This window comes from Ostrinia nubilalis, chromosome 10, assembly GCF_963855985.1.
Source record: "Ostrinia nubilalis chromosome 10, ilOstNubi1.1, whole genome shotgun sequence".
NCBI classification, from domain to species: domain Eukaryota; kingdom Metazoa; phylum Arthropoda; class Insecta; order Lepidoptera; family Crambidae; genus Ostrinia; species Ostrinia nubilalis.
In genome coordinates, this window is record NC_087097.1 from 15,735,722 (window position 1) to 15,979,514 (window position 243,793).

The 243,793-nt window shown below is 37.4% G+C and overlaps 4 protein-coding genes, 1 long non-coding RNA gene and 1 other non-coding gene across 13 annotated transcripts; 2 read left to right on the top strand and 4 right to left on the bottom strand.

Annotated features, from left to right (window-relative positions):
• The first annotated feature begins 98,153 nt into the window (after window positions 1-98,153).
• On the top strand, window positions 98,154-150,346 carry LOC135075351 (broad-complex core protein isoforms 1/2/3/4/5). 8 transcript variants are annotated; one of them, XM_063969783.1, is made up of 9 exons: window positions 98,154-98,327; window positions 113,271-113,315; window positions 127,797-128,034; window positions 131,133-131,315; window positions 132,061-132,303; window positions 132,948-133,169; window positions 136,739-136,889; window positions 137,171-137,218; window positions 144,014-150,346. In XM_063969783.1, the coding sequence occupies exons 3-9, from the start codon at window positions 127,849-127,851 to the stop codon at window positions 144,352-144,354; spliced, it is 1,374 nt and encodes a 457-aa protein (XP_063825853.1). In that variant the 5' UTR covers window positions 98,154-98,327; window positions 113,271-113,315; window positions 127,797-127,848; the 3' UTR covers window positions 144,355-150,346. The 8 variants fall into 8 exon arrangements, with proteins under 8 accessions (XP_063825853.1, XP_063825855.1, XP_063825859.1 ...); XM_063969785.1 differs by having other exon boundaries at window positions 131,133-131,312; XM_063969789.1 differs by lacking the exon at window positions 144,014-150,346 and adding an exon at window positions 143,313-143,615.
• Window positions 128,353-128,436, bottom strand: Trnal-uaa (transfer RNA leucine (anticodon UAA)). Its single transcript has one exon. It is a non-coding gene; the product is annotated as a tRNA-Leu (tRNA).
• Window positions 150,347-156,362: 6,016 nt separating the features above from the next.
• LOC135075625 (DEAD box protein 52 homolog) lies at window positions 156,363-166,206 on the top strand. The gene is made up of 12 exons (XM_063970036.1): window positions 156,363-156,534; window positions 156,714-156,971; window positions 158,325-158,510; window positions 158,894-159,146; window positions 159,752-159,824; window positions 160,047-160,259; window positions 161,313-161,425; window positions 161,654-161,754; window positions 162,414-162,559; window positions 163,902-163,982; window positions 164,226-164,369; window positions 165,911-166,206. The coding sequence occupies exons 1-12, from the start codon at window positions 156,457-156,459 to the stop codon at window positions 166,179-166,181; spliced, it is 1,917 nt and encodes a 638-aa protein (XP_063826106.1). The 5' UTR covers window positions 156,363-156,456; the 3' UTR covers window positions 166,182-166,206.
• Window positions 166,207-168,457: 2,251 nt separating this feature from the next.
• LOC135075473 (protein halfway) lies at window positions 168,458-200,975 on the bottom strand. Its single transcript, XM_063969912.1, has 13 exons — window positions 200,597-200,975; window positions 181,421-181,513; window positions 180,714-180,900; window positions 176,932-177,057; window positions 176,102-176,430; window positions 175,453-175,665; window positions 174,746-174,938; window positions 173,524-173,693; window positions 172,415-172,600; window positions 171,652-171,819; window positions 170,984-171,142; window positions 169,948-170,052; window positions 168,458-169,488 (listed from the first exon to the last, which is right to left on the bottom strand). The coding sequence occupies exons 1-13, from the start codon at window positions 200,624-200,626 to the stop codon at window positions 169,210-169,212; spliced, it is 2,238 nt and encodes a 745-aa protein (XP_063825982.1). The 5' UTR covers window positions 200,627-200,975; the 3' UTR covers window positions 168,458-169,209.
• Window positions 200,976-216,599: 15,624 nt separating this feature from the next.
• LOC135075368 (uncharacterized) lies at window positions 216,600-222,893 on the bottom strand. Its single transcript, XR_010258020.1, has 3 exons — window positions 222,741-222,893; window positions 222,168-222,292; window positions 216,600-219,803 (listed from the first exon to the last, which is right to left on the bottom strand). It is a non-coding gene; the product is annotated as an uncharacterized LOC135075368 (long non-coding RNA).
• A 1,338-nt stretch (window positions 222,894-224,231) lies between these two features.
• On the bottom strand, window positions 224,232-243,465 carry LOC135075474 (protein real-time). The gene is made up of 16 exons (XM_063969913.1): window positions 243,426-243,465; window positions 236,968-237,083; window positions 236,244-236,433; window positions 230,681-230,769; window positions 230,187-230,445; window positions 230,082-230,140; window positions 229,854-229,985; window positions 229,623-229,757; window positions 229,409-229,535; window positions 229,181-229,309; window positions 228,618-228,676; window positions 228,335-228,521; window positions 227,712-227,830; window positions 226,105-226,230; window positions 225,374-225,506; window positions 224,232-224,314 (listed from the first exon to the last, which is right to left on the bottom strand). Exons 1-16 carry the CDS (start codon window positions 243,463-243,465, stop codon window positions 224,232-224,234), a joined length of 1,983 nt encoding a protein of 660 aa, XP_063825983.1.
• Window positions 243,466-243,793: the final 328 nt, after the last annotated feature.

The following is a 243,793-nucleotide window of genomic DNA, read 5'->3' on the forward strand; positions in this document are numbered from 1 at the left end:
CTATTCGACAAGGCCTCAAATACGAGCGAACATTGACTCACGCACGCGTATTCTTGTGTATAATGGAAGAAAATAAAGAAAATGGTGTACTAAATACTGTGCAGTATTTAACTGCCTAAATAATAACAAAAACACAGAATGTACTTTTTTAAGTTGCCTCAAGACACTGAGAGGTAAATAAGTAGTTAATATTCTTCATGATAATTCATGCTAAATCATGTATTTCCTCCGCCATTTTCCGCAGTTTGGCACCTCACGTCACATCATTTTACCGAAGTCAGCCCTATAGCTTCGGCGCAGTGCCGATCACTGACGTTTGTCAACAAAATGGTGCTTGACTCTTGAGACAGGCTAAATTACACCATATTGTTAATGACATTGAGCATACATTGTTTTAAATACCTTCGCGAAGTAAAACTTCTGTACGTAGTACTTATTATTATTCTGTGGTATAACGTGATTTTTCACGTTATTCTGAAATTATTAGAAGCGGCACTCAACTCTCTTAAAAAATATTATTAGTATCATTTTATAGTTTATTGTCAAGTAATCATACATTTTGTATCAAAACTGCACAATTAATGTAAAGAAAATTCAACACGCAATAGATACCAATGTCACGTTTTAATGAAATATACAAAATAGCTAACCACGTAGTGTGACGTCACGCTGACGTCATCCGAAGGCTAGAATTTAAGAGACGACATTGGTCTAGGTCAGGCACTAGCTGAATTAGCATCTGTTTTTAGACTTGTTTTGAAAACAATTTTATGGCAATTTACAGAGACATTACTTCTTTGTACTATGGTGGTTTGTCATCGCAGCCTCATAAATAAAATAAAGTTTTATTGGGATAAGTTTAACAATTTCATTTATGTATAGTAGAGACAATGCTTAACGCTAGTAAATAAATTACAATTACCTACATACGTGTGTAAGAGCAATAAGCTTAAATCCCTTGCAACATTATAAAAAAGTGTAGGTTAATACATGGTAAAAATCAAAACCTTAGAAGAAAAGAAAACCTAAAAAGAGTTTTAAGGTAGTACACGTACTTTTAAAGTAACCCATACGCCCAAAAATATCGACGGGAAAAGTCTTGCTCTATATTTTACCTGATGGACCATGATGAGGATGAAGATGGAAAGGAGATTTCCATCTGGTTTTCAAAAAGAGTATTAATGTTTTCCGTCATTGTTTTTAAGAAGTTAATTTACGTACGCGCTTCAACAACAGAATACATAATATTTCAACGAAGACTACGTTACGACGAACATCGAATCGAGGTCAAGTCGTCTAGATCTTAACTGTTTGCCTAGGTCAGGTTCTATCCTATTTTATATAAAAACAGCCACAATATACTCGTTCAGAAATAGACATTTTGATTACGAAAAATATTGTTACAGGATCCGTTATTGGAGACCTGTTCAGTGGTCTGGAAAAGGAACAACACTGTCATATTATTTTAATAATGGCTCTTAAACGGCTCTTTTTTTTAGGTTCTACTTAAGGCCCGGTTTCCACCAAAGCCGAGCGGAGCAGAGAAATGTCGGTCAAATTTTTTATACAGGGTGTCCCGTAAAGTAGTGTCAAGCCGAAGCCCAGAGGTAGAGCATCACTAGGGCTATCCGAATCACCCCCATGTATGTTCCGCGATTTTTGATAGTTTTCGAGTTATGATTGTTTTAAATTTCTGTGTTTAGGCACTTTTTTGGTTACTGTGGCGCGAATAGATAAGGTACATGCCTGATTTTTTTATTATTATTAGATGAATACTAGGCCTATCTGATTCAGAAGTATTTACATCCATAACATGAATGTAAATCAAAAAAGTTAAAAATCCTATATGTTGTAAAAAAACATCATAACTCGAAAACTATCAAAAGTGGCGGTGATTCCGGTAGCCCTAGGGATGCTTTACCTCTGGGCTTCAGCTTGACACTACTTTTGACACCCTGTAGAATTTGACAGCGGCGGCGGCGTGGCGCGTAGCGGAGACGAGAAGTGGAAATAACGAAATCTGATTGGTTATTCAACAAACTTCTCTGCTCTGCTCCGCTCCGCTTTGGTGGAAACCGGGTCTTATAAGTGTCTTGTTTGACATCTCCCTTTGTCCTTTACTGACGTCAATGAAGTAGGCAATAGTTTAGTAACAATAGGACAAAACCTAATGCGTAAGTACTCGTAGTAAAAACAACATGTACCTAATTCATTTATTTTCAAACGTTGGGTTTTAAAAAGCTTTGCAATTTTTTATCGCTAACTCTACCTCCTCTTTCCTCTAATATCAAGTACATACAATGAGAGTATAGGGGTGGTTTTTTTTAATATCGTGGGGATTTCATTACCGATTGTGAGATTGCCCCGCATGCGTGACACCCGCAAGTTTGTCTGTTTTCAAGGCGAGAGTCAATAAAATAAACACTTCAGATAGCTATGTACCATCCTGGAGAGCTCTCGCATATCATCAGGTGCGACTGCGGTCAAATACTTGCCTTGCTCTGCATAAAAAAGTCTACTTTTCATACAAGTGTTTTACTGTAATGCCTGGAATACGCATACGGCAATCCCGCGTCCGTGATGAAATCCACACTATGTATATCAAAAACACCCTTAGTGCATCCAAATAAAATTGCCAATTAATCGTTTTTGAATTGGTCCCTATTTTCAGTCAAACCAGATAGATTTCATCTATTTTTTATTCCAATTCGTTTTCCTTTTGAAAAAGACTTTATTAGGATCAAAACCAGTTTATTTTCGTCCTTTTAATTACACATTTTCCTTCTCTTTGTTGTCGCGTCATCAATCAGTTTATTCTAGCCAAAACTCAAGATTTAACCGTCCATCAATTGAGCAGTCAGGCAACGCGCGGGTCGACGCACTCTTCAAGGCTAAGGCTAGCAAATTAGATTTTTGACCCAGGTCGGGAAATAGGCACTTTGGAATTAGGCAGCCATCTTGTTTCAGCGAGAAATTGTTTGCTTTAGGATTTCTCGGAATTTTCGATACTGGAAAGAAATTCAGGCAAGTTTTATTACGACTTCGCCCGGAATTTTCGTTTGATAAGGCTTCTTACATTATCTTGCCTTTGAATAATTTATGGTTGGAGTATTTTTTTGAATTAGGATAGGTATCTAGACTTGTACCGAAAATACGGTGTGCTAGATTTTTGGCAACCTAAATAAATATTTTGTGTTCAGTATGGGTATGGACGGTGTCACCTTCTTCATCTGCCACGTGGATTATAAATGTGGTACAGTATAGTGTCACTATGAGAACGTCTGAGGTGGCGTACTGATTTAACGTGCCCGCTAATTTAGAAAAAATCATTTACAGATTTTATAGGATACAATTTTTTTTTTCCGAATATTATCATATAAGCCTGTATTTTTAGCCAAAACTTACACGTTGTATGTTTACTCTACCTAGTACCTACAAAATATGATTATTACTCTAATACCGTTATTAGGAAATGACACTCAAAACAGGATGGACTCGATAACTGAAGCGTATATCGTCGCTTGCCTCTCTAACTGATGTATCTGACATTTTTTTCGAAACTGAGTTATCTACACTATCTTAATCAATTTTGCAAGACGAATCGATCTGTCTAATCCCCTGAAAATTTTGCTAAATGTCAGTTACGTCAATTAGAGAGGCAAGCGACGATATTCTGCGATGTGATTGATTGGTGTATTCTAAAATATTGAATTTAAATTCAATCAAAGACCCCAAATGTATGCTTATCTTTTTTCTATATTATTTACTATGGGAGCGTAATATTCTCAAGCTGGACCAATAATATCAGTTACTATTCAAGCCCAAATCTTCTACAATTCAAATCGTTTGTGACGTCGTTTTCACAGTTATATACAATAAAATAAATATTTATTTATAAGGATTAGTGCTGTATTTTTTTGAATATTTTTTAAATAAATTCACGTCTAAGGCAACGTTTTCGACAGTTTGCTTGTAGATATAAATAAAACTATTTTAGCAATGAGTTCCTCGACCGCCGGCGATTTAGGTGTGATTGAACTTTATCCATGTGTTGTGTACACACACAAACACAGTGTTTCACTGTTGAGTTATGTACACGTTTGGTTGTGGTAACTGGCCAAAATGACTAGATGGTTTTTTGTTTTTGTAACGTCGTGTGGCGGTGGCGGCTCTATACCTACTGGGTCTTTGTATTTGTCGTGCAATTTAAGAATATTAATGGGTTTTTAGGTGAGTTAGGATACATTGATGATTTACTAGGCAAGCCTCCTCTATCACAAGATTAGGAACTCTACATAGAGTATAGGAGAACATAAATAACATTAGTGTTAACGTACCTCAAGGTTTATGGTACTAATAATAAACACTGCCTAATTAATTCCGTATAATATACTAGGTAGGTACTTCTCGCGCAAAAAAGTTGAAATTAATTATCACCTTTTTATGTGACTTTTTAGAAACATTTGAGGAAATATTCATTGTTATTGAAATGTCACGGCGATGTTTTTAACAAATAAAATTCTTTATGTAAATTATGACATGCTTGAGAAATAAATTTACTATGCCTAATTTGAAAGGACATTGTCAGAAACGGCCTCAGATTCCTGGGCACAGCAGTAAAGTATCAAAATTGATCTCTTACTTTTTGAATACATAAATATTAATTAGATTGTAATGGACACTTGAGGATTAGAAAATGAAATAATAAAAGTCTTTTATATGTATTCCATAATACTATGACGACATCCGGACATTTTAGGGCGTGGCCTGCTCCATATCCTATGAAGTTCCATAATTTGTGTCGATAAAATCTATGTAAAATCGGCACAAGGCAATGCCGTACTTCATTGTTAGGAATCCACGTAATAGTGATGTTGATTGCGGTCATCATAGACAATAAGATACCGATCTTGTAAATAAAATAAATCGTCCAAATTGCTACAGTATGACTAGATTTTAATTAAAAGTTAAAAATATATTGCACGATACTACAAGAAGCTATCTAATGTGTCCAACTGGTCTAAAAGGTCATGAATAAAATAAAAAGAATTGTGATCATAATACTGATATTGACAATGACATAAATATGGGATCATCTTTAATATATCTGTAACAGTTTCAAAATCCGATGAAAAATCCAATGCCGCTTAAAGTGAGAGAAATGTCTAAAGTTCTAATAGAATTGAAAGTTTTATTCACTCAAAATGCTTATAACAATAATTGGTAATACATTTCAAATATTAAGTACCTACCTTTATAATGTATCGATAGAACCAAAATGATGTCCTCTCAGTTTGGAAAGGGAAAACCCAGGATTGGGGGAGCGCTCCAGGCAATTTTCAGAACATTTCATAGGTGGTAGTAAATAATATTTATTTTATTATTAAAATTGAATATTTTGATATTGATAAAATTGAATATACCTTTCGATTCAAATACCGAATATTTTTCAATCGATAAAAATTATCGAGAATTGTTAATAATATTCAATTAAAAGTTGTTCAATCCCTAGTCATGCATAGACTAAGACGGTAACCATGGAGATAGTTAGTTTGGTAAGTCACGTGTTAAATGTCAAGAGTGGAAAGTAAACATAGGATTCATGTTATTTATTTACGTGCAAAATGTAAGTAAGTAAATGATAAAAGTGGAACGCCGAGCTATTTCCAAAACCCGTCCAATATTATAATACAATTTGGCTGCGACAACTACAATACAGAACATCTCCCAAATCGATGTGCATACAATATTATAATACAATACTAGTAAGTAAGAGGTTATGATAACAATATTGCTATCAATAAGTTTATAGAATTGGTCCGCCAGGAATAATTGTTCTTACATAAAGATTTGTGTCATTTAGAACCTAGAAAGTATTTTTTCGGCACTGTTGATCTAACGGCGAACAATGTATGGAGAACGAACATTGTCCTTTCAACAATTGCCGCATAGCCTTGAAGAATAATACGCATCAAAAAATAACTTTTACATTTATTAGCATGAATAATATAATGTGCAAATAGACAAGACATACACCATGACGTCATTCCATACATTGCATGTTTCTCTGTAATAATAATAAATAAATATCTTTGGACATGTTACACTGCGCGTCTAGTCCCAAACTAAGCAAAACTTATACTATGGGTACTAGTTAACGGATAAAAACATACCTAAACAGTTTTTTTAAAACATACATTATTATAGAAAGACAATCTAAGTACTACTCAAAGAAGAAGAGGTTTTACTTAATCATCAAACTAAATTCCAAAGCAGAAGCGTCTTTAAAATCTAACGTATTAAAATTCCGACCTATGAACGGGCAGACGAGCGGAGCATAAAACCTATCTAAGTCAAAACAAAGGCCTGCGACGCGTCTGTGTGCGCGGGCGCACATCCAAAGATTAAAAGTACAGAAAGGCCAAGATTTTTTACGTTCGTTATTATGACAGGCGAAGGCCACACGATGACAGCTCCTATTTATTTTTTTTTGTTAATGGCCAGGCTTGAGGTAACGGTACACAGAGTAACCTTCTCACTGAATTCAGCCAAGGTCAAGTTTTGAGTAGGTTTTTTTACAACTGAAGTTAGGACTTCGTTGTCAAGCTTTATCAGCTGCTTTAGGTCTAACGCCCACCGCTAAAGGCCTTGCAAAGTTCAAACCATGAAATCTTATTACTTTTTTACGAGTAAGTAATTTATTTGTACAGCTCTGTAGTGTCTCTTAGCCAAAATTATCTTTTTCCTCGGCCCCTCACTGATAACCAAAATTATACGCCATAAATATATCAAAATGTTTTAATGATGCAGGTTTTCGTCTAACAATAGTCTAATAACATAGAATACGAGTAATAGTCGCCGGTTGTTTACAAAACAGCGCGACTGTCATCCCTGACCTAGACAGCGCTGCACGCACACTGTCTAACAAGGTCGCCGGGTCATTAATCGCACTACCGCGCTAATATTAGTTGTGCGCTGGTTTTTGGCGAGTATAACTCGGTTATGATTCATTAAATTGTTTGCAGTATTTGTAATTGTAGTATATTAACTTAATAATTTTAATGTCTATAGTCTATAGCGGTGGATCTATACCTACGTATGTACTTATATCTACGTATGCGCAGGCGACGCGCCGCCCGATCGCGGCACGACCGCAGTTGTCAATATACTGTTTAACGCTAAACCCGTGTTTCCTTGATACACCTCTGTAAATATACCACCTACATAAAAATAAAAGCTCTACAATAATGTGCCGATTTTTTATGGAGTTTCCAATAGTAGAGAAGGAAAAATCTTTGGACTGATAATAAAAATACTTTAGTACTTCCCTCAGTAATAAAAAATCCCAAAATATATCCCAAAAAACTAACAAGATTGAGGAGCAGCAACATAAATTCATCATCATCATTAGATCATTTTGGTCTTTACAGCAGGAGCAAGTCTTTCTCTAATTTACCAGAAGCGATTTGAGGAGCGCTGGACGCAGGCCGCTACCAATCGATCAAAATGGAAATCATTGGGGGAGGCCTATGTTCAGCAGTGGACGTCCTATGGCTGAAATGATGATGATGATGAAATTGGGGATTTAGGTTACGACGGGTGAGGTCTCATGCTCACTTCTTTATTCCCTGGTCGCGTCTTACGACTTCCAGGGTAAGATTAGAAGTAGTCAAGATCTGTTTTGCCGAACCACACGGTGGAAAAATTATTAATTAGTAAAATAATAATACTGATGACTGCCACTGACTCGCAACTGGAATTGATTAGTCTAAATATTGTCTAGTAAGGTCACGCGGTCATCAACCGTTAGTGCACTAATTAATTATTATGTACATTTCCTATTTATTGTATTAAATTGTAGGCAAATATAATTAATATTTTTGACATGCTTTATTATTCGCCTCATTTAATTTGTATTAGGATTTGGTCTGAGAGGCCTGTTTATGAGTAATTCGGAGAACACATGGTGAGTGATGAATTCAAGATGCTATTTTTTATCATGGTGATTTTCTAGCAAAAAAAAGTAAACCGTTTTTAATGTGCACTTCGTAAAAATTGTGTAAGAAAAAGATTAAGTAGTTAATAATATAATTAGTGCTTGCTATATTGGTACTAATAGAGACGATAAAGAAAAGAATAAAGAAAGAAAAAAAAAATTTATGGATTTATCTAAGATTGTCTAATAAGGTCACGCAGTCATTAACCTACGCTATACAAATACAGTCTCTTTCTAAGGTGGATACTTTAATAATCAAAATATTTTTTTTAAAGAAATCCTTATAATTATTTCCCATCATCATAAGACGTTCGATCGTTCGGAGCTGAAACAGCTAAAGGATTTATACGTAAGTCTCAATGCCAGTTACTGACACTGACAGCGGCAGTCGGCATCAATTAGCCAAGCATTGTCTAACAAGGCCACGCGGTCAGCAACCCGCACTATCAATATTTAACAGCAAATGTGCTATGTTATAGTCGGTTTGTAATTTATTTTCGAAGGCCTTATAAATGATGACCTATCTTTTATTTTCATCTCTTTTTTTGTATTAATTTTTCTTTTTTTTTTTATAGAACACGTTAATTTTTTTAGGAAAGTGAATTAAAATTCACAATGATTATTTTCATATTTATTAATTTTTTTAAGCCCTAATTTGCGCTACATAATTTTAACGCCAAAACCATTCTGTCACCACTGTCTGTCCTGTCTGTTAGCTGTTAACACACATACTTAAAATTTATAAAGAAACGTGTAAAAACATCTAAAATTAGTAGCATGTATTAACTTAAAAAAAACTTGAGTGCTTACAAATGTCGATAGGAAGCAGTAGGTATGACGTTTACTACAAACTATCAGTACTGACCTGCGCAAGCGCAACTGGCGTGTCTAACGAGGTCGCGCGGTCATCAACTCGCACTATTCTCGCGCTGTTTACTTTTTTTATCCACAACGAGGAAGCTCTTGGATTGTATCTCACCTGATGGTAAGTGATGATCACGCCGAAGGTGGAAGCGAGCTTCACCCAGAATCCTCAACCACGGAGGAACTGGCTATCTTACCTCTAACTGCCGGAACACAACAATGCTGTTAAGATTATTGTTTTGGCGACAGACTTAGGTAAGATGGTGGTAGCTAGCCAGGTGGACTTAGAACAAGAAAGCTTGAAGAGAAACTTACTACGGACTAGTATTATGTTATTTGACTAAGCTAGTATTATTAGTTTTAGGTGCTACAGAAAAAAAAACTGAAAATTTGAAAGGTTTTAGGGGCTTCAGAACGAAAAAGTAACGAAGAGATACAGAAAAAAAATAGAGTCAAATAGCAGCTATAAAAACGAAAGCGATAGAATCCGATGCATGTCGTCTAAAAAAGTAAAAAATCTAAACAAAAAAGTACCTGTTAGGGTCCTAACGAATATTAGTAATAAATAAATGAAATACCGGACTGTATAAAAATAGGTGCTGTAATTCTCGCCAGCCTAATTACAAGAGATTATTATAAGAGTACGCGGTGTTCGTGCGTCGACTGTGGTGTCCCAAGGCGAGTGTGCGAGCCGAGCGCTGCCGATGATTACACTGTCGGCCCGAGGTGACGTTAGTCATCGTACGCCGCCCGCACGTCTCCTCTAGTACCAATAGTGTTAAAAAAGTCGCCTAGTTGTACTACTATCAGCACTGACCTGCGCAAGCGCAACTGACGTGTTTATCGAGGTCGCGCGGTCATCAACTCGCACTATTCTCACACTATGTTTACTACGGATAGTATTACAGCACGCACTAAGCGTTTCAATGACTCTTTTATAATGCGAACAGCTATGGACTGGAATTCGTTGACTGCTGCTGTCTTTCCCGAAGACTATAATCCGGGCCTTTTCAAGGCGAGAGTGAATAGGCACTTACAGGGCAGATATGTACCATCCTAGACTGCATCCCACATAACATCAGGTGCGATTGTGGTCAAATACCTGCCTTGTTATGCAAAAAAAAGTTATTTGACTGAGCTAATAGTATGTGTATTCGTTTTAGGGGCTACAGAACGAAACTGAAAAAACTGATTAAAAAAATAGAGTCAATAAGCAGCTGTGAAAACGAAAGCAATAGCATCTGTTGCATGTCATGTAAAATAGTAAAAAAATCTAAGCAAAAAAAGTACCAATGGTGTTAAAAATAACCTACTAGTTGTACTACTATCAGTACTGACCTGCGCAAGCGCAACTGGCGTGTCTATCGAGGTCGCGCGGTCATCAAGTCGCACTATTCTCGCGCCATGTTTACTACGGAACTAGTAGTAACAGGTTTTGGGCGCTAACGAAACTGAAAACTTGATTCAGTTTAGAGCATAGATTGAGGGTTTGGATCAGTTAAAAGTATTTTAATAATCTTTATTTGGAGATATGTGTGCCTATCACAGGACAAAAATGAATTTCTACTGAACATTTTTGGAAATATATAACTTTTTTGAGGGTTTTAATTTTGAGAAAATTATCAAAAATGTTTTGTTAGCAATAAGTCGATTTTTTTTAGTACTCATAGTATTTTTTAGATTTTTATAACAGCTGACTAAATGATAGTTTTTAAAAGTTCTTATAAATACGATAAATAATTCCTTACTAATTCGCAGTGAAGGCCAAAGCCCAACACTGGAGAGTGTGTCCAACAGTGGACACTAAAATGACCTACTGATGACAATGATGATGATGATATTAATTATGTTTTAAGTTTTTCGATAACCTAATTAATGTTACCAAAATTGTTTTATTAACGACTTTAGGCAGTAAGTGCAGCGAATGCACCCAAGGCCGTGCCGTCTGCGCACGCATTGCTCTCGCATCCTTAGTCTAAAAATTGGGCCCTAAATTTTTTTTTTTTTTTTTAGAAAACTGACAGCATAAATGTCATATATGAGAGGAATTTGTGGGAAACTATTTTCACTCTAAAAGAAGCGCGAGCATAGCTAGTATGTGGACAAAATTTAATGTGTCCCATATGCGTGAAAGGGTTACAAAATTTTCAGCGAAAATCAGTTTTTTATACATTTTTTGAACCAGTGACAGTTAGGCAGTAAGTGAGTACAGCGAATGCACCCAAGGCCGTGCCGTCTGCGCCGTTGCTCTCGCGTCCTTAGCCTAACAAGGTCGTGCGGCCGACAACCTGACCATCTAACATATTGTATGTGTAGAAGATTATAGGTTAGTATCACATGTGTGGGTGTCATATGGCGGGTGAGCTTAGATTGACTGTTTAATAGATAAAAAAATAGTCTGTTTCAGAGATAGAAAGTCTATAAACTACAATTTTTGATATTTCATAGAGATATGGCTGATAAAGAGAACGTAACTAGCAGACAACTATCTGAATTTTTATCAGAAACTGGATTTTGGTTTCGTCATGGATGATTAAAAAAAAGCTTTTTGGTAACTTACACTAAGGCTGGGTTGCACGGGTTGCACCATCTAACTTTAACTTTGACAAAAGTCTAAAATCTGACAAAATCCATACAAAAAGCACCGGTTATCGTTATATTTACGGTCAAAGTTAGGTGATGCAACTCAGCCATTAAATAAAGTGATAAAACCAATCATCAAGAAAATAATATTATTAGAACATTATAAGTAGGTAGGTAATTAATGTTATTCAAAAATTAAATACCCCGAATATCAAAATCATTTCACGTAACCAATTGAAAGCAAATGAAATAAATTAAACGATCTGGCTTCTGGATTACAGTACAGGTGGAATAGGCTTAATTTTTTTTAAAAGATGTGCCGCCTACTACGTATACCTACCTACGCAGATTTTTTTCATTAATTTAACATTCATAATAAGTGAGTCCCATGATTGAATTGGGAGATTTATTTCAGTAATTGGTAGAAAGCTACTTTCACGAGCTTTGATGGAAACCCACAAACTTTCGCTTTTTACTTAGAATTAAGTTAGGGTCTAATGATTATATTACTGGGAAAACCTGATCCTCTTTTCTCCCATTTGGGGCAACTAGCACTAGCGGGTTATCCGTGGATGCCAATTTGTTTGAAGGTTTCGTCCTAATTAATACTTAGAAATATAGGGGAAAATTTCACGAATTGTTATGTTTGGGATTTGATTTCCATTCGGTAAATGTTTTGATTTCATTTCAACTGGGTACAGTCAGCTAGTAAGACTACAGATTTTTGTTAAAAATAGCATCTATTACAACTAGAATAAGATGTCACAGTGTTTAGTTTGATGTCGTCAGTACATCAGGCTTCGGTAAGTACAAAATCCATCACTTTGACAAAGGTAAAATAGCGGTGTGTATGGTAGAGTAAATATTATGAGAGTGGTTAACCCTACCATGATCTGTCATAATGACTCTCCCATAGATTTTGTATGGCAAAGAAAAGCTTTGACTCTATAGTCCAGTCATTATAGTAAGTTCACCTCGGAATTCGAGATACCCAGCTGTAAGTCTGTAAATACGTGTATATTGACACCCTAAAAGTTGTCTCAAAACCTACATGTGGTAGGGTGTAAGCAACTATTAAATTTGAAGGTCAACGGTCACAAAAATCGGTTTTTTGCGCTTTTTTTAGAAATATCTCATTTCCTGTGGGTTTTTTGCTATTTGTATTTATTATCAATATTGTAGAATACTAAATTCTCTACAAATTTTGTTTAAAAACTTTTTTTATACGGTGAACCGTTTTCGAGATAGAGGGCGGAGAGCGCGCGGTCACTGCATCACTTCAGGTCTACTTAAGCGGTTTAGATTTTTCATACAAAAGGATTTTCCCGCTAATTCCTGTGGGAATTTCGGGAATTCCTTGTTGTAACTAAGCTTTGAGTTTACTAAGGTACCTACATGCCAAATTTCAAGCGTCTAACTTCCGTTAAGCGTTTAGATTTTTCATACAAAAGGATTTTCCCGCTAATTCCTGTTCCCGTGGGAATTCCTAAGTATACTATAACCTGCCCAGGTGTATGAAGAATAATTGTACCAAGTTTCGTTAAAATCCGTCGAGTAGTTTTTGTTTCTATAAGGAACATACAGACGGACAGAATTCTATACATGAAATATATTTTCAAAATAACTATCAGGGGGTGATTAGTGATCGATACTGATGCCAAAAATGCAATCAGTAAAATTTTTGTCTGTCTGTCTGTCCGTCTGTATGTTCCTTATAGAAACAAAAACTACTCGACGGATTTTAACGAAACTTGGTACAATTATTCTTCATACACCTGGGCAGGTTATAGTTTACTTAGGAATTCCCACGGGAACAGGAATTAGCGGGAAAATCCTTTTGTATGAAAAATCTAAACGCTTAACGGAAGTTAGACGCTTGAAATTTGGCATGTAGGTACCTTAGTAAACTTAAAGCTTATTTACAACAAGTAATTACCGAAATTCCCACGGGAATTAGCGGGAAAATCCTTTTGTATGAAAAACCTAAACCGCTTAAGTTGACCTGAAGTGATGCAGTGACCGCGCGCTCTCCGCCCTCTATCTCGAAAACGGTTCACCGTATAAAAAAATTTTTTAAACAAAATTTGTAGAGAATTTAGTATTCTACAATATTGATAATAAATACAAATAGCAAAAAACCCATAGGAAATGAGATATTTCCAAAAAAAGCGCAAAAAACCGATTTTTGTGACCTTTGACCTTAAAATTTAATAGTTGCTTACACCCTACCATATGTAGGTTTTGAGACAACTTTTAGGGTGTCAATATACAAGTATTTACAGACTTACAGCTGGGTATCTCTAATTCCGAGATTCTTACCTAATTTAAGCTTAAATGACTGGACTACTAGGTACTTTTTCGTCAACTACTTTTTGGTGTCAAAACTACTAAAAATCCAAATACGTAATAACATACACACATATTTGAAAATTAAATTTTAAGATTAGACTATATTATGAGTTGTTCTATAGAAGTTGTATCCTAGAAATAATTATTTATGTTGTTAACTGGCCAATTATCTATTTGGTAGACGTCACTCTTAAAGTTTGACACCAGAGTTGTGACATCAGTTGTATCTTTTTTTCCCTTAAATGTTGTGTGATTATCACTTTGATATAGCATTACAATAAACTGCAAATAGCAATGTCCCCCAACTGGAGGAAGCTGTCGGCTAGTGGCGGCCTCTGGTGGTGCTAATCAGGGATGTTATGGATATCCGTAACCGAAACTTTCAGAAATCCGAAATAAAAAAATATCTGTAACCGTAACCGATTCAATAGTTTCGGATATAGGTAGTTTAAATTGTTTTTTGAATAACATTATTGTAAAGGCATAACATCCTGATTTACCTTTATAATGCCACTTAGTATCAATTTTTATTTTTTTATTACTTTCTATTCGATATAGTGTGCGGCCATGAATGAACCGTGTTGGACCACTATTGCAAATTGCATTCTATAGCACAGATATCCGTAACCGTAACCGAAACTTTGGGATATCCGAAATAAAAAAATATCCGTAACCGTAACCTAAACCGGTATATTATTAATCGAAACTACATATCCATAACATCCCTAGTGCTAGTCACCAATCAACGTGACAACGTATGCGCTGACCAGTTTTATCGGTGTGGAATAGAGGAATAATACTGAGGCAGTTACTTAAAAGACAATATAATTTGCCGTGTCTCCGCTTGCGTAGACTTCAATCTGTAACGTAAGTGTACTGTGATCCAGGGATGTTATGGATATCCGTAACCGTAACCGAAACTTTCGGATATCCGAAATAAAAAAATAGCCGTAACCGTAATATTTTATTCCTATATCCGTAATCGTATCCATAACCGAAACTACATAATCCATAACGTGATCAAAAACTTACAGCTGTATTCACAAAGCTTGCTTAAGTGAAGCAGCAAATCGAACGCACAGCGTTGAATAGAGCTCTGTGATGGGTCGTGTTTCACCCTGTGCGTCCACGCACACTGTGAGACCTCATAGTAATGTTTGTGAATACGGGAGTAAAACATTTCGTCCCTCCAGAATAGCTAATTATGGATTTTCACATCCCCAAATTGACAAAGGGCTTAGTGGTTATCGCTCCATATCCTACAATGGCATTAGCAGCTAGTTCTACTCCCGCTGGGGCCATAATATGAGTATACGAGTACAGGGACATACATATGAGTACATATATATATTATACGAGTCGTCTAAAAATAATTTTAGTTTTGAATCCATCATCTTCCACTTAATATTTCTTTGTTTACATTTAGTGATTGGTATTTGCAATTAAGTATGAGTGTACAGTTTTAATAAACTAGTACATGAGAGAAGTTAATTTCGACTCTAAATTTTAAGAATAGCAAGCATACTCTCTAAAATATTTTAGCCATTCCCTCCGAAACTTGGTTCCAAAATTCGCCTCTAAAAATCAGGTTAGTTAAAAATAGACAAGACCCATCTATTCCACTATGCAGACCTCAAAGGGCACTATTGGGCACCTGCCGCGACCTTTCAAACCCTTTTTGCACTACACTTTACTTTTATTTGGGACGAATTTCTGTCTGGGCCACTGAATAGCTAGTCTAGGAGGGTTTGGAGCGACCCGATGGTTGATTGCAAAAATGCAGCTGATAGTTGATTTAAAATAGTATCAAGTGATCTATTATACACTTAAAATAAAGCTACCTAAAGCCCGTATTCACAAACGATGCTTGCTTAAATGAAGCAGAAAATCGAACGCACAGCGTTGAATAGAGCTCTGTGATTGGTTCGTGTGTCACCCTGTGCGTTTACGCGCACTTTGAGACCTCATAGTAATGTTTGTGAATACGGGCGTAAGTCTAGGGAGCATTTGTCTAAAAGACCCGATGGTTGATTGCAAAAATGCAGCTGATAGTTGATTTAAAATAGTATCAAGATTATTTATACCTACACTTAAAGCGTTTTTAACGTCTGAAATATGGACTCTACCACATCAACGTGGTAAAGTTGTAATGTAATGTAAAACTCTTTAATTACGGTGCACAGTGCACTGATTTCTCACCATGTTTTTTGTATAGAAGAAAACGAACTAGTGGTAGTGGCCTATGTTTCGCTAATTATTTGAATTGTAGTCAATTTTATTGACGTCAAGCCATCGGCTATAAATTATAATCGTATTATTATGTCACAAGGACACAAAGTGCATCCATTATAAGTTAATATGCATTTGATTTGCGTTCTTTGTTCGTCTTTATTATACATTAATAAAATATTAATCTGAACCACATCGTCCCACGAGTCAGGCATAGATTAAAACAAAACGCGATCGTCATCGAGCGCCATTACTAAATGCAGTCCATCAGCCGAGTTTATTTCCAACGGTCTACGCCTAGGACGGCCCAAGGACACGCGGCGACCGACAACAACGTAGCTGAATCACATCCACACGAAAATGAATCGAAGAGGTCATCGCATCTTAAAAATTACAAATACATATAAAACTTGCGCCCGCGCCGACACAAACTTCGGAAACGGCTTCTGTTCCGAACACGTCAAAACGTATCCTTTTAGCGAAATTAGTCAGTTCCCGAAAAACGCGGTCAACGACCCTCCCAAAACCTAAGTATTTTTGGGAAAAAAAAACACATGTTTACATAACACCGTGGATTTTTTAAATAAACTTTGCTCCGAAGGGCCTGCGCGCACACCGACGAAAATTTCGTGAGTCGCGTCTGTGTGCGTGATGCACACACGCAGAGGACATAAAAATGCCCAATCGGTACATGTCGCACCACTACAATGAAGGGACGACGTAAGTCGCATACAAGTGCATAATTCGGCCGAGATGCAAAAAAAAATATTTGGCAATGCGGCCCCTACGCGCCCGCCAGTCGCCCGCCCGCCAGGGTTAGGTTAGGTTAGATTTTTTGGCTCAAACCGCTCGTTGGAGATTTTTTGAAAATATTCAACGTCTACTATCAAATAGGAAAAGACGTGCTTCCTGCACATTATTAGCACAGTGCGCCGCGATTTTTTGAATAAAGAACTCCCAAGTCTCTCGCCAATTGGAATCTAGTTCGCATTCAAATCGGTTTTCGAAAATTTTAACGCGTATTTCTAATGAGCGATTTGGACCAAAGTCCGCCGCGGGGGGCAGTTGTTTATTTTGCCATTATATTTTTTCAGAAGACACCGTCCGATGATGGCATAGTTATTGTTAAAAATTAAATTATTTATTGAGCAAAAGACTGTAGTGCTTTGTGTCGTGTTGTGTTATTCATTTACAATTTTTATTTTTTTAATTCATTGGACTTTCCTGTGTTTAGTTCCGTTGATTTATTTGGTGAGTATTTTTTGAATTTATTTTATTTTATGTTAATTTAAAAATATTTTATATTAAATCCCAGTGCCTAGTACTGAGTTTAAGCTGATAAATAGTGCGCAATTGAACTACTATAGCAAGCGAAACAAAAATAGCTAGAATAAATCTAAATAAAATTGTAAATCAACTTACTCAACAAAGAAAACGGTCGTGGGTCGTGTCCACTGTCCGCGTTGCATAATGGCACAATTTTATTCAGACTTCTTTTATTTTATCTAAATGTCTGGATAAAAGCTAGACAAGCCGACAAGGACACGTCGTCCAGTGACGTCAGCGGCGCTAGGCACTGGCGAAAGTCGCCATCTTGCGCGTGTGTTCTTTTTTTGAAGCCTACGAAGTGCGCGCGCGCCGACCCGCCATATTGTTTCTCAATTGAATTTTGAACAAAACAGGAAAATGTAAAAAGCCTGAAAAAGTACATCGCTCGAAAATTTAGGACATTTTTAGTCCAATTGGAAATTTTGAGTAATTTTAGAAATAAGCATATTTTACTCGGTATTAAAAGCTTGATATTAAATTTTTCATATGACTTGCATGAAACTTTAGCTAAGTGTACTAAAGAATATTATTTCTTATTTTTATATTTAAGTAACGTGCAACGAAATGAAATTCAAAGATAAAAATTAAATAAAAGGTTTTGAAAATAAAATAGAAAGTCTGCAGGGAAGAAGAAATATCTTCTTTTTTAGATTAGTACCTAATACTGAATTCTCAGTAAGTTCCTTCCTTTGTATATTGTTTTATCACATCTTAAATAATTTAAGCGGAAAGAATCCATTTCTTCTAGAACAATTCCTGCTTTCTAGAACTTTCCCAGTTTTATTTGCGACTAAATAAGTTTTCAGTGCGTTATATCATGTACTATGTACCTACATAATATTAGTTCTCAACCATAAAACGATATAGGTACCAAATAAGTTTGTAGGCTTGGCAGGAATTTGTGAGTTTTCGCGGCATATCAAGTGTGTAATTAAAACAAAAACAAATTAACAAAACATTTCCCAAGTTCAAGGGTGTAACCTAAGAACTGTTAGCTTCAATGTTTCGTTGAATTCTTGTTTGGAAAACTAATTGTTTTAAAAATACCGGCAATATTTTACGTACCTACTCAAAATTGAAGATTATTTTTCAGTTAGGTACCTACTCATTTTTTATATTCTGTAACGTTCCATCGTTCTTTAAAGTAAACTATTCATTTGTACAGAAGGTAGCACACCAAACAAAACATTGTGACATCTAAAGTAGTTGTAATAGGCGCCATTTTAAAAAGAAAAATAGTGTGGTGTGTTGGCGACTGTACTTTTATAGCGAGGTTTTGTTTTTCCTATCTAGTAGCATAGCGCCCTCTGTGTTCAAATGGCGACATCTACAATCTACATAGAGCTTTGCTTTATAAAGCTAATGTATGACTATTTATTTATTTGTAATAGGTATACAAACAGTTTACAGTTTTACTTAATTTTTATTTTAACATCTAAATTCTAAAGACATAATAGGTGTTTAACTCAGTTTTTAGTTTTAAGATTTTCTTACAGGTTGTGGAAACAACGGGACAATAAGCCAAATATTATGATCCTTTATTATTGTAATAAATGTTTAACCGACTATAATAGACAGCTTGATGTGCTGATCATTGTAACCTATAATATCATCGATTATAATATTTGATACCATAATAAGTTTCAATACAAAATTTGCTATAACGAAATCATTAATTTAGTGTGTTTCTAAACCGATATTATCGCTATATCGGTTTAGAGCGTTAGTAACTATTCATCATCATCATCATCATCATTTCAATCCACTGCTGAACATAGGCCTCGGGACCAATGACTTCCACATCGCACGGTTGGTAGCGGCATGCATCCAGCGCCTTCCTGCTACCTTTATCAGGTCGTCGGTCCACCTTGTGGGTGGACGTCCCACTAACTATTAGGAATATGAAATTATAAACCCATTATTATCATCATTTCAGTCAATGGATGTCCAATGATGAACTAACTATTACATTTCTATAGCATTTATCAAATACAGTCAGAATAAAATTAGCCTTCATTAAGGAACTAGCTATTTCTTAACCAGAAATGGTTATACTCAAATTCTCTACCAAATGAATCAAACTATACCCTGATAGTCCCATCTCACCAATGCGAAGTCATTTGGCCGCACAAATGATCTACTGTCCTTATCGCACGCGCGGGCGCCGACCAATCACAACACAGAATCTCTGTGTCAAATATCTCTTATGATTTTCGCTCAATGTGTCCCACATTCAGCTAGTTGGAAAACCAACTTTAAAAATGGAATAGTCTGCACTGACCAGTTTAACTTGCACGTGGGTTGAGCTCTAAAATTATAGAGTTAAAGTTGAGAATTGGATAGAGCAAGGGTCTCGTTAAAGTGGTAAAGATGTTTTTTTTCGTCAATCGCTTATGGCCAGTGCTTTGTTTCCTACATGGCTTGTTGGTCCTTTTGCCGCTCTTTTAGTTGCAATGACTCGAGTTAAAGTGAAGGTTTAGTTACGACTTATATTTAGCACTAAACGGAATTGTTTTGAGCCGGTTGTGAGGAAAAAGTAAGCTTTCTTACTACAATGAACTTGAAGGAGAGAAATCGAGACTCTACTAAGGCTGAGTTGCACCACCTAACTTTAACCGTAACTGTAATGATAACCGGTGTTTTTGTATGGACTGGTGATTTTGACGTATGTTTTAGTTAAAGTAAGGTAGTGTAATCCAGCCTAAGTCTAAACTCATCATAACTATACTGATGTATGCACCTTTATTTGATGCGTGGAAAAAAACACTTGTTTTGAAGTAAAAATATCATTTTAAGTACCTAATCAGCAAATATAAGAAGTATAAACTATTACGGACTTTATTGACGTTTGGATTGAGTATAAAATATTAAATCGGACATTCTATTTAAAGAAGCGTCGTAGTAAATGGCAAAACAAACCTTCAAAGTTTGTTGCTCCGTGCAGACTATCTGATCGGCACCTATGAACCACATTGTGATATTCCACTTGGAGTAGGTATCAGATGGAATCAATCTTTGTCTCCGGCGTATGTTAACGGGCAAAGCGTAGATACTCTCTACCTACGACTTCGTTCGTTCGTTTCAGCTAAATGACGTCCACTGCTGGACAAAGGCCTCCCCCAAGGATTTCCATAGCGACCGGTCTTGCGCTGACCACATGTACTAAGACTTGAAGAAAGATAAATGAGATTTAAACCAGGTTTTTTGGTCCCAAACTCTGGTTTGATGTACGAAAGCAATGTAATGGAACGCGAGTTCGAATCCCGCCGTTTGACTTGTGGTAAGCCCACTCGTAGCACAAGCTTAACTAGCTTACTACGGGGGGGCTAACGATACTTTTTTTACAATACAAATTACTAGTATTTAAAAAAAAATAAGTAATGCGCTGTCGTCGTCGGTCTGACTGAGCCACATACACCCGTATTCACAAACATTACTATGAGGTCTCACAGTGAGCGTCGAAGCACAGGATCACAAAAACCTATTCATAGACAATACTTATGTGGCGGAGTGACACACATGAACCAATAATAGAGCTCCATTCAACGCTGTGCGTTCGTTCATATCGTTGCTGCTTCACTTAAGCAAGCATTGTTTCTGAATACGGGTGATAGATACCAAGATTGTAATTAGGTACAATCAAAATTACAATCTCACTCAAAACGTGTACCTACCTAAATTCTGGAACAGAGAAAGTTTGCCCTGAAAGATCCAATATTCATTCAGAACTTATGAATTCAGGAATTGAAATGCAGAAAAGGTTGCTTTTTTCTTTGCACTAAAGATTTTCTGGTGTAGAGCTACAATTTTGTTTTTCCTTCTGTTTTTACATTTTTTACATATTATTTTATTCTTCTACACTTTTACCGTTCACTTTACACAATAGTCACAACATTACACTTTATAATGAGCATAGAAATAATTTATTAATCGGCATAATGAAATGTACGACCTTTCCAATGCTACAGGAATAATTGCCGTATCCTTTAATTGTAATTAGTGTTCATAAATAAGTCGTATTCATTTACGAATGTATACCTTGGATGTGTTTAATGTTATAGAGTTAAAATATATGGGTTCTTTTGAACAGACGACGGTATCAAGGTAAACACTGTAGCATCTGATGCAGCTGCAATATAAGTGATAGCTGTGCCCGCGACTTCGTGCGCGTGAAAATGGTTTCAAATCAAATCAAAATCCATGTATTTGCTTGATGAGTAATAGAGTAGAGGTAGCCACTTCCTCCGTGGTTGAGGATTCCGGGTGAAGCTCGCTTCCACCTTCGGCCTGATCATCACTAACCATCAGGTGGGATACAGGCCAAGAGCTTCCTCGTTGTGGATAAAAGAAAAAAAATACCTACGGAAAATATTTGAATAATATTTTCAGTTTTAGCAACATTTTCTTTACTGCTCTGCCTCTATTGACTGTAGAGTGATGTTATATAGCCTAAAGCCTTGCAGCCTATTGCTAGACGTAAAGCCTTCCCCTAGGAAAACAAGGAGCTCCCGCTTTTTCAATCTAGCAATTACACTAATGCTAACTTCTTGAGGTCGTCGGTCCATCGAGCAAAGGTAATATTTTATCTACATAGTAGGATACCTACAGCATAATCATGTGCATCCATTTAACTACACTAACATTGTACATGGATATAGACAGGTAGACAATACAATATTCATATCAATGCTCGCATATTTGCCCCAAGCGGGGTTTGAACGCAGCTTTCGTATGTCGGCACATAAACCACTACGCCAGACGTCCTTTCTCATTGTTATTAATTGATAATTAAAATATTCCTTTATTATTTTCATCAGATCAGTTTTGACAGGGCAAGTCAGATTTATCCGTCAGCGAGTTAAACAATAATTATTATGTATGAGAAGTGTAATTGCTTATTAATAGCTCGATCACATCAAGGATTTTAATCTGCACGCAACGTGTTGAGTGTAAGGGAGGCGGTACACTGGGTTGATCGCAGCGAATTCTACAGGGAAACCGAATTACTTTAAAAAATCGTAAGGTTTATTACTTTCCCGTTGCACAGGTCTCTCTTTTGAAACCTGTTTCAGGCACCAGTCCCTCACACTTTAGTTTTGAAAGCCTTTAAGTACCTGAATTGTGAAGGGTAATAAATATTTTTTTATTTAATTTTATTGACTTTTACGACATACCAAAGCTCATTAATTAAAAAGGATTGATTCGCTTTCTATACAATAAGAAGTAGTACTACCAGTAGATACAATAACTATAAGGCCTTCAATGGTAGCGCTTTCACATCTTTCTTGGTGATATAAATGCAATATGCGGACTCTACATTTGAGTATTTTAAAAAATTCTGAATTTTCATGAACCATTACAGAAAAAATAAATTACACCTATTACAAAAGCACACCCTTGCCTTGTAAAGATAACCTCTACACCTAGCTGCAATATTGCACACTGCCTGTTGAGTGTCCACTCCCCCTAACGTCAGGCGGCCGGCGCACATTTTTACAACTTTATCGTTAAATGGCGTCGACTCAAACACTTCCTTTAGCTTTCGAGTAACTTCTTTCTACCTTTTAGACTTGTTTTTGGTTTAATACTTGAAGTTTGGTGTTTAGCTCTTTTTATTTTAGACTAGCACTTTGACAAGACAATGTTCACACGTGTTTTTATTTTGACAAGTAATAACCTATGAGTGAAGGAGTCTTACTTAAGTATTTAAGTCCTGCTCTTCTGGCAGGGACAGTCCCTACAGCAGAAATGCTCTTACAGCTGTAGGGAATTTATAGAAATGATAAAGAAAAAATACACAGACTAATAATGTTTTAAATCGCAAAACTAATTAGGAACAACATTCGAATAATAAAGCACAATAATTATTCTCAATGAATTAGAGTTAACCAGTTAACAATTAATTTTTAAATAGAGACTTAAACTTACGTTAAAATAAGCTCTAAAGCAGTACGAGCTTTCACAATACATTCAAAGACAGAACGTATCACTATCAACTTAACGGCGTCAGTACGAACAAACGTTCTGCCTTAACGCATTCCCTTTACATCAAGTGCAGTATTCGCCGAAGGCCGGCTGCCTTGTCTAAGGGCCCTTCCGTAGTCAAACGTGGTCGAGGCCAACCGGTGGATGCGACTAGTCGGCCGAGGCGCATAGCAAACGCGTTGCGAGCGAGAGTTTGGAATAGCACGAACGTTATTTAAGAATTACTTGAGTTAGTTATTAATTTTCTTAGAGTAAATAAATTTCTCATAGGCTTGTTTCTGAAAAAAAAAAAACTTTTAGTCCGTCAATGACACTATCAAAAAATATTGGACATATTTTTGATACATTATTTGTCAATCAAACAAGTAATTACGAAGTTATGATGCGTTGAACTTCCACGTAACGTCACAAAGTGCTACACTTTTAAGCACGCATTGACGTCACGGACCTCTTCATTTGAACTTGGGCGCGCTTTATTCTTTCAATTTTCATTAGTTTGAAAAAGTGAAAAATACCTATGTATCGAGTATTTTTTGATAAGTTAACCAACGGAGACGGACTATTTCAAACTCTTGCTTTTTTACACAAGAAACCTAAAAAATAGAAATAAACTTTACTAGACAGGGCGGAATGTAGGTCATAAGTAGTAAATCTTCAAACAAATCAAATCCTTCTTAGTATTAATTAGTAATATTCTCAGTTCATCAGGGCTACCTTTTTATTATCTTTGACGTTCATAAGTGCCAAAACACCGGTAAAAATTGAATACAATATTTTCGATTTTGATTAAATTAAAATGCTAATAACTACAAGTGAATTCGCATAGCAAGTCGGTAGTGCGGTGCGATAGAAGTGATAGAACCGAGGGGCTGCACCGGGCGACCTCGTGTGCGCGGAAGCTGCGCCCGCGCCGCTTCTTAGAATGACGTCGCTAGCGCTAGTGATGGGGCGACGTATCGATATGTTTCATTTCTACAGTCGCCAGCAAAGTAAGTTTATTTCTCACCAACATAACATATATAAAAATCAGGAAAAACAGAAAGTAAGAATGTTGGTGGGTTGATACCTGAACTAGGAAGTGTCTCAGGTTATAAATAAATAGCACATCAGACTATTTGTTGCAAAATCGCAGCTATTTTTTTTTACTATTACATACTACCATAAGAGACCACCGTGTATTAGGTATACCTCGACGTGCTATCGTCTGTACCTACATCGCGAAAGCACGATACGATATGGGTATATCACAGAACATTTTTCTGTTTTCTGTGTAGGTTTTTTCTGTGTAGGTACAGTGCAGATGTCACAGTTCGTGTGTAGTCATCTCTACTAAGGCTACACTCTAACGACAAACATACTATGCTCATCAAACTATTGGTTACAATCATTAGAATTCAAACTAGTGCAGCGGATTATGTTCATCATATATTTTTGTTTTGGAAGAAACTATTGATTAATTGACAGTTGAATTTCCGACATCACTATGCATGCATTTTATTAAGAATCGGTGAATAATTTTGAAAAGTAAATGCGTCTTTGTTAGTTCATTAATGTTGTTGACAGGTGATTCTACGCCATTATTTTTTACTCAAATGTACATAATAATATAAGTAACTAAATTTTAAAAGAACACGAATGAGTTTGAAATGTAATAATATTTTATTTGAGAACTTTTTAGATTATTCTTTTCAAGACTCAAGCACTACAAGAGAGGTGTTATTGTTTCAGCTTTGGGGGTTAAAAATAGAGCAGGCATAGCGAAGCCATCAAAAAAGAAAAATAAACGTTCAGTCTTTTGTTTTAATATTCCAGCGAATTTCAAATTTGTGTTCGAATTTAACGTTCGATATTCAAACTCCCGCGATAGTCTGACAAAGCATCGTTGAGTGCGCATAGGCCGTAAAGCAGGCTCAAGGCTGTCTGCGCACTTTTCCTTATAGCTCGCCTGACGTTTATGGCTCTATGCGTTTGTGTCTTGTGACGGTGCGCTTGCGGCACTCGGGCCATGTCAGGCCATGTCAACATAATATAAAGTAGGTATACTTAGAATCATTGGCAAATTATACAATAAATAAATAAAATAATAGTTCCCAAAATGCATTTCAATTCATTAAAAAAAAATTGTTAATACTTGTATTAACAAAGAAATGATGAAGGACTATTGAAAAATAAAATGTCGAAATGTGTTCGCCTATTCGAAGTACCAGTAACTTACACTGTGGTCTATTGTAAAAGACAAATAAAAAAGTAAAATAAAAGTAAGTACCTACTTACATAAAAATAAATATTTTAACTTTCTTGTTTTACAAACTCAGCTATTATATCAACCACGATAAAATATTATAAATCTTTTTTCTTTTTAGCGTAAAGTACTCCTTTACGCAATTTCGTTTACATTGCTTCGGAGTGTTTACTCACTCGTAAATGTGTTTTTCAGGCCTGAAATAACTTTTAGATATATTCTAACTTTTCTCGCGTGAATATTGATTCGTCACAGTGTATATTGTTTACTCTCTCGTGCTAAAGAACATGTAGGATTTGTTTTGTCTATGAAATTATGTTGAAAAGAAGACGAATCTTTATTTTTGCTTGAGATATTATACTTATGGCCTATGTTCAGCAGTGGACGTCCTATGGCTGAAATGAGGATGATGATGATGATTATACTTATTATTTTCTGTAAGAATCTAGTCTCATCATCATCATCATTTCAGCCATAGGACGTCCACTGCTGAACATAGGCCTCCCCCAATGCTTTCCATGTTGATCGATTGGTAGCGGCCTGCGTCCAGCGCTTCCCTGCTACCTTTACGATGTCGTCGGTCCACCTTGTAGGTGGACGTCCCACGCTGCGTTTTCCGGTACGCGGCCTCCATTCCAGAACCTTTCTGCCCCATCGGCCGTCAGTTCTGCGTACTATGTGCCCTGCCCATTGCCACTTCAGTTTGCTAATCCGTCGGGCTATGTCAGCGACTTTGGTTCGTTTACGGATCTCCTCATTTCTGATTCGATCTCGCAAAGAAACACCAAGCATAGCCCTCTCCATAGCACGCTGTGCAACTTTGAGCTTCTGTATAAGGCCTATAGTGAGAGGCCACGTTTCCGAGCCATAAGTTATCACTGGTAACACACATTGGTTATACACTCTAGTCTTCAGGCATTGAGGTAATTTGGACGAAAAGATGTTGCGTAGTTTCCCGAACGCTGCCCAGCCGAGTTGGATTCGACGATTGACCTCCTTCTCGAAATTGGACCTACCTAGCTGGATCGTTTGTCCGAGGTAGACATACTTGTCGACAATCTCGAGAATTGAGCTCCCAACTGAAACTGGGTAGGGCGTAACATGGACATTCGACATAAGCTTCGTTTTGTCCATGTTCATCCTCAGGCCTACCTGTTGGGAAACTCGATTAAGGTCTTCGAGCATTGTGCCAAGATCTTCCAACGATTCTGCCATGACCACAATATCGTCGGCAAACCGAAGGTGAGTGATGTACTCGCCATTAATGTTTATGCCGAATCCTTTCCATTCCAGGAGTTTGAAAGCGTCTTCCAATGCAGCGGTGAACAGTTTCGGAGATATAACATCTCCCTGCCTAACGCCTCGCTGCAGTGGAATCGCCCTCGTGCTCTGCTCCTGTACTCGGACCGACATGGTGGCGTTTTTGTACAAGCACTTCAGCACCTCGATATACCGATAGTCAATACGGCACCGCTGGAGAGATTGTAACACTGCCCAAGTCTCAATCGAATCGAAGGCCTTCTCATAGTCCACGAACGCCAAGTATAGTGGCAAGTTATACTCCTCAGTCTTCTGTATAACCTGCCGCAGCGTATGGATGTGGTCTATGGTACTATAGCCTTTTCGGAATCCGGTTTGTTCGGGAGGCTGGAAGTCATCGAACCTACGCGCGAGACGGTTCGTGATGACTCTCGAAAACAGTTTGTAGACATGACTCAGAAGCGAGATGGGTCTGTAATTCTTCAGCAAGGTCTTATCACCTTTCTTGAAGAAGAGCACCACCACGCTTCTGTTCCATGCCTCTGGCGTAGTTCCCTGGAGTAGGACGGAGTTAAAGAGTCTCTGAAGGACTTTCAGTATCGGTGTTCCACCCGCATTCAGAAGCTCCGATGTTATTCCGTCATCACCCGGTGCCTTGTTGTTCTTTAGCTGTTTGAGAGCCATCCTAATCTCGTATAGGCTGATGTCCGGGATATCTTCGGTATAGTGTCGAGTTAGCTTAGCTCTTGGATCTGAAGTTGAGCTATCAACGGGTTTGGTGACCGAGGTATATAGCTGTCCATAAAACCTCTCGATCTCACCCAGAACCTCGGCTTTTGTTGACGTTACACTACCGTCCGCCGTCGTTAGCTTCGTCAGCTGGCTTTGCCCAATAGAGTTGTCTCTTGCGAACACTTTGGAGCCTTGGTTCCGCTCTATCGCCTCTTTAATACTGTTAGTATTAAAGTTGCGAATATCATGTCGCAAGGACTTCCTTATCTGTCTATTGAGCTGCCTATATGCCGTAGCGTCAACGGAGGACTGCAGCGTCATCTAGTCTAGGAGCTAATAAATACGAAAGATTACATCTAACTCACACTACATTCAAATTTTTGATCAGTTTCTATAGTCGAACCTTCACTTCGAACTCCTCCTATGTTCTTCTGACTAGGTTCGTTGCGGGTCTAAAGACAGTTTAACTTTCCACCAGGACAAACTTAACTTTCACTGGTTGGGTTTTTACTGGCGGTCAAGCTGTAAATCCTGGCTACACAGGAGTTGCAGCGGTGGGAACAACAGGTCGAATAAAAGCTACAAAAAGAGCTTTTTTAAGCTCTTCAAAGTATACCATCTAAATAAATATAACTCAAAGGTGACTGACTGACATAGTGATCTATCAACGCACAGCCCAAACACTGGACGGATCGGGCTGAAATTTGGCATGCAGGTAGATGTCATGACGTAGGCATTCGCTAAGAAAGGATTTTTCAAAACTCCACCCCTAAAGGGGTAAAACGGGATCCACGCGTACGAAGTCGCGGGCGGCCGCTAGTTCTTAATAAAACGAGTTACATTAGTACTACACACATTAGTAGGTACTAGTACAGCTTGTCACAGCTTTACCTATTTTTTGTAATTGTAACACCATTCTTCTCAATTAAACCTGGGGAATCGAACCCGGAACCAATAGCAACAATGAAGCAGCGTGTGCCACGTTATGCAATACAGCAGCTTTTGTTTTTCTGCATCCTCGCGTTTCTCCACAAACTTGTTACTATTATATGCGCAGGCGATGATAAATCGGCTATAATAAGAACCCGTTCAATTCCACATAGTTCTTAACCGGTAATGCTTGAATACTTATCTTTGAACGCACTAAGATAATAAACTAAGGTAGTATATTTTCCTGAAAGGTGTAAAACGCGTATTTTTTATGGCTGTAAACGTGAAAATTTAGATGATATAGTGGGTAATAATTAGGAGTTTGTTGTTCAAATTCTATTACGGAAATGTGTGGTTTTCTTCCAATAAAAGTTGTAATACAGTAAAAAGTATCCCTAATAATATAAAATACGTGTGTGAAATGACGCATCGCACAACAAAACCTGCAACTTTGCCTATTTTTTAAGTTTTTCATTTATTTTTCAATAACAAGTTTTAAATATAAAACATACCCATCAAACTACTGATTTGTTTTCGCTATCATATTCTTTGCCGAGAACACAGTGACACACTATCCTAGGCCTGCCGTGGCCACACACATACATCATTCAAGGATGCGCCATAACACAGACAATTGCAGTAGAATCTGTATTGAATGAAGAATTTAATTTTGAATTTAGTAAAGCATTTATTTCTTTCTTTCACAATCTAATAATACAGTGAAACACAAATTGCTATGTACTAATTGAACAGGGTAAGATTGTGAGAGAACTGGAGTCTGAACTAGGCGAGAAGCCTGTACTACAGAGCGCCAGTACTCTCCTCTCTCGATAATGGCCGGAGCACATAGAATTTATTAAAGTTATTTTAAAACTAGACAAAAAACTAGACGAGTATTGAAAGAGAGTGTGTATAAGGTGAAGTGTAAGTGATGTGAGAGTGAGTGAAATGAGAGTGTGAGTGTATGTGAGTGTAGGTGTATGTAAGTGTGAGTGTATGTGAGTGTGAGTGTAGGTGTATGTGAGTGAGTGTGCATGTGTGTTAGTAATGAACCATCTGCCCATATTACAGTTACCTAATTGGTTGAAGCAGGTTTTCCGTTTCAGCATACGTCAAGGATTGCAAGTAATTTGAGACCTTGTACTTACAATAAAATTTTGGCAAGGAGTGGAGATCTAAATTATGGTGAAGAGCATTATACAAAGAAGGACCCAAGAAACAGTAGAAGCGATGAGAGAAGTAAGTTTTAAAAGAAGAAGAGGGAACTAACAGGTGATTACGTCGGACAACAGAGGGATCGGAATTTGCTAGATGGTGTTGTTTTAAACCCAATGTGAAACCCAATGAATGTTCGCTTATAAAATATTATAATCCTAAATTTTAAATAAATAAATACAAACTATTACAATCCTTACTCATACAATGGATTGATCTCACTAAGCAACGACCACAGTGGGAAACAGAGTTACCTACAGAGCTTAGTATAATCTCACGTGAAGCTCCGCGTGGTTAGTTACTCATGTTTTAAAATTACCTTTTCTTAATTTCTTTATTTACATACAAGCAATAGGCAAAAAGGCTTTACGTACTCGTACATTTGTCTAATTGCTATCTTAATTCCCGAGGAAAAGACAAATGGAGCAAAATAATTACACATTGGTACCCAAGGGAAGGAAAAAGGAAAAGAGGCAGGCAACAGAAAAGATGGGATGATGATATTAGGCAGGTTGCAGGCACAAGATGGAGTACAGTAGCCAGGGAGAGATCAGAGTGGAGTAGGTTGGAGGAGGCCTTTGCCAATTGGCAAACGGACCTACAGAAAATAAAGAAGCACGAAATATATGAATGAATAAAATTGTTTAAAAAACACATTACTTAATAGTGTGATGATAAATGTACAGTATACTGTTGTCCGAATAAAAGGCTTAATTATTATCTTAATTACAGGGTGATACGGTATACTATTTTAATACAAGGTCTATTATATTATAACTCTTTAAATCTGATAACAAACCAGCAGATTTTAACGTGTTAAAGAAATTACAGATAATACTTTGTATTTGTAGGTAAAAATATTATGAAAATGTACAAAAATAAAAATCAGACCTACTGCATGCACTTGCACTATGAATGCGTCGCGACTGCATCCGAATAGAGGGGAGCGACAAAGGGAGGGGGAGGGGGAGGTATAGAGAGGGGAGTTTCGAAAGTGACAAACACATCACCTTGGCCTGCATTGGCGGACGAGTGGTTTGGCCAATCAATGGCTGGGCGGAATGCTTCATAGTAATTTATGTGTAATAATGCATGTTTGTAGAATGTAGTAATTACGAGTACTTGTGTAAAGGAAAATGCTCGAATGGGATGAGTCATTTCGACTGTTTTTATTTTAATCTACACTATATCAGGATAGCTAACATTTAAAAATTGACATCGTAAACAGATAATTAGTTAAGTTATTCGTTCGATTAAAAAATATAGACACAAATTTAGAGTTTTAGTTAGACAATCAAATGAAATCTAAATCTTTAGATTAGACAAACTGTCACAGGAAGTAGAGTTATCTATGAAAAAATTACATGGATTTAAGTCACAAGATAACAATGTTTGTAGGTTTAAATACTCAAGTCTAACTGGTTATTTATTCCGTTTAACTAACGATCAGCCAAAACATTTCAAAACCCGAATAACGACCTAACAAGTTTCTCTACATAAATTGAATGAACTACCCTCATTTTGCACGGCGAAGGGGTGCATTCCTTTGGCATGACTAGGGTCGTTATTAAACCCTTGCTTTGTATGATATTCGCAGTGCGAATGTAGTTTTGACAAGCGTATTATACTTGTGCATGGTAATCCTCTCAGAGGACCCGAAGGGTCTGGGTTCGATTCCCAGGTGGACAAAAAGAGTATACAAACGTGACAATAAATGATGTAAGCAGCGGACTGCCGATTTGAGAAGAAGAGTGTTTTTTTATGCTTATCAAGACAGGTATTTGACCACAATCGCACTTGATGTTAAGTAAGATGCAGTCTAGGATGGTACATATTATCTGCCCTGTAAGTGCCTATTGCCCTGTAAGGTGGACCGACGATCTGGTAAAGGTCGCGGGAAGAGCCTGGATGCGGGCAGCGCAGGACCGTTCATTGTGGAAAACCTTGGGGGAGGCCTTTGTCCAGCAGTGGACGTCATTTGGCTGAAACAACAACAACAAGTGCCTATTCACTCTCGTCTTGAAAAGGCCCGGATTATAGTCTTCGGGAAAGACAGTAACAGACAGATTCCCATCGACCGCTGGACTATTCTAGAAAACTTATTAGGTTACATATTTCGTGTACCTGGAGAGGTTAACAGGTTAATTTGTAATAGTTTGTGCTCTACAATAAGAAGAACACTTGACTTAGGTAGTCCCATAAAAAAGAGGTTAATCAGTAGAAAACAAAAACACGAAATTTAGGAAAAGATAGCATCAAAAGTGCATTAAAAAGCATTATAATGCTTTAATTTCGAATATTCCCTCACCTGTTTGTTGTTTTTTTTTTGTTATCAACCGTTATCAACTGGCTGACCCAGCGAATTTTGTAGGTACCTCATGGGTATGTATAACAAAAATAATGTAGGATTTTGTTGGTAAAAGAATTCAGTAAATTCAGTTGGCAAATCAGTCCAGTAGTTTCGGAGCCCATTCAATACAAAAAACAATTAAATCTTTCCTTAGTATAGACCTAGACATTCCACTAGAAAAAGCCGCTGCTAGATACATTGCCTAACTGTGCACACACGTGCAATTGATTGGTCTAACGTTGTCACTATTAATAGTTTTCTTGCACGTCACCCACGATACTTTCCCCTCGCACGACACGACACATGTCGCGACACACGGGACGGCTGACGTCATAGTCGTGGAGCTGGCGTTCCACGTACACTGAGGAGCTGGACAAAATAAATGTTAGAGGCATTAGGATTATATTTGTCTACAATGTATTGTGATGAATGCGGTCTTATGACCTCATCTATGATCAGCTCTAGCTTTTGCAACTTTATTCTACGATACATACTCGTAACATTTAAAGGAAACAAACACACATCCTACCCTTACATACTCCCGCATTATTAAAGAAATATAAGTTTAAAAGACTTATTAAATAAACATTAATACATTAATGAAAAGATATTTAGGATGCCGTACATGTAATAGCAAAATTAAAATTGATAGAAATAATTAAAACTATTTTGTAATAATTTCACATAACAAGAAACTAAAATAACACAAGTAACTACAAGTATAGTTTATTTCCTACTTAAACAGTATACCAAAGCAGCCTTGTGAATAATCCTCGAAACCTAACATTTTTTGTAGTAATCTATGACTCCGTAGCGCTACGAAATATCTATGCTACGGCGTAGTCACCTACGCTTAGATTTGTCTATGCTACGGCGTAGTCACCTATGTTTAGATTCAGAGATGTAATGGATATGAAGTTTCGGTTATGGCTACGGTTACGGATATTAGAATTTTAAAAATGTAAAATTCAAATAGCAAGATGCTGCGCGATAGCCATTTTATATACTATAAAGACACCTATGATAAAGGTAAAACGAGCGGGGATATTAGATGGTGCCAGGAAATGCCAGACAAGTAACAAATATAAAAAAATATTAAGATTTAGACTCCGCCTTTATCCGAAAATTTTGAATCAGTTACGGTTACGGATATTTTTTTTATTTCGGATATCCGATAGTTTCGGTTACGGTTACAGATATCCATAACATCCCTGCTTAGATTTGTCTATGCTACGGCGTAGTCCGCAGTTTTCGTAGCCGCCCACGTCTACGCAGGCCATTCACGTACAGAAGTGTGTATTTTTTATTTCCCAAGTATTTTACAAGCAAGGCAATATTATTAGTTGTTTTGCGTCAATGTGGCCCAAATAGAAGGGTGAGAATAGGCACATTATTTGTGGTAAAAAATATGTGGGAAGTCGATAAAATATAAATATCTTCTCACATTTAAATCAAGAATACATCTCTTTTTATAGAGCGAATACATTTATAACCAAGTTTTTAATCTCATAATCCTTTACAATACAAAGAAAAGCGAGAATATAGAACACTAGCGGCCGCCCGCGACTTCGTACGCGTGGATCCCGTTTTACCCCCTTAGGGGTGAAGTTTCGCAAAATCCTTTCTTAGCGGATGCCTACATCATAACATCTACCTGCATGCCAAATTTCAGCCCGATCCGTCTAGTGGTTTGGGCTGTGCGTTGATAGGTCAGTCAGTCAGTCAGTCACCTTTGAGTTATATATTTAGATTGTAACACGCTTTTGTTCAACGCAAACTGAAGAAGTAAGAGGCGGTTACCAAATTAGTTGTTTGCTCTTTATTATTCAAAGCCCAGCCTACGGACCGATAGAAAGTCTCTATTGGCATCACCAGTTTCACCACCACGATCAGGCAGGCAGATATCAGGCACAGCGGAGGAACGATGAAGCAGATTCAGTCATTTTTTTACATGTCAGAGAGTTGAATTTTACATATTTGAACAATGTCTTTTGGTATTAAAGTTCTTATAAGATTTTTCATAACTTTTTGTACTAATCAGTAACTTTTTTTTTTTGTTGTGTATTAATTGAAGTCAGAATGCTGGTGTCAGACATAATGAGTCGTGGTTCAAACAGAAACTTTTTTGGCTTATTTCAAGCCTGGAAAATCGTATCGTAGCCAAAACTACATATTACGTAAACAAGTGATTAATTTTAGAAGTTTCACTTGAGAATCGAAACCAGGATCTTTGGATGCAATAGATTTAACTCTCTAGCCACTCTCTCAAACGTGCTTCGCATAGCACATTATCATATTTCTAAGTAAGCCAGTTACTTAAAACTGTGTTCCAATCAAAGACTCAAGTCTAAACACTACTGAATCAAAGTTCACTATGCGCAGTGTCCTAAGTGCACTGTTTAGTATGCAACGGACTTGCATGTCGCAGCCAGCCTGCGCTTATTTGGAATTTTCGAAAAAGAAAAAGCGATACAAAGTTGCATTTGAGAGTGTAGACTAATTGAACTGGAAAATTCAGAATTTTATCTTAGAGGGTGTGCGATTTTGGAGCAGAAGGCCGCGTTTAGTATTTGAAATAGGTACTTCTACTAGTTATTGCATCCTTTGAAGTCAACAAAACAGCTTTTTGCAAATTCATGCAGTATTTGACGTCGAAAAAACCTTAATGATAATTGCAGATACAGATCGTAATGTATTAAGGTCTTTTAATTCATTTTACATACACAAAAACCCATAGAATTAAAGGTCGAAATTAATATTTGTAAAGAGCTTAGCTACAATGTCATCATAAATTGGTGTTGTATGGACTAATAAGGATCTGTCACACTGGATGTGTTCTGCGGTCTGCGGTCAGGTCAAAGTCAGCATCATGTATGAACAACTTTTTTTTAAGCAAGGCAGGTATTTGACCGCAATCGCATCTTGAAATTTCCTATTGATGCTGTTTGATCGTGCGGGTCGAGAAAAGAACGCAAACCGCACGTTCAGATTGCCTTGACACGACCGCTGACAGATTGCCCTGATTGATAATTTTGTACATACATATTGCGGGCTGCGTTCATTTTGACTTGACCGCAGAACGGATGCAGTGTGGCAAATCCTATAAGAGGATCTTGACCTACATGAACAGCCTAATGCGTTCAATTTCGACAATGCGAGCAAACCCAGACGGTCACGGTTCACGGGCCGTGCAGCGCTCTTCCATGTACCAATTAGCATAACAAATTCGGTTATTAGACTTCCACTTTGATAGCCATAAAGTCGTCTTGCTTATACATTGCATACAATAACTCTATGGGTAGAAAATTAGGGGCTTTTTGTACTGCCCAAGGAAGATGCAGTGACAAAAAGTCACTAAGTGGGTAATGTCGTTTTTAGGTAAAACTAAAATTATTTTAAAAAGAAAGACGATTGTGGTTTTATTAATAGATGCTAAAAAGATTAATATCTTTGCTGTTTTTATTAATAATTTATTTCACAAAAGTTCAAGTAGGTTACGTGAGTTTCCCGATCAAGCCATGACAAATATCAATCTTTAAAGAGAAAGAAAAAGTAGTTTATTTAGTTTATCAGAATGTACAGTTTAAATTGAACTCTATACAAAGCGCAGCATAAGCAAAAGCATGTAAGTTCTTGTATGGAGTCACGTCATTCGTCAAAATGACAGACGTCTACGTCACACACGATAGCAGAAAACTGAAAGGGTAATGTTCCTAACTAAAGTAAGTCATTCACTCGTATAACACACGTGTATGCATGCGTGATTGAATCATTCGCGAATGTGTACAAATGTTTTCGCCGATGTGAGTAACCTGGGTTAATGGTACCAGATACAGGCTCAGGTCACTCACACACTTTTCATGATTGAGTTTTGAGGAAATTACAAGAAGGTACCTTAAGTAGGTACCTAAACAAAATATCCACTACCCTTTTGCACGTAGGAGCGTGTACAATGTACATGTTTCTTTTCTACTACGTGCAAGTCATAGGTTATGACCACTGCTCTATCAAAATGAATTTCTTACAAAGGGCATCTAGACATATTTATAATGATTCACAAGCTAACAAAAGATATTGAAAGATGTAAGGCGATGAAAATAATCAACTGACTAGTTACTTTGGTTCGCAAGTTTTATGGTCGTTTCACAATCTTCCCTTTTACTAAAAGCTAACGAACCAGGCAATCTCGTTACCGCTCCCAAATTACGCCAAAATAATACCCCGCCACCATTGTTACACGAAAATATTAAACAAACGCCGCAATTAAAAAAATCTTCCCGCGCAGAATGACGCCACAAGATGGCCGCTATTTAGATCCTGCCGTCTATTGGCGCGCTAGCTTTAAATTTAAAAATGGAATGCACTGTCCTTGGCGGGCGGAGTTCGTTGACCTTCCGATGCATTTCGGCGGTTTCGGCCAGTTTGAAATAGGCTTAATGTCTTCTAAAAGTCAATAAACCCATTTTCGACTGTACGCTAACAGATTTAAGATCCATGTTTGGTTGCGGCCGCTCGTATATTCTTTTTTTATGGCCTAACGAATTTAGGCTTTACACTACGGAATTAAGAGCCACTATTGTTGTGAATTTTTAATGCGATTGTCTCATTACATTGCCAAATTATTTTGAAACTTCTAAAAAGGGGGTTTGGATGAAAATCGTTTGGCAATAATGCATTTTTGGGAACCAAGTGTTATCTCGCAGGTGAGCTAGACGGTCGGATGTATTTTTTATGATGGGGTTAGGCAGCCATTTGTGTTTATTCCACATCCACATTCACTTATTTATTTTTAAATACTACAGTGAAGCTTCAGGAGCGCAGCGTACAATTATGTTTTAATTAAAATTTGGGTGAATAATTGAGTTCTACACTTATAAGTTTACGAATGATGATTGCATGAGTGAGAATTTCCATTAACATTCGCATTGCCGCGTGTTTTCTTACGATTTGTCGAAAGGAATAATGATTAAACAATCAATGTTTCGTTGGAATTCAGCTTTTTCCTTTACAAAGTATGTTTAACCAATCTATTTGATGATTTCCAAATATTTTATAATATGAAAGATCAGGTGAACAATTTAGGATTTGCCTGAACAACAGAAGATATTATGGATCATCTTGAATCTTTATCACATATAATTAAAAATCTCAAGACACATTAATTTAAATTAAAAATATTTAAATAAAAAAATCGATATAAAGATAACACACGTCACTAGTGCGTGGGCGCAGGCCCCGAGCCTAACATTACGAAAATAAACGAGCTTGAAACAAACAGCCCGTAGTGGCTGAAATTAGTCACCGGCATAGTGCAACGACTCTAGTGATGTGTGTAGACGATGTCGATGCACTTAGCCCGGTATCATCGACACGCAAAATAAACACACGTGGCTCAGGATAAGTTTAGCGCTGGCTGATGCTCAATAATTTACAAATATTATTGTTTAAAATAAAATACATCGACACAAATCTTAAATCTGAAATTAATATTAAATTCTTCTGTCTTCGAACAAAAAAATATTGCCAATATTGTGTACAATTTTGTTGTTGCAATATTGTAAGAATACTTAAGACAGGTGACGAACCCTATTAGCAAGTACGAAGCGTATTCACCACTAAATTCAAACTTAAAAATTCATTCGACGTTTTATTAGTGCTTATCGCTCTGTGGCATCGACACTTAACTTGCGTAGGAAATTAGCATGGGCAACAGTGAAGGAAGCAATCCTTGAATGGTGAATAACAATTTTAGGTTGCTGGTCTACAGCATACCGCAATAAAAAGTATAATTATTTTAATCGGGTATGTTTTTTTAGATAGATAATAAGATAAGCGTACAATCAAATTACATAGGGTCTAAGGAGGAGGCCTTACAATGATGAATACTGGTTGAGAAAGGATGATTTTGGCGCATAATAATTTAAAACTTAAATTGAGCAATTTCTTTAATACACCTCTTTATTCGAATAAAAATGAGGTTTCACTAGATTAGATGATACTTAGTAGGTATCGAGGCTATCGATAGGATTTATACTATAGTTAGTACCTATTCTTTTTATACAGTAGGTAGGTATGTACATTAGAATGCACCAGACGTAGTCACTAATTCAAATGCTCATGGATTTTGTCGTAAATAAACAGATTTATTTACATAGTATCGGTATGCAGTGAGGGCATCGAACTATTGAAATGTCTTATTCAAAATCAATTCATTATAACCTTATGTGGGACGAACTGTCACGTTTCGTTATTAGGACTTTGAAAGTGACTAAATGTAGAGTGAAGTCATTCAGACGTAGCTTGAAAAACAGTTACAAACGTTAAACGTAATGCCATTAAACGCTTTCGATTGATTTGGAAGCGCAGTATTTTTACAATAGTATGTATAATAAAAGGATAATCTAGTTTTTTTTTACCATCGGTAGACTAAACTTAGTAGAAGTTTTATAGAAATTATGAGTGTGCAAAAAGTTTATCAGTCATAATCTCTGACTTCAAATTATTTTTCAGATTCCCATTTTCCCCTAAAACTTCACAATTTTAAATTCAAAGTACATCTCATCAAAATTCAGGACGATGCAAAACAAAAAAAACATCGACAACTCTCAAAACCTATCAGCGCTTCCCATCACTAATATTTCTAATTTCATGGCCGCCGCGTCTATGTGTGGCCGTGTCAGTGTGTGCGTGACCTTGCCGCTGCGTTTCGGCGGTCGTTCACCCCGATGCATTTCTGTCTAAACCCTTGACTTTGGCCAGCACACGTATTCTAGCGTAGCTGTAGGTATGTTGGGCGAAAACTGTTGGCGTTCGAACGTTTGGGCCAATGTTTGCGCCGGAAAAGTGGGGTTGACGTCTTGGCTACGTTCAAAACTGTGGAGCGAGTGACGTTGCAACGCTGTTTTAAATTATTACGTTTCTCTGTGTCAATGACATTTAGGAAAAAAAAGTCTCCTCGTCACTTTCAATTCCATGTTAGGTACTCTAAAATTATATAAAAAGTCATGGTCGTCCAAGTATTAAGAAATAAATAATATTTTCAGTAGTTTCTATGCAAATAATTGCAATTTATGGCATTTTTTTAACGCAAAACTGCCTGTATTTGTTTATAATTAAACAAACAAAAAAAGCATAGCCGAGGTTAAAAGCTAGTCTAGCAAACTATGCAAGAAATAAAACAAGAGGCGAGTTTCTTGCATCTGCAGGATAGAAATAAGTTTGCAACAACTTGGAAAATTCTTTTCATTAAAAATACTTCCCTGCATAATCCGGCAACATTTTTGAGGGATGGGCTAAGTTTTCATAATTATTTTAATAAGGAATATAAGGAAATTAAAAACGCAACGCCCAGTTTTTGTTTTGCTAAGCATGAAAATTCGGTTCAGATTTTAAAGTGTCTAGTTGCAAGATTGAAGCAGATTATGAGAGTGTATGTGAAGGTTTAGTTTTTTTGAACACAAATTAAATAAATAATAATATGTATAATAACTAAATATACCAAACCTAAATAAAAAATATAAGCCTTTCCTTTTTCAATTTTATTTTTTTCCTATTTTAAAGTCGATACAAATAGAGATAATTTTTCCTTTTATTTTGACGGATTACCATTGTCTTTAATTAGATTAAATTTGATACACGAGCTTTTTAAAGTTTATTAAATCCTAAAATTTCAATTACTGCCTCTACATTTTCATTTTAAGTTAGAAAATTGAATTAATTTGAAATAGTAGTGTTTTCACTCTCCTAAAATCAATTAATTGTATCGTTTTAAAGTCCCTAAGGTTCATAGTACCCTGTATATTTTAATTTACGTATCAAAAGATACATTGTACCGCACCAGCAATCGATTTGTGAAACCTATTTGGCACGTCAGCTATAAAGCTATGCTTTTTTTAGTTTTTCGGTTCAACCTTGATATTTTTTACAAACCCATTTGCGCTGTTTGTAAATAAATGCGTTTGTCCGACAATATGAACAAAAAGTATTTGGTTAGAAAACAAAATAACTACTTGATGTTGTAAATAAAGTAAAACGCAATAGAAAAACTATGTTTATTGTAGTTTAACAACAACTAATACGCACACATACAAAAAATATTACATCTAAGTTCCAGCCCTCGCAAATCAAACGCTCTAACCGCACCCACACACAAAGATCTAAGAAACGACGCCACAATTCGTAAAATGGAACGTTATTACTCAAACATCGAACGCTCACATGCTAGTGTGCGTATATCCTTCCTTGACCTAGAGTCGACTACTATCGCGCTAGGTCAGGACTGCCACTATACGTCGCCCAGAAATCCCGGAGCCCCCCTAACCCCCTCGTTCCCTGCACTTTCTCACATATGAGGTGCAATCAAATAGTGGCACAGGGGTCTTCGCTCGCTGGACGCGTGGTCGCCGGCTAGACGGTTCGTAGACACTGGCAGCCGAGAATTAGAAATGGTTTTAGTTTTAATGGCTTGTTTATGGTTAACCTGTTGTACGTAATTAAGTTTGTGTGGGTGCGGTTAGTGCGCGTGTGGGTTTATGTTTGCGTTACCTATTACGACGAACCTATTTTGCTTATCTAGCCATTTTGAATTTGGAATGACATGCGTTGTGTTTTGTTTATTTTGTAGTCACTAGACGGCTTGTGAGGTCTAACTTGTAATAACAAAACATGTTTACACTATTCACATCGTAGTTGTAGAGGTTTTCTGATAATTTTAATACAATTTGATAAATTACTGAGCATACGAACTACAGTAATCCAGTTATTTAATATTTATTTATTTACCTATTCATTTATGTGAAAGTTTTTTAGCCCATAATACAATTAATGACCAATAAAATCAAAAGTATCGACTCTACATAATCTTTTAACAAGTTTTGAATTAAAATAAACTGTTGAGTAATTTGCTTTTGACAAGAAAACATAAGAAACCAGTTCTTCAGTTTCAGAAGCGCGGTTCTTAACGCCACGTGAAAAACTATTATAATACACATAAACATGACATCGGTCCTAGTTTCACTCTAAAAATCATGCACCGCGAAAGTTCAAAAGAAAGGCCAGAAGTATCTAAGTTCCAAAATGTCGTACATCCAAGATATATATTACTTCATAGACGCAGCGATCCAGTTCCTCCGACCCGCTGCCCTTGCGCGACCTTAAGGGCCCTTGGCCCTTTTTGCCCAACTACGGCCAGCCAGCGCAGACCCCCGAAGATTTCAACATATAGATAAGCATTTTTGCTTTTAGAAAGTCTTATAGAACCATCGCATAGCAACAGTTTAGGTTTAGATTTGATTTGAATTAAAATATAGTATGTAAAAAATCTAAACGTTAAAATATCGGTAGCTGTCAGTTGTAAGTAATGTCAATGTCACTAAAACGTTAGAATAGAGGGACACGCGTGGACAGTTTGTATGCTTAGTGATTAAGGGCTGATTTTTCAATCGTCGGATAACTTTTAGCTGAAGAATAAGTTTGGCACATTGACAGTTTCAGTATGGGAAATATGTCAAAATGACAAGTTTATTCTTCAGTTAAAAGATATCTGACGATTGAAAAGTCAGCCCTTAGATAATGTATTTAAAATAAGAAACTTATAACGGATTACTGTATTACCTACCAAGATTAATAAGAATCAAGAAAGTGATATGACAAGTATAAGTTGTTTTAGGAAAAAAGGAGGAATATGTTTTATTTCTAAACGCTTAACGTTTTGCCCTGAAGGACTCACTCTTCCTTAACACAACATACAAAATGTAAGAAGCCTAAAATCTTATATCTTGAGATATTTTACTTAAAAAAAGGAAATATGTATTTTGGTGACACAAAAAGTTTATATTTCCCGTAACTTTGTATAGTAGCAAAGATAGTAAATATGTAGCAAGGATCAGAGACCCAAACCCTCTGGTCCCCTTGTCCACTCGTGCCCTCTTAAGGAGTCTTGCCTGCACAAAAATATTTCTTTACAAACTTCAACTCGAAGTTAAAGTATTCCTTTGCCTCATTGCGCGATTATAAGAGAACTTATGTTAAGTATTCTTCGCCGTTCGACTGTAAAAGAGGGTAGTTGGACGATGCACGGATGTCTGTGATGTTTAGTTCTTTTTGATACATTTAATAGGGTTTTACTTGAAAATATTTATTAAGAAGACTCTATCATCTTTTATTTAAATACAAGTTTCTGTTGAAACATTCCAAAAGTTCTTCCGCGTTCGCAATTTGAATTCAATTATGCGATAAATAAAACAAAAGAACCAAATTCTTGTAAGCCGAAAAAGAATGCACATGTTTAAATAAAAAGAGAATCATTCCAGATTCAAATTGAAAAACGCAATCGGGCGAAATAAAACTTCATTTCAAATTTCGAATTCTGCTTAAAAAACATTCCGCTAATTATTGGACGAGGCTCGTAGCGCCATATACCACAGATTATGTACGGCGTCCGTTACATAGGCGGTTTTTTTAGGTGTGTGCGTTATGTGGAGACAAAAAAGGGTGTTTTTGTCTATGTGCCAAATAAAAATGAGGCCGTAATGTCCGGTCGTATGGGCCGTTTATCGTGTGCGGGATGCGGCTGCGAGGGAAAATGGAGTAAGTCGGTTTAACGTCATTTAATTTGCTTAATCAATAATGTAATTTTCATTACCAAAGTAATTTTAAATTGCGCTATGTATAATATTTGGTACTAGATTGGTACTTATCGGAATTTGAGTAATGTGATATGAACTACTTCTTCGCGAAGTGCAATTTTTATAACCAGTAAAGTATCAAATGTGTGACTAACTTACACTAACAACTTGCAACGTCAATTTCTTTACGGCGCTTGTGCTTTCTAAGAGAATGGTTCATTTGAAAGTTAAAAGTAGTAAAACAAAACCTGGTTTTCACGCTCTAACGCAGAGATATTAATCTGGTGATATTTTCTGTGCAACAAACTTTCTTTCTTCAGAATGTTCTTATTTTTGTAGACTATGTAGAGTTTAACATATTGAATCAAAGAAACTATATCCAAAAGCTAGTTATTAATACAACCTGTTGTATGTGGGAATGCACATAAGTAAAATCATTACAGTGCAAAACAAAAAATTAACAAGCAACAATAAATTTAAAATTTCGACTTACGTCGATCTCCGAACGCAGCCTGACATTCGAAATTTAAATGAAGTAGCTATCGCAATTAGTACGCACACTCGTGCACTTGTCCATACGCCACTAAACGCACATACGCGCGCTTCGCAAATAAAAATGTTGTGATCAAAAATGTGTGGAAGGAACTCACACACACGCGCAACAAGCCACAATTCAATATCTCTTGTCATTGGACGTAGCATCCGCATGTTTTATTTTTTAAAGTTCAATGTTTTTTTTATCGGCGGCAAAGAGGTTGCAGTGTTATAGATAAAAAATGAGGGAGAGGAAATTTAGATACAGCGCATTACATTTATTCGCCTGCAATAAATTGCATTTTAAATCTGTACAGTTTGCATGCACGCAAAACCGCCTGAACTTTGTCGCCAAAATAGTAATTGTGCAAAAATGATCACTTAAAAGTTAAACTTCCAAGCTGCGCTACTAACGCAAGTAATGCTTTTGTTAAACTTAGATAATATTACAAAGTATGTTATTTAATCAGCACATCAAAATTTGACTCAATTAGACACGAACTACATTATAATGTGGTTTCCGTAAGTCAACCGTATTTAAAATCAAATCACAAAATGATATGTGATTGCGTTTGAAAAAATTTTTTTTTGGTTTTATTTCCAAAAAAAAAAGTTGCCGCCTTTTCTTCCAACGGTACAGCAATAATGCAACCTGCGCGCACACACTCGCTCCACGCACACAGCGGCGCGGTTCCTCGTACATCACGATGTGCGTAACTCCGGCGCGACCATGTGGGATATTTAGGTCAATTGCTGAAATATCACGCACTCAACTTGACTCTTTTCAACCTAAGGCGTGTTTAACTTGTACTTAGGTTGATACTCCGATGAGGATAAGGAAAAAAGTTTGGATTTTCTAAAAAAAAAAAATACAACACTACATTAGCATGTTTATTCCTAAAGTAAGGTAATTTGTAGTAGTAAAAACTTAGTTCGTTAATTTAAAAGTAGGCCAATTTTACATTAAATGTTACGTTTATATTGAATTCCTTTTCGTTCAAAATAAAACACAATTTACCGCAAACATTTACTTATCGAAAGTTCTTGTTTGTATATAATTTCACCGCTCCAAAATAAAATACACATTTTGATATTCACGTCTTCAATTTTATCTGGGCATGTAAGTTATTACACAATTAAGCGAACTCTTGAACTAAGCACTTTTTTGGGCTGATCCCCAGTACTTTAATTGCATATAGTATAGTCCAATTATAGCTTAACCGCAGACTGAAAATGTGTAGGTACTCCATGTTTCTGTGTAATCTATTTTAGCTGAGCCCTAAATGTCAAGGCACGCAAATTGCAGACACTTTATAAGACGAAATAACTTGACGATTTCAATGTTCAAACGTTTAAAAGCAAGGTTAATCTTTTTACTTACGTAAATAATTATTATTTTTAAAATGCATGAATCGATAACATTCCTGTGGTAAAATTTACAACTTTAAGCGGTTCTAATGTGATGCACAAGACATTAGAATAAAGTATTTTGTGACTGTTAATGACAAACACAGCAACATTGTAAAAAAATATTGCTTTCTTTTTTTAACAAAATGTCAATTGATGTGACACTAAAAACAGGTTAGTGATTAACTTAAAGGCATTAAAAAGTTCAATATCAAAGTTTACTTCCATGAAACTCATCCGGAATCAACTGCAGTTTACATTGAAGTTATGAAACGTCAATCGTCATTTTAATTAACTGACATTGACCGTTTATGGGTCTTAACGTCCGATTACGATCTAAAGAGTGCTGTATTTTTAATTTTTTACAAGCTTTCATCGAAGGACGCAATTCGAATCAAACTTGCATCATGATAGCCATCTATTCAGACGTAAACAAAATCTGAATTTTACAACAATCACCAACGTAATTAAGGTTCTTGCGATTAAAAACAGATTTTATACATAAAAACAAAATAAAAGTGCTGACTTGAAATGAACAGTTGCTGACATGCGTAACATGTTGTTTTATTTTGGGTGTTTCTAATTGAATGATTTAAAAAAAAACTCTATAATCATTACAATGTCCTTCATGTGCTTAGAATATATTAGTGAAGACTGAAGACATCATATCATTTGACGTCATATAAGAAAATAATAATATACTTAAAGAACGAAAAAAGTTACGAAAATCATATGTAAGTATCTATAGTATTTGTAAAGACATCACGCTCATATCACAGTAAATCATGACTGTCAAATGCCTGCAATCAAAAACAACATCACGACATTGTGCCATTATTTTAGCATCAAGTGCCTCTCATATTTTGAAAAGCTGTAATTATTACTCACAAGATGTCGGCTTATAAGACAAAGGTCGGCCGACAGGTTCTCGAATGGTACCGCAATCGATTTATGCAATCAATATCGACTCATTACTTGCGTTATAGTGACATTTTCATATAAATGGCATTATTATATGAATACTCATTTTTTCTATACTGCACTTTTGGAAGTTAAAGCAATAAAAGTGATAATTAATTCGCAGTTGTAAGTCAACATCGATACTCTTTGCACTTTGTTTCTACAATTCTTTGTTGTTTTATGCTACGTCTACATAAATGTATCTTGATTAAGCAATAACTTACAAACATTTGTGGAGTGTTTCAGAAAATTATATTTTATTCAGTACAACTTATGTTCAGCAAATTAAATATAAACTTATTTTTAGAGCACGCTTTTTAAAGCACTCTATGACTTCAATTATAATTATTTTTTTATTAATTAAAATAATTTGTATCATTCTACTAGTCCCGCTGGCGTGCTGCACACGGCAATTGTCGATTTTTAATGTAGATCGCGTCCGGCTTGCATTTTTGGCAATTGTGCACACTCGCAGGCGGTGGACACTCATTATCATAGGCCCTTCCGTTTTTATCAAAATTTAATCTATTGGTTATGTTCTTTCTGTATTTTACCATTAATTAGATAAGTAGAGCGGCAATTTTTTCATTAGAGCTGTCAAATAAGTATTTGTCATAAAAAACCCAACTTTTGACTAGCTAAATTGGCCAGGGATAATATACACGGTATACAGTAATATAATATTAAAATAGAAGTTGCACGTATAAGTAGCTTAATAAACAATAGTGTGAGTAAGTAGCCTTTAAAGTCTGACATGGTAGAACTCTCTAGAAATTCCCATCACAAGCGTTCCTCTCACTACAAAATCAGGCCAAGTTCAAACTGGGATGAACCAAATTGAAAATATCGAGTAGGTAACGCATCTTTATACATAATTGATTCGATTTCACAAGCAGTGACCATGTACCATCCAACGTGTGGTACAAATCTTTCAACTCAAACTTATTTTCTTTGTTTTATTAACTCGGTATTTTAAACAGCCCTTGAAGCCGGCCTCTTTTCTCACAATTTTGAATCGATTCATCTTGTTAACATCTTAAAAACAAATATTTCAACATCGTCCTTATGGCCCACGAAATAAGGTTGAGAAGTTTGCAGACGGCGTTGCACAATGCATGCAATTTAGGTCAAAGACTCGATGCACTTATTGTTTGACAGATGACGTTAGGCGCCGAATGTGAAAGCTGTCAGTTTGCGCGGGAAAGCTAACCACAGATTATTGAGAGTAACCTAATAAGAGGCGACGATCTTTTTTATTTTTACCGAAAAATCTACATTACGTAGGTTACTACAACTTTAATAAGATTTTTGCTTTTCTTCTTATTATTTCTGCGAATTCTTAAGTTGTAGTTACTAATTTATAATTGAAGCATCTTTGAGTGATACCTTCTAGGAAAAAGCCAATGACAATTGACAATACTATTCAAACTCTGCTTAATAAAAGTGGTTTCCTTGAATATCTTTTCTAAATATATCCCATTACAGAGTATTCGAAGAAATGACGGAAAGATAACCTTTACTTGAATACAGAGTAAAGGTTAACATCGTTTTTATGATAAATTCGTCCCTTAACTACTTATTATTATCTTTCAGATTCACTATTATGCAAGAATCTGTGATAACTTACCTTAATGCTTGTATATTTAAATAAAATGCATACCTACTTCTAAAAGTTAGCCCAAAAAAGAAGCGATAAGAACTTGAATCTAAATCAAATATTACCTACTTTCGATGTTATTTTTAAAATTATAAGTTTTGTCATCATCCTCACAGTTTATTTCACGATAAACATTACAAGCAAAACCGATAACGTCGCATTCGTGATATAAATTGGAATACAAGTAAAATTATACTACATTTAACCTAAAAATCTAAAAATTACAACATAAAACTGTTATTTTTTCTCGTCGCGCCAATGCCGCCTCCCGCTGTACAGTGCATGTGACCTCGTTACGCACATACGCATGTAGGCATGTGTGCGTCACGTGTGTACACGTGCACACACGCACGACATTGTATACAGGCTGTCCCGATTTGTTGCAGAGTTAATTACGTGATATTATAAATTTTTGGGACACGAATTAGGGTTTATTATAATTGAATTCTGAGCGCAGTTCTAAGAAGGTCGTGAATTCGTTTTCAAACAAACGCGGTAATTGTACGAGTTTAAAATGCCATCTCCACAAGCAATTGTGGCATCGTATTCAGTTTCTGCAAATTGGCATTGAGTAATGAACGTTCAATCTTGGACCTTAAAACTTTTTTTTGCAGATTCAATAAGACGTTACGTCAGGCAAAAACTCAAGTGTCCTTTTAGATTAAAATTATCACTGATTAAGATGAGATAAAATATTTTTTATTTACCCTTGTGTACCCTTCGGTATCTATTCCCAATGTAAACTTTATACACCAACAGCATTTGGAGCAAATAGTCGCATTTAGAATCCTTTTTATGTAGATGGGTACTTCTCATTTACACTCAAATTTGATGGTCACACAATAATAGTTCATAAACGGTATAAGTTAGAACAATAACTTTGAAATCAGATGATAATATATCTATTTAGCTACATACAAAATAAATTTTATCGTAATAGAAGCAAAGATAATATGAAAAAATCACATGAAACGATAAAAAACGGGGTCATTTTTCGCGTTCTCATCGTGTCACACCTTCGGTTGCAATGAAACATTTGGTTACTGCATTCACAATTTTCATTCAATTAGTGTGTAGCATATACTAAAATCATCGTTATTAAATATACTTTCCACACAATAGTCAAAAAAATATCTTCTTATAATTATTTTGAATTGAGAAAGCGAAATACGTTGGTCACACGATTTTAGGTACCTAAAATTTTGAGTAATAATACAAGATTGCCGTTAAACCGAACACCAACAACCAATCCCAGCGTTCTATTCGGTTAACGTCAGTCGCGCTTCGACCATTGGGGAGGTGAGATAAGTCGATCTTCGCTCCGCGAAAAAAATACGTAACTTTTTGTGATTATCCATAGACATACCGTCGCTTGCTTGAACAATATTTTCTACCACTAAAATTTAAACAATTTAATTGAAACTTTGCCATTGAAAACTTAACATGTTAGACTTATTATTGTGTAGTATTCGACTTGAACCGTTAAATTCAAATTTAAGGATAATTCATAAAAAACTAAAATTTTCGTCACCTTCGTGGCATCACCTTCGTGGTGTTTTATACACGAAGGTGATTTTAGGCCACGAAAGTGATTTCTTGCTTTGGTTTATTTTAAAAGATAGTGACTGGTGTTCATGTTTTTATAATATTTTAATAACTAATAAATTATACGTGGTGCCTAAGTAGAGCTCAGTACATCAATAAAAAAATAAGGGCCTCGTATTTTTGTTGTCTGTCTGTATGACTGTATGTATGTCTGTATATGTGACTGTGTATCTGTTTGTAAGATAAATTTAATCTGAAGTTTGAGTTAAAAGTTGTACAACAAAAATACGAGGCCCTCTGGCCTAAATAAAAAATATTTTTTTGTTGAGGGACTAATAATCAGTTAGAGTTCCTTTTTATTAAGGTACTGATAATCCGTTTTTTGCATCTTTAGCATTTCAGAATGCCACCAGTGTCACCCTTAAAACCAATTGCGTAGAATCTTGTAACTTAGTAGGTGACGTAATCGGTAAAATTTTATCTTGTATTTAATTAGGTACCCATTTATATTATGTTATTGCTATTTATCTATGAAAATAAGACAAAATATATGTTTTATAAACACTTAAGAGTCATTTACAGTAGTAAAGTTTGAAAAAATTATTGCTGTGAAGTACAGAATCACTTTCGTGGCATCAAAAAATTCAAAACGTTAAAGCTTCCAAACGAGACTCACTATTTGACTGATTTACTGAGAATACAATCTTCACATCAAGCGCTACAATGTTTGTTTACAAAAAGTTGAAATAAGTTAGAAATAAAATTCGCCACGAAGGTGACGATGAGAACCGTGGCGATGAGAAGTACCCAGATGTTTTATCAAGTTTCATTTCCAAGTACATCACCAAAGTATTTTTACACATTTAAAGTATTTCCCAAATAAAAGTTAAACCCAATCCCCACCACAATCAATAACTCAAATTTTAATCAACGAATCATTAATAATTAACGGCAGCGCCGCACGAATCGGACACCCTGTACATAATCGAGTGACACCAATACAAACAAAACGAATTTCCCCCAACTGATCGGCTCATAATAAAATGTGGCTTTTTTATCACTATATACTTTTTTCTATGTATTGCTTTAATCTCGCCGTACATAGCGTTCATTGGTGCCGCATAATGGACGCTGTCTGGTTGACAAGCTTTCTCTACAGGCTTCTCTCGCATCGGTTATCCAATTATTGTTATGAAGAAATGCTTAATATACTATCATATTGTCATTACATTTAGTGCACAGTATTGAAAATAATTAAAGTCTAATAAGGACTAAATTAGCATGTGGCATGACTAAATTTGCTTAAGGATTAAGTATGAAGACGAAAACAAGAGCTTACTTTCATTACTTGGGAACTATGTTGACCAACGAGCCTCAACCAGAATAGGTATTTTTATCATTATTTATTTGAAAATAGTTAACTCATTGCCTTAAGAACTATAATCTCAACATTTGTTTGAAGTCAAGAGGGAGTCTATCTATTCGAATACTGAAACTGAAAAAGGAATAATGAAAAAACACTCTATCAATGAGGTTTCCTATATTGAATAATGAACTAAGTAGCCTTAATTATCTACTTTGGATATAGACATAGGGTTTAATTGACGCATGAAGATGCAGTGTGAATCTATGAAATAGCCTTTTAAATTCTAACTAGTCAGTTCTTTATTGAAGGGCAATCTTAATCCTGTCTACTTAGTTATTACAGGGAATGCATTGCATAAAATTTTCAAATAAATTTTAAAATTTTCCCTTTTTCCATTTGACAAGAAAACGCAAAATTCTACCACCTGTTTTTCAACTTGTGCTGTTTATAAATACCAAATGTCCGATCAAACTGCACTGAAAGCACTTTTTGCAATTTATTTAAGCTAATGCACCGCTCATCAAGTATGTATAAGGCGGTTCTTCCGTCTGTTTGTGTATTCGACCCTCTAATCGATTCGGTAATTTAAATGTGTGATACCGATTTAGAGACATCGTATTGAGTATTTTTTTGTATATTATTTTCAGCAGATTGGTAAAACTTCAATGCTTTTGGGAGAATAGAGTCATGAAAGTGTTAAATTTTATGACTAGCGCGAAAGTAGACAGAATAGAAACTCTTCTTAGGCCCAGTTATTTGATTCATAGTTAAAATAACAAATTGTTAAATTTTGCTACTAATGGTTAAGTATTAACAAAATGTAAACTAATAGTTAAAAAATGTACTAAAAGTCAAGCTAACCATTGTTGGAAAAACATTTTTTTCTTATATTTAACCACTTGTCATTTGACATGTGTCATATTTGACTATTGGTTATTTTAACTACGAATCAAAAAACTGGGCCTTAGACAGCTTGACTATAATAATATCAAGTCATCAACTAGACTAATATTATAAAGAGGAAATATCTGATTGTTTGGTTGTTTGAATTGAATTGGTTCTAAAACTACTAGGCCGATATTTATACCAATTAATGTAACTTTTAGGTAGGTAGATAGATACATTTTATAGCGCACCACAAAACAGTAAAATTTTCAAAACCACAGTACAATTAAGATATCTACCTACAGCATACATAAAAATGTCTTGCAAACTGTTTGTACCTATAACAAAAATAGGTAACTAACTCAACAACTATAGAGTCCGCAAACACTTTTCCCATTTCATAAAAAAATGGTTTTCCCTTAGCCAAATATTTTTCTTAGATTCTGATTCCTTTTCCTTAGTTATAGATTTCTGTGTTTTCCAGTGACCTCAGCTTCTGTCACAGTGTTATACTTAATTTGATTTATGTATCATTGGTTTTTATTCTCTCAATTTTGTAATTAAACTGATCGAATTATTATAAAAAACTTGCAGCCGAAATGCATTGTAAGATCTGTAGTCTAGATCAATTTCAGATTTTTCAATAGCCACTGTCTACAATTTCATATGACGTATACAAGACTAGCGGCCGCCCGCGACTTCGTACGCGTGGATCCCGTTTTACCCCCTTAGGGGTGGAGTTTCGTAAAATCCTTTCTAAGCGGATGCCTACGTCATAACATCTACCTGCATGCCAAATTTCAGCCCGATCCATCCAGTAGTCCAAAGAAGAAGATATTCCTTTACCTTCTTGAGTTTATTGTTCAGGTAACAGATACAAAAGCTCATAAAATGTCATGCTTATTAGAATGTTTAAAACAAGCGTGCTCGAAGCACTCGAAATGAGCATGCTTATTAATAGCAATGTTTTTACTCACATGCTACTAAGTAGCAATCACTCAATAGTGGCATACTTTCGTGCTAGTAATGAGCATGTGGAGCTTTACTTCTAAAATCTTTTTGTCATCTCATAGAGTATGCTTAAGTGCTCAACTACAACACAATACATATTAATATTAGTTAGATATTCTTTTGTCGTGTTTCTTTCAGCTAGTAACTTAATCACCGTCTCTTTGCCTAAAACATATTTTACTTAGGGTCGTCTTAAGTAAAATACGCTAAATTACTAATGTAGGAAGCCGAGAACAAAAGGCTCAAGGCTCAAACATTAAAAAACAAAGAAAAACGTTTAGGAAGAAACAATATCCTGATTATCATAAAAGATATACGACACCATAGAGCTGTTAAGCCAATAAATATTAATAACCAGTTTGGACTAAAAATAAAAGCAAACAGTTTTTCTATTAGTCGATTTGCTGACAACCCGCTAACTCCGCGAGAAACAAAAACAAATCAACGGGACCCCATCGCTCACCGTTGCGGGCAATTTTTCAGAGCTTTTAACTGTTTTTAAAACTAAAATCGGTTTTATTGACACTGGCCCATTGACGCCGCACTATGACCGTGTGAAAAAACTAGAAAAAAACTGAAACAAGTGAATGAAAGCCGTATCTCTGTACAGCCAGTGCGATTTTTCGACACCACATGTCCGAAAAACCTCTGAAAAAAAAGGCAACGGCGCGCGGGCAATCCGAAAATAGAACTTTCCCTCGCGGCGCCCGGGCCCGTTCGGACATTTTTTCTTTTTTTTCCCATCACGCCCCGCACGATAGAAATAGTGACGTATTTTTTCCACTCTCACTTTCAATAGTGGCTCGTAAAAAGCAAATAAAGATTGGAAAAAACTGGCCGGATTTTTCAACGGTACACAGTTTTTTCGGTTTTTTTTTTAATTTTTCATACAGGTTTTAGCGGTGAGCCATTTTTATGGCGCATCGGGCTTTTTTCGAGGGTTAATTCAACGTATTGTGATCCGATTGCGTAGTAATATTTTTTCAGATTCATATCAGTGGCTTTTAAAATTTTAACGCCCTCGATTTAGCGGCGTGTTTTAAACATTCGTGTACGTGTCAAATATTTTTGTTTGGTTAACGGCATAAACAGAATGGCTTTCTATTTTTCCATGCCCTTCTACAGTGTAATGCCAAACCGGGAACAGTCCCGCTTTAACTCTATCTTTTGCAAACAATACTCGCCATAATAGTTTAAGCGAAGCTATGTCATCATTAATTAAAGACAATTTATTCTACAATTAATTTATTCAATTACTCTGCCTGAATCAAACTCAATCAAATGACTCATTTTTCCTAAGACGGGTCTGTTTTTAGTTTCAATGTCAGTGTCTTAAAATTTGAATAATTACAATCAATAATCATCTATTGACTTTGGTGAGCATATTGCCAAAAACCTAACTTTCATAAAACTGTAATTTGTTAAACACTTCCTCATCCAATCCTTCATTTCCCATCACAGCCGGTTCAACAACACAACTGAGGAAAAATTCACATAATTCAAAAGCACGATTCACCGAATCCGCCTACATTTAGGTTAAAATATAAGGATCTTGCATAAGAAACTGGGGTGGCGGCACCCCTGTATCTCCGTTTTTAGTATTTTAGTAAGTTTGGGGAGAAATTACCCCCACCGGGGGCAGGGGGAAGATGTTGATGTTTCTTAGTTTTATATTACTCCCTTACTTTATTACTTATTTGTGTTTGTGTGGGGGAGGTTTGGGTGTGTGCGCTAAGTCCATGCAGATGCCTCGCGGTACTGATTCCTTTTTTAGTGGGGTATTTTATAGTTTGTCTTAAGTGTTACGGCGGGGGCAGACGTTATGCGTTACGAAATTTAATGCCCGCTTTGATGTTTGGTTCTAAAACGTGCTTTGCGGGTCTCTTTCGGAAAGCGAGGCAGTTTTCTTACGACTTGGCTGCCGTTGGAGAAATTCGATTGGATTGCTTGGTAGTGGTTTATAGGAACATTTTGATGTTAGGAAATAAAAATAATTTAAAACTTACCTAGTTACTAGTTCATATCTAATAAGAAAGAACAGGCTTTGAATTACTTGTAAAAGAGACCCGATTGTTTTTTTTTTGTAGAAAGATCCGTCCTACTTGTTCGACCTTTTAAGGAAGTTCAATGTATATTACTCGTACATTTATAAGCACCAAGACGTGATGATGTTAGTAAAGGTGATTTAAAACTACATTGTTCAGTCATACTATGTAATAACGATGGTTTTTGTAACAACTATCTTGAAAAGCATGCTAAAGGCACGAGCCCATCATATTTTAACCACACCCTCAGATGCGTAGCTTCTAACTGTTATCAGAGCCACTGTACCAAGAAGTGTCTTGGTTATCTTGTGCTTTTAATATGCTTTATTCTGAAACAACTATCTAGAAAGGCACGCCAAAGGCACGCTAAAGGCACAAGCCCATCATATCCTAACCACACCCTCAGATGCTTAGCTTCAAACCGTTTTCTTTCTACCTTCACCACTGTACCACGAAGCCTGTTGGTTGTCGCTCGAATTCGCGGTACTACTTCAAAGTCAAACACACCTATACGTATGTGTTGTGCGTGTGTTACGGGTGTGTGCGTGCCGAATCACGCGTCTCAAGGAAATTAATGTATGAATACTGGAGAGGGTCGTGTTTTTCCCCATTTTAAGATTAGTTCCTGCTGGAATGCCTCTTATAATGTCTTTCGGGGAGATATATTGCGAGCGCGAAGCAGCTAATGTACAAATTATTTCAATATGTTCGCGATTTGAAACGTTTTTTGTATTGCTAGTGGAGGTTTTCTTACGTTTTTGTTTTCATTAAGAAATAGGAAAGTTGTGTGTGTATGTTTTTTGCTACATAATATAAAGCAAGAAGTAAACCTACATTTTTGGAATCTTCTCGACTATTTCTCTATTCTAGGATGTCAATTTTAGGATGTTTTAATATAAACATGTATGTCCTTAGGCTATTTGTCCAAAAAGCATAGCTCTATATTTCTTTACAGTTAATTTCTAGTTAAAAGTTTAGAGTCCTCACTCAGTAAGACACAGTTATTTCTAATTAGAGACATAGAACACGCACGTCAATAAAAATAAAGAATCATTATAAAAATGCATAACTAGGAACTAAATTAAAAAGGATAGAATATGATTCTTTGTGGCATTCCAAGCAGATTTCTTCCAGTTATAAATTCAATTTTTCATAGACACTGAGAAGGCTTAAAGTACCTACTATTTGAAGTGTAGGTACTCGTATAATGCTCCCTTACGAATATACCCCCAAAAAGCCTGCGTAGTAAATTGAAGAAGTTCGAGGCACGAATAAATTTTCACATAAATTATAATATGAAGTTTTTGGAACTACCGAATTCTTTGCTAGAGTTGTGAATACTTATCCTGGTATGACTTAGGATTTTATTTCTGTAAGTATCACGCTAAGCACGTTTACAGTATCTTTATTTTTACTACTACTTTTTTATGTATTTAGTTGTTTAGTTATGAAAGTACAGGTATAGTTTTGTGGATGGTCTGTTTACGACTAACGAACTGCAAAGGCTGCCAGGTACGAGTTCGAATCTCGTTAGAGGCCGTAATAAAATTAAGATTCTTAAATAAAATTAAGAACACCACAGAACAACATCTGTTTAGTTTAGTCCTGCTGAGTTATTAGAAATTGGAAAATGATTCAATTTTATATCTTAAAAATATTGTCTTCAATCATCATCAGAACTTAACTACTCAAATTCGAATAATTCCTTTTAAAGTCCCATTTAAAGACGCCAATCAAAACGGAACTACGCCCTAAAATTCAAAAGCAGCCAACATTATACATACGAGTACGTAAAACACTCTACCATACACAACATACAACATAGCAACATCGTGCGTGGAACATCAAAAACTCTAATCAAAACATTACGACAACACCCCACCCCATTTAGCGGGAACTTTTGAGGGCCACCCCGTCAATATTCTTAGTAGAATATAATCAATTCTTAGAGAGAAAGAAACAGTCACTTGTATTGATAAATGAGAGCTCCCTTCATATTTCCGCGTCCCCCCAGGGTGGGCCCCGGGGGGCGTCTTAGGAACGTGCAGGATAGTAAGCCGTAGGGCTGTCAAGGCTAATGAACTTTAAAGTTTTTAGGGTGTTTCTTGAGATGGTACGTAATTAAAGCCCCGGTTTTATTAGTGGGGTAGTTTTGCGTCTCTTTGTGCCTTATCTCGGATTGGAGACGTCATGGGGGTGTGTTGTGGCGATGCTGTTAAAGTCACTTTTGTTCATCTGAGTCGTATAATTCTGGAGTTCTTGTCTCGGTTTTGGAGGATTGTAAGACAAATTAACTACTATACGAGTAATTAATAAGTAATCACAATTAATTAATTGCTCAACTTAATAATTGCCTTTAATGACATGACGGTTTATCACTTAGCGCCTATGTTTGTGAAACTCAAAAAGTTAAACTTAACTTATAAAGATGTATTAACCTGTGAGTAATATACTCCAGTAAGTTTCATTATATGCCATTGCCTACCCTTATTTGAACCATTTATACATCTCTAGTAAACATTTTGAGTAAACATTAGCAATTACTCTAGCTTCCAGCTCTGCCCCATAAAATCACAGATCATAAACGTAATCACTGTCTCAAAATAGCAATGACGTCACAAAAGAAAAATTTCCATAATTCTCCAATGAAATGGCAACCCTGCGTAGCGGGCCTACGGCTCGTAGCCGCTACGAGCTACGCCGTAGCTAGTGCCCCCCCTCTTACAACTTTTTACTAAGAACCGCGCGAAATGAGTGGATAAAACATAGGTAGCTTCACTTTGTGTAGTATAATTTTTTTTATTATGAAAATTGATGCTTTATTGAGATAGTACTTGAATTATTAGTAATATCGTTTTATTTGTTTTTAAGATCTGTATTATGGTGTTAAGTATCCAAAAACACCTCTACGCTTAATCGAAAAATACTGAAAATCCGATTTTCACACTATAGCACTCACTCAAGTTTCTTTTTAGAAAATTATGCTAATTTTGCTTATTAAAATGTCTACATTTTGTACTAATAAAGATTTTATATTTTACAACTTAAATGTTTTTAATCAAATTCTATTCAAATCCATTCATCCAATTATCTCTAAGCACTACAACTACTTACCCACCCCTACATTTATTACATCAGTATCACCACAAGAGGAAGTAGGCCCTCCGTGGCTCGGAGCCAGTTGGGCCTCAAACCGCTGCGTCAGCCTTCAGATCTACTAAGCCTAGTTTATTATCACAAGTAACACTAATTACGCAAAATAATCAACAATATTTTTCAGACAGAAGACAAATTAAAGTTTTTGAAACAAATGAAAAACAATTTATCTTTTTATAAGGATAATTTTAAGGTCCAAATTAAACTAATTTGTTATGAGAATCTAGAGTATCAGTAATATTCAGGTTTTTTTGATTTACATGATATATTTTTATCATATTGATTTCATTATGAGATAAAACTAAAAATGCCGCAAAGTACATCGTTCAAATCTAACAATTAATTTACAAACAACATCCAACTCAACAATAAAATTAATGTCATAATTTAAAAACGAATACTTAAAAATAATTACCACCAAGATTCAAACCCGGCACTTTCATTGCTGCATCGACCGCGCCCCTAAGTCCGGGCCTGCTCTTATTTTAAACAACTACCGCCTTATAATACATCCCGTCTCGCGACTAAATATCAGCGAATGTAGCGGTGTACGCCGACCGAAACGCCTTGGTACTTTCAAGAAACTTGCGAGAGGGAACTTAATATAATTTTTACTGGAATTTTTCTGCAAGAAACTTGCAGTTGTGCGTTGGTAAAACAATTTGCACTTCCTTTAAAGCTTTGTCGGGTTAGCACATAAATCAATTAGTTTACTAACAGATTCATTCAAGTTTCGGCACAGATATGGCACTTTGCTGATGTCTTTTTCCGCCTTTGAAGTGATGTTGCACTATTTCGTTTCATTTGACTCACTCATTATTCACCATTATTTTACATAATTATTCGTCTTTACACAAGGAACAGGTATTAAAACAAAACTGCTAAGCATAACGCTTCACTTTCCCGCCAAGAAGTCGTAATTCCCAAAGAAGCGGAATTTTACACAGGAAAAAAACTGGCACTTTGCAGCAAATTACGAAAACTGTTTTTTTTTTATCACACCTCTATATCAGTTTAAGCTCGGAATATCAATTAGAGGTGGTAAATGTAAAAAGAGTGTCATTTCCATTGGTTGAATTATTTATCACCTTAAGGTGTAAATTGGCAAAAATATTTGTACAATAATTAAAAACATTTGAGTGCATTAAGTATGGTAATTGATGCTCATTAAGCCTAAAGTGACACAAAGATTTGTATATTATGAGTAAATCATTTTAATAATTTCATTATTCATTTTGAGAGTTTTTAATTGTTATGATACGTGAATAATTTAATGACACTGAATATTTTATTATAATAATATTAATAATACATGTGTTTGAATTTAAAGTCCGAGTGTAGTATCGCCATTTTTAGTACAAATTAATTCCAGTTTTGGTAAACTCATTATGATTTATGATACTAACAGTAAAAAAATGTTCTCTAATAATATGATAATAATTATTGTGTTACAACTTGAACTTTTTCCCATTAGGTAGGTATGTACCGCGTTAATAATGTAAGCCCGAAATAAATGCAAAATAACAACTGTTCAAATGAAATCACACTAGAAGTTTTTTTCTGAATTCATTATCAACCGTATTTTCCCCAAAGTAAACACTCTGCTAAATAAATTATTAGTGCTCTACATTTAAGAGTTTACAGAGTTGAATAAATATTATTTCTCTCGTTCTGTTATCCCATCACTAGCCTACATTGCTTTCAAATATTTAATGACGTTGACGGCTGAAAAATCAATTACCTTACATATTCCAAAGAACATTCCCCACTTCACTCGTCGCTAACCGAATTACCAAACGCGGAAGACGCCCAGCACCAAGACGCGTCGCGCGCGCTACTTACTTCCGCGTCCGTATTTACAAGTATTGTAAGTATAGAATTATATATTTTATAACACCCCCATCACCCGCGCCCCCGCGCCAACTAAGTCTTTGCGCATCTTTCTATCCCCACCTTTTTGCCTTCTTCTTTTAAAACCACCCATCGTATGAACCCCTTTCTCCTCATTCGACTAATTTCGGGGTACAACTGGAGAATTATTTCTTGCGAGCTCGCGCTTTCACAATTTCCAATCGTAAACCTTGGACAATAAAGTCCAAAATGACTACAGCAACGCACACAGTCTTGGGACTGTATCTTTTCACTTCGAAAACTAATTCAAAATTAGAAGACGGATGCAAGTGCTCGGCGCGCGCAAGCCGTTCCGTATTGTGTCTAGCAATGATAAGGTTGTTTTTTGCGTGATATAGGAAGTAAAATTAGAACCGTTTCGTCAAAAATATGAAATTAAAATCTTCATACTAGCGAAAGAAGTTTTAGCATCTTTGTTTTAGAGTGAGACGGCAGAGGCTGCATTAGTCTCGCTCTCGCAGGGGGGATGGGTAGTTTGGAGTAAAAAGCTGGTTTCTTGATCAATGCGCGCCGCATTTGGAATTAATCATAACCGGGTATTTTCGTCTATGCCGTGGGGTGGGGAGGGGGCATCGAGAAATCGTATTCTAAATGAAAATACGGCTCTTCCTGTTTACATTTTGTAATAAATTGTTTTACTCCGATGTTTGTGTGACTCAAACGGTGCCCGGGAAGCGTCGAATTTATTATTTAGGCTTCGAAGATTGCGGAGATAGCTGGCGAGATTCCGTGCTTCATTGACCGTAAAGCTAAGCAACGTACCGCACCATACGTTTGCTGAACTCGTAAAGTAGACGCCAAGTATCCAGCTAGAAGGCCTCGTAAACATATTTGAGATGTTGAGGGATGATATTACATGAGTGTAGTTAATCAAGAGCATAATACTTTAAACCTATCCGTCTCATTTATTCTAATGATCTTTTGTTTTTACGTCTTCATTGTAACGTTATAAAAGCTTAGGTTGGAGTAAAGAGCAAACATTTCTATAATTCCTTTATTTATAGACCTACTATATGTAAAATAACTACAGCAATATTATTATTTTTATAAAACCTTTATGCAAATTTTCCCGCCGTAGTATTTGGAAATAAAATAAAACTGGAATAGTTACACAAAAAGCTTTATTAATCACTTAAAACCAAAATTACACGCCGAATGCATTTATATTGGATCACAAAACACTCCAAAATGGTGTTTAAAACGGTTATTGGCATAGATTCACCAGTTTTAAATCCAAAGCGTAATAAAAATAGGAATTTAACAAATCCGCTTTCAATATTGGTGTGAAAAAATTCGTATCGCTAACACCTACACAAAATGTAGTAGCAATTTTTCCGCCGCGTGCATTTGTGCTATGAAATAAAAAGCAGGCGTCTCACATGCTGTCTGCGAGTTGTAACTGCTACGAGAATGCTACGGACTACGAGCGATGTGATCGTGCGTGAACACAAGTTCAAGCGTTCAATTTCTTTGACGATTTTCTTACAATTTCAAAACTTTTATAAGTTAGTGTTCTTTTTTTCTTTTTGTTAAAGACTGTAAATATGGATGTTTGTTATACAAGTGTTAGGTTAATATCGTACTAATAAATACTAGATAAATTTTATTACAGCTTAAATTAAAGATTTTCAAATGTGATTGTTTAATTATGAATACGTATGAAAGCTACCGTCTTAAAACATTGCTGAGCAGATTTTAAAGCCTTCTTTTACATTTACATTAATTTGTTTGCAATGCTGAAGAATCTAAACCCACTACAGTTTAATTTCTGTCATAAAATACTAACAAATCATTTTTTATTTAAAATATGCTTGGACATTTATATATCAGTATGTGTTTTTAAATACAATAATTATTACCTACTGGTAATGTGCTTTCTTTATGTTTTAGAAAACAACTTGTAAATATTGAAAACATTGAAACCGAAACAGGATAACTTTATTTGTCTTATTCGCGAGCAATAAAAAGATAAAAAGCCAATTCTTCCCCATCACACGGTCCCCACTTACTTACGGGAAAATCCAGCTGGATCCGTCATAAGCAAATTTTCTCCAACGCAAAATAAATATTATAATGCAATGAATAGGCAAATATTGCGGAAGAAGCTTTTCTTCCGATAGTTTCTCTACAAACTACGCCTTAATGCTCTACGAATAAGAAAGACTTTCGCCCGACAGCTCGGAACATGTTCCAGAAATGTTTTTATAACGGCCTGAACTTGTCTGACACGGTGCCTTCGTGACACGTTCAATATGTTACAACAAGTTGTTCGCGGTTACCTTATAAGCTTTGGCAATACAAAAGTCGATTAAAATTTTGGTAATTTAACATTTTAGATTGTTAGGTTAAGATAAGGGAAGAAATAATTGGTTAGAAACTGTAATTTGTGATATTTTATCAACTTTGATTGGAAAATTTTAGATTATCAATGTTTGATAATTTTCACGACAATTAGTAGAAAGGCATGGTAAAAAAACATTTAAATATTTTTTAAGTTACTTATTTTGTACCTGCACTTGTCACAGTTATGTCAAAATCAGTGTTGCTTTTTAGCGCAGTATTAATCATCAATTTCAAGAAGCATAATTATGTAATAGAAACGCAGAATAAATCCATCTAATCACCCTAACTTTTTGATAGAGTCATCTTCTAATATACTCAACATCAAATAAACCGCACCTTCCGCGACGCGAACTTTAACGATTTTCTTCTGACACAATCATGGTGCCCCAACAATATTGGTGTTATTTGAAAGCCCAATAAATATCCTTAAAGAAAATCACATTTAATTTCTTAATAAATGATTAACATATACCACAAATGTGACTTGAAAAAATACCTCACTTTGGGCCCACCTATGGGATCAATTAGACCAATTTTTATGGTTATAAAACCAAATAATGATCTCACGTGTCCTCTTTAACAGATGGATAGCGATTAATCCCAACTTAACAGTTTTATAGCCATAAAAGTTGGCTCTAGCGTAACTACCTATTTTTTGAAGAATTGACTCTGGATCCTTCTAAAGACACATTTTTGGGGTAAAAACCTTTCCTTTAATGAAATGAAGGTTAGAACTAGGCTTTCAAATGGTGCCATATTGGTGGGAAGTGGGGAAGCATACGTTTCAATATGCTTGTCGCGGGAGGTGCGATTTATTTGATGTCGAGTGTATTTGCAAAAGAAACCATGATATCCCAAGCATCACATTGTTAATTGCTTAGAACTTACTCAGCAGAGAGTCGGATTTATGCACAGTTAAGCATTCTTCTACTCCGAAACAAAATGGCCAACTGTAACAACAGTTCACGAAATTAATGCCGCAACAAAAAAAACGCCCAGATCACCCGAATCAGAGGAATAAAAAGATTCAAAGGGAACTAAACACCATACCCGCATGTGAGAATAATTTAAAAATACGCAAAATACGGCCACTTCAGTTCTAACCAGGGGTGGCAGGAGGCGCCCCCGCCCGTTTTGCGTATTTTTCGGTATGCGTGGCAGGTGGCGCCCCCACCCTCGGGGGGTTCGTTAAAAAGCGCCTGAGTACGTAGTATTATAAAAGTTGTGCCTACCGCGTGTAAGTAGTGACGGTGTGGGGAGGGGGGCAGGGGGCTTCCCACCTAGTTAGACAGTTAAAAGTATGCGGTATTAACGAAACGGAAATGAATATACGAGTAGGTACGGTTTTTGGAGGCTGCGCGTCACAGCCGTAGGTTAGATAATGAAAATACTTCGGCCCCGAGAGTTTTTATTTCGTTTTTTTGTCAAGAGGGTTGCCAGGGTTAGTGTTTAGACGTGTATACGGAAGCGGTACGTATAGCGGGTTGGTAATGATTTTTTGGTGGATGCTTAGCGTTTGATTTGGAGCGGGGGTTAGTCAAAGGATCTAAATTAAAAATCCCGCGTATTTGTAGGTTTAGTTAGGTTGTGTGTCTGTTCGGGTCTTTTTATTGGGATTAGGGTCCCAGCTTCAAATATTGGGAGTGCTTAGTGATGAGCTTACGTAATTTGGGTAGGTATAGGCATTTCTACTAACTGGGCAAATTAATTGACAAAAAATGGTGGTAAAACTTCTGGTTTTCCTAAAAATGTAAACTTTCTATATTATTTCCCCGACTTTTTTGATCTTCAACGAAACTTAGTTTTCGATGTTTCTATGACTTCTTAAACAAGGAACTTTTCCCCTTTTCCTTAGGCACCTACAGGAAGCTGTTCGTCACAGTAATATCATTTGTAGACCCGTTTTGGGGGGAAATTGGGCTATCAGGGAAATAGTGGGGAACGCGTGGAGCACTATGTGAGGATATGGGCATAATCTGACGCGTTCCCCTCCGAGTTGTTTTTATTTTATAAGGTGTAAAAAATTACGGTTATTCCTATGGTAAAAAACACATAAGATCGAACAAGATCTGTCTTTTCAATACAGTTTTTTCTAGCAAAAAGTATTGATGTTAGTTTGCCAATTTGCAATGTAACATCCAATAAAAGCACAGATGTATTAATTCTGATCCTTGTACAAATATAATTAATTTCAAAGTAGAATTAAGCCAAGACAATGCAAAACGCAAAACAAAATAAATTGATATTTACGTAACTAAATGTTTTTATTTTATTGTCAAATTAATTTATGGTATACCTCTTTCATTATCGCAATTTCAGCAAAGTAAAAGGTAAAACTACTTAAAATTGTAAAAACATATAAGTACGTGCATTGAATTAGTTGGGAATTCAATATTTTTTTTACCTTTACATATACAGTGTGAGTCACGTTAAAGTGTACATATGAAAATAGATGAAACTAGACCTATTTTTATCGACAAAAAAGAGGTCAAAAAATTTTTGAGATTTTTTTTTAATTTTTTATAGAATTTTTTTTCTTCAAATTACTTATTGTAAAGAAAACGTAATAACTTTTAAACTAAGCGGTATATCCTGATAAAATAAAAACAGTAATAATGCTAAATAACAGGCGATACTAAAAAAATACATAAAATACACAAAAAATGCCAACAAATCATAAAAAATGATACTTTTTGAAAAAAATCTGCTTAAAAATTCGTGTTTTTTTGGTTATTTTATAAATTTCTCCAAAAAATGCCCCTATAACCGGTGGTTTTTATTACTTTGTATTATTTTCTATCGTATTATCTTTGTAAAACCAAAAATCGCATGTCTCTATCCCTATCACAACATTTGCTATGATCGTTTGAACAAGGGCCTGCCACAACATTATTCTCCGCTACAGGTAGAGACAATTTTAATTTTAACTAAAATGCTTATTTTACTTCGAAATCTTTTGTTTTTATTTGAAATCTAACTTGTCTTTATCAAAATTACAAATCTAGAGCCATTTTCAGTTTTGTTGTTAACGAAGCGTTGAATGGCGCGCCCGGAGAGGCTTAGTTCAAACGATCATTGCAAACGTTGTGATAGGGATAGAGACATGCGATTTTTCGTTTTACGAAGGTAATACGATAGAGAATAATACAAAGTAATAAAAACTACCGGTTATAGGGGCATTTTTTGGAGAAATTTATCAAATAACCAAAAAAAACACGAATTTTTAAGCGGATTTTTTTCAAAAAGTATATTTTTTTTATTATTTGTTGGCCTTTTTTGTGTATTTTATGTATTTTTTTAGTATTGCCTGTTATTTAGCATTATTACTGTTTTTATTTTATCAAGATATACCGCTTAATTTAAAAGTTATTATGTTTTCTTTACAATAAGTAATTAGAAGAAAAAAAAATCTATAAAAAATTAAAAAAAAATCTCAAAAATTTTTTGACCTCTTTTTTGTCGATAAAAATAGGTCTAGTTTCATCTATTTTCATATGTACACTTTAACGTGACTCACACTGTATTTTTCCGAGACTTATTCAGAAGCTTTTGGGAACTTTTTTTAAAATAGAAGAATGCTGTCGATGTAGCATACATTTTATATCAAGCCATGGGAGTGTGCCAACTCGACACCATGAAATTATAGCGGTGTACCGACTACACTGTTATTAATACTAACTCGATTTCGGCGATTGCTATGAAAAATACTATTTGAAGGTTTATTTATGGTTTTAATCATAGGCTTTTGGCTGAAATTGCGTCATAAATCCAAACGAAAACCTAATAAATATAGTTCTGTGCGTAAATTATATTACTGGAAACATACTTTCTCTTCGAAAGGATGACAACGTTATCAATAAGTTGTCGTAAAACTTTTTTGATCCCTAGAAAAAAAAACATTAAAAAATCGGGTAAGAACTTTTTTCTTCATTGTTTCTAAAGTTACGTAGTTAGGTATTTTTGTGACGAAAAATAAACCAAAATATGGTCATAGCTCAATAAAATAAAATACATAATATTACCTTAATTAATTTTCCGGTAACTGTTCCAATCGTTAATTGAATTATCAATGAATAGGTAGGTATGATTTTTTTATCTGAATTGCCTTGTTGAATTAAATTAAACCAAATAAAGTAGGTATATGCTGTAATTGTGTTTTAATAAATTATGTTGATTGGCATATTTGAAACTTTTCTACAAACTAACCTCTTTTTTATACTCTAATTATCGTAAGTAATTTAAAAACTGGACCTTTTCATTAGAAATACTATTTTATATATGTCTTCATAAATTAGTTATTCTTATGTAACATTAATTAATACGAATATGGGTATTAATCCCCGTTAGTCGGAGTTCGTAATAAAAAGCAGCTTGACAACACTAATGTACATAACTAAACTCATTTAAACAACACAAACGCAATTCAGAATCTATAACAAGCCAACGCAAATTCAAAACCCGACAGAAAACAACGCGAATCAGCGCAGCCTCCAACCAACACACAACGAACTTTCTAATGACAAATTCCCTACAAAAAACATCTAATATACGCACTCCCACCGCCCTAGCCACCCTACCCCACCCCTTTGCACGTATACGCAATTTTTGATCAATACTTAAAAATTAACCCACCTCCGGGTAGTTTTTAAAATTACGCTGCGCATGTCATGATTTTTAATCAGCTCTCTTTGTGATCACAACGCCTACTATACACGTGTGTGCGTCCGTGTGCCGTATCGAACCCCCAAGATATACATATAATTGTATGTGTGTTTTTTATCATTGGCCGAACACATAACGAGATATTCTAGTATATAATACTTGATGTTGTTATGTTGTGCCTCCGCTATGTACATTAAAATGATTTTACATTTCCACGATGCTTCTGTAAGCTTTTTATGAAGCTTTTGTGATGGATTCGTAGAACAGTCGGTTATTAACTATGAGAAGTAATAAGAACCAAGACCCCAGAAATGGAGTGGTTCTTTGGAAGTAATTCTTGACTAAACAATAGCATCTATGGTATTAAAACACCCTTATTAATATTACTTTTCTGATCTAATAATGTATTAATGAAAATTGCCTTTTTTATTGTACTTTTATATAAAATTCGCTGTCTTACAATTTTAAATTCTGTTCTAATTTGAGATGCAAGGTTAAGAACGTTAGAAAATAAAATAAAATGTATTTTAATACGGTTTAAAAATATGTCTGCAAATCATTAACGACAAAATAAGCAATTTTTCCTCTATTAACCCCTTTCTAATCAGCTCAATCACTCTAAAACAATTACAAAAGCCTGAAAGTCTCATCCAACCCTACAGCGTGGACACTCGCGGGTAGGTGGGCATTTTTTAGTGGTTTAGAGCCTAAAATAGGCTTTGCCTTGACAAAGGCGGGTGTCACCTCGCTGAGGTCGCTCCTCCCGAATATCGGCAAATAGCTGCGTATATTTAGACGAGACCCGTGAAAACGCAAGCTGAAATGAACTTGATAATGAAAGATAATGATGACCTGATGACGTACCACAGATATAAAATACATATCACAGACGTCAGTCTCAAACAATGTAATTTCGATGTAATGTAAAATAAAGATGTTTTATTTAAAAAAACTAATTCGTATTGTATAAGTTAGTCTAGCAATATTTCGTAGCAAAATGGTTACTAATTTTGCTACGTAATCTTGCAAGATGGTTAGCAAAATGGTTACTTACTAATGAATTAGTTTGTTTAAATAAATAATCTTTATTTTACATTACATCAAACATACATATGAACAAAATTCATATTTTCTTATTTGTTTTATCGTAAATTGAATAAAAACACCCACATTTCCACAAATATTTAAGTTTTTCTGTCACTAGTAATCTTACAAGAGACAAAACAGTAAGAATTGTAATAAATGTTTTATTGCATCACGTAATATAAAATTACAAATTTTATTAAATAACAATAACTTCAAATTAGCATCGACTTAAATAATTTCGATTTTATTATAAAACATTTTGGATTAATGCATTTATTGTAGACCAAAACATGCCAGCAAGATCTTAAATGAAATAATAACACACTATGATTGTTAGTGCAATGCGATTCCAAATCTTGTAATCTTCTAAGCATAGTGTTGCCACATCTTAAAGAAACGTTCTAAGCCCGTACTAAAGCCCAGAGCAGACGGTGAAACGCAACTGCAACGAAACTGCAACTTTCTGATGATTCTGATGAATGAAACTGAAACTGAAAGTTTCAAACTGGTCGCGTCATGTGTGGTCTCTCAACGGACGCTATGGCAGAAACTTAGATGCAACTCAAAAGTAACTAGAAGTTGCAGTTTCCTTGCAGTTGCGTTTCACCGTCTGTTCTGAGCCTAAGAGAAGCGTCTATTTTCAATTTTGTAGTTCCCGCTTCCTTCAGCCTTAAAACAGTGAAGTGTTCATAAAAAGATCTTGTAATTAATTCTTTCTGTGTACGCAAAATTAGGTCAAACAACTCGGTCAAGGGAAGTTTCCATTGCTAGCTATTTCCTCGTACATAAAGAGAACGTAATACTTCTTGTCTGTCTGTACGCATTAACTTACTAAATATTAGGTGACATCTTAAAAACTTTAAAACTAATTTAGTTTTTGAAAGTAAGGTTTTAAAAAGAGCTTTTATATGTACGTCCCAGTACTACTCGTACTTTAACCATAACATTGGTTTGGGACAAAAAATGGGCCAGTGCAGAGAAGAAGCAGCTTAAGAAACTCAGTCAATGTTGTATGTTATATTGTCAGGCAGAAAACACTTCTAAATCATTGCCATACTGTATAGCGTAGAGTTTAAACATGTTTAAATATAAAGTGCTACAAAAAGCTACAGTCTTAGGTTTTTCTGAAGATAGAGCCAGGTAGAGAACAAACGTAATCTGTACTATAGCTGAAACGATAAGCCAGCTGAAGTGGACCTTTCATATGAAAGTATACCAAGGGCCGATGGGTCCCTGAATTCTAAAGTGGAGTGGGATTATGCCATCTCAATAAACGTAAAGTTTTGTAAAAAAAAAGATAAGGAATCGTTACATGCATACAGCAAGTATGCAAAGAATATACCTACTAGAGACTTTGGGCTTCCTTCTAGAAGTGCTTTAAAAATGCTTATAACTATAGATTAATATCCAGTAAATGACAGCTACAAATAGTATAGACTGTTTAGATAGAGGTTAACAAAACGTCAAATATTTAAAAGGAAAAACCAAGACCATTAAAAACTTAAAGTTCTGCTTTTAAGGAGATGAATCCCTAATTTTTAAGTGACCCCTTTGAAAACAAAATTCCTGTTATGTGTTACCATAGGGGTCACTTAAAAATTAGAGATTTATGGTGAAAACGAGCATCAGAATCATTTTTCCCTACCAGCGCTTCGTGACCAACATTTGGCAATTTAAAATACACTTCACAGAAAGAGTCGCAGGCTAAAATAGGGACTATTCCCACCTCTCGTTCCCACCACTGCAACTCCTGTGTAGCCAGGATCTACAGCTTGACCGCCCCAAAAACCTAACCAATGAAGTTCAAGTTTGTTCCGGGGAAAAGTTAAACTGTCATTGGACCCGCAACGAAATTAATCAGAAGAAAATAGGAGAAGTTCGAAATTAAGGTTCGACCTTTAAGAAAAGATTATGCATCACGGACAATAAATATCAATTAAGCAGAGTAGCAGTAGAGTCGCAGGCTAAAGCTAGTATTGTAATAATGTAAACATTAAACATGGATGTTACTGTTTTGACAGAGCCCTAAAGATATACAGAAAGGTTTGCGTGCCGGTAGGAAATGCTTAGCTATATTTGTTTTAAATTATTTCGTTATTACATCATTAAAAAGTGGGAAGGAGAGTTGCATAGCTGACTAAGCAATTTTACAATACAACCAGATGTAGGTTACTTCTCTAATTTTGTGTCATGCATGTGCTTTAATATTACGTGACAAAGTTTTATGCTTTTTTTAGAAGTCTTTTTTACCTAGCATTATTTACCAAACAATAGGGATGATGACTGGGTAATGAAATCGAAATTCTATTTAGTCCGTCAGACAGATCATAAAAAAAATTTGGACACATATATTTTTTTTCATAATCGAATAATTACAGTATTAATTGAGTTAAAATGTCGCGTGACGTCCCTTTTGAGTAAAAAATCTACTCAAGCGTGACGTAACACGCCATTTCAACTCGATGTAACACTGTTATTATTTAATTATGAAAGAAAATAAAAAATATGAGTCTTTCTAATTATCTGTCTGACGGACAAATACTTAATAGAAATTTTGTCATCTAGCCTATTGCTTAGGAGCATGTACAATTGTACAGATCAATCCTGGGCTATTGCTTATGTTAGGAGTGAAATTTGTAATCATTAAGTAATATCAACATAATTGTCATGACTGAGCAATTTATTGCTCGTACTGGTGTATTCCGTTTTGAAAGAAATGCCCTTTTCTTCAGTTACTGAAGACGTGTAAAAGTGATTTTTAAAAGCCTACTTGCAAAAATAAAATGTGTTTTATGAGCTTTATTGATATTATATAACAGTCGCTTTTCTGTCTGTCCCTGTGTATGCTTAGATCTTTAAAACTACGCAACAGAGTGATTCAAGAGGAAGGTTTTTAAGTATAATACATTGTACCTGTGCAAAGCAAGAGCGGGTCGGTAGTTACCTATCTATGTATACTAATATTATAAAGAAGTAAAGTTTGTGTGTTTGTATATTTGTTAAATTGTAAGAGGTAATCTCGAGATCTACTGAACCGATTTTAAAAATTCTTTCACCAATAGAAAGCCACATTATTGCTGAGTGTCATAGGTTATGTAAAAAACCGAAAAATTCCACGCGGGCGAAGCCGCGGGCGGAAAGCTAGTACTATATAAAATGCACATAATTATGTGGTGTAGTTCCCGACATCATCATCATCTATTCAGTTACAACCAAACTAACGCCCTTATTCACAAACATTACTATGAGGTCTCACAGTGCGCGTGGACGCTCAGAGTCACACACGATCCAATCACAGAGCTCTATTCAACGCTGTGCGTTCGATGCAATGCTTCACTTGAGCAAGCATCGTTTGTGAATACGGGCGAAAGTAAATAACATTTTAAGACGAATCTAATGAATTTTAATTTCCTCTAATTAGAGGAATTCTAATGTTAATTAACATTAGAATCCGTTTATCTATCGACGTAAGAATTAACAAACACCCACAAACTTCTACGTCTAAAATATTGGAGTAGATCTAATTATAGGAAAAATTTCTCGAACGTTCATTATTATTCTAAAACAATTCCTGAATCGTCATTCATCAGGAAATTAAGGCTGGGTTGCACCATCTTACATTAACTTTGACAAACGTCAAAAATCTGTCAAACTCCATACAAAAAGCACCAGTTATCGTAGTAGTTACCGTTAAAGTTAGGTGGTGCGACTCAGCCTAAGAAAATATTATTTTACGTAGCGACTACGGCGTAGTACTACGCAGCTGTTCCGTAGCCCGTAGTTCGTAGACCCGTAGTTAGGTATTGATTTTGTTCATATTTCAAGCAATTAGGGAAATTGAGATACTGATGATTCATTGAAAGATGAAAGGGGAAATGTTTTATGTTAGAAAAGAAAGAAGTCATTTGGTTGTTATTCTAAATGTTATTGTCGTATGAATACATACTTTGGATGGTTAATGGATCAACGTTTCACACCTTAATTAAGTAAACATATTAAGAAAGATGATTTTAAGTGGCACTTAGGTTCTCATCTGGTAGTTTTCCACACGTGGATTGTGTTAGACGGGTTGGTAATTAGCACATTTCAGTTGTAGTAAAATGAACTGAACTTCAATCTTTTTAGTAAAGAGAAAGTTATGTTGTTCGTTTGAAGTAATACTTTTGATTAAATGTACAAAGATAGATTCCGAGAAAAATTACGTAACTTTTCGCTAAAAAAATTGGTTCTAAGAAAATAGGAGATGATAGTAAAGATAACCCTTCATTTTTTAAGTTACGTGTTAATTTACATAAATCCAATTAACTTATTTCGCATGAGTAATTACAAAATCAACTGCCTACCTACAAAGTACATCACAAGCATCCACATCAATACAAAATACAAAACAGGGCCAATAATGGCGCCCATCTTTTCACGTCTCTCATTTCCGCTACACAATAGTTCAGCGGCGAGTTAATTTGAATTTTAAAAATCCCACACACGCGCACGCACGCACACATGCGCACAAATAAAATTAATAATTACGCGCCCAATTCCCGCCTCATAGTTCGTTAGAAAAGGATAATGATAATAAAAATGTATCGCACTCACTCGGCGCCTCCCTGCCCGCGAATTTTTCGCCCGTTCGTTTAGCGGGATTCGATCCCACAATCAGGGGGGTAGGGGGCATTTTTTGGGCCCCCCTCCCACCCCGGCCATCGTAAATTGGAGCATATAATTTTTATTACAGACCATGTCGTGTGCGTTAGAGTTATCATGCGGGTTCTGGGTTTAGCGAGTGAGATCCGATGCAAGATGAATAATATAAAGTTTATTACTCCTTACGTGACCTGAAAATTAGAGGAAGCAATCGCACTATTCGCTAATATTATTTATTTTACATGTTGACACGTTTCGGGCAGAAAAACCTATCGAACGACTAAGATTTCGCTGCTTAGGATTCATCTCAGAGTAGATGTTTTTTAAGGAAGAAGAAATGATCTTTTAAGGGTTGATTACGTCAGAATTCAATTGTAATATTGACTTGAACAGAAAATAAAGACTTCCTAAACTCATAAGAATCTATTTAGTAGATTAACAGTGTTGAAGTTAGCTTTAAATATTACGTAGCTTTACGTTCATTCAAGTTTTGAAAGAACTGCAAGAACGTAAACAAATCGAGCGCCGAACCTCAAAAAATAAAAGAACACGACCCAGCTTCATTCATCACTGGATTAAAAATCAAAAAGTTTCCACACACGCCAAAGCGGAAAAAAGAAAAACGCATCAGTTCCGCTACAAAGTCAACAGGCGGCGCCACTATCGCCGTTCATAAAATCATAGACACGCGATTTCACTTTTTAAAAACAAAAAACCATACGCGCCATCCGCGTTTTCTTTTTTTTAGATCTAACGGTAGCAAATGGACGCTGTATTTTGAGCCTAAAATATTCCATTGAATTGCGTGTGCCACAAAAAAGTCCTAAAAATCTTTTCACTTTCGCTCTTGGTGTAGTTCAATTAAAAAACACGCTGGTGAGTACTTTTTAGTCTATTTTTCGTGTGTACATAGTGCGTAAAAAGAACGGTTTATAGCCCATTCATGTTAGTACACACTCTATCCATCGTTTAGGTACACATAGCTAGGTACTGTCACTTTTAAAAGCTGTGAAACTTACAGTCGATAAGTGGAAATGATAAACAAAAATATAAAAAGTCGACAGAAAGAAATTCCTAATGTTATTTCTACGGAAGCCAATTAAAATCACACGTCAAATATAGGCTCTATGATCAATTATTTAAAAATGATTGACGTTATTCTATACCACTAACTTTCTGTTTTCTAATTGCATAATTTATTAAAAATTCAATTCGGTCCTCTCAATTTTCCCTCTGAAATTAAAATTCATTTGAAAATCGCCTCTAATTCTACATCATAAGGTGTACCCCATAGTTTTTCCAAGTCAAACGAAACCACCCTTTGGCCTGAGGCAATGACTTATAGTGCACCCTTGCACGGTAACACGAGTGCGTTTAGAGCCGCTTGTGGAATAAAAAGAACATGATACTTGATGTACGAATCAAGTGACTTTTTTGAAGATAATGCGTGTATTGTTTTCTTTTTATTTAGTCTAACTCAGTGGTTCTTAACCGGTCGTCCGCGGACCACTGGTGGTCCCTGGAGGCATTCCAAGTGGTCCACGAAGACATCGTAATAAACAAGTGACGTGACGTGATGAGTCGAGTCAACACAACGCAAACGGCGCACAGTGGGCGAGAAGTCGACCTCAACTTTCATTGGATTTAAAAAAAAAAAAGTGGTCCCTGACAAGACAGAAATTTGGTAAAATGGTCCCTCGTGACTTAAAGGTTAAGAACCACTGGTCTAACTTATGAGCTGTTTGGGCATCTTAGTGCTATAATTATAATACTAGCGGTCGCCCGCGACTTAGTACGCGTGGACGCCGATTTACCCCTATTAGGGGTGGAGTTTCGTAAAATCCGTTCTAAGCTCATGTCGACACCCTATAAGGAACCTATCTACCAAATTTCAAGTTTGTAGGTGTTATAGTTTCTGTAATTTTACTATTATAGTACTTTGCACCACTGAATGAGGGTTTTCGCGATTGAAAAATCCGCCAGATGGCAATACGTAGACGGGAGGTCCAAATGCTGCATGATTGGTGGATTTTGACATATCTGTCAATGTCATGTCAAAAATAACCAATCATGCAGCATTTGGACCTCGCGTCTATGTATTACCATCTGGCGGATTTTTCAATCGCGAAAACCCTCATTGCGCTGAACCTTATTTCATAGAAATACAATGCTTTCTTAAATTGTCCCTTTTCCGGGGTCTTTAGTATAATTATTCGCGGAATTAAAATTACTTTGATACAGAAATAATTTTCAGTATTATCTTGATGGTTTTTCTTTAGTTCTAAAGATAGCTTGAATTAAAAGGCAATTATTCTGAAAAACAATGATAGAAAATGTACTAAATATTTTATAATTCTCACTATCATAATACTTTTTATTTGCGTCCTCATCCTGAATATATCACAAAAAACTCTACCATCACTGTAACTATGAGGATAAATTACAATCAAAACATCAATACTAAATATTACAAGAATAATTAAATAGAAATCAAGGAAAAGTGTAAGTAAATATGATACAAACAGAGCCGGGGCTAAAAGTAAAGCCTTCCTGTATATAATTACGTATAATACATAACTTAAAACAGAATAGATACTTATGTATCGGAAAATTACTAGAACTCACCCCCCTGCTCAGGTTACCACATATCTTGTGAGAAAATGTCGGATTTCTAAGTAAAAAAGAAGTTTATTACTGTTTTCAAAGTGTTTTTGCATCAACGAAAAATGTTTCTTTACCTTAATAAAGTATGAGTAGGTACCTAGTATAACATAGCTTTGTAAATAACTACTGCTACTTAATCAAAACGATACGCACGAAAGACCAACACGAGAACTTAATATCATTGTTTTCCAACACTCCTTTTTTTGCTTGATGTGTTTTTTTCCTATTTATTGGAGTAATTATATGTTTATAATTTTTCGTAGCACCGAAAGGCAACTAAGTTTCTTTAGTAGAATGAAAACAAACGTAAACATTAACACACAATCACACATGATTTATAAACCCACTTCAGGTTTAAAGAACCGTTATTTCTCATTAAAAACATTACAGTCACTTACATGATAAATTAACAAATTTTATGTAGGTAGATAATTTACAAGTTGTCCAATAGCCAGAACAAGCAGATGTACTTCTGCGGGAACCGTCCTAACAAACCTGTACTTACGTGAACTTCCGCTATTTTTACTTAAACAAGATATTATAGACTTAAAAACTACTACTACTTTGCCTGGCCAATTCCCATTTTATTTGGGTCGGCCTTCCGCGTCGTGCGTCTCCAGGCGGCTTGGTCCTAGGTTATCTTACTGTTAACTTAAAACTTATAGACTTAAAAACTGATGTATCAACATCTAAAAAAGTACCCCAAAAGAAAAGTCCTGATTACCGCGATCGCATGGTGCCCTCTCCCTACACGATACTTTCAAGGGAATATTATGAGTGAAAATTTTCCTCAAATCTTGAGTAATATAAGAGGAGACAGACTCGCACAACGCCTTATAGGTCAACGTTTCTGCCTACTCAATTGTGACGTCACTCATCTTCGTCAACGTGAGTGTTATCTTTCTTTAGTTTGTAAGAAACCGTAGTTTATATCTTCGACGGTCACTCGTTAATTACCTAACACCAATCCTTTTTTAAAACAAGGGATTGAAATTAGCAAGAAAAAACTACAGTTTACGCCTAATCATATCGATTTAAGGAGATTACCGACATAAATAAAATTCGCAAATGAACATTAATGTTCGTACATCTTTACCTATGTCTTTTCGTCAACGTCACAAACGGTTTTCAACGTTCTTAACCAGTCTTAACCATAAAATAAAATACATATAGCATACTATTGTGTCCATCTTATTTAAACTTGAAAACTTTACCTCTATAGAATCGAAAATCGAATCGTCGCGAACTACTCCAAAAATGAAGGCTCCTTACCTGCAAAGAAAAAAAATCCTGTTAGGCACATTTCCACAAATATAATCGGAAAGGCACATCTGGCTCTTTTCGTTCTAAGCCAATACCGGGCCACATTAGCGACTATGGATGTGTGGAGTTACCCCCTAAATTATTTCGACATATGCAAATTTGTGCGCACCTACAGATGGTGGCAAAGATTAGGAGACAGAATGTACGAGGTAGTTTGGGAGTTCATTTTGTACCTTCATGAATAGAGTAAAAAAACACATGAATCTATTTATCTATAATGATTAGTTTATAAGAAAAAAATAGTAGTAATATGTTCCTATTGTACTTGTTTAATCTTTTGACACTTATGGGCTGAAAACTTTAAAGAGAATACACAATATAATGGGGCAGAAAAGTTCTCGAGTGGCCACCACAGGTCAGAAGACGTAGTGTGGGCAGGCACCCCACTAGGTGGACCGACGATCTGGTGAAGGTCACGGGAAGAGCCTGGATGCAGGCGCAGGACCGGTCTTTGTGGAAATCCTTGGGGGAGGCCTTTGTCCAGCAGTGGACGTCATTTGGCTGAAACGAACAAACGAATGAACACAGTATAATAAATATTATTCTAGTATAGCAAATTGCAAGTCATTATTAGAAATCATAAGAATAAAAAGTATAAGGCTGAGTTGCACCATCTTACTTCAATTTTAACAAACGTCAAAAATCTGTCAAACTACATACAGTGCTTTTTGTTATTGCTACGGTTAAAATGAGTTGGTGCAACTAAGCGTAAGTATGACAAGTCACTAGAACAAGCTATGATAGAGCAACTACTTTGAATAGTATCCAAAATTAACAATTTACATCGATAAACCAAATATTTACTTTCGCAGCCAAGTTTACTGGTTCTCAGTACCACTCTTTACTGAATACTACAATATAATTTTACCATTTCCAGTAGGTACATTAAAGGTAAAAACATGTCCAATCTAATCTATGTCACACACCTAGCTACGCGTCTCCCAAAAAACGGCGCGGCGCAGTTGTAAAATTGTCTAACTACCCCCCGCGCCCGCGCCTCATTACGGCTCGCGTGTGCCACACGAGGGCTACGGGTCACAGGATAAGTCTTGAGATGGGCTGCTTAATTTGTTTAAAATTGAAGCAAGGTTAGGACAAAAAATTACCGAATAAAGGTAGTGTACTAAAGTTGTTTTAATTCCCTTTTTATGAAGTTTCAATTCCCTTTTTATAGATAGTCAAAAATCAAATCAACATCCAAAATATTTATTCAGTTTAGACCACAAGTGGCACTTATGAACGTCAAAATATAGTAAAAAATAAAACAAATAAAAGGTAGCCCTTATGGGCCCTTATACTTTACATGTCTCCTTATCTTTTGGGCCCTACCAGCGCTTCGAGACAAACATAGTGCTGAGAAGAAACGCCGGAACAAACTCAGATGATAATGATTCGATGATGTGTTAAAACGTAACATATCATCGTATGTACATACCTATAACTCTTGTGCACATAAAATATTCTAAGCGTAAACCAAATTTTTTTTTTAATATTGCAGTTTCAAGCGTTTTACAAAATTATAATAAGGTTTGCAGTTGGTTTTTCCAACTGGTATGATAGATGACAAGAGTAACTGGTTAAGTCTACGTTTAGTTACAGTTTGGTACTTTATGTCTATGGGAGACGGTAATCACTTACCATCAGGTGATCCGTCTGCTCGTTTGCCTCCTGTCACATAAAAAAACTACTTATCCATTTAATAAATTTATCGCCTTTCAGAAAAATATAGAGACAATAACATTAAGCTTTTTGTAATCAGCTTTACAAATTCTTCATCCGATTCCTACAAATTCCTCGTAATTTTCCACTTTCTAATGACATATCTCGCGACAAGTCTGCCTAATCTGCCCCGCGTGCCCTCTCGCAGATCGCGATACTAACCCATGTTCATCTCTTTCTAGTTTTCAAAAACCTCTCCCTCTTGCCTCCCTGCCCCACCCCCTCCTAATTCCTTACATATTTAAATTCCACTTCCACCGTGCCCCAGTCTTCATATTGTCTCCACATGGTTTCGTATGTTATTTCCATCTGAAATGTTTCTTTACATTCGGAATGGGATTAATTTTTATTATGATCTTTCGTACCAATTCGAGCATAATTGAAGATTTTTTTCCAGGGATTAGGGGGGTAGATGCCATCATGAATTCCAAGTATTGGAATGAAGCACGGAGGAAATTGATCGGGATATTTTGATTAATTTCTAGAAATGTTTCATAACGCGAAACCCTTCAAAACTCAAGTGCTTGTTTAATTTCATAAGTATTTAAGACATATTATTGCTTCCTAATATAAAACGTTACTAGCGATGTTTGCAAGTACCATTTTAGTATCCACAATACGTCAATATTCTAAATATCTAGAATACCTAGTTAAATTCATAAGTTTGTGAATAACTACAATATAAAAAAGGAAAAGTGCGAATCGCACACGATAGGTTCCATAGCACATTGAAACTCCCGCTGCCACGATAATAAATAATCGATCAAAATAATTCAAAAATAACGCGTCCCCCTCCATTATATATGTTATTTCATTATTCGTTGATGTAATAAATACACATTATGGGAAAGTCTCTTCTTATTACGATTCATCAGACATGCTGACAATAAAAGAAAGCAAAGGTTACATTATGGTTCCTATCAATATTATCCATTATTACCCTGTTCTTATTTCACACATTTTAGAGTTCATAGCATCACGTTCTAACATATCGTTGGAACATAATTACCTAATTCATGTATATTTTAGCGTGTTCTAAAACTAACCATTTATTTCAATGTCCTAGTTCCGATAAATATGCAACATACTTTACATTAACTATAATATTCTCTAAATCTTCTCATGCGTTAGTTTCGACTGTGTGTCACCGACACTTGATCAAATAGATTGCGTTTAGTATGGACACAATATAGGCGATAACAGCAGGTTCAGTGCCTAACAGGTACAACAAGTAGTATTAACCTTCAAATTCTACCATTAATTTACTTTTTTTATCAAATACGTTTTTTACAAGTCCCTTAATAAACCTCAGATGAGACACGTAAAAGACGTATGTGTAGTATCAATCAATTAATCATATGTGTATGTATACCAATTTTTAGGTTAAAATGTTTCTTTATACGATCAAGTCTAGACTGTAAACCTCTTTCTAAATCATTTTTACTTCGGACAAACGACCATGTTTCTATGAATAGACCATAGTTACAGTATATATGTAATGCTCTCGAGATTTTTACAAAGGTGGAAACACATTATTGCCATAAATTAAAGAAGAAGTGCATCTATTGATCTTAAAGTGAAGTAAATTGTGATTGCAAAGAGAAATAATGCCAAGTATATTGAAATCTACGAGAATTTGATTGGCGCGGATTAAATCTTTTTAAATAACTATTAATAATTTCAATATGTACTTAAAAGTGCCCAGCTAGCATACATATTATTTATAACTTTGACTGTTATAGTCTGTAAACCCTTGAAAAAGAGGCTGACAATAGTGACTGAGTTTCTTGCGCTGCTTCTTCTCAGCACTGGCCCATTTATTGTCCTGAAGCAGTGATAGGGTTAATACTGGGACGTGTAAAGTGCCTTTTAAAAGCCTACTTGCATAAATAATTAAGATTTATGACCATGAAAGTGTTACAAACAAACTTTAAGACTAGAATACACGTGTCATGGTTTACACGTGTATTATTTTAGTCTATAGCTAATAATGTGTCGGAATAGGTCCTACTGTATTCCATTTATGTTGTTATTTGTGCTATTAGAATAGGCGAAAAACCACCTGTTCCAACTTACATTCGGATATTTGAATTGTCTGAGAATTGCAAGCAAATAAGTGTAAGGTCGCGAATGTTCTTGCCATCTCTGTTTTGGGCATTGAATTTAGTTATATTGCTGCAAAAAAATACATAGCTACTTACCTAAAATTACGTGGCAACATAAAAATATTACCTATTATTTTCAGCATGCTACTTGCTTATTTGGGCTAGTTTGGCTCCCAATTTTAGTAATAACACTTACTTACGTAATATAAAATGATTAGAACTTGCACAATAGGTAGATACCTACTTGTATAATATTGTAAAAGTGTTCTTTAACCAACTTAACTAGAACTTAAAAGCCTTTTACTACCTCAGAGCATGACACATGCTGAGCGGAGACCATTTTTGGTTCCAACTTCCTTGTAATACTTACTTATTCAAACAGTGTGTTATTTTTTTATGTTGGAATCAAAATAAATGTTATCTTTCTCTGTTTTTTTAATACAAAATTAACCTATTCTTTACAAATAAATATAATATTTGTCTCTGTGAAATGAATTTTATGAATTTATTCGATTACGTATGTAAATTATTTATGCTCGTCACAGGAATATGACTTCATAATAAATTAACTTTTTTTTAACCGACTTCAAAAAAGGAGGAGGTTATATGTTCGACTGTATGTATGTTTTTTTTTTTTCTATGTATGTTCACCGATTACTCCGTCAATTGTGGACCGATTTTCAAAATTCTTTTTTTGTTTGATAGGGTACACTTCTGAGGTGGTCCCATTGTCACCAAGTCAGGATCTGATGATGGGATCCTAGGGAAATCGAGGGCAACCCCCAAATTTTATAGGCACGTATATCGTTTTTCAAACGTTTTCTTAAGTTGTTCAAGTATTTGCTCCTGGAAATCATCATATCATATTGATGAGCTGATGATAGAAGGTAAAACTCCTTAATGTTTAGGAGTTGGAGGGTAATTCTTTTAATTTTATAGATAAGTATAGTTTCTAAAGTTATTCAAGTGTTAGCATTAGATAGTCATCATCTCATCATGATGAACTGGTCATGGTACGTACAACTCCTTAACGCTTAGGAGTTGGAGGATAATTCTTTAAATATTATAGGTACAAATAGACCAACAGTTGTATTTTTTCATGTTTTTAAGGTGGGCTGACGGTTTAAGGTCTTTTTAGGTTGCCGATATGGTAACCTGTATTTTGTAGGGAATATTATTTTACACTTGACATGAAGAATTTAGTCTCAATGTACTGCCTACCTTCAGTGGTAATACGTGGTACAATAAGTTAACTAAAAAGCAAGAAATAAGTTAATTTTTATTAAAAAAAAAAAAACCGACTCCAAAAAACATACACTAAAAAGTAGAAAAATAATTACTAGGTAATTACTTATTTATTAGGACGAATTAATATTTATGTATACCATTATTGATACTTTTGGAGTCGGTGCAGGCAAACTTCACACGTTTCATAATCTTGGCACCGACTCCAGAAGTATCAATAATGGTATACATAAATATTAATTCGTCCTAATAAATAAGTAATTACCTAGTAATTATTTTTCTACTTTTTAGTGTATGTTTTTTGGAGTCGGTTTTTTATTTTTTTTTATTAAATATAGCTAATAATCTTTCTTTGCTTTCAGGTTATTCGCGGCGTTTATTCAAAAAGGCAAGTACCTATTTCACCCTTAAACCTAACAGCTTGCTGAGCCACAGGCAGTCGGTGACTACGTATTATCAAGCTCTAAAGCTCTCTCTACATTTTTTCTCACAAACTTTACCACTTTTTGTTAGGTCTTAGTATTTTTAGGGTTCCGTACCTCAAAAGGAAAAAACGGAACCCTTATAGGATCACTTTGTTGTCCGTCTGTCCGTCCGTCCGTCCGTCCGTCTGTCAAGACCCATTTTCTCAGGGACGCGTGGAGGTATGAAGCTGAAATTTATATCAATTACTCAGGTATACTGTCCCTTGAAGCTGTGAAAAAATCAAACTTCTAAGCCAACGCAATCAAAAGATACAGCCGTTTATGCCGCAAATTTTCGACACTTGCAAGGGAATCAAAACCTACAGGTTGCTCCCGTGAACTCAGAATCTTGAAATTTGGTACGAAGCAACGTCTTATAGCATAGATAAAGGAAACATTACGAAAACCCTAAATTTTTAGTTACATCACATAATATATATTTTTTTAATAATTTTAAACTTACTACCCATTTCCTCATAAACGCGTAGAGGTATTAAATTGAAATTCATACCAAATACTCAGGTCTATAATACCTTTAAGCTGTAACAAAATCAAACTTCTATGTCAACGCAATCAAAAGAAACAGCAATTTAAGCTGCATATTTTGAAACTCGCAAGTACTCGCAAGGGAATCAAAACCTAAAGGGTACTTCCAGTCGACCTAGAATCTTGAAATTTGGCATGAAGCAACGTTTTATAGCACACATAAAGGAAAAATTCCGAAAACCTTAAATTTTTAGTTACATTACAAAATATATATTTTTTAATAAATATAAACTTATTACTTTTTTCCTCATGAACGCGTAGAGCTATCAAGTTGAAATTCATATCAAATACTTAGATCTAATTGCCTTTAACCCGTGAAAAAAAAAATCTAAGTCAACGCAAAACGCAAAAGTACAACCATTGATACCGCATATTTTGAAACTCGCAACTACACGCAAGGGAATTAAAACCTAAAGACCACTTCCCGTTGACATAGAATCTCGAAATTTGGTAAGAAGCAATAGCTTACAGCACAGGTAACAGAAAAATTCCGAAAAGCTTAAAATTTTAAGTAGTTATACCACCAAAAAAATTGTGATTGTAAACATAATTTTAGTTACAGCAATGACAAACGATAAAGAGATCTTTGTCTTAAATTTATGCTCCTCCATCTTTCCCCATTGTAATGTTATGAATTTCATTTTGCAATAAAAATACCATAGTTATGACTCGATTGTCGTAATGAACGAACTTTGTAAACCTTGCAGGTTTGTACGGAACCCTCGGTGCGCGAGTCCGACTCGCACTTGGCCGGTTTTTTTTCATCTACCTTGTGTTTGGAAGGGGCTATGATACATAATTTGATTCTTTGAACCCTTAAACTATGCTAAACTCGAAGCAGATAACAACTTTTACTGTACGAGTATGATCTTGGTGCTATCAAATTTCTGGATACTTTTAATTATCTAACCCAAACATTCTTATAACTCGTGTTCCTCATTTGTGAAGTATGAAGGTCTTAAGTAAGCTTTTCGAAGAACTAATCAGATACAATGACTGGCTGTGACCTGTGACTTCGTTTTCGTTAAATATTTAGCCCTTTATTTTGTCAAATTAACAAAATATTTTTCGTTCTCTGACCAAACTCGTAAATACAGTTTGGTACCTATAATATCTTTTAAACGTGTCTTTCTGTGTTCCCAAAGTACATTGTTAGGTCATATCACGTCATACTAAACGTCACTACTTACTTCAAATAGTTTCTACGAAAATTTCCTATCACAGGAAAACCAAAATAGATAGAGTACCTAAGTATAGGTTTGAACAAAAGTTGAACAGACCCCAAACACATTAATCCATCATCATTCCAAATAAAGCTACATCAAGCGCAAACAAACCCGCGGCCGAAGACTACTTATATACCGCATCCTATATACTACATTAAATACGCCCGTACATTAAAAATATAAAATAATGTTGTTACGGGGGTGGCGGCGGCGGCCATAATAAATTCATTTGCGTAGTTTTTCCAATAATTCGTCGATTGGTGGAAAAATGACTACTCATTTGGTGTAGCTTGTATCCCTTTTCGTCATTAACATATGCCCATGTTGCTCTCATGTGGGCTTTTTCCCGAATATTCTTCCTGTTTTTATTGTACGCAGTACAGTCGCCGGGGATATTTTGGTCGTAATAAGCGGTAATTTTGCTATTATTATTAGTACATGAGTGATTGTTAGGTTAAGGTTCGGGGATAGCATTTGTTGACGTGTTTTGAGTTTCTAGATAGATTATACCTACGACCGTAAAGATAAAAAAACGTTTAGCAATGGTTTTTTATGCAGAACATTTGACCACAATCGCACCAGATGTTAAGCTGTTCGTATTAAAGAGTTAGCGAAGCACTTCGTGCGAGCTGGTGGAATGTCGACAATGTAGAGATGGTACGCTAACCTGCGTCTGGTTCACCGGTGATGAAAGGGGTGCAGTCGTAAGAACTAACTATTATACCGGGTTTGATTCTCAAACTAAGCAACTAACATCCTTGAGGTTAGGTTAGAAAACACCTTCTTCTTCTGCCTCGCCTTATCCCGATACGCGGGGTCGGCAATCATGCGCCGCCATTTAAGTCTCAAACGTCTTGGTCGTGTAGTCCCAATAATTTCATGTCCTTTTGGACATTCGTCATCCAGGTGGTTTGAGGCCTTCCTTTTCCCATCTTTTTTGTAGCGATGGCGAGGATTGATGGATGGAAATACTTTGAAAAAGAGGCTTAGCTTTTTTTCAGAATTATTGGAAACATCTTTCTCTGTTTCTTATAAAAGCAACTTATGCATGAGACAGGTGAATAAATCACATAAATGGCACATAGTTCGCAGAACTGACGACCGATGGGGCAGCAAGGTTCTGGAGTGGAGGCCACGTAGCGGAAAGCGCAGCGTGGGACGTCGGTGGACCGACGACCTCATAAGGTAGCAGAGCGCGCTGAAGTCATTGGAAGAGGCCTATGTTCAGCAGTGGTCCTATCGCTGAAATGATGATGATGAAATGACATTAGATTTTTTTTTTGGTGTCCATGAAAACGTTTTCTTTTTGAAAATAAAAAATAACAAGCTAGACCTGTTTGTGAATGGGAACAGCTGCTATCAAACAAACTGATTGCGTAGATAAGCAGACTCTTTTACTATTTATACAAGTGTATACTTAGTGTGTCTAAATGATACACTATTACGCTTTCATAACTGAGCTAGGAGACCAAGGCTAGACGTAAATATAATTATAAGTTCACATAGCAATTTGTAATTTTAGGAAATTGTAATTTTAAGTATAAATTAATATTTATTTACTTACTAGCTTTCCGCCCGCGGCTTCGCCCGCGTGGAATTTTGTCTGTCACAGAAAAACTTTATCGCGCGCGTCCCTGTTTCAAAAACCGGGATAAAAACTATCCTATGTTCTTTCCCGGGACTCAAACTATCTCTATGCCAAATTTCATCAAAATCGGTTGCGAGGTTTAAGCGGGAAAGCGTAACAGACAGACAGACAGACAGAGTTACTTTCGCATTTATAATATTAGTTGGGATGTGTATCTTGGCTATGGCAGAATAACAGGGTTTGTGGGTCTCCTGCAATCACTGTGTCATAGACCTTTTTGTCTCTTATGATTTTTTGTATCTGTGAAAAACTGTAAATGTAACCTGTTTTGAGACAAATAAATACTTTCTATTCTATTCTAAATTTAAATAACAGTTTTTTTACTTTAACTTAGTCTACTTTGTATTCCCACATTATACGAGTATGTAGGTATTTATTTTATAAATTTATATTATAAGAATACATGTTTGTTAAATAATTAATCTTTATTGCTTATTATTTTACTCTACTTTCTTTTCAGCTGAAAGACGTCCACTGCTGGACAAAGGTCTCTCACAAGGATTTCCACAAAGACCGGTCTTGCGCCGCTCGTATCCAGGCACCTCCCGCGACCTTCACCAGATCGTCGGTCCACCTAGTGGGAGGCCTGCCCACGCTACGTCTTCCGGCTCGTGGTCACCACTCAAGGACTTTCCTGCTCCAACGGCCATCAGCTCTACGAGCTATATGCCCCGCCCACTGCTACTTAATTTTAGCGATTTTGCGAGCTATGTCGGTCACTTTGGTTCTCCTGCGGATCTCCTCATTTCTGATTCGATCACGCAGGGAAACTCCAAGCATAGCACGCTACATCTCCCTTTGGACCCTTTACTCTATTTGGTATCTATCTTCTTGGGTCTTTTTTCTCTTTTGTACACCTATTTGATGTTACGTAAAAGAAATTTTCCTTTGTACAAGTAGGTTGGATGACACTGCACGAATGTCTTACAGATATCTTTAGAAAACTAGGCGTGGGTTAAATAGCATTTATTTTTGGAAATAATTACTATCAAGAACTCAGACTGATCCTTTGATCTTTGAAAATAAGATTAAATCGAGAAATCAGAATCTTTGATTACAGAATGTGGGTTCGTTTCTTTTTATAGATACCCGTAATTTTAAATTAACCGCAAATCATGGAAAAATTTGTCTTATATTACAAGATGAATACGTAGAAAAGGTAATTGATAAGAAATTAATTTGCAAAAAGGCAAGGGAAAAGATTTATTATCATGAAAACCACCACACAGCCACAAATTTGGACTAGCATATCAAACAGTCATAGTTTTGAAATGCCAATAGTTTGAGACTCAATATAAAGACCTATTTTCATGTCATTTGTCCACATTTTAATGCTTGATATCATACAAAATTAGGCATCAAACTACACCCGACGCTTTGCGTTGCGAACTCAATATCATCATCATCATCTCAGCCATAGGACGTCCACTGCTGAACATAGGCCTCCCCCAATGCTTTCCATGTTGCCCGGTTGGTAACGGCCTGCGTCCAGCGCCTTCCTGCTACCTTTATGATGTCGTCGGTCCACCTTGCAATCTACCCTTCAGTCAATATAGTCTCAAATCAGATCACGATTTGCCATAGACCCTTCAGATTAAATACTTAGAAAATAAACCAAACACTAATGAGTATTTTCAAAGATAGGCTCAGCTTTTTCTTTCTGCCGAAAGTAACTCGACGATACAAGAATACAAAACAACGAAAGACAAACATTTCATTTGTAACACAAATAGTACTTATTATTCAGTCAGTATTATCCAAGACTGATTGATAAGTACTTGATACTGAACGAATACTGCTCATGATTAGCAAATAAAAGGTCCATACTTCACGCTACATGTGAAGTCGTGAATGTCGCGTAGCAAGTTCGTAGCGTGCGAGCTTTCTACGGAGCGTTACGATTCTACTACGGGACTACGAAAGCTTCGTCTTCCCAGAAGCTACGTGAATAGTTTTAAGATTGCCGCTTGAAATTTATTACAAAAATATTGTAGTAAATGGCAGAAAGGTTGAAAATACACGGCTTAATTTTAGTATAAACTAAAAAGGTTAGTTTCTGTTCAAGTTCAAGACTGTTTCAAAATGCAATAATGTTATAAAATATGTGTCCCTTCTATTACGATGTAAATAAATTAAACCTAATTAAATCTTCAATTATTAAATCATAAATTTTAAAAGACATGACCAACTCCAACAAATTCCTCCAACCTGAAGATTCTTTTCCTGAAAATCGCTAAATAAAAATGACATAAACGCCCCAATTAACTACTAAACTGGTTTACCCCAAACTTCCTCCATTGTTTTGCTAATTCAATATGTATTTAGATCAGCGTTTTTTCCGGCAACTATTGGGTTGCAGCCTATTCCGTGACAAGCTGGAATAGAGCCTGATTTACCGGCCTCGTGTACTTCAAACGAGATCGCAGTGTTTTGATTGATGTCGTGCAGCGATTCATTCGAATACCTTTCCGATTTCGTGAGAAAGGAATACGTAGGATCACGAACGAGGATTTATAGAAATAGATCGTATTGTTGTTCTAATTTTGGAGTTTATTAACTAGGCGTAAGCATATTTGGATAATTTATTGAGACTCATTTAGTGTTTTGATTTCATTCGATTCCACATTGTAGAGAGATAATCTGAGTTAAAGTTAGTGGAACTACTCATTACTAAAATTGCAAGACCAAGTGTCAGGATAAAATAATTGTGACATATCATTGAATGATAGTTAGAAAAATAAGGTAAAAACTTGGAAGAAACTTTTGCTCAGACACAGAACTATTAAATAAATATCCTTGGAAATTTCACTCTGCGCTATCTAGTCCCAAACTAAGCAAAGCTTGTAAAATGCGTACCAGAGAACGATATCGGAAACAACTAATGATCAATTTTAAAATTATTTTGAGTGAACATGTCATGAAATACTAAATAGTGGTATTATTAGGTACTGCATAATTTCCTAGGTTTCAAATAAAAATATTAGTTTTTAGTATGTTTATCCACGTCATATGACGTCGGACGTGTCGCGTAACGTAGCGTCATATCTCTGAGGCGTGTCGTGTCACTTCAATCATTTATTATTACTTATTTATTAGGTACACCAAAGTCACATACATAATACAATTCATACATTTTAACATGGTTTAACACATGATGCGTATATGACCTCAATTACAGGTATACACAGCATTTCTTTTTGCAATGTTAGATCGACTAGAGCAAAGCAAAAAGAAGAGTATATTATTATGTTAAACCTATATTACAAAATATTTGAAATAGGTATTTAAATGTTTTAAACTGATTTTAGATTCACATCGTCGAGCTAATTGGTCGAGTATTCCCAAAATACACGTTTGCGAACGCTTAAGTTAATTATCCAAGTATTATGTTTCACGGTACGCGAGGGTTTTGTTTTTAAATTCTAATTGGTACTGTACGTCTAAACGTCATATTGTTACTAAGGAAAACGTGTTTACGCCACGGATAATTAAGGAAAAACATATCTAAGGCGATTTTCAGTAATACTTTTTCGATAGCTACCGTCTTGGAACGATTTTTTGTATGATATCGTCTCTACGTTTTTGATAGCTACTGTTTGTTGTACGATAGGTCTTTAGCACCATTACAGAGACATATTTGTACTGTAATGGACTTAAAGAACATTCACCAAAAGCACAGTGACTGTAGACAGCGTGACGTTCGATTTCAAATCGAGATCGTTTTCGCCTCGCTGCTTAGACACGCTACTTCATCGAATCGAATTCCGTAACGAAGACGATTGTCCAAATGGATAGGAGAATAGACAAAAAAGTATTTATTATTTTATTATTATTAGGTATTGATTGTCTTCTAGTGTTTGTATTGTTAGTTGTCCTAATAAATAAATAAAAATATTCTGCTATGATATAATTAAATACAGAAACTCATTAGTTTTAACTGCGTGTTGATTGATACCATACTGTCTTTGTTTAAGATTAATAAGTAAATTACAATAATTAGCAACAAATTAACCCGTCTATTAAGTAATTAAGGCAATAAAAAGATAACTAACTATTGCAGAACATTGGAATATTCGGATGTCATAAGATGGCGGCGTTCGGAAGCGAATCGGAAGGGAATGGGAAGAATGATAATGTGATAAAACGGAATCGCTGGGCTTAGTGATTAGACGGGGGGTCGCGGGTTCTCTGCTCGACGAACCACTAATTTATTTTACTACAGTGATTATTACGAGGTCAAACACTTGAATGGAAGATTGTGTTCTCTGCCATGTTGACTTTTCTCACCACTGAAGTAAAAATAGAGCTGTAGTTCGAGTAGGTACTTTCAAATGAGGGTTTATTTTAAACTAAAAAATAACTATTCTGAAACTTGTTGTATGATTATTGAAATAATTAATATAAAATTACAATGATTCATAAAGAAAATCACCTCTATACTCCTAAAATGCATGTTCATGTTAATGTATACTCTGTAATTTTGTAGATGCTAATGAACTCCTTAATTTAATTAACGATAAAGAAACATGATGAATATATGTATAAAACATAATATTTTTGACCAAGGTTTTCTTTATTATCGATTAATTATTTTTTATTAATAACTTCAGTATGACGAATGTTGTGACATACCCACCACTTCTAAACAACTCAACGAATTACGACAGCAATTCAAATCAGCCCGTACCGTTCGCGTATTTTTCGACCTGGCCATCAATGTAAACAACTTCCACCTACTTCCTGATACAAAAAATGCGTGACGGCGTATTTTAAGCGAACTATAAACTCGTACCGATGCCTATAAAGAATAGTGCCTTGATCTAATCAGAAAGCAAACAATCGCATTCGTGACTGTGCGCCATGAATCTGTCGCGGTTCGCAAAAACCCAGCATTGTTCTACTAATAAAAACTTCTAATAAACAAGCATGCAACTAAGCTACAGGCTTCCGGGGAATAAAACATAAAAATATATCCTATTTTCATAGGGCGGGGTGGCGCCCCCACGGGGGGGCTGCGCAAAAACCCAAAAACATCGAAATGAAAATGAGTGTAGCGGGGTGGCAGCGTCCCTGTGTTGGTAATTCATTTTTAACATTAAGCTTGTGTGCGTTTTAAAGTACAGTCCGATTGGGATATTTGGGAGTGTAATTATGATTATTTGCAATTATTGTTTTTGTTCGATAATGTCGACATTGTTTTAATGTAGTTTTTAAATACAAGATACAGTTAGAAGCTTCTGAACTTATTATTTGGACGAACTTTTACTATTTTTGTGTCTTTTTTTATGTTTAACTAAAATTTCAGTACTAAACCTCACTTATAGGATAGGTTTTCCCAGTTTTCACTAGTTGGTTTGTTGGCAGTCAACCTGTGGATCCTGGCTGCATAGAAATAGCATGTAGAGGAAGGAAGAGCCATAGTAACAGTTGCACATTATTAATTCTTACATCGAAGTCTGAGATTATATCGTCTTACTGTAAAAACACTTTTAATAATTGATTCCGCTAATTTTATTTTTAATTTTTTCATAAAAATTAACACGATTGCTATATAAAGTAACTAGGTACAGGTGACATTGTTAAAATCACTGACATTTGTTGATTAGTTTACAAAAGACATAATATTTGGTTGTATGAAGACATACACTTTTCATAAAACTACTTTCTCCTTTAAGGTTTTGCATTAAAAAATGTAAGTCTACATAGTTATCAAGGTAAACTTTATTTGAGGTAATTTAGAGATTAAAAATCTTTAACATAATAGATGGTTTTAATTATTAGTATTCTATTTTATTATTTTTTAACAATTAATTACGATAACTGAAATAAAATTACAATTGTTTTAACAGTAAAATTCTAAATTAGGAGTCTCGCAAACAATATTATACGACGTAGTACCAGGCCTGGCTCACTCCGCGCGGTACATCCGATAATTACCTACAGCGAATCGCCCCGCCGGCGGGTATTATATCAGTCGAGTGTCACGCGCGCGCCCGTCAGGACGCTGGCGTGCGTTGTAGTACCTAATTCTATGATCGAAGTATTATTACAAAATGGACATAAAGAGAAAGAAATATTATTGTGCGGCGTTCGGGTGTTTAAATTCGAAAAGAAATCTACCGGATTTATCTCTTTTTTCGCTTCCCAAAGATGCTGAAAGGTATGTTGGCCATGTAGGTAATCAATAATTCTTAGGATAGTATAGGAACCTAACCTACCACGACTACTGCTCAGAATGCGTTCGTTCGTTTCAGCAAATTAATGACGTCCACTGCTGGACAAAGGCCTCTCACAAGGTTTTCCATAATGAATGCGTACTTACCTACATACGTACCTCATTACAAATAAGTATATTAATTATTTTTTTACTAGACACTACTAGACAGCAACCCTAACAGCGTAAGAAGAGTTCAGAGGCACGCGATAGAAAGAGACAAAACTTGTAGGTGAATAAAATTGTAGGTACGTAGTGCTGTGCGAGCTGAATTCCACTGTATCGCGTCGTAGCAAGACTTGCATTTATTTAAATCGTCTTGCGGAGTAATCCTTCTGTACCTGTACTATTACTTATTCTGTGGTAGTACGTAGTTTAGACCGTAGACCGTAGCGCGTAACGCGTGCTACGATGTATCGTAGCTCGTAACGGAGTTTTCCAGTGGGTGATACTCGTAGTATAGAAAGTTTGTATACTTGAAGTAAGTAATCAATATTGTTTTGTGTCTGCCTTAATAGAGATTTTAATGTTTAATGATTTCAATGTAATTTATAAACGATCCTGCTGATTAATAGCGGTAGTGAATTTGATAATATCTGGACAAAGGGGGACCAAGAAGATTGTAGGGATTGATCTAAGACTCTATATGGATATTTCTGGTTGAATTATAACTTTTTTAAAGTTACAAAAAAAATAGGAATATTACATCAGTCATATCATCGCTGTTCGTCCTATCTTACATTTTTGACGTTTCATTTATTAGCCTTTTACTTTCTTTTCTTTAAGTTCATCAGAATTATGTCTTTACAATATTTATTACTTAATTTTCTTTAATTTTTTCTAATTTTCTAATACGAAATAATGGTTCCAATTGTACCGCGGCGGGAGTTCGCATTGTGCGCCCCTACACACACCCACACGCACTAGCGAACATAAAACGCAATTTTGTATTAGATTTAATTTGACTCGCGCTTGTGAGCGTGCGTGTCGCTGTGTGCCTTCCTACGCACAAATTGATTACATCGTCGCCGAACGAATTTGCATACACGTCGCACCCTTAATAATATAGGGGCACAACTCAAAATTTTTGGTTTTTTACTTTTTGTACTAGAGAGGCACATTTTCGTCAGTTCTACAAGATGGCTTTCACAGAAATCGAAAACAATGATCAGATAAAAGAGTTCTACATTTTGTGCCCCTTCCATACTTTCGTCTATCTTCCCGCTAGAAGGGCTGAATCAGAGACATGCCGATGTTTGTCGATTCCGGCCCCCGCGACTGTGGTCCAATTTGGAGTTGTGCCTTTGTGTGACAAACTTTTAAGTAAGTGTTAGTGAGCTAAGACTAATTAATTCCATATATTTCAAATAATATGTTACATTTTCATTTTTATTACATTGATAAAGTCCCGTTAATCATAGAAAATTATAAAATATAACTTTAACTTTAGCTAGGCGGACCATGGATGGGTGTTTGTAGTTAAATTTACAACTCTCCTATAAAAGTAATTTGCTTCTTGGTATTAATTTTCATACCTATTGGTTGATTAGGAGCCTATAGAATGTTTTATCGCGATGCTAAGAAATAAAGCGGTGGTTATGAAATACTTCCCGACAAATAAACTAATGATTAATAAAATAAGAGACATACCTACGTGTTAAGGCTATTAACGTTCGCTCGGGGCTCGGGTTGGCTTTTTTCTTTGTTTATTTTATGAATAAACGCACTAGTCAGCCAAAAGGTGAATTACTTTAATATGATAGTGTTATAATTTTTAATTATATTATTCATTAATTTATTACGGTCACATAAATAAATTGATGCTAATTAATCACTCAGATTCTGAGGACTGAGGATACATCGAATTTATTTTAAAATTATCTTTTCACGTATTAAGTTACTACAATTTTACTGATCAGCTATTAAACCTTGAAATTTTCAGTTTGTCTAAATTTAAGTTCTAAAGTGCTTTTTGTCTTTAAAAATATGAGTTCGTAATGAAATCTTGTGTTAACACCACTAACAGTTTTTATTAATATGTGGCAAATATTGTACACAAAAGCAAAGAAAAAAGATCACGGAGTTTGTGATAACAAACCAAGCATACTTTGGGATAAAAATTGTACAAAATAATAAATATTGGGTGTCCAATATCGTCGTAAACCTTGTGTACCTAGACTCTTTGCAATACTGAAGTCAAGCAGGACGTAAAGGGCTTCTATTTGGAGGGCCAAAGATATGTATTGAGCTTTCTAATCACTAAAATGATCAAAAGCAAAATGATGATGAGTACGGAAAAATTAAAAGCAGCTATCTTCGATGGACTGCAAATCCGTGCTCTTATAAAATACTGTATTTGTAAACCATATAACACAAATTGAATCTGAAGCATGGCTAAGGTGCTTTAGTAGTAAAATATTTTTTGGGGAATGTTAGAACACTAGAATGGATATTCTTGTGTTCAAAATTGGTTGCTAAAATCCTTCAAAAATTACACACGCCAATTTGAGTATTAAATTGTATTTTTTACAATAGCCATTTGAACTGATTCCCACATAATGTGGGTGATTATAGTAAGGGACAAGGAGAACGGTTCCTTCCACCAGGACAGCAGGATAGTGGAAAAAAGATACCAAGGTACTGGCTGTTGGACTTTATTAAGTGATTATCCTGAACAAATCCATAACAGAAAACCTTACAGAAAAAGTTTTTGTAGGTTTTTTCTTTATTTGATGAAAAGCATATTTTTATAGGGTAAGAGTCCCTATCTATCTAAGTAAAAATATTTTGAATGCATAAAATTAGTATTTTCATGTCGGTTTTCTCAGAGAAATAGCTAATAGTCTTTACAATTAATAGACATATCTAATAATTTTCTAGTATTCAGCACCCTACTCTTATACTGAATTGGCTATAAGCTACTATACCGCACAATAACTATCCCCAATGTTATTGGGCTTAAATCAATATAAAAATCGAATAATACACTTATTTTTAAATATTAGAGAGCAATATTAGGGAATATGCCATATAAAACAATTGAGCCTAAGGATTAGATGGGCACAAGTACAAGTAATACCCAAAATCACAACAACAGAAATAGTAAAATAAAGGCCTAACTTTGAAATATTTTTTTAAGCAATTTTTTTAAATACTCATAATCAATATTTTCAAAAATGTCTTATGTCAAATTATATAACAGATACCAGTGATGAAGTATGCTTAATTTGAAAGTTGTAGCTGATAAAATAAAGATTTTAGAGCCAATTATGTAAAAAACCGTGATCCGCCGATTGGTTTTTTGGCTTTTCCCAAAAAACTGAATTTTGGAGTTGTGCCCATTCATTATTAAGGGTGCGACGTGCCTTTTTTCTCTTTAAAAAAAATCAATCCATCTCCGATCGTATTAATTTCCCGCCAATTTGTGACTTTTTACTTTTTTCCCGTCTGCGCGCTCGGAGGGCCGCGGCGGTGCATCTGGAAAGTTTCTCGCTGGCCAGTTAGAGCGGTCGCTGCAAAGTTTTTAAAAGAAAACGTAGTGTGCATGCGTGGTGAGGGCATCGGGCATAGTGCAGTTGCAGGCGCTTCGTGCAGCAGACGCGCGGCCTAGCGCCGCGGCGCCGCGTCGTGGAATGAACGCCCGATTTAAAAACTATACGAACCGCGCAGCGAGCCCGTAATACCACCCCCCGCGTAATGATTTTTTGGCGATGAATTTATATTCGCGCGCGAGCGGTGCCACTTTTTCGACCCCCCACGACCCCACCCCCCGCTCATTAACGCAACCCAGATATGCAATTCTGATCTTTGACGAGGAGGCTGTAGTGTCGGCGGGCGCCTCGCCGGGAGAGGTGGCCCGTTTTGTTTTTTCCCGCCCGGCTTCATTATTGATGGCATCGGACGGTAATGCGGAAGCATGTGTGAACGTTTCATTACAAAAGGTGGACGCGGCTCGTGTTAATATTGCAGACCGGCCGGACCCGACCGGACGGGTGGACGCCTCCGAAAAAAAAACTTTAGTCATTATAAAAAAAATTAGCACTGGCAATTAAATTCGGTTCGCAAAATTTAAGTTTGGAATCGACGCGGCGCGGAACTATTCGGACGCGTGTCGGGGAAAGTTTTCGGGCGAAGTTAGGCAAAGTTTCTCACGTGCGTGTGTGGACAACGGACTCGTCGCGTGACGGATTGGCCGGCCTGTCGCACACTCGATTTCATTGGCCGCTCTAACTTTGAATCGGGAAACTCGTTCCATTTTTTAAATACAGTTTTTATTGGTGGTTATTTTTTTCTGGCCGGTTTGTTTGTTTGCCGCGTCGGACATTGACTCGCTGTGACTTTGTTGAAGTTTTGTTGATTGTTTTCGTTGACTTATATTTTTTCGAGTGCCGCCGCAACGCAGCTGAAAAGGTAAGTGAAATATGTTTTTACGGGCTTGTTTTCTATTTTTTGTCTCTGAATAATTAAAAAAATAACAATAGACCATTTAAATAGTATCTTATAACATTTTAAAATCAGTTTCGTACTTTTTTACTACTTTTAAACTATTGTCAGTCCAATTTCAACAAAATAATAATATTATACATTAAAAATAAATCCCGGAAGTGAATCCTTTGCAACCAATATAAAATAAATCCATAGAATTAAATCTCCAAAAAGCTCGAATGAATATTAATTTGCGCTCGTCTTTGAAAACACTTTATAAATCTGATTTGCATAAATCGTTCTGTTTGGCTGACCGTCTTGTATTTTTAATTTCATCTCGCGATGGCCCTCGACATTATGATGGTAATCAGAGGCCGGTTGCAAGCTCGCTGCAGCCGCGACCCGAGCTGGCCATTAGACAAATCTTTGCATACGTAATCATTTAAAAGTAATAAATTATAGAGCGTTGACCTAAAGGGTTCGAATTTGGAATTTCGCACGATCGTCTATTGTTATTTTTTTCTTATTGTAGCGCTAAAGTCGTTATGTTCAATTTTTATTATTAGCTGGTTTCTTCTTTTTTAATTGCAACAAATTGGTTTATTTTACACTAAATATTATACTTTTTTACTTTGTTCAGTGCTTATTCAAAAGTGCATTTTGCAAAAAGCCCGCGAAAACACCGACGCAAGTTCCCGTCGTAGTTTTAAGTAGCATTTGCATACAAGCTCGTGCATTACAACTTGCGTGGAAGATTGAACATACTAAATGCAAAATATATTGTTACATTAATATAAAGATTTTTTGATACAAGCATTTCGCATAGGCGAAATATTTTATAAAAAAATCTCTAATTTGAAAAGAGATGGTTTAATTAGCTATAATATTTGCTTAATTTTAATTAGTAATAAAATAAGCTACCAACCGTGTGATGTGGTAGTCATTGGGGGAGGCCTATGTTAAGCTGTGGACGTCATGTGGCTGAAATAATGATGATGATGATGATGAGTAATAAATTAGTAAAAGATTTTAATGTTTATATTTTTTATAATGATTGTTCTTTTTAATTTAAATAACACTGATAATATAGTATGTTTTTATTAAACTGGCCGCTATTTTTTTCTTCTAAACTTAATTCAAAAATAAAACAAAAAACCATCAACATTATTCTTTGGAACACAACATTCAAACCGTTCCAAAATCTTACCGGCCAGTATTAAAAAAGAACGTCGAATTCGCATTCAAAATTCAAACATCAGTCGGTCTTCCAAGGGTTGTTGCACACAGCAGCTCCGCTCGCTGCAAGCCCGAGCTCGAAGCGCGCTCGCCGTTGCAGCCCCTGTCTATATTGTCTATTCCACATTGTTAATACAGGATCGCGAGCTATTATGTGTCCAACGTCCAACTGGCAAGGTTACAAGCACTTAAAATTGTTAAAAATGTTTAGAACAGTTAAATGTTAGCCGTCTAGACGCATTGTCTGGCCACCTATTGAGACCCGGAAACTAGTTTTCAACTTTACAATTTTTTTAGGGTTTTCGACGTGGTAAGTATTTTAAAGGGTAGTATTATATGCATGTTTGTGATAGGATATTCTTTAGAAATAATTTGAATTCTGAACGTTATTTTCCGTTTAATATTAGTTGCAATGAACTTTTAATTAGAATACTGTTGTTTTTTGATAGATGCACTTTCCTGTAACGATTAGGAAAATACATGAGCAAGCCGCGCAAAAAGTTTTAGAGGAAAAAATTAAGCTTGACTGGGTTCCATAATTTTTAAAGTTATAATTATAAGTTATTAAAGAAATAAAAAATATAGTTAGATTATCTAAAAAAATATTATCATTTTAAAAACAATTGAGAAAATACATACAGTCCAACATATAACCTACTTTTTTTAAGTCGGTTAAAAAATCTAGGACGAAATGATCTAGATTTCCAACGGACATATCATTATAAAGTCATGAATTTCATATATAAAATAATTAAGCTTTTATGATTAGTATCAAAATACTAGTGAATTAAATTTAACTATTTTAAGGAGGAATATGTAGAGCAAGAGTGATTTAAGTTCATTAACCTCTTCCGATGGAGTTTATCTTGGCAAATATTTTTACGTTACTAAGCATTGTCATAAAATCAACAAGAATTTTCAAAAGCAATATAAAATTAAGAGACTAGTAATGTTAATTTAAAGAATTACGAAGAATGTGTAACAAAAATGTACCTAATTGAAACTATTTTATATCATCAAGGAATCTAAAGTTGAAAAATAAAAACAGGCATCCAGAAAAAGGCATTACAGAACGTCTTTGATCATATTTCACCTCTTCCTAAAAAGATAAAAGACGCGCATTTCCAATGAACGCTCATTACGGGATCGCGATCGGGAGAAGCGCATCGATCCTACACACACAGCACGCTTCGCGCCAGACTAGAAAAAAGTAAAAAACGGTGACAGACTCATTCCGGCCGTCTCCTTTCTAATCGTGCCCCCACACGCACGCGCGGCTTTTTAATTGCATCCCCACCCCCACCCCGGAAAAAAGGGCCCGAGCACACGATGGATTAGCATACAGCCTCGCACCGAGATACAGAGCACCCCTTCAGTTTTTGCGTATCGCCTCGCGCCATATTTTCGCCGCGCATTTTTTAGGGGGGCGCGGGGAGCGCGAAGTTGCGTGCGCGCCGCAGTCGGCCACCGCCGGCGACGCGCGATGTGCAACGCGTCCGCGAACACAACCACACATTGCACTTACGCGGCCGGTTCCAAATTTCAAATTTATTTTTTTAAAACATTTTTTTCACAAGTGCCAGTGACATTGAATAGGATTGTCCTGTTATAGAGGTGAGTGTTTAAGTGCGAATTTCTTTTTTATCTGTGACGTTAGAAGTAGCTAAAATTTGGCGATATCGGGGAGCAAGGTCGTGCCATGATGATAAAATTATTTGCACAAAAATGTGTTAGAACGAATCGGATAACCTCGTTTTAGGACAACGCGCTGTTGTGTGCGGATAGCTTGTGTTTTTTTATTTAACTCATTAATTTTTATAATTACTACCTAGTGCCAAACAAGAAGTCTTTATAACTTTGTCTTAATCTTGACTTTTTTTAAAGATAAGCGCAACTTTGTTAATACTTCTCAACATAGAAATTACAATCCCACATTCAAAGTTTCATTCGTTAACTTACAACAAGTTTTTAAAAGTAACTTTTTAAAAATTAACAATGCAATTTTAAGTCCTAAAACGGCCTGGCCAGTTGTTAGAAGTTACGTAGTAACTCCTTCCTAGAAGAATTTGTTGTCAATTCTTTTGCGCGGCGGTGTTCGGTTGCCGGCAGTACCATGGCCCACATTAATGGCTTAAAAACTTAATAATCTTTATGAATGCTGCGAATGCTTACATAAATAGATAAAGACTAGAAACGCATATGAACTCTACATTTAAAAAATATGTATCAAATAATAAGACAATATTCTCCTGGCCCATAAATAAGTGTCTTCACAGATAAGAGAAATAATGGCACTTACATAGTAATATTACTGACAGATAGTATTCGGAATTAATATTAAATTAAACCGCAGTCTTTGAAATATTGCACGCTTCTTATCACATAGGAAATAATATTCAAAATCTTTATATTCGTGAACGTTTTCAACTAAGAATGTAAAATTTATTATTTTACTGAAATACGCGCCAAAATGTCTGTTACTATTACGATTTCATCAAAAATCTAATCAAATTTAAATACTTTTCTAAACCAGGAAGCAAACCTAGAACCTCTCACTAATCTAGACTGTCTTAACGACCTGCCTAGATAAATTCAGTCTTTTATCTAAATGGCAGATATTTTTCATACAATAAACTACTGTAGATACTTTGTTGATATCAAACGAGGTTTCACAACGCTTCTTAAGAACTTAAAGATTGTCTATGGGTCTCTATATTTTTATCTAATATTAGTACTAATGATAAAAAATATAAAGAGCCAGTGTTTGGTTTGCAATTGTCGTATTCCATATAAGTGAGTTAATTACATAAATAATCTTTACTTCTATACGTATAATAAGTTAAGCGTTTAGAGTTACCGCTACTGGTCAACCTGGAAATCATTAGGGGAGGCCTATGTTCAGCAGTGGACTGTGGCTGAAATGATGATGATTATGATTGATGATTAGTGTTGCATAGTTGTATTATTATGTAAGAATTCAAATATTCAACTCTTACGTAATATACTCATATTATTCCTTCAAGTTTAGTCATGTCAATTTAGTTGTATTTCACGTGCGCAACTTAAATTTTGTGCACTGCATAGTGGTTTTCGATGAAAGCCCGCGGATTCGAATCCCGCGTAAGCTAGTAAAGTTAGTTAAAACTAATATAATTTGTAGTTACAATTTTTTATGACTATTTCAGTTTACTTATTAAATTAAACTAAATGGACGGGGGAAGTCCAATATAATTATTAATATTATTCGTGTAAGGATACAATTATAGATATTAGAATGTTTCCTGCTAGATGTGAAATGAGATAGTAAATTCCACGGAAAGTAGTAAAATAATTTTCAATCAATTAAGAATAAGTAAGTCGTGGTGCATATGGATGATACAAACATTCATTTATTTTACCACAGTATAGGAATTGCACAGTAAATAGGTACTTTATTTTTTACAACATTTACAACAACTTTAGCTTCATAACAATAAGACCGCCTAGTTGTACCTTGTGTGTTCTTTTTCTTTCTGTTCTGTTCTTTGGTGTGCAATAAAGAGCATTTATTATTATTACTAACTTTCTTCAATATTCCTTCCTATTATAATTACTAAAAAAACAGCCTAAATCAGACCAAAGCATTTTAGATGTTCAACTTACGATTACAACCCAGGGTATTTGGTTCGGTTCGTGATGAAATACACAAGATAGTTCTGTTTCAATATATTATACGTTTATAGGTACTTGTACACATTTTTCTAAAAGATAATTAGTTATTTGTTGACCAGAAAGTGAAGTTTAAAAGATAACTGCAAACCACGTCACTACCTAGATCGGAGTGTCATCTCGACACAATAATATTTACGAAATCGGTTAGTTTCACTAACTGAGCCAGTAACTGGAGCTAGGTTTAGAGTTACGGATAATAACTACCGTCTATGAACGTTCTAGAACGAGTTTCCACAAACTTATATTATTATTTGATTTTCCTTGGTATATCGAGCTAAGAGCTGATACTTATGTACCTAGTTGAAGCTGTATTTCATGTACTTCATCATTGGTGTATACTCATTTATTTAGTAATAGCTAAATCTTTTATTTTTGGGAAAAAGTTACCTACACCATGATTTCAGATAGGTACAATTAGAAAAATTAGTTTATTAATAATTGACATTATTTTTAGCCAATTAAACTTAGGTTTTATTTAGAACTAATTAGAAATTTAATATAAAATTAATTGTTTCAACTTCCTAATACCTTTAACGGAAAATGTACTATAGTGACTACAGAAAATATATAGAGCTTTACTACTCAAATAAACACAGACCAATCCGAGTGCAAAGCTAGTTTAAATCAAGCTCGAGCTGTTTACAGCTCTAGTCTTGTCCTTGTAGAGTTCAACTAGAAGTTCCTGTGAGTCAGACGTAAATAATATGCCCGTATCAATACAATTAATAATAAATTCGATGTTTTCCTGTACAAAACCTTTCGTTTGACTAGTTTTAGGTTCAATATGTTGAGACTAGTCTATGCCTGCGGGTCTACTCGCATAGATTTTTTATCAAAAGTTTAATTTTATGCTTAGATCACACCAATAACTTGCCCCAAATAACATGTTCAATTTAAATACAAAGTATAAAGGTCTACTAGATTTACCTAAATTACTAGATATACATAGTTTATATTGTCAGCCCGATGTGGTATTGAAACCCGAAACCGCTAATATGAAGGCAAATCTACAACAAATAATATAAAAGAAACTTCTTTATTTCCGGGAATAAGTAATAGAAACACAAGTGTCTTAAAATATTGTTAGTTTTTAAGGAAATACTTGAAATAGCTAAGATTTAAAGAAATAAAGAGATCATAAAATAAAGATTTTGAATTTGAACTTTTTTCTATACATTCAGACATTTTAATGTGCAGACGTAGAGCTTAGAAGATTTTAAGCTATCGCGTTCCAAGGAAGCTTTTTTATTTTTTTACCAAAATCACATATGACTTATGACTCTATGACCGCAATACAAAATCACTTTTGACCGCAGTCTGTGGAGAAACACTATGTGGTCGCGATCCTCATCAGTGAGGGACCGAGGAAGAAGATCAAAATCACAGCTTCCTGGTTCTAAGCGCTTTTACATTTAGGCGATTTAGCAGCGTGACAGACGCGCGACAGACGCGCTGCCGAAAATTTCATATTATGTGACAGCGGATGCCTGCCTTCACATTATAAAAACGCCGCTGTCGCGCTGCAGTCGCGCTACTAACGCCCTAATGTGAAAGCGCTCTTAATGAAGATATTTTTTAGACAAAGTCGCAGGCAATAATATGATTAAAACCCAGCAATAAAAATGCTTTTCCAGATAAATAAGCCACAATCAATGTCTGTTACATAAAGTCATATCTGTGTGTATTTTTTATCGCTGGCCAATGAACCTAGATTGCTTTGCATCTAACGTACGAGTCTAGAAAAATATTAGTTTTAAAAGATAAATCTGAAGTAACTGCCACTATAAATGGGGTTACCCCACTTTTTAGGGAGTTGAGGAAGCATTTTTTTTTATTTGACTCTAAAGGCGGGCTTGGTTTATTTATATCATCTGAAAACTTTTGAATCTATTTCAAATAAAAGTTTCAGGTATATTTAAAAATATTATAAAAACTTAATTAAATTAATATGCTGTTACTATTATTTCAATAAATAATAAAACATTCTCTAAAAAGTGGTTTTGAAAATATATCAAATAAATAAGCAGCACAACATAATTAAAATTAAAATATAACGTTACCTAACGCAGATAATTTTCCAAACGAATAATTAATTAATATTAATACATTCAACAAATTGCAACAAACTTAACCTAATAACCTCTAACCATAGGTATTAATATGAATTATTTTTGCTACCGAACTAATATTCTGACCAATTTTCCTTTACATAGGTCATAAATTAAATCCAGTTTATCCTAAACCTAACTAAAGTACCTAACAATATGACCGGTTTTAAGTTGTGAAAGTAGTAACATCTATGAAACATTTTGTTGAATTTGACATCGTAATCTTTTATTTGTTAAACTAACAAAACCTAAATGAAAAAAACTTCATCATCATCATAATCATTTCAGCCACAGGACGTCCACTGTTGAACATAGTTAAAGTAAAGTAAAAGTAAAAAATGTTTTATTTGACAAAAAGAGCGACATCACATTTACATAGGCCTCCCCCAATGACTTCCACATCGCACCGTTGGTTCAGCGCCTTCCTGCTACCTTTATCAGGTCGTCGGTCCACCTTTTGGGTAGACGTCGCACGCTACGTTTTCCAAATAAAAATTACAAATATTTTCGCTTCACTTACATTCCTGAATTTGATGGTATCTCATGTTACAAAAAGGCATTCTTAATACGTAATTAATTAATCAATACAGCTACTAATCCAATAATTAGTACAAATGTACGCAGCGCGAACTATTAGTGTTATTGGACCTATTGAAGGACATGAGGTCATCTAAATAGTACAGTCAACAACAGAACTTATCAGTTTCACAATAACAATCAACGTACTACTAAACTTATTTAATACAATGTTCTTCTGATTAATTTTGTTGCGGGTCCAATGACAGTTTAACTTTCCCCCTGGAAAAATTGACCTTCACTGGTAGGTTCTTATTGGCAGTCAAGCTGTAGATCCTGGCTACACAGGAGTTGCAGCGGTGGGAACGAGAGGTGGAAGTAGTCCCGTACTAAGCTTATTTATCGATACCACAATAGGGAAACCACATGAAACAAATTCAAAATTGCAGTATTAATACCAAGAGGAAGGTTCTGTAAAGGCTAGCAAAACTAAAGGTGCACCAATTAAAAGATATGTACTTAATAATAATTAACTACATTAACTTGACTAGATAAATAGAGATTGTAAAATCGTTTAATTTTACTTTCAACGCGACTCTTCCGTAGAAGAAAAACACTTTTTTTGTTTCTTTTCTAACCTACAGTAGCTATGTTATGCAGTACACCAAACCCGCCGACCCACCGACGGGAATCGTCGACTTTTGATATGTTTTCCTAAATTACAGAGAGTTTATGTCGTCAACATGATTTTTTTTTTAATAAAGTCGCCGACACCAAGCTGCTGTCTTTTGTTGCCTTTACAAAAAGCATCTTAGTATGCCTTTTAGCAACCACTTTATTCTCTCTGTTCGACCTGTGGTTAACTGGCATAGAATGCCACCCTGCATACATTGGTACATCATTTCTATATTCAAAAGGTCAGGTGCGGTTACGGTCAAGCCTGCCTTGTTCTGCATTAAAAAAAAATCAAACAATAATCATAGCACTTCTGCTAGCGACTGTAGACCAACCAGACAGTTTAGTAGTGCGTTATCACGGCTAGACGTCCTGAGTCACGGGCAGGATAGGCAAGAACCACGGACGCTTTATCACTTTGCTGGTCATTTTCAGGATTATTATTAGGTGGAATATATTAGACGGGGACTATTTTAATAATAGAATAGAATTTTATTTATTGTACTGTGTACGTTTGCAGGTGTTATAGGCATAGAATTCGTTACAACCGATTGCTCATATTGAGCATACAATAGTTATTTGTATGCAGTTAGATTAGGTACGTAGTAGATTTTTTTTTTGTAATTTTTGACTTGAAATTCTAAAAAATACTATGAAAATATGTAAGGCCTAGTTATAAAATAAAATGAAAGTTATTTATAGGTCCCATAAATATTAGTAATTTACTGTCCAGAAAATATTTCGAATAAAATGTGTCATATTGAAAAAAATAGAGCACTTTAAAGTTTAAAAATGTAAGTACGAAAAGTAATAAAGTCTTTACACATCATACATTTAAGTAGGATGTTCAGTCGAAACAATACATGGATAGTTTTTTTCTGAAAAAATAATAATATTATTGACGAACGGAATATGATGACATTTTGGCCTTATTCTTGTGTAAGAATTAGTTAATTCTAAAAAATAACTAAGTATTCCAGTATTTTTTCCGCGAAGTCACAGCAAATTGGAATTCGTAAAAATGTGTTTACACATTAAATCTCATTAGTCATAACCATTATGTTTACGATCTGGATTCCAATATTTGTTGCCGTCGACATTTCCTACCACCAGTGTGGTCTTTTACTAATTCTAGGAATTCCTATTTCATACAATTACCGAGTCTATTTTTCTAATAAGACTAGATGCGTTGGTTTGAGTTGCGCACGCGCACACTTGCGACTATTACATAAGTGTGTTACATTATTTCATGGTTTCTTGAAAGAGATAAAATTTTACCGGCGTGGAGAAGAGTTATATCTGTCATTCATATTTATATTGGCTTATGTATACTATTAAAATTGTCAATAAAATAAAAAAGTAGAAAACTTAATTATGACTTACTCGTAAATTAATAAATAAGTATTTGTAATATTTGTGTTTCAATATACAGATAAAGAAATAACGTAGTGTGTACCAACCCGGTAAATACCTACGTGTACTATGCATCATCCTAACATCCTGGTCTCAGAGACTATGACCACAACCGCAGACCGCAGTCTGCTATTCAGTAATGCCCACTGAAATTCAGTAAAATTCAATAAAAAAAAAAATCAAAATAAATATTAACTGTTTAAGTTAACGGCCGCTTCCAAGACTAATCACATTTTTGCGACTATTACTCATCACAGTCGCAAGTGTGCGGCCAGTCCAACCACGCCATGTCAATTAAGTAACACTAATCAGAAAGATGTGTAAGCTGTATCCATTCACACAGTATTCGCAACTGATTCTGGTAAACGAGCCACCACCATCAGCGTTTTGTTCAACCATTGTTTATATTGTCTAATTGTTCATCGAGGTCAGAGTTTTGTTCACTCGAGATGGAATATTGATTAAGCAAGACAATATTAGGTTAACAATAGTTTTGAACTCGTAAATAAACTAGATGTATTTCAAACGTAAGACTTATCCAGATTTTGTTCAGATTTTATGAGAATGTACGCGCTGAAAACACATTTGGCCCATATTAACTCTACAAAAACCACCTAAAATCTTATTTTAGGTATCACCCTTAAAAATCGATAACATACACTTGCTCAAAAATATAGAGCTTCACAAATAAAAAAATGAACAATTTGAATAAAAACGAGGAAACGTGAAAATTCTACAAAGACTGAAGATTTCAGAACAATAGTTAGTACAAAAGTTATAAGTACAGAATGATTAATCTTAATATTATTTAGGTTAAGCTTTTAGAATAAACAAAAGTAAGTACAATTATTAACTATTTAGATAACCGAATAGTATAGAATCCAAACATAAACAAGTGGCTTCCCGCGCGCTGTTTTTACAAACCGGCGCGCGCGTCCGTAGGATGTCTAACAAATAAATATGACACGATGTCACCTATCACTATGCTATACCAAACAAATTAAGTTGACACCATTGAGCTAAGTTATTTCAGGGCAAAAATCTGAAAATACACGTAACTTTTGCCCTGAGACCCAATCAGTTTTCAGCTAACTGAAAAATCTGCTTTGTAAGCAATACATACATAGTTAGTCACGTCAATAATATATTGACATCATAGGTTGCTATTGTCATAGAAGTCGTGATAAAAACTTCAAAAAATGTCTGAAAAAACCTGCTACCGTGAAAGCCCTTATGAAAATAAAGATATATTCTTAATAGTTCGTTAATAGAACAAAGAATAGCGATGTATGCGAATAGAATAGAGTTGTAGAGACGACGGCATATCAAAGTAAACATTGTGGCACCTTATGTAGTTATTATAGAGGCGATTTTGCAATAAAAATGAAAAGATAGTCTAATGTGCTGTTGACAAAAATCTCATTACCTACCTTTCTCTTACAAACATAGCTACACTCTACAGCGTTCCGCTAAAATTTATTTTTTATCATCGCGACTGCAAAACTCTAACATTATTTCAAGATAATAGGTATTAGTAAACATGTTTATCATTCGCACACGTGGTCAATCTAACAAATGTTTCAAATACTTATCAGTCTACCTACATTCGCTAATCTAATGGCCGAAACTATGATAGTTGCAAAAACATCTATGTTTGCACGTGGCTTTAGATCTATGTCTAGGTCGTGCCTATTTGGTTCATATTATGATGGCTACATATGAGTTTCCTATACTTGGCAATATTATTTTGATTATTCTCTTAAACAGTTAGCGTCAAATAGTTTGTGACACCCAAAATAGCCAAAAAGTCTTTTGTTACAATTGAAATAAGGTTTGTCAACTTATTGGCCACTTAAGGTGTCAAGAACTATTGATGCTGACTGTATCTAGTCGTTTGTTCTAAAATGGACTAAAAAAAATAATTCATACACAACGACTTCTAGCTTATCTATACAGGGATGAAGACCATCTTGATTTTAGGAAAAATAAAAGGAGAGTGAGACAAATACATAAATACAATTACGATAAAGTTATCAAATTAATATACAGTAGACAAGCTATAAAAAACCTAATCTTATCCAATTCAAGATAAAAGCAGTATTTTCTAGTATCTTGAAAAATCTACGGGTATCAAATCTGAAATCGAAAAAGCAAAAAATATCGCAAAACTACAACTAAATTGAACATTTTTCTATACTTATCTAGGCCGATACAACAAAGCTAGTATTCTAACTTCACGTGCTAATCTGAAATAATTCGGCACACCTTATCTAATGATATTTTATATTCGCAATATCTTGCAACTTGATAACTACCAGCCCTGCCCTATGCTAGTGATGGCACACGACTCATATCTATCGATATGATAAAACTTTCTCCAACTATTTTTAAATTAAATCCACGATAACTGCAAAACTGAAACATAGCATGATAGCTTAAAATGTAATATTAATATTAGCATAATACGATTGTGTGAGTGTTATCTTTGCAAATGTACAAATTATTAAACTATTTCCTTTCTCTTTACAATAGGTTTGTAGGTACTGGTTTTCCTCCATATAGCCATATTTTCAGACCTATTTTAGAGGAAAACCCAATGCAGAAACAAATAGGACTTTCCCGTAAATGTAAAAATTCGATTAGATTATTTTACTAGAAATAATTTAGTAGAATTTCAGTTAAATAACATTTATTAAGGACTAACTCAATGTCCATTTTTAACGTGGTCTTTATTCATATACATAATGCGCCTACTATTTTTAAACTAATGTAAATCCCTTTTTTTAATTAACTAAGTTGACAATTCAACAAAACGCCGAACGAAACACCATGATATTTGCTAGTAGGAAAAATATACGCTTTCTGAAAGCAAAAGCTGACTAGAAGACAGGGTTATATTGCATTAATCGTGCCTTTAGTACACTGATATATCGCGTCTAATAAAGTTTAAAAAAAAAACATATTTCTGAGCAACAAAACTATCGACTCGATAAAACCCGGCTGCAGTTGCACATCCCTCCGCTGCACCGCTTATCACCGGCTTCAAGCGCTTTAATATTTGGCATACTTACATATTTGCCTGCGCTCACAAACATCAACTAGGTTTTTTGACTTCTCCAATCATGTTTCATGTTTTTCAGACAACTTTTCACAAATCTTAGACTTGTAAACTAACGCCCGTATTCACTTACTATGAGGTCTCACAGTGCGCGTGGACGAATAGGATGACACACGAACCAATCAGAGCTCTAGTCAACCCTGTGCGTTCGATTTGTTGCTTCACTTAAGCAAGGATCGTTTGTGAATATGGGGTTAAAGGCATAGCTGGGCATTAACTCGTTAATCCGTTAATCGTTAATTAACGAAGTTAACATTTCTATTAACGGATTAACTTTTAAGTTAACTTTAAAAAATGTTAACGGACTCGTTAACTTCCGTTAAATTATCCTAAGTCCGTTAATCGTTAATCCAGTACCTACTATTTACCAAAAGCACGCTGAAAAACGCTAGAAAAACGCGTTCTGACAAGTACGTTCGGGTTTTCTGAACTTCCAGAACCCAAAACAACAGTTTTTGTAACGAGGCTTCCGGCGACTGGGACCGCAATTAACTAGGACCGCGGTCCCAGTCGCCGGATCCATAAAAAAAATTAATTTTCTTCCGGCGACTGGGACCACTCATAGATAACTTAAAAGAAAATATTATTCAATCTAAAATTGGTACAGTACTAAAATCCATGAGTGGTCCCAGTCGCCGGAAGAAAATTATTTAATTTTTACTCATCCGTCGACTGGGACCGCGGTCCCAGTTAATTGCGGTCCCAGTTGACGGAATCCTCTTTGTAACCAATCACTTTTGTTAGTATGTGTGGGACCACTCTTTAAGACTAGTTTTCCTCAACCGATTGAGCTGAAATTTGGTCTGATGATGGAGTCATGAGGTGGCCATAGGTATTCCTAAACGAAACGATGGAAACTTATTGAGTTTGGGTTTGCTGGATTTGTCTTTTCGAGCACTTTGGTGCTAAATTGTATTGTAATTGAACCAAGGCTCTGAGATTGAGATACTACTAAAAAGTGTAAAATAAAATTATAACTTTTTTAAAAACAAGCTTGAAGAAAGAGAAAGAAATGCAGTTGTAATAAAACGAAAAAAATAATTGTACTTATGCAAGGTTCAAATAATTTCGAAAGCTTGTAGCGCAAACAAAAAAAAATGGCTAAGTGCGTGTCGTGCCACGCTCAGTGTAGGGTTCCGTAGTGGTCCGTCGTTACCACAGTATACTTCAGAAGCAAGCAATTACTTCATCTACAGTCACTTTTCATGTTTTCTTCTAAGGAATTTTCACTAGTTAAGAAAGAAGAACGGTCACGCCCCATACAAAAAAAACCCAGACCCGACAGAAACGAGACATACCTCAGTTTTTTTGTCATGTCTTAATTAGTTAAATTATATATTTTTTATATTCGAAATCTATGTATAACACCAAAATATTACCCTTTGTTTTTGTTTAGGCGTTATACAAAAACTAATACAAAATGCTTATTTATCACCAAAATTGGTAAATGTATGTACCTAAATATCTATTACAGCTGCTATGGAATGTATCTAGACGACCTGGAGATACAACCGGATTATACAGGGTGGTTATACATATGGAACGATAAGTGATCTCACTCGATTATTTCTAAACTATACAAGATATCGAAAAACTAGTTACTGATTCTGAAAGTGCTTCACGAGCTCTTTCAAATGGTACCATTAATAGGGTACAGATTATGGAAGCTGGTAACATTGAATTTTTGGATTTTGTAACTTATTATTTTTTCCACCCTGTATAATCCGGCTGTATCTCCAGGTCACCTAGATACATTCCATAGCAGCTGTAATAGACATTTAGGTACATACATTTACCAATTTTGGTGATAAATAGGCATTTTGTATTAGTTTTTGTATAACGCCTAAACAAAAACAAAGGGTAATATTTTGGTGTTATACATAGATTTCGAATATAAAAAATATATAATTTAACTAATTAAGACATGACAAAAAAACTGAGGTATGTCTCGTTTCTGTCGGGCCTGGGTCACAGATGACCGTTCTTCTTATTAAAAAAATTAAAAATTGTTTATTGACAAAAAGTTTTATACAATATTTGTGCGGAGGCTTCCCAGTAAGTAATTGGAGATACTTGTGTTGAGAATGTCTCGCATCTTTCCAAACGGTAAACAAAAAGCTATGTCCTTTTGCAAAATACAATTTGTAGAGGTAGAAAAGAGTGAGTGTTGTAATACATGAGTTAAATGACTATTACTCTCAAAGTAATTGCTGTATCTTAACCGCTATAGTTTTCCTTAAAGTTCATGAATAGCAGTATTATCACGAATTTTACCAGATTTTTCAAGCCAACAGTTTAGTTTTTAGAGGGGGGACGCCCTACTCGAACAAAAATTGGCACTTTAAAATTTAATAATTTGCAAACAGATCCCTAAATGGAAAAAAAGTCTTAGGAACCCCTAAGCCATTTTAAAAGACCTATCCAACGATACCCCACACGATGGGGTTGAAGATGAAAAAAAAATCATCCCTACTTTACAGGCAGGAGCTACCCAAAAAAAATTTTTTTTTCAAAATTTTATTGTACCGTTTTGTCGGCGTTATTAATATTCATATCTCTACAACTCCCTAGTGCCAATAGTTTCCAAGCAAAACCTCGGACAGACAGACAGACATATCGAAACTATAAGGGTTCCTTGTCAGGACTACGGAACGGAACCCTAAAAAAGAGGAATAAATTCCATGCGCGATACAAGCTTTCGAAATTATTTGAACCTTGCATACAATTATTTTTTTCGTTTTATTATCATGTGTTAAGGTTAACGGATTAACGATTAACGTTAACTTGCGTTAAGTCTTGTGAAATGTAACGTTTTAACGTTTAACGAAGTTAATTTTTTTATTAACGGTTTAACGATTAACGAAGTTAACTATTTGATTAACGGTGCCCAGCTATGGTTAAAGGTCTTATTTGTGAAACATTTTCGTATGTCCTTTTGGGATGCTCGTATTAAAGTGTGAAATATACCTACCCTCTTCTTTTTGATGATGATTAATGTAAGAAAATTCAAGGGTTTACAAACTTCAATACCAAATTTCATCACGTTAAGGCTATGAATCTTGCATTTTATTAGTTTTTCTAACAAAGAACACTTTTACTCATACAATAAACAGAGTCATGTGCAGAGTGAACGCCCGGGTCAAAAACCGCATAGAAAAACATCAGGAAGAAATAAGAATCCTTATCTACGAGTGTTATGCATTTTATATAATATACTACTAAGTACGTACAGTTCAATAAACTACATTAGATTGCGTTAAGCGAGCCCTATTTTTAAACGTTTTCTCGAGGCGACTGTGGCTCGGTGGTGTCAGCACGTTGAACTTGGTATTAAAGGTTAAGCAACCCTTGGTTTGGTCAGCTTGCGGATGGGTGACCAATGTGGATTTGAGAAATTAAGGAACTTACAAAAAAAGTGTAATTAAGTTATAGAATAATTAAAGTAGAAATAATTTAAGTATTTTCAATGATTAAATAAGTTATGAAATTAATGAGAAGAGCTTACTTAAAGGCTAATTACACGTGTTACAATTTATTAAGTTGTTAAGTAACTAAAATTCAACTTAATTTTAAGTAATTAATTACCTACCATGTAACCACAAAAGTTAGTAAGCATGCAATTTAAAACTTAATACGTGTAAATAAGCCTTTACTTTGGAAATCAAAAATACATAAAAATGAAATCTTCTAAGATTATTAATGAGATAATAATTTTAAAACTATTTATACAGTAACATATTTTTTTTAACAGATCATATCATAAGTCAGTTGATTGATTCGTGATGATAACGTAATTATGTGTCGTGTCTAATTCGAGTTCATACGTTAAAATAATCTTAAACAAAAGCCTGTCTCTATTCACATATACGCATTACGCACCTACAAAAGATAGATCTTTATTCGCATATAATATGAACCACTTAGCAACAAGAAGGAGGTTTGAAATCATAACACCCTTAGATTTAACCCAAAACACACTAAAACAATGCGAGGCCCATTCATGCTCGTTACATACGTCCCATATATGTCACCACTACAACTCCGAGCGCCTCGCTATTGGTCGAACTTTCACTCCCAAACGAGCCAACATAGTTGGAATTCCTGAAGCGGCGCTGCTATTGGTCGAGCCACGTATGACCTTTGCCCCGATTGGTCAGGTCACTCGCTATATGTTTACGGAAATAATGTTTTTACATATAACGTAGTTTCCCGTAGTACGGTTAGGTACTTGGTGAATGTAGGCCGATCGCGAGCGAGGGTACGGGCTTTATTTACGTCAAGTAACACACAGGTTACTTAGTAACTTAATGATATAGTAACTAAGTAATTTAGCTTTAATTTGATTGCCATTAGTGTCCAATTTTACGTTTTTAATGCTAATTACAAATATCATGAAATTTCAGTTGAAAAATTCGACTTTTTCATGAATATGAACCCAATTTAATCAATATTATGGGTATTTTTGTATATTTCAAAGGTCATAAGTGCAATATAACAAACACTACAAATAGTCAAAATCTCAGAATGCTTATTAAATTAACCACCGACCTAAGAAGATGAAAATTAACAACATAGGTTCTTTCAGATTATCGTTCATTCGGTTGTTTCATCCAAATGACGTCCCAGTTGGACCCAGAATTTCCACAAAAAATACAATTTATTCGGTCTAACGCTCTGAAGCAATCTCTTCCATACAACGTTTAGAATAATCAAAAGGGGAAGGCAATTGATATTGGTATAAGATGTTACTGAAAATCGAACTCGAGACCATAACACAAAACTTCGCACTAGAATCCCATCCAGGTTTCAAACTGTAATAATAATTTCTAGTTTGTCAGTCTGTGCGTCAAGTGTTTCCCCTAATTAATCGTACTTCCGTACTTCCTCGTAGGAATAACATTGTTTCCCTGTGATTATGAAAATAAGCCTATTAATAAGTTTTTGGTAATTAAATTAAGCAGGAAATTTCACTTTAATTAAGTAGGATATAATACTAAAATAATATTATCTTTTCAGATCACACAAAAGGGGAACGATAAGCAGACCGTAGAGATTACCAAGGTACGTACCTACCACACAAAATCTTAATAATAATAATATCCGAGAGGGTCTGCAGGACTTTCACCTCTGGCTTGCCTTAACCGGCCGGCCAGAGTGGAGTCGCTAGAGCTATATGCTCCAGGGGTGGAAGTGTTAAAGGGCATAACGCCGCGAGTAACCTCGGAGAAAGCGCAGCACACCTCTCTACACCCCTGAGCTGGCAGACGCCAATGTTGCCCCTCAGTCCGGTCTATACGACCCATGACGCCAGGGGGGGGCCATTTAGTCGCTGGCTAGTCACCGCCTGCCATTTTTTCAGTCCGAGACTATGAACCAGGCAGGTGACCCGTAGTCTCCATCCATAGCCCAGTAACCAGTCCCTCCATCCTTCATCCATAACCCTAGTCCATTCTCCAATAACTGTAATAGCTCCTGTGCACAGGCTGGGGATGGTCTCTGGCTACATCCCATGATATAGTCAGAGACTAGATCCAGCATGTGCACCACTTTCACTTTTGTCGATTATTTTGCGCTTAAAACGGCCTCTACGTGTTGGATCTGTATCCCCACGCAAGCCTTATAAAGGACCGGGCCACTTTTGACCCGTGAGCTCCAAAGCGTACAAACATAATATAATAATAATAAGTCATTTATTTCAACATACAGTCATAAGATACAATTAATAATTAGGTACAATAATTAAAATAGAAACAATAAAAATGGGTATAACCCTATCTCTCATTGCAACAATAAATAAAATAAGTGATATTAGCTGTGAGACTGTAATTGGCTAGAGTTATGTAATAAAGTATTAAACTACTCTGTAACATGTAAATTGTCGATAAAGCTGTCGATTCCAAATAATTAAAAAAGAACGTGAGAAAAGAAAATGAGATTGCAAAAACTTGAGGGATAGCTCAGAATTAAAATAAATCAAAAGGTTTTAAATATAAACAGTATTATATTTTTCGCTAAGAAGTATGCAACGACTCGCCTGTCGAAGCTACCTGCCCTGAAAGTAGATGGCGCTGTATTTTGCCTATACACTACTGTTACGGGCATGAGAGACGTGTGTTGATCAGTGTGCTTACCATGAGTTTACGTTAGGTGTGCTCGCTAGCGACTGCGTAAAAAAATGACATTTAAATGTATGACATATTGTGCAGCGCCCCTAACGGCTACTTTCAAGAAATAAAATCTTCATATAATTTTTTGACGTATTCGCTAGCGAGCTCACCTAACGTAAACTCATGGTAAGCACACATGTCATTAAAAAAATTGTTCTTGGTAATTTAATTGGGCCAAAATAAGTACTGGGACGTGTAAAAGTGCTCTAGTTGCAAAAATAAAATGAGTTTTGTGAGTGTTACTATTATTTTTAGTTTATTACGAACAATGTACTTAGTTTGTTTCATGAGGTCAACTTCTGACGACACTTACAGCGAGCTTATTGTTATATAAACATAAAACAAAATAAGATTAAGATTTAGGCAAATACATTCGCAAATACTGTAAGGTCACCTACAAACCTCACGCGTTTAGATCGTAGATCATTATAATAACAAAACCATTAAAAATCGCTAACGAACAGCGATAGCCAGGTCGCACTGATAGCCTGACACTAAGTTGAGTAAGTCTAATTTTTAGACTTTTGAGATAATGCTGAACACACGGGCGCCTATCGGCAAAATCCAGCTGCACTCTATCGTGTTTATGCACCCGAATTGCGAGATATTTGCTCGGAAATTTTATCGATATTGTTATGTAATATGTAAACTATATTATCTGCTTGTTGCTGAAAATCAGTTTTTTTCTAAATAACCTTTAGCCAATTAACCCACTTAGCAACAAGATTCCTATTTTTTTTTCTATCCACAACGAGGAAGCTCTTGGCCTGTATCTCACCTGATGGTAAGTGATGATCAGGCGAGCTTCACCCGGAATCCTCAACCACAGATTTTTTCCAAAAAATTATTTAACTAGTCACTTGGGCATTAAAGAAACCCCTTGAACCTGGAGGTGGACTCCAAACCAGAATTTCCCTATTGGAGGAGAAGAAGACACTGCCACAGTGTACCCATTATCAAATAGTATCATCCAAAGACCTGAAACGGCTAAAATCTTTCAGCCAGGATTTTTTAGGATCTCCTAAACAAGGTACGAACTGAAAGAACTTGCAGGTGGGAAATATACTGATGAATATGCCAGTATGATGTTTATTGCCATGTTTTCTGTTTCCATCAGATGGAAGAACAAGTGACGTGAAGCAGCGTCACTAAAAAAACTTTCCGAGTGACTGAAATTTTGCTTGTACTGTTTTGTTTGCTAGCATTATGAGAAAAAGAACCGAAGATAAACTGAGATTGGTTGATTGGCTATGTTTGGACCAAATAATTAGGTTTGAATGAATCAATTTTCAGTATTAAATACTTACTCATTTTTCATGGTCACTTTTCCTATATCATAGGCCCAAGTGCCTAACTCCCAAAGTGAAAGTAAAAAAATAAAAAAAATACATTCGCTACTCTATTGTATTTTATAATTATTATCTGAGGCATGAAGCAATAATACCTACCAACAATTTGATTAATAACTTCCACGTCATTGAAACTACTGATATAAATAATGCACTACTTAATTTGCAATATATGACATACTTTAAAACTACATGAGATAGATCACGTAGGTTCTAGACTAGCCTATTATGCGAATCAACTAAATTAGTAGACACTTATGACTTAGACTAACGAACGTATTCACAAACATTACTCTATGACATTAGTTCCCAAACTTATTTGAGACGCGCCCCCTTTCGACCATACAAAAATTCCGTTCATCCGGTAGTCAGCTATTACAATATGATTACACGCACTTATTGCGTGTCATTTAAGCAATTTATAATTACTGTATATTATTGAAAAAGAGGCTGGTGACTGAGTTTCTTCCGCCACTTCTTCTCAGCACCAGCCCATATGTTGTCCCGAAGTGGTAGTAGGGCAAGCTATATTTGGGACGTGTATAAGTGCCCTAGTAAGGGTCTATGTACTGAATAAACTATTTGAATTTGAATAAATAATATTTCGAAAGACAGCGGTCCATGAAGTTCTAATTTCGAACTCCTTCTATGTTCTTCTGATTAATTTCGTTGCGGGTCCAATGACAGTTCAACTTTCCCCCGGGACTAACTTGACCTTCATTGGTTGGGTTTTTATGGCGGTCAAGCTGTAGATCCTGGCTACACAGGAGTTGCAGTGGTGGGAACCAGAGGTGGGAATAGTCCCGGACCATGAAGTTCTGTATTTAAAGACTCCATTATTATTTTGAATAATTGACACAATTTACTTTTGCAAATTCTGCAGGTGACTTGTTGCGCAGAAACAATTGGCCATGAGATCATTATTAATACAATTGCGTTTTATGTCTTCATTACATATTATATCCAAATATTCAATGTGTACTCAGTCACTTTCGCAAGGTGTGTTCCGGATGCTCTGTTTGGTAGAGACTGTATAATCTCTAAATGTAGGTTGCTCTACATTTTGCACTTAGTTCTTTTTACAATCTAAGCTAAGTAGTACCAAACATAACGTATAACAAGGACAATGTCCACCTGTCATTCTCACACTAGAAGCTATTTATGTAGAGTCAGAATGTACATATAGTCAGAATGTGTAGCCAAGCCACATAAAGTTACAAAGAAGGCGCTGGATGCAGGAACCTGGATGCGGGCAGCGCAGGACAGAGGAAATCTTTGAGGAAAGCCTTTGTCCAACAGTGGACCTCATTTGGCTGAAACGAATATATGACCTCCAGGAAGTAGTAGGAAGGCGCTGGATGCAGGCCGCTACCAACCGGGCGATGTGTAAATCATTGTAGGAGTCATATGTCGTGTACAGTAACGGTTGTAACAGTGTACCTCCTGTGGCTGCAATGATGATGATGACAGCTAAACCGCCAATTTTAATAAAAATGGTCCAGCAGCAATAAAAGATAGATAAAAAGGATGAGTTGTCTATCTATTTGGCTAGTCATTCCAGAGATAGCTAACATTCATAAAATGTTATCATTTATTACTTGTGTAATAAAAAAGAGAGCAGTTTTTGTAAGTTTCATTTATGTCAGGTAATTTCCGGAACTTCATCACCAATTTGAATAATTCCTTTACCATTTCACAAGGTAACATGGTTCCGAATGCTTCTAGCTAGAGGTGATCATCATTTCAGGACTTTCCACATCACCCGTTTGGTAGCGGCCTGCATCCAGCGCCTTCCTACTACTTCCTGGAGGTCATATTATATTCGTTCGTTCGTTTCAGCCAAATGACCTCCACTGCTGGACAAAGGCTTTCCCCAAAGATTTCCATAACGACCGGTCCTGTGCTGCCCGCATCCAGGTTCTTCCAGCGACCTTCATCAGATCGTTGATTCACCTAGTAGGAGGCCTGTCCACGGTACGTCTTCAGGCCCGTGGTCGCCACTCGAGAACTTTTCTGCCCCAACGGCCATCAGCTCTACTAGCTATGTGCATATTATGTTAATCCAAGTGAACGAATCCACGGGTACAAGTTGGTAGATTTTACTAAAAAATCTTAAATAACCGTCAAATATTGGGACCCAAAAATTGTCACACACATGATTGATTATTTCATTACTCCACACTAGGTTTCAGTGATAAGATAACTGGCCTAGGACTCAGATAAAAATAAATGACTAAAAAACGCGATAACTGTATCACAATGTCATAGCTTGGAGTGTATCTAATATTTGTTATTTTAAATCCTACTTAGACCCGATATGGGCGCGTATTTAAAATGATAAAATATACGGTTCATTTGTAAACGTGTATTTTTCTTCTAAAATTAACTGTATGAGCACATCGCTATTCATTTGTTATGAAAAAATTTAAGTTAGGGAAATATTCTTAAAAAAATATCTACAAATCCTTACTAATACAATATCCAACTTTCAGATCAAATTATATATCCAACCAAAAAAAATATTTGCCTCATTTTAAGTTTTCATGAAAACTTAACACACACGTCATCCACCTATTCTATTTTGTCTATGGATGACTAGTCAATGGCACCCTTGTCTATGGGCGCGAATAAAACCATTACACGTGAGCCGCAGAACAAATCCCCACGAGCGTTCAGTTCGTGAAAAGCACCGTGTTGTATGGCCCAAGTTCAAAACTGTTTCGTCGAAATATTCTTTTTTGATATTTTATGTTCCTTATTAGAGAAAAATATTAGGTTGGTAATAAAATATGCGGCTTATTTCATTTCTTAAAATAATAATTACGTAAAGAACATTCTTTATAACCATAACAATCATCAGTGCGATTGAGATGCACTGCTTTATTGAACGACTTTCAATGAAAATCGATCGTTTGAAAGGTAAGTGCCTGCTTACTAAACACTTCGTAATAAAACGAATGCACGCCTACCCCATTAATGACATCGATTCCAATTTTCGGACACTCAGGTTCTTTGCAACGCAGAAGTAGGTTACTCTTTTTTACCTCCCCAACCGACCTGACCAGCGTGGAGAGTGTGTACCAAATTCTCCATCATCATCATCATCATTTCAGCCACAGGACGTCCACTGCTGAACATAGGCCTTCCCCAATGACTTCCGCATCGCACGGTTGGTAGCGGCCTGCATCCAGCGCCTTCCTGCTACCTTTATCAGGTCGTCGGTCCACCTTGTGGGTGGACGTCCCACGCTGCGTTTTCCGGTACGCGGACTCCACTCCAGAACCTTGCTGTCTGTATGTGCCCTGCCCATTGCCACTTCAGCTTGCTAATCCGTCGGGCTATGTCAGCGACTTTAGTTCGTTTACGGATCTCCTCATTTCTGATTCGATCTCGTAAAGAAACACCGAGCATAGCCCTCTCCATAGCACGCTGCGCAAATTCTCCATATGCCTTATGGCCAATTAAAGAGGGTCATCCTCCTACAGCGGAGACTAAATGAGCTGATGATGATAATTACTATTTATTTATGTTTGAAGCGCGAATTTTCCTATCCACCAATCGTTGTTTTAATACATTATCGCGTAACCAAGAAATACGTCGGCCTTAAAAAGATCTAGCTAGCCAAAATCGATATCCTTGGACTGCACAGCTGTGCAAACGGTCTAATACGTGCAAAATGGCTGCTTTGCTCGTTTCAATTACAACATTTATCTGTGTCGTCGGTTCTAAAGATTTTTTTACCATTTAACGCCTCGCATTGGCGACACCCAACCCTTTGTCTATGGACCCTTAATCTATGGTTTGTATCTATGGACTCCACGGTTATGTAAAGTTTAACAGACAATTTTGGGAGCTAGCGTTTTGATCGTAAAAAATGAAGGTTCTAGAATTTATGTTTTATTTACTCTTTTTCTATAATTCATGGATAGGCTCTAATACGAGTGTGTTCACTTGTGCAAATATCTTTTGTTGTGTTAGAAATGCGCAAAATCTAGTATACATGGAGAGCTCATAGCAGAAGCATTTCCACGTTTCTAACTTAGGTGTATTCGTATCAATTCAGTTGTTTAAAAATACAAAACACGAAATGTAATAGACTTTTTTGGTTATCGTGGTCTGTTGTTTTTTATTGTGAAAGATTTTCGGAATGTTGCCAGTGTCATAATCTAAAATTATGTATTCCCCTTTAACCATACTTGGTTTCTAATAGGGTAAGATATTTTTGTATGTTTTGTGATTTGCTTGACGCCAAGCTTGGTTATTTTAAGGTGTTTGATACTGTAATAGAATCGTATTCAATGCTAATTTTGGTACTATTTATATCCTTAAAGATATCGATTACTTACGATAAATGTAGAGTTAGCGAATTTATATTTTATAACCCATATTTAACATATCCACAACAGTCAACATGTCACCGTATATAGGACGCGAATGCGTGTTGAATGGCATTTTATCTTGAGTGAAAAAGATAAAATTATATAATATATGCAGGTTTTATCTAGCGCTATTTGTACATGCGAAATTTGGCGATACAACGAATATTTTTATCTTTGATAACAATTTAGAAACTATGATTAGTTGGTATTAGTTGCATTATCAGTGCAGGCGCTCCGTGCATGTGTGATAACCGATTTTGTACGTTTTTGGGAATTATTTATTCAACGTTTGGAAATTGATGCGTTCGTATGGATTGAACGACGTTAACCACCGTGGTGAGTTTAATTTCATTAATAGATTACATATATAGATAAACCCTTGTCATATTAGATGTAAATCTGGATTGCTTAGCTACTGAGACATAGTTCTTAAAGTTGTGTAAAAAAAAAAGAAAAACTGTAACCGGCCTTGAATTTTCTTTTTTGTTCGGAATAAAAGTTACTTTTTTCTCTGTGGCTTGCATAAGGGTAGCCAGTGCCATTATTAAAAAAAAATTGCAAAACTTCTCACGAGTACTCAACTCTATTCGCGATCCTGGCAGGCAAGAAATAGTGCGCAAAATCTCTAAAAAGTTTGCATGCTGTTGATCTTCCATCACCTTTCTAAGTGTAGGTCGAGTTTGAAAACAAATCGTAGACAATACCACACTGGCCGATGTACAGTCTACCACTCATACACCCTAAACATCCTTATTTCTCTACACCTAAGGACCATATTCTGTTTGCTGCTGCCTGTACTAGTTGCGAGGCAGAACAGTGGGCAGGTTATGTAAGTCCTTAGTGTGATAATAATAGGGATCACATGTGGTCTACTTGTGTTCGCGGGTGTAATAGTGAGAGACAATAGCAGGTCGGGTTACGGCGGCCGATTAGCACTATGGCACGGTTGTAGAGGTTGACCCATTCACGAAAGTGATTTCGAATAGAGATCCGCGGGTTTCTTAGAAGAGTTGCTATACATAGAGGCGTTATAGGATATTCAATGTGACAAGCATGTATGCCATAGAATGTGTCTGAGTGTTTATGACGCATAAAAACGATTTCACACTTAAACCGTTGAACCAATGACGAATGACGATGAGTTTTTAAAAGAGACAAATCGATCGAAAACTGATATAAGCTAAGTTCGCCAATAAACTTGAAGGGGGTGAATAAGGGGATAAAATATCATAAATACATTTTTGTTTATTTTACTACACAACTCCCAGGTAAAGCCGCGGGAAGAAACGTGCTAAAACGTGTACGGACATAAAGACTGTTCACATTATATTATTTATTGAAATCAATTTATTAATTCGACCGCATAAATCTGTTTTATGACGCTCAATTGATATAAGTCAGATATTTAAGAAAAAGAGAGACTGAATAGAATTTTAAGAGCTTTAAATTTGATATTAAGAGATATATTTATACCACATCAAACTGCATTCAGTAGCCAAACGCCCAAGGATTTACGACGCCTGATAACAAAGCCACTGCAATATCTGATAGCTGTATTATCGCACACATTATTCGACAACTTTCTGATGTACACGCCAAATATAGGCCAAGATACTTTCATCATCATCATCATTTCAGCCATAGGACGTCCACTGCTGAACATAGGCCTCCCCCAATGCTTTCCATGTTGATCGATTGGTAGCGGCCTGCGTCCAGCGCTTCCCTGCTACCTTTACGATGTCGTCGGTCGACCTTGTAGGTGGACGTCTCACGCTGCATTTTCCGGTACGCGGTCTCCATTTTTTACTAGCTTAAAATACATAATCTATCAAAACCTAATAGCTAAACATCTAATTCATATTGAAGCCTACCATGCACTTCACTATGGGGGCCCATTAAGGGTGGATTCAACCAAACAAGAGTAAATATTAATCTCAGAATAAATCGTCAGTTATTCGACATTTTGACATATTTCCCATACAGAAACTATCAATGTGCCAGTTATACCACAGAATAATAATAAGTACTGGTTATACCAGGAGTTATTCTCGGATAAAATTTTGGTCGAATCGGGCCTAAGTCGGATATCTTTGTAGTAACGGTAAAAAAAAGGGTTTATAACGTATTTCACAAGAACATCGGGCACGATTTTCGTACACAGGGTTCGTAAATTCTGTTCTCTTTTACCTAACGAATAAAATCTTCAGTTTAATTCATTATTACGAGTGTTTAATTAGGCAAGCCAAACTAAAACATACCCTTATTGATAGAAAAATAAAAACTAGGTACTTTTGCAAACCTATGCCATAAAGTTTAGATAAGTACCTAACTCAGTATCTAATGTCCATAAAAAATAATAAATAAGGTTTTACACAATTAAGAGTAGAGTCTTGTGTAACACAAAAGTAGAGTTACGTCATAACATCTCTTTTTAGGGAAAACTATAGGGAAACAAGGAAGTAACACCATCAACAATGGCGTGACGTCATAACACCCGCCCACCCTAAGACTTCTCAATTGTACTCCGTGTTCAAAGAAAATGAGTTATTTTTAACTTAAGATAAAAGCTTTTGACACTACCTGTGGTGTTAGACGCTTTTTCGTAATACTTTTGTTTTTATTTGAAACTAGCTTTCCGCCCGCGGCTTTGCACGGAGTTTTCCCGGAAATTATTTGATTTTTTTCTCGTCGTAAAAACCATCATTGCACTTCAACGAATATAAAAAAAAGAATTGGTAAAATTGGTCCAGGCGTTGTTGAGTTATTCGCTTACCAACACATTTTGCGATTCATTTTTATATTATGGAAGATTATAATCTAACTTAGGATAACAAGCTTATTTTAACCATGTAATATTATTTATTTATATTAACCGGCAGACAGTGGTGACTGAGTTTGTTGCGGCGCTTCTTCTCAGCACTTGCCAAATGTTGGTCTCGAAGCGCTGGTAGGGTAAAAAGATTATGAGACATGTAGAGGCTCCTTAAGAGCAAAATGACGATTTGTAAGAACTATTTATTAGTCTAAACAAATAAAGAAATTTTGACTTTGACTTTGACTTTGACGAATGTCCAAAAGGACTTGAAAGTATTGAGACTCTACGAACAAGACGTTCAAGATAGAATAAAATGGCGGCTCATGATCGGGAAAGCCGACCCCGCATATCGGGATAAGGCGAGGCAGAAGAAGAATATTCATCATCATCATCATTTCAGCCTCAAGACGTCCACTGCTGAACATAGGCCTCCCCAATAACTTCCACATAGCACGGTTGGCAGGGGCAGAGTAAATACAAATGAGTAGGTAATCTTCATAGAAACGCACCGGCGCATAGGGTTGCCAGGTGTCCGGCTTTAGCCGGACATGTTTGGCTTTTTAAATAATAATAATAAATAAATAATAAAAATATTTTACTTGACAAAAAGGGCGACATCACATTAAAATTTACACAAATTACAAAAATAAAAACATTGTGCCCTGCTGTCAAATAGGGGCCCGCTCAGCATTAATCGGGGCACGCCGTGGGAATGCCTCGACACTGATTTTCAGCGGGTCCCTTGACGTTGCTGCGCCCAACCGCCGAAGGAGAAGCACTCCGTAAAGTGCCTGTCCGTCGGCGGGAACACGCAAATAGGAGGGCAGCAAAGGGGGCATACAGGCAGTCAATATTAATGAACAAAATAATATAAAACAACACAAAATTAAAAAATAATAACAATTAATCTTACCAGCACTAAAGCTGAGATAAAATATACGAACAAAAATGATAATAATAAAAACAATAAAGACAACAATAATTATGCAATCCACGATATATCAGTGTGGCCATGACCATAAGTTCCGCGAACGGATCCGATTACGACACGACACCACCCTTGCGTTGCAGAGACCTTGTCAGGTCCTTAGGGCCTTGTCCGGCCAAAAATTCTCTTGTCCGGCCTGTCCGGCTTTTGTTAGGCTTTTTATGTGGCTGCCGCGCCCAGTCAAAAGCACACATGCGGTATTGATAGATCATATGAGGTTATGAGCTAGCTATGATATTGCACCCCCCCCCCCCCCCCCGTGACATGGCAAAAAAGGCGTGTCCGGCTTTTAGAGTCAAATGTCCGGCCAAATTAAGCACCGAGTCCGGCTTTTGTGTTTTTGGACCTGGCAACCCACCGGCGCAACTCCTCGCTAATCCACGCTAAATTTTGTCAGTGTGTGCGTGCGCGCCGCATACGTATTGACGCGGTCACATACAAACCGCGCTCGGTGCGTTTCTATGAAGATGACCTACTCATTTGTATTTACTCTGGTAGGGGCCTGCATCCAGCGCCTTCCTGTTACCTTTATCAGATCGTTGGTCCACTGGTACAAAAGAATATTATTTATTATCTATTACCTACAGTAACACGACTAGATTAATGCTAGATACGTAATACGAGCTGGTAGCACCAGTATTGTCTTTGGTTAGTTATTTCCCAAATTGATACAGTGATAAACACTTATCATTTAGATATAAATCACTGATCTGGACTAGATTATGATAACGTTTTGTTAAGAATCAAACGTTTTATTTTTGTACGTTTAATATTGTTTCTATTGGGCCAGAGTGATTTGAAATCCTTATCATCGGTTCAACAATTTTTATATTAAACTCCCTAGAGTATTTTCGTACAATTAGGTAAAGTACAAAACCAATAGAGCTTAGTATTTCCTTCTTGCTTACCATAGCGATCACAGTCGATACCGGTCACCATGATACTAGGACTTTATTTATAGAACTAGAATTAGCTGTTAAAGCTCAACAAAAAGAATACAAAAGCAATTGAGCTTAAGGTTTTTCCTTCTTGCGTACCATAAAAGTAACCTCGCATATTATTCTACGGCTTTACGGTCCCCATCGACCAGTGGATAAGCGCAAAGCATTTCCCTACGGAAAAAACATGGTTCTGCAATAATTGAACATTATAGGATCAATTTGTAGGTCACAATCCACGTCAGAACTTCTGACCTTAAAGCTTTATTATCGACCAAGGTAAGCCTCAATGCCTAACAATAACAAATTCCTGAAACGTGAACTTCTCGAAGGGAAACCTCAAAAAGGCAACTTACTCGAAATAAAGGCAGAACTTACTCCAAGTTCGAAGATATGGCCGCTGTAAGGCTGCCTAACCTTGCTCTGGTTTTATTGGGAAACTTCATTGTTACTAAGGATTGCTTGTCCAACCATTGGGCATATCACAAAAAATAATATGGCAGATATTTTTATATAAAAAACTAACTTTCCGACCGCGGCTTAGCCCGCGTGAAATTTTGTCTGTCACAGAAAAACTTTATCTCGCGCGTCCCTGTTTCAAAAACCGGGATAAAAACTATCCTATGTCCTTTCCCGGGACTCAAACTATCTCTCTACTAAATTTCATCAAAATCGGTTCAGTGGTTTAGGCGTGAAGACAGACAGACAGACAGACCGACAGACCGACAGACAGACAGAGTTACTTTCGCATTTATAATATTAATATAGATTATCTGCGCACGCGAAATTTCTTTGCAATTATAGCGCATCTCTAGGTAATTGTTCACACAATAAAAGATTTCTGATATTTTATATATCTAATATAATCAAGAGCTTTCACGCTGTTGATAAAAAGAAATGAAACCAACAAAGGCTCAACGTGTCCACCGAAGCACAGTCTTTTTCTTTTTTCGGCTAATCCGGATGATTCAAGACTTTTTGTCACGGGACTATTCCCACTTCTCTTTCCCACCACTGCAACTCCTGTGTAGCCAGGATCTACAGCTTGACCGCCAATAAAAACCCAACCAGTGAAGTTCAAGTTTGTCTCGGGGGAAAGTTAAACTGTCATTAGACTTTTTGTCAGGAAAACATTTAATTGCATACCCACGCACGACTTATGTTGGGCTATCTCTGCCAACGATTCTAGCCCGCCATCCGCCATGTCTTATAACCAAATTGGGAACCAAACTAATAGCAGAGTAGACCTTGAGAGTCGTGAGTCTCCTATAACTGTAGCAATTTAACTTCTTTTGTTATCGGTTTTTTCCTGCTACCGACAAGAAAGTAGCGTAAATAGTGAGTTATTGTAAAAGTTGCATCACGTCACCTCACTATCTCACTCTAAATAGGGCAATTATTAAAAACAGAAACATAATTTTATAGGGCGCAATAACTCAATGCAATAATTTGCAACAAACAAACACGCTGACATATCTATGCAAGACATTATTTTTTATCGCGCGACCTGTTTTTTAATCTCTATTTATATAATAAGTGAATAATAATGCATAGTTAACTTACATAAGTGTCGCTACAATGGAAATTTCCAAAATAATAGTTTTACATTTTTATTTGCGCGTAAGTAGGTACCTACAGTCAGCGTCAAATAGTTCATGACACCCAAAGTAGCCAAGAAGTTTTAACCGCCTCTGTGGTCTAGTGGTAGACCACCTGCTTCAGACGCGGAGGTCCCGGGTTCGATTCCCAGTGGGGGCAGAATTTTCTGTTCGGTTTGGTTGGTGGTAGGGCTTGTTCCAAGTCCGCCTGGCTAGCTATCACCATTTTACCTAAGTCTGTCGCCATAACAACAATGTTATCAGTATTGTTGTGTTCCGGCAGTTAGAGGTAAGATAGTCAGTTCCTCCGTGGTTGAGGATTTCGGGTGAAGCTCGCTTGCACCTTCGGCCTGATCATCTAAGTGATGATCAGGCCATCAGGTGAGATACAGGCCAAGAACTACCTCGTTATGGATAAAAAAAAAGTTCGCAACACGTCTTTGTTACAACTGGAAAAAGGTGTTGTCAACTTTGGGTGTCACGAACTACATAATTGACACTGACTGTACCAAGTATTTACCATTTGCCCTACGCAATGGGAAATAGTATCTTACTAAGATAACTTTCTTTATTGTCTATTTTATATTAAAACTATTTATATTAAAAGGTGAATTAAGTTATACCCGTATCTACTGTCAAGAAAAAAATCATACTAAAACCCATGGTCCAAATATTACGTTTTTGGAATTTATTATATTGACAGAAAATTACTTTAATACAATCAGGACCCTCTTAATATCTTGAACCCTCGAAAGCAAGCAATCCCATATAAATAAGAGGTAGGTACTTAAACAATATTTTATAAAATTTCCTTATTGCGTCAAATGGTTAAAATTTAAAAATATACCATAAAATTATAATTCACTAATTAAAAGGAAAAGTGCATACAGGTGGTGTTGATAAATAAATATGCCTATTATGAAATTATCAACCTAAAAATGATTATTATATTTTAAATTGCATGAAATTAAATGAATGAACAAATAATGTGTTCTATTTAAAAATAATCTAAAAGAGTGAGTTTTAAATTTATTTTAGTTTCGATTCTGCTCTCTTCGTAGTCACTAGTCACATATTTGTGGAACACAAAATTATTTAAAATGTAGGATCAGATTAGTAATTAGTTAAGAACTATGTAACAACACTGTCCGAAAATAATTTTATTCTATTTTAGAAACCAAACAAGAAAGTTTTTGTTTGCGTTTATTTTATTTTGTTATGTGCCAGCAAGTTCATATAAAAAAAATCTGCCCGAATGTTAAATTATTTTTTTTTTTACCAAAAAATAACACAACCTTTTTATTGCAGACCGCCAAATCGGACCACATGACTCGTTAACCGTTAAACAAAAAAAATCAAGATGGTGGACACACAGCATTTTTGCCTCCGGTGGAACAACTACCAAAGCAGCATCACCAGCGCTTTCGAGAACCTTCGAGATGACGAAGACTTCGTGGACGTCACTCTTGCCTGCGACGGGAAGAGTCTGAAGGCCCACAGAGTGGTTCTTTCGGCCTGCAGCCCGTATTTCAGAGAACTCTTGAAGGTAAGATTTTGCCGCCTTTTATATGTGTTTTTTTTAATTCACGGGGCATATAGCCCATAAGCGAGCTTGTCATTTTTTTTTAAATAACAATTTTCTTTTTTTATTTAGTTTTTTTTTAATATCAAGACAACAAAATTTTATTAAATGACTGACACAAGTAATAATTTTTAAGGAATCTACTGCAATAAATATTTTTGCCCGTTATTTTATTTATTGTGAAAAAATAAGTATACCGCTTACACCTTCAAAATTATTTAAAAAAAAAAGATAAATAACAAAACGAAAATTTTAAAAACCATGAAAAACAATTTTCAATTCTGTCAGGTGTGGGGTTCGAACCCACGCTCCCTCTCGGGAACCAGAGCTTAAATCTGGCGCCTTAGACCACTCGGCCAACCTGACTTGGCAGGCAGCGACGAAATTATCGAACAGTTACCCGCGCAAATTTTTAACTTCACGCTCATTCAGCATGGTTGATAATTTAACTTAAACAATAGAGAAAACTTGATTAATTAATAAATCGGTTTAACTGATATGAAAAAAAAACTACGACGTTTTATGCAAAATATGAATTTTCTTTAAATCGTTTTATATTAGGGTAGGCCTGTGTCCAGCAATGGACGTTATTTGGCTGAAACGAACTTCAGTTGTAATTAAGATTTTATGAATGACTAAGTATAATTTATTTCAATGATTAAAAATCTTTATAATAATCCTATTGATAACAGCGAATAGTTAAATTATAATGGCGTGAAAAAATGACACATTTTGTAAGTACCTACTTGCTGATACTGACAGTGATTAAAATTCCTGCAAATGGAATTCGTATTTTTATGAATTATTGACTATTTATAAATTACTAGCTTTTGCCCGCGGCTTCACCTGCGTGAAATTTAGTGTCACAGATCGGCATATAGCCTATATGTTAATCTGGGTTACAAACAATAATACTGTAAAGTTTCAACAAAATCCGTTAAGTACTTTTTACGTGAAAGAGTAACAAACATCCAGACATCCAAACTTTCGCATTAATATTAGTAGGATTTAAATAGTATTAATGAAAGGCCATTTATATTAGTTAGTAGATTCTTCCTTACCTGTTTGTAAAAATCGAAATCGTTGAAGGAAAACGATAAGTACATAATATAGGTAAATTTAAAAATTATGTCATTAAGTAATTCTTTCCTCTGAATCTATTTTTGCTCTTGTTAATATCGTTTAAATATTTTCAAATGGATGTTTGATAACTTGGGATATTTTGGGTATACACCTACGCGAAACATAATTATATGTTATGTAGTTCAATAAAAAAAATGATACAGATAGGCATCAGGATGACTCTAGTTCACAATGTCCTAAGGAGCTAACCAAATCAAGGGCTAAATCACTATGCTATGTGTGCACCACGCGGGCATCGAACCTATGACTTAGTAACTTTTAAATAAGTTACTCTACGTTAGTAACTAGACCATTCTCTCACCGCATAGACTATAGAGGCGTTAAAAGAAATCAAATAAATCGATTTGCGTTGTCATCGAAAAAAGTTATTACGCTCGATAAAAAATGTATCGCCTCTGTACTAAGCCATTTGAGCCGCCATGAATGCGATCCAGGCCGATTGGGAATTAATAAATTACTCCCGTCCGAATTGATATAACAAAAAATGGTTCATTTATGAACACTCTCGTTCCGATTTGAATCAAATTTTTCTAGGCTAACCCGTTTAAATACGGCAGCTAACTAAATTATACGCTTAACCGACTGATAAACAATCTATTGACAAATATTTCAAAGCTAAACTGAAAAAGTGTTTATGAAATTGACGTTTTGTATGGAGAATTTGAGAAAATTCAATTTTTATTTTCCAAACATTTTTGCCATTTTTGAAATTGACTGACGATTTATTTCGTGCCCGTGCCCAAACAACTGCATGCAGGAAGATTTAGAGTAGGCGCACACCGTTGATTTTTCGTCGGCCGATAGTTTAGTCGGGCAGTTGATCAGTATGTATGGCATGTATGGGAGTGCGCACACTACGCCGATTCGATTTGGCCGATTCTTCATACAAATTAAAATCGGGCACAACTATCGGCCAACTAAAAATCAACGGTGTGCGCCTACTCTTAATGAAGGCTACTGACAACGCCACTCTTGTAGCGGGTTTTGGGCTGACCTGTATAGGTTTGTTAGTAAAAAAAATAGTAGGTCCTTGAAATGAATAGTAAAATAAAATAAAATATTGCCATAGCTATTGCATTAAAAAAATTATATGCCTAATGAATATTGAAGAAAAAATTCGGCAATTTCATTTTTAACGGCTATTATTTTTATTATAGCTTCAGGAAGTATTGTACTCGTAATCAATCCCCAGGGCTATTTTCCAAATGGAATTAAGAATATCTCAAATTCCAACCTACCCCAATAAGGCCTTCCGTTACCTACAAAAGTAAACAAATTACAATGGGAATAAAATATTAGATTTCTTAAGTAACGCGATTACTTCGACCAAGGCCAAGTCCTGAGAGGCCTAGATTAATTAAGATTGCCAGAATCAAACAAAAAACCTTGATCCTTAAGACAATCCATTTTTAGGTTTATAAAGTCAGCTCGTCGAACATTCGTGAACAACATTTCACTTACATTAATCGTATGGTGTGAGCTACTGGACTTTCGAGTGTTTTAAACAACATGATTGTCAACTAATGCCTGCTGCCTTAGTGGTACGCATACGCCAGCTATGATTGCGGGTTCGATTCCCGCTAGATGAATATGGTAATGGAACATTTTTCGCCCAGTTCATATCCCGGAATCATAGACGTTTGCTCATCCTTGAAAACGTTCGTGAGTAGACATCTATTGTACATCTGACTAAAGCACATCAACACATGAGTAATGAAACGGTTCTTTACTCATGTGACATCAGCTACATTTTTCTTGTAAAATGGCGTTTAGATAACTCAAAAGTTCCACTTTGTTTCAGCAAGGTAAACTCGCCTGAAACTATACGTTGAAACACTATTTTTCAGTTCGGTCTATCATGTTCTACAGTTGGTAGTAATTCCAAAACTGTCATAACCCAACAAGCTGTTCTCTTACAGTCGACGCCATGCAAGCACCCCGTGATCGTGCTGCAAGACGTGGCGTTCACGGACCTCCACGCCCTGGTGGAGTTCATCTACCACGGCGAGGTCAACGTGCACCAGCGGTCGCTGTCCTCCTTCCTCAAGACCGCCGAGGTGCTGCGCGTGTCAGGACTCACGCAGAACGAGGATGTGCAGGTGGTTAGTTGCTATACCAGGTTCATCAGGCAGACCACCGATCATCTTTCAAAAACACCATTCGACATTCCTTTCTATTTTTATGCTCCAGGATTAAGAGGCGGTTTACATTGACCTTATTCTCCCCTTCTTCTTTCTATGTTATCAACTCCTAAAAACCCATTTCGTTTATGAAGAATTGAAATGTTATTTTATAGCTAGCCTTTTCCAAAAGTTAGGCTAAGTATGTTATTCTTACGAGTAGATAGCTGGTGCAGTGTTCAACAAACGGGATCGTTCTTTGAGACCTTGGTAGAGGCTTTTGTCCAGCAGTTGACTGCCGTTGGCTGAGTCCTTGCAAAAATAACAGTCCTCTTTGGGACCTTGGTTGAGGCTTTGCAATTGACTGCCGTTGGCTGAGTCCTTGCAAAAATAATAGTCCTCCTTGGGACCTTGGGAGATGCTTTCGCCCAGCAGTTGACTGCCGTTAGCTGAAATGATGAGTACTTGCAAATATTACAGTCCAAAGGATTGGTACCAATCTACCTCATGCAAGACCTACCATTACTACTAGCTAACACAAGGAATTCCGACAGCTACTGCAGACGGAGCCACCACCACCGCGCCGTCTAATCAACTTCATTCCCATACAAGATATTCTAACTCAAGTTATCCCCATCCGACAGCTGCTGCAGATGACGTCACCACCACCGTCTAATCAACTTCCCATACAAGATACCATTGATTCTAACTCAAGTTGCTCCCACAGCCGCTGCTGCAAACGGTGCGCGCCACCACCACCGCTCCGTCGCCGCACACGCCGCCGCACCCCGCGCACACCCCGCACCCTGCCCACACGCCCAGCTACTCCGAGAAGCTGGAGGAGGCGCTGACCATCCCGCCCAGCCACGGCATGCGCCGCATCCCGCTGCCGCCACGCCGTATGAGCCGCTCCGCCGACAACTCGCCTGACGTCATCAAGCGCCCGCGCCACGACAACAACAATGACCAGGTGATGATCTAGTTCTAGATCTTTAACTTTTCGTATGTCTTAGCAGCACTGATCAGGACGAGAAACAAATACTTTCGCATTGTGATTGTGTCTGGAATCTCGGCATTCGGCCCGTTAATAAAGAAACCATTACCTTTTCTTAACTAAAATCAATATGCTAGCTAGAGGAAATCTATGAAACTGATAAAAGATTCTGGCGATCTGGTGAAGGTCGCGGGAGGCGCCTGGATGCGAGCGGTGCAGGACCGGTCTTTGTGGAAATCCTTGGAAGAGGGGCCTTTGTCCAGCAGTGGACGTCTTTCGGCTGAAACGAAAGAACGAACGAAAGATAAAAGATTCACCATCGTTTTACCACTAGCTGATAAAATTCGATTAGGAACTTATTTTCAAATCAACTGGTACTACACATTTGATTTCCCCGGTCTTGGATAGACATAATCTGTCTGATTTCTTGATCGAGATAGCGCTGTTTTGGCAACTCAGTAGATAGAAACTATACATGGACGAATCCACAATCAGTAAACCAAATTTTACCGATTACACTTCCAGCACTTAGGATGCTTAGATGCAGTCCTTTATAAACTTAATTTTATGAGTTCTCATAACTATCCACCAACTTTTTAACCAAGACCTTCCTCCAACAGCCCCAAATCCACGACTTCTCCACAAAGAACCACTCCCTGGTGAACAACACTCGCGCCCACGAGTCCGGCAACAATGGGAACGGAATCTCCAACAGCAGCTCGTCGCCGTCGCCGCGGCTGATGGACGAGGTCAAGAACGAGCCCCTGGACATGATCTGCGTGCCCAACGCCGACATCGATAGGAGCACGGACGACACGCCGCCGCACCACCATCGGACGCTGGTGAGTTAGAAAAAATACTGGATTCATAGGACTTCCCCTGTGAGACGGGCTAGCCTGGACCATTGGATATTGGTGTAATAGAAAAGGTCGTCGTGCCCAACACTGACATCGATAGGAGCACCATCGGACGCTGGTGAGTTTAGAAAGCTGTTGGTTTAGCAGGACTTTCAGTGCGAGACGATCTAGAACCTGCACCTGGTAAGTTACCAAAGCTGTGGATTTGACAGGACTTCTGTGGCTGAGGAAGACCAAACTAAAAAGATCCTCCCGTTGCGAGATGAGCACAGGCGACACGCCCCTACATCACTATTTGTACATTGGTGTAATAGTAAGGTCTGCGTGCCCAACGCCAACATCGATAGGAGCACGGACGACACGCCGCCGCACCACCATCGGACGCTGGTGAGTTAGACAAAATACTGGATTCATAGGACTTTCGCTGTCTCATAGAACTTCAGAAAAGGTGCTAATTTCACAGGGCTTCTATTAAAACTTTGCTTCAAAACCTCCACTGGGAGGGACTTTCACTTCTTTGAGATTGAGCTCTTCCGCTGAAAAGCTATGATTTTTTAGAATTTCTACTACAGGACTGAACTTCTTGGTGGTCTCCAAAGGTAATCGATTTGTATTAAAGAGCAGTTGAAATCCAATCCAGAGACACACACAACTATTTATGGATTATGCATTTAAGGTAATGTAGGTATATCATGTCTAAAGTGTTTTAAGTTTACAAATCCGCAAAAAAGGAAATTCCAGTATATAAAGAAGAATGATAATTTAAATATTAAATTTAATTCAGCCAATGAATATTCTATTCCAGTTTTCCTATTCATCATTCATAAAATCTAAATTCCGAAACCTCCGTCCCAGGATAAGCATTAGAAAAACTGTTGGTATTTCTAATAACGTACACTTCATTCATGATTCAATAAATACGAGTATTACGCTACTCAATGACCATAAAATATCTAATAATAGAAAAATATTTCGCGTTAATTAATATTAATAAATTTTTCCCCTTTGTAATGAAATACCTAAGTAGGTAAATTATTTTATAATCAAACATTGACCCAAAACCTAACGCAACCGTTTTTCAATCATTGTTTTTTTCGTAATGGAGAACACTTCAAAAAGGCCATAGAGCAATTTTGGTGCAGAAGCGATTTTCCAAAAAAAGTAGGCACAATAACCTTAATCAATCGTAACATGGCTCAGTCAGCAATGCTATTATTATGCGACGTTGACAATAATATTGATATGCAACTAGACTAAATACAAATACCTTCGATGGGTGACCTTGTCGCGGCAGACAGCGCGTCTGTACCCGGAACGCGCGGTGTCGGGTGGTCGGGTCCGGTTCGAGCATCCCAAGTGGTCTCAGAACTAACGGGTCGTTTGGTGATTAGGACACTCATGTTTCAAATCAAATCATTTGTTTAGTGCTTAGGCCCTTTTCAGGGTAAATAGTTGTACAAGTCCCAAAAAGTTGGCCTACCACCACTTCGGGATAACATATAGGCTGGTGAACTGAGTAGTGGAGGAAGAAACTCAACTTTATCCGTTTTAGGTATAATTCTTAGTACGCGAACCAATATTTAATAGACTGACATAACTGCAATCTAAACTTGTTTACTTAATTCTCATTTTTAGCGACTTTTTCTCAAAATGAGATTAGATAACTTCTAATTTTGAGATTCTTTTATATAGGGGAGAGTTCGGTATATTGTACCGCCGGGTAAATTGTACCACCCTCATATTTCGTAAAGTATTTATTGAATGTCTGTAATTGCAACACTCAGCGATACACAACTAAATTCAATTAATATCGGCCATTTGGTTTTTGCCGTGACAACGAACACGTGTGTTTTATTTTGAAAAGTATTTTGTCATTGTTTTCAAGTAACTTTTGACAATGCATGTTTAGTTTATTTAGAAACGTAAATTAGTGTGGATTACAATTATTTGAAACATTTTTCGGGATTTGTAAACTATATTTTTTACCGATTTTTTAAAAGCACTATCACCTAGTCGGCTAAATTGTACCACATCAAATTGTATGGAACTTTACCAAAGGATTTTGAAATTTTTTTAGTTAATCATATTTTGAAGTTATAATAGCGTAGTTATGTTTGACTAACAATAAATGAAAGCAAAAGACTGGCAAAGTAGATTAAGTACAAGTGTGCGTGACGATACTTGGAATTACAAAACTTTTACTCAAAATCGTGATAACGTGTAAAACAATATCGATTGTCTATGTTATTAACTACTGTTCCTTTTCGTTACCTAATTTGTTAAGAATGTATCGTATAATATTTTGCCATAGTTTTTTTACAGGCTTGAAATTTATTGAAATCCAATTTAGTAACCCTGTGGTACAAATTATCGAACCGGTTGGCTAAATTGGACCGAAGCTCTGAACTGGTATTTTGTTTATTTGTGCTAAATATACAACAATTATGTTGATTAATACCTATGAAATAGTAAGTTGAATAATTTCTCTTTAATTATGTACCATGAACATTAGCAAAAACAAAAGAAAACTATGTGTAAAATGGGATTGAAAAAAACTGGTCCAAATTACCGGACTCTCCCTTAGAATGTAATGTACGGTAGTTTTTTTTTATTTACACCCCTTCCGCCACACCTGACTTGTCCGACTCAAAAGCTTCTTTCGACTAGATTACAAAGGCGTGAAATCAAAGCTATATTTCACACAATCCCAACTAATATTATAAATGCGAAAGTAACTCTGTCTGTCTGTCTGTCTGTTACGCTTTCCCGCTTAAACCTCGCAACCGATTTTGATGAAATTTGGCATAGAGATAGTTTGAGTCCCGGGAAAGAACATAGGATAGTTTTTATCCCGGTTTTTGAAACAGGGACGCGCGCGATAAAGTTTTTCTGTGACAGACAAAATTCCACGCGGGCGAAGCCGCGGGCGGAAAGCTAGTAATAAATAAATAAACCTTTTTATCCGCAGTATTCCAAGTTACCGCCCTAACAGCATTTACATTTATTTCGGATCCGCGAACCGTCCTTAGATTACCCACTAGGTATTTTTACCGTAAAAAAGTTTCTCTATTTCAAAGTTAGATTGGAAGGCTAACTTAAATAGTTGATGAGACGAACTCGGAGTTAATACAACATTTTTAATTTGATTTATGAGATATCTGAGTCTTTCATTGCGTAGATATCTGACCAAACTTTTGAACTACTTAAATGTTTTAAGATCGTGATTTAATACTGAAGTTGTGAAATTAGTGCTGTTGTATGACCTGGTGAATAATGGGTGAATGACTGAAAGCACACACAAAGTTGTGATGATGTACTGAATGAATTGTTTAGAGCTTGAATGAAATGTACAATAGTGTACATAATTATGTATTTAAATGAGAATTTCAAATCTGTCAATAGAAGATAACAAAAATCACTTCTTACACCAATAAAGCCTTAAAGAACGAACGAACGACAACGTAGGAAAAACGATACGAGTCTCCCAAAATATCTCGCCATAGAGTAACAAACATCCAGAACAGCACTTTAATGCCTACTTATTTCTGTCGCAGGGAGGCCCGCCATCCCGCGGCAGCTCAGCCGAAGCCGACGACCGCACGCCTCCACCACAGATGCCACCTTCGCCATTCGTCCCGCCATCGGACACGAAATTCCCGCCTTACCATTTCAGCATGGCGCCACTCTCTGATACATCTCTCTCTGGTAAATATTATGTTTGATTGATGTTAGATAATGTATTGTGAAGTGATTAGTACGCGGTATTTATGGGAGATTGCTGATCCCTGACGCTGATTTTCTGCTTTTTGTTATAAAAATTGTATGGAATTTATGAATAAACCGATCGTAAATATATTTATTTATGGGGTTACTTCTAAAGAGAGACGACTAAAATTATTATCGATAAAAAATGCAATAAATAAATTTTATAAAATTGAATAGTATCGAAACCCTTGGAGTGCATAAGAACGATGGTAAATTTCCAGGGTTGGTGAATCCTCTGGTGTCAGACAGCATGGCAAGCACGTCTCAAGGTGAGTTACAGCTTGTCTAGCAACAAGTTTATTTTATGCATACCTACATATTGAAACAAACGATATTTTTAATGCACTGTCTGTCGTATGCCACCATCACCGCTTCCTCTCTGCTCTGTCATTATTAGGTTTATATATCATTACTAGGTTTTATATTTTTTACAAAATGTATGAGGCAATTATTACGTGATCTATAATATATATTATGTATTATAATTATATATCCTCTTAACCTCTATATATGTCTTCATTTTGTGCTCTGTGTTCTGTATTAAATATTAATGTTAGCTTTTGTGTTTTGGTTCGATGGAGACAAGTAGGTATAATTTTAGTTTTGTTGATCAGATCGATAAAGAAAATCAGTTCTGGTTGCTAGATGATGTTTGTCATTGAACCAAAATGCAATGTGGCGTGCATGTTTATTGTATTGTAACATAGTTTAATGTATCCTATACAGGAAAATGCTAGCTTGTTTTCTAGATGTGACTTGAACAATGTGTGCTAGGCAAACCCTCACTCCCATGTCTCCAATTAAGGTTATTATTTCTTTTGAGTTCATTTTATTTACAATTTTAGTTCCTTCTTTCTTGTCTTTCTTCCGATTATTTTCAATTTCCTTTAGACCATTCCAGTAACTTCTAGTTTTAAAAAATTCGTTGACCATCAAATGCACTTACCGCTGTTACAAAACAATTGGCTGTTAAAAATGAATTGAAAAAAAAAACGAATCTAAACGAAAGAAGACATTTCAAAATTTTCCTCGAACTCGCTCACCCGTCGGATTGCGGCTAAGTCGTATTTACTTATTGCGAAGCATAGCGGATCCCATGAATCATTCTTGTTACTAAATAACCTCTCAAATAACCATTAAATCGCATTGTCTTGGGAAAAAATAGCGTGTAAATTAATAACTGGGGACATTCAAGATTGGACAATGGAATTTAGTAATGCTAACGTCGTATCACATTATTTAAAAATACGCTCAATTATTTCATTGAAGAATATTAACGTTTTGTTGAAGATATTCGAAACTGCACTGACAACGACAAGTCTCACAGATTGTTATGAAAACAATCGATTTTTTTATTCATCGCACACTCATTGCTGTAAAGCTTAACTAAGCTGTCTCTAAACGATCGATTAGGAATCGAACAAAGTTTAATTATGCGTTACTAATACCGCTTCGCATTATTCGGCGCGACGGATGGCTATCATCAAATGTAAAGGGGGGTGGCGGTGCTTAAGAGAGGCTACGATAAGGAGAGTGCATTAAAACTGCGTTCGGAAGATTCGGAAGGGCTAACTGCTTGTGTTGTGACCAGGTGGCGCCCGCACCCCCCAAGAAGATTACAGATGCGAGCCCTGTAACAAGAGTTTGTCTTCCCTGACGCGGCTCAAACGGCATATTCAGAACGTTCACATGCGACCCTCCAGGGAGCCAGTGTGTAACATTTGCCGGCGCGTATACTCCAGCCTGAACAGCCTCAGGAACCACAAGTCCATCTACCACCGCAAGCAGCAGCAGCCGCCCGCGAGCTCAGCCGGCCCCTTCTACCCCGTCAACTGACGCGCGGCCCGCCGCCGCCCCGCCCCGTTGCCATACGCACGCACGATGCCATTCGAAGAAACCAAGCTGCCATCCTAACCACCTAAACGCCATAGTCTTGCCCGTAGACCTGTGTTAAGTTAAAATATGTAACGCGATATGTTCCTAACATTTGTACATAGCATAGTTATACATGTACTTGCATGCGCATCGCAGACTTCTATCATATATATTGTATCTATAACTATATCTTACGCTTACGTGCGAGCGTAGACCGCCGGTATCATCGCGTTCTGGATAGGTACCGGACGGCGCTACGCTTGCACGAGACGTCTCACCTATCTGGAACCAATTGGGACATCTATGATCGGTACACACATAACCACCAACGTAAAGTGAGCGCATTAGTCAATTTTGTACACGTTGAATTGCCTCTACAGCCCATTCTAAATTTCAAAGTTAGCGGTACGATTTGTGCCAATTGGTTCCTTCGATATGGGACCCGTTGGATGCGAGCGGTCGCAGTGGTGTTGGATACGACGCCGGAGGCGAGGCGTTGACTAATGCGCTAATGTTGGTTGTTATGTGTGGCGCAGTGGGCCCGCTGGGGGCGGGCCACCGCTGCGAGGTGTGCGGCAAGCTGCTGTCCACGCGGCTGACGCTGAAGCGGCACACGGAGCAGCAGCACCTGCAGCCGCTGCACTCGGCGCGCTGCTCGCTGTGCCACAAGGTGTTCCGAACGCTGAACTCGCTCAACAACCATAAGAGCATCTACCACCGGCGCCAGCGCGGCCTGCCGCAGCAGACGCAGCCGCAGAACCTCACCACCGCCGACGCCAAGATCACCCCTCCCCACCACAACATCGACTTCTACAAGTTCAAAGATCAGTTCAACGTCTAAACGGGCGTGATTCGAATTTTATTTTTACACTTAAATAATTACTTTAGAACGGGATTCGTTGATATATTTTATGTTAATACTTTTTAGATTTATATTTTACAAAATGTTTATTTTCTATTTTAATCAACTTTGAACTTGTAAATGATCTTGATAGGATTGAGTATACGACTCTACATCACACGAGTTCGACTCGAGCATCTCATGGCTTAGACATTCCAGTTGTTAGGAGGGCGACTGATCGTTGTTACTGTGTGGGTAGACCGGAGCCCGGAGCGACCTCGACACGCCCCATGTGCAATACTGCGGTACGTGACAATTCCTAACTTTTTACACTATGTTTAATGTGTGACAATAAGGCGAAGAGAAAAAAATATTTTGAGAAGATGAAAAATCTTGGTGCTGTAAATTTATATATTAGGCTTAAATTTATAAAAAAAGAACAGTGTTCGAGTAAGTAACAAAAGAGGCATATTGTTTTCAAGATTGTGTTCATTTTTCGGCGTTTTGCAATTTATTTATTCTGTATTTACCTGCATGATCTCACTCTTAGATATTTATACGAGATTACTAAAACTATTTAAAAAAATATTAAAATTATATACTTACACAGATATATAATTGGCTTATGAGGCTTTTCAAATTATACTTTTTATATTTAGGTGTTGTTTTGTTCATTGAATTTAAGACTGACGAGTTCGAAGCACCAATAGAACGAAAAATTAAATTTTTTTTCTTCAAATCTCCACCCGCAGAAGCACAGTCACAGCAGAAATAAACCGGATATACAATAGCCCAACACAACCAGACATACACACACAAGCATACTACCAATATGCATACTTATACAATGTAAACTTATACATCAATTTGACAATTTGCTTTTTATTTCCGAAGTTGACTTTTATTTTTCTATTTTTTTTTATTTCTGGTGATTTTTAGGCTCATGCCTATCGTTGCTGTCTGTACTTTTTATTTAAATAATAATATCGCCGTAAATTCAATCAATGCACAAAAATAGCAATGATTAGCAAAGTGAATCGTAAGGTGCCATTTAAGCGAATGAATATGGCTATATTATATTTTTAGTTTAGTCACATTTTAGTTACTTTCAAGCGTTAGGTTTATACAATCCTTGTGTTCGTTCTTATATTATTTTTCGTTAAATTTCCTTACTAGCTTAGCAGTTTATTACTTTTCAGTAATATTTGTTTTTATACATTCAACAATACTTTGTACATTTACAACTTTCACATTTGTTGCTGTTTCGTTGTACAATTTGTAATTAAATTACACATATTATTATATTAACTACATAAATAGGTAATAGTAATAAAGTTTTAATAATTCTCAGTGTTAAATGTTCCTAAATTTGAACAGTGTGAATTTTTTAACAAAACTAAGTAATATTTGAAATCGATGTTTTTAACAATTTTTTGCTTGCCATAAATAGTCGTAATACTGTAATTATGGATAGCTCAACTTTACATAGTTATTATGTACAATACCTAAGCAGGCTCGTAGAGAGGCTCATAGAAAGTTGGGACATCCAGGCCAGCATTGTCCTTCGTTGTAACCTATCTAGTTCAATATGCATCACTACAGTCTAGGATGACATTAAGTCGCATTCACAACTGTTATATTTCTTTTACTATAATAGCAATAAGAAATCTTAAGTGTTAATGTAAACACATAATTTATTGTAAAACAATAGATACACTTTAAGTAATATTAGTGCCTGCTTTACATTATATTGTGTTCTTATTGGATAAAAGACATATTTTGCGTGACTTCTAACGTTTTAGGAGTAGTGTTCGGAACACGTCTATTTACCTAGTAATGGTCAGTGCTTTATCGACTTTACACTAACAACTAAGAGGCTTCCTAAAGTAATTTTAAATGCTAATATGTTATAAGATTCTGTTGTTATTGCTAGACACTTAAACGCTTAGCCATTACTATTTGTTTAGTTAATTAGTAAGCTTATTATTAAATTGGAAGACTAGTGTTTTGGTGCTAAATTGGAACGATGTTCGTGTTAGAAAAATCTTAAGGGAACGAAAAAATTCGAAAGTGGACTTAAAGTTTTGTTCGCAACATTCCGTATGAAGTGTTAAGTTTTTATTTGCGTCTCGCGATGTTCAAGTAAACCGTAGGATTGTTGTTTTTGTCTAGTAATTTAGTGATAGTTTTTCTTGTTAATTTGGGTTTGGGAATTAAGTTAGTTGACTAACTAGGAGTAAGGTTTATCTGAATTCATATAGTAATAGCTTCTACGTGTTTAATTTACGATTACAGGGATGTGCTGCGCAGGCACCCAGCGGATAGCACTGACGGGAAAAATTAAGAATTTATTTAGAAAGTCGAAAACCTTGTCTCTGATAAAAGCCAAAATTTAATAAGCGCTATAGACTGATTAGAGTAAGAACGCGTTTGAATTGTACACTATTAGGCATATTTTATAGATAAAAAATGTACATTATTTACTAAATTAATAATTTTATAAAAAAAATTCGCTGTGAAAGCAAAAACAGGCGTGAGCTATTTCGGTTTGGCATTAGTCGAAATTTTGTGATTTGACATGATCTTTCTGTAGAAGTTTAGGTGCTAAGTTGTTTTGGGATCTCGGAGGCCAAAGGCCTGGAGGGCGAGACTACACCGTGTTCTGAGGAGCAGGACACATCCCTGTCGAACTACATTAGTTAGGATCTTAGCAAGTTTAAGACTGTTTCTGTGACCTGTTTAAGTTTTTATCTTTCTAACTTGTTAAGGTGTTTTTTTCAACGCAACACGCGTGCGACTTTATCCAATGTGTTCTTCTTGTTGGCATTTTTACTTATTTTATAAGGAATCTAAATTAATTTATTGGTTGTTGTATTGAAATTTTATATTTTTTTTCTTAAATTATTATTCTACTGTCCGTAAAGTGTAGATTTTTGTTGACAATTGGCATCTGTGTAATGCAGTCCATTAGATTGTTACGATTTGTTTCTCTAAAAGATGTGCCAAAAATATTGCGAGTTTTAAGTTTTGTCTTCCATTAACGGAACCGTTCGTTATCAGAGTGACGCCAAAATGTTTGAAACGTCTGAAATAATGGGCTGCACATTATGGATATTATATAACTAGGTATCTATCTAATGATTTACATCACACATTATATATTAATAATAGTTCTTTTCCTTCCTTACTTTATTAAAGATACTTGACATAACTACTCATAAAATGTAATGTAATCGTTAAACCGAACTTCATAAATCCTAATATTGATGATAATGGCGTTTTTAATAAAAACAAATATACAAAACTATTGCCAGTTTTATTGTCCGACCGAGAACCGCCCTGAGACTTCTTGCTGCGGCACGCTCGCTCACGCTTCGCACCGGTCTCTGCCTCCGACTTCACTTCTGCATGTCGTTGTTAACACATCACCGGCCATGTTGCTTTGCCATCATTTTTTATTTATTTATTTTTATTTTGTACTTACAAATTTTTAGTTTAATTTTATTTCACACTTGTTTTCACTCCGTTAACTTTGAGTTTTGAAATAGTAAATGCAATTGAGATTAGCGATGCCCAGTTAGGCTGACGCGTGAGTCGCGAGGGGACCCACCCCCATATTTGTTTTGTTTCTTTCGATCTGTTTCCAGGTAAAAAGTTATTCTCGTGTTCGATATGCGGCAAGGTTCTATGCTCGAAGGCGTCGCTCAAGCGCCATATCGCGGACAAGCACGCCGAGCGGCAGGAGGAGTACCGCTGCACCATATGCGAGCGAGTGTACTGCTCCCGGAATTCCCTGATGACGCATATTTACACCTACCACAAGTCGAGGCCCGGGGAATCGGAGCAAATTCGGTTTTTTTAGTGACTACTCGGACGGAGCTGGCGCGGCGGGCGGCAGAGCTCCTCCAGCAAGGAGAACCAAGCCCACCACAGCGCCCCACTTACCAGCCACAAAGGTTAGCCCCATTTATTGATAGGCCGCGACGCTAACTCATTAACGACGAAAACGTTAGGGTCAAACTCCTTTTCCGTTATTTTTCTATTTACTTTATTTGAATCGTTTCAACCTTTTTGTTTGTTATGTTTTACGCCCCGAGCCAAGGCCCCCTCCCATCGGGTTCGCAGTTTGACGTTGTTGTGTTGCTTGGAGCATGCTTCTATCATTTTGTTATCACGTGTTTCTGTGTCATTGTGGTTGAGAGAATTTCCTAAGATTTTGATAATTGAGAACTCGTGATTACTGTGTAGTTAGTCAATGTGTACAGTGCATATGATAGTTATAACCATACCTGTAAGCGTAGTACCGCGCGGGCAGTGGGCGGGCTCTAATGCGCGCTTTGTGTTGCAGCCGTGGCGCCGCTCCGTATGCCGCCGCCTACCGCGGGCGGCATCAACGAGCCCCAGGAGTGTCCGTACTGCCGCCGGACCTTCTCTTGTTACTATTCCCTGAAGCGACACTTCCAAGACAAGCACGAGCAGTCGGACACGCTGTACGTGTGCGAGTTCTGCCACCGGCGGTACCGGACCAAGAACTCGCTGACGACGCACAAGAGCCTGCAGCACCGCGGCTCCAGCGGCATGCTGAAGCGGCTGCTGAAGACGTCGGCGCTGCACAGCGCGCTGGCGCCGGCGCCGCACCACCTGTTCGACCTGGCCGGCGCCGAGCAGCTGCCGCCGGGCCTGCAATGACCTCAGACCATGGCCTGAATCTCTCCCGCCCGCCGCGCCGGGCGCCCCGCCAGGGAACCGTACCATGTGCAATAACGACGGACAATGCCAAAACAATGCACGCCGCATTCATGGGTTATTAATCGTATTATAATTAGTTAATTGACGTTAGGTTAACTCCATACAGTATTCGTGGCGCAGTAGCTCGCCTAGTGGACGCTTGGACTTCGCTTGTGACTGCGAGTGTACCCGCCGCACTCCCGGAGTGCGCGACCGTGTTCAAATGACAATGTAATCCAGAGCAATACTAAAGTATTAATATATCTAGTACTGCCAAAATAATGCCAACTGTATTTTAAAGAGGTAAAGATACATTTTTTAAAATCACTTTTCGATAAATATCTAGTGTCAAATTAGATTCGGTAACTGTACAAAAAAGAACGTACAAATTTTAAACAGTAAATTTTAAAATGGAAAGAAAATATTTTTTAAAGAGACTTTTTTCGGAACGCCAAATCTAAATTTAAAATACAGATTATTTAGGGGTTAATAACAAAAAAATATAGATTAAAAATGTTGATGTTGTGTAAAATTAAAGACTTCTTAGAATCTGATTTCGAAAGTACAAAATTTAACGTCTAATTGAACAATGTTAATCTATTCTATGTGCGTTTGGCTTCAATAATAATTATGAGTAACGTCATCAATGTGTAAGTAGCCGTGCCTTCGTTCGTCTTCATGCCATTAATGTTGGTGTAGATGTAGCTGACCAGAATCGTGTGCGCAGTGAGCGATGGCGAACGTAAAGCTCGCGAGCAGCTCCGCCGAGCTCGCGAACGCGCGGTGCGCTCTCAGTTGCATCTCTGCTCAAAAGCGAGCGTAATTATGTATAGCTGTAATCGACTTGAATGTACGAGTAGTTAGGATGAGGATAAGGTTAAGTCATCATTTTTATATTAGAAGTTTCCTTTAAGTATTTGGGCGTGCTGAGAGCGCGCCGCGGCGCAGCGGAGCGGGGCGGCGCGGGAACAGACGGCGAACTTGGAACGAGAATGTGAAGGGCATCAGACCCTAGAGGATCCTTCAATACAGGGTTAGTGTGAATTACGAGGATATGGGCGCCGGGTCGCGAGTCGTGGGTCTTCGAGTAGTTCGGCGATCGTATACGGATATGCATGATTTCAAATCATGAAGTAAAAATTAATCATTTCTTCTGTATAAATTAACGTAGACATTAGGGATTAATTGATAGATTTATATTTAAACTGTATCCATTTTCGGATTTCTCTCTATGAGTGTATAGTGGTTCTTTTAATGTCGACCAACGTAGCGGACATCTCGTTATTGAAAATTTATTAGATTATTATTATTATACTCTCAAAAATCTTAGGATTAACCATAAGATGGCTGCAGATTTGTAAAAAATATTTTATTTACTTATATTTAGGAAATTGCTTGGGTACCGTATTCGTTTACAATCTACATATCCGGTCAGGGTTCTCGACAACTATATCAACTCAAAGGAACAGTCATATCCAACATATCACAAATATCTATACATAACGAAGAAAAGTATTTTAATGCCGTGATATTTCGCAAAGCCAAAGAAAAAATTGACGGGGATAGTCGCATTTATTTCCGATAGAACTTAAAAAAAGTAAAAAATCTTAAAAAATCTTCTGACAAAGTTGAATTGTTTGAAATTGAAAATACAATTAGTGCCATATCGTCCGGGATAGCACCTCTCTATCGACATATCAAATCACTGAAAGTGACCGTTTTTAAAACACACAATGCACTCTTTCAAACAGATCAATGCAATTTAATACATAATTTAATTTTCGTACTATTCGCAATGTCAGACGAAGAACATATTTTTGCATTTATATTTCCAATGTATAAGTAAAAGCTAAGTATCTAATTTAAGTTTTCGTATTTTATTTTTCATTTTCGGAATGTTACATATTCTTACTTTGTGATATGATTTACATTAACGTTATTCGGTATGTATTCAGTTAGTTTTAACGATAGGTTAACGTAACCTCAGCTTCGTTCGGTTAAGGTAACATTTGGTATGGACGCCGGTCAACATAACGCAATACCTCCGTATTTTCGTAGTACCTCAAATATATTATTTTGTTTTTAATTTTTATCTGAATGTTGCACTTACTGGATACAAAATAAGTTCGTTTGGTAGTGACGCAACAAGTACGACACAACGGCAACACAGCTGGAGCTTAGGAAAGAAAAGCAAGCGGGTAGAATGAATTGTAAATAATTTATAAGTTAGTATCTACATACATGGCGTCATTTTGGGAATAGACCTCGTGATATTATATAGTAAATAGATAAAATCATTAATGGAAAAGGATTTTTATATATTCTACTAATGGATTTATTATTAGTGAAACTTAGATGTAGTGGACGAAACTTTTGTAATGTTTGTGTTTATTGTTTCCGCTGTGTCTCGGGTCGGCTGTTATTGTTAGGGCTTTTTGGAGCTTTTTTGGAATTCCCACCAATTTTGTTTGTTGATTTTTGGAGTGATTCGAAATTGTTTGATCTCAGTGGACAGCTGCGAACTATATCAAAATTTCGGGGACAGTTTGTTATCGTGATTATTGATAAAATTAATTTACGTAAAATTAGACTTGTGTTGTTTTCGTGTCGGCAAAAAGGAGGTCGCAGCTAGGAAATTCAAAACAGCAAATTGCAACGTTAACAGCGAAACAATAATATTTTATATTTTGCAATGTATACCAAAATACTGCATTTTTAAATAGTAAGAAAGTGAGAAACAGTTTATTTGTTTAATATAATAATCCGGGTTTGATAATATTTTCGCTTCTTTGCCAGTTAGTTTAATTAAGTTTAATGAAGAAATATTTAATAAACCGACTGTGTTACTAAAGTAGGGTAATGCACAAATATTGATCAACAACGGTATGCCTTCTAACAGTACAACTATCTCAATAGCCTACTAGTTTAATAAATAAGAATTATATACTTCAGAGTGGCATCGCAAGGTACTTTACACTAAAAAACAACGCATCGGCATTAGTAACTACGTAAACGCATTGAATAAAAATTAAATAATTAAAAAATAACTAACCACACGACTTTTAAACTTTCGTAATAAAATTAAATAATTAATCATAAATAAACAAATTAAATAAACGTAACTACTTACTAAGCTTTAGTAATATATTTTTAGTTTATACAAAATGTATAACTGTGCCGTAAATGTCATTCTGAGGTCGTCACAATTTATATTCGAATTCATTTGCGAAAACATATTTTTTTCGAACGCATTTTAAAACTAAAAAATAATAGAAACATTGCAAAACCAAACAAATAAATATCGAATGAAACTAACAAACCCCACGTATGACGTGTTAATATATTTTTATCTTCAACAGTTACAATGTAGGTATTCAATTCACATGTTCACAAATCCTTCACAAATGAGTCTGTTTTAAGAAATGCTTTTATATCATAAGTATTACCTCCAGTAATATTAAGTATTACCTCCAACTATATCACTTAATTTTTAATATTTTTAATGTGGCGATAGTCGCCGACGACCGCTCGGGCGATGGCGGGCGACGTGTTAACTGGCTCGCCATTTGCCTGCCGTATCACCGTTAAAACAAAATGATAAATATAAGTAACGGAAACAAAAATCATCCTTAGTTACTTACGACAATACACATTGATGGTAAACGGTTATTTTCTACTTATATTTACCAGGTTGTTCATCCTCGCCGTAGCCGGAAAAATAACGCACTTATTTTTCCGGTCCGGCGGTTCGTATAACAATAATTATTGTAAATGTCAATCTAAGATATAACAGTTGTTACATAGTTTTTCCCATACACATACATACATTATTTTTGTTGATCCATTACCATGTTTAAAATGCAATAGTTATCTGTCCGCGCGGCCATCTTGGCGCCCTACGAGGTTAGTATTGCGTAGTCCGCGCCAAGTCCGGACGCGCGGACAACCAGTACTTTCAATAGTTATTTATTTAAAATAATTTAAATCGCTCGGCCGGAGAAGTGACTTTTTTGAGGATAAATCGACATCATTTCATTAGTATCAGGCTTTAACTACTCACGTGTAATATACTGTATATATTGAAATAGGAAAGTATTTTTATTATATTTAATAATTTATTCATTCTCAGTTCAGATATATCTTTTATATTTATCTATTAATTGTTATATTTCATCTGTTGTCATTTTGAGCACTTGATTTGACGGCGTTGTTATGGGTGAGTCGATTTAACCTCGAGTTCCATAGCTTTAATATTTATACCAGTATCTTCCACTTGTAATATACATAACTAAGTATAATACATAAATAGCAATAGATTCCAATCTGCCATAGTACCTCAGTAAACTATAGTTAATCTATAAGCGATCCTAGCAGGTCGCTCATCCGTCTATAACTATAATAAAGGTTTTAGTTAATCGTAGTTAGGTGTCCCGCGATCTGCTGGGCCTACAGACACTAGATTCATAAAGTATAGTTCCGTAACTCAAAGTGCACTTACATCTTTTATATAAAGTATAAGTATTATATAATCTAAGTATTGCATCGCTTCTCCGCGCCGAGCGACTCTCGTTGATCACACTTTACAGTACCTATATAAATATTTACAATATACACGCTTATGACATACAATATACTGACAGTTATATGCTAGAAATAACTTTTTATCTACAGTTTAAGTGAAGTTGCGGGCTTGTTCCGCTGAAAGCTGCCGCCATGTTGGCTTGTATAAGTGCCGAGCGCGCGAACCTTCAGCGGAGCGAGCCCTTTTGCTGTTATACTTGGGTGACACATTTTATACACAGAAATATTTTTTTATGAGAAAATAATCAATTTATATGTGAGAGTTAATTAAGTGGCAATTCTAATTTACTGCACTATATTTTTGCTGACACTTAGGATAAGATTTTCTTTTTTCGTAATTTAATGTATGCACGATCTGCGTTTTTATTAGTATCGATTTTCCTTCTTTAAGCTGCCGCAGCGGGTGCGCCCGCGCAGCGCCGTTGCCGCGCGGGCCGCCTGCCCTTTATGAACTAATATTGTGTTACTATTGTGTAAAAGTTATAGTTTGCCATCGTTGATCAAAGAAGAAAATATGTGTTAAATACATTTAGTTAATGAGTTTGTTATACTTTTAATGTTCGGGTTGGGTCCGAGGGAAGTGTACAAAAATGTTTCATAGTATTGTGTATTGATCGAGTAAGGATTTATAGGTGTGATGGGCTACGGCCCAGACAGTTAGGCTTCTCTTGAAAATTGTTGTAAGTTAAACATCTAAATCAGTCGGTGAGGACACTTAAAGTACTATTGTTGTAGAGTGTATGGTCGAGGAGGATCGGGCGCCTGTGTCCATTGGGGTCGCGGGCGCTGCCGCCTAGGGCGCGTCGCAGGGCGTAAAGGACGTTACATTGCCGTAGTGAATGACGTTACGTTACTGACGTAAACAACGTTAAATTACTGACGAGATGACGCTACATTACGGACGTAAACAACGATACATTGCCTATGGGAATGACGTTACATTACTGACGTAAACAACGTTACATTACTGACGAGATGACGCTACATTACGGACGTAAGACTTTACGCTACTGACCTAAGGGACGTGACGTATTATCGCCGAAATATAGCTCAAAAGAAACTCATGTGTCAATGTGTGTAGGATATTAATTGTTTGTATTAGTTCGGCGCCCGCCGCCGCAGTGGCACAGGCGAGGTGTCTTTACTTGTTTTGATGTTGTTAATATAAATGTGATTAAGGAATCAGCTCGGGGGTCGTTAAGGACATATCAATAGTTGGCGAACTTAGTACTATAAGTATCTGAAACTGACGTTCGGACTAAATCTTGGTTAGTTTGGGTTTCGTTAGAAATCTAAATCAGAATTCTCATGCGAAGTATAACAGTTGGATGTAATAAAAGTATAAAAATAAACTCGCAGTGATTCCATTGATGATGTGTATTTTTATTTTATTCCCTCTTCATTCCTTTTAACTTGCTTGAGCGGTTTTGTTCGAAGTTCCCATCATAGGTACTTCACGTCACGTTTAATTCTTGGCCAACCGTGTGCAAGTTCTAGTTCGCCCGCGCCGCATTCTTATCAAATCCAATGTAATAAACTGATAATGTAATAAACTGACTTATTTATGTAGCATTTTTATAAATAGAAATAAGTGATACTATACGTCAACTGTTAACCGTTCTTGTAACCTACAACAACCAACAGACACCGGTAAAGGTAAACTGAAATACGGCTGGTGAATTTTAACTGAAGTTTTTAGGAATGTGGTTATTTTTATTTGCAGATATCCTCAGTCGGGTAAGTAATGAGTAAATAAAAAATTAAGCCTTGAATAATCAAGTAAGTATGTGTATTAATTGACTCCACTGTAGGAGCATAACCCTCTCCAATTTACCAAGGCAAATGGAGGATTTGGCCACACCACGATCGCGCTGGCCGTTTGGGGAGGTTATTCTGTTAATAGATTATACTCGTAATTATTTTTAGCATATTTAAAGGTTTTTGTAAAAAGTAGACCTAGCTACTTACTTTTCGTAAAAGTTCGGAATGTTTGTAAGTAACTTTGAGCTTGAAATTTTACGTAAGGGGTTTCTCAAACAACGATTGAAATTTAGGTAGATGAAATAAACGAAGCGATATGAATATTTCTGAATATGTTTATTAAACACGAAAACACGTGTATCAGAATTATGATAATTTACGTTTTCTCGTTTCAACTTATGAACCAATTTTGATAAGTTTTGGCGTAGGTAGCGATTACGTGATTGTATTGGACTTGGCTTTTTGTGACAATATTTCAGGAGTGATATAATTAGATGAAAATTTATAAGAGAAGCCCATTATTTCTACACTTTCCTACAATACCTACATTTCGTCGCCGACGTCGCAAAGGGGCGAGCTTTTTTATCCTACTAAGTTAATATTATAAAATGACACTGACACTGATATAGCCCGACGGATTAGCAAGCTGAAGTGGCAATGGGCAGGGCACATAGTACGCAGAACTGACGGCCGATGGGGCAGCAAGGTTCTGCAGTGGAGGTCACATACCGGAAAACGCAGCGAGCGTGAGACGTCCATCCACAAAGTGGAAGGCGCTGGATGCAGGCCGCTACCGCTACCAACCGTGCGATCTGGAAGTCATTGGGGGAGGCCTATGTTCAGCAGTGGACGTCCTATGGCTGAAATGATGATGATGATATTATAAATCCTACTACCTAATCCTACTATCCTAATAATATTATAAATGCGTTAATTTGTGTGGATGTTTTGATGTTAACATGTTTGTTACTCTTTCACGCAAAAACTACTGCAAAACGGATTTTAATGTAGTAAATAAGAATAACATACCTAATAATTAGGCTATAATTTATGACGATCCGTAACAAAAGGAACATCGCGCGGGTGAAGCCGCAGGCAAAAGCTAGTAAATTATTATACTTCTTCCTCGGTCCCTCACTGATGAGGATCGCGACCTCATACCTACATTATAGTGTTCCTTCCTCCGCAGACTGCGATCATAAGCTGTATGAAACGCATAAAATTAAACAGGAGAGGAAAAAACGAAGTAGTGCCTGAAGAATGGTCAACATTTTTTGACTGTTTGTATGATTTTCGCCCCTTTTCGGCGTAGGTGACAATTTTACGCTTTTGAGAGATTTTACTACGAAAATAAGGGTGGAGTAAAAGTCAGGAACAACATAAGATGTAACAAGTTTGTTTACAAAATTCATATTTTGTATGATGAAGCCAAGACCACGCGTCATAAATAAAAGTAGTAGCACGGCACCTAAGTTTAAATTATAGACAGTATCTCAAGAATCATCGTATCCAACTCGGCTGGGCAGAGTTCGACAAGCTTCGCGAAATAATCTGCTTGGCTCGAAGGTAAACTGGTAGAGACTGCCTTTATGGCATTGAGTTTGCCTTATGTAATTACTAATTTACTTATATGACATTAAAGATTAAGTAAAATAAAATAAATAAATAAGTATTCACATCCAAATAGACCCATGACCTGATAAAGGTAGCAGGAAGGCGCTGGATGCAGGCCGCTACCAACCGTGCGTTGTGGAAGTCATTGGGGGAGGCCTATGTTCAGCAGTGGACGTCCTATGGCTGAAATGATGATGATGATGATGATCCAAATTAACGCAGTGTCTCATGAGATGATAAGCAGGCATTTGACCAGTGCCAGCGATATCTACAGAACGTAGACGTGGTCGCTCATATGGGCCTCATAACAAGTCTTAAAGTTAGAGGGCGTTGCGTTGGAGCGTGCTACGCTCGGAGTTTCCTCGCGTAATCATCGAGTCAGAAATGAGGTGATCCGCAAAACCAAATGAGTTATAGTTTAATATAATAGGATATAATATACATAACATACCAAAACTAAATCCTGCCAAAAAAAGTAGCCCTAAGTGCAATAATTTAGATGAAAATATAAATATAAGTATAATGAAAAATAAATACTAAATAAGTATAATAATAATAAAACAGATTAAAAATAAATTTGATAATTAGGGTAAGTGCGCTAGTTTTCGTCCAATTATCGGAGTTGCCAACTTTGTGATGCGAAATGAATATCTTAAAATACCCTTACTCATATGTATCATATGTCATTTTAGTCCTTATATAGTCTACTTTACGTTAATATTATATGACAATAAGTAAATACCACGGGTTTTTTTATAAAAAATATTTTATGCAAAAGAGGCGATTTCACTAGTTTTCGTCCAAAAAAATCAGTTTTCGTCCTAGTGTACGCTAGTTTTCGACCACTGTGTAGAAAAAAGGGTGCAGTTGAATTATTAACTTAAAACCAATTCTACAATACAGTAACTATGGATTGTGGTATATCATTTGAAAGGTAATTTTGTTAGCTTTCAAATGATATCAAAAAGATTTAAATAAGTTTCTTACCTAAATTTAGGAAAATATTTCAATAGTTCGAAGGACAAATGGACGAAAACTAATCTACAGGAATAGCTAATTTTGGTTTTCGTCCACCCCAGTGCTTGCTCATGACGTCATGGACGAAAACACAACAACGTTTAAAGCTGTTTTTTGTTTTCGTCCACATCTTTTTAACGGTTTTTATGGGTTTATCACTGTTAAAAAGTGGACGTAAACTAAAATGTTTAATGTAATAGCAATAAAGATCATATTGGAAGAAAAAACATTGTATTTTGTAGGTCCATTGAAGTAAAATGATTATTATAAATATTAACTAGGTGTCAGGGTTTCCGTCCACGTGGACGAAAACCAAAATCTTGCAAAATTGTTATGCTAGTATTAGTCCACTTAGTTATCTAAGATTTCTATACAAAAACTTTAATAAACCCTTAAAATAGTGTTTATTATGCTTATAATTAGACATACGTGCCAAAAACATTACGTAAAGTAGCTAAAACAGTAATTAAACATACCATGAAAGTTCCCTACCGGCACGTTTTTTTTCTAACTTGACGACGTTTTCCATTCACCTGTGTGCAGCAGCAACTTCCGTGGATTTTTTTGGCGTTATTACTTGTCAAATTACATTTTCATGCAGGCAGAACTGTTACTTAGATATTGTAGATTGTAACAAGTCCAAACTTGCACGGAAAGTTAGGTTTGTATTCTAATTTTCCGAATTTGTTTGTGGCAAGTCGGTCAAATGGACGAAAACAGGAGCTGGACGGAAAACCGGCGCAATTACCCTACTACTTCCTCTCTCCTAAAATGCAGTGCCCGACAGGGTCCATAATTGTATCTTACCTTACCAATAACACCTTTTGTAAACATTATGGAAGCAATAAACTATTGAGTATTGAGTATTGAGTATTGAGTAACACGCAGAATTGCCAAACTTAAAAAAGTGGCAGTGGGTGGTACACATTACGTAACTGATGGCCGCTGGGGTTGGCAGAAAAGTTCTCGAGTGGCGACCACGGGCCGAAAGACGTAATGTAGGCAGGCCTCCCACTAGGTGGACCGACGGTCTGGTGGCGTAGGAAGTAGGTAGACCTGGAGTCTTGGACCGGTCTTCATGGAAGTCTTTGGGGGAGGCCTTTGTCCAGTAGTGAACGCAATTTGGTTGAAACAAACCAACCAAAGAACCGCTTCTCAAGATGGGAAGAATTCAATTATACCTAAAATCTTCAATCATTCTCATAGCCTACGTATTCCTACATCTATGGAATTACAAAATAAAATTATATGTAATTAAAAATTGGTCATGCTATCCCAGCCCAGCGTGTTGGAATTATTTCACTGGAAATTCAACACTGAAAATTCATCGCGATATCTCAGAAACTACAAGTGCTAGGAGTCTCAAATTTTGCATGGGGGTTTCTTTTCGAACGTAGGTGCTCACTAAGAACGAAATTTACGAAAGTCCACCCTTATGAGGGTGTAAAACGGGATCCACGCGTACGAATTCGGGGGTGGTCACTAGTTTATTATACTTCAGAGACTGCGATAGTTACTTAAGTACCTACCTACAGTAAAAAATACGTTTATGTTACGATACACCTACACAAAAAAATTGTAAGTTTGCAAATGCATTAAAAAGAGGTGGCACTGGGAAGTAACTCCATCTAAAAGACTAAACTATTATTAGGATGAAAATCCACTGACCTGCACGCAGCCGCACGGCAGCCAGGATCGCCTCCAGCCAGCTCTCGTGTGGAGTCAAGACCAGGGTCCATCCGCCGAGTATGTCCATGCTCTTGAATCCATTGGTGAAAGTTCTTCACGAGCACAAGGAGTTTGCATAATTCACATCACAAATGTTCACACTTTATTAAAAATATTTTCAACACTAAACTTCACTTTGAAAATCAAAAACTCATGAGTTGCAGTTGCAGACTCAAACAAAAATGAATTGATTGGTTCGTCGCGTGAGTCGGAATCTTCTATTGGCCAATGAAATAATTACTTCAAAAATCATGACCAGCGCGAGCGCCATCTATAGCAGACTTTCAACCAATCAAAAATTCGAAAAATAAATCGGCGACCGCCAATAGAAAGTGGTTGAAAAGTCAATACAAATTCGATTAATTTAATGATAAACTATTTTGAATTATATAGTAGAAAATACCCACATTTATTTTTATTTAGATTTTTTAGTTTCTTTTTGGTAGGAGTTATTTTTTAAATATTCAGTTTGATTAGACGAATATAAAAATTTCGACGACATCACAAATCACTTGACATACTTTAAAATATTTTAAAGCTACTAAAATCAAACTTGAATCGTATTAAAAAAAACTTGAGTGAGGCATACAGATGAGATGAGACATTATTATAGTCTTTTAAAACAGTTGTGTACTTATTGGAATTATTGGTGGTGTCAATAAAATTCATTACTATCTTAATAATGTTTTCCCAACTCGCTGCGTACACGCAGCATCCTAAGGGTTCACATCAAACTGAATTAAAAAAAATGTAGGTACAACAAATGGCGTCGGGATTCGAGTCCCGACGATTTCTTTCTTGGAACTGAAACTGAAACATTTATTATATTCTCTCAATATAATCTCTTTCTGTAATATTGATGCCGTTTTATAAGGAGAAATATCATTATTATTATTATCTCAAATGCAATAAGATAAGACAACTACCTACCAACTAAAAAGTTTTTTGAAAATGCTACCAATTTGTAGGACGAATAGAACCGGACGTACAATACTACCATCTAGCGACCAATAGAAGAACTAAATTGTAGGTGTGTTAAATGACATCTAGCGACGAGTAGTAGTACTAAAATGTAAAGCACAATCACATGAGAGTAAAACAACATGTAATTTTTTCGACACTGCTGTTTATTATTTTAAAAACCTTAATTAAATCTAGGAATAATTTAAATGATCGAATTAATAAAAAGTACCTACTTAAATGTACTGTTTAATATTAAATACCATTTGTCAGATTGACAGTGACAAACCACTGACATTACTGACAACAACAAAGTATTTCTTCAGCAATGCAGAGTTCGACGAAGTTTCGCACGTGTTATTAATTAAATTACTACAAAATTACTATTTTAATGTGTAAAAAATGGACGCTTACGATATATTCAAGAAGTTGACCGTCGGTTTGACGTTCAAAAAGCGTGTTTTAGGTCTGAAAAGCAATGTAAGTAACATAACCTCTACCTGTAAAAACTATTTGTATTTTATATACAATCCAAGTCTAATAAACTGCTATAGTCTTAAAACAGAAAGCTCCTACTAGTTTCGTTTGCACGCTATTCAATCTCTCCAGTTTAAGACACTGCTTGTAATTTTGAAGATAAATCTTTTACTTATTTACAGGATCAGCCAAAAGCCAAAACGGTACCAATAAAAAAAGAAGAATTATTAGACAGCAAAAAAGAATTAGAAGATGATCTAGAGTCAAATGCAGATGATGATTTGAGTATAAAATCTGAAATATCAGATGCTGAAGTAGAAACCCAAGAGTCCGACGATGAGCTACAGATAGTTGAGGGGATATCTGCTGGACAGAAAAGGAAGAAAAAAGAGAAGAAAGAAAAACCAGAGGATTTAAAAAAGAAACTAGAGCTTGAAGAGGTTAGTTAAACTATACAGTGTGAGTCACGTTAAAGTGTACATATGAAAATAGATGAAACTAGACCTATTTTTATCGACAAAAAAGAGGTCAAAATTTTTTTGATTTTTTTTTAATTTTTTATATAATTTTTTTTCTTCCAATTACTTATTGTAAAGAATACGTAATAACTTTTAAACTAAGCGGTATATCCTGATAAAATAAAAACAGTAATAATGCTAAATAACAGGCAATACTAAAAAAATACATAAAATACACAAAAAATGTCAACAAATAATAAAAAATGATACTTTTTGAAAAAAATCTGCTTAAAAATTCGTGTTTTTTTGGTTATTTGATAAATTTCTCCAAAAAATGTCCCTTTAACAGGTGGTTTTTATTGTTTTGTATTATTCTCTATCGTATTACCTTTGTAAAACCAAAAATTGCATGTCTCTATCCCTATCACAACATTTGCTATGATAGTTTGAACAAAGGCCTACCACAACATTATTCTCCTCTACAGGTAGGGACAATTTTAATTTTAACTAAAATGCTTATTTTACTTCGAAATCTTTTGTTTTTACTTGAAATCTAACTTGTCTTTATCAAAATTACAAATCTAGAGCCATTTTCAGTTTCGTTGTTAACGAAGCGTTGAGTGGCGCGCCCGGAGAGGCTTAGTTCAAACGATCATAGCAAATGTTGTGATAGGGATAGAGACATGCGATTTTTGGTTTTACAAAGGTAATACGATAGAGAATAATTTAAAGTAATAAAAACCACCTTTTATAGGGACATTTTTTGGAGAAATTTATCAAATAACCAAAAAAAACACGAATTTTTAAGCAGTTTTTTTTCAAAAAGTATCATTTTTTATTATTTGTTGGCATTTTTTGTGTATTTTATGTATTTTTTTAGTATTGCCTGTTATTTAGCATTATTACTGTTTTTATTTTATCAAGATATACCGCTTAGTTGAAAAGTTATTACTTTTGCTTTACAATAAGTAATTGTAAGAAAAAAAATTCTATAAAAAATTAAAAAAAAAAATCTCAAAAAATTTTTGACCTCTTTTTTGTCGATAAAAATAGGTCTAGTTTCATCTATTTTCATATGTACACTTTAACGTGACTCACACTGTATAACAATCACCATAAAACTTCCCAAAAATACCATTCCACATCATCATGGTATTTTATGCAATAAAAACGAAAGTGTATTACTATAAAATTAAGATCTGTGTTATATTTTTAGCTAACCAACTGTTTCTCAATACGCTTTGTGCACATTTAAGAGAACAATACAAATTGTTAAAATGAGTAAATATTTAAAATTTTGTTACAAATGTTAATAAAGTTCGTCTTTTCTTGCAGCAAAATCGTTTCCGCAATGAGCATGGCATCAAAGTGGTTGGACGGCACGTTCCAGCCGCCCTGCAGAGCTTCTCAGACCTGGCGGAGCGCTACAGTGTGTCGCAAGCCCTGGTGGACACGGTCACACAGTGCGGCTACAGCGAACCCACGCCTGTGCAGAGGCAAGCTCTTCCGTGCATGCTAGAGGTAAGTATGATAAACCTTTGAAGACCCCTTCTAAGGATAGAAAGTTTCACTTCATCAATAGCAAGAAACAACAATAAATTTACTAAAAATTACATTCGTTTATCATACAAGCAGTATACTGCGTCTGTGATAGATTGCAATTTAACTTGTCAAGTCTTAAAGCAGTTAGCTTTTCACATTGAAGTTTTTTTTTAAAGTAAAGCATATTTGCAGCTTAAGATCTAGATTGAAACCTATTGAAACAAAAATGTCAGCATTTGGTTCATAACATCAACAGCTTGAGCTTGAAGATTTCATCTGCATAAATTTCTTTTTCATCCTCTTGCAACTGAAACACTATGAATTTCTCCAATAAGTTACATATTCTTTTAAATTCCGTCCAGGACCGCCAAATCTTCGCGTGCGCTCCCACCGGTTCGGGTAAAACCGCCGCGTTCCTGCTTCCAATCCTGCACACACTGGGGGCCCCTTCGGGGGGCCCTCGGGCGCTCATCCTGTGTCCCACGAGAGAGCTGGCGCAACAGATACACCGCGAGGTGCTGCGGCTGAGTGCGGCCACGCAACTGAGATGCAGCGTCGTCAGGAGCGTCAAAGAGAGCAAAGTTAAAGAGAGAGAAGCCACTATTAGGAAAAGCGGTAAGTTAGAACGTTTATCATCATCATCATCATCATCATCTCAGCCATAGGATGTCCACTGCTGAACATAGGCCTCCCCCAATGCTTTTCCATGTTGCCCGGTTGGTAGCGGCCTACGTCCAGCGCCTTCCTGCTACCTTTATGATGTCGTCGGTCAACCTTGTGGGTGGACAGAAAGTTTATGGTAACTTTAATTAGGCTGAGTTGCACCTTACTTTGACTTTAACAAACGTCAAAAATCTGTCAAACTCCATACAAAAAACACCGGTTATCGTCAAAGTTAGGTGGTGCAACTCAGCCTTAATGTATTTGCTACTAGCTTTCTGCCCGCGGCTTCGCCCGCGTGGAATTTTGTCTGTCACAGAAAAACTTTATCGCGCGCGTCCCTGTTTCAAAAACTGGGATAAAAACTGTCCTATGTCCTTTCCCGGGACTCAAACTATCTCTATGCCAAATTTCATCAAAATCGGTTCAGTGGATTAGGCGTGAAAGCAAGACAGACAGACAGAGTTACTTTCGCATTTATAATATTAGTATAGATTCTTTGTCAAAAATATTGTATCTGTGGTGATAGTATTTTATGAAATAACTTTGTATTGTTTCAGACATTGTCATAAGCACTCCTAACCGTTTGTGCTACTTACTCAACCAGTATAGTGTCAATATCACATTAGACAAGTAAGTAATAAATTTAGGATTACTCTGTTATTCATTAAGAATACAAAAATCCAGTAATATATGTTTTGCAATGCACACATACCTTTGCAGTCAGTGAATTTTGACTACAAAGCAAAGTATGATTTTGAATCGAAATTATTCTCATTAGAGGAGTCTCTCAAGTGTTTATAGACGAGGTAGTTAGCAATTCGATTGTTACTAACCAGTCCCGACTTTCCACAGAGTCCGCTGGCTAATCATCGACGAGGCGGACAAACTCTTCGAAGGCTCAGCAGAACAGGCCTCCGACTTCCGCCAGCAGCTGGACCAGATCTTCAACGCATGTGGCCACCAGCAGCGAAGAGTGGCCATGTTCAGCGCCACGCACACGCCGCCGGTGGCCAAGTGGTGTCGCCACAATATGCGCGGCTTGCTCAACATCACTGTGGGGCTACGGTGAGGTTCTTACACCGTAGCAGTCATCAGACAGCAGCTGGGCCAGATCTTCAGCGCGTGTGGCCACCAGCATCGGCTTATTCCACTATTCCCGATTGACAAAGTTCACTAATCCCCGTTAACGCCAATTGGAGCTTACAATGTTAAAAATAAAATCCTAATATAACGGGGATTAGTGAACAAAAAGTTCACTAATCCCCGTTGTCGGGGATTGTCAACGGGGAATAGTGGAATAAGCCCCAGCAGCGAAGAGTGGCCATGTTCAGCGCCACGCACACGCCGCCCGTGGCCAAGTGGTGTCGTCACAACATGCGTGGCTTGCTCAACATCACTGTGGGACTACGGTGAGGTTCTTCCACCGTAGCAGTCATCAGACAGCAGCTGGGCCAGATCTTCAGCGCGTGCGGCCACCAGCAGCGGCTTATTCCACTATTCCCGATTGACAAAGTTCACTAATCCCCGTTGACAGGGATTGTCAACGGCGAATAGTGGAATAAGCCCCAGCAGCGAAGAATGGCCATGTTCAAATCCCTAGTCAGCTGAAATAATAAAAATCTTGGGACATTTTACACTGCACCATCCTACTAACATTATAAATGCGAAAGTTTGTATGGATGTCTGGATGTTTGTTACTCTTTCACGCAAAAACTACTGAATGGATTTTGATGAAACTAATTAATATTGTGTTTAACCCAGAATAACATAGGCTATAATTTATCACGATATGTGACAAACTAAATTTCACGCGGGTGAAGCCGCGGGTAAAAGCTAGTCTAATCATAAAGCAATGCTTGGGTACCAGACAACGGATGTAATCGGGTTCCGGACCAAAGCAAGAAGTCCCGTTCGGTGTAGTTGGTAGCAGTCCGTGCTCTAAGTCCACCTGGTTAGCTACCACCGTCTTTACTAAATCTGTCGCCAGAAATAGCCAGTTTGTTTATGAATAAAGATTCCGAGCGAAGTTCACTTCCAAATTAGGTCTTACCATCACTTTCTATCAGCTCAGATATAAACCAAGAGTTTCTTATTTATGTTTATTTATTTTATTTCTAGAAACGCAGCAACAAACTTAGTAGAACAAGAGTTGCTTTACTGCGGCAACGAGAGCGGCAAACTAGTCGCGTTCAGGCAGCTGGTGCAGAAAGGCCTCAAGCCCCCTGTTTTAGGTAAATAAACCTTCACTTGTGTGATTAATACAATATTTCATCAAGTCCTTTTGCCAGACAGAGGGACGAAGCTCGAAGAATTTGGCTAACACTGCCACACGCTCTGGCCAGCTTTGGTTGGGAGGGCTGTTTGCATATTTTTCCCTTAGTTGTCTCTACGATATCCACTTTTAGACTTTGACTGACTCAAAATTTCCATAGATAATATACATGATAATTTTCTTTCAGTGTTCGTGCAAAGTAAAGAGCGAGCGAAACAGTTGTTCAAGGAGTTGATATACGACGGTATTAACGTGGACGTCATTCACGCGGACAGAACGCAAACGCAGGTAAATAACATGATACACATAGGCTTAGTAAATTGATATTACAATAACAGATTTTGGCTCAGGCTTACATTGCTCACTAGCGCCACCGTTGGATTTTATCTTTAAATATTTATGGAATGTCTGTTGATTGAATAACTTTTTGTGACAATTCCTTTTAATTGTAAAAAAAAGAGTTACTTTTGGTTTAGTTGTAGCTGTTTTTAGGGTTCCGTAGCCAAATGACAAAAAACGGAACCCGTATAGATTCGTCATGTCTGTCTGTCTGTCTGTCCGTCCGTCCGTCCGTCTGTCCGTCCGTATGTCACAGCCATTTTTTTGTTTTTTGTTTCTTGTCTTAAAATCCATGTAAGGAAAACAAAAAGGCTGTCAATATAAAGAAAATTATCTCCCTATTAGAAGACAGTGTCTCTATTTAGATTATGCCATCTCCATAATTACTCAACAGGCACATCAGGGTCATTTTTGTTGAAATATAACCTGCATGACACCGACATACGAAGCCACGCAAAATAAAAAATTCAAAATGATCTTTATTTAATTAAATTAGTACTTACAAATCGTCAAATGCTCTTAAGGAGCCTATACATGTCTCATTCTTTTTTTGCCTGTTTGGCTTCATGTGCTGTCTGTGCGTACAAACAAAATGTATCAATTTGCAGCGAGACAACTCAGTGCGCAGCTTCCGCGTGGGGCGTACGTGGGTTCTGATCTGCACAGAGCTGCTGGGCCGCGGGATCGACTTCCGCGGGGTGCGCCTCGTCGTCAACTACGACTTCCCGCCCTCTGCCATCGCTTACGTGCACAGGTCAGTTAAAAATCTAAATATACTGAAAGGAGAAACTGACTGACTGACATATGAACGCACAGCCTAAACGGCTAAACGTAGGCACTTGAAATTTGGAAGGGACGTAGCTTAGGTACCCTAGAGGTGCACTAAGAAAGGAATTCCCGAAATTCCCACGGGAACGGGAATTAGCGGGAAAATCCTTTTGTATGAAAAATCTAAACCACTTAAGTTAGACGCTTGAAATTTGGCATGCAGGTACCTTAGTAAACTTAAAGCTTAGTTACAACAGGATATTGCAAAATTCCCACGGGAACGGGAGTTAGCGGGAAAAAACATTTGTATGAAAAAATCTAAACCGCGTAAGATAGATGAAGGGGCTTAAACGGAATCCACGCGTACAAAGTCGCGGGCGGCCGCTAGTATTTAAATATTTGAACAACGAGGTTATTCCGAAAACGTCATCCAAAGTTTCGAATGTTACCATCCTTCTCACACAAAGCGAGATGCCATGCGCAGTGATTGGATAGACCCAAAACTACGTAAACGGCGTTTCGAAGTATCCCGGCAGATTCCCTCATCAACAGTCCCAGACAATAGTCCCTCACAACTAGCCGGTAATATCAGGCCTGTTCATCTCTGCGAGTTTGCATCGAAAACAAAACACGCGGGACGGCACCTACTGGGATATTTAATCGACAGGACACTCAAGAGCGAGCATTGATGCACGCAGGTGTATTCTTCACCCATTTGCATTGTAAAGACAATAAACTATGTATGTGAAAACGGTGGTGTAATTAATACTGTGCAGTATTTTAACTGCCTGGTTAATAATAGAAACACAAAATATTGTTCATGCTTATTCATGTATTTCCTCCGCCATTTTCTGCAGTTTGGTACCTCACGTCACACATCTTTTTACCGAAGTCAGCCCTATGGCTTCGGCGCAGTACCGATCACTGACGTTTGTCAACAAAATGGTGTTCGACTCTTGAGACAAGTTAAATTACACTATATTGTTAATGACATTGAGCATACTTTTTTTTAAATACCTTCGCGAAGAAAACCTTCTGTACGTAGTACTTATTATTATTCTGTGGTAATATGTAGTTGAGGAGAGAATAGAGATTTTTTGTTTTATTGTTCGTTCGTTTCAGCCAAGGTCAGGCCTTTGAACGTCCAAATAACGTTCAAAGGCCTCCCGAAGGATTTCCAATACAATTCTGTGGCCATAATAATAGACAAGAACTTCGGGTGAAGCTTGCTTCCACCTCATTATTTGAGATGCACACCAAGAGCTTCCCCATTATGGTTAAATTAAATTTAAAGAGAGAAAAAATTATCATTATTTTTTTGTTTACAGGATAGGACGCGCGGGCAGAGCAGGGCAGAAAGGGCGTGCCATCACATTCTTCACTCAAGATGATGTTGTCAACCTCAGAAGGTACTTGTTACTGATTTCATTTCATTGTCTGTTTTAGGGACGCTTTATACTTTATTTTCATCATGCGGACTGATAAATTCCTATTGATTCATAAATTGACTGATAAATTCTGCAAAATCATTGCTTTTCTTAAATTTCCTTTTTTCTGCTCCTCGTCAAACTTATTTTTCAATCTTTTTCTTCATACTTTCTACTTCATATCGTCCTCTTTAATCTTTTCTATAATATCCTTTTATATTATAGCATCGCATCGGTGATGAAGCAGTCAGGCTGCGAGGTTCCAGAATACATGCTGAAGCTAAAACAAAACCCCAACAAGCGGAAGAAACTGCTCAAGAAAGCGCCGCATCGCGACAAGATCTCCACAATACTCGAGAAGCCCAGCAAGTGAGTATAACCACAGAATAATAATAAGTACTACGTACAGAAGTTTTACTTCGCGAAGGTATTTAAAAAAATGTATGCTCAATGTCATTAACAATATGGTATAATTTAGCCTGTCTCAAGAGTCAAGCACCATTTTGTTGACAAACGTCACTGATCGGCACTGCGCCGAAGCTATAGGGCTGACTTCGATAAAATGATGTGACGTGAGGTGCCAAACTGCGGAAAATGGCGGAGGAAATACATGATTTAGCATGAATAATATTAACTACTTATTTACCTCTCAGTGTCTTGAGGCAACTTAAAAAAGTACATTCTGTGTTTTTATTATTATTTAGGCAGTTAAATACTGCACAGTATTTAGTTCATTTTTCTTTATTTTCTTCCATCATACACAAGAATACGCGTGCGTGAGTCAATGTTCGCTCGTATGTGAGGCCTTGTCGAATAGTATCCTGTAGGTGGGCCATCGTGCGTGTTTTGTTTTCGATGTAAACTCGCGGAGATGAACAGGCCTGGTATAACTAATTAAATACATAAATTATGGTCTAAAGTCCGGTCACCGAACACGTAGAATTTCGTGCGAGCGCGACATCAATATAATTACGCGCGAGCGATAAGGATGGGTAGCTTGCGGTCATTGGACGAAATTCTACGTGCTCTGCGACCGGACTTTAGGCTTAATTACAGTTACAGTACTTAGGATCCAAGTGTCGTTTATTAGTCTTACTAGTTTTGAATTTACTTTATCATGGTACAGTCAGTTTTAAATATATCGTTACACCCAAAGTAGTAAGTTTGCAACATGTCGTTGCTATTGGACTATGGTTGTATTGTCAACTTTGCCATTTTGGGTGTCACAATAACACTTTAGAACCATTTTTTTAAGAGCGTTTACGCGAAGCGCGGCGTTTCAAGGGGCATCATTGGAAATGATTCGCGCGCGGCGTTTTTTAATAGTTTTCAAATGTTTATAGCAAAACAATAAAAATGAATTAAATATCGTTTTCTAAGTAAATATTTTAAAGAAGATGTTGTTTTATTATATTAAGCTATTTTTATGTTGAATAAAGGAAGAATATTGGTAAAAAAATCACTTTGATTTTTGGTATTTCACGTTCTTTTAATTTGTGATTTCTTATTGTAAAATGCTTAAATCTAAAAATTTTCTCAGATAACTATTTGCCCAAGGATCTATGCTAAGGGATATAAATGTTTGTTAAATCGTTTTCACAGTATTTTTATAAAAATTTCAGCTTGTAAACTGACGCTAAAGTGGAAATTTACAAAACCTGTGTGGACTTATCTTGATAGAATTCTTAAATACTAAACTAATCGCAATATTTTCTCAATTAACTATTTAGACGACGAAATTGCCTAACTATTTATGCCTATAACATATTTGTAGTATTACTGGTTAATGATTGTAACGAGTTGAAAAAGTACTGTTTTTGCGCCAAACGGCGTAAACGCTCTTAAGGACTGAACCTCTAAATTCGCAAAACATATAATTTAAAAAATATAATGACTATTTCTTCTTACAGGAGAAAGCTGGAAAATGAAAAAGATGCTGAAAAATCAGACACAGCCGCAGACACAGATAAGATTAAAAATGGTTTCAATAAAAAACAACGTAAAATAGACAAAGATAATAGCTTCAATAAGAACAAGGAAAAAGGAGAAAAGAAGTTTAACAAAAACAAACAAAATAAATTCGGAAAAAACAAAGAACTGAAAGAAAAGAAACTAAACAAAAATAAAAACAATAAATTAGAAAAGAAAAAAGGAAAATTCAATAAAAATAAGTCTTTATAATGTAAAAATTATTTAAATAAATTAATAAAATAAATAAAAGTATTTTATTTTATCAATTCCTTGTTATAAAAAAGAAACACGAATATATTATATTTTTTAATTTAATTCGCCCATTTGACAACACTTAAAAACACATACAAAATATACAGTCTTCTTCAATTATATACAAAAAATAGCCCATATGTATTTAACACCTATAAAATACCTAATTTTATCTAAAAATATACAAATAAGTGGACAACATCTTAACTTAAAATCTTTGAATAATCAGCCAGTTCTCTGTATGGCACTTTAGTCAAGACACGAATTTAAATATTGGAAGCCTCATAAAATGTATTAAAATATAATGAGTTTAATGTGAAATATATAAAAAATAAACTTAGGTTTTATTTATGCATCTGAGTGTACAGTCGACAACACATCAAACATTTTGTTGCTTTAGATCCTTTACAACTACTTATAATATTGTTTGTTGTCGGTAAATATTAGTCCTTAAATTATTTATCCTATCGCCATACAATAATATAGCTTAAACGGGTTACCTAAGTAGATTTTTAGGGCATTTTGCAGCCCTCAGCGCTTGAGTGGTTAAATATTTTAACCGCTAAAGCGTTGAGGCTTATTTTATCAAAAGTACGATTGATTAATGCCCATTTTCACCATCAATCCCTAAATTTTAAGTGACCCCCTTTGAAAACAAAATTCCTGTTAAGTGTCACATAGGGGTCACTTAAAAATTAGGGATTGATGGTGAAAACGGGCATAAGACATCTAAGTTGGCGTAGTTTTATTAGGATTGGCACAAATGAATGACAATTCACTTTAAAATATACAAGTCACAAGTCGTTAGTACCACTTCTCGCGAAACTACATTTAAATGGCGGTGAAGAATATAAGTTTTACTTATGTACAATTTCTTAATTACCTAAATCAGCTTTAGCTAAAGTTCAGCCTCATAGCAGCCTAGATTAAATTAGATTTTAAGCTTTGATGGTGCTAACTAAAAAGTAAATGATAAAAATTTATATAATATATTATGACAAGTGTCGTTCAACATTTTTCTTCAGTGATATGAAATATTAGCACCACATTCTGCCCATAATAAAACACCAGAATAACTCAATGAATAAATTCATCCTCTCACACAGTATTTCATACAAGTAAAAGAATGCTTTCTACAGTGTGAGTCACGTTAAAGTGTACATATGAAAATAGATGAAACTAGACCTATTTTTATCGACAAAAAAGAGGTCAAAAATTTTTTGAGATTTTTTTTTATTTTTTTATAGATTTTTTTTTCTTCCAATTACTTATTGTAAAGAAAACGTAATAACTTTTAAACTAAGAGGTATATCCTGATAAAATAAAAACAGTAATAATTCTAAATAACAGGCGATACTAAAAAAATACATAAAATACACAAAAAATGCCAACAAAGAATAAAAAAAGATACTTTTTGAAAAAAAAATTCGCGTTTTTTTGGTTATTTGAAAAATTTCTCCAAAAAATGCCCCTATAATAGGTGGTTTTTATTACTTTGTATTATTCTCTATCGTATTATCTTTGTAAAACCAAAAATCGCATGTCTCTATCTCTATCACAACATTTGCTATGATCGTTTGAACAAAGGCCTGCCACAACATTATTCTCCGCTACAGGTAGAGACAATTTTAATTTTAACTAAAATGCTTATTTTACTTCGAAATCTTTTGTTTTTATTTGAAATCTAACTTGTTTTTATCAAAATTACAAATCTAGAGCCATTTTCAGTTTCGTTGTTAACGAAGCGTTAAATGGCGCGCCCGGAGAGGCTTAGTTCAAACGATCATTGCAAACGTTGTGATAGGGATAGAGACATGCGATTTTTGGTTTTACGGAGGTAATACGATAAAGAATAATACAAAGTAATAAAAACCACCGGTTATAGGGGCATTTTTTGGAGAAATTTATCAAATAACCAAAAAAACACGAATTTAAAAGCAGATTTTTTTCAAAAAATATCATTTTTATTTATTTGTTTGCCTTCTTTGTGTATTTTATGTATTTTTTAGTATCGCCTGTTATTTAGCATTATTACTGTTTTTATTTTATCACGATATACCGCTTAGTTTCAAAGTTATTACGTTTTCTTTACAATAAGTAATTGGAAGAAAAAAAATTCTATAAAAAATAAAAAAAAAATAAAAAAATTTTTTGACCTCTTTTTTGTCGATAAAAATAGGTCTAGTTTCATCTATTTTCATATGTACACTTTAACGTGACTCACACTGTATAATAATATTACCATAATTCCCAATATAATATTAATTTATAAGTTTTTCTATCAAAATTCAAGACTCATTTCTAAACAAACCGAGACAATAATTAAATGGAGATTCTATTTTTTAATTACTTTTTGTTTATTTATTTGCAACATTCATAGTCTTATAACAAAATCGATATGAAAGAGATCTTAGTTTCTTATATTTATTTCATTCATTCAAATAATTCATTTTGTTATTAAACAAATAAGTATTTATATTGATTTATTCCTACTACCACTAACATATAACATACTTATAAAACATATAATAATTAACTCATTAATTTATCCATATAAAAATATGTACCAATCAACATTTATTTTTTCTTAATAACTATTTTATAATAGGGACAGTCAGCGTCAAACAGTTCGTGACACCCAAAGTGAACCTTATTCCAATAACAAAGACGTGTTGCGGACTTATTGGCTACTTTGGGTACTTTCTACTTTGGTACTAACTGTTTGATGCTGACTGTACATAGTTATAACCTGTTTACTAAACGTCTTTGTATAATATGTAAAAAATCCATCTAGCCTCTGTCCAAGACAGAACAGCCATCTCAAAAGATTATATCTTGACATGCACATCAAGCGTAATAATTACACTTCAATAGTCGCTCTTATTAAGTCAGTAATACGAACCACCTCAAGGTCAACATGTTACATTTGATATGCTTGTGAATTCACACCAATAGTCATTTGTTTACTTTCCAAAATACCACTGACTCACTCGCATAGCCAATCACACGGCAGCCTTGGCATCTTATTGGCTGGCCAAGGCAGATATCCAGCTGTTTTAAAGATCCAGTAGTCGTAAGAAACCTTACTTATCAACAAAACCAGCACTAAAACCTCCAAGCCTATGATGTAGTAGATATAGTCCGTCCAGTCACGCGGCGTGTGACACACTTTCGACTCTACTAAGTCGACCACAGGGCCCAGATTGTCTTGGCACTCCAGGTTTTTGTAGTCGGGTATGTTTTTGAAGTTCTCTTGGAGCCAGGGCTGGAAAATAAAGGTAATTTCATCAATATATGAATTAAAGTGGCTCCCATTTAATTTGGGATGCTGACGTTAGTGAAAGAGACTGTTATTAGAAAATCATTATTTTGACGCCCGTATTCACAAACGATGCTTGCTTATGTGAAGCAACAAATCGAACGCACCGCGTTGAATAGAGCTTTGTGATTGTTTCATGTGTCACCCTGTGCGTCCATGCGCACTGTGAGACCTCATAGTAATGTTTGTGAATACGGGCGTGTAAAAGACTAGTAGGTAAGTGTATATTAATTAAAGCAGAGCGGGAAACTGGATAGCGTGGCGTATAGAAAGAATTGAGGTAGATAGTATCTTGTGAGATAATTTTTTAAAACAAGTAAGTACTCGGCCGTTGTAAAATTGTTATAGGAGTGCGAATTCTTTTGCTCGCTCTATGAATATCATTTACGATTTTTGTTAATTTACCTTGATCATCTTTTCCGCGTTACAGTCGCAGACGATTTTGTTCCCAGCTATGGACAATTTCGGCCCCGTCGTGCCGAATCTATTCGACAGCACGTATGTGTGTATCTGAAATAGAAATAATTATGTATGTGAAATAGGGATGTTATGGATATGTAGTTTCGGTTATGGATACAGTTACGGATATAGGAATATTATTATACCGGTTTTGGTTACGGATATTTTTTTATTTCGGATATCCGATAGTTTCGGTTACGGTTACAGATATCCATAACATCCCTGATGTGAAACTAAGTCAAAAATTTCACGCATAAAGCATTAAACATGGTATGGATATTTGATTTTGAATCAAGGAAAAACGAGAGTTTTATATTGCTTTTTGAAAAGGACAAAGTTTTTCTATGACTTCAAAAATTCAGCCGCTGGTAGAACCTAGTTCCTTGTAAAACACTATCTGCTACCAAGATAGTCACTCTCAATGAATACTGAGCCTTACGCTACAAATAATGACGTCATTGTGGACGGCGAACAGCTGGCGCGGGTGCTGCGATATTGAGCCTTACCCTACAGACATAAGGTCGCTTACCGTCTTGAGCTTGTTGTGGCCGATGGAGAAGAGCATGAAGTTGTCTATGAACTTGGTGCCCTCGAGCGCGATGATGTTGCTGACGTCATTGTAGTTAAACAGCTGACGCAAGCAATATTGAGCCTTACACTACAGACATAAGGTCGCTTACCGTCTTGAGCTTGTTGTGGCCGATGGAGAAGAGCATGAAGTTGTCTATGAACTTGGTGCCCTCGAGCGCGATGATGTTGCTGACGTCATTGTAGTTAAACAGCTGACGCAGGTGATATTGAGCCTTACGCTACAGACATAAAGTCGCTTACCGTCTTGAGCTTGTTGTGGCCGATGGAGAAGAGCATGAAGTTGTCTATGAACTTGGTGCCCTCGAGCGCGATGATGTTGCTGACGTCATTGTAGTTAAACAGCTGACGCAGGCGATATTGAGCCTTACGCTACAGACATAAGGTCACTTACAGTCTTGAGCTTGTTGTGGCCGATGGAGAAGAGCATGAAGTTGTCTATGAACTTGGTGCCCTCGAGCGCGATGATGTTGCTGACGTCATTATAGTCGGCGAACAACTGGCGTAGGTGCTCGTAGGTCGGGTCGTCGCCCACTGCTTGTAGCGACGTTATCTGGAGAATTATAAACATAAATAAATTGATATCCTCGCATAATGGTTCATCAGAGGGCTAAGTGCGGATAATAGCACAATTTAGTCCTGAACTAAGCAAAGTTTGTATTGTAGGGCGCCATCTAGTCCCAAAAAAATACTTAATTAAAGTTTGTAATATGCAACGGATATCATCATTCATAGTCTCCACAGCAAGACGTCATTCTCTAATTTTTTAAGGCAAATGTAGGTTTTGGCATTTACTCCCCAAACTGGCCAGATGGTTTAGGAAGGCCTGATGATTAAACATTTCTCCAATAGTTGCCTCTTTGGACATTTAAGGGAAAAGTGAGTGAGGTCCGATTCTGCCGGATTCAATGGGGTTCAATACAGCAGTCTACATAGTCACTGACGTGACTACAGTTCATGGTTTTATGTACCTATATGTTTTTAAATACTGGTGCCAAAGATTTTATTGTTTCTTTCACTAAAAACATTTTTTCTTAGACGTGTCAAAGCTGAGCCACTTACATTGTTATAAGACACATTAAGCTTCACAGTATTGGGCGGCAGATTGGTGGGCATCTCGGTGAGGTGTCGCTGCGAGCAGTCCACGGCCACCAGGTTGGTGACCTCGTCGCCCATGAGCTCCAGGCGCTCGAACACGCAGCTGCAGTTGCTCTCGGCTGGCTTTGTAGTCTAGGTGTATGACTTCAGACCCAGAGGTCTCGGACTCGAATCCCAGTGGGGCCTAAATTTTCTGCTCAGTCTGGTTGGTGGTAGCGTAGGGCTGTTCTAAACCCATGTGGCTAGCTACCATCATCTTACCTAAGTCTGTTCCAGGAGAGAGATTCCGGGTGAAGCTCGCTTTCACCTTTTTTTATGTGACAGGACCTTCAGTCTGATCATCACTTTTTATCAGGTGTGATGTAAGCGAAGAGCTTCATCGTTGTGGGTAAAAAAAGTTGCTTTCGACCGGCTTATTCTCACGGCAGTTAGGCTGAGTTGCACTTTGTTTACTTTAACTAAAGCCTGGTCCCAAGCTACCCATCCTTATCGCTCGCGCGTAATTATATTGCTGTCGCGACTGTGCGAAGCGCGCCCGCAGTGAGTGTGCGAGCGCGACAGCAACATAATTACGTGCGAGCGATAAGGATGGGTAGCTTGGGGTCATTGGACGGGATTCTACGTGCTCACGGACCAGGCTTTACAACAGTTTTTGTATGGAGTTTCGACAGATTTTTTATAGTCAAAGGGAGATGGTGCAACACCCTTAGTCTACTGCTGGACTCACATTGTTATAAGACACGTTGAGTTTCACAGTATTGGGCGGTAGATTCGTGGGCATCTCGGTGAGGTGTCGCTGCGAGCAGTCCACGGCCACCAGGTTGGTGACCTCGTCGCCCATGAGCTCCAGGCGCTCGAACACGCAACTACAGTTGCTCTCTGCTGGCTTGATCTTGCGGCAGTTCGCGTTCAGCTGTTGATTCAAGATATAATGTTCTTTATTAGCCACTACTCAACAATTTGATGGATTCCGGCCATGGCGACTACTAACTGACTTGGCGGCGCTGGTGCGCCTGAAGATGGCTAATTCGACAATATCAATGAGGGCTATCGTTTTAGCGCTCACCAGTTGGCGCCACTGCAGAGTAAAGTCCTGTCACTTGCTAGTAGCGAAGACAGTGGCGCCGACTGATGAGCGCTAAAGTGGTAGGAGGTCGCATTTGCACTTATCAAGATGGCGCCACTGTAGATTAAGGTCCTGTCAATCGCCAGGGGTGCCAACTGTTAAGTATAAAAACGATAGCCCTCATTGCGACGAGCGAGTGATAGAACCTGTAGGCCTAGTGCACGCCTTGATAAGAGTCATTAAATCGAATTTACGAGATAAATAATCCCATCCATTTTGACGTGTAAAATCATCGATATGATATTATCACGGCGCGCATCCTAGCCCGCCTGGTGATTGCAAATAGTTCTCCTAACAATCACCAGTTGGCGCCACCGTCTTAGCCACAAGCAAGTGACAGGACCACTTCGCCAGTGGCGACAACTGGTCCGCAAAGAGGGTTTTCGCGATTGAAAAATCCGCCAGATGGCAATACGTAGACGGGAGGTCCAAATGCTGCATGATTGGTGGATTTTGACATGACATTGACAGATATGTCAAAATCCACCAATCATTAAATAAACCCTTATTTCGTTGCGGATCAAAAATTTAATATTTTTTTCCCTGGAATAAACTGTTAATGAAGCTGGCACGCTATGATGTAGCTTTTCTTGAGAGGGAAAAGTTGCAGCGCAGTGGGAATGAGGAGTATGTGTTGTACCTTAACGGTTTGTTGTAACTATTTTCAAATGCGTCTCAAAATACAACACTAGGTAGTCATCAGCCTATACCTCTTTCTGTATCTTGAGGTGGTCGATCTGCACGACCTGCACGTCCTTGAACCAGTTGAACTGCAGGTCGAGCGCGCAGAAGGTCTGGTTGTAGTGCAGGAACGTCACCAGCGAGCTGTTGTTGGCGTCCATAGCGCGCTGGAAGTGCTTGCATGGGAGGTAGTTGTTGCCTGGAAAGGAAGATATGACAGATATTAGCATCACAGAAAGAATTTTAAGTGGCTTTTATAGTGGTTAAAACGAGTGAGGGAATGTTAAAGGTTACTACTTTTTATAAAAGGGTGTGAACAAACATAAAAATGCCCCTCTTATTACTGTAACATTTGTCTCCGGCGGGATTCTACCCGCAATCATAGCAGTCCAGTAAGCATATCGACGACTATTTTTGATTCGGAGAATATGTTTTGCGCATCGACACCACTGCCAAGGGGCAGGGTGTTGTGTGACTCTCCTAGCACTGCTCCAGTCTGAAAAGGATGGGGTATACCCACTAAAACCTCCGCGATATTTTGTCAGAGCCCGTGCCGTGGCCGTCAGTGGTGAAGATACGAATATCCGGCATAAGTCTTGGACTTCTTCAACACCTAGCAGCCTAGTTACCTGATAGATCCACGGAGATCTTCTTGTGCAGCCCCAGATGAGGAGATTCACGTGATAGGTACAGGGAAGAAGAGTAACGAATTTGTAGGGAGTAAAAGAGAGTGGCGAGGTCGACTGAAAATGCTCAAGGCAGCCGCAGTTCTGCGCATATCCCGTGATTCAGCCAAATAATCGTAAGCTTGGTATGGCCATGGGAAGGTGAAAGGAATGTCCTATCATACTAGCATCTACATCAAGCGGGATTCGATTCCGCGATGGCGACAGTCCAGGTATTGGACCAGCGCGGCTGGCCATCAGATGTTCGAACGTATGCCATTTACCTGACAGGCTGCCCGCATTCTAACTCTTCCTCCGACGAGAAGAGTCTTAGAAGCAAGACTTTAAAGCCCGGTCTGTGAGCACGTAGAATTTTGTCCAATGACCGCAAGCTACCCATCCTTATCGCTCGCGCGTAATTATATTGCTGTCGCGACTGTGCGACGGGCGCCCGCAGTGAGTGTGCGAGTGCGATAGCAACATAATTACGCGCGAGCGATAAGGATGGGTAACTTGGGGTCATTGGACAAAATTCTACGTGCTCGTAGATCAGACTATAGCTGGTCTTGCAGAACCTGGAGCTTACCTGACAGGTCCACGGATATCTTCTTGTTGCTGTGCACGAGGCTGAGCGGGAACTCGGTGAGGTCGTTGGCGGAGGCGTCGAGCACGGTCAGGTTGTAGAGGTAGGCGAAGGGCCGCTGCAGCGACGGCAGCTTGGCCGTCGTCAGGTTGTTGCTGGAGATGTTCAGGCACGAGGGCTCGGGGAACTGATAGTCCTGTCATACTGCAGGCGGCTGCAGGAGTTTGCTCACAGGTGTCTTAAGAGAAGAGGTGCCTATTTGAGCTGTCCAGCGTCATAGTATGTCACCTGTTTTGTGATTTGTAGCCACAGATGGCGAGAGACACGTCACGTCATAATAGGAACTCGAGTCATAGGAAAACGGAGGAAGAGTAAAGAATCCAGAGTCAATAAATGCGGCGCGGTGGAATGCAAACTGCCAATAGCAGCCGCAGTCCTGGGCATATATCCCTGATTGACCTGGTATAACCGTTACGTCGGTTTTGTCATAGGAAGGTGAGGGAATGTCCTATCATACTAGCATCTATATCAGGCGGGATTCGATGTCGCTACTGGAACAGTCCAGTCTGTAGTGGACCAGCCCCGCTGACCATCAGGTTTTTGAACCTGTGGCATTTACCTGACGGCTCATGCCTTCATCCCCTGCCTCCAGCAAGAACAATCTCGGAGGCAAGACGCTCGCTGGTGCCGCAGTACCACCAGACTCTCACTTGAAGCTCACCTGACAGATCCACGGATATCTTCTTGTTGCTGTGCACGAGGCTGAGCGGGAACTCGGTGAGGTCGTTGGCGGAGGCGTCGAGCACGGTCAGGTTGTAGAGGTAGGCGAAGGGCCGCTGCAGCGACGGCAGCTTGGCCGTCGTCAGGTTGTTGCTGGAGATGTTTAGGCACGAGGGCTTGGGGAACTTGATAGTCCTATCATACTTGAGGCGTTACGCAAATTTACCTGTTATCTGTTTAGTGATGTGCAGCCACAGATGACGAGAGACCGTCACGTCATAATAGGAACTCGAGTCATAGGGACATTGTTGTTATTATAAAACTTTATTGCACAATAAAATAGTACAAAAGGTGGACTTAATGCTATTTGAGCATTCTCAGCCAGTCGACCCCTGGGTTATGCTGAAAGCTGTGAGTGCGAAGGTAGAGGTAGAAGGAGAGGTGGACATGAAAGAAGAGTAAAAGAATCTGAAGAGTCAAGAAGTGTAACGCGGTGGAGTGCAATCTGCTAATGACAGCCGCAGTTCTGGACATATGTCCCCTGATTCGACCAGGAATGTCCTATCATACTAGCATCTACATCAGGCGCGATTCAATGCCGCCACTGGAACAGTCCAGTAGTGGACCAGCCCCGCTGACCATCAGATTTTTGTACCTGTAGCATTTACCTGACGGCTCATGCCTACATCCTCTGCTTCCAGCAAGAACAACCTCGGAGGCAAGACGCTTGCTGATGCCGCAGTACCACCAGTCCCTCACGCGGAGCTCACCTGACAGATCCACGGATATCTTCTTGTTGCTGTGCACGAGGCTGAGCGGGAACTCGGTGAGGTCGTTGGCGGAGGCGTCGAGCACGGTCAGGTTGTAGAGGTAGGCGAAGGGCCGCTGCAGCGACGGCAGCTTGGCCGTCGTCAGGTTGTTGCTGGAGATGTTTAGGCAGGCTATCGGCGAGTGCTTGGGGAACTGGCCTGAAAACGCATCAATATCATCATCGTCAGACTTTAGAAGACTCTGAGCTGTTTGCATCCTGCGACTTCCCAAGTGCAATCATTCGGAATAAGTTTAATCAACACATTTACAAACAACACCTAGCAAATAAAAGCTTAGTCCTTCGTGACCGATGTTTTCTCAAATTCTGAATTGATTCACACGTAAGTAAGTAGCTACGTATTTTGTACTTGTAATTTGGGTTTTATTTTCAGACATTGTAGGCTTCAATGAACACGATGAAATGAGTAATTTCAGTCGGATCTAAAGGTAAAGGTAAAATAAGCCAAAATAGACGAACGGGGGTGGCGTAACCCAGTTTCTGGGTTCCAGCTAGCAAGTCAGATTTTTAGGCAGGGTTCCCACGCTCCGACGCTTAAACGAAACATTAAGTATGTATAGGGACATCAGATTTGCAAGGTGGGTGCATTTGCCGTCTTCTAACCCTCTCTCTGATACCTCAATGAGTTATTGTAACTCACCGCTGATCTTGCCGATGTCTCCGTCGGTGAGCGCCATGGAGGCCAGGCGTCGGAACACAGCTTGTGACAGGTCGAGCTCATCGATGCTTGCATTCAGAACGTGCAGGTACGTCGTGTTCTGTGTTACTGGAAGATAACAACATTATTTTGCTTTAGTTGTGTCAAAGACAAATTTATAAATCTGGAGAAAATAGTTATTAGAAAAATATCTTGAGCTTTCTATGTTGTACTATAAATAAATATTAATTAATTAAGTTTTTATCATTAGTAATTTTTAAATTTTAGTTTTTAAGTAATTTTAAGTTAATGTATTATTAATTAATAATTTTAGAACGGCGAATGCTAAGTTACAAGCAGTGGCTGATTTAAATAAAAAGGCGGGAGATCGTGATCAAGAGCATTCCTATGAGGGTAGCTGTGTACTGTACAGTAGTGTACAGCAGTGGGCTTTGTATTGTACATTGCATTGCCTGAAATTATGATGATGATATTTTCACTATCTTTGTATTTAGCGATGTAAACATTGTGAAATTCGTGTTACGTAAATACAGGTTATTACCAGCAAATATAGTAAATTAAGTACCTACCTACATCTATTTTATTTATCTAAACACATTACAGTCATATTAGCAAAATGAGATGACCAATAACATAGTTATTGAGATCATCAGTAACTAGTCCAAGGCAGCAGGCCAGCCGAATCAGCGATAAATACGTGATATACCTAAGTATTATTTATTTACACGCGTTGGTGCTAGAGGTGGGCGCCGATATAAAATTGGCCGGCGGCGGCGCGCCGACTTTTTGACTTCGGCGGCGGCGGCGTCGGCGGCGTGACCTTGTTTGACCTTTATACATTAGGTTTTTTTTTATCTACTTTTTTAGTATCTGTCGTCAAGACTAATCAGGTGATTTGCAGTTGGTTGGGGTTTGACACGGTAGAGCCACTGGATCAGTGGTTTACCTTAGTAAATTAGCTCTCTTGATCATAGATACTTCGATATTTGGATAGCGGGTTTGGCTGAGATCAGATTCTCGTGTATTTCCTAAAGGCGAGCGTACCAATTTGCTGATAAAAGTACCCTTAACATGTATTTTTGAGCTCTTTGGAGGTACATAGTTCAGATCTGTGCGCCACTTGGTAAGCCAAGCATTAGTGGCATTTAGCTGACTTTGTAACAGTCTAGTCACTTTAAGATCACAGTTACATTTGAGGAAGGCCGCAGCTTTCTGGTATCTGGGCTACTTTACTGGTAAATGTTGTAGAGTACCGGACCATGTACAGAGTCCTGGGGTACTCCAGCTCTGCAGCTAAAAAGAGAAGATTTTGTCACGGAGTTTGATTTAAAACTGTCTGTCACTGAGATAAGACTCCATCAGCAGGTAGTAGAAGTGTGCTGGAAGGTACTTTTTAATTTCATAGAGTAGTCCTTTATGCTAAACCCAGTTGAAGCTGCAGCGAAAGCTACCGTACAGGATTATTTCTTTTCCAAACATTGTACTGATTATGGTTGGTATGGTTTCTGCCAAAATTTTTAGTCGGGTATAATAATATTACATGGGTCATACTTAGGCAAGGGAATAAACGAGCAAGAATGATCCTTTCCCATAATTTTAACAATACAAATACAGAATAATTGAGTGATAGGAGGGATATGAGAATTCGTTAGGCGACTTGCCAGCCTTATGGATCATTTCCAAAGTTAAGTCTTGCGAGGTTCTCACTCAGTGTATCATTGTCAAGACCATGGAGTTCATGGTGATCAGAACAAATGCAGGTGCTTTACGAGGCTCTATTTTGGGTATTTCTTTAGCTTAGCCATCTCTCTTAGCGTTCATTTGTTCGTTTTAGCCGAAAGACGTCCACTTCACAATGACTGGTCCTGCGCCGCTCGCATCCAGGCATCTCACGCGACCTTCACCAAATCATCGGTCCATCTAGTGGGAAGCCTGCCCACGCCACGTCTTCCGGTTCGTGGTCGCCACTCGAGTACTTTCCTGCCCCAGCGGCCATCAGCTCTACGAGCTATGTGCCCCGCCCACTGCCACTTGATTTTAGCGATTCTGCGGTACTTTATTGCCTTCCAGAGGTTGTGGTTCCCTTTGCATTTGCATTCCGAGACATATTTGCCAATCTCTGTGTGAGTGATTCGCTTAAATTATAATCCAATAAGTAGTGTGGGTTGTCTGCCAGACGAAAACGGCGATTTTTTTCTTGACAGCAAGAGGGAACGGCGCCTCTCGCGATCAATTATTAAGTTATTCAATCAGTTTATTAGTATATCAACGACATATAGTTCGCTTTGTGCACCAATACCAGTGGCCGTAACGTGCTCCCGAGTACGTTATGGCCTCATACTGAGCAGATACCAATTTGGTTCAACAATTTTATTATTTTTGCTTTATATTGTCAATGTGTATCATTTAGTACCAAATAAATATTTTTCTTTCTTTCAATTTATATTGCCAGTTCTTCTGCGTTCGAAACACAAATCCAGAAAGTACAGTATAGGAGAGGAATAAATTGCAAATAGTTGGTCAAATCTCAGTATCGGCGCGCCGACAGCTGGTCGTCGGCGGCGGCGGCGTGAAAAAATTCGCGGCGGCGGCGGCGCGCCGGCGTGGCGCCCACCTCTAGTTGGTGCATAAAACTAAGTAGGTAACTTTACTCTAAAACCATTTCTAAAACACTTTGAGAGATATTTAGAAATACAAGCGAAGACCAACTATTTAATATTTATTAAATATTAGCTACCTAAAGATGAAACTTAAAATAGTTTCTCAAATCATGATATAAATACCCAGTCAGGCCATTATTTTAGTTATAGGAAAGTTATAAACTTTAGGATTGCCATTATAAAATAAAATAAAAACAAGAAATAAACAAAGATAAAAGAACCACGACAGAAATATCACTTACTTGCGTCGCCTGCGCAGCGGGGACAGAAACAATTCGCATATTAATGGAGTTGTTACAAACTTACAATGTTATTGTGTTTATTGTTATTACTATGCAAAAGGGTTACAACAATTTGAATAACATGGAACAAAATAAATAAGTTAAGACAATAATAGACTAAGAGCTAGTAAATAAGTTGGGAGCAAGCGATGACAAACTATCACCTTTTAAAAAATAACGTAGGTCTAGCCACGTCTGGCGTTCACTTGCTTTTAGTCTACTTGATAGTGTCAATAAATCGAAGTAATAAAACGGCAGATAGTGTTTTTCTGATAAATCAGAGACCATCTCGAAAGAAAGCAAAGAATCATTTTCTCGAGTGAAAATCTCGTAAAGTAGAAATGGCTGATTCCAATAAGAATTGTTGCAGGACCCTGGTGGAGGGCACTCGTCGCGCGGCATGTTGAAGCACTTGCCTAGCACTTATAATAATACTCTTACTTCTTGCTTAAGTTGAAGAAAAGTAGACTTACTGGAGTCGTTGAGACCGTCTCTAAGCCATGCGCTGTCCAGGTCACAGCAGAAGACGGACACGTCGCCAACTTTCTTGCAAGACCCTGGGGGTGGACACTCGTCGCGTGGCATGTGGAAGCACTTGCCTAGCACTTACAATAGGAGCTCCTCAAGTTAAACTACATGTAGACTTACTGGAGTCGCTGAGCGCGTCTTTCAATCTCGCGCTGTCCAGGTCACAGCAGAAGACGGACACGTCGCCGACCTTCTTGCAGGAGCCTGGAGGTGGGCACTCGTCGCGCGGCATGTGGAAGCATTTGCCTAGCACTTACAATAGGAACTCCTCAAGTTCAACTACATGTAGACTTACTGGAGTCGCTGAGGGCATCTTTAAGCCGCGCGCTGTCCAGATCACAGCAGAAGACGGAGACGTCGCCGACCTTCTTGCAGGAGCCTGGGGGTGGACACTCGTCGCGCGGCATGTGGAAGCATTTGCCTAGCTTCAGGTAGCGCTGGTGAGCGGGTTCGGGCCGCTGCGTTGATGCCATAGGCGGTTGCTGACGATTGCACAGAGAAAATACGAATTAGCTTTACGTAGGTACTTACTACTAATAACATTGGTAAATTCGTCCAAGCATTGGACGCTTTGGTTTTCCTACGGATCTCCTCATTTCTGATTGGACCACGTAGGGAAACTCCGTTTAAGCATAGCAAGCTGACAGACTCCATCATCCTTTGGGTTATCCTAAGGGACCAAGTCTCCGTTTCTTACGTCATCACTGACAACACACATTGGTCAAGGACTTTAGGCTTGAAACACTGCAGTATTTTTGACGAGATGTCGCGTGGGTTCTGACTGGGTAGATCGACGGTCTAATGAAAGTCACGGGAAGCATCTGGACGCGATCAGCGCAGGACCAGTAATTGTGGAAATCCTCAGCCGCGGTGGGAACGTCAGCAGCGGAAAGGTGTGCTCGCAAAGACAACGTAGTTTTTATTAAACAAACTAGCACAAAGATTATTCCAATGGCATAACTTAACATTATTTTCGTATTTATAAAATAGGTAATCCATTACCTCCCTCGGCGCGGGCTGCTCCAGGTCATCCACCCTCATCTCGATGGTCGGCAGATGCAGCAGCAGGTACACAACGAGGGCCCATAGTGCGCTCTACGACAAAACAAGAATACCTTTAACAATAACTCATGATCTTAAAGCAGTACCTATGTAGTTGCGTTCAAAGCATTAAAGACGATTCTCATACAGTTTTCACTGGGATAGGAGAATATTATTGTAGTATCTAGGGTTATTAATCATGAATATCGCGAGGGAAGGGGTGCTCTCTCTGCACACAAGTCTCTGTCTATCCCACCTATATCTTTATTATTTTATTACTTTACTATTAATTTAGATTTGTAATAACTACCTAGTAGCAGTTATTATAATAACTACTTAGGCAGTTCGATTTTTTCAAGTTATTTATAATTTTCAAATTAGTTTGAGATGCGACTCTTAACGCTAAAAAATTAAATAACTACCTAGTAGCAATTATGATGTTAATGCTATAAATACTTTGACGATTCAAAGATTTAATACGTGGGTAGATTAGTAGCCTAGATTACATTTTAGTGTCTTTTAACGGTGCTACTATTGCAAGTAATTTTAAGCTACCTACATAGTCGGCGAGCCACAAATTAAATTCACCTTAACGACGTGCTTAATCAAACAGGTCATTATTAAATCATCACTAATTATACAAAAAACGTGTTCTTAGAAACCATGTAAGTAAGTATTGCATTTATGACGTCATCTTGTTCAACGCCGCTTTCTTTTCAAATAGAAAACTACCTCCGAAAGTCAATTTACATGTTTTCTCAATTAGGCTATCACATACACAATTTTCTTTGGTAACTGTGTGAAAAGACTGTTGGATACTTGTATTTTGGTGGGTAGGTGGGTTTTAAAACGACCAACGCAAACATTGCCAGAGTAAAAAAATATCTATGCTTTGTTCAAAACTTTTTGATGATGTTTTATAAATTACATATTGAGGGAGGGAGAGCAGCGACGAATTAAAGATTGCGAATTGAAAAAAGAAATCTGTGGTTGGGGGTAGGTAGATACGTACAAATACTGAAGTTTTATTCACTAAACAGATTTATTACGAATACGAATCCAATGGATATGTGATTCCTCACGCAATAAAATTCACACAAACATACTTTATACAGGGTGCAACCGGCTGCTCGGAAAATATTTTGCAGTGTACTCCGGCTTTCTTTCAGTACCCGCCCTAGTGACTTACTTAAAGATTAAAATTTTAACGAGAGTTTAATGAAAATACAATTAAATTACTTTACTAAGTTATCCGAAAAAAAGGTGATATTTTAAGAGACGTCATTGATCCTCAAAAAAATAAACGTGCCAAATATTGGACATACATTTTAGCAAGGAATATCACTGGTTTTCCTAAACAAGTACATACCTACATTCATTCAATGATAAACTCTGTTTTTTGCTAACACCCTGTATTAGAAGCGGACCACCGCGAGAGCTTTAACCGCGCTATTTCAGGCGCCAACAGGTGGAACCGAAAACACACAGATGAGTGATTTGTTGCCATGCAATCATACAAGACAAGATACACTCAACATCAAATAAACCGCACCTTCCGCGACGCAAACTTTAAAGATTTTCTTCTGACACAATCATGGTGCCCCAACAATATTGGTGTATTTGAAAGCCCAATAAATATCCTTAAAGAAAAACACATTTAATTTCTTAACAAATTATTAACATATACCATAAATGTGACTTGAAAAAAGACCTCACTTTGGGCTCACCTCTGGGATCAATAAGACCAAATTTTATGGTTATAAAACCAAATAATGATCACACGTTTTCTATTTAACAGATGGATAGCGATTAATCCCAACTTAACAGTTTTATAGCCATAAAAGTTGGCTCAAGCGTAACTACATATTTTTTGAAGAAGTGACTCTGGATCCTTCTAAAGACACATTTTTGGGGTAAAAACCTTTCCTTTAATGAAATGAAGTTTAGAACTAGGCTTTTAAAATGGTGCCAATATTGGTGGGAAGTGGGGATGCATACGTTTGAAAGTGCTTGTCGCGGGAGGTGCGATTTATTTGATGTCGAGTGTAGATAGCAAGCAAGTGTAATATACGAATAGATCTTCGTGGGGAACACTTAGGAAAGCCTATAAAGCAAGATAATAAAAAACCCGGCGTGTAATGTGAAAAATATTGCTTATTTATATTAACTTAGATGTAATATTAATTTTATCAATGAGATTAGGCCAAGGATGGCGAAACTTTATGTATCACCTGCCACTTTTCTAAAATAATGCTTCATGTAGTCATAGGCGTGCCAGAAAATAACACCTAATGCTATCATCAATGAAAGGTATCGTACAAGTGGCGCCACTGGCGAGTGATACGACCTTTACAGTGGCACTAATTAATAAGGAAATATACAACAGCCCTTAACCAAAACACATTATTTACTATATTTTATAGTGAATTTTATGATTGGTGGCGTGCCCTTAATAATGTGGCGCGTGCCATTGGTTCGCCATCCCTGGATTAGGCTATAAATATTAGCTATGTTTAATATTTTAAACTATTATGTTGCATTTTTTACTATAAAATTATCTCTTCAGTCTGCCCGCGACCATGACTCGTGCAACCGAGCCGAAACGTCGGGAGGGTAAATATTATTTACCGTTAAAATAGATATTGTTGCAATAAATCCCGTGAAGTGATAATTTTAGCTATGTTTATTTTTGACTCAGAGATTCTAGGAACTAGTTAGGTTCACATGTTGAAAAGGACCCCCACACACGGGATGTTAACCAAGAGAAGATTGTCTAGTAAAAAGTCGCCGCAAGATATAACACTGTAATGAATGTTACCAATACTGACATCTGCCATTCAGGCACAAATTATAGGCGGTCTTATTGCTAGGAAGCGATCTCTACTGGTAGACTCTCTCTGAGAGGTAAGTACAGACAACTGGATGTCTCAGAAAGAGTACAGAGGTATAACTGAAGGAACATTAGTTCTAGGAGATACGATGATTTGTGGATACAAAGTTTAACACCCACAACACAAGAATTAAAATGTTAATTACAGGAAAACGAAGTTAATGCCACATAACATACACATGTAGTGTGCAGATAGATACCTATTGCTTTACCCGGTTTACATAATTATTATGAGATTGCAACACCACACGTGTGCGGCATGCGGTCTGCGTGGTGTCTCAGGGTTGCCAGTGTAAAAACTTTAAAAATAAATCTTTTTAACTAAACTTAAATAATTTTTAACTTAAGGTTTTTTTAGGCGAAAAATACCAATCATAGGAAGCTTTAAACTTTGTATTTGACTTTATATGGCTCCCTAAAATTACTAAATACCTACTTAGTGGCTAGAATAATATTTTTCACCTCCGCGGATTTAAGTCTGTCGCAGAAAGGCTGTTGCACGCGCCGCTATGGCGATCGTTTTTAATTTTATTTTATTGTTAGGAAAACAAACAGCATTCTTTAACACACATAGAGTTACCAATTAAACTTCACATTTGCCATAATACTAATAAACACATTACCACTCCTTTGCGTCGCGCAGTCGGGTAAAAAATAACTGACATACATACATTATTTGCAATGAAGACTGTTCCCGTGTATTTATCGCTACATTAATACATTTCAGGCACCCAGCCAGTGGGTGTAACGGTTGTAAATTAACTATATTTATAGCTGAATATTACGATGCTATCGGCTGAAATATGATTATTTGTCGATGGGTAATGATCGGTACATCAGACAGCGCCCATCAACCACGGTTCAGTCACGCATTTTGACCTTCAGCGGCCATGTATCTCGGCGCAGTAATGACTCCATAGAGCGTCTCGTAGTGCAGGGAAAAGTTGAGGGCACCAGACCACGTGGTAGATCACCAATGAGATGGACGGACCAGATCAAGGCCGCAATTAAGTGTTCGGTTAGCGAAAGTACCGGGATAGCTGCAGTCCGCGAGGAATGGCGCCCTATTACGAGGAACATCATTCATCGTGATTCACAATGATGACCACGACCACTCTGACAAGAGTGTACCGACTGAGAAGAAGAAGAATGATCGGTAGAAAATGTACTTCAATGGTGTAATCTCCCATGATGTTAGCTTCATATCGCAACATTCTTAACATTCGTCATAGAGTGGCTGTTTTTTGCAGAACTAATAAATATTAAAGTATTTGACCGCAATCGCAACTGATGTTAAGTGAGATGTAGTCTAGGATGGTACATACCTGCCTAGTAAATGCCTGTTCAGTATTTTATAGCCTATTAGTATAGTAATTAGAGTATTTATTATAGGCCACTTTTCCAATAGGAATTGTCCAAAATGCAATAGGTAAGTATGATATTGTCTACCGGCATTGGGATTACACCCGGAAGGCATTTAAAAAAGTGTTGATTTAAAAGTAATAAGGAGAGCGCCGGGCAGTAACTACCAAACCTCGTACATACATAGATAGATAGAACAAAAACACAAGTTCAAAAAAGACTTCCAAAACTCGTGACTAAAATAACTCCAAATAGGTTTCCCAGACGTGTGTGTTTAAGAGCGGCCGCGACCGGACCTCGGCCAATTATCTAATATCCCGCTTCCTCCAAGAATTGAACCCAAGGACTGACGTGTCGGTCAGCCTCACGCTACTACGCTTGGACAATGCTTTTGACTCTGGATGTCCATTCTCAGCCGTTTCTCGAGTTATGCTTAGCAAAAGAAAGTAAAGTACTCTTAAGTACAGTGCATGCAATACGAGAACAAACATCGACTACGAAACGATGCTTAAGTAAGTGCATAACAAATAGAATCGCATTCAATCGTACCTAATATTTTTTTTTTGCGAATAGAGCTGTGGGTCGAGTTCCGCCTTATGCAGCTCGACTTTTTCAAGTTGTTTATTCAAAATTTAGAATAGCATTTGATGAATTTTGGTAGAGTTTGATCACCGAGGTGATGAACCAAAAGGAATAAGTTAATCTTTATTCCTCTCTAAGTAGTTAAGATAGGGAGAATTAAGGTATATCCCATCAAACAGCAAGTAAGAGAAATGAACATAGCTTGTGTAAGTTTATATTACGTTTCGAAAAGGAAACGAAACTTCTAAAATAAAACATCAGAAGACATGTAGTTTTAATTTACAACATTTACATTTCAATATCATTTCTAGACCATTTGTTGAGATATCTTTACAGCATCATATAACAGATAAATATCTGCTAACCATATAGAAACCATTCATAGAGCAAATGAGTAAGTACATAATAGTTGTAAGCTTTGATAAGATCGCTATAAATAGGGCCCGATAAAAACTTTACATACCTAATAAGGGAAGCGGTACTTTATTGGATCGGCTCGTATATTATGAATCATAGTATTATTTATACTCGTAATAAACCTTCCTATACACACATCAAATTTTGGAATATTAGGTAACTATTTAGGGTCGTGTTTTCTTATAGTACCTAAAGTATGTAGGTACTGATAATATGTAGTAGTAGCAGAAAAATAAACTGTTCAGAATTTTAAAAGCGATATAAATAAATATTTAAGCAACCAATCGTTTTACACTTGTCTTCTCCAACTGCATTTATGAAATCACGTTCACAAAGGAAGGTATTTCGAATGAATCATGCACCTGATACGTCATAGTGTGCATGATCAAAAGTCTGAGGATGACGAAGTCCTAAGGTTCTTATATATTTTTATTATGACTTGGGAGTCATGTACAATGTATGAAATGGGCTTCAAGTTCCATATTCGATGCTATGCCCTTTTAATATTTAAAGCTCTATTTCAAGTTCCAAGAAAGCCTTACTAACTCTTAGACAAAGTAACATCCGTCTTTTGCACGTAAACACCTACCAACTTCTCTGAATTTCGCTCCGTAAGGCTGCGGTTCCACTAAAGATGTGCGACGAAAATTTTTCATCCGAGGATGTCTAGCTGTGCTGTGAAAATGTGTGGGGGTTTCCACCAAAGCAGTGCGAGGAAAATGTGTCGTCAGAGAATGTGTAGTGGAGCTGTGAAAATGCGCATTAATGTGTGTGTGGTACAGTATGCGCAAACCTCGCAACACATCCTTCTCAACACACATCTCTTGCTGTTTTTGCGCAAAAATCTAGCTCCACTGAGCCGTTTCCACCAGAGCCGTGCTGACCGAGGCGAGGTAAATGAAGCGATTCTATTGGTTCTTTACAAACACATCCCTTGCTACGCATCCTCGCACATCTCTGATGAACACGCAGCCTTACGATCGTGAAATGGTCTTTATAAATTGACATGTTTCCTGGTAAAATCGACAACGCGTCACTATGTCCATAGCTTTGTAAGGCAGGGTACTCACCTGCCATGTAGCACGTAACGTAGCATGTAACGTGTCCAACCTTCAAGTGAGTACGGCTCGTCAAACGGTCACGGTCATCGCGTATTTAGCTGCGAGCTCCTGGATCCTACTGCGAGCCGCCTTTGTCCTCGCAGTGATACCGCCAGTCAGCAGGTCGCTGCGATCTCCCTGCGAACCACGCGCGAGCAGCTCGCAGCGGGCTCGTGCCTATGTACTCACTTGATACAGTATCTGTTACATTACATGCTACTCGGCTAGATGAGTACCCTGCTTAACTTGCTCTCTTTTTGATATCTTATCGAGACGTCGAGTCTGCAGCTGACGCGACAATCCTTAGGATTATGGTCCTTCTGAATTCACGTTTCATATTACGCAGATGACTGATAACCAGCTTTTGAGGGTTTATAGAGATTATCAAGAGTAGTGTTGTTGCCAAAAATAAACTGACACCTGCCTCATATAAAACCTACCTACCTATATTTCATATAATATAAGAAATTGATACCTATTCTGATACAAGAGAAAGATCTACTTTTAGTAAATGACTTTTTATCAAGGAAGGAACCTTCATGAAGAACAGCTACAACGACTTAGCCCTAACCATACGACTGAACTATATTTTCAGTAAAACGTGTTAAAAGATCACATTGGACGCAGTGCATGTTTTTTTTAGAAAATGGCGATAATATCACACTTTCCAGGCAATGATCTGATGATGCGTGGAAACAATTTTCACGAGTAAAAAGTTGACCAACGACAAGTAAAAATAAGTAAGAAGTAAGATGCTTTAATACCATTTGTGATCACGTGTGACGAGTGTGAATTTGATAAAGTTAATATCAAACTTACTAGTGTACCCTTATATAGCTATAGTTAGTCCTTCCAAATCTTCGGGAAAACATACCAGTTTGTTGATGACAAGAAGTAGCAAAAAACTCAGTTACCTCTATTAGTCATTTGAATTATTACAGGAAATTCAATTGAAACGTTACGTATATGCGAGCGAGCTGAATGGACTCTACCTGAGGCCATTTACTATTTTCATACATTCCTGCTTTGAAAAGTTTTAACTTTTTATTTTTTATTGGGGTAACCTGTAATGTTAGAGCTAAGATTGTTATTAAATAAATAAATAAATAAACTGCCTTTTTTCAAAAGTTTGAAATCTTATTTTTGCAGTTCGACAAGTTTGTGATAGTTTTCTAGTAAATAGATAGTTTTTAGATTGAGTTTCTTGCGCTGCTTCTTCTCAGCCATTTATTGTAAAAGTGCCTTTTAAAAGCCTATTTGCAAAAATAGATCAGTTTTATGACTTTTTTAAGTAACATATCCAAACTGATGGATGAGTAAGAGATCATAAGTAAGTAAATGCAGACAGTAAGTCTTCGAAGTCTATCAACAAGCTACTAGCTGGCCGCAGGTATGCTATAATTGCACTCGTAGTATGCACTAAGCCACCAATAATGCGTCGGCGTGATTGCATGCACATAATTACATCGCGTCAAAGAGTAGCGAGGTACCGAAAATGCAGATACAGCAAGTCATATATTCCTTTATCACTTGCAACTTTTACAACTTTATTACCTAACAAGGGCAACGTATAAATAAATCTACAACTTATAGATGACCTTTGTATTAGATATACAAGACGGGGTGTGCAGTAAAATATTATAGTTCGCGTCTTTAAACATTCATAAAACATCACGATAAGAAATTATTTTAGTATCACCTATATTTATTTTAAGACACAAGTATTTTTTATGCAGTACAAGGCAGATATTTGACCGCAATCGCGCAAAGTTAAGAAGAGATACGATCGGAGAGATACAGATATCGGTTGATTTTTCTGAAAAAAGGATAAATCATCAGTCAGATAACAAAACCGCTACTTTGCTGATGAAAATAATCCTAAAGAACGCGAGTCCAGTAAGGGATTACCAACGAAATTAGGGATTAGGCACACCAATGTATTTTGTATAGGCCTTTTGCAACGGAATGTGTCAAAAAGGAGGCACTAAAATGATCCAATTTAAGCGTCAAATTATCAGACATTAATATAAATGCCATTCTGTTTGTCGTTTACTCTTTGATCGCAGTAATGTCTAAAGATCCCTAATGCACATAAACATGAGCCCACGGTGGATCGATTGGCATGCGCTGTGCGGTCGATTTTGCTGTTCGATCGATTAGCATTTGGCTGGCAGTACCGTTCGCTTGATGTCTGGTTGCCATCAAGAGGTCGCAAGGACGAAGCATGGTAATCACATCATATGTACGAGTATGTTATGTACCATATGAAATAATCTGTATAAATAGTCATACCAGGCACGGTAACGTAGCGTAGATATAGTCAAACCGCCACTGTGGTCTAGTGGTAAGACCACCTGCTTCAGACGCAGAGATCCCGGGTTCAATTCACAGTGGGGGCAGATTTTTCTGTTCGGTTTGGTTGGTGGTAGGGCTTGAACTAAGTCCGCCTGGCTAGCTACCACCATCTTACCTAAGTCTGTCGCCATAACAACAATGTTAACAACATTGTTGTGTTCCGGCAGTTAGAGGTAAGATAGCCAGTTCCTCTGTGGTTGAGGATTCCGGGTAAAGCTCGCTTCCACCTTCGGCCTGATCATCACTTACCATCAGGTCAGATAATAGGCCAAGAGCTTCCTCGTTGTGGATAAAAAAAAAGTCAAAGTCAAATACATATTTCGTGATACCCAAAGTGGTCAAAAAGTTCATAACACAACCTTATTCCAATTATTATCACAAAGATGTGTTGCGAACATATTGGCTACTTTAGGTGTCACGACGCTGTGCTAAGTACCATTACCAAACGCATCGCAATGCGTTTTCATTTTGTAACATAATGCAAAACATGTTGACCCATCGCCCTTATTCGTATTCCTAGCAAGGTATAACAGTACGGCCGTAATCGCCCTAGTTTACTGCGGAATAAAAACTATTTTTAACGTTCGATGTTTTGACGATTGCCCTTTTTTTGTCAAGAAAATTCATTGATTTGTATACCCACCAGTCGCGGGGGCAGCTAGTGGGTTATGTGGGGTTCTCCCTGCCAGAAGGGCAGGGCCTACCCACTAAAAACCTGACGTTGCCCTCGGTAGCCCATATGAGTCGGGAACGCGGGACATCACTACTGGCATTTTGCCTCAAGCATTCGTCCGCGTACCCTGCTCGTGGGTAAATTGGCCACAACTTTGCTTAATCTTTTTCACATAGTAACAGAAAAGATTTACGCAATGTTAGATAATACTGCATCTGCAAACATCGCCGCTCAATAAAATGTAGATAATGTATTCGAAGTCACATACGAGTAATCATGTGTATTTTGCTTATTCTTTGTGTACTCAGCCACCCACAGTATTTCAAATAATGAAGAGCAAATTTTATCCGTGAATAATTTATTAACTAGTTTTTATGTAGAGTCAGAGTGTACGGGTGTCGTAAGAGGCGACTTAGGGACTACACATCAAACAGAGAACGGGCAGCAGCGCTCTCTGAAAAACATCAATCTTTTAAACTGCGATCTCCAACCCGCCTGCCAAGCGTGGAGATTATGGCAAAGGAGGCTCATAGTCTAGCAGTGGACTGTAAAGGGCTGTTGAAAAATGTAGAGTCAGTTTGCTAATAAGAAATAACAAACTTACAGATTTTTTTAATCAATTTTCGTATACAAATCGAATCAAATTAATTCCCTTATCCTTAACTTGAGAAAGAATTCATCCTTTGTTCCTTCTGTTTCATGTATTGACTTTTAAGAAAGAAAGAAAGAAAGAAAAAATATTTATTTGGTACTAAATGATATACACACACATTTTAGGGCTTTTACTGATTGTAATTTTAAAGAAATGGCCCTTCTTCGTTTAGTTGGCTTGGCTGCATCGGCGAATTCAAACAAACTATATTTAGAATGGAATTATTTATGGCTGTGCATTGTTTACCTATGCCCCATTGATAGACTGTCGTGGGCCGGTCGTTATTCTTATACTACGTGTAGGAAAAACCATTCCAAATAATAGAAATAGGTAAATATGTAAAGTAGCTAAATACCCGTATCTATTTGCAAATTCATGATAATTTGACATAACAAATAATGATTATGTGGGTTCTGCGCGAGGATTTAAATTATAATTGAATTTTTCACGTTAGGAGCATTGAAAACATATTTTTTAACGCTACCATAGGTACCCGTATGTCTAACTGTTCATCGAAGTGTCTATTCTACAAATTAATTTTCGTAGTTCGTTTTACTTTTAAGTAGGTAAAGCATAAGATTAACTATTTAATTTTACTTTTATAACATATTGATAAATGTTTATGTGATTATTAGACCGTATTTCGAAAAATAGAGTGAGGTTGTGGTGTACACATAGCTTCCTCTTTAACCGATATAAGTTTAGATTTTATCAGCATCAGGTATTAGATAGTGGCAGTTGACAAGATATATTAAAGCTTTAAAACATTTTTAAGGTCATAAGTTAATATATTTTTAGTAAGTACCTCTTCGATATTAAAAAAGTAGTTGACAAGATATTTATAGCGTTGTTAATATTAAAAGACAAGACAATGAAATCTACAAACCAAACGCGTTTATTTTAAGAATTTGATTCCTGAGACGCGCCCTGCATTCGTTAGTACCGTCATCGCTGTCGTACTGTACTGAACATCATCATAACAATGACTCATGGTGAATTAATCGAGTGTAATCCGACGATTATCGATTTAGTGAGTGATAACACTTTCATACACTGTCTGTTATGATTTAATTGTTTGAAGATTAATGTGCCTACAACCTCAGCCTACCAAAACAAAGTTGGCTCTACAATGAATAAAAAAAATACCAACCGATTTCAAAGCCTACTCCTTTTTTGAAGTCGGTTAAAAAATCAACAGACACTCAAAGTCTATATAGCTCAGTGGTAAGGAATATTTCCCAGCAAGAAAAGGCATAAATGAAAAACATATTAATGATATTTATCATTAGTAATTTTTATTTTTAGTTTTTAAGTCATTTTAAGTTAATTTATTATTATAAAATTTATTCTCTAATGATAAGGGTAACGTGATATTATGTAAGGGAGATGACATCGAACACCCCACCGTGTACCTCGTCAGCGCAACCACGACCAGTCTGACAAGAGTGCCCGACTAAGAAGAAGAAGAACGTGATATAGGGCTGTCTGTATTTAATAACGCTAATCTTTGTAAGAAAACTATAAGTTATGGTTATTTTTCACTGTATTTCGGATCCCTAAAACCGTCAAACATTTGAAGACTCGTCAGCGCCAGTATTTGCCGACGTCCGCGCCAAACCTTGGCCATATTTGTCCAAGATAAGAGCTTTGCTCTGAATGGCTTCTAATATTAGATTTATTTGATGTGTTACTTTTAACAAGTTTACTTTATTTTATCCTTGAATAAGTAGGTAATAATACATACGACTGATTACATAAGTACAAGTATTTTGTGTTTTTTAAAACCAACATTTCGATGTTAAGTTTCGATGTTAAGTTACTAATTTGTAAGTACTAATTTAATTAGTCTACACAAATAAAGATAATTTTGATTTTGATAAGCTGTATTGTAAGTAATCCTCTATCCGATTACAGACAGATTTAAAAATTAACATAAAATCCCTTAATCCTCTTTCAAATTCAGATATTTCAAGACTATAACATTCACACGTTTCTACACTATCGTACCTCTATAAAAGAGCTATCTACATAAATACCTTAAAGTCCTATCCATTACACGACCCCATGGTCCTCGATAAAAAGCGAATTGGCCATAATTCGCCCAGCAGGGGCCAATATCCCATGTTTGTGGTGTTGTTTACGACACCCCGCCCTGTTGGTACAAGTCCCAATAAAGTACACACCCTGCTTGGGACGCCACAGCGTTGCGACGTACGAGTGACACGACTCGGGCAATGCCCTAACACAGGCCAAACACACAAATTAGATTTGTTTGCAGTGTTCTCCACCCCACCTTGTTCAAACAAGCAGCCCTTGACAGGTAGCAAGGGCTGCCATCAGTCCAAATTCCACGGTCCAAGCTTGAAGGGCACCCGGGTATCAGGTGATCGAAATAACATTTATAAGATATTAAACTTTCGTGTTCCATTTCAACTAAGATAGAGCCGCCAGTCTACTTGTGACCACGGCTGCAGCATTGCAGCCGTTTATGTAACTCATATTTAAAATGTCTCGTTGTGACCCGTGTTTCTCTATTTTAGTCGAAATAACATTGTTGGGTGTCAGAACACTTCACTGCGCCCGTATTCTAATAAAACTTCATTGATATTAAATCTTTGCAAATAATTTTGAAAACTAACACCGCTAAAAATTTGAATTATGTAGGTATGACAATTTTCCAGGGTAAATTCATCCCGATAAATATTTCCGAAGACAACCCTATTTTCATGGAGTCAAGGGCGTGACAATGACGCGCACGGTGAGCCCACTTGACCGTAATTTCCCCAGCCCTGCATGAGTACGAGTATGAATACACGCCAGGGTTGTTTGCTGTTTCCTTTACGACACCCTGTTCAAACAGGTCCCTTGCGAGCGATGTGAAGGCCCAAATACACCTCCCAAATACCCAATTGACTAAGAAACAAGATGACATGTTTTCAGGAATAGAGGCGCTTTCATTTGTTAGTTCAGCATGTATAGTCAGTGAGGATAAATGAAAACAAAATCTACACTATTCTTATGCATCTGTGGGAACAGAAAGAACAGCCAGAGAAAAAGCATCTTTTGAAGCATGCATCACGCACGCGCTGAAAATCAGTGCCATGGCCTTTGCCATGGCATGCTCTAACTCAAATATCACGAGTTACCATAGGATTGTACTTATAAAATTTTATTACTTGTGAAATACAATATCAAAGTCAAGTTTTCAACAAAAGCTGTCTCTAGTCCCTACAGCCTTACAGGTATAATCCAAATTGTTGGAGTTAAATGAAACGAGTATGTTTGGCAATCAAAAGGCGATATATGATGGATATGATGATGAGTATGGATGGATGGCATAGATTTTTATGTGGGTGTACGAGCCTATGACAACAAAATATTGGAATTTTGAAACCATAGAACTCACAGAATGCCCAGGTCCAAGTTTGGAACCTATTTGTTCATATACGTTTGCCCAGCAAAGTCGTATGTAGTAATGGCATACAATGTTGGCTTTATGTCCACTAACTACAAAAATAGACACGACATACCTATGTGCTCATAAGTACCTACTTATAATAATAAACGAGGCGGTAAGACATATTACACGTGTTGTCAGTAGGAGTTTACGATTTATTTGTATGTTTGCACGCTGCAGATATTCGAGTGGTAGGTAAATTTGCCACGGCCATTAATGCATTTAGTCGTTTAAGAGTAGGCGCACACCGTTGATTTTTCGTCGGCCCATAGGTTAGTCGGGCAGTTGATCAGTGGGCATGTATGGGAGTGCGCACACTACACCGATTCGATTTGGCCGCTTCTTCATACAAATTAAAATCGGGCACAACTATCGGCCAACTAAAAATCAACGGTGTGCGCATACTCTAAAGATATTATGCCCGGTTTATTTGTAAAGCCGAATAACGAGACAAAATTTTCAGTCAAAGAATTCAACTGGCTCTATCATTTAACACAGCATAGCGTATGTAAAAGACAGATAATGCCAAAATGTAGAATATAAACTATGGTATGGCACACCTAAGGTACCAATGTGATCAGTGAAGACCAGATAATGATTAGTGAAGATGAACAATTAGAAGAAAAACTGGGAAGGCAATAGAATAGGGATTTTAAGTTGCAGGAGCGTGGAAGAACAATATCAAGGGTTAATTTCAGTAGCATCATGAGAAATAGAACTCTTGGGTCTAATAGATAGTCCCGATACTGGGACTTAGGGTTATCCATAGAGACATGAATCTTCGTATAATATTAATTTACAACCTTAAAAAACAAACCAGGAAGGTAACTCATCGTGGCCAATAAAAAGCACCAATCACACAAATAATTTAATCAGTAGTAGAAAGATTTAAACGTACCTACATACAATCAACTTCCCTGTATAAAAAAATCGGAGATAATGTTTACTTGAATAATGTGTAAATTGGGAAATCCAAATAAATGTGCCAAATAAGTCATCATTTATCATTTGTGATCTGTTAGAATATAACTACTTCTAAAATGTCCCAATATCTTTTCCAGGTGATCTACCTGAAATAATAGTGATTCACTTGCGTCTCTTCCCCTCGTAATTCCCCATATCGTAGGTATTGATTTTTAGCTCTACCTGGAACTAAACGGCGAATCAATACGAATACTCGAAATTAGACATAATCAGTCTTAAAGGAAATTTTAAAACGTATTTTAATATCTGAAAGGCATTTAGGGATGGGAAAATGTCGATAAGTAAATTATCGATATTTAAACATGATGTAGGAGGTAAATATAATCACAAGATAAAAATAAATAAATATGCCAAAAAGTGCTTAAAAATAATGTGTATCTCCGCAAATTTAATCATAATTAATATGAAAACTTCACATCTACCAATTTTTTTTACGTTTATTAGTAGCAGTTTATGGTTTCTAATTACTTAATGCGTGTGATTAGGTACGATCACGTTGATAACTAATTAAGTAGTAGCTATTTAATAGGATACAAATAGCCCTTATTGTGCTAATTAGTAATTAGTACATAATGCGACATACGATCCTGCACGCGCAGTATGCATAGTACTCGCGTGTCACTACGAGCGAAACCTATCATGTTTCAGGTATTTGATGACTGTAACTTGGCTGGTCTATAATTGGATCGATATACCCGATCTTAGCTGGTTAACAAAGATTGTAAATTACATTGCAGGTCAAAAATCAAACAAGTATAATGTTTGCCGTCGGTTTGAAATTGACTGGAGGCAAACGTTAATGAGATAAGTAGAGTAAATAAAATACCTTCAAAGAATTAAGGGCGTCGATACTATATTCAATTTGATCTAATTTCTATTAATGATATGTTATCTAGTTATTTAGTTTAGAGTTAGGTAAGCAATTTCTGATTCGGATAGTTGGAAAACAAAAAAAAACAAATTTATTGATTGTATTTTATAATCAATACAGTATTTTATTGTGGATCGTTGCACCAATGCTTTATTTATAGACTTGTAGGTACCGGTACCTACGTAGCCACTTCACTTGCATTTTTACAACCGGCTTCATATGAATGTTAATTGCTAACACAATTATAGTTCTAAACTAGTTGTCATAGCAAACGTCCCGTCATAACTCAGGCATTAGCGGCAAATATTACACCCGGAGCTATTAAACGGCAATTAAAACGTCAAGTGGAGTCAGACATCAGCCGGATTGGGCGTAACGAGGGTCGAGACTCGAGATAATTCGATTGGCTAATGCAATTGCTGTATGACCTTTGGCTGGGATGTTATAAAGAAAGTGTGATTGTTTAAAATGCTAACTTAATATACGATTTTAAAAATACCTATATCTTTAAGGACTAGACCTTTTATAACTTAACTGCACCAAAATTATTTTTGTTTTTTTTATGTGACAGGAGGCAAACGAGCAAATTATCCTGGTACAAACAGTTTTTGTGGAACAGGACCCGTCTTTGTGGAAATCCTTAGGGTTCTTTGTCCAGCAGTGGACGTCTTTCGGCTGAAACGAACGAACGAACAAACAGTTTGTACTTACTTCCTAAATTAGTGAGCTATATAGAATTTTCGTTAGACACCTGCTAGGCAATTTAAAATGAAATACATACTCCAAAAATACATTGGAATCGTCCGATGAATAATTATATTCGAACAGTAATGTTGATTCGGTTACTTATCAATAATGTTATCGCTGTGTAGGTCAATAATAATATATTGACCTATACTTATTATAAAACGTTTCTGGCGTGGGTAATAATGTTAATTCAATTGGCTATTCGAACTTATAATATGAAAACATCCATGCTCCTTTCCTCTAGAGATGAATAATTGTGCTATAATTTTATATTAATGTTATTTATATTAATAGACGCTCTGCAACGATATTATCGTCATTAAAAACAGTAACTGAATATTTTAAATCTGTCACAACACAAATAAATGATGTTCTTTTCAATGTGAGCTACAACATCAGTGTTAAAAAAATTGATTTTGACATTTCCTTAATCAAATTAAACTTCGTCATACAAATAAGGAAAATCAAGGATTATTTTTCCCAGAACCTGCTATTTTCACTATTATTCGGGAATTTACAACTAATCTTTAACATGGTACAGACGGGCACATTGGCACATCAAGCTAAACACCATGGGCTTTACCTGGCTAGACCTATAAGGGTGATTTTTGCAATAAAAATGTAGAGTCTAATGTGCTATCGTCCGTACTTTATAATTACGTCATTTTGAATCATTAACTAAGCACCGGAATTATGGCCACTAACAAAGGAGTGGGTACCATTTTGTAATTTACAAAGCTATTGTTAACAAACCTCGCCCTTTTGTTAGGTTCTGTTGATGAGACTATGCATTAACACTATTTACACCAGTGATTGTGCTGGTACATACAACACAAGGTAGACACTGTGTACTATTTTAGCTGGGACAAGTGTTATTTTGCAATATCGATGTGTAGGTATTTGATGTGATGTCGATACAACAAATACAATAGTTGCACAACTGTAACGTTTATGAAAGGTACTATTAATGGTATTGCAATATTTAATTAAAAACTGTTGGTAATGATCAGCTATTTATAAATTATAAGTTACTCTAATCGAATTTTTAATTTACAAGGAAATAAAACATGATTGACAGCTATTGCTTTCCTTTCTCCAATGTTACGTATTTCCTAACCACTCTTTCATTATTTTGTCTTTTCGTTTTAGACCGACAGATAAATTGAAAAACATGTCTATGGATTTTTTACTAATATTATGTTAAAAATAATCAGTAAACTTAGGCTCTACCACTCATTAATTACTTCACAAAATGACTTTAAAGATAATATTTTTGAATCGTATGCATGCTTTCGATCCGTTTGCGATTCGAAATTCGTCGTCGCATCAAATTTTCTCCTGTTTATTTTGATTCTTTGCTTTATATTGGAACCTGTTTCAACAGTAAAGGGTTTACTTATTTGAATTTATAATCCTCGTGTATTCATGAAAAATATAAATAAACTTTTGCATACTAATCATTAAACTTCAGAGCGACTTCGTTTAATATTTTATTTGGGAGTACAGAACTCTACATTTAGTTACAATAGGCAAAGCTATAATTAATTTGAATGTGTTGCAGATGGACATGGATGTTGTAAACGAGCATATGTTTAATTATTATCAATAGCCCGGTTGTTATAAATACCAGTCTATTTTTAGCGTTTGCTGCAAACCGTGACGTCACGAGCAGTAACAACTAACAGCCGATCGCTTTGTATACTTTACGTTAAACGCCCGTTCAGTTAGTCAACGGAAAATGACGCTTTTGTTCTAGTTTCCTCAAATTCGTCATGCTTTTAATGGTTTACTATATTATATTCGTTTGTTTACATACATAATAAGCGAGTATTTTTCAAATATAAACGTATAATATGCGTGATATAAAAATTATAAATGTTATGATTTCATAACAATAAAATACGTACGCATACCTGCGCTTCGAAATTATACGTTCAAGGCAAGTGTTTATTCTTTAAACAACTGTCAAATAAATCTATGATCGTAAAGTTTCAGGACGAGAGAAAATTTTTAACGATATTTATTCAATTTCCTTAACCAAATAAATTAATTCATAGCTAGTTAGGTATATCACAAAGATGTTTTTACAACAAAGTCGTCTTGTTTTTGTGGCATCAATACCCAGAGAACTGTGTCACTTCATAAATGCCAACAGCGGTAAACAAACCAAAAGTAGAGTTCGTGCATATTATTTGTGTTCCTGTAAAATTTCCAAATACTGGCCTTTATCGATGTTTAATCCAATGTTACAATTTATCGATATTTAATTCGACTTTTGCGGTAAAAAAGTTATTCATAACTGGATTTCGCAAGGATTTTCTTGTTAACATAAAAGGGCAGGGCATTATCGTTCGTTGACCTTTCATATCTCGTCCGTAAATAGTATGGACAGGCAGCAGGCTAGCTGCATCGGCTGCAGCTTGTTTACTTAAACGCGTTGGTTGCATTGCATTCAAATGCTTGCCTTTGCATAATGCAGTACGCACGTCTGCCACTTTTCAACTTAATGTATGCGACAGGAATAAAATTATGTATCTCTAGAATTGTAAAGATTTTTCGCTTTTCAATATTGAAGTAAACAAGGCCGATAATGGATTTATTTTTAATGTTGTTTGTTTTGCAAGATTTGCTTTTATCGCAGTTGTACTTGAGTGTAAGCAAATATTTTAATGCTTAAGTAAACGGTGGTCTTATCGCTCGAATCTGCTCTTCCAAACGTCTCAACATTAGAACTATTTTAATAGACAAATCAAATGACATGTTTTGACTCAGAATCTGGGTGTATGCCAGTTTTTTTGTGTATGTCCGAGAAAAAATAAGGTTTTCCGATGTCAATGCCATTTAATTTGGCGTCATGGAAGTAAAAAAATAAAAATAACTCGCAAAGGAGGTAGCGGCACGAATGCATTTCTGAGAAATGAAGAATGACGCTATATTATAAGAAACAATCACAAGGAAAACTCATTGATATTCATTTTCTAATTATTTATAACAAAATAATTTACATAACGATATTTACATTAAATAAAAACAGTAAAAATACTCACATCTATTAAACTAGAGCAAGTAGTTTTCATTTTCACCAAACTCTACCTCGGAATATGAGTGAACGTGTTGCACTAAACACAAAACACATCTATTGCACAAAGTGCATCGTATTAGAAGATAAGCGTTAAACTTTCGAAGTCTACCGGAATCTAAAAAATGCGGCGTTCGCGCGCCACCGCTCCGGCGGACACAGCATTTTTCACTTTTCACCAACAAACCACTCGCTCCGCCACTTGATCACTCGTAAAATCAACGTTCACGCCACTTTTGACATTTCCCGCATAACAAAACACATGTAGCGACTCTAATTCGGATCGACAGCAACTTGGCAAAACTACACAAAAGTGAATAGCTACCACCTCTCCACACTTATACGTATACGTAATGCGGACTCGAGATATCGCGTGGGACAAGGACGGGCTGCGTCGCTGCGGTCGGCACTGCAAGGCGGGGGAGGGAGTGGGGTATATTTCGGTTTGTTGCGCTTTTTATCCGGTATCCCGTTTGAGAATCTGTGGCGAGGTGTAGCGCGGTCCGCGTCGGTTGGCCAGCGCTGGTGGTCATCCTGTATAACTGACCTCTATAATTTTATCTGAATGCCCTTATTGTAGTCGGTAAAACAAAAATAAACACAAACGTTTGGTAGAGTTACAAATATTTAGCGGCACATAACACAAATAGTTAAAATTGAAAATGAACTCTTCTTTGTAGATATTTCCACAAACAAATTATTTTAAATATTTTTTTATTGAATTTTAAATCAATTTAAAAAAGCAATGATTAGCAAGCTCAAATTATAACAAAAAAAAATCTGGTAAATGATAATACACCACATCGTATCATGAATACGTGTAACTTAAGTAAATATCGATAAAATATTGTTACCAAAATAGACAACACTATTTTTGGGGCAACTTTGCCTGGGATTTTTAAGCATGCAATCTTGCTTTTTTCCTTGTTTTGTGTAGACTTAAGCAGGTAACTAAAATTTTATGTAGAGTAAAAAAAGTCCCTGGATATTTGTTTTGACAACATTTTATTAAGAAAGTGCTTCTCTTTAAACAACAATATCAACAAAACGTAAAACAGACCCTTAAGTAATAAAAACAAATGAGGAGGATCAAATCGGTTCAGCTCTACATTTACCACCTTTTGTTTGAATATACAATAAAATATTCCCAATACTCTTTCAATCCTTTATATTCCTTAAAGTATGTAGTGCGTATTCATTGAGTTAAAGAACTTTAAGAGCAGCTTTACGTTTGATTCAGCATTATTAGGCATGGCATGATTTCAGTACCTACATAGTCTTATTCGTGGAAACTTCAGCCATTTCTATTGGAATATTTTTATTATACTACAGACTACGATAGTTTTCAGGAATTTGATTAATTATTGGTGGATTTCATTAATTTAATATTATTTACTTTGTGATTGTGTACATACAAGTATTTCGCAATTCTTTGATATATCGTAAAATCCTACTGTTATTATGGTGACAGGTTTTCATCGTATTCGTCACTTAAGAAAGGGTTACATCATCTATCTAACGTCGTCAGACGTACTAATCATCACCTATTCTATGAAATTGTCCATTTTTGGAGTTCGTCAAATCGTGATACGGTGGTTTTTAATATAGATAACGGCACCTTCCAAAAGTAACGGACGCGCCGCGAGTCAAAAAAACGATTTAAAGGCCTATTGAATGGTACTGCTTGAGCCGTAATGCCTATGTGAGGTCATTCGCAAGAGGTGAAGCCTCTTAAAAGAACAACCAACTTGTATTTCATAAGGTCTTTCTATTATTTTATTATTTTTATTGTAATTCACTTGCATTTAAAGTAAAATAAATAAATCACGCCACATAGGCAAAAAACTGTTTTTACAAATTAATAATAGTTCAAAAAAATTAAAACGAAAGCTTTACATTGGTGGAAAATAGTCAGTCAAAAAACATAACCCTCCCGTCGCAGTCGGATATAAAATAAAATATATTTTTTTTAAAACTTTCTAATATTCTACTGGTGTTAGGTAATTTTTAATTCCTTAAAAAATAAGTGTATTTTACTGCAGTGGCAGTAGGTATGTAGAGCTCTTTATCTTCTTATAGAAAACTAGCTGACCCGGCGAACTTTGTTCCGCCTTAATGGCAATAAATAAGCAGACTTTTTTTTAATTTCGAACGGGATAAAAAGTATCCTATGTCCTTCTCCTGGCTCTAAACTACCTCCCTGACAATTTTCAGCTAAATCGGTTCAGCCGTTCTTGAGTTATAAGTGGAGTAACTAACACGACTTTCTTTTATATATATAGATAAATTCCTACCGGCTTATTTCATACCAATTTGCTTCAAATAGAATTTACATAAGTAACAGAAATAATAGTTAATTCTAAAAATTTTCATTACGTAACTTAGTAGGTACCTACTTAGGTAAGTATAAAAAACTACAATGCCTACATTAAATAAGTCTTCACCTAACCCTAGAGGACGCGACGTTTCATATCGCTGGTACTTTGCCGTTCTCGTTGAACAGGAGTTCCAAATCGGTCGAAGAAATGTTGCAACAAAGCAGAATAAATAATTCATTTATTGCAATAGCTTGTATCTGATTCTAGAGCCTTAGGATACGTAGAAAATGTCCTTCGTTGCCTGTGTAGGGTTTAGATAGTTTCAGAACTTTCCGAGCGAAAAAACAGTGCGAATGGGTACCCTGATATGATGGATGTAACGTTTTTAGCTCAAAATCAACGGTAATATAAGACGCAAGATGATGATGATACATTTTTCAGAAATGTAACTAAAAATTGTAGAAGTGATTGACACGTGAGAAAAAGCAATTTCATTTATTACTTACTTACTTCGTCACAAAAAGGACATTATGATTCATTTCTCTTTTAAGATTTTTTCCTGTGGACTTTCCATACACAGTTATTGGGCATACATTTAGAACTTGATGCTCTCTAGAATTCGCAAATAGGTACCTACTTACCTATATCCTGCACGCTAGTGAAGGCGAAGAATTGCCAATTTCAATCAAAAATATTATATCTACATCATTGCCAACAACTTTCATTATTAAAATCATTTCCTAATTACTTTTTAAATATTAAACTAATCAAAATCCAATCGCACGCGACAGCCACGAGCCCGTAATTAGGCGCAGTCAACAGCACATCAGACTGTACATTTTTGTTGGAAAACCGTCTTTATTACAACGGAAGTAGACGCTACTATGTTAAGCTTAAAGTGCCACAATCCGTACCACATGCGCGTGCGTCGATTTCACGCGCGTCGCGGATGCCGGCACGCGGCCTTCAGGGAAAGAACAGGTAACGCCAATATTATACCTATATAGAGTGGTAACTCAAATGGTATGGCTAGACTCAAAACCTAGAATGTCTTAAGCAACGCGGGACTTCATATCACTTAGCGACAAGCTTAGTTGACTGTTCTAAACTCTACATTACTCAAGACCGCATGCCAGCAGAAGAAGAGTTTCTTCAGCTTTCTTTTCCAGCAGAACCGGTCTTTGTGGAAATCCTTGGGGAGGCCTTTGTCCAGCAATGGACGTCTTTCGGCTGAAATGAACGAACGAACGAACAATATTTAACTAGACACAGGGAAGAGTATCTAGAGAAGCTTTTTAAAATTGACAGCAACCAACTAAGGACTTAGAGATGATAGCTTTTTCGACTCCCACTCCAGCGGCGCTTAAAAAGTATTGTTGACTGTTAAGTTTTCACTTGTAAATTATTTAAATGTCTGCTATGGCATATGGTCTATTTGCATCTTGACTTCCATTTGCGATTACCTATAAATGGCTAAGCAGATACATAATTTAAGGTCCCATTATTTGTATTGTATTGCTGTTGGTTTTCCGAATAAAATAAAATAAAATAAATAAATAAATAATAGTAGTAGCCAAACTCTGAATAACGCATAGAGCAGTGGCGTAACCATCCCGAGGCCCGTGGCAAATTCTGTGCACGAGGGCCCTTGTAGTATCTAGGGTTTTCTTTCTAGGTATTTTTCGATTAGGGTCTTGGGCCGGGGACCCCTCAGGTTGGGGGCCCGTGGCATTCCCAGATCACGATCTTGCGATGTAGAGTCGGATATAAAAGATGGAAAGGAGATTAGACTCAAATTATCAATATTATGTTCATTCCTGATTTGAAGGAAACGATGCAAAAGTGTAGCTTGAATCAAAGAGACATGATTATTATATTCGTCCACTTATGCCCGTTCTCACCATCAATCCCTATGGTGACATATAACAGGAATTTTGTTTTCAAATGGGTCACTTTAAAAATTAGGGATTGATGGTGAAAACGGGCATTAGACATCCCCCTATCTCTAAAGCCATAAAATATACTCGTAAAGGGAATACACTAGGAACCCTTTGAATATAAAACCCTTTCGTTTATAACTACATCCAAGTTAACTGACGAACATTATAAAGCGTGGCTGCGCGTGCGTCCCAGCCTTACGCGCAGGCGCAGCAGTAAAGTTTATCGGCGCGATAGCTACGATCGGCGTTATATGGGTCGGTGGCTACTGCCTGCACTTGTGTTTGCCTGCCGTGGGAAACTACAGCTACAGACTTTGTAAGAAAATCTGGAAATTATCTAAGTACATAAAAAAAGGAACGACCAAGATCAGTCATAAACTTTCATTGTGGTAAAATTGATAGCGTTATCTACAGGCTAATGGATGCTTAGGGGTACGTCATACGTACCTATTAGGGGGATCCTTGGATGCATGAACCCAATATTGATCATAACCCTTTTAAACGTACTGACGTAGGTACGTTCTTTCTCCTGTCATCCGCTTTGAACTGGAGGGTCGAAGTCGAACCTTAACTTCGAACTCCGCCTATGTTCTTCTGATGAAATTCGTTGCGGGGTTTTGTGTCGCAAATGCAAGTACCTATTAATTTATTTAACTTTCTAAAAATTTTGTTACTTAGGAATATGACACGAATGCTCTCAGCTCTAATAGTTCTCGAAGGCACACAGATAAAAGGTGAAGCAGCTGCGTGTCCTAAACAATTTAGATAGACTAATCTTTATTTATTTAATAGTATGAGTATGTGTAAGACACACGTAAATAGAATTGGTTCTATTAATTTGGAGTCCTTTGCCACCAAACATGTAAGGTTCACAAACCACATTTTCGATGGCAACTCAGGGTAGACATAGGTACTGATAAATCAACTGATGACGACTGAAAAAAATGTCGATCCGCTAGTCAACCAGCCATTTCCTCTTTGCACCTACACCGAACTCAAACGGCGACATTACAAAAGTAATAGTAGAAAACTCCTCTACAATTGTTTCAGAAAACACTTGTGTAAACAGCATTACAATTTGAGGCAGTGTAGCGCGAGTGTGCGCGGGCGGCCAGTCCGCCTCCGCTCCTTATAAGGAACACTTATTGGTGGACTTTTTCGATTTACGGTTTTTTTTCCGTGATTTTTCCGTATTTTTCTTATACCTTCAATTAAAATATAGATTTTTAACAAATTTTAATCAAATTTCTTGAAAATAAACGCGTTTTCAAAGCTTTTAATGCGCAATAACATTTTTCAACGACTTACTCGCGTAATCCGACCGTATGTGACGAAAAAAATCCAAAAAAAGCCGTGTAAAATCGAAAAGTCCCGCCAAAACCAGGATTTCGTGACAGTGAAGAGTGACAGTCGGACAACCCGAGCGGTTTGAGCAAACTGTGCGCATACTAGTTTGTTCGCCCCGGCTCGTGTCGTTGACTATCACAGCAGCTACTATCACCGTCCCTAACGCCCGATATCACCGTGAAAATGGCCGCCGAGGACGCGTCCTGATTGACTGCTCGAAACGTGTTTTTCCAGTGAGTTGGTAAGTCAATTGCCATAAGTCCTAAAGTCTGTTAAGGGCGGATTGCAGTTTTCAGGAAAATAACCTGTGAAACGTTCAAACTAAGACTTGCGGTACAAAGTCATAAGTAAGTAACGGAGGCATTTTCTTAGATAGAGGCTAGAGCCGATGTTTTAGAACTACAATAACATTTTTACCTCTTTTTCTTTCTTATTGCATGTCATACCCTTTAAACCACAATATGCGACAAGTATAAGTACAAAGGAAACTGCTCATTTAAGTATAGGTAAAGTACACAAAAGCCCTACTTTTTCCAAGTATCTTGTTGGATCTCCTACTACTCCAATCCGCTGTCTGAGGGTACAAGGAATTGCTAAATAAAGGTACTGGAATGATAGAAACAGTAAGGGGATTAGGTGATAGACGAAGTTGCAAAGGAAAAATGTAGTCCACGTGTCTCAGCTTCTAATTGTTAAAAACCGGTCAAATCCAATTACAAATCGCGCACTGAGGATTATTTCTCTATATCTTTTTCCTTCTACTCTCTGCTTATCAAAATTGAAAAACTAATATCGGATTAAAAATCAAACTTTTCCTTTTCCAACTTTCTGCAGATGTAACTTTGTAAAAAGTGAGATATATTACAAATGAATGATGAATTTTACGATTTCATCTTAGATAGTAAGATATTTTTCTTTCCAAAATCATGACTTGATTTTAAGAGCTGTTAGTGAATGTATAAGGTTGACTTTTATAGAAGCTACGAGTAAGCCTGGAGACCACCGACTTTTAGTTGGCGGGCTGTTGATCAGTATGGAGATGTATGAAAGTGCGCATATTACACCGATTTGGTATCGGCTGATTCTTCATACAATTTAAAATCGGGCCCAACTATCGGCCAACTAAGTCTAGATCTGCGCCTAGGCAAGGACGTGATCGTAATTTTATTTGCGAAACAAAAAATGGATGTATTTTTTTAGTTTATCCTAATAACTTAATGAACTAGATAAACCCGTTAATTGGCATTAAAACAACCAGTGCAATCAGCACTAACCGTTATCGTGGCGATATTTTCGAAATTCCTCGGAAACAATGTGGCAGTAAAGTGCGGCCCACTTATGGTTATGTACCAAGGCGTTGCTTGTTAAACGCATGGTTGGATAGGTTAAGAGTAGGCGCACACCGTTGATTTTTCGTCGGCCGATAGTTTGGTCGGGCAGTTGATCAGTATGGGCATGTATGGGAGTGCGCACACTACGCCGATTCGATTTGGCCGATTCTTCATACAAATTAAAATCGGGCACAACTATCGGCCAACTAAAAATCAACGGTGTGCGCCTACTCTAAGACGGTCGATAGAACGTTTTCCCAATAACTTTAATAGGATTTTTTTTAAATCTCTCTTACTTTCTCTCTCTGCCATTTTATAAAGTTGTGTTGCAAAACAATTACCTGTTTTCAGAAGATATTATAGCACCTTTTAATAACATTTACAAAACAAGCTTCCTAAAATTAATTCATGCTTTTTATTGCTTGAAAACAGCTTGTCAAAAATGAACCTAAGTTTTAAAATAACTGAACTTAAACTGCGACAAAAGTTAGTTAAAGTTAGTAAAGTTGATCCCACCAAAACCTATCTTTTTTTAGTTTCGATATGTCTATCTGTCTGTCCAAGGTTTTTCTTGGAAACTATTGGCACTAGAGAGCTGTAATTTTGTAGAGGTATTAATCACGCCAACAAAACGGTAGAATTAAATTTTGTAAAAATTTTTTTTAGTGTAGCTCTTACACATGTAAAGTGGGGATGATATCGTTGGATAGGTCTTTTAAAATGGCTTCGGGGTTTATAAGACTATTTTTCGATTTAGGGATCCGTTTGCAAAATGTTAAAGTTTAAAGTTCCAATTTTTGTTCGAGTAGGGTTTTTACCCCAAAAAATGTGTCTTTAGAAGGATCCAGAGTCACTTCTTCAAAAAATAGGTAGTTACGCTTGAGCCAACTTTTATGGCTATAAAACTGTTGAGTTGGGATTCATCGCTATCCATCTGTTAAAGAGGACACGTGTGATCATTATTAAAATAAATAAATAAATAAAATAAATAAATAAATTTATTTGGTTTTATAACCATAAAAATTGGTCTATTTGATCCCAGAGGTGAGGTCTTTTTTCAAGTCACATTTATGGTATATGTAAATCATTTATTAAGAAATTAAATGTGTTTTTCTTTAAGGATAGGTATTTATCGGGCTTTCAAATAACACCAATATTGTTGGGGCACCATGATTGTGTCAGAAGAAAATCTTTAAAGTTCGCGTCGCGGAAGGTGCGGTTTATTTGATGTTGAGTGTATATTGTGGTAACGAAGGACAACTACGGACAACAACAACGAACTACCCTACATTGCGCGTGCCACTTGGCCGGTTTTTTTTTATTTACTTACATTTTATACGTTAACTGTGACTTTTGAAAAATTGCCTACGACACACTATTTTTTTTTAGAAGCTGAAACTATAAACATCTGTCTTTCAACGCTTTATCTGTTTTTCAAAGGTTTAAACTCGATTCAATCTCACAAGATTGTTGAAGATCCTGTAATTGCTCTTACTACTCGTATTGAACCAAACAAAAAACTCAATCTATGCTCATGAATCCAGTTTTGCACTTCGTTTTGCAATATGTACTCTCATGGATCCCCTGACAGAATAAGATTAATCAACCAATTTGTACATTATATTTTTTTAATAACTATAGTAGGGTAGGGTAGGATAAAAAAATGCGAAAATATGTTTGTTACGTTTCCGTGTGCAAACCAATTTTCCTGAAAGGACCCTGCAGATTCTTCTTGAGTGAAATTAAATTAAAGTTATTCTGACGAGATTTGCTGCGGAATATTAGTACCTACATAGTTTAATCTAAAACCTATTCTATTGGCCATCGACTCGTGATCTGTAAAATTGCTCTTCATTCACGACAAATACCTATCTAAGCATTAATCTGTCATTCTTCTCTATCTGTAAATGAGATCAACATAAGAATCTCCCCTCAGCAGCCTTAAATGGACAGACATAGAAACTGCACCGCCCTCTACCTAACCGCAGGGCTTATCAACACCCATAAATCCTCGGAGGGTTGCATAACAAAAACCCATAACTATTATAAAACCGAAATACAACTCGTTGCAATAAAAAACGCGTTTCCACGGCGTAAAATTGTCCGCGCCTTATCGCGCCATAAAATGTAAGTCCGAACGCAGAATTAATAAATTCAGCTGGGTTAATGTTGTTCGTAATCATTTATCAGATAATTGCATAGGATTTTAAATTGAAAATAAAAAAAAAGTTTGCCACTTGCAATGGGTTTTTTTATTGGTCCACAACTGGCTAAAAAGACGGTCGTCTCAGTAGATTGTGTTCCTCAAAAATGGATGTAGATTGAATGTCAACTGAAAGCAAATGCGAAAGATAAGACCGCGCTAATAGGAACCGGCAATTGAGTATGATAAAATCTACTTATTTATACAGAGCTTGAACTGTCTCAGTACCAGTATCCTTTGCTTTGCAATCCAAGATAGGTTCGTCCATTGTATCTAACAAATAATTAGAAAATTTTCCAGTTTTTACTGAGCGCGGACTTAAAGCTGTTAGAAAAGTCAATTCTGATACCAAAATTCGAACGAATAGGGATGTTTAAGGGTCTTGCAAATTATAAGTATTTACCTTTTAAAGAAAAGGGGCGTGGCCTGTCTAGCTATTGTCCAAATACTAGTACGAGTACGATTCCCAAAAGGGCGTGGTCTATCTCTAGTTGTCAAAATACAATTCCCAAAATTAAGGAGTAGGTACATTTCTATTTTGAATATCTGGAAACCAGCAAAAAAAAACAAGTTTTCCAACAACGGGTGCAATTTGAAACCATTACTAGTCCTTATCGAGGCGCGTTTTACGAGATTTGTTATGGTGCTGTATCGATCGGCGCGCGCGCAATCTACGTTGCGAAACTCGGCCGCGCGCTGGCTAACTAGGAAAATGGAAATGCGAATAAAATGCTTTTCTGCTAGTTATAATGTAAGCTCCTGAATATTAAGGCCGAGGAAATAGCTTTTTTTATGTGAAAAATATTTTTACCCAGTTTCTGAACTGACTTACGGCTTGAGCATGCTCATATTATAACCAAGTCAAAGTCAAAGTCAAAGTCAATTATATATATTTATTAGTCCAAGCAAATAAAGAAATTTACTATATTTAAATATAGTAAATTTCTTTATTTGCTTGGACTAATAAATAGTTCTTACAAATCGTCATTTTGCTCTTAAGGAGCCTCTACATGTCTCATAATCTTTTTACCCTACCAGCGCTTCGAGACCAACATTTGGCAAGTGCTGAGAAGAAGCGCCGCAACAAACTCAGTCACCACTGTCTGCCGGTTAATATAAATAAATAGAAATAGTAGTAGTAGGTACATTCGATTCAGAAGCAGTTCACTGAATTTACCATGCATTCTTGATGAATTTAATATGAAAAGTTAATACTATAAGATGAGCACGTTCAAGCCAAAATCTTAATTCAGAAAATGAGCTTTAGTAATTTATAGGGGTTACCCACAGGCGATGCCATATGAACATAATAAAAGTACCCCAGATGTTGTTTTTTACTGACTGTTAGGTATTTTATACTACAGGTCTACATACTACATAATATCACTGTAAATAAACCATAATTTAATAATCAGATTAAATAATCACCCAACAGTATAATACCAACCTTTCACACCTAAGTCACCCACCACCACTACCTTGGAAAACGGAGTTCAAATTTTATTTGGGGATAACATTTTGTATGGGGAATCAATGAGGGACAGGCTCGCTATAAAGATTAACACATACCTTGGTTGCAGACTGTCCCCTTGGTAATATGTATTATGTAAATACTTGAATATTACAATTTCATGTCGTAGCAGTGAACTGAAGTAAGAGGATGCATAAAGGAAACCAAAATAAATATTCATAGATTTTTATTTCAATAGTCAATAAATTCTACTAATTATTATGTTTATTGTTGAAGAGGATCTCTGAATAAATAACATTTGATAGGTCCGACTCCGCGCTTACGGCTATGTATCTAAAATATTAATTTATTTGTGACTTACGCTAAAGATAATATAATAAATTGCTCATACTTCACAACACGCGCTAAATACTCGGATATTAATATACAATATTGAGCGAAATTATATCTAAGAATATAGTAAATAAGAAATACAGTCAAAAGATACGAAAAACTTTGAATTCAAATGCATAATCCCAGAAATACATTTCTCAAAGATAGTGTAGTAAAAATTAAAGCAATAATATTATCTTACATAAAATACACAGTACCAATAAAATGAGTATCATACCGCAATATTAAATGTGATGAATAATATTATTAAAAGTAAAACAATACCTATACAAAATATGATCTTAATTATTACAATGCTTGCTACAATCAGATCTTTTGGTTACATAAAATAAATAAAATATTGTTGTAACATTTCATATCCGAGCGTAAATAATTTGTGGTACCAAAAATTAAAGCCAGAATCACATTTTTTAAAACAACGGGGTGTGTGACATAACGAAGGGTATTTTGCTTTTTTTTGACGATAAAATTTCACCACAGATTATCATGTTTTTACATTAAGACTCATATTCCTAAACCACACTCAAAACTGAAATCAAAGTTGCTATTCTTGAGTGTAGATTCACAATAGAGTAACGTTTTTAATACGGGCCATGACAAAAAGTGGTGCCATCTATGTCTATTTTGATAATCAACCTTAAACATTTATATTTTTTTATGTTTTGATCACCCCTTTATTTTATTATAACATTGTTTCAATATTTTTTAGCTTGTGTTAATTCAATTCCACCAGGTACCTGAATATTTTCAAGCGCTCATCAAGTGTACTTTTGCAGAATTGCAAAATGTAATGTGCTAATTAATATCAACTCTATTTCATCGTATAATCAGTCGTGATGCACTTGAAATAGAGTTCATTATTCAGGAAATGTTTTGTTGCAATTCTGCAAATATGTATCGTCGCTAAACTATTAAATAACAATTCCGATGTACATTACGCTACGCAATTTGTTGCTAGCTACGATACGATTACGTATTTGAAGATACAGTCGGCCTCAAAAATATGTATACTTTATTAAGTTTTTTTTTTTTTTTCATTTTGCCTTTCTCGACATAGATGCTAGATAAAACAGTAAAATGAGACGTTAGTAAGTGTATGAAAAATCTATTTACTTTCATAATAGAAATTTCTAAAATTTGAACATTTTTTTGAGGCCGATTGTCCAAGCAATTCCACAAAATTTGCGCTTACAACTAATACTACATCTACTTACTTTAAGTAGGTATCCATAGACTACATTCGACTAATTTACTAACTAAAACTACAATCAAATATTTACTAACTTGGCCACCATGTTTTCGTTGAGTTGTTTGCACTTGAAACTACTTGACAGAGTCTATCTCACTCTAGGGTGTTTCGTTGAAATTCGGAGAAAGACAGGTTATCAATAAGTTTCACTTGCGTTTCATTTTGTAAGGTTACCCTCGTTTGCTAAAACCTAAAGGGTAAACCAATACTTTTTAGGAATAGTTTAACCGTCTTAGGACGTCTTCTTTGTTGATTTCTTTCATTGTAAGCATTTACCATAGATTTCAATCTAATTAAATGACGGTCAAAATACTTAATTTCACATCAAGCGTGTCAGTTGCACCGCAAAAGACGTTCTTATTCGTGTGGAATAAGGCGATCTTAAGGTCAACGTGTAATGTTTGACGACGAAGGTAAGTTCTTAAATCGTTTTCTGAGTGTATCTATAAATCTCGTAATCGTATGGTGATGTCTCCGCCACACACTGTACCGTGCAAGCAAGAGGTTTACACACAAGAAATTTCAAGGGGTGAATAACATTGATCAAATAAGTTTTTCAATAGTTTTAGTTCCTCTTTTATGAAAAATGTTAAATTTGCAAGTTTCGCACTCTACGTAGTATTGTCTCCCATTTATGATTTGTTACCATTTTGTATAGATTTCTTCATAACCAACTCTGAGGTATAACATTACCGTATAACGACATGCAGGTATTATAAAACCGAGGTACATTACACAACATTCTTCATTACTTGTTTCATTAGACCCAACTATTATTCGCTATCGCTCGTTAATTGGAAAATAATTGATTCACCGATCCCATTATAAGAGTTTCTATAAAACTGAACCTTGATACAATCGATTAAGATTGCACGTTCCTTGTAATTGCTGTAACGTATTTTTCTTTGTAACGACCTGAGATAACGCTCGGTTCGCTTGCTGAGATAGTGTGAGGGAGACAAGTGCTGGGTTGTTTCTTTTTACTTTTTTGACATGTCATTTATGACAAAAGGTTTTTATACGTAGATAACGCGAATTTTGTGTCTAATATTATTTTCCACAGTCTCTTATAGTACGAGCATATTAGAAGGAATGAGAGAGACCGCAACAGTCAAATTAGGGTCGTTATTTTAAGGTCTCTAAAGTGTAGTCACACGCATGGAGTCGAGATCCCTGACTGTACTATGTCGTGTCGTTTATATTTACTTGCATTTGTTAATAAAGCCCGCCAACTTTACAATCATGGCCGACTTTTCGTGTCATTTGATTATTCCGATAGGTTTCATCTGACCACGCCCCTTGGCGCCACGCCCACTCAGGTCACATGGTCAAATGTTATTACACTAAAATATTAAATACCGCAGACCCAAAGATGATATTTACAAATGTACAATTACGCTAAAGTATGGAAAAATATGCGCGACACTTCACGTTGTTATGCCATTTTCCATGTATCACTACACACTCAAATATTGAGATACCTCAGTTACGCGAGTTACGTAAAATCATGTGTGTATTTCATCTTATAAATTATTCATTATAAGTCATAATTTTTGCATTCATCTTTTCATACTGAAATGTACTTTTATGATTTATAAAGATGAAACACACACACACATGCTTGGTAGATGTTGGTCTAGCGACTCTTTTACTTGCCTCTCAATACAATACAAAAAAAAATATATTTCAGTTTAATAGTACAGTTAAATAAGTTTAGGTAAGTTAAAACTGTCAAAGAAAGTATGAAATTATAATTAGCAACATTTAAGGAATTTAAGAATAGGGTTGAGCCAAACCAACTTCTACCAAGAACAATCTTTAATCGAATCTTTGTACACACTTTGTAAGACTTACGTTACATGACCCTGAGCAATGCGTTGGCAGCCCTAGTTCACTTGCGGACTCAGGTTTGGGACAACATGAACTAATTTTAGTTAAAACTATTTCACATAATATCAATTTTAAAACTTTTTTAGTAAATTCACCCTCTAAATATTTACATATTAAAAACTTTTTATTAGAGCCAATAAGTAAACATTATCGTATTCATTCAGTACATACTCATGGACATTTAATATCCAATTATAAGCACGAACAAAGGAGTTCTAAAAGAAACAGCAGCCCGCAAGTGACACTAAAACCCAACTACCTATTTATTTATCGTACCTACGATATGATACGTAATGAAAAATAGACTTTATCACCTCTACATAGGTTTGATATCGCATAAGCTTGCCTCAAGCTGCGTCTAACTATAGTTTATTACTACGATAGTGATATAATTTGAATTCCTTTTGTGGCGGCTAAGTATGCAGCTCACTGGCGAAGGTGCTAAATGCAGAACAGTTTACACCTACTAAGAATTGTAAATAATTGTCAAGATACGTGACGCTCAATTTGTTATTACATATAATATTGCACCAAAAACCAGATACCTTTTTACATTTAAAATCTCGCTAAATTATAAACAAAGTGCTAGGTCGAAAACCCTAAAACTAAACAAAATTTTCAAATTAGATTATTTAACTGTTCAACACTTTTACTGTGTGTCACTCGTGATATACTAGCATTGTTTAATCCGAGGAAAGATTTGAAAATGTAGAGTAAAATATTAAACTTTTATATTCAGCTAAAATTTTAATTTTACAACGCACAGTCTTTTATTTTGCCTTAGAAGCGGACATCCCTGTTTTATTAATTCAATCGTTAGATATTACTATTATGTATAAAATTGATGAAGGAACTAGTAGTTGTATTTGCTTAGTTTCGAAGAAATATTCGATTTTGTGATTTTATAAAAAAAAAACAGTTTTAGAAGCATATTATCTAAAAAAATTACACTTAGTCAGAATTTTGTAAATAAATTTACCTATCACTATAACGTCTACCTTTATGCAAAAATAAATGGTTATTGCTGCAGTAATTTAGGAATTATTTAATAATTTATGATTTTCAGAAAACATTTTTTTCTCCGTTGTCCTAGAAAATTGGCATCTATTCTTACTTTATATTGATACATGATATAATTTTCCTGCCCCAACGGCCATCGTCTCTACGAGCTATGTGCCCCGCCCACTGCCACTTGATTTTAGCAATTCTGCGAGCTATGTCGGTTACTTTGGTTCTCCTACGGATCTCCTCATTTCTGATTCGATCACGCAGGGAAACTCCGAGCATAGCCCGCTCCATCGCCCTTTGGGTGACCTTGAGCCTTCTTATGAGGCCCATAGTAAGCGACCACGTTTCGGATCCATATGTCAACACTGGCAACACACACTGCTCGAAGACTTTCGTCTTGAGACACTGCGGTATTTCGGACATGAGTATATGGCGAAGCTTCCCGAACGCTGCCCATCCGAGTTGGATTCGACGATTGACCTCTTTCTCGAAGTTGGACCTACCTAACTGGACTGTTTGTCCCAGGTATACATAATTGTCGACAACTTCGAGTGTAGAGTCTCCAACCTTCAGAGGAAACCTTCGGGCTGGAAAACGTAGCGTGGGCAGGCCTCCTACTAGGTGGACCGACGATCTGGTAAGGGTCGCGGGAAGAGCCTGGATGCGGGCAGCGCAGGACCGTTCATTGTGGAAAACCTTGGGGGAGGCCTTTGTCCAGCAGTGGACGTCATTTGGCTGAAACGAACGAACGAACGATGATATAATTATCTATAATACCTGAAAATATTACTTGCCTATCCCGTGGACATCCCTGATGTCCGCTTCTGAGGCAAAATAAAACACTGTGCAACGTTCCAAGCTTGCAATTTATTTTAACCTTTTTTATTTAACCCAACCCACACAAGTGTCGTTTACAATACCATCACAAGTTATTTTTATTTATTTTTTATATCACAAAAGTGTATTTTTACTATCTTAATTATTAATTTACGTATGATTAACGAATCAACAACTGATCAAAAAAGTCAAAAACTTAAGACAATCGCCGACTTGGTTATTAACTAGACGGGGTAAATGTTAATGAACTATGCAAGTATAGTGAGCGAATAAGTATAGTAAGCACTATAAAGATGCGTTGAAAACTTTAACAAGGTATTTTTTCTAACTCCCTGGAGTCACTACCTTTAGAATGTTAAGAAAGATTAGCTCGGTACAGTACCAATTTCGTACCGATTTTTTACAGAGTAGGTACTAGGTACATAATAAAATATGTAATGTTAAACACAGGTCGTGTTCACAATGAACATCTTTTACTATTATGAATAACCTATTATTGAAAATAGCAGAAAATTACTTAACCATCTTCCTAAAAGTCAAAACCGTCAATTCGTCTATTAATTTATATTCTATCACATATTTTATGATACCGTCCAAGCCCAGCTTAGTATTCATAAAATCATTATTCACAAATGATAGTCACCAACCTAACTACTAATGGTGAATTTGCATTGATGAATTTACCTACTATAATCTTATTATAATTGAAGAAATAGTCGTCACTATTAATCATTACCTAAATGTAACAGTTAATATTCTATTACATTGGCTTTCATACAAAGATTCTCTCACAAGATACACCTCTTTTCTTAGTTAATAAATGTCAAAAGACAAGACACTGATGACTTTTTAATTAACCAAAAAAGAAAAGAGGCGTCTACCTTCAGATTAATTGATTTAATGTATTTCACTACCTTTTCTCTTTCTCTGCATCGATAAAATTTCATACTTTATGAAAATATCCGCAGCATATAATTTTATGTCGTTCTTATCATGATAAGATACATTTAAGTTTAACTTTAAAACCGTCAAGGCAGTCATATTTGTTATTTACACGTTGTTGCCACAGACCTGCCTGTATTGTCACTATCTTTATTCTAATTCAGATTTTTATGTTACAGATCGCCCGATTATCCAGCTCAGTTAAGACAGAGACAAGGCGATACTTTATTTCACTCACACGTATTTATGTCCATAAGAAAATAACTCTTATGAGCATATAAATACGTGTGTTATTAGTAAGAGCACCTCAAGTGCTGTTGCACTAACAAACTACTTCGTGGTGCTACAGCTTTTTTAGGATGTCACTGGCCAAATTCAACCTAATTGTCTATGCTGTTTATAATGCATATCAAATGCAATTAATAGTTTGACATTAAGGTTAACGGCCTACACGATAGAGGAAAGGCTCGCTTAAACCTAACAAGTCCCATCACCCAAAACTAGTGTCAATTATTTACAGTGTTGGGGCGTTAAACGACTGAGCTAAGCCCGGCCCCCTTCGTCACAGATTAAAGATTATAACACTTCACAGTACATTTGCTGGTGAATCTTTTAGGGCGCCCACATTACTGACCACTCTGCTGGACCTCCGGCAGTAGTAGTTGGCGGGCGCGCAAACCTAGTTCAATTATTTAATGTTAAACGGCTGAGCTAAGCCCCGCCCCCTTCGTCACAGACTAAAGAATTATCATAACACTTCACAGTACATCTGTTAAATCTTTTAGGGCGCCCACATTACTGACCACTCTGCTGGATCTCCGGCAGGAGTAGTTAGCGGGCGCGCAAACCTAGTTCATTTATTTACAGTGTTGGGGCGTTAAGCGACCGAGCTAAGCCCCGCCCCCTTTGTCACAGACTAAAGAATCATCATAACACTTCACAGTACATCTGTTAAATCTTTTAAGGCGCCATTACTGACCACTCTGCTGGATCTCCGGCAGTAGTAGTTCGCAGGCGCGCAAACCTAGTTCAACTATTTACAGTGTTGGGGCGCTAAGCGACCGAGCTAAGCCCCGCCCCCTTCGTCACAGACTAAAGAATCATCATAACACTTCACAGTACATCTGTTAAATCTTTTAGGGCGCCATTACTGACCACTCTGCTGGACCGCCGGCAGTAGAAGTTGGCGGGCGCGCCAACCTAGTCCAATTATTTACAGTGTTAAGCGGCTGAGTAAAGTAAGACACAGAACATAACGTACATCTGATGAATTTTTTAGGGCGTTTTTACAGTGTTGGGGCGTTAAACGACTGTGCTAAGCCCCGCCCCCTTCACACAGACACAGTACATCTGCTGGTGAATGTTTTAGGGCACCCACATTACTGACCACTCTGCTAGATCTCCGGCAGTAGTAGTTAGCGGGCGCGCAAAGCTAGTTTAATTATTTACAGTGTTAAGCGGCTGAGCTAAGTCCCGCCCCCTTCGTCACAGACTAAAGAATCATCATAACACTTCACAGTACATCTGTCAAATCTTTTAAGGCGCCATTACTGACCACTCTGCTGGATCTCCGGCAGTAGTAGTTAGCGGGCGCGCAAACTTAGTTCAATTATTTAGTGTTAAACGGCTGAGCTAAGCCCCGCCCCCTTCGTCACAGACTAAAGAATCATCATAATACTTCACAGTACATCTGTTAAATCTTTTAGGGCGCCCACATTACTGACCACTCTGCTGGACCGCCGGCAGTAGAAGTTGGCGGGCGCGCCAACCTAGTCCAATTATTTACAGTGTTAAGCGGCTGAGCTAAGCCCCGCCCCCTTCGTCACAGACTAAAGAATTATCATAACACTTCACAGTAAATCTGTTAAATCTTTTAGGGCGCCATTACTGACCACTCTGCTGGACCGCCGGCAGTAGTAGTTGGCGGGCGCGCAAACCTAGTTCATCTATTTACAGTGTTGGGGCGTTACTGAGCTAAGCCCCGCCCCTTCGTCACAGACTAAAGAATCATCATAACACTTCACAGTACATCTGTCAAATCTTTTAGGGCGCCATTACTGACCACTTTACTAGACCTCTGGCAGTAGTAGTTGGCGGGCGCGCCCCCCCGGGCCTAGCTTCGCTCGAGGGGGGGGCTGAGCGGGCTGCGGGGAGGGCATCACCGCGACGGGCACGAGCTGGCGCCCGACTTGCCGCTGAGGCACGAGAACCCGCTCGTGCCGGACTGCAGGCTGGACATCGAGCCCCTGGGGGAAGAGTTGATTAAAGTGATGGAAGATAATGGCGTTTGATTTATTCGTCCCAAATCACAAAACCTTGCACCACATTTTTCACGAGTACGCCAAGGAGATCAATTATACATCTAAGACTAGGCGCAGAAAACCGATTTTTAGCTGGCCGATAGTTGTGCCCGATTTTAAATTGTATGAAGAATCGGCCAAATCAAATCGGTGTAATGTGCGCACTCCCATACATGCCCATACTGATCAACTGCCCGACTAAACTATCGGCCGACGAAAAATCGATGGTCTGCGCCTAGGCTTATATGGAATTTATCACTAGATACTCCCAATCTCCTCAAGGGTATAAAGATATCTTATGACGCAAGTACACTATGTGGGAAATTGGCCGAGACGTAGTAGTGTGAACACCATTTCGGTTACTTTTTCCTTAAGCTTCAACCACACCAACGCGTGCAGATCGCCATCGCAGGCGCGATCGTAGGCCAATGACAGGTCGCGCGACCCATGACATTCCGCGCGACCTGTCATTGGCCTATGATCGCGCCGGCAATGGCGATCTGCACACGTTGGTGTGGTGGAAAAATTAGGGAATTAGGAACACTTGTACTCCCCCACTCTTCCCGAAAGGTCGTATAAGGCGACTAAAGGAGAATACGCGAACATCAGACCTCTTCATCCTGTGTGGTCAGCGTGGAGTGTAGGCCTCAATTTGCTCTGGTAAGAGGATCGTTCTCTGCAGTGGAAACTATAGACATTTAGATCTAGGATGCGCGTGTTAGATTAATTATATTATGTACATACCTGATTGATATTAATATTTCATGTGATCTATAATTAATATTAGTAACTACACTATTAATTAACTTTCTATAACATCACACACACCAAGTATCAAACAGCCGCCATATTAACTGTCAGATAAAATTAAGACTTCCGTTTGCAAATAAGAATTTATTGTAAGATTTCCGGCTTCTGAATAGTGGTTATTAATGTTTCTTAAATATAATTAAATAGATAAATTAATAAGCCAACTGGCTAATATTCAATCAAAAATAAATATTGTAAAATGAGAAGTTCCAACTTCCGGGTCCGTTTTAATATTATTAGTTATAATATATTCGAACTTCCTGTTTATAGAATTTATTGTAAGATTTCCAGCTTTTGGATAATAATTATTAATATTTCTTAAATATTATTAAAAATATAATTAATAAGCCAACTTACTATCCTTTGATCAAAAACAAATATTGTAAAATGAGAAATTCCAACTTCCGGGTCCGTTTAAATATTATCTAACTTCCTGTTTTCTGATTGGTCGTCTTAAGTGACCAATCAGAGTTTAGTAGAGGAAAGGTAGGAGTATGGGTATAAATATATGGAATTCCTCGTTGAAAGGCAGTCTCGATGGATCTTTGAGGTGATGCTGACCAAAGTTAAGTGTACATTGTTTATTGGTACCTACTATTATTATGCTTGTTGTGTTATTGTATTGTATTGTATTGTATTATTGTGATATTGTATTAACACCTGGCTATGTGGCTGCGCCAGGCCTATTATATTGACACCTGGCCAATTGATGGTGACATGCCACGGGGTCGGGTCGGTAGTTTGATGACCAGTATAAAGAAGGGCAATGCTTATAGTTGCCGGTTGTGTTATGGTACAAAACCTAAGTCGTAACCTAACCTAAACCTAAGACTTAACGTAACCTAACTTAGAACTTGTGTTCTGTGTGTTTGATTATAAATACTGGTTATACAGAATACCGTCAAAATGTTAATAATAAATAAGACTTAATTACTGCTAGACTACTCATTTTTATATAAGTTATAAATTGTTGTAACTGGTTGGAAAAGTGGCTGACAAAGGTGACTGAGTTTCTTCCGCCACTTCTTCTCAGCACCAGCCCATGTTGTCCCGAAGTGGTGGTAGGGTAAACTATATTTGGGACGTGTATAAGTGCCCTGGAAAAGGGCTTTATACTGAATAAACCATTTGAATTTATAATTGGATTTTTAATTTGGAACTTGCTTATTTATTAAACTACAGTATTATAGTCCTATATATTTCCACGGTATAATACGATATGATAGGAATATAACGTAAAGTATTTTATGCTAGATTTTGCTTATTATTATTCTTCTTTTTGTGGTAACTTTATTAATTAAAGAATCTGCTTTAATACATTAATATTTCCTAATTTACAAATGACTAATAACTAAAAAATCTAACACGCGCTACAATAAACTTTTATCGGGACCTTTTACCGATTTTGCACGATAAGCCCCTACATTTGTCGATTAAAATCATCGATAAGATTTTATCATGGCGCGCATACTAGCCCGGCCAATGAAGATGAGGACTCACTTGTAGTGGTGGCTGGCGAGCGTCTCGTGGAAGTAGACCAGCTGCGCGGCGCGATGAGCCGAGTCTAGTAGCTCACAGCGCCATTGAAGCACGTAGCTGCCGCATTCCAGCATCACGTGTGATCCCTGGATACCACCACAGTAAAATATTTTTAACAAAAAACAAGGCTTGCGATTTAGTCAACTTTTCATCCTTACAACGCGGGCCTTAATAATAGCTATCGCTTTTATACTTAACAGTTGGCATTACTGGTGCTTTACATGACCCTACCTACAGCGGCGCCATCCTAGTGAGTGCAAAAGCGATAGTCTTCCTACCGCTTTTCGCCGCTAACAAATAACAGTGACTACATCCGTTCCTAATTTTATGTAGCACTAACACTGGTAAATAAGGATAGTCTTTACAAAAAAGTGGTTTTCTTTATTTAGTTGGATCAAATTATTTTGAAGAACGAAAACAAGTATATTTTATGTTTACGACGATATTTTAAAGTATTTTAGTGTGACATCAAGGTTGACAAGTTTAGAAAATGGTCGGCAAAATAATAGTAAATGTGTTAGTGTTAATACACACCTGCACACTTTCTCCGTCGTGGCAGACCAGGGTAGGCTCGACTCTGTGGAAGTGCTCGCCCTCGCGCCAGCCGCGCCGCTCCACCAGCGAGCGGCACTCCTCGGCCGCGCCGCCTACACAAGCCCCTGCTAAAGTCGGCGGCGATCAGTACTACACTACACGAGCCTACAGCCCAGTGCCGACACTAGTGCCGCCCTCGCGCCAGCCGCGCCGCTCCACCAGCGAGCGGCACTCCTCGGCCGCGCCGCCTACACAAGCCCCTGCTAAAGTCGGCGGCGATCAGTACTACACTACACGAGCCTACAGCCCAGTGCCGACACTAGTGCCGCCCTCGCGCCAGCCGCGCCGCTCCACCAGCGAGCGGCACTCCTCGGCCGCGCCGCCTACACAAGCCCCTGCTAAAGTCGGCGGCGATCAGTACTACACTACACGAGCCTACAGCCCAGTGCCGACACTAGTGCCGCCCTCGCGCCAGCCGCGCCGCTCCACCAGCGAGCGGCACTCCTCGGCCGCGCCGCCTACACAAGCCCCTGCTAAAGTCGGCGGCGATCAGTACTACACTACACGAGCCTACAGCCCAGTGCCGACACTAGTGCCGCCCTCGCGCCAGCCGCGCCGCTCCACCAGCGAGCGGCACTCCTCGGCCGCGCCGCCTACACAAGCCCCTGCTAAAGTCGGCGCCGTTCAGTACTACACTACACGAGCCTACAGCCCAGTGCCGCCCTCGCGCCAGCCGCGCCGCTCCACCAGCGAGCGGCACTCCTCGGCCGCGCCGCCTACACAAGCCCCTGCTAAAGTCGGCGGCGATCAGTACTACACTACACGAGCCTACAGCCCAGTGCCGACACTAGTGCCGCCCTCGCGCCAGCCGCGCCGCTCCACCAGCGAGCGGCACTCCTCGGCCGCGCCGCCTACACAAGCCCCTGCTAAAGTCGGCGCCGTTCAGTACTACACTACACGAGCCTACAGCCCAGTGCCGACACTAGTGCCGCCCTCGCGCCAGCCGCGCCGCTCCACCAGCGAGCGGCACTCCTCGGCCGCGCCGCCTACACAAGCCCCTGCTAAAGTCGGCGGCGATCAGTACTACACTACACGAGCCTACAGCCCAGTGCCGACACTAGTGCCGCCCTCGCGCCAGCCGCGCCGCTCCACCAGCGAGCGGCACTCCTCGGCCGCGCCGCCTACACAAGCCCCTGCTAAAGTCGGCGCCGTTCAGTACTACACTACACGAGCCTACAGCCCAGTGCCGCCCTCGCGCCAGCCGCGCCGCTCCACCAGCGAGCGGCACTCCTCGGCCGCGCCGCCTACACAAGCCCCTGCTAAAGTCGGCGCCGGTCAGTACTACACTACACGAGCCTACAGCCCAGTGCCGACACTAGTGCCGCCCTCGCGCCAGCCGCGCCGCTCCACCAGCGAGCGGCACTCCTCGGCCGCGCCGCCTACACAAGCCCCTGCTAAAGTCGGCGCCGGTCAGTACTACACTACACGAGCCTACAGCCCAGTGCCGACACTAGTGCCGCCCTCGCGCCAGCCGCGCCGCTCCACCAGCGAGCGGCACTCCTCGGCCGCGCCGCCTACACAAGCCCCTGCTAAAGTCGGCGCCGTTCAGTACTACACTACACGAGCCTACAGCCCAGTGCCGACACTAGTGCCGCCCTCGCGCCAGCCGCGCCGCTCCACCAGCGAGCGGCATTATAGTCGGCGGCGTTCAGTACTGAACTACACGAGCCTACAGTCTAGTCTAATGTCGGCACGAGCCTAAAGTCCAGTGTCGGTACGAGCTTACACTGCGCCGCCTATACGAGCCCCTGATAAAGTCGGCGGCATTCAGTACTACACTACACGAGAATACAATCGGCGCTCATTCGGTATTAAACTACACGAGCATACATATTCCAGTGTCGACACGAGCCTGTAGTCGGCGCGGTAGGGCCCACCCTCTGTAAACTCTATGTCGCATACAGGCCAATAACGGTTCAATCCGTATTACTTTCATAATAAGGTTTTAATGATAAAACTTTCAAAATTCCAGGACTGTCAATTCGTAACATAAAACTAGCTTTTCTCAGCAAAACGTCACACATTGTAATAAACCAGTGTAAAATATGAAAATTAGAAATTTTGCTGCTGCTTATTTATACCATTTGTAAGTCACGCTACGAAAGTTGAGGCGATCAACAAGCAAGGATTTGTATCTGCATCGAGGGTATCCGCGCTGACGTCTAACGTAGTTTAATTAACAAACGCTTTTTCTTGTCTCGCTCAGTTATACCAGGAGTTATTCTCGGATAAAAGTTTGGTCGAATCGCGCCTATAAATATATTTTTACTAGCGGTCACCCGCGACTTCGTACGCGTGGATCTCGTTTTACCCCCTTAGGGGTGGAGTTTCGTAAAATCCTTTCTTAGCGGATGCCTACGTCATAACATCTACCTGCATGCCAAATTTCAGCCCGGTCCGTCCTGTGGTTTGGGCTGTGCGTTGATAGATCACTATGTCAGTCAGTCAGCCAGTCACCTTTGAGTTTATTAGATTTTGTGTTTTGTGAAAATATTGCGTCAGTGTGTGCATCGTGTTCGCCTCAACTTTCGTCGCTCGAACTACACAATGACGTAATTTGTCTGGTCATTTACCTGTGCTGTCATCGTCGGGCGGCAGGTCGTGCGCCGTGCGGAACACCGTGAAGGAGATGTCGTGCCGCAGCACGTCGAAGTCCCACGTCAGCACGCTCTGCGGGTCGCGGTTGGCCACGATCACCTCGTGCACCTAAAGAATGTACAAATTATAGCTATAGTATTTGAGATCAATTTTGATTGAATTCGTGGAGGGGGGGACAAGTTTAGCCACTTGACTGGTCGATCGGTAACCTATCGATCAAACAGTTTCGAGTTGTTCCAAAATTTTGTTTTTTTTTTGTAATGGACGCTGTACGTACACCAAAGTTTACTAAAGACGTAGGTAGCGTCTGCTTCGTATAATACGGGTAATGAGTATGTGTAAAACTCAGTCACTAGATTATATCAGCTCTTTTTCCTTATGTTTACAGTAGAATTTATAATGATTCACACTCGTTTGTTCGTTTCAGCGGAATGACTTCCACTACTATCAAAGGCCTCCAAGGATTTGCACTGTTCCAAAATATATGTTAGGTTTACCAATCACTGGAAAAATATCGTTTAAGAAAGATGCCACCCAGGCGTTGACGATGCGGTGTGTCTTGCCGCAGCGGTGCCGCTCCGTAGTTCTACATATAAATCTGAACTACAAGCCACACAGGCGTTGACGTTCGTTGCGGCACCACAACGCGCGCGTAACGCCCTTGTGGCATTTCTCTTAGCTCTATCAAAGGTTGGCAAAAGGTTACCTGTCCCTTGCCCAGGCTAACGCATCTGTAGACGCTGTCTTCACTCAGCGGGTCTCCATCGCGCTCGGTGAAGGCACCCGCCACATACAGGCTCTTGGGAACCAGTCCACCCTCGTGCACGAAGCTCTGTGGCGAGAGAATTTGGTGTTAGAAGAAGGTAGAGGAATTATTGGAATGATCCTGTGAGTACAGATAAACTATGGAAAATAAAAGAAATGAAAGTAAATAAAAAACTATACAGATCATATTGAGGAATCCAAAATGATTAAACCAATCATAGTCTTGGATTTTTAAGTTTTAAGCTATTTTTAAGTATAGAAATAGAAAACAAAAAGAAAATACTGGAATTTCTTAAGAAAAGTTAAGTGATAAACGTTTGCAGCCTAGCCATCTATGCAGGGTATGATAATAAACGTAATGCTGCGTTTACACTGCGCGGAAATTAGCCAAGTCAAGTCAAAAAAACAGTGGAGTGGGGATGAATTTTGAATGAATTTCATCCCCACTCCTCTGTTTTTTTGACGTGACTCGGCTAATTTCCGCATAGTGTAAAAGCAGCATAAGGTCGTATTAAGAAACCACACTCAAAATGTGATTCAAGCTCAAGAAAGGATTAAAGTTTGCATCTTTTTTTGAGTTATGAGTCCTGTTTTATGATACGAACCGTAGTGTCACCTAATTCTAACAAAAACACATACTAATAATGTGATGTACACGTGTGATGACTTCACAGTTACTTCTACTGTGTGAAGAAAAATGAATGACAGCAACAGTTTAGTGAACATTATATCAATGACAAGTATAGTCTGGTCTGTGAGCACGTAGAATTTCGTCCAATGACCTCAAGCTACCCATATTTATCGCTCGCGCGTAATTATGTTGCTGTTGCGCTCGCACACTCACTGCGGGCGCCCGTCGCACAGTCGCGACAGCAATATAATTACGCGCGAGCGATAAGGATGGGTAGCTTGGGGTCATTGGACAAAATTCTACGTGCTCACAGACCGGGCTTTAGTCGAGAACGAGCACAAGTACATGTGCACACAAGTATTATAAGGTCTGTCTCACGGCGTACTATATCGTAAAACTGTTGAGGGACGAACGCCGCCAGCATTACAATGTCCGTCTGCCGCGGGTATTGTAAAAGAAAATCAAAATTAAGTGTAAATAAAATGTAACTCATTCCGTATACTACGTATAATGAAACAACTAAAGTAATTAATAAAGTAAATCACAAAAAAATCATCAAGGTATTCAAAATATAACTTTAGTACTAGTTTTTGTAGTCGGTTAAAATCGAAATAAAATCCTCAAAATATTCATTAGCCAGGTTATTCAAACCGGGACATTCAGCACGGGAGTTAACAATCCATAACCAGCACAAAACAACTCATGTTTAGTTGATGTCCTTAAAATGATCAATTTATATTGAATGACATCATTTAGGTACTGTAAATATCTCAATTCATGTCTGAGATTTTAGGCGAGAACTATCAAACATTAGTGTCCAATGGATTCTTCCAAGGTCCATGCAATAATAGTCTATGAAAAATATCTTTCAATCCATGCAGAAGCTTCACCACCATGCAGGGGGTTTAGGAACGTACCTTGCATGGTCCCCCCAAGAAGTCTGGGATGAGATCCTTAGGGATGTAGTCGGTCAGCCCTCCCGGCTGGAGGTAGTCTTTGCCGCCGTAGAACAGGAACTTGCTGCGGGTGTTCTCATCTGAAATGATAATAAATACATGATTGACAAATATCAATGAAATACCTAGCTAGAATCTTAGCAAAGCTACGAGTATATTTACAACTAGATAGGACAAATGTATCATATGATGGAAAGTGCATCTAGATAACGTTTCATACCCGGAGGTTATAAAATACATACTCGCTCATCATACTTCACATCGGCAACTAGCAATACACGACCCACCTTATCAAACGACCTCATCAAGTGCTGTCAACGGTCAACAGTATAGGAAAAGCCTTGGAGCACACGTGCTCAATTATCTTCGGTCCCTAACGTGTCTCTGGGTGTCTCGCCTCCACGATATTATGTCCAGAAGTGGCATAGGTCGAGCTTCCACAAATACCACGCGCGAGACTCGTTCACCAATAAAGGTTATGACATTTGTCTACAGTACGGGTAGTTGGCCTCCACGATGGCCATCTGGATGATACGCAGTAGAGGCACAGGCATAAAAGAACAACTCTAGACAGTTTCACTCACCTATGAAGGTGCTGACAATGGTCCACAGTATAGGGAAGACTCTCGGCGCTCGTACAATGAGCACCCGTCCCATGGTCTCCGGGTGATTGGCCTCCACGACCTGGATAATACACAAAAGACCGCACACCCCAGGCCGCCATAGATGCCGCATGTTCAAGCCATCCAGGTCTACCAGCATGCACCACGACTGGACGGCGTGAAAGAACAACTGTAGACAGTCTCACTTACCTATGAAGGTGCTGACAATGGTCCACAGTATAGGGAAGACTCTCGGCGCTCGTACAATGAGCACGCGTCCCATGGTCTCCGGGTAGTTGGCCTCCACGACCTGGATGATACGGACTGGACTGGATGGCGTCAAAGGACAGTCTCACTCACCTATGAAGGTGCTGACAATGGTCCACAATATAGGGAAGACTCTCGGCTCTCGTACAATGAGCACGCGTCCCATGGTCTCCGGGTAATTGACCTCCACGACCAGTATAATGAGTAGCAGAGGCACGGGCATGAAAGAACAACTCTAGACAGTCTCACTCACCTATGAAGGTGCTGACAATCGTCCACAATATAGGGAAGACTCTCGGCGCTCGTACAATGAGCACCCGTCCCATGGTCTCTGAGTAGTTGGCCTCCACGACCTGGATGATACGGACTGGACTGGATAGCATCAAAGAACAACTCTAGACAGTCTCACTCACCTATGAAGGTGCTGACAATGGTCCACAGTATAGGGAAAACTCTCGGCGCTCGTACAATGAGCACCCGTCCCATGGTCTCTGTAGTTGGCCTCCACGACCTGGATGATACGGACTGTACTGGATGGCGTCAAAGGACAGTCTCACTCACCTATGAAGGTGCTGACAATGGTCCACAGTATAGGGAAGACTCTCGGCGCTCGTACAATGAGCACCCGTCCCATGGTCTCCGGATAATTGGCCTCCACGACCTGGATAATACGTAGCAGCGCACGCACTCCTGGCCGCCAAAGATGGCGCATGTTCAGGCCATCCAGGTCTACCAGCATGCACCACGACTGGACGGCGTGAAAGATCAATTCTAGACAGTCTCACTCACCTATGAAGGTGCTGACAATGGTCCACAGTATAGGGAAGACTCTCGACGCTCGTACAATGAGCACACGTCCCATAGTCTCCGGGTAGTTAGCCTCCACGACCTGGATGATGAGTAGCAGAGGCACGGGCTTAAAGAACAACTCTAGACAGTCTCACTCACCTATGAAGGTGCTGACAATGGTCCACAATATACGAAAGACTCTTGGCGCTCGCACAATGAGCACGCGTCCCATGGTCTCCGGGTAGTTGGTCTCCACGACCTGGATAAACGTAGGATCGCACGCACGCCTGGCCGCCATAGATGCCGCCAGCCCGTTCAGGCCATCCAGGTCTACCAGCATGCACCACGACTGGACGACGTGAAAGAACAACTCTAGACAGTCTCACTCACCTATGAAGGTGCTGACAATGGTCCACAGTATAGGGAAGACTCTCGGCGCTCGTACAATGAGCACCCGTCCCATGGTCTCCGGATAATTGGCCTCCACGACCTGGATAATACGTAGCAGCGCACGCACTCCAAGTCGCCATAGATGCCGCATGTTCAGGCCATCCAGGTCTACCAGCATGCACCACGACTGGACGACGTGAAAGAACAACTCTAGACAGTCTCACTCACCTATGAAGGTGCTGACAATGGTCCACAGTATAGGGAAGACTCTCGGCGCTCGTACAATGAGCACCCGTCCCATGGTCTCTGAGTAGTTGGCCTCCACGACCTGGATGATACGGACTGGACTGGATAGCATCAAAGAACAACTCTAGACAGTCTCACTCACCTATGAAGGTGCTGACAATCGTCCACAATATAGGGAAGACTCTCGGCGCTCGTACAATGAGCACCCGTCCCATGGTCTCCGGGTAATTGGCCTCCACGACCTGGATGATACGCAAAAGCGCCCGTACGCCTGGCCGCCAAAGATGCCGCATGTTCAGGCCATCCAGGTCTACCAGCATGCACCACGACTGGACGGCGTGCTCGGATGAGCGCGTCGCCTCTTCCAGCAGTTTTAAACCCTCTTCGCATACGTGAAGAGTCTGGAATTGATTGACACGAAATTATAAAGACTTCTAATGCTACGGACGCCACCACAGCACGGTAACAGTCGTTGCCTTTTGTTTTTCGTGGGCTTTTGTCCAGTAGTGTACGTCTTTCAGCTTAAAAGATGAGGAAGTTTATTAGGACCTTCGAATACTTGAAGGATTTGTAGCACGGAAGGTAAAAGGCTCAATAAGAGGTGCTTTTAATTGGTCTAGCTAAAGAGTAACTCACCAACTTTAAGAGGCCGTCTTCCCCGATGGATTTCAACAGTCCTTTCACGTCCATCTGGCCAAGTCTGAGAATGTACAGCGGACGTCCGTCTGCAAACAAGCACAACTTTTACATTAGCATTCTGAGCGTTTGACTACATTTCTTGAAATCAAAAAGAAGTACAGGTAGGTAGATACTGCAACTACTTCGAAATCCATCAACGATATATCTTATAGGACTTTTTATTGAGCCGGACCGAAGATAGAATACGATCGAAGTCCAAGCAACGCACAACAATGGACCAATCAAGAGGCTAAATGCGGTTTCGATTGCCCCGCTAAACTAAGTCCAGGCAACTCAAGTCTTTAGTCGTTGGAGATTAGGCACGATATTCAAAAGTCAATGGCAGTTTCTATAGTATACAATGATGACGTCATCTCACCCTTATCGTGACGAGCATCTCGCGCGCTTCCTCCATAATAACTTTCAACTCCGTTACTAGGCGTGGAGGACTTTTGCGCAAATGTAGTTGAGGACTATAAAGTGATGACGTCATTTCACCCTTGTCGTGATGATGCCAGCCTCCGGGGAAGTACTGCCAATTAGTGTCTCGTACTGTGGTCCACCTGGTGCTTCTTGCGCCAGAGGAGCGACTGGGAGAGCATCTCGCGTGCTTTCTCCATAAACAACCTTCAACTCCGTTACCAGGTGTTGACGACTTGCGCAAATGTAGTTGCGGACTATAAAGTTGTTATGAATATTAAGTTTTGTAAGGTATTCACATAAAAGTAATGTGACACAATATATTGTTTAAAGTGGGTATCCACATTTCTGTTTGTCCAGTGCTCTCGCCAGTCGAATAATAAACGCAGTATAGAACGCACGACGGGTCTTTTATATATCAGTGGCGAACGAGGACGGTAAAAAAATATGGCGGTTAAGTTCGGTGAATTTAACATGGACACAGGAAACTGGACTTCATATTGTGAACGATTAGAAATGCATTTTGTGGCGAATGGCATCGCGGCGGGAAATAGATTGCCGACATTAATATCCATTATTGGTGAATCGGCATACGAATTGATGGTGAATTTGTGTAGTCCGAGAAAACCGTTCGAAATGAAATATGATGACGTAGTGAAGCTTATGTCGGAACATTTGCAGCCAAAGACATCTATACTGGCTGCGAGATATGTGTTTAGGCAGCGATTTCAACATAACGGTGAGACAATCACTCAATACGTGGCTGAGTTGAAACGATTGTCACGGTCGTGCGACTTCAAGGACAGACTAGACGAAAACCTAAGGGACCAGTTCGTGTGTGGGCTACGTAATGATACTATACGACAGAGACTTTTCGCAGAAGAAAATTTGGATTGGGCAAATGCAAATAAATTAGCCAATATTATCGAGTCAGCGGCCCGGGATGCATCGGTAGTGGATACGGCGGAGGTAACTACCTACAACAGCGCGGGAGACCGCTTTACAGCGACGTCAGCAGCGCGGGGACGGCGTTCCAGCATAGCCGGCTCGAATGAAACAGAGGACGTACATCGGCTTTTTAGTGAGATGGACCGTATGAAAGTGACGGGGTGCTTCGCCTGTGGCGTCGGAGGACATTACTGGAACGAATGCCGCTATCGTACTTTTGAGTGCAGTCGGTGCAGAAAAATAGGCCATCTGAGAAGAGTATGTCCACTTGGAAAGAAACCTCAGGACGGAAACAAGGTTCGAGGGGGGCCGGTGCGTGGTGGCATGCGCGGTGGCGGAGCGGCGAGCGCCAGCGGGCGCGGGCGGCGCGGCGCCGGGTGGCGGGCGGCGCCGGGCGGCGGTGGCGGCGCGCGCGCGCACTACGTGCGGGAGGACGACGAGGGCCAGGAGGGCCAGCACGGCGAGCAACAGGAGGAGGAGGAGCCCATGTACTTAATGTCACTTGGGAACTACAAGCCGGTAAACATTAAAATTTGTGTACAAAATAAATTAATTAATATGGAAGTAGACACAGGTTCGGCATTATCATGTATTAGCGATAAAGAATATAGACAAAATTTCACTAATTTCACGTTAAAAGAATGTAATTTAACTTTAAAATTTTACAATGGTTTAAAAGCGAAACCCCTAGGGGTTTTTGAAGTGAATGTTACCTACGGCAAAGTAACAAAATTATTAGATCTTTATGTAATTCAGAACGGCGCAACAAATTTATTAGGTCGCCAGTGGTTAGCAGAGTTAAACATACCTATACCAAAAATATCAATTTCCACCGAAACAACTTTTAATAACATTGAAAATGTAGATAGTGATAAAATAATAAAGGATATGTTTTGTAGGTACAAGGAGCTATTTAATGAAGAGCTAGGGAAGTTCTCCGGTGGGCGGGCCCGGCTCCGCGTAGGCGCGGGCGCGCGGCCCGTATTCTGCCGCGCGCGCCCGCTGCCGTACGCGCTGCGCGAGCGCGTGGACGCCGAGCTGGACGCCATGCTGCGCGCCGGCATCATCGAGCCCGTCGACCACTCCGACTGGGCCACGCCACTGGTGATTGTGCATAAGCCTGATGGATCGCTTCGCCTATGCGCCGATTATAAGGTCACATTGAATCAAGCCCTGCTCGTTGACAAATTTCCTGTTCCAAAGATAGAGGATGTATTTTCTAAAATTAGCGGTAGTCAATATTTTTCGAAATTAGATTTATCGCAAGCTTACAACCAGGTGCTTTTAGATGATGAGTCAACTCAGTTAACTGTGATAAATACACATCGAGGACTTTTTAAATATAATAGATTAGTCTATGGTCTAGCTTCCAGTCCGGGAATTTTTCAAAGATTGATGAATGAATTGTTAAAAAACGTACCTAATGTTAGCTATTTTTTAGACGATATTTTAATCAGTACACCTACCCTTGAGCAAAATATAAAAACGGTAAATATTGTTTTAGAAATTTTGCAAAAATATGGTTTAAAAATTAAAAAGCAAAAATGTTCTTTTTTTTCAAATGAGGTGAAATATTTAGGGTTTGTGATAGATAAAGTGGGAATAAGGGTAGATCCAGAGAAAATAAAACCAATAACATCAATGACACCCCCAAATAATGTCAGTGAGTTAAGATCATTTATAGGAATGATCAATTTTTATGGGAAATTTATTAAAAACTTGAGTGAACAGCTAGCCCCTTTGTATAGTTTATTAAAAAAACACTCTAGATGGACTTGGGGTCCAAGTCAGCAAAGGGCATTCAATAAGGTTAAAGAATTGCTAAAAGGGGCGCAAGTGCTTGCATATTATGACATAATCAGGCCGCTGGTGCTGACGTGCGACGCGAGCCCGCACGGGCTGGGCGCGGTGCTGGCGCAGCGGGACGCGGCCGGCGCCGAGCGCGTCATAGCCTACGCTTCGCGCGCGCTCACGCCGCCAGAAATCAATTATAGCCAGATACATAAAGAAGCTTTAGCCATAATCTTTTCGGTAAAAAAATTTCACCAGTATTTATATGGTCGCCATTTTACATTAAAAACTGACCATAAACCATTAGTAAGTATATTCGGACCGGGGGCAGGAATACCAAATATGACAGCCAGTCGTTTACAACGCTGGGCACTAATATTATCAGCCTACAATTTTACGATAGAATACATAAAGTCGGACGACAACACGGCTGATGCATTATCTCGATTGATATCTACATATAAGGATAACTCAGGTAAAAACGAAGAGTATCCAGAGCAAACTTACCTTCATTTTGCATCTGAAGCCCTTTTACTTGATTATAATATTATTCGTAAGGAAACGCAAAAAGATCATATTCTAAGTAGGGTGTTAAGCTATATTCGTGATGGTTGGCCACATGAAGTCGATATAAAGGAATTAAAACCGTATTACAATCGTAGGTCGGAATTATATTGCGAATTAGACTGCATTATGTGGGGTCACCGGGTGGTCATACCGGAAAGTTGTCAAAATAAAGTATTGCGCGAACTTCACGATTCTCACATGGGGGTGGTAAAAACTAAGAGCTTGGCTAGGAGTTATGTGTGGTGGCCGGGAGTGGACGAGGCAGTGGAGGCGCGGTGCCGCGCGTGCGAGGTGTGCGCGGCGCTGGCGAGCGCCCCGCCGGCGCACGAGCCGCGCGCGTGGCCGTGGCCGCCGCGGCCTTGGTCACGAATCCACGTTGATTTTCTGGGACCTATTCATGGCGTTAAGTACTTAGTCATAATAGATTCGACCACCAAGTGGATAGAGATTTTTAAAATGACAACCACTACCGCAAAAATGGTTATAAATAAATTTAGAGAAGTATTTGCACGTTTTGGCCTGCCTAAACAAATAATCAGCGATAACGGTCCACCTTTCTCGAGTGATGAAATGAATGATTTTTATAAATGTAACGGTATAGAATCAATATTTACAGCCCCATATCATCCTGCTTCAAATGGTGCGGCAGAAAATGCAGTAAAGATTTGTAAAAGGGTTATTAAGAAAGCTTTGGTCCAACAAGTAGATGTAGATATAGCTTTGAATAGGTTCTTATTGATCTATAGAAATACCAGTCACAGTACCACGGGAGAAAGTCCCGCTCAACTTCTTTTCGGACGTTCATTGCGAACTAGACTTGATTGTATAAAACCAGATCGGGAAAAGAAAATTGATAATTTACAACGAAAGCAAGGAAGTATGGCTGGTGGTAGGTTACGTTCGTTTGAGGAAGGGAAAGACGTGTGGTATAGAAATTTTGGAACAGGAACTAGGTGGGAAAAGGGTACAGTTGTAAAAAAAGTTAGGTGACACCGATTACCACATACGTTCGTTAGATGGGCAAATCGTACATCGTCATGTTGACCAATTAAAAAGGCGTGAGCTAAAGATAGACTCAACTCAAGAGCGAATGGGCGAGCAATTATCAGGGAAAACAGTGGCTGGGGCTAGATCGGAGAGTTCGGGGCTCGATGGTTTCGGCGCGGAAGAACCGCGGCCTCTCGCGAGCTCAGTGTGCGTCGCCGTGCCCGCCGCGGCTGCCCCCGCCGGCGATGGCGGTGCCGCCGCGGACGCGGGGGGCGCGGGGGCGCGCGCGGGCCCGCGGGAGGCGGCGCCGGCGAGCCCGGGACCGCCACACCGGGAATGTAGGATACGTAGACCACCAGTTCGATATGGTTTTGAAATTGATTAGTTAGTATCATTCTTATCTTTGCGGTGTAGGTTAACCACACGATCAGTAAAAAAAAATAATAATTTAGTATTTGTCTAATTTGTGTAAAATTGATTTGTTATTTGTAGTAAGTAACTTAGATATAAGTGAATAAATACATTTTGTTTATAATGTATCGAAAATACGTCCTACCTACCTAGCTAGTATAATATAATATACTTAGATAATATTTTTGTGTATGTATCTTTAAATAAGGGTGGAGATGTTATGAATATTAAGTTTTGTAAGGTATTCACATAAAAGTAATGTGACACAATATATTGTTTAAAGTGGGTATCCACATTTCTGTTTGTCCAGTGCTCTCGCCAGTCGAATAATAAACGCAGTATAGAACGCACGACGGGTCTTTTATATATCAAAAGTAAAATGATGACGTCATCTCACCTTTGTCGTGATGATGCCAGCCTCCAGGGAAGTACTGCTTCACGACGTCTGGGGTCTCGTACTCCGAGAGGATGCGGTCCACCTGGTGCTTCTTGCGCCAGAGGAGTGACTGAGAAAGCATCTCGCGCGCCTTCTCCACGTTGAAGTCTCGCGCGCGTAGGAAACGGAGTAGCGTCGTGTCGCTTGGCACCTGGAAGAAGTGGTTTAGAGGTCAACGTAACTTATATGACCGGTATAATAATAACATATGAAAGCTTCTAAGAACAGCAGGACTAAATATGTAACTTCGAAACGCTGTTTATGTAGATTCAGGTCTTATATCTCTCACCATCGCTCATGCTAGCATCTCGCTTTACGTGAGAAGGATGGCAACGTTCGAAACTTCGGATAACGTTTTTCGGAGAAACTCCGCAACAAACACAATATTACAAGAATTCTAACCTTCGTTTCCAAAACTCCAAAGGATCTCTAACTTTAATCAAGAGGCAATGAAATCCAACCAGTGGTAATCAAAGATGAGCAGGAGTTTTTTATTTGAAGTATGTACAGCATTTCACAGAGTAAATGGAATAGCTACTTATGTCAAGAGTTTATCCTCTACTGGCATGCGGACTTAGGTATGCTGTAAGAACTTGCTTCGAAGGTTGCAATTGGCTGTTCAGGTTTCCAGGAAGAAAAAGATGAATAAAAAGTAGCATTTCTTATAAACGTATTCTTGCATTACCTTCCCTTTCTGCAAGTCCGCGATCCACTTCCTAAGCTGCAGCAGGCGCGACTCCTGCACCGGCGTCAGCTCGCCCAGGTACCGCTTGATGTACTCGCTGTCCAGGGTAAACTGGTCTGGAAGAGGACACCACTTGTTAGTTGGATACCTTTTGCATGGTGGATATTGGGTTTAATCAGGAGAGGTCTTGAAAGAAATAAAAAATGAAGAAGTGGTTCTTACATGGATCATACTTGATATTCTTACACTTCAACAATGTGCACTTTTACTCCAATAACCGAGTTTTAAAGTCGTTAATATACTCTGAAAATAAGCTTTTGTTAAGCGCTTGTCCCGGCATAACTTTACTCTACCATTGCTCCGGGTCAAAGGGCCAGTGATGAGAAGCAGCGCTAGAAACGCATTCAGTTTAAAAGGTTTTATTCAATGTTTGTGTAACCGAATGTGGGCAATACTTAGTCTAGTCAGATTATCTTTTGTAAGTTTAAAGGTACATCATAGTATTTTAATGAGCAATGGTCACTTTCCATCAGGGTACGATTGAAATCACACGCGATACGCGAACATGTTCATACCTAAGCACGACGTAACTAACAAAATATCCAACTGCAATTGAAAGTATTATGTAGGTAAGTACCTATGTTGAATTTAACGGTAGATTCTTTTTAAGCTACTAATTCAATAATTCCTTTACCCGTTTCTTAATACTCAATGCAGCTCGGATTTAATTTAATTACGATGAAAACGCAATTAAGAACTACGCCCACACTGCTTCATATCTTTTACATTCGTTTATTTGCTATACCAGTCAAAACATTATTTTACAATAAATTACTGTTTGCGTAAGTATTACTTCAGTCTGCATTCTTTTGGCCATAATATGAAGTAATGAGTGTGTACATAACTCACTTTCGTTAGTGTTAAAAAATTTAAACTGCTACTTATTTCATTTTAGAGTATAACGCGATTGTTTACAGACAGACCTAATTATTTCCTGTTTTAGTGCTTCAGCAATCTTTCATTCCATCCACCCTTACTGAGTAAGGAATTAAGGACGTTACAATAACCATATACATAACCAGTTCTAAACATTCTTATTTAATAATCTTATTATGTCCCATAAATCATAATGACACGAGCGTTAAGTGATACTTATAATTTCTATTTCCCAGACTCGCCGCAAATGCAATGCAACTTAAGGAAGTTACAAGAGATCAAATAATCACTTGTTGCAAGTGATGTACAGTGAGGCACATAATATGTATTGACTAATGCATTGAGCAATATGAATGAACGAAAAATTATTAAAAAAAATATCCATAAAAATGTCCTCTTTCAGATCGGATACTTGTAGGTACTTGTCGTCATGCGCGTATATAGGGAAGGCCGGGGACCCCAAACTGGTCTAAAATCTTGGAAATATAAAAGCTACAGGGTCATTCCATGACAAATGTTACCGAGGGTGAAAAACTAAATATGTTCTTTCCGCATTAAATCTGATGAATTTTGAAAGTAAACATTCCAAATTGTAATGTGCAACAAAAAAAATCTGAAAGAAACAAGTAATTTTTAAGTTATTAGTCTTCAAAGTCTATACTTAAGTCAACTGTCTGAATGATCATTTTCTCTCTAATTATTGGTAATACGATTTAAAAAAAACTATCAATCTGTGAAACGTTTTGCCACTATATGATTCGAGGGTATTTATCATAGTATTGGTAGATAGCGTCATAGTCCCAAAAAATTGATAATCATCAAGTTTTAAGTGTGTTTTCTTGTTACTTCGGCGATGTAACACCCGAAACAGAAAAACAGGTATTTGTTTTATTATTGTACTTTACACATGGATTAGGGTAACAATATTTGGTAAAAGTAAGGTCATGGTAGTAATGATTTCAAATACTAACTAATATCTGAGCATGATACTAATTTAGTATGTTTCTTTCTTGATTAAAAACTGTAACACCCGAAACGTTTCGGGTATTACATTTTTATTTATATGTCGATAATGTGTGTATATTGCTTGGAGAAGTGAAAAAGTATTACTGTGAGGGTCCTTTGACCTCCCACTAGCGCTGGCATCGGAAAAGGAGTCATATTTCTCAATTTAAGACTTTTTTGAAATGTCGACTTAACACTAAAATTAAGGTATTGCTAAAAAGTGTCGATGTTTGACATTTCCAATAAATATCGTAATTAGAAATTAAAGTAATGCTATTTCAAGCCAAAAACAATAGAAAAAGTTATATTCTGAGGAAAAATTAAACTTGAACTTTGCATATTTTTTAAAAAAAGCTGCTTCGTAATTTCAAACCAGAATTCGCTCTATTTGTGTTTATTTGTTGTACTCCTTATTTTGTAGTACCTAGAGACTAATAAAACACTGATTTTATCGATAAAACTCGTTGAATTTTCGTACTCGTAACACCCGAAACAGAACCATTGTAACACCCGAAACAAAGAAAAAATTTATAAAAAAATAGTAAAACGTTTTATTTAACAGTGATTGTATGTTACATAGTTTGTAAATTTCATACTTTAGAAGTCCTGTAAGTTTTTGGTATAATTCCTTAAGAAAATTCGCTAAATTTCGAGTAAATGCAGCAACAGTCAGAACATAGAGGCAAAATCTCGTAACGCCCGAAACGCACACTTTTCGACTCATATTTTCGTTATCCTACATTCTAAGCTGTACAAACTTTATTATTTAGATAAAACAACTAAAAACGGACAGATTAAGGCACTAACATTATTAAAATACTATTTCAAAATACATGAAATTGTTGAATATGTGTGTACGAACGTAACACCCGAAACGATGGAATGACCCTACATGAAAAATAACCCTATATACCTACGCCAATACTTGTCGCAAGCAAAACATCAATAACACTCGATCAATACTTGTTCCTAGATAAAACAAAGGCAATGAACAACGCGTTGCAGCAGACTGTACATTTATCTGCGAGCCGAGGTGCACGTGATGCGTCGAGTGTGTTAACACGTGCTTGGTCACTAGCGCGCTGTGCTCGGCCACTCATTCAATTAATTACGCGGGTGATTAGCCGCGAATGCCGCGATCGGTTCATGATCCACGCGGATCATGATAAAACTTGGTATTAGTACTCCACTAGCTTCCATTGCAAGTGCTTTTCAATAAAAAAAAAGAAAAAAACCAGTTGCAATATGAGGAGTAAAGAAGAGCCTTTATGGTCAATGCATGAAGTCACTTATCACAACTAGATGTAACTTTACACAAAATGCTGTTTATTTATGCATCGCAAGAATAATGTTGTGGCACTATCTATTTAACTATCTGTGATATCAAATCAAGCTAAAATCAGACTCATCAAGTAAATTACTTTTTTTACCTGTTGCCTAACTTGTTTTTAGTACACACTGTAAAGCTCTGGATTTTCTAAATAAATGAAAAAAAAACAAGAATGATGCATGTGGAAAAAAAATACGATTTTCGTAAGCAGAGACTTGTTGTGGTAGTGTATTTTCCAAACGCTTGTTTTCCATTGTTTTTCTGAATAACAGTCAGACAAAAGTTACTAATCAGTATGCAAAATAAAATCAGATAATCGTATTATATTATACCTACAACCGATATAATTTCCTGGCGTGCTGGGTTTAATTATGTTTGATAGAGTTCTAAGAACCGTCACGTTCTCAGCTGGAAGATGATTAACTCCGCGCCGGGTAATTAATCTGCTCTAATATTATAAAGGCTAAGTTGTTTGTATTAAAATTAACACATTTGCATAATAATATCTAGAATAACCTACTCTAAAGATTTCATGCTAGTGCCATATCCTACATCTTAAACAAAGCACCAGTATGTATTTCTATGACGACCGCATATACGTGCGAATCTGCTTACTTTTTTTTTGTTTTTTATGCGACAGGAGGCAAACGAGCAGACGGATCACCTGATGGTAAGTGATTACCGTCGCCCATAGACACCCGCAGACCCAGGGGCGTTACAGGTGCGTTGCCGGCCTTTAAGGTAAAGATACGCTCTCCTCTTGAAAGCTTGCAGGTCGTATCCGTCCGGAAACACCGCAGACGACAGTCCATTCCACAGTTTTCCATACTTATTGTATAGCTAAGTAGTTATGTGGTTTTATCCCGAAATACGAAAGATGATTCTGATAGTGCTAATTGGCCAATCAGCTGTTACAATTTGTATGAGAACTCCTAAGATATTTTGATATTGGTATCATACAAAAGGTACTAATTAATAGAGCACCAGAATCACCATCATCAACGTTTCGGGTCGCACAGGGTTAATTAGCGCGGTTAATGGTCTTCGAGCGCTTTACATTTATTAATTTATATGTAACCTTTCATTAAAAGCAGTTCATGTTTTGTTTAACGAACCAAAAATACCGAGAATGCCAGCAATTGTTCGCTAATGAATATATGATCAGTAAAACAAAGGTTACAGGCCGGAGGGCAGTCGGCAGGAGGGCCTTTTATTAATCTGCTTGTTTAGTAATTCCACTTTGTTTGAGTAACGAAAATGTACTGGAAAGGTCTTTTGTTTTCAATGTACGTCATTTGTCGTGTACAGGATTACTGTAAGTTTCGTGTATGTTAAATAACGGTGTGTTTGGCCTAGATAATTCGGCAATTACAACAATATGCGCGACGGCGCGTCAAGCAAAATACTGGTTGTATTAGTGTTATTTTGCAATAAAAGTGTATAATTTGATGTGTTGTTGACTGTACCGTAGATGTGAAATAGTAAACTAGAGCAAAAAACGATTAAAAACAAAGAAAGAAAACCAGTCATTATTAATTACTCGGTTACAAGATATAACATCTCATTAAATAAGACACTTCGACACGTGAAAATAATTAAGTTTTCAGGTATCTACTGCTTAGAAATACACTGAAAAATCCACAATCCCCTTTAAAAATAGTTTGTAAAATACATCTCTACTATTTTTTTTTTTATTCTCAGTCAGCAAAAACTCTATTTCTTTACTTAACTAAACTCTATTTAAACCCGCGCCCCACTTCATCAGTGATTTCCCTAACTAAGCGATTTATTTCCCACATCCCGCTCCCGGGCAGGTCACGGTCATCCCTCACCCCCTCATAGGGAGATGGGGGTACACCTGTGCCGGGATAAGCGATAGGTTTAACGGGAAAACTTTAGGAAAACTGCTACACAGGTGTGAGAACAAAATGTTTAGAATGCATTCCGGATCTTGGATTTGGAAGCGTGTAAGATGTTTGGAGCGATTTATGGGATTTCCATCTTATAGGCAAAGTTTAAGTTAAACTTTGTGAAATTGTTCCTAGTATTTTAAAGGAGTCTTCCAGTGACTTCGCTGGATTGAATTCTTAAATATTTATTTTTCCTTCCAGTAACCGACTTGGCCCATGGACCAAGCTAAAAGTGGGTTAAGTCGCTGGAAGACTCTTTTAAAAGAACTCATCTTGATAAGTCAAACTGGAACTAGGAATCTAATGCCATTGGCCATTGCTTCGTTTGAGTCATTCCAGAGGCCGCCACATGTCCAGTCTAACACCGAGGTTCTGAACTTAGGAAGAACTGCGTTAAATCACAATAATAAAGAAATTGTCTCTATAGTCTAGTGGTAACACTACCTGTTTAGACTCAAGGATTCCGTGTTCGATTCCCAGCGGGGGCAGATTTTTCCGTTCGGTTTGGTTGGTGGTAGGGCTTCTTCTGAGTCCGCCTGGCTATCTACCACCATCTGGCCTAAGTCTGTCGCCATAACAACAACGACACTTGGAGGTAAGATAGCCAGTAACTTTTATGGTTGAGGATTTCGGGTGAAGCTTGCAGAGATGCAGAACAAGAGCTTCCTCGTTGTGAAAAATATAAAAAAACCCGCGACTCAAATGTGTTGCACTGTACTGTTGATGAGAAGCATTCTTGTTTAGAATCCTATTGCCCCTAATGTTAAACTTAATTATAATAGTTACCTACTCTGTCTGAGTCAGGCAGGTCATCGCTCTTTGGTGTTTATTCAAACAAATTCATGCAAACAGTATTCAGTAATCTTCATCTCATTATGTAAAATCTTAAATCTTTATTATTATAGTTCGCTACCTACTGTTATTTATAATGACGAACGAACCTCCAAATTGTTGCGTGCAAGAAGTAAGTAGGTATAATAAACTTATGTTACGATTTATAACTCTAGTCACACACTAGGTTATGTTAATAGGTAGTTACTTAATTCTTCCACGCTGTTATTGCGTTGAAAAATGTTCATAAAATGCTGCAAAATTGATATAAGAATAAATTGTATATTCATACTCATGAAACCCTAATCAGTGCGAGCTGTGATAGAAAGTAATATTAAATTGCAGAATACAAGACAGATACTTATCAAGACACAACTAGGAGTTCAACTTCGTCATTATGTTAAGCCAGTACAAGTATAACAGTGTGGTTCCCAACCAACTCCAACTCAACCAATGGGCCATGTAGAAGTCGTAGGCTTGAACCATCTTCACTGTCCATAAATAAATAACTGTGCTTTGGAGACACTTATTCGCGCTCAAATTGAGCTATATCAGACATAAAGTGTTATATTGCTGAATAAGGGTTCCTTGTCAGGACTACGGAACCCTAAAAAGGACGTTAAAGAAATATCAATCATCTCATTGTTCAATAGAGCCTTGAAAATTTGTCCCTTATCTTTCAGAACTTCTAGGCATAAACTACAAAGACGTTCCATTATATCTTTATTATATTACAGCTTAAGAGTATATCACCCGCCGCGAAGGCCTCGGTCTACTAAGTATCTGTAAGTAACCTAATTGTCCCCCGGGCTAA

Excerpts from the sequence above, each read along its gene's own strand:
- LOC135075351 (XM_063969783.1), top strand. The coding sequence starts at position 127,849 with ATGGTGGACACACAGCATTTTTGCCTCCGGTGGAACAACTACCAAAGC. Across the intron at positions 133,170-136,738 it reads CGCACCACCATCGGACGCTG|GGAGGCCCGCCATCCCGCGG; the intron begins GTGAGTTAGAAA and ends TTTCTGTCGCAG. Across the intron at positions 137,219-144,013 it reads CATGGCAAGCACGTCTCAAG|CCGTGGCGCCGCTCCGTATG; the intron begins GTGAGTTACAGC and ends TTTGTGTTGCAG.
- LOC135075625 (XM_063970036.1), top strand. The coding sequence starts at position 156,457 with ATGGACGCTTACGATATATTCAAGAAGTTGACCGTCGGTTTGACGTTC. Across the intron at positions 159,147-159,751 it reads AGCCACTATTAGGAAAAGCG|ACATTGTCATAAGCACTCCT; the intron begins GTAAGTTAGAAC and ends GTATTGTTTCAG. Across the intron at positions 161,426-161,653 it reads CCTCAAGCCCCCTGTTTTAG|TGTTCGTGCAAAGTAAAGAG; the intron begins GTAAATAAACCT and ends ATTTTCTTTCAG.
- LOC135075473 (XM_063969912.1), bottom strand. The coding sequence starts at position 200,626 with ATGAAAACTACTTGCTCTAGTTTAATAGAT. Across the intron at positions 177,058-180,713 it reads AGATGCCCTCAGCGACTCCA|TAACACAGAACACGACGTAC; the intron begins GTAAGTCTACAT and ends GTTATCTTCCAG. Across the intron at positions 175,666-176,101 it reads ACAGGTACAAAAATCTGATG|TATGATAGGACTATCAAGTT; the intron begins GTCAGCGGGGCT and ends TAACGCCTCAAG.
- LOC135075474 (XM_063969913.1), bottom strand. The coding sequence starts at position 243,465 with ATGGTTCAAGCCTACGACTTCTACATGGCCCATTGGTTGA. Across the intron at positions 229,536-229,622 it reads CCATGGGACGCGTGCTCATT|CCCGTGCCTCTGCTACTCAT; the intron begins GTGCGAGCGCCA and ends TTGTTCTTTAAG. Across the intron at positions 226,231-227,711 it reads TCTTGGGGGGACCATGCAAG|AGCTTCGTGCACGAGGGTGG; the intron begins GTACGTTCCTAA and ends CTCTCGCCACAG.